Source organism: Helianthus annuus, chromosome 11 (genome assembly GCF_002127325.2).
Source record: "Helianthus annuus cultivar XRQ/B chromosome 11, HanXRQr2.0-SUNRISE, whole genome shotgun sequence".
Lineage (NCBI taxonomy): Eukaryota > Viridiplantae > Streptophyta > Magnoliopsida > Asterales > Asteraceae > Helianthus > Helianthus annuus.
This window is the reverse complement of record NC_035443.2, coordinates 186,569,801-186,833,958: the sequence shown is the minus strand read 5'-3', so window position 1 is coordinate 186,833,958 and position 264,158 is coordinate 186,569,801. Positions and strand designations below refer to the sequence as shown.

Genomic DNA, 264,158 nt, shown 5'->3' with positions numbered 1-264,158 from the left:
TATTACAATTAATGGTTGAAATAAATCTATTTTCATTTGCTTCCGCTGTGCTTTATAATTTGTGTTGTTTGACATATGATGATATCAACTGCGTCACGTAATCCCCCACCGGGCCCACCGGTGACACGTGGAAATTAGGGGTGTGACATGAAAGAGGAAGATGAAGAAAAAACGGCATTCCACACTGATAAAGGAATCTTATGTTATAAGAAGATGCCTTTTGGACTAAAAAACGCCGGTGCAACCTACCAACGTCTGGTAGACAAAGCTTTTGCAAGCCAAATTGGTAAAAACATGGAAGCCTATGTTGATGACTTAGTAATCAAAAGCAAGACGGAGAATCAAATGCTCGACGACATCCATGAAACTTTCAAAAATCTCAGAAAGGTTAACATGAAACTTAACCCTGAAAAGTGCTCGTTTGGGTTCGAAGAAGGAAAATTCCTGGGTCACATCGTCGGAAAACAAAGCATCAAAGCCAACCCAAATAAAGTAAAGGCTGTCCTCGAAGCCAAGCCACCAAAAACAAAAAAAGGAGGTTGAAAGCTTAAACGAGAAACTTGCTGCCCTGAAGCGTTTTACCTCCAAGCTTGCTGAAAGGTCCATACCCTTTTACAAAACACTTAAAAATTGTTCTGATAAAAAGGATTTCAAGTGGACCAACGAGGCTGAAGAAGCATTCAACCAGATGAAACAACACCTGGCCTCCTTGCCAGACATTGCAGCCCCAGAAACGGGAGAATTAATATCAGTTTATCTATCAGTTGCTGAAGAAACGATAAGTGCATTCCTCACAATCGAACGAAACACGGCTCAGGTACCCGTTTACTTCTTCAGCAAAACTTTAAAATTAGCTGAAACTAAATATCCTCCCCTCGAAAAACTTGCTTTAGCCCTAGTTCAAACAGCTAGAAGGCTTAGGAGGTATTTCCAAGCATATCCCATACAAGTGGTCACTGACCAACCTGTTAAAAATGTGCTCAAAAAACCTGAGAACTCAGGCAGACTAGCAAAATGGGCAGTGGAACTAGGTGAGCATAACATCACCTATGTCCCACGAAAAGCCATAAAAGCACAAGTTCTGGCCGACTTCCTTGTGGAAATCCCAAGCCAAACATTGACGAAGTAAACACCACAACCACTGAACCCTCCAACCCCGAGGCCTGGAAACTATTCACCGATGGGGCTTCAAGCGTTGAAGGGTCAGGGGCTGGGTTAGTTTCTAAGAAACCCCGAAGGGTTAGAATTCACATATGCTCTCCGTTTTGATTTTCAGACCACCAATAATGAGGCTGAATACGAGGCACTGATCGCCGGCTTAAGACTGGCCAAAGAAATGGAAGTTCAAAAGCTTGAAGTGTTCACAGATTCATTACTAGTCTCAAACCAAGTCAACGATAGCTACGTTGCTAAAGAACCCAATATGAGAAGATATAAAGAAAAATCAAAGGAACTGATGAACACCTTCCAAGCATGCAACATCAAGCAAATTCCAAGGTCCCAAAACAAAAAGGCTGATGCTTTAAGTAAACTAGCATCCCTCACCTTCGCCCACCTCACCAAAAAGGTGTTGGTTGAAGTGTGGAAGGCTCCATCGATTGATGAATTGGAGGTCCAAGATGTAGTCACCGAAGAAGATCCAAACTGGATGACTCCATAAAAAAATTCCTTCAAAATGGTGAATTACCAAATGATCAAGTAGAAGCTGAAAGGGTTAAAATCAAAGCAAAGCAATATGTGTTGCAAGGAGAAACCCTCTACAAAAAAGGGTTACCTTGCCTCCTTGCTAAGGTGTGTTGGTCCCGAGCAAAGTAAATATTTGATCAAGGAAATTCACGAAGGCATATGTGGAGCCCATTTTGGAGCAAGGTCGGTGGTTGCAAAACTCATGAACCTCGGATATTTTTGGCCCTCGATGCATCGTGACACCACCGAGCAATTGAAGAAATGTGATGCTTGCCAAATTCATGCTCCAATCCCAAAAAGTCCCAAGCATGATCTTGTCCCAATAACTTCGGCATGGCCGTTCCATAAGTGGGGAATGGACATTGTTGGACCATTCCCTCCAGGAAAAGGAGGAGTGAAATTCTTGCTAGTGGCAATAGACTACTTCACCAAATGGCCCGAGGTTAAACCCCTTGCAAAGATCACAGGCAAGCAGGTCATTGACTTCGTTTGGGAAAGCATCATCTGCCGCTATGGATTGCCAGGAGAGATCGTCACCGACAATGGAAAGCAATTCGCTGACAAACCCTTCAGCCTCTGGTGTAAATAGTACAGAATCAAACAGATCTTCAGCTCAATGGCTTATCCACAATCAAATGGCCAGGTTGAAAGGGCTAACCGAAGCATAGTGGAAGGCATCAAGACAAGATTAGGAAGGTATGAAAGCAATTGGCTCGAAGAATTGCCTAGTGTTCTATGGGTAATTAGAACAACCGAAAAAACAAGCCACAAGAAAACACCCTATAGCTTGGTTTTTGGATCTGAGGCCGTAATCCCTGCTGAAATAGGAGTTGTAACCCAACGAATAGTCAACATGGATCCCGAAACGAACCAAAAAGAGATCATGTTGAATTTACAACTCCTAGAGGAAGCCCGAGATCAAGCCGCAATCCAAGAAGCCAAATACAAGCAGAAGATGGAAGCCTACTACAACAAGAAGGTTAAGAACGAACGATTCAAGCCAGGGGACCTAGTCCTCAGAAACAATGAAGCTAGCAAAAAGGAAAACCAAGGAAAGCTGGGCCCAAAATGGGAAGGTCCATACACCATCCTCGAAACACACAAGGGTGGATCTTATAAGCTAGCAGATTCAGATGGCAAAAGGCTTCCAAGGCATTGGAATGGCAAAACCCTGAGAAGATTCCATGTTTAGACAGTAAAGTTTGGTTTGTACCTCAAACAACGCTATGAAAACCTTTTGTAAAAAGCAAAGTATTGCTTGAATGAATGAAGTCGTTTTATCAAACTTGTCTTTCTATCCTAAGATCAGGTTGAGAACCTAGCAAAAAACCCCATGGCAAGGGCCATGAAAGGGGATGAGCTCCCATGCCACATCGCTCAATAGGTTCAAGGGTTGAATGAACCTATATAAGGGGTGAGTTCCTAAATCAATACAACTCCATGAGACTTATTAAGCCAAAACAATAATGTCTCATAGATAGGCCAGAACAACCTACACCAATCGTTCCTTAAGCCTTAGAAATATAACCAACAAACAGGCTTACGAAGTAAAATAAATCACAAAAAAATAATAAAGAGGATAGGTGCTATGTCTTTTCGTTAAAAACACCAAGGCTAAGTGTCTGCAGCACTGATCCCTTTAAGGTGTAAAAACATAAAGGCAGCGCAAACTCAACAAAGGCAATGTTAAAATTATCCAAGAAAAAACCCATCAGCAAAACATACAAACCAAACCAATCAAACCACCCACATGATAAGCTAGAAACGTTGAAGGCTTCAACCCAAAAACAGCTAACCAAAAGGCTTGAAGGGTTAAGAGCCTACTGAACAAACTAAGCAAAACAAGCATAAAAACATAACAGAAGTAACATAATAACCATCATATCATAGCAAAGAAAGTCATAAAAGACTTTCAGGTAACAGTTAAAGCAAGTCCTAGTAACTTGCAAGGTAAACTACTGTTCAAATGGCCATACAGGCCCAACACACCACCAACAGGAACCTTAAGGGTTCCTGGAAACCTAACATTGTTCAAAATAACATTACAAACCATAAAGTGTTTTGCTAAGAAAGCTACAAATAAACATCAGATGGCAGAAGGCTTGGAACCTTCAGCTTTGGACTTCTTGGCTTTCTTAGACTTCTTGGCCTTAGCACCATCATCACCACCAACCGCTGAGGCCTCTAAACCAACATCCTTCGAAGCATCCGGCAGACTCGAGAGAGTATCATCACTATCTCCGGAATAAGATCTCTTCCTTGAAAGGGAGCCCAAGACCTCAGTGCAAACCTTTTCATTTAGACCCTCTGGTTTCAAATCCTGTAAAACAGACAAAGGCCTACCAAAGCAAGAGGAAACCTTATGAACATAAGGATAGGTTAGCCTCTCTATTTGTTCAACTGAGCTTTTGAACACATCAGGAGCATCTGGGCGAAATAAGGGAGACTTTTCCAGAACATGCCCAGCTTCATGCAGTTTGTAACCAGCAACGAGACCTTGGTATTTTCCCAAGTTTAGCAACTTTGTATACACATCACCAAGGGCAGAATTAAACTCAGTAGAATGAAGCAGGTAAGTGACAACCTGTTGAAAGCCCTGCTCAATCAACCACTGGTTATCACTAGTTGCACGAGATACCGAAGCCTTCAAACTCTCTTTCTCCTCATCAAAGGCTTTCTGGGCAACAGACAAAGCCTCCCTGTCCGCCTTTAGCTTCAACCGATCAGCCTCGAAGCTCTTCTTAAAATCAGTCATTTCAATCTCATGCTGCTTGGACAAGCCTTCAACCTTCTTCGACCAAGCTTCCTCCTTCTCAGCAAAGCTGCTTATCTCCTTTCTCATCGACGCCATCGAAGACTTCATCTTATCTTTCTTCTTGGAAAAGTCTTCATACTCTCGCATCCCTTGGCGAAAATGAGCAACCCCCTGAGGAAGCATAGCTGCAAGATTGCAAGTACTAAGAATCATCCGGGACAGCATCACATCATCATCCATTTCGGAGATAGTCTTGTGAACCGAAGGAGGAGCAATATGACTTAAGGCCTCTTCACAAACAGCAGCATCTTTAAAGCTATCATCAACCTTTACCGACCAGCTTGGCACATAAACTGCATCAGGATCCAACCCTTCAACGTCCATACTCGAAGAACCTTGAATAGGTGTAGCAGCAACCTTTCTGGTTGAATCCTTTTTGCCATGAACAACTAACTTCCTCTCCCTTTCAGAACCCGCCTCAACACCTTGGTCCTCAGACTCTTCAACATCATCACTCAACTCCACCGGTTCAGTAGAGGTGGATTGAGGAGCAGCTTTTAAACGACGAGTAGATCGCCGGGTAGAAGTCTTGGGAGCAAGAGGCTTAGAGAAACCTTTAACATTCGACACACTAACATACCCACCACCTTCAAACCTTTGTTCGGTACCTTTAACCACAACATTTTCATCAGGAACAACAGGAACATCCCCAAAAACCACATCCGAAGTGTCATCACTTTTGATGAAATCCAAGGCAGACATAACTGCAAGCAACAAACAGACAAAACATGAGACAAAAATTAGAAAGATAAAAGAAAGGAGAAAACAAAAATGCATACCCGTGCCATCTCTCATCAGAACCGGATCCCGGTCAGTTTTTTCCCACAACTTACTAACCCCTAATAAAACCAGCAAATGCTCAGGAAAGGGACGAACCCTCGCAGGGCATTTACGAATAGATTTCAGAAAAGCATCATTTAAATTAGATTTAAGGGGTTCCGGTTCATTGAGAACAGCATCCGGGTGACGCCACACAGTTTTAAACGGAACAATAGTGTCTGAAACCCAGAAAAACGATTCTTCCAAGTTCCAAGTGTGTTAACCATAGATGAAATAAGGCCAGAATCAACCTTAGATGCTTCAAAAGTAAACCAATCTCCATTCTTGGCCAACCGGAAAAAACGATGGAATAACAATAAGGAAGGATCATATCCGAGGGCACGGCACAAAACCTCGAAATGTAAAACCCTAGCCATGCCCTTCGGATGAATCTAACCAAAAGAAACCCGGTAATACTCTAACAAATTCAAAACAAACAGAGAAAACGGATAGCGAATGTTTGAAAACTCAAAGTGACGACAATAAAGGGCGATGAAACCAGTTGGGCATTTATCAATCGAAGCATCACACGCAGGAGCAGTAGGTGTAAACTCAATCCCAATACCATATTCCTTACAAAACAACTCTACTTCCTCTTGGGTTAACCGGGAAAAGGATCTTGCTAAATCCTTAAGGGCACCCATTTTTGCAAAGAAACTATGAAAAAGTAAAGCAAAAGAAAACAACACTAACCTTGAAAGAAAAGGGGAAGACTTGCAGAAAATACTTGGATGGAAAAATGAAACGGCAATTAAGAAAAATATAAACAACTTAATATAGGGGCAAAAATGTAAACAAATACACCCTGCAAAACCGCCACCCTAGGAACTGCTACACGTTAATCAAATCAGTTGTCAGAATTTCAAAATTCAAACATTAACTGCCGACACCCTTCCAATCCTCCAAACCTCGAACCCTTGAAACCTTCAGGGAACAACACAGATGCTTAAAAAAGTCAGAAGTCTTTGAGCTACTCCCAAAAACCTCTGACTTGGGGGGCTGATGACGGGGGTAGCCCGAGACCAAATAAAACGACCAAGTATATAAACACCTAAAAGGTTAAAAGGTTCAATGCTTGAAAAAGCTGAAGAGATGGAGTAAAGTAACACGGGAACAGTGAACAAGTCACATCCCCAAACAGTCTCACCAACCACAGCCGTAAAAGCAATGGAGGTCCACAGAATACACGCTATTATCCGGGGGTCAAAAGGCTTCAACCCCCGAAAGGGTAAGCCCCTCACTGCAAGCTGGTTCACTAGTCAAATGTATACTCCTTTGGGACATGTCTTTGCCTATAAAACGACACTTCATTCATTAACAAAGACATCCTGGATCAGACCTGTTCTCTCAAACTCTGGTCCTTTACATCGTACATTCACTTCACTCAAAGTGTCCCTCATTCAAAGTGACATTACACTTGTTCTTTCTGTCCCTCAATCGATTACTGAACAATACTTCAGAATTGGATCTTCAAACAAGAAACTAAAATCAGTGAACCTCCTTCCACGTCTTGCAAACGTGGGGGACCCCACGACCTGCGTTAGGCAAGGTTAAACCCTTTAACCCTTCTGCCTAACCACCCCTGTCACTATCCTCGGTCTATATTTTGTTGTTTCAACAGACATACTTTGCAATCCGGTACAAACATAAAGAACGATTTTTGTAATTTACTCTAGTTACATATACGTAACCATAATATTACAATTCCTTGTGTTTTCTTCGTGTTCTTTATGTTCATCATATTGTTCATGTCCGTTGTGTCATTAGCTGCAAAATCATTAACATACCTTGAATCGCTAAAAAAAACAAATAAAACATAACATATAGTTAAACAATTTCCGAACATACGTTAAAACGGATAATTTACGTTAAGAGTAAAGAGAATTAATGAAACTAAAGTACTCGATTTGTCCGATTGAGAACGATTTCTTGAAGCTTGAAGAACTCGATGACATGTCTATGTTACATACCAAACAGGAGAACACAACCCAAAAGACTAGTCTGGTGGGTGGGGGAGCCCATTTGGTATATAAACCCCACATTAGTTGCCTATACAACTGATGTGGGACAAGTCCCATACCTTGCAATGGTATTAGTTCATAACAGTCTAATCCTAAACAGATCTTAATTGATTTTGAAAAAAAAAAAAACACTTCCAAAAGAGGCTCCAATGGGGAATCCTTCAAAAACCACATTGAAAGTTGTAGTGTCTTTTTTTGTTTGACTTTTCACGTGTGTTTTGGTAGGCTAACACCATCTTCTAATTAATGTTTCGTTTAATACGTTTGAATTGAATGGTTCACATATCGATGATAAGAGTTGTTAGGCTAACACCAACTTTTCACGCCCCGTGTAGAGCTGTGCATAGCCTCGTGGTTAGGGTCTGTTTCCTTGTTTTTCTTTGGGGATGCTGCCGATGGGTCGGACATGTCACGTTTATTCCTTCTTTTTGTATTTATGTTGGTTTTGGCTGCTTATTTGCTCATTTTGTTCTTTTAAACTTGTTTGCTCCTGTAAGTTCAAAAGGAAGAAAGAAACGCGTTTTTTTCCAACATTGGTACTAAAAAGGAGTTAGTTTTATACCTCATTTGATGTAATTAATATGTTGCATTTTGCACACATCAATCATTATTTGTTGCATTTGTGAGAAAGCGTTCGGTGATTGTTGAAAACCCGCGAAAGCGTTGAGAGAAAATTGCGAGGATGACCAACTCGGTTCCATTGAAGGATAGTAGCCGGGCACCGCAAAAACGTTTTGGTTCGGGTTCGAGATGGGGTTGTTCGGGTTGTATGGATCCATGACAAAAGTAGAAGAATGTTTATAAAGAGTAGAAGAGTTTTATAAAAAGTTGAAGAAAAGTTGAGAGAGAGATTTGGTTGAAGTGGGTAAAAAATGGGGTGTTTTGGTTGTATTTATAAATAAAGTTAATAAATTTTAGGGTTTTTAAAATTTCTGCCTGTTGGATGTTAAAAGGAATTTGAATTATTATTTTTTTACAACGGTCGCATGCCCCCAACGGTAACAATTTTTGTCCTTTTTTGCACGTCTTCGGCGGCTAGCCAGGGATGATTGAGACGACGACGGCCATGCGGAAATGTTGTGGAGGCTCGTCGCCGCCCCAGGACGAGCCCCACACCGAGTGGTCTAAGTGACTTAAAAAACACTTGAAAATCTATTTAAACTAGAATGTAACCCCCTCCCCGCGTTGCGGTGGGGTATTAATGAACACTAAGCGTAGTAATTAAATTAAAACTAACGATAAACTATATATATTAACATTGATTGTTTACAAAATCACAATCTGTTATATTCTACTACAGATAAACTATATATATTAACATTGATTGTTTACAAAATTACAATCAATGTGTTATATTCTACTACAGATAAACTATATATATTAACATTGATTGTTTACAAAATTACAATCAATGTGTTATATTCTACTACAAATATATATACGCCTAATCCTTTTTCTCGACATTCTTAGGCCTAGCATGTCGCGCGAAAGTGTGTCGATAGCGACTTGTAACTCCCCCTGTTTTTCACGAATTTTGTTACCATTTTTGGTTGGCTCATTTAATTTTTCATATATTTGACGGTCTAAATTCACAATGCTTCAACAATCCTCGTTAGCCTCTCCAATTCGCTCGTTTCATCTTTAGTTGTAGACATTCTAAATCCCAAAATGTACATATCAGTTATGGTAATCTTCAACTAAACAACAACAATAAATAAGAATTGAAACTTATTATAAAGTCGGCAAAGAAAGGCTCAAAAAAAATGTTGCAACTGCAAGTTTTTTGATGTGCTGTTGGTCACAATGACCATAATAGCAATAGATTCGTCATTGGCAAACACGTTTTTAACCTGAGTATAAATAACAAAGTATAACAAGAAAACATATATAAAAATATAACCTAAAAACGCATGCGTAAGAAGTTGATTTTTTCCCTTGGCTCAGAAATTTGGTTATAATCAGTTGCTTCAATTTAGCCATCACGGTTTTGCAAAACCAGATTTCTTATATCATTGCCTAATAAAAGTCCAAATAGCAACCCAAAACAAAAACTCAAATCATTGGTAATTTATATATTTATATACTAGTGGGAATGTCCGCACGTTGTAGCGGGTACACGAAACACACCTGAGGCGCACTTCTTTTGGCAAAAAAAGTGCCCGTGAGGGGCGCACCTCATGTGTTTCTCATATTTTTATGAAGCAGGTTGTTGTACAACATGCTTTTCAGGTTGTACATGCATAGACTTTCATTATTAAAACATGTAGAAACCTTATTTGTGTCTTGAACATTGGGTAAGTGATGCTAGAAAGCTATAGGAAATATACAAAAACACATATATAATTATTCGAGCCCTGGTTTTGGACCTTGTCACTTTTGTGCGCTTCTCACTTTTGGTTTCAAGCCACAGTTCATTTTTGTTATGGATAAATTCAGGGGATTTACTTGGATAAAGAGAAGTTGTACACCCAATGTTAGATTGATCAGGCAACAAGCACACACTATTGGCAAATTCAAGACATAAAAGAAATTTAAATCATGGAAATTTTTTATAAAAAACTTAACATATCACAGCCAGTGCCTCAATACAAGATTACTTAAAGATTTTGGTGATCCCGGAATTTACAAGTTACTTATTAATGGTCAATTTAGCATACATTTTATCCCAAAGTGGTCAATGTGAAAAATTGAGTTAAAAAAGAAATGAGTCAAATGGGTTGATAGTTTATAGAAGTGTTTATATGTTCAGATGGTATAAAATTCCACCATCCTTAGTCCTAAAATATTAATCTTATATATCATGTTTAAAATAAGTTATTTACTTGAAATTTAATCTTTCTCAGCCACTAACCCAGACCTTGAAATCAATTGAATCATTGTATACATACAAAAAAGTAATTGATAGTGTCAATAACTTATACCAAACACTCTTTTAAAGTATCATATAGAAAGATAAAGAAGTATTTAACAACCTTTAACAGTGTTTAGAAGATTACCTTTAAGATAAGAAAAGAGGGTGCAATAATATGGGAAGGCCATTCATCTAGGGGTGTCTGGAGTGGGGGCGGCAAACCCACCCGGCACCGATCGGCAACCATTGCCGGCGATTTTGCCGCATGAAGTTTACCGAAAAAGAGGAAGAGAGCGGTGAGGGAATACCGATTCCGGAAGAGAGTATGTGTGAAAGAGAGGGTAGTGTGGGGTGGGGTCCATCCCAATCTCAACCAATCACATTTTTTTACTTTTAAAAAAAAAAAAATAGTTTACCACTTCACCATTGTCTAACCCATTACCAACACTTTGAGCATAGTTTACCACTTTGACATGGCACACTCTCATTGGTTGATTTTTTTAGTTTGCCACTCTCAAGTGTTTAACCACTCCTTATACCCTAATAACCAAACAAAATACCTGCTAAAGATCATCAAAAAAGGACAATTCTAATAGATTCTCTCAAGTTTTACATACCTCTCTATATATGAAGATTTATAAACTGCTTTATAAGTGAAATGCAAAAGTCATTACCTTTACGTATCTGAAAAAGGGAAAAAGTAATATAAAACCTGTATAAACTGAATCAACCAACCATTAACAAGTGATTCATAAAAACACATAAGGCAAGCTAAATTTTTGTTAACCGGTGGTTAACCGAATTTTATCCAACTGAACAACCCAACCCGAAACACGTCAGTCCTGATTCTTTGCAACTAATGATGCATAGTAAATATGTCCTTATTATTAATCAACTTTTCATGCTTTCCTTTCTCAATGATTACTCCATTCTTGACGATTGCAATGACAACAGTGCCCTTAATGGTTGACAACCAATGAGCCACCACGACGGAGGTCCGATTAACCATGATCCTATCCAACGCGTCTTGAACGACTCGTTCGGACTCAGCATCCGGTGCACTGTAGCCTCATCTAGTAGTAGTATCTTGGGACTCTTGACATTTGCACCTCTCTTTCCCCTACCATTGTATTGTGACCCTGCAATTCATAAATTATCCATTACTAAGTTTTGAATCTTATTAGTAATAGAGGTTGCCATATCTACTGAGCTTAGATTCTTATTACTTGTAGAAGCTGCCATATTGATCCATAAGTTGGTGTAGATTGCATTTTTTTTAAATCACATACCAAGTCAAAATATCATAGCTAAGAGTGTACTCGTCAAACGGGCTAAATGTGACCCTGGTATAAAAAAAATACTGAAAGGGTAACAGTGTTGGCCCCAAAATGGATCTTGATCTCTAGAACGTGATAAACAAACTTGTATAACTTGAAAATATAAACTGAGAATTTGTACAATGGAATGCAATCTACGAATTACAAATGAAACTATCTATTCCTATTTATAGTTTCTAAAAGGTACGACTGAACGGTTGCGTCTCTTCGTGAAAGGACACGTCTCTTGGATGTATGGTTGTGATTGAAACTTGAAGAGGTATGTCGAATCTTGTCCATTCACTCCAACCGGTGCGTCTTTTCTTCTTGTGCCTTGATACCCAATCGGAAATGGTGTGTGTAGAGAGACACACCTTTTCGGTTATTAGGGTAGTTTCCATCTTCCATGTTGTCAACTTTGGTCCTTGTAGTTTGTAACCGCCAAGTAACCGCCATCTAAATAACTATTAACTATATACATAATAACCCTTGTACTTTAAGGATGTGTAGGGATTATAACTTTCATTCACCCCCTAATCACGAACATCCTTGAGTTATAGATCTTGAACTTTGATCAATTCCATTTTTTCTTAAAACTCCTCTGTATCCGACGTTTCACACGGATCTTCTATTCACGAACTTTGCTTCTCACGAACTTACTTCACACTTGTCTTGACCGCACTTGATTTGTATCACACGAATCTTTTCTTGTGTAGTTGTCTTAACACGAACTTCACCCGGTCTTGATTAACTTGCCCACTATCATATCACATGACTTGCATCCATCTCGCATAGATTTTGGATAAATTGACTCACTCAGATCTCTCTTGGGGTTGTATCACACAACAATTCCTTCTTCTGACCCAGTCACAGGATACGCGCGTCTTCTCCTTGATTTATCTTCTTCACGATTGTCTCTCACAACGAGTTCTTCATTATTGATTGCTTCCCTCACGGATTCTTCGCTTTGATCCGATCCACTCACTGGACTGTTTTGTTATACCTTTCACAGGTTATCTCCGCATCACACGGTTCTTCCCCTTTGATCGTATCACACGACCAAGTTTCACGTTTCTATTTCTCTTCAGCGTCTAGGCACATCAGAAGTGCCGGTTCATCATCATCTTCTTCTATTTCGACCAATAGTGTCTCACTTTCTTTGGTTTTCTTGGTTGGGCATTCATAGGCATAGTGCCCAAGTTTCTCACATCTGTAGCAAGTGATTTTAGACTTATCTCTCATAGTCGGTGTCTCTTGCTTGCTATCATCACTTTGTAGTTTGTCGGTTCCTTCCGACTCGTAAGAGGTGTGCCCTTCACCCCTATGTTGATAATTGCCTCTTCCTCGGCCTCGTGACGGACGGAATCTCCCTCGTCCATGATTTCCAACATGTTGTCCATGACCCGTATACAAGAGTTCTTCTAAATTGTTCACGGGGCTTTCCTTTTTCTTCAACTTTAACCTTTCTTCATACGTTTTTAGTCTACCAATAGCTTCGTCTAGTGTCATTGTGTCTAGATCGGAGTATTGCTCGATCGATGCAACTATTTGAATAAATCTATCTGGCACGGCGTTTAGAAGTTTTCGTACCAGAGTGGGATTGATTCAACGTCCTTCCGTACTCGCTTGCCCGTGTAACAATACTATTTATCTTTGCGGTGAAAGAGTCAATAGTGTCGTCTTCCCTCATTTGCAATAATTCAAATTCTGACAATAGCGTGTGCATACGCGCCTTTTGTACCCGATCAACACCAACGTGTCTAACCTTTAGATTATCCCAAATCTCTTTTGCAGTTTTACAACTTGCAACTTGCAATACAACGTCTTCTGGTATTGCTTGAAACAGATATGCAATTGCAGACTTATCTTTCTTGGTGTCTACCGTTGCATTTTCTGCCGGTTCAATCGTTTCCCACAAACCATTCGCTTCAAGAATCGTCTTGATACGAATAGCCCAAACTGTATAGTTTGTTGGTTTCAGAACCGGACACTGATGAAACTGGGAAAGAGAACTTCCTTCCTTTTGAATTACAATTTGTTGATTCGGTCCGGTTGCTCCCGACATGGTTTCTGACCGAATGATTTTCACTTTGACAAACTTGTAATCAAAACAACCCTTCACTTTTTGTTTCTAAAAAACTTCTTGTCCACCAATACGAACCACCCGTACCGGTAAAATTCAATTCCCTTGAATTCAATAAACTTTCAAATCTTAACCCGCGAATAACCACAACGCGTAGTAATCAACAATCTAATTCGCACTAAACCCCGGAATCAAAACAAACGAACCCTAGATTCCTAACCGTTCGGTTTAACCGACTTTCCTAGAACCGAAAAAAAAATCTGAAATGAAACTTTGCGAATTGAAAACGAAAATAAAACCTGATCGCGAATTCCCTGCGATGCCTTGCGATTCCCACGCCTAGAGCCTGACGCTCTGATACCAATTGTTGGCCCCAAAATGGATCTTGATCTCTAGAACGTGATAAACAAACTTGTATAACTTGAAAATATAAACTGAGAATTTGTACAATGGAATGTAATCTACGAATTACAAATGAAACTATCTATTCCTATTTATAGTTTCTAAAAGGTACGACTGAACGGTTGCGTCTCTTCGTGAAAGGACACGTCTCTTGGATGTATGGTTGTGATTGAAACTTGAAGAGGTATGTCGAATCTTGTCCATTCACTCCAACCGGTGCGTCTTTTCTTCTTGTGCCTTGATACCCAATCGGAAATGGTGTGTGTAGAGAGACACACCTTTTCGGTTATTAGGGTAGTTTCCATCTTCCATGTTGTCAACTTTGGTCCTTGTAGTTTGTAACCGCCAAGTAACCGCCATCTAAATAACTATTAACTATATACATAATAACCCTTGTACTTTAAGGATGTGTAGGGATTATAACTTTCAAACAGGCATGCCACAGTATCTTTGTCTTTAATGCTTTGATCTGTTTCATTACCAGCCTTCCTTAAAGCTATCACTTCTTTTTGAAGCAAATCTTACAACAGGCATGCCACAGTATCTTCAGTTTCCGTTTTCCGTTTCAGTTCTTGAGGAAACACTCGGCTTTTCATCAGGGTTTACCATTTCAATATCCTTGGTTCACGATTGGCCACGCTTCCATTTGAAATAACTTTACTCCTCTCAAGTGCATGCGTACCGCCATCAAATGACTTTTATGTACCTTATGCATGCCTCAAAATTGAACTTGAGCCAGATGATCTTATTTGAAAAGACGGTGATCTTTATGGTAAAATCCCATTTTAAGCAATCGCCAACTTAGAAAAGTTATCAGCTCCGCCTACGGACTGGCGGCGTGAAGAGCCATTAGAGTTTGGTGATCTAATTTTTATAAAAAGTTGAACACTTAGTGCCATTAGAAATGAAACCACATGTTTTATAAACAGTGATTAACAGAATATTACTTTCAGTTGTGCTTCAGACTTTGATGCACGCTCAGTTATAGCTACATTGTCCTTCACTTGGATCTCTCCATGTAAACAATAAAAATCAATGATAATTTAAGTAAATAAATGCTAAATAGAGAAGCTTGGTAAATTTAAGAAATATCATGTTACCTGGAAGAATCTTCTTTTATTCAATTACGCTTTGTTCGGTATTGCAGGCATCTTGCTCTTTTGAGGTAATGAGCTGTATTTGTTGACCATGTAGCATTGTTGCACAATGATGATTAGAGTTGAAGTTGGAGTGTTCATCTAAGACGGCTAACAAAATAAAACAAAACGAATTTTGAAAGGGTCAGACTATTTGGACACCTTATCTGCCTATTTAGACACCCTTTGCCTCGTATAGGCCTCGTATAGGCCTATACGAGGCGTATAGGGTTACATCAAAATCAGTGTCTGACTCATGTCACTTCTGGTTTGACCCCTTCAAGACGCCTCGTATAGGCCTATACTGGGCGTATAGGACCCTTCGTATAGGCCTCATATGTGACCCTTTGCCCCTTATATGCCTCGTATAGGCCTATACTGGGCGTCTTGAAGGGGTTTTTTTTTTTTTTTTTTTTTTTAACAAACATTTTATACAATATTAATCTTTTTATCAAATTTTATACAAAAACAAGTTTTTTTTATTTTAAATAATTAATATTAAGACCCCTCGTTGGTTTTTTTTAGTTGAAAAATAGATGTTTTGGTAGGGTAATTTGATTGTTTTTTGAGGGTGATGTTTTTTGAGTAAAAAAATGGTGTATGGTATAAGTCTAGTATAGGTCCCATATAGGTCTTGTATAAGCCTATAGGCCTAAACGGGACTTAAACCACACCTATAGTCCTATACGAGTGTTGTATCTTATCCAATAGTCTAATATCGTATTGTATTGTATCGTATCATATCGTATCGTATAGTATAGTATAGTATAGTATAGTATAGTATAGTATAGTATAGTATAGTATAGTATAGTATAGTATAGTATAGTATAGTATAGTATAGTATAGTATAGTATAGTATAGTATAGTATAGTATAGTATAGTATAGTATAGTATAGTATAGTATAGTATAGTATAGTATAGTATAGTATAGTATAGTATAGTATAGTATAGTATAGTATAGTATAGTATAGTGTAGTATAAGTCTCGTATAGGTCTTGTATAAGCCTATCGTGTTGTATCGTATCGTATAGTATAGTATAAGTCTCGTATAGCTCTCGTATAGACCTATATGGGACCTATACGAGACTTATACTATACACTATACGATACAATACGATACGATACAATACAATACGATACTATCGTATCATATAGTGTAGTATAGGTCCCTTATAGGTCTTGTATAGGCCTATCGACGTATACGGGCGTTGTATCGTATCGTATAGTGTATAGTATAAGTCTAGTATATGGCCCCTATAGGTCTTGTATAAGCCTATAGGCCTAAACGGGACCTAAACCACACCTATAGTCCTATACGAGTGTTGTATCTTATCCAATAGTCTAGTATCGTATTGTATTGTATCGTATCATATCGTATCGTATCGTATAGTGTAGTATAAATCTCGTATAGGCATTGTATGGGCCTATGGATGTGGTATCGTATCCTATAGTATCGTGTTGTATCGCATCGTATCGTATAGTATAGTGTAGTATAAGTCTCGTATAGGTCTTGTATAAGCCTATCGTGTTGTATCGTATCGTATAGTATAGTATGTAGGTCCCTTTTCGCGGAGGATTACGAACCTAAACCTTGTTATACAAACCTACTAGCGAGTGCGGAATCCAAGCTAGCAAGCAAACCGAGTTAGTAGCAAGTAGAGAAACAAACACACAAAGATTCACCGATTAACACTAGTTGTATTAATGCAATGAGGGTTTCGGTTACAAGCTCAATGTTTACAGAAGTGTTCTATAAACTCTCTAAGTGTGTGAGTGAGTTCTGGGCAGAATGCTCTCTAAGCTTCTATCTCTCGGGTGTGTGGGAATGGCAGAACTCTATAACACTCAACACATGCATGGGTATATATACCCAGCTCAGCAGGTCTGCTCGAAGGATTCGACAGATGGTCCGAAGGATCATCTGTCGACCACATGTTACACGAAAGATCAGCATGGACCTCGAAGGATCATCCTTCGAGGTCTAATGGTCGAACCATGGTCGAACCATATCTTTCGATCACCTCGAAGGATCAGGTGTATCCTTCGAGGCTATCCTTCGATCAGAACATCTTTCAACTGTTGTCCAAGTCAAACCGGAGGATGGTTGACTTGGTCAACTTACAACACAAATCAGGACATCGTTTATATCAGACCGAATACAGACAAAGTACAGACACAAGTGCACCAACAAACTCCCCCTTGGCTGTAGCTTTGTCTTTGATCTCTAAGCTTTGTCTTGTTCTTCTAAAAGTGTAGACTTGTCTGGAACTTCGACAGTCTTTGGTCTTCAGGTCTTCAAGACTCTGATGTCCTATCATGTCTTCAATGCCGGAGGATCTTCAAAGTCTTCACGTCTTGAAAGTAGAGAGTGTATCAACAAACTACCCGTATCATGTAGGAAGTGTGTTGACAAACTCCCCCTTAACATAAGCTCCCCCTTGAGTTATGCTCGTGAAAAGACTTTATCTTTATGAAGTGAGATCCTTGTGGTGTTGATGATGGCCAGCGGCAACTCGATCATCTTCATCTTTTGAGCGCCTTCTCGTCGTGTCTTCATTCCAAAGCTTGTCATCGACCATGTTCTCCTAGCCTTTAGAATCTGCACATGCAAGAAATCTAAACGCGTAATGAGAACAACTGCTTGGAATATAGCATAAACAAATGACACACGAATGACCATGTCATAATCAAACACCGTCCGACAATTTGAAAGTTTAATAAATTTATCAATTTTAAATTCTAACTTTCAAAATCTGCAAATATTTTTTTTTGACCGTTTATGAAGATTTAGTCAGTCCGGTTTTCAGTCAGGTTTCAGGTAACAAAGACTCGAGCTCCAACATCGTACGATCGAAAATAAAGTAGAAATAAAATTTTTTGGCTTTTTATAAAGTTTATATTAAAACAAGCCTAAAATCTTTTTGGTATTTTTGACATTAAAAAAAAAAAAAGACAACAATTTAAAATCCTTTGAGTGTTATCAAACGACATCACCGCTAATGTCGTGCTGATATCCACCAAACGACGAAACTGTTTAAAAGAAATAATAAAAGCTAAGCAGTACATAAATATATACAGACATTCTTTTTGCGAGTTTCGAGGGTAAGAGAATCATATCAGTGTACGGTCATGCCAAAACACTCTTGTTGTTCAGTTAGTTAACATTAAGATAAGCATCCTATAACAATTATCGGTATTGTTGTCCACTTAAGCTCAACTTATCAGATGTAATCATGTTTAGAGGATACGTTAATGTATGATTTATACTTACCGACCGGTGTTCATCCACATCACGACACATTCCCGTATCAAGGTATGCACGAGAGTTCATCTTACCGGTGAGTATACCGATTATCATCTGTTTGACCGTATAAATTGTGAGATACTCACTTATTTTGATTTGAAAACAAGTCCTATGTGATATAATCACTTATTGATGAGGAACTTGATTTTCGTATGCATGAGGGCACAGGTGCAAGTCCGTGAACAGGTCAGTACTTCCGTACAGCAGAGAGACGAACTTGACACCCGGAAAAGTGTGATATTTTATCACTTATTTGATTTGGACATGTGATTGTTTATCACTTATTGAGGTCGAATGCAATATGCAATATGTACACGTATGTATAGTATCATGGAAGATCTAGACTTGCGTCCCCGTTATTTTTCGGTAAAAGATACAACCATGATACCCAGATGATAAGCAGCATAAAGACCGAATATCTCAGAACCTCGGCAATCTATCAAACGAAATTTCGGTACTAAGACCATATGCCAATGAATGGTTCCCACCTGGTCTTCAGTCGATTAAGATTTATATCACCCTGCACACTTTAAAATGATTGTGAGCCTACCGATACATCTTATATAGAGCTGCTTATCGTTTTTCATTTAAGGTTTAAAGAGGTTTGGATAGACCACTGATGTACTATCATTTTCTCTTTTGCTCGCCAGGAAACTCATTTTTGTTTTTCTATTGTTTTTGTGTTTTTGAATTTTTCGATGTTTTTGGATTTTCCGATTTTTGGATTTACTCCCCCTAAAATCAACAAACTAAGATAAATTTAAAAACACAAAGGTATTTACAAAAATGATTTTCCGATGTTGGTTTTACTCTTGCTTGACCTTAATGCCATTTACCAATAATAAAAAGTCAAATCTTGATTTGTCAAATGCTTTGGTAAATAAGTCGGCACGTTGGTCATCGGTGTGGACCTTAACAACATCGATTAGCCTTTTCTCAAAGCAATCACGTATGAAGTGATATTTGATTTCGATGTGTTTGGTCTTTGAATGCTGCACAGGATTTCTAGTGATATCTAAAGCAGCAGAATTATCAACGTAAATAGGAGTAGTTAGGAATTCAAAACCGTAGTCCCGCATTTGTTGTTGGATCCAAAGAACTTGGGAGCAACAACTTGAGGCAGCAATGTATTCAGCTTCGCATGTTGATGTAGCTACACACGTCTGCTTCTTGCACTGCCATGTGACTAGGCGATTTCCTAAAAACTGACATCCAGCCGTTGTGGATTTACCGTCGATTTTGCATCCGCCAAAATCAGAATCACTGAAAGCTACCAATTCAAAGTTATTATCCCTAGGGTACCACAGACCGGTGTCGGGGTACGTCTTCAAATAACGAAAAATCCTTTTGACAGCAGCAAGATGTGAGGCCTTCGGGTTAACTTGATATCTGGCAAGCAGGCACGTCGGGTACATTATGTCTGGCCTTGATGCTGTGAGGTACATGAGAGATCCGATCATGGCGCGATAGATAGAAGGGCTAACAGCTTCTCCCTTCAAGTCTGGAGTAATTCCGTGATTAGTTGGCAATGGGGTACCAATGGGCGTTGCATCAGACATCTGGAACCGGCTCAAGATGTCACCAACATATTTAGTCTGATGGATGAATATCCCAGACTCCGTTTGTTGTACTTGTAGGCCCAAGAAGAAGGTCATTTCCCCCATAGCACTCATCTCGAATTTATCCTGCATAATGCGCTCGAATTCCCTACACAAGACATCATTAGTAGAACCAAAAATAATGTCATCAACGTATACCTGTACCAGAAGGAGATCTCCATCTTGTTCTTTGATGAAGAGAGTACAGTCGATAAGACCTCTACGAAAACCGTTCTCCAGCAGATAGTGAGATAAGGTTGCATACCAAGCTCGTGGTGCTTGATGAAGACCATAAAGAGCTTTGTTGAGCAACCAAACCCGATCGGGATGAATAGGATCTTCAAAACCTGGAGGCTGTTCGACGTACACCTCTTCTTCAACCACACCATGTAAAAATGCACTTTTCACGTCCATCTGATAAACCTTGAATCCTTTGAAGGACGCATAGGCTAGAAAGATTCGAATTGCTTCGAGACGTGCCACTGGTGCATAGACTTCGTTGTAGTCGATCCCTTCAATCTGACGAAAACCCTGAACGACTAAACGAGCTTTGTTTCGGATAACAACTCCGCGGTCATCCTTTTTGCATTTGAAAACCCAACGGGTACCAATCTTCTTGTATCCAGCAGGTTTCTCTACAAGTTTCCAGACACCCAGCTTCTGGAATTGTTGCAGTTCTTCCTGCATTGCTTCAACCCAGGCATTATCCTTCAAAGCTTCTTTCCACGTCCTTGGTTCTTCTTGTGAGACATAACACGCGAAGGACCAGTCGTTTTGTTGCCCGGATTCTCGAATAGCTGCATACAAGCCTGCATTGTTGTTGTTTCGCAACATGTTTCTTGTTTGTACGCCACTTTGCACATTTCCAATGATGTTTTGTTGAGGATGGGTATTATGAATCCTTGTTTCTGGATTGTCTGGAACTGGAACATTTATACCCAGGTTGTTAAGATTAAGATCAACAACCAATTCAAGACCCGGAATTGACGAAGAGGATGATGCAGTAGCCTCAGCTGTTCTATGAGCATCTACTGGAGGAGTACCCTCTGAAGTACCATGAACTGCTGTTGTAGGAGCTTCTTGATCTGCATCTAGAAATTCATCATCCTCTGAAGATTCGTTCAATTCGTTTGCATCATGAAAATCCTCATTGTTGAGAGTATTATTGTTCACTGAAGAAGATGGTTCTTGATTAACAAGAATCGGACGAACCACCGGTGAAACTGTTGCATTGTCACTCTCGAAAAACATCCTAGCCGCAGCATTTTCTTCAGCGGCTTCAACATTGATCGAATTGAAGAAGTCATCGTACTCAAACATCCAAGGTTGACCCGGATTTTTGACTGGCAAGGTGTGCCTTTGTACTCTGACCTCAGACCATTCTTCAACCCTTTTAGTCTCTAGATTCCAGACTCGTAAGTTAGGGGTGGCATACCCAAGAAAGTATCCATCAATTGCTCTTGCCCCAAACTTTCCATTAGGATCGATGATTGTGCATGGAGCTCCAAACGGTTCGAGATAAGACAAATCTGGTTTCCGTTTTTGAAGAAGCTCAAAGCAGGTCTTGTTGTGTCTTTTGACTGTAAGGACTCTGTTCAATGTGTAACATGCAGAGGCCACAGCTTCAGTCCAGAATGGAATGGGTAACTGTGACTCTACCAACATTGTCCTAGCAGTCTCGATCAATGTGCGGTTCTTACGTTCAGCGACACCATTCTGTTGAGGAGTATAAGCTGCACTAAACTCATGAAGAATACCTTTTGAAGTGCAGAACTCCATCATGGAATGATTCTTAAATTCAGTACCATTGTCGCTACGTATCCGCCTAACCTTCAACTTATACAAATTCTCAATCTGAATGATCAAGTTTTTGATAATGCCAAAGGTTTCACTCTTGTGTGCCATGAACGCAACCCAAGAAAATCTTGAATAATCATCAGTAACCACGAGGCAGTATTGATCACCCCGAATACTCTTGTGCTTGACAGGACCGAACAAATCCATGTGCAAACGTTCAAGAGGAACTGCCACTGTGTTGATCTTCTTTGTAGGGTGCTTCTTCTTTGTTTGCTTTCCTTTCTGGCACGAAACACAGATGTCTTGAAGATGGAAATTTTTGAGGGGAACACCATTCACCAATTCATTTGAAACCAAATGATTCATTTTGCGTAAGTGAATGTGACCCATTCGTCTGTGCCAAGAGATAGTGTCTTTTTCTGTGGCTTTGGAAACGAAACAAGTTGCTTGTGCAGACGTAGTAATAGCCTGGCTCATGTCAAGGACGTACAAATCATTTATCCTTGGAGCCGACAAGAGAATCCATTCTTTTGGAATTTTGAAGCCGGGTTTCAGCACATAACATCCATTAGCATCAAAGTGGACTGAAAATTTCTTGTCACAAATTTGAGAAACACTAAGAAGATTGTGATCAAGTTGTTGCACAAAATTGATCTTGTCAAAGCTGACAATCCCGTTAGATATCATTCCTTCACCCGTTATGTATCCACCTTTATCTCCAGCAAAAGCAACATAACCTCCTCTAATAGATTTAACGTCGTAGAGAAGCTTCATGTCGCCTGTCATGTGCCTGGATGCCCCACTATCAACAATCCAATGACTACTGATAGTTCCTCCTGAAGCACCCTGCACATGAACTCAAATGAATTAGTTGGAGATGGGGACCCAAGCCATTGTGGTCTTGGGTCTTCCATTTTCATCAATGACAATAACTTCTTGTCTTTGATGGTTGGTGAATTGTGATGGTCCCCCTGATTCAACAACCGTTTTTGGTTTCCAAGTCTGTTTGGTTTCACCAGTGTTTTTCTTTAAAATTTTAACTTCTTGATGATTTGAAGTTTTAGAATTTTCTGGTTTTACAACAACAGATTGTTTATGAACCACATCGGTTTTAATCGCTTTTTCAATTTTCTTGACCTGTTGCCGTTTCTGTTTCTTTTCCCTTTCTTTTACAAGTCGGGGATCTTGTTTTGTGGAAACAGATGGCTTACGGTCAGTCTTACCACGGGGATCATCAACCTTTCCTTTCTGCTTATGAAGATATGGGCAGTTTCTAATAATGTGCCCAATGGTTCCACACTCAAAACATGATCTTCGTTCTACAAACCCCGAAGAATCATGTGATCGTCTAGCCGATGATGTTGAACTTTGTGAACCCGAGGTACTAGGTTTTGAACTACTTGGTTCATTTCTTTTCTCGACAAAAGCTTTCTTGACAAAATCTAAGTTAGATTGATTTTCAAACTTCTCAATTTTGTCTGTTCCCGTCGATTTCACAAAGTTAACATTTTTCTTCTTCTTTTGATTTGGCTTCTTGTTAGCTTGAGCCGGTGCTTTACCTTTGGGTTTGGTGTGATTTTGCTGTGTTGGCACTGTTGGTAATTTCTTGTTCCCAAATTGTTTTCGAATTTCAGCCTTTGGAATAGGAGGACACTGTGTAACTGTAACTTTAGGTCCTGCCTTTCCCAAGAACTTACTCGTCGAATTCTCAAAGACTTTGCAGATTAAGGCTTGATTAACGTTCTTAATGGGAAAATCTTTGTCTGAGTAAATTTTATCATCACCAACTAGAGTGTACAGCAAATTCACACTCTCCGGCTCTCCTGCAGATGAGGACTCAGTTGCAACAGTCTTAGCGGGTTGAACAGGGGGATCACATAGAATGTGATTCTCAAGAGGTATGTCCTCATTTTTTACTACCGCATCAGACTTTGCTGGGACAGTATCATCAGATTCATCATCAGACGAATCAGCATCCTCAATCACAACTGGAGGATCTTGATTCTGTTCAGCACTCACAAATGTATCTGCTGACACATCTGAATCTGAGGATACTTCCTTTTGGTATCCGAGCCCTGCAGCAAACTCCTTAACATCCAGAGGCACAGAAGGTTCAAAGAAAACTCTGTCCTCTTCATCAGGCATGGCGTCATAATTATGTCTCACTGGTGGTGGACACTTCTTGTAGCCTATACATGTGACATCTCTCTTTTCCTTCTGAACGTCAATGATGTGATCTAACACATAGCTAGAACTCAAATAACTGTCTAGCTTGAGTCGGATCGCATCACTTTCGGTTTTCACACAAGCCATCTCTTTTTGCATACTCTCAAGGCGAGATATATACAAATTAATATCAGTTTGTTTTCTTGAAACCATTTTAGTCAGTTCAGTTTTATCTTTCTTTAATGTTTCAATTACTGACTTAAATTCCTTTTCATGGTTTTCATAAAACATGTTGGCCTCTGTGCATTTAGAGAGATCCACAGTCAGCTTCTGATTGTGAATGAATGTCACATCATATTTCTCTTGCAAAGCGTCATGCTTACTTTGCAAGTCACTCAAATTCTCATTCACAGTAGTATGTTTGTCTTGCAAGTCAAACAAACTAGCTTGTAAAGCATCATGTTTGCCTTGCAACTCAAACATACTTTTCTCAAGATCAGCACATCTAGCATGCAACCTAGCACATTCATCACAATTAACAGCAGTGGGTTCATCGACACATACCTGACTTGATGAACCGTCGACATTAGCCATAAAGGCTGAATGGAGAGAAGACGAAGAGTAAGCAGCCTGATCCACCAGAATAGATCTTCTTTGAGTTTCTGCTACAGCTTCCCCCAAGAGTTCATCAATGTCAATATCATCCGAAACATTAGATGTCTCACCCACATGATCATCACCAGAATTGGATGATTCTTCATCAATGCTCCTACTGTATCCAGAGGAGTCTTCATCTTCAGACGATTCATCACCACTGGCAGAAGATTCTCCACCACTGGTGTGAACTAGCTCCTTCACAATCTGAGCAAAACATGCTGTTCCATCAAGAGCATCACCACCCAACTGGATTGACCAGTCACAACCTTCATCCACCTGAACTGCAAGTGCTCGGTTGGTTTGGTTGTTGACAGGCACCAATGTACGATCATTGTTTCTGTTCTGCTGGTTGCCTTGGTTCCTGAAGGGGTTTTGATTCCCGTGCTGGGCTGGCTTTGTACATTCCCTTTTGAAGTGACCCCGTTCACCACAGTTGAAGCATTTAACAGCCTGCTTATCGAACCCATACTTGGTGTCTCGCTTACTTTCCAAGCTGGTTCTGCCAGTACTTTCCATCCAATCCTTTGCTCTTCTCACAGCACTCGCAAAGGCCCACTTGATATCCATCAAGTCCATCTCTTCCTTATCAATCTGCCTGTAATCTTCTTGTGTCAGATTAATGTTTCCAATCTGACCTTCTATCAACCCACAGTACGCGCTCACTACAGTATTAAGCAGCTCCATGTGTTCCTTAGCTACTTCTACACTGATTTTAGAAAAACTTGAAGTGTCAAGCTGTACTGTATTTGGCTTTGATTGTTGACCTGCAGCAGATGATGTTCCTCCATAACATGCATATTGTGGTTGTTGAGCAGGAGGAGGAGGAGGTGGTTGTATTGGATTTCCATACAGATCTGTGGTTGGAGACGGCTTTACAGGAACTTGCACTGGATTGCCATACATATCCGTGCTCGTGACAAACGCCGTTTGAAGTGGAGCATGTGAACCGGCTTTTGCAGATGAAGAGGTGGAGGTGCCATAATACATCTCTGGATTCTGTGGCACTGCAACTCTCTTTGCCTTCAACGTTTCTTCCTGATCCTTGTTCTCCAGAAGCTGCACGAAATCGTTGATATTTGTAGTTCTCAACGTTCCGTTGTACTTCAAGATTTCCAGGAAGTTATTCCATTGAGGAGGCAATGCATCGGCAAATTTCTTTACCACCTCTGTTGGAGTCGTTGTGACTTCAAAGTTGGTCAGCTCAGTAAGCAGGTGATAGAAACGGCTTGTCATATCTCCCAAGGACTCCTTATCCATACATGTGAAGCCATCGAATTCTTTCTTCAGTAGATCTCGTCTTAGTTGACGTGTGGCTTCATTACCTACTCCTCTTGTCTTCAATGCATCCCACAGCTTCTTGGTAGTCTTGAAACTGACGAACTGATGATAAATATCCTTGCTCAGTGCTTGAGTGAGAATAGCGTATGCTTTCTTTTCTAAGTCATACGTCTTCTTTTGATCATCAGGAAGATCGGCAAATGTAGCTGTCGAAGAAGCAGCAACCTCGATAGTTTGATCGAATTCCGTAATGAACCGCAACCACAACTCTGTATTTTGACCAAGAATGTATGTATGGAAACGATCAACCCATCCTGGATATTCATGAAGATGCATCAACTTTGGAGGCCTGTTCAAACTTCCGGTTTCACTTTCGCTTAGAAGAAGACTTTGAATACTCGGAGTTTGATTTGAAACAAACGCCCATTGACCAGCTGGAGTGGCATTTGTTTGTGAGGATGTAGATACCGGAGATTCGGCCCATGATGGAGATTGACTAGTATTCATGTATTTTCCACTGTCTGGAGCCGGACTTCCCCACCAACTCGGATTCATGATAGATGAGCAAAATAAATGCTAAGTAAGAATGATCCGAAAGATAACACAACCGAAAGATCCTGGTCGAAAGATCTGAAATCACAGAAACTTGTTAACAATAAACAAACCTCAATCGAAAGATATAACCTTGTTCGAAGGATCAACAGTACTCGAAAGATTACTGTTGACTCTCGAACAATGATTTCGAAAGATTCAAGAACTCGAAAGATTCCCTTTGAAAGATCCTTATCTTTCGAGCCAAATCCTTATCTTTCGAACAACAGATCTCGAAAGATTCACCAATACGAAGGATCCTAATCTTTCGGACACTAGTCTTTCGAAAAGATTCCTCTGTCGAAGGATATGTTTCAGACTTCGAAGGATGGGTCGAAGGATATAAATCTTTCGAGCCCTCCTTGATCGAAAGATATCGAAGGATGATCTTTCGATGTCGAAAGATATCTTTCGAGAGGCTCTGACACAACTGACTTTGATGTGAAAGGTTGGTGAAAAGGTGACAGGTTGGTAAGGTCAAACTTTCGGCAAAAGGGGATGTCAGATCAACTTTCCCACCAACTTTTGAAAGATTGCCCAAAAAGGATAACCTTATCCTTAAGCCAGTCACCGGAAACACACCGGAATACCACCGGAAAACACAAAGTTTTCTAAAAACCAATTTTTATGTTACCCAACCAAAACTTGAACACTCCCGGTTAGTTTAGACACGTTTTTACTCAAAGAAAAAGCAAGAAACTTGGTAAAAACAGGTGCAAAACCAAGTGTTTCAACACACCACAACTTGTAAAAACCCGGTTTTAAACAAGGTTAAGAGCCTTAGCTCTGATACCACTTGTAGGTCCCTTTTCGCGGAGGATTACGAACCTAAACCTTGTTATACAAACCTACTAGCGAGTGCGGAATCCAAGCTAGCAAGCAAACCGAGTTAGTAGCAAGTAGAGAAACAAACACACAAAGATTCACCGATTAACACTAGTTGTATTAATGCAATGAGGGTTTCGGTTACAAGCTCAATGTTTACAGAAGTGTTCTATAAACTCTCTAAGTGTGTGAGTGAGTTCTGGGCAGAATGCTCTCTAAGCTTCTATCTCTCGGGTGTGTGGGAATGGCAGAACTCTATAACACTCAACACATGCATGGGTATATATACCCAGCTCAGCAGGTCTGCTCGAAGGATTCGACAGATGGTCCGAAGGATCATCTGTCGACCACATGTTACACGAAAGATCAGCATGGACCTCGAAGGATCATCCTTCGAGGTCTAATGGTCGAACCATGGTCGAACCATATCTTTCGATCACCTCGAAGGATCAGGTGTATCCTTCGAGGCTATCCTTCGATCAGAACATCTTTCAACTGTTGTCCAAGTCAAACCGGAGGATGGTTGACTTGGTCAACTTACAACACAAATCAGGACATCGTTTATATCAGACCGAATACAGACAAAGTACAGACACAAGTGCACCAACATAGTATAAGTCTCGTATAGGCATCATATAATTAATATTAGTGTTATTATAATTAATATGAGTTTTTTATAATTAATATTAGTGTTATTGGTATTAATATGAGTTTTTTTATAATTAATATTAGTGTTATTATAATTAATATGAGTTTTTTATAATTAATATTAGTGTTATTATAATTAATATGAGTGTTATTATAATTAATATGAGTTTTTTTATAATTAATATGAGTTTTTTATAATTAATATTAGTGTTATTATAATTAATATGAGTTTTTTATAATTAATATGAGTTTTTTTATAATTAATATTAGTGTTATTATAATTAATATGAGTTTTTTATAGTTAATATTAGTGTTATTGATATTTAAAAAGAGAAAACAAAAAAAAACCCTTCAAGACGCCCAGTATAGGGCTATACTGGGCGTCTATGTGGACCAAAAGACCATTATACCCCTGAATTAGGCCTATACTGGGGGCAATTCAGGGGTTTAATGGTCTTTTGGACCCCTCGTATACGCCCAGTATAGCCCTATACTAGGCGTCTAGTTTTATTTTTTTTTTGTTTTCTCTTTTTAAATATTAAAAAAAGAAAACAAAAAAAATTAAAAATAGACGCTCAGTATAGGGCTATACTGGGCGTATACGAGGGGTCCAAAAGACCATTTTACCCCTGATTTAGGCCTATACTAGGGGCAATTCAAGGCTATAATGGCCTTTTGGACACCAGTATACGCCTAGTATAGCCCTATACTGGGCGTCTATTTTTATTTTTTTTTTGTTTTCTCTTTTTAAATATATAAAAAAGAAAAAAATAAAAAATAAAAATAGACGCCCAGTATAGGGCTATACTGGGCGTATACGAGGGGTCCAAAAGACCATTATAACCCTGTTTTGCCCCCAATATAGGCCTAATTCAAGGGTATAATAGTCTTTTGGTCCTCATAGACGCCCAGTATAGCCCTATACTGGGCGTCTTGAAGGGTTTTTTTTTTGTTTTCTCTTTTTAAATATCAATAACACTAATATTAACTATAAAAAACTCATATTAATTATAATAACACTAATATTAATTATAAAAAAACTCATATTAATTATAAAAAACTCATATTAATTATAATAACACTAATATTAATTATAAAAAAACTCATATTAATTATAAAAAACTCATATTAATTATAATAACACTCATATTAATTATAATAACACTAATATTAATTATAAAAAACTCATATTAATTATAATAACACTAATATTAATTATAAAAAAACTCATATTAATACCAATAACACTAATATTAATTATAAAAAACTCATATTAATTATAATAACACTCTTATTAATTATAATAACTCATATTAATTATAATAACACTAATATTAATTATAAAAAACTCATATTAATATCAATAACACTAATATTAATTATAAGAAACTCATTTTAATTATAATAACACTAATGTTAATTATACGATGCCTATACGAGACCTATTGGATAAGATACAACACTCGTATAGGACTATAGGTGTGGTTTTGGTCCCGTTTAGGCCAATAGGCTTATACAAGACCTATAGGGGACCTATACTAGACTTATACTATACACTATACGATACGATACAACACTCGTATAGGTCCCATATAGGTCTATACGAGAGCTATACGAGACTTATACTATACTATACTATACGATACAATACAATACAATACGATACGATACTATAGGATATGATACAACGCCCGTATACGTCGATAGGCCTATACATGACCTATAAGGGACCTATACTACACTATATGATACAATAGTATCGTATTGTATCGTATAGTGTATAGTATAAGTCTCGTATAGGTCCCATATAGGTCTATACGAGAGCTATACGAGACTTATACTACACTATACGATACAATACAATACAATACAATACGATACGATACTATAGGATATGATACAACGCCCGTATACGTCGATAGGCCTATACAAGACCTATAAGGGACCTATACTACACTATATGATACGATAGTATCGTATTGTATCGTATAGTGTATAGTATAAGTCTCGTATAGGTGCCATATAGGTCTATACGAGAACTATACGAGACTTATACTACACTATACGACACAATACAATACGATACGATACCATAATATAGGATATGATACAACGCCCGTATACGTCGATAGGCCTATACAAGACCTATAAGGGACCTATACGAGACCTATACCACACTATATGTTAAAAACAATGTAATATTTCTACGATCGAATATTTTTAAAGGCCGATCTTGAAAACGGTAAAATATTTTTATAAAAAAATGAAACTTTTCTTAAAAAACAACTCAAATTACCCCACCAAAACACCCATTTTTTTACTCAAAAAAACACCACCCTCAAAAAACAATCAAATTACCCTACCAAAACATCCATTTTTCAACTCAAAAAAACAACAACGAGGGGTCCTAATATTAATTATTTAAAATAAAAAAACTTGTTTTTGTATAAAAGTTTGCTAAAACGATTAATATTGTATAAAATGTTTGTTAAAAAAAAAAAAAAAAAAAAAACCCTTCAAGACGCCCAGTATAGGCCTATACGAGGCATATAAGAGAAGACAAATTTACCCCCAGTATAGGCCTAAATCAGGGGCTAAATAGTCTTTTTTCGCCTAGACGCCCAGTATAGGCCTATACGAGGCATATACGAGGCAAATAAGACAAAATATGACATAATCAGAGATTCTCTTGGAAATTGAGAAAGGTTATACGCCTCGTATAGGTCTATACGAGGCGTCTTGAAGGGTGTGGAAATAGGCAATTGGGTGTGTGAATATGTAGACCCTTTTGAAATTCGATATACTAAAGTGGGTAAAATTGCGAAACCTGCACCGGGATGGCTCGTAATGAAACTTCACAACAGGGTTTGATAAAGCATGTATCAAACTGCTAAGTGCTGAACTCGTAGTCCTCAATCAGTTGACGTCATTACTTCAGCCTTCACAACTTGAATATAATGCTCTACCTACATCATTTCAGTTAAAAACTAATTGATGATTATAAAATGTTATAAGCTAGCTGAAACGTGCACTAATAGTGCCATTTATGTAGTTGTGAGATAGATCTTTGTGCAACACAACATGATTTATGTGGTGAAGTGAATATAGTAAGAAAAAACAGAAAGGAAAGAACTACAATATAAATCTATACTAATAAATAAAAATCTTTTCTGGACACGTGTCATTCCCTGGTGTTTTCTCACCTTATTTTCCTATTTATCTCTCATATTAAATAATAATAATAATTTTAAACAAAAATATTAGATAAGAATAAATATTTAGATAAGGATAAACATTTGTTTTTATTATGATCATATTAAATAATAATAATAATAATAATTTTAAACAAAAAATTAGATAAAAAGTTTATTTTTATTATGATCATATTAAATAATAATAATAATTTTAAACAAAAAAATAGGTAAGAATACATATTTAACATAGTAAAATGTTATAATAAGTAAATAGTACATTAAAGTTCATTTTTAAAAGATAAATCTTGTCGATTGTACATGTTAACATATGATATTATAATTTATTAAACACGTGCAATATACGAGTTTTTTTAAAGTTATATTTTTTTATTATTTATTATATAAAATTACATTTATGCAAAATTAAAAAAAACAAAGGAAAATGTTATAATAAGTAAATAGTACATCAATGTTTATTTTTAAAAGATAATCTTGATGATTGTTTTTATTAACATATGACATTATATTTTATTTAACACGTGCAATATACGAGTTTTTTAAAATATATCTTTTTATTATTTAGTATATTAAATTATATTTATGCAACCCGTGTAATACACGGGGTTTTAACCTAGTGTATAACAATGTCGAATTCTTCCGGTTTAATGGTGCGCTTACATCTTCTTTTATTCTATGACTTGCCAAATTTTTCATAAGATCAAACACCTCTGATCAAAGTCAAAAAGACCCAAATAAACAAAACTTCAAATCCAAACAAAACATTATAGTTGAAAAGGAAACAGATGGGGTTCGTTGATTGTTACCTCAGCCGCCGGTGTGGTAGCCGCCGCCACTTGAGCTCCGGAACCCTTGATCCAATCTTACCGCAGTCGTCGGAATCATCATCTGTTAACTTTGATTAAACCAGAGGGATGAACAGATTGGAGAGAATAAAGGGAATAGGGAATACATGCCATTAACAATGATTGATAAGCATGAGGGTTCTAAATGCTTTTAATTGTATTCAATTGAGGCATCAAAGGGTTTTAAGTGCAACAGTTGAGATATCGATTGGATTGAATGGGGATGGTTGATGTCTCATCTGAAACCGAATGCATTCAATCATCTGAAGACTGAAATCCCCTAATTACCCCTGTAGTGTCTTAAAACTTTAGTGAATATACAAATTCAACCCCTCTAAAATAGCTTACACATCCTTGTACATGATGCTTCATAACTTGTAAACATGATAAAATGACCAAAAGGGTAGAAAACCCAGTTTCTTTAATATAGTAGTATAGATATAGATTATCATTTAAGCAAAATGTTTGTGATAAACTCCACAATACTCAAAACCTCAACATGGATGCACCTCAGTGGCGACTTAGAGTGTTAATAGGGGTAGCACGGGCTACCCCTCAACCCCGTCTTCATAGTGTAAAAATACCCCTTAACTCCATTTTCATAGTGTAAAAATACCCCTCAACTCCGTTTCTGTTATATAAAGGATACCCCTGATCCTAAAAAAAATTAGGATACCCCTAATTTTTTGGGGTTAGTTTCGCCACTGATGCACCCCAAAGACCAAAAACAACCCAATATCCAAACATAGTACAACACAAATATGCAAAGGTACAACATTCCAAGCTTAAAACACAACCAAAGCCACATGCACAACCACAAACAACACAAACATGAATTAAAACTTACTCAGAAGCCAGCCATGGTTTCATCAAAGGATGCCATCCCCGATGACATGCACCATCATCGCCATTATCTCAGATGATCGAGAGTTTATCTTCAGAGACACATAGTTACAAAGAAACCGTTTTACCGACAAACAGTTTACCAAAAACCTGTTTATACACTGTTAAAACACTGATGAACATAGTCTCCGATGATAACAAAAGATCATCGTCATCGAAAGGGATAACGGCACAAACCACATCGCCGTAAAACAACCCCAAAGGATGGAACGCACCATCTCCGGCTTCAAGCCAACGAAAGCCACATGTATAACTAAAAACCTCACAAACATATTATTAGAAGATATAAGCTAGATATCTTATATTAAGTATATGTCACATTTTATGTTAGGATAAGTTTATTTTATTTTTTATTCATCGATTATGTAGGAGTTCTAGTAACCGCTCATGTATATATGTAAGACAATAGTGAACATGTAATGGTTACCAATTTCTGAATACAGAACACGAATACGTTTTCTCTCAAAACCCTAATTTACATTATACCCAATAAACTGGTATCAGAGCCAGACCGATCCATCTCAAGAACATCGAATCCACAAATCAGTCCAGTCAAAATATCGAATTCATTCTGAATCATGACAACAAACGGAGGAATACAGACCCAGATTCCAAAATTACTAGGCCAGAATTACTACCACTGGCATATTCAAATGAAGGTTCTGTTAGAATCACAAGATCTTTGGATTATGGTGGAAGAAGGATACAACGATCTGCCTAATAATGCTTCAGATAATGATCGAGATGCACACAGAGAAAAAATCAAGAAAGATAAGAAAGCACTACACATTATTTTTCAAGCGGTCAATGAAAGTGTATTCGAAAGGATAGCAATATGCAGAACTTCCAAAGAAGCGTGGGACGTGTTACATAAAGCATATAGAGGAGAACGAAGAGTAAAAACGGTAAAACTCCAAACCCTAAGATGTGAATTCGATGCACTTAGAATGAAAGAAAACGAGACAGTAGAGGATTATATGAATAGAATAACTGCCATAGTGAATCAGTTACGTTTAAATGAAGAAAATATTACTGAACAACGTGTTGTTGAAAAAATTCTTCGAAGTCTTACTAGGAAATATGAATCCGTAGTGGTGGCAATAGAAGAATCAAAGGATTTAACAACAGTTTCTACAGAAGAACTTTTAGGCATCCTTCAATCACACGAGTTAAGGATGAAACAATATGATGAATCTCCAATAGAACAGGCATTCCAAATTCAGAGTCATACCAGCGATCGAACACGACAAAACAGATCTGATGTTGGAAATAGAGGGAGAGGTAGAGGAAAAGGAAAGTTCAATGCATTCATACGGTGTTACAACTGTCAGAAAATAGGACACACGGCCAGATTCTGTCAACAAAGAGATACAATAAACCAAAGTGAGAATGCATTATTACACGAGGAAGATCATGAAGAAAAGAGTGATGAAGCGACAATGTTTATGATATTCAATATGGAGGAAATAACCAAAGACGATTGCTGGTACTTAGATAGTGGATGTAGCAATCATATGACAGGAAATAAGAGGTTATTTATTACACTAGATGAGACTGAAAGGAGGGAAGTACGAACCGGAGACGACAAGAAATTAGAGGTCTTAGGATGTGGTGATGTCTCAATCAAAGTTAAAGGATTAAACAAGAAAGTCCCAAATGTATTCTACGTACAAGGATTAAAACACAATTTATTAAGTGTGGGACAGTTAGTACAAAAAGGATATGAAGTAAAATTCGCTGATCAAGAATGCACCATCAAAGATCCAACAGGTTCAAGCATCAGTTCAGTTAGGATGACTGGTTCCGCTAAATCTAAATCAGGACTTGATACCAAGGGTCTGTAATGTTATGACACAAGATATGGCCACGTTATGGCATCGGAGATTCGGACATATAAGCTTCGACACACTACATAACATGGGAGTAAAAGAAACTGTTAAAGGACTACCAAGTTCAATCAAGCCAACAAGCAATATATGTGAAGGATGTGTGTTTGGCAAAAATGCCAGAAAATCCTTCCCTAAATATGCAAAATGGCATGCGGACAAACCACTACAATTGATTCACTCTGACATATGTGGACCCATGAGAACTATGTCAATAGGAGGCTGCAAATACTTCATTACTTTTATAGACGACTTCTCAAGGAAGACCTGGGTATACTTTCTAAAATTAAAGTCCGAAGCATTAACCTATTTCAAGTTATTCAAGAGAATGGTTGAGAATCAAGTCAACTATACATTAAAGACCCTTCGAACAGACCGAGGTGGAGAATATTGTAGTAATGATTTCCAAACCTTTTTAAAGGAAAACGGGATACGTCATCAGTTAACTACGAGTTACACGCCACAACAGAATGGTGTAGCAGAACGGAAGAATAGAACTATTATGGAACTTAGCAGGAGTATGATTAAAACAAAACATCTATCTCATTCATACTGGGCGGAAGCTGTGGCATGTGCCACATACCTCTTAAATAGAGCGAGTACTAAGAGTGTACCAAACAAGACCCCACAAGAAGTATGGAGTGGAAATAAACCAAGTATAGGGCATCTACGAGTTTTCGGATGTGTAGCCTATGCTCACATTCCAAAACAACACAGAGGAAAACTAGATGATAAGGCAGAAAAGGCAATTTTCGTGGGGTACAGTGAACACAGTAAGGCTTACAAATTACATAATCCAGTGACTAATAAAATCATTATTAGTAGGGATGTAGTATTTGATGAAAATCAAGAATGGGGTGACAATTTAGCAAGCAATGACCACACACATATTCAACTGGAAGACTCATGTAATAATGGAATAAGTCCGGAAGTGAATGCATCACCAGAGATAACAGCATCAGAGATCGTCAACCAAGCTAATGATAACAACAGCAATGAGGAGATTGAAGGTGAGCAAACTTCTCAGACAGAAAACATGCAGAACAGTGAAGAAACAAATGAACAGATAAGCAATCAAAATGAAACGGATTCATCGTCATCATCCTCGGAGAATGAAGAGCTGCGGACTAGAGATATAAGAGAAATATATCAGAACTCTCTTCCACTCACTGAAGCACAAGTAAATGATCTATATAACAGAAATCAAGGGGAGAACATTAGTGATGCAGTAGATTTCATGTTATATGCTGATGCTGATCCCATATCTTATGACGATGCCTTCAAAGATAAGAAATGGAGAGATGCTATGGATAGAGAGATACAATCCATACAGAAAAATGGCACATGGGAACTAGTAAACCCACCGAAGAATCAGAAGGCAATCGGAGTCAAATGGATTTATAAAACCAAATATGATGAACATGGTAGGGTGAGTAACTATAAAGCACGGTTAGTGGCCAAAGGTTATAGTCAAAAATACGGAGTTGACTATCAAGAAGTTTTTGCTCCTGTAATCAGATTCGATACAATCAGAATAGTTCTAGCACTAGCCGCAAGTCATGGATGGCAACTACATCAAATGGATGTAAAAACGGCATTCTTAAATGGGAAGTTGACAGAACAAGTGTATCTAGAACAACCTACAGGGTATGTTAAGAAAGGCGAAGAACAAAAGGTATGTTACTTAAAAAAGGCCTTATATGGTTTAAAGCAAGCTCCAAGAGCTTGGTATAGTAGAATAGACGGATATTTTACAGCAAATGGTTTCAAAAAGAGTGTGTATGAACATACCCTATTTATCAAAGTCACTGACAACACACGAATAATAGTATGCCTTTATGTGGATGATCTAATCTTAGCCAGTGACTCCATAGAGATGATAGAGCAATTAAAGAAATCAATGAAGAGTGAATTTGAAATGATTGACTTAGGAGTGCTTCATTATTTCCTTGGTTTGGAAGTCAATTATGATAATGGAAATATAAGTCTTACACAGAAGAAATACGCCAAGAGCTTACTGAAAAGATTTAACATGGAAGAGTGTCATGAGATTAACACACCAATGGAGTATGGACTTAAATTGTCAAAAAACGATCCAAGTGAAGAAGTGAATCCGAACTTATATCGAAAGTTAGTGGGCTCGCTGATGTACCTTACCAATACCAGGCCGGACATAATGTTTGCTGTAAATAAAATAAGTCAGTTTATGGAACACCCAAGGCGGAATCACTGGGAAGCAGGAAAAAGGATATTAAGATATATCAAAGGGACGGTGAATCATGGAATAGTTTACTCAAAGGGAAGTAAAGGTAAGTTAGTTGGTTTCAGTGACAGCGACTATGCAGGAAGTATAGATGACAGCAAAAGCACATCAGGCTACGTTTTTAATTTCGGTTCTGGAGCTATAGCTTGGCAATCAAGAAAGCAAAAGGTTGTGGCACTATCGTCAACGGAGGCTGAATACATAGCGTTATCGTTAGCCGGATGTCAAGCACTCTGGGTTAAAGGAATCTTAAATTCCTTGCAGATGCACATGGATGGACCTCCAACGATTTTATGTGACAATAAATCAACCATATGCCTGGCAAAAGACCCTGTGTATCACGGAAAAAGCAAACATATTAGAATAAAGTATCACTTTATTCGTGAACTAATAAAAAACGATGAAGTTGAAGTAAGATTCTGCACTACAAAAGAACAGGTTGCAGACATTTTAACAAAAGCTTTGCAGCCAAAGGATTTTCTTCGTCTCAGAGATCTTCTACGCGTTACATCTGTCTAGCTTACGTGAGGGTATTAGAAGATATAAGCTAGATATCTTATATTAAGTATATGTCACATTTTATGTTAGGATAAGTTTATTTTATTTTTTATTCATCGATTATGTAGGAGTTCTAGTAACCGCTCATGTATATATGTAAGACAATAGTGAACATGTAATGGTTACCAATTTCTGAATACAGAACACGAATACGTTTTCTCTCAAAACCCTAATTTACATTATACCCAATACATATTGCTAATCAATAATATACAAATGCATCTAGAAGCAACCAACTAACACTTGATGCACGCACAATGTACAACAACTAAAAGATATCAAGACTCACAAGCTATACATGGTTGCATCAATGGATGCCATGCCCAATGACACGCATCACCATCACCATTGTCTCCAATGATCAAGATTTCATCTTCAATGACACACAAAGTTCTAACAACGTTCTTTTACCCAAAAACTGTTTACAACTAACCTGTTTTTACATTAAAAAAAGATGTACATAGTCCAAACAAAGTCCAACTCCGATATGCAATGATACAACATACCAGAGCATAAAACCCAAATAAAGCTAGATGTACCAGCATAAAATCAAAAAACATATTGCTAATATTGCTAATTGGAAATTAAAATTCTCTTAATCTAATTTGTAAGTATTAAATTGAAAAACTAGCAGTGGTGTCAAATGAGGTATCATAATGAGACAAAAACACACTTATATAAGCGCAAAGTTATAATTGAATTCTCCATTTTTGTAGTATGGTTATGTGTTATGGTTTCACTAGATACGAAATGGGGCCCTTGGTCATGCCGGAATCATGCCCTTGGTGCGGTGTGTAACGTGTTAGATTAATCTTGACGGGTCAAGTCGGGTCGGTAAAAGTATGTTTTTTATGAGTCAAGCATTTTAATTAGTCATGTGTTTTTTATGTTGAAGTTTTTAGCAAGATTAAGTTAGTGGGGTTAATGGGTTAGTGACTGTAGGTCCCTTCACGGAGGATGACGAACCTAAACCTTGTTATACTAACCCACTAGCAAGTGCGGAATCCAAGCTAGCAAGCAAACCGGGATGAGACAAGTATAAACACAAACACACAAGGTTCACCGATTAACACCACTTGTATTAATACGAATGAAAGGTTCCGGTTACAAGCTCAATGTTCACAAATGTGTTTTGCAAACTCTCTAGTGTGTGTGTGTGTTTCGGACAGAATGCTCTCAAACTCTCTATCTTTCTATCTGTGTGCATCTATCTTCTTATATACACTGCATGGGTATATATATACCCAGCTCAGCATGTCTGGTCGAAGGATCCGATAGATGATCGAAGGATCATCTATCGATGACAAAGTGTTCGAAGGATCCACATATACTTCGAAGGATTGCATATCCTTCGAAGTCCAACATTATCCTTCGTAACATATCTTTCGAGGCCATCGAAGGATCTACATTATCCTTCGATGAGCTATCCTTCGACACAAAACATTTACAAACATTTTCTAACTGTTGGTCCAAGTCAAACCAGGAGGACGGTTGACTTGGTCAACTTACAGGACTAAGGAACATCGTTTACATCGTGACCGAATACAGACAAAGTACAGACACAAGTGCACCAACAAACTCCCCCTTGGCTGTAGCTTTGTCTCGATCTTCTATGGTTGTAGATTCGTCTCGATGTTGATCATCTTTGATCTTCGTGTCTTCAAGACTTAGATGTCCTTTCAAGTCTTCAAATTCGGAGGATCTTCAAAGTCTTCACGTCTTGAAAGCAGAAAGTGTATCAACAAACTACCCGTATCATGTAGGAAGTGTGTTGACAAACTCCCCCTTAACATAAGCTCCCCCTTGAGTTATGCTCGTGAATGACTTGATCTTTATGAAGTGAGATCCTTGTGGTGTTGATGATGGCCAGCGGCAACTCGATCATCTTCATCCTTTGAGTACCTTCACGTCGTGTCTTCATTCCGAAGCTTGTCATCGACCATGTTCTCCAAGCCTTTAGAATCTGCACATGCAAGAAATCTAAACGCGTAATGAGAACAACTGCTTGGAATAGTTAGCATAAACAAATGACACACGTATGACCATGTCACAATCAAACACCGTCCGACAGTTTGAAAGTTTTACAAATTTATCAATTTTAGTTTTCAACTTTCAAAACTTGCAAATTTTGACCGTTTATGAAGATTTAGTCAATTCGGTTTTCGTTCAGGTTTCAGGTAACGAAGACTCGAGTTCCAACATCGTACGATCGAAAATAAAGTAGAAATAAAATCTTTTTGGTATTTTTGAATTTTTCAAATGTAAAGACTGAAAGCAGTAAATAAATATATACATACATTCTTTTTGCGAGTTTCGAGGGTAAGAGAATCATATCAGTGTACGGTCATGCCAAAACACTCTTGTTGTTCAGTTAGTTAACATTAAAATAAGCATCCTATAACAATTATCGGTATTGTTGTCCACTTAAGCTCAACTTATCAGATGTAATCATGGCGAGGGGATACGTTAAGGTATGATTTATACTTACCGACCGGTGTTCATCCACATCACGACACATTCCCGTATCAAGGTATGCACGAGAGTTCATCTTACCGGTGAGTATACCGATTATCATCTGTTTGACCGTATATGATGTGAGATTCTCACTTATTTTGATTTGAAAACAAGCCCTATGTGATATAATCACTTATTTATGAGGAACTTGATTTTCAATATGCATGAGGGCACTGGAGCAAGTCCGTGAACAGGTCAGTACTTTCGTACAGCAGAGAGACGAACTTGGCTCCCGGAAAAATGTGATATTTTATCACTTATTTGATATGGACATGTGATTGTTTATCACTTATTGAGGTCGAATGCAGTATGCAATATGTAATATGTACACGTATGTATAGTATCATGGAAGATCTAGACTTGCGTCCCCGTTATTTTTCGGTAAAAGATACAACCATGATACCCAGATGATAAGCAGCATAAAGACCGAATATCTCAGAACCTCGGCAATCTATCAAACGAAATTTTGGTACTAAGACCATATGCCAATGAATGGTTCCCACCTGGTCTTCAGTCGATTAAGATTTATATCAACCTGCACACTTTAAAATGATTGTGAGCCTACCGATACATCTTATATAGAGCTGCTTATCGTTTTTCATTTAAGGTTTAAGGAGGTTTGGATAGACCACTGATGTACTATCATTTTCTCTTTTGCTCGCCAGGAAACTCATTTTTGCTTTTCTATTGTTTTTGTGTTTTTGAAATTTTTCGATGTTTTTGGATTTTCAGATTTTTGGATTTACTCCCCCTAAAATCAATAAACTAAGACAAATTTAAAAACACAAAGATATTTACAAAAATGATTTTCCGATGTTGGTTTTACTCTTGCTTGACCTTAATGCCGTTTACCAATAATAAAAAGTCAAATCTTGATTTATCAAAAGCTTTGGTAAATAAGTCGGCACGTTGGTCATCGGTGTGGACCTTAACAACATCGATTAGCCTTTTCTCAAAGCAATCACGTATGAAGTGATATTTGATTTCGATGTGTTTGGTCTTTGAGTGCTGCACAGGATTTCTAGTGATATCTAAAGCAGCAGAATTATCAACGTAAATAGGAGTAGTTAGGAATTCAAAACCGTAGTCCCACAATTGTTGTTGGATCCAAAGAACTTGGGAGCAACAACTTGAGGCAGCAATGTATTCAGCTTCGCATGTTGATGTAGCGACGCACGTCTGCTTCTTGCACTGCCATGTGACTAGGCGATTTCCTAAAAACTGACATCCAGCCGTTGTGGATTTGCCGTCGATTTTGCATCCGCCAAAATCAGAATCACTGAATGCTACCAATTCAAAGTTATTATCCCTAGGGTACCACAGACCGGTGTCAGGGTACGCCTTCAAATAACGAAAAATCCTTTTAACAGCTGCAAGATGTGAGGCCTTCGGATTAACTTGATATCTGGCAAGCAGGCACGTTGGGTACATTATGTCTGGCCTTGATGCTGTGAGGTACATAAGAGATCCGATCATTGCGCGATAGTTTGAGGGGCTAACAGCTTCTCCCTTCAAGTCAGGAGTAATTCCGTGATTTGTTGGCAATGGGGTACCAATGGGCGTTGCATCAGACATCTGAAACCGGCTCAAGATGTCTCCAACATATTTAGTCTGATGGATGAATATCCCAGACTCAGTTTGTTGCACTTGTAGGCCCAAGAAGAAGGTCATTTCCCCCATAGCACTCATCTCGAATTTATCCTGCATGATGCGCTCGAAATTCCTACACAAGACATCATTAGTAGAACCAAAAATAATATCATCAACATATACCTGTACCAGAAGAGAATCTCCATCTTGTTCTTTGATGAAAAGAGTACAGTCGATAAGACCTCTTCGAAAACCGTTCTCCAGCAGATAGTGTGATAAGGTTGCATACCAAGCTCGCGGTGCTTGATGAAGACCATAGAGAGCTTTGTTGAGCAACCAAACCCGATCGGGATGGATAGGATCTTCAAAACCTGGAGGCTGTTCGACGTATACCTCTTCTTCAACCACACCATGTAAAAATGCACTTTTCACGTCCATCTGGTAAACCTTGAATCCTTTGAAGGACGCATAGGCTAGAAAGATTCGAATTGCTTCGAGACGTGCAACAGGTGCATAGACTTCGTTGTAGTCGATCCCTTCAATCTGACGAAAACCTTGAACGACTAAACGTGCTTTGTTTCGGATAACAACTCCGCGGTCATCCTTTTTGCATTTAAACACCCAACGGGTACCAATCTTCTTGTATCCAGCAGGTTTCTCTACGAGTTTCCAGACACCCAGCTTCTGGAATTGTTGCAGTTCTTCCTGCATTGCTTCAACCCAAGCGTTATCTTTCAAGGCTTCTTTCCACGTTCTTGGTTCTTCCTGTGAGACATAGCACGCGAAGGACCAATCGTTTTGTTGCCCGGATTCTCGAATAGCTGCATACAAGCCTGCATTGTTGTTGTTTCGCAACATGTTTCTTGTTTGAACGCCACTTTGCACATTTCCAATGATGTTTTGTTGAGGATGGGTATTATGAATCCTTGTTTCTGGATTATCTGGAACTGGAATATTTATACCCAGGTTGTTAAGATTAAGATCAACAACCAAATCAAGGCCCGGAATTGACGAGGAGGATGATGCAGTAGCCTCAGCTGTTCTATGGGCATCCACTGGAGGAGTACCCTCTGAAGTACCATGAACTGCTGTTGTTGGGGCTTCTTGATCTGCATCTAGAAATTCATCATCCTCTGAAGATTCGTTCAATTCGTTTGCATCATGAAAATCCTCATTGTTGAGAGTATTATTGTTCACCGAAGAAGATGGTTCTTGATTAACAAGAATTGGACGAACCACCGGTGAAACTGTTGCATTGTCACTCTCGAAAAACATCCTAGCTGCAGCACTTTCTTCAACGGCTTCAACATTGATCGAATTGAAGAAGTCATCGTACTCAAACATCCAAGGTTGACCCGGACATTTGACTGGCAAAGTGTGCCTTTGTACTCTGACCTCAGACCATTCCTCGACCCTTTTAGTCTCTAGATTCCAGACTCGTAAGTTAGGGGTGGCATACCCAAGAAAGTATCCATCAATTGCTTTTGCCCCAAACTTTCCATTAGGATCGATGATTGTGCATGGAGCTCCAAACGGTTCGAGATAAGACAAATCTGGTTTCCGTTTTTGAAGAAGCTCAAAGCAGGTCTTATTGTGCCTTTTGACTGTAAGGACTCGGTTCAATGTGTAACATGCAGAGGCCACAGCTTCAGTCCAGAATGGAATGGGCAACTGCGACTCTACCAACATTGTCCTAGCAGTCTCGATCAATGTGCGGTTCTTACGTTCAGCGACGCCATTTTGTTGAGGAGTATAAGCTGCACTAAACTCATGAAGAATACCCTTTGAAGTGCAAAACTCCGTCATGGAATGATTTTTAAATTCAGTACCATTGTCGCTACGTATCCGCCTAACCTTCAACTTATACAAATTCTCAATCTGAATGATCAAGTTTTTGATAATACCAAAGGTTTCACTCTTGTGTGCCATGAACGCTACCCAAGAAAATCTTGAATAATCATCAGTTATCACGAGGCAGTATTGATCACCTCGAATACTCTTGTGCTTGACAGGACCGAACAAATCCATGTGCAAACGTTCAAGAGGGACTGCCACCGTGTTGATCTTCTTAGTAGGGTGCTTCTTCTTTGTTTGCTTTCCTTTCTGGCACGAAACACAGACGTCCTGAAGATGGAAATTTTTGAGGGGAACACCATTCACCAATTCATTTGAAACCAAATGATTCATTTTGCGTAAGTGAATGTGACCCATTCGTCTGTGCCAAGAGATAGTGTCTTTTTCTGTGGCTTTGGAAACGAAACAAGTTGCTTTTGCAGACGTAGTAATAGCTTGGCTCATATCAAGGACGTACAAATCATTTATCCTTGGAGCTGACAAGAGAATCCATTCTTTTGGAATTTTGAAGCCGGGTTTCAGCACATAACATCCATTAGCATCAAAGTGTACTGAAAATTGCTTGTCACAGATTTGAGAAACACTAAGAAGATTGTGATCAAGTTGTTGCACAAAGTTGATCTTGTCAAAGCTGACAATCCCGTTAGATATCATTCCTTCACCCGTTATATATCCACCTTTATCTCCAGCAAAAGCAACATAACCTCCTCTAATAGATTTAACGTCGTAGAGAAGCTTCATGTCGCCTGTCATGTGCCTGGATGCCCCACTATCAACAATCCAATGACTACTGATAGTTCCTCCTGGAACACCCTGCACATGAACTCAAACTGATTAGTTGGAGATGGGGACCCAAGCCATTGTGGTCTTGGGTCTTCCATTTTCATCAATGACAATAACTTTTTGTCTTTGATGGTTGGTGAATTGTGATGGTCCCCCTGATTCAGTAACCGATTTTGGTTTCCAGGTCTGTTTTGTTTTACCAGTGTCTTTCTTTAAAATTTTAACTTCTTGATTGTTTGAAGTTTTAGAATTGTCTGGTTTTACAGCAACAGATTGTTTTTGAACCACATCGGTTTTAATTGCTTTTTCAATCATCTTGACCTGTTGGCGTTTCTGTTTCTTTTCCCTTTCTTTTGCAAGGCGGGGATCTTGTTTTACAGAAACAGATTGCTTACGATCATTGTGGTCACGGGGAACATCAACCTTTTCTTTTTGCTTATGAAGATATGGACAATTTCGAATAATATGTCCAATTGTTCCACATTCAAAACATGATCTTCGTTCAACAAACCCCGAAGTATCATGTGATCGATTAGCCGATGATGTTGAACTTTGTGAACCCGAGGTACTAGGTTTTGAACTGCTTGGTTCATTCCTTTTCTGTATAATAGCTTTCTTGACAAAATCTAAGTTAGACTTGTTTTCAAAAGTCTCAATTTTATCCGTTCCCGTCGATTTCACAAAGTTAACGTTTTTCTTCTTCTTTTGATTCGGCTTCTTTTGGGCTTGAGCCGGTGATTTTCCTTTGGGCTTGGGGTGATTTTGCTGTTTTGGCACTGTTGGTAATTTCTTGTTGCCAAATTGTTTTCGAATTTCGGCCTTTGGAATAGGAGGACACTGTGTAACTGTAACACGTGGTCCTGACTTTCCCAAAAACTTACTTGTCGAATTTTCAAAGACTTTACAGATTAAGGATTGATTAACATTCTTAATGGGAAAATCTTTGTCTGAGTAAATTTTATCATCACCAACAAGAGTGTACAGCAAGTTCACACTCTCCGACTCATTCTCAGACGAGGACTCAGTTGCAACAGTCTTAGCGGGTTTTACAGGGGGATCACATAGAATGTGATTCTCGAGAGGTATGTCCTCATTTTTGGCTACCACATCAGACTTTGCTGGGACAGCATCATCAGATTCATCATCAGAAGAATCAGCATCCTCAATCACAACTGGAGGATCTTGATTCTGTTCAGCACTTACAAATGTATCTGCTGACACATCTGAATCTGAGGATACTTCCTTTTGGTATCCGAGTCCTGCAGCAAACTCTTTCACATCTAGAGGCACAGATGGTTCAAAGAACACCCTGTCCTCCTCATCTGGCATGGCATCATAATTATGTCTCACGGGTGGTGGACAATTCTTATAGCCTATGCACGTGACGTCCCTTTTCTCCTTTTGGACATCAATGATGTGATCCAACACATAGCTAGAACTCAAATAACTGTCTAACTTGAGTTGGATTGCCTCACTTTCCGTTTTTACACAGACCATCTCTTTTTGCATTGTCTCAAGACGAGATATATACAAATTAATGTCAGTTTGTTTTCTGGAAACCATTTTTGTTAACTCGGTTTTATCTTTCTTTAACTTTTCAATTACCGATTTAAACTCCTTTTCATGGTTTTCATAGAACATGTTGGCTTCTGTGCATTTGGAAAGGTCCACAGTCAATTTCTGATTGTGGATAAAAGTCACATCATACTTTTCTTGCAAAGCTTCGTGCTTACTTTGCAAGTGACTCAAATTCTCATTCAATGTAGTATGTTTGTCTTGCAAGTCAAACAAACTAGCTTGTAAAGCATCATGTTTGTCTTGCAACTCAGACATACTTTTCTCCACATCAGCACATCTAGCACGCAATCTATCACATTCATCACAAGTAATAGCAGTGGGTTCATCGACACATACCTGACTTGATGAACCGTCGACATTAGCCATAAAGGCTGAATGGAGAGAAGACGAAGTAAAAGCAGCTTGATCTACCAGAATAGATCTTCTTTGAGCTTTTGCTGCAGCTTCTCCCAAAAGTTCATCAATATCTGCATCGATTGCTGCATTTGATGTCTCACCCACATGATCATCACCAGAATTGGATGATTCTTCATCAACACTCCTGCTGTACCCAGAAGAGTCTTCATCTTCAGACGATTCACCACCACTGGCAGAAGATTCTCCACCACTGGTGTGAACTAACTCCTTCACAACCTGAGCAAAACATGCTGTCCCATCAGGAGCATCACCACCCAACTGGATTGACCAGTCACAACCTTCATCCACCTGAACCGCAAGTGCCCGGTTGGTTTGGTTGTTGACAGGCACCAATGTACGCTCATTGTTTCTGTTCTGCTGGTTGCCTTGGTTTCTGAAGGGGTTTTGATTCCCGTGCTGGGCTGGCTTTGTACATTCCCTCTTAAAGTGACCCCGTTCACCACAGTTGAAGCACTTCACTGCCTGTTTATCGAACCCATACTTGGTGTCTCTCTTACTTTCCAAGCTGGTTCTGCCAGTACTTTCCATCCAATCCTTTGCCCTTCTCACAGCACTAGCAAAGGCCCACTTGATATCCATCAAGTCCATCTCTTCCTTATCAATCTGCCGATAATCTTCTTGTGTCAGATTAATGTTGCCAATCTGACCTTCTATCAACCCGCAGTACGCGCTCACTACAGTGTTAAGCAGCTCCATGTGTTCCTTAGCTACTTCTACACTGACTTTAGAGAAGCTTGAAGTGTCGAGCTGTACTGTACTTGGCTTTGATTGCTGACCAGCAGATGATGTTCCTCCATAACACGCACGTTGTTGTTGAGCAGGAGGAGGAGGAGGTGGTTGTATTGGATTTCCATACATGTCTGTGGTGGGAGGTGGCTTAACAGGAACTTGCACCGGATTGCCATACATATCCGTGCTTGTGACGAACGCCGTTTGCAAAGGAGCATGTGGACCTGTTCTTGCAGACGAAGTACTGGAAGTTCCAAAATACATTTCTGGATTTTGTGGCAATGGAACTCTCTTCGCCTTTAATGTTTCCTCCTGATCCTTGTTTTCCAAAAGCTGCACGAAGTCGTTGATATTTGTAGTTTTCAACACTCCGTTATACTTCAGGATTTCCAAGAAACTACTCCATTGGGGAGGCAAAGCATCAGCAAACTTTTTCACCACTTCTGATTGAGTTGTCGCTACCCCAAAATTATTCAACTCAGTAAGCAAATGATAAAACCGACTAGTCATGTCTCCCAAAGACTCCTTATCTAAGCACGTGAAACTGTCAAATTCCTTCTTGAGAAGATCATGACGCAATTGGCGTGTTGCTTCATTCCCTACTCCTCTGGTTTTCAAACCGTCCCACAACTTCTTTGTAGTCTTGAAGCTGACAAACTGATGATAAATGTCTTTGCTTAACGCCTGAGTGAGAATGGCGTAGGCTTTCTTCTCCAGATCATATGTTTTCTTCTGATCCTCTGGAAGATCGGCAAAGGTAGCAGTCGACGAAGCAGCAACCTCTATAACTTGATCGAAATCTGTGGTGAAACGTATCCACAGCTCTGTATTTTGACCCAGAACATATGTACGGAATCTATCAGCCCAACCCGGATACTCGTTTAAATGCATCAGCTTTGGAGGTCGATTCAAACTTCCAGTTTCGCTTTCGCTCAATAGAATACTTTGAATACTTGGAGTTTGATTCGAGACTAACGCCCACTGATTGGCTTGAGAAGATGTCGACACCGGAGACTCGGCCCATGAAGGAGATAAACTGGTAGACGTGTACTTTCCACTATCGGGAGCCGGTGTACCCCACCATGAGGGAGTGGAACCAGAACTGGTATATTTTCCACTGTCTGGAGCCGGATTCCACCAACTCGGATTCATGATTTATAAGACAAATGAATATCCCGAAAGATCACACACAGCCGAAGGATCCTGGTTCGAAAGATCTGAAAAACAGAAACTTGTCAACAATAAACAGACCACAATCGAAAGATCAAATCTTGTTCGAAGGATCAACAGTGCTCGAAAGATCACTGTTGTATCTCGAACAATGATTTCGAAAGATTCACAAGCTCGAAGGATTCACTATTTGAAAGATCCTTATCTTTCGAGTATATATCCTTATCTTTCGATGAACTGTCTTTCGAATAGATTCCCTGGTCCGAAGGATAACACTCTGACTTCGAAGGATGGGTCGAAAGATGTATATCTATCGAAGCTTCCTTGATCGAAAGATGGTCTTTCGATGTCGAAAGATATCCTTCGAAACCCACTGACACACTGACACTGATGTGAAAGGTTGGTGAAAAGGTGATGGGTTGGTGAGGGTCAACTTTCGGCAAAAGGTATGGACAGACTGTACCTTCTTACCAACTTTGAAAATATTACCCAAAATGGACACCCCTTATCCAGAACCAGTCACCGGAATAATGACCGGAGATATGGCCGGAAATCACCAAAAGTTTAAAAAACAAGTTTTTAAGTTACCCAACCCGCTTATGAACACTCCCGGTAAGTTTAGAACACGTTTTTCAGTTAAAAAGTGCAATAAAAACTCCAAAAACGGGTGCAAAACCAAATGTCCAAACACACCAAGAACTTGAACAAACCCGGTTTTAAACAAGGTAAAGAGCCACGGCTCTGATACCACTTGTAGGTCCCTTCACGGAGGATGACGAACCTAAACCTTGTTATACTAACCCACTAGCAAGTGCGGAATCCAAGCTAGCAAGCAAACCGGGATGAGACAAGTATAAACACAAACACACAAGGTTCACCGATTAACACCACTTGTATTAATACGAATGAAAGGTTCCGGTTACAAGCTCAATGATCACAAATGTGTTTTGCAAACTCTCTAGTGTGTGTGTGTGTTTCGGACAGAATGCTCTCAAACTCTCTATCTTTCTATCTGTGTGCATCTATCTTCTAACATACACTGCATGGGTATATATATACCCAGCTCAGCATGTCTGGTCGAAGGATCCGATAGATGATCGAAGGATCATCTATCGATGACAAAGTGTTCGAAGGATCCACATATACTTCGAAGGATTGCATATCCTTCGAAGTCCAACATTATCCTTCGTAACATATCTTTCGAGGCCATCGAAGGATCTACATTATCCTTCGATGAGCTATCCTTCGACACAGAACATTTACAAACATTTTCTAACTGTTGGTCCAAGTCAAACCAGGAGGACGGTTGACTTGGTCAACTTACAGGACTAAGGAACATCGTTTACATCGTGACCGAATACAGACAAAGTACAGACACAAGTGCACCAACAAACTCCCCCTTGGCTGTAGCTTTGTCTCGATCTTCTATGGTTGTAGATTCGTCTCGATGTTGATCATCTTTGATCTTCGTGTCTTCAAGACTTAGATGTCCTTTCAAGTCTTCAATGTCGGAGGATCTTCAAAGTCTTCACGTCTTGAAAGCAGAAAGTGTATCAACAAACTACCCGTATCATGTAGGAAGTGTGTTGACAAACTCCCCCTTAACATAAGCTCCCCCTTGAGTTATGCTCGTGAATGACTTGATCTTTATGAAGTGAGATCCTTGTGGTGTTGATGATGGCCAGCGGCAACTCGATCATCTTCATCCTTTGAGTGCCTTCACGTCGTGTCTTCATTCCGAAGCTTGTCATCGACCATGTTCTCCAAGCCTTTAGAATCTGCACATGCAAGAAATCTAAACGCGTAATGAGAACAACTGCTTGGAATAGTTAGCATAAACAAATGACACACGTATGACCATGTCACAATCAAACACCGTCCGACAGTTTGAAAGTTTTACAAATTTATCAATTTTAGTTTTCATCTTTCAAAACTTGCAAATTTTGACCGTTTATGAAGATTTAGTCAATTCGGTTTTCGTTCAGGTTTCAGGTAACGAAGACTCGAGTTCCAACATCGTACGATCGAAAATAAAGTAGAAATAAAATCTTTTTGGTATTTTTGAATTTTTCAAATGTAAAGACTGAAAGCAGTAAATAAATATATACAGACATTCTTTTTGCGAGTTTCGAGGGTAAGAGAATCATATCAGTGTACGGTCATGCCAAAACACTCTTGTTGTTCAGTTAGTTAACATTAAAATAAGCATCCTATAACAATTATCGGTATTGTTGTCCACTTAAGCTCAACTTATCAGATGTAATCATGGCGAGGGGATACGTTAAGGTATGATTTATACTTACCGACCGGTGTTCATCCACATCACGACACATTCCCGTATCAAGGTATGCACGAGAGTTCATCTTACCGGTGAGTATACCGATTATCATCTGTTTGACCGTATATGATGTGAGATTCTCACTTATTTTGATTTGAAAACAAGCCCTATGTGATATAATCACTTATTTATGAGGAACTTGATTTTCAATATGCATGAGGGCACTGGAGCAAGTCCGTGAACAGGTCAGTACTTTCGTACAGCAGAGAGACGAACTTGGCTCCTGGAAAAATGTGATATTTTATCACTTATTTGATATGGACATGTGATTGTTTATCACTTATTGAGGTCGAATGCAGTATGCAATATGTAATATGTACACGTATGTATAGTATCATGGAAGATCTAGACTTGCGTCCCCGTTATTTTTCGGTAAAAGATACAACCATGATACCCAGATGATAAGCAGCATAAAGACCGAATATCTCAGAACCTCGACAATCTATCAAACGAAATTTCGGTACTAAGACCATATGCCAATGAATGGTTCCCACCTGGTCTTCAGTCGATTAAGATTTATATCAACCTGCACACTTTAAAATGATTGTGAGCCTACCGATACATCTTATATAGAGCTGCTTATCGTTTTTCATTTAAGGTTTAAGGAGGTTTGGATAGACCACTGATGTACTATCATTTTCTCTTTTGCTCGCCAGGAAACTCATTTTTGCTTTTCTATTGTTTTTGTGTTTTTGAAATTTTTCGATGTTTTTGGATTTTCAGATTTTTGGATTTACTCCCCCTAAAATCAATAAACTAAGACAAATTTAAAAACACAAAGATATTTACAAAAATGATTTTCCGATGTTGGTTTTACTCTTGCTTGACCTTAATGCCGTTTACCAATAATAAAAAGTCAAATCTTGATTTATCAAAAGCTTTGGTAAATAAGTCGGCACGTTGGTCATCGGTGTGGACCTTAACAACATCGATTAGCCTTTTCTCAAAGCAATCACGTATGAAGTGATATTTGATTTCGATGTGTTTGGTCTTTGAGTGCTGCACAGGATTTCTAGTGATATCTAAAGCAGCAGAATTATCAACGTAAATAGGAGTAGTTAGGAATTCAAAACCGCAGTCCCGCAATTGTTGTTGGATCCAAAGAACTTGGGAGCAACAACTTGAGGCAGCAATGTATTCAGCTTCGCATGTTGATGTAGCGACGCACGTCTGCTTCTTGCACTGCCATGTGACTAGGCGATTTCCTAAAAACTGACATCCAGCCGTTGTGGATTTGCCGTCGATTTTGCATCCGCCAAAATCAGAATCACTGAATGCTACCAATTCAATGTTATTATCCCTAGGGTACCACAGACCGGTGTCAGGGTACGCCTTCAAATAACGAAAAATCCTTTTAACAGCTGCAAGATGTGAGGCCTTCGGATTAACTTGAGACATAGCACGCGAAGGACCAATCGTTTTGTTGCCCGGATTCTCGAATAGCTGCATACAAGCCTGCATTGTTGTTTGACGTGATGTCGTGGTCACAATCAAATTTAATCCCAATAACAACTATATAGATAGCGGTAAGTGGGTATCGAACACAGGGAGTTTGTGGAAAATGTGTTATTTGAGAATTTATCTAGATTAACTAAATTAGACTAATTGCAAGAAAAGTAAAATTCAAGAGTTGGTTTGATTGGATTGGTTTTAAAAACTAAGAATAGTAATTAATTTGCGAAATGAAAGTTGAGTTTGTAAACAATTTAGAGACAAATGATTATCTTAAGTTTCCGGTTTGCTTCGACATTTGTGCTATCATTCAACTAGAAAGAATCACATAGACATGATTCATGTATGACTACTTGATGTGGTGAAAGGGAACTAAGTACTCGGATTCCTAGAACGCGAGGTTGTTACCCGATGACCAATTAATCAACACCCAATCTTAATTCTACCTATGATATCTCAATTGCCAACGGCACCAAGAACGTATAGTTTCAAACAAGATTAGCACACTAATTAACAATTTACAAGCAAGTAATCACACACCATAACAAACAAATCATAACGAAGAGTTCATTATTCTAGAAATATAAAATCAAAACACAAAGTCTTACACAAACCTTCAACCCAAGATAATCATCAAAAGTTTAGCCACTCATGGCTAGAACAACCATCCTCCACCAAGTCTCCCAAAATTGTTCACTACCCGATCGTTGTGTCTAGAGAGTAATGTGTAACCGAAAAATAAGTGAAAATACCTCTTAAAACTAAATAAAAAAAACATTAAATGCCATAAGTTACATATGCTCTCCACTATCTTGTGTATATCTCGGCTCCCCAAAAGTCCCTGCCATGTGACATAATGTCCTCCAAAGTCTTCTATGTTAACTCCTTCCTAGAAGTCTGCATGTAATGATGATGTTCCTTCAATTAATGCTCTAACAAAAGTATGCTAATATAAAATATTGAGGTGATGTTGTTGTATGATGATGATGGATGTTGACCGAAAATCCAGACCCTTCGATGTGTGTATATCCATGTGCGGCCCAATCCCAAAATTTGTGAATCCACTAAAAATTGGTCCACCCACAAGTCTGCCACATCCAATGTGATTTTGTTTTGTTCTCCTATTGGTGTTGGCTGCCCATGATGATATATTTGTTGATTTTATTTTGTGAAGCTGCCAAACATATCATCTATTTGTGATGATGATTAGTAAAATAATAAACTAAAATAATGCCCTCCTCAAGTCCACATGACTTGTGATGATGTGTGTTGACTTTTGTGTAGCCTTGTTGCTTCTTCCCAAAATCCGTTTCTTGTGTTTCGAAATTGTTTCATCACCCGAAACAAGTACCTAGCAACGTAATATGCCCAGTTGACATCCATGGGTGTTCCGGTTCATCATCAAGCATACGAAATTCATCGGTTTAAACCGATTAACCTGTAACATCACAAATCTGCGTAGTTATCACATTCATGATACATAACCGTGTAAAATATGGGATATGCATGTATTTAGCTCATTTAAGGGTTGTCCTACGGACCACCCGTCACATCCCCACACTTACCCGTTGCTTGTCCCAAGCAACCGATTCAAAAACTATTTCAAAACCACAAGCGATCAACATGCAAACCAAGCTAAAATGTATCGTCCTTTTACTAACTTTCAATCATACCACTAGACACACCCCTCACAAAAACTCTCGGTGACAAGAAATATTAGCACATAATGCTAAACCACTCAATGCATGTGTGTGTTTGTGCGACAATAAGCTTGTATAAAAATCAAGTCTCCTCTTATTGAGTATTTAGCATGCTTATGAATCAAAAGGACTTACGGGTTGTAACGGGACTAGGTGCAAAGGTAGGAAAATGGTGGAATATATATGTGAGAGCTAATTGATTTGACCCGGTTTTTATTTCTACCACTAAACAAAGCAACCATCAAATATATACACAACTTCTTCAACATTCTCAACTACTATTGCAACTAAATACTTTTTTTTTTTTTCATATTTTCCTCTTTCTCTTTTTTTTTTCTTTCTTTTTTTTTTGGTCATTTTTTCTTTCATTTTTTTTCATAACACATCAAACTCAACAATATATATAAGAACAACAATACTACATACTAAATCTCCTAAACCGGGTCATCTCAATAGGTAAAATTTTGTAGGAAATAGGTTTGGGTCACAACCGAATGGTCTAAGGCTCAAACATGGCTTTCTAAAGACCAAACCCCCACCCCTCACAATACCAAGCTCATATATGTAACGTATGAGGTCCAACCCCTAATTCCCACACTCTCACACATCTAGACGAGGCTACCTAAAAGTCCCCTATCATTTTCAAAAGCATGCTAACTCTAGGATTTAACAAGAATTCATACACAAGTTCTTTTAACACAATACACACACCGCCACTCAAAACAAAGAAATATCTATAATAATCATATGTGGCTCAAACACTCACCAAGAAATGACTAGGAATGGGTATCGATGTGTCAAGTGGAACAATATCAAGTTTTCAAATTTTAACAATTTTCGCTTGGTTTCACAAATTTTTTTTTTAAATTCTCAAAAAAATTCCCCTCATCCCCACACTTGGGATATATTGCCCAATGTATGGTTTTGAGGGAAAGATCGCTTCTAACAAAAACATTAGCTTTCGCTAATACTCTCAAATCCCAAATTTCTTTTTTTTATTATTTTTTTATTTTTTTTATTATTATTATTATTTTTAACAACTAATACCAATATTTTAATACTAAAGAACATAACAAGAGTAAGGAAAGAGGACATTGACCTGGTGAAGTTTGACACAACAGATGTTGTAGATAATCCGACTTCCTATCATCACCTTCACGCAACTCTCCGCACATCTTCCCCGCACTTATCTAAAAACACCTTGGGTTGCCTCCCAAGCAGCGCTAAAGTTTAGGTCTTCAGCCCGACCGTACCTGATATGTCTCAAGGTGGTCTCAATGCACATTTACCTTTTTCGTTGTTGATGTAAGCACGGTGTTTGATTCTTCTATAGTGTGTGTGCTTTGTCACGTCCCATCTTTCTTTGCAAAATTCTTTAAATCCACATTTTCCTACCGAATTTCCAGCAAATGCTCGGTAGTTTACTCTCCACTTCACTACTTCGTTTTCTGTGCCCAACAAATCCAAACTCTCCCATAAACATAACTTATGAATGAAATCTCCCACATCATGAAGTGCCACCTTCCTAGTTTCTAAACATGCATCCTTAACACTCTTGGTTTCCATAACCACCACAGCCGGAGAGTTGTAATCAACTTTGATTGGTTCATCAAGTAAAAGGCCCTCAACTTTGCTCTCCATAGGTGGTTCCTCCACAATAATTTCAATTGTATATTCCTCATTTGGCCCTAATAATTCAGTTTCAAGTTCGGGAGGACTCACAACCTTTTCTTCTACATCACCCATAGGTGTCATTTGTTCAATCTGCACATATATCCAGTGTTGTTTTGCTTGACGTTTTTCCAATATCGACGTCCCTGGCCTCATCTCTTTCACCTCTTTTGGTAACAAATCATATTTCCATTCCAAAAGTTCTACTCGTTCTTCCATTGACAAATGAGGTTTTGTTAATTCTTTTTCAACATGAACCATGTGTCTCTTTCTCATCATCTCGTCAAGACTTTCAGATTTATGTGACTGATAGTGCAAAGTAGGTTGTTGAGTTACACATTCATAACCATACTGATCAAATGTATACTGAGCATGATAATAGTCTTGATCGTACATCTGAGGGCCTTCATATGAAAGTTGGGAATATTCATCATAATAATCACCGTAATCGTACTCCTCTTGGTAACTCATTTCCGGATCAAATGCCAAAGGTGATAGCTTGTGAGAGCTTCTAGTACGCATGCACCTGTCAATACCTGCACACTAACACACCCAGCATAAACCAGAAAAATAACAAACTAAAAAGGATCAAAAATAACACACGTTGCGCACTACTCCCCGGTAACGGCGCCAAAATTTGACGTGATGTCGTGGTCACAATCAAATTTAATCCCAATAACAACTATATAGATAGCGGTAAGTGGGTATCGAACACAGGGAGTTTGTGGAAAATGTGTTATTTGAGAATTTATCTAGATTAACTAAATTAGACTAATTGCAAGAAAAGTAAAATTCAAGAGTTGGTTTGATTGGATTGGTTTTAAAAACTAAGAATAGTAATTAATTTGCGAAATGAAAGTTGAGTTTGTAAACAATTTAGAGACAAATGATTATCTTAAGTTTCCGGTTTGCTTCGACATTTGTGCTATCATTCAACTAGAAAGAATCACATAGACATGATTCATGTATGACTACTTGATGTGGTGAAAGGGAACTAAGTACTCGGATTCCTAGAACGCGAGGTTGTTACCCGATGACCAATTAATCAACACCCAATCTTAATTCTACCTATGATATCTCAATTGCCAACGGCACCAAGAACGTATAGTTTCAAACAAGATTAGCACACTAATTAACAATTTACAAGCAAGTAATCACACACCATAACAAACAAATCATAACGAAGAGTTCATTATTCTAGAAATATAAAATCAAAACACAAAGTCTTACACAAACCTTCAACCCAAGATAATCATCAAAAGTTTAGCCACTCATGGCTAGAACAACCATCCTCCACCAAGTCTCCCAAAATTGTTCACTACCCGATCGTTGTGTCTAGAGAGTAATGTGTAACCGAAAAATAAGTGAAAATACCTCTTAAAACTAAATAAAAAAAACATTAAATGCCATAAGTTACATATGCTCTCCACTATCTTGTGTATATCTCGGCTCCCCAAAAGTCCCTGCCATGTGACATAATGTCCTCCAAAGTCTTCTATGTTAACTCCTTCCTAGAAGTCTGCATGTAATGATGATGTTCCTTCAATTAATGCTCTAACAAAAGTATGCTAATATAAAATATTGAGGTGATGTTGTTGTATGATGATGATGGATGTTGACCGAAAATCCAGACCCTTCGATGTGTGTATATCCATGTGCGGCCCAATCCCAAAATTTGTGAATCCACTAAAAATTGGTCCACCCACAAGTCTGCCACATCCAATGTGATTTTGTTTTGTTCTCCTATTGGTGTTGGCTGCCCATGATGATATATTTGTTGATTTTATTTTGTGAAGCTGCCAAACATATCATCTATTTGTGATGATGATTAGTAAAATAATAAACTAAAATAATGCCCTCCTCAAGTCCACATGACTTGTGATGATGTGTGTTGACTTTTGTGTAGCCTTGTTGCTTCTTCCCAAAATCCGTTTCTTGTGTTTCGAAATTGTTTCATCACCCGAAACAAGTACCTAGCAACGTAATATGCCCAGTTGACATCCATGGGTGTTCCGGTTCATCATCAAGCATACGAAATTCATCGGTTTAAACCGATTAACCTGTAACATCACAAATCTGCGTAGTTATCACATTCATGATACATAACCGTGTAAAATATGGGATATGCATGTATTTAGCTCATTTAAGGGTTGTCCTACGGACCACCCGTCATTGTTGTTTCGCAACATGTTTCTTGTTTGAACGCCACTTTGCACATTTCCAATGATGTTTTGTTGAGGATGGGTATTATGAATCCTTGTTTCTGGATTATCTGGAACTGGAATATTTATACCCAGGTTGTTAAGATTAAGATCAACAACCAAATCAAGGCCCGGAATTGACGAGGAGGATGATGCAGTAGCCTCAGCTGTTCTATGGGCATCCACTGGAGGAGTACCCTCTGAAGTACCATGAACTGCTGTTGTTGGGGCCGAAGAATAACACTCTGACTTCGAAGGATGGGTCGAAAGATGTATATCTATCGAAGCTTCCTTGATCGAAAGATGGTCTTTCGATGTCGAAAGATATCCTTCGAAACCCACTGACACACTGACACTGATGTGAAAGGTTGGTGAAAAGGTGATGGGTTGGTGAGGGTCAACTTTCGGCAAAAGGTATGGACAGACTGTACCTTCTTACCAACTTTGAAAATATTACCCAAAATGGACACCCCTTATCCAGAACCAGTCACCGGAATAATGACCGTAGATATGGCCGGAAATCACCAAAAGTTTAAAAAACAAGTTTTTAAGTTACCCAACCCGCTTATGAACACTCCCGGTAAGTTTAGAACACGTTTTTCAGTTAAAAAGTGCAATAAAAACTCCAAAAACGGGTGCAAAACCAAATGTCCAAACACACCAAGAACTTGAACAAACCCGGTTTTAAACAAGGTAAAGAGCCACGGCTCTGATACCACTTGTAGGTCCCTTCACGGAGGATGACGAACCTAAACCTTGTTATACTAACCCACTAGCAAGTACGGAATCCAAGCTAGCAAGCAAACCGGGATGAGACAAGTATAAACACAAACACACAAGGTTCACCGATTAACACCACTTGTATTAATACGAATGAAAGGTTCCGGTTACAAGCTCAATGTTCACAAATGTGTTTTGCAAACTCTCTAGTGTGTGTGTGTGTTTCGGACAGAATGCTCTCAAACTCTCTATCTTTCTATCTGTGTGCATCTATCTTCTAACATACACTGCATGGGTATATATATACCCAGCTCAGCATGTCTGGTCGAAGGATCCGATAGATGATCGAAGGATCATCTATCGATGACAAAGTGTTCGAAGGATCCACATATACTTCGAAGGATTGCATATCCTTCGAAGTCCAACATTATCCTTCGTAACATATCTTTCGAGGCCATCGAAGGATCTACATTATCCTTCGATGAGCTATCCTTCGACACAGAACATTTACAAACATTTTCTAACTGTTGGTCCAAGTCAAACCAGGAGGACGGTTGACTTGGTCAACTTACAGGACTAAGGAACATCGTTTACATCGTGACCGAATACAGACAAAGTACAGACACAAGTGCACCAACAGTGACCCTAATTATTAGTTAGTGGGTTAGTGGGTATGTATTTTTTTCTATATAATGTAAGTTTTAGCATGAATGAAATTAAGGTTTTGTAAACACATTCTTTGTACGTAGTCTTCCCTGTGTGATTAAAGCCTTCAAAACCCAACATAACGCCGGCTTGGTGTCCACATAGGTCAGGCCGTTAGACCATAACGCATGGTTATTTGTTCATTTTATCAATTAAGAGTTCACAACTTTGTTTTTTTTAATTTCCATCATAGACATCCTAGAATTTTATTACTTTTATCACCCAACCCATCATGTAAGTTGTTCTAACAAACTATGTTTAACGTGAAGTCGTTAACCAATATTATATTACCCATTCTATATGACATCATACGGAATTACTGATGCTCTACGTTTATGTATTGAGGATTAGAGGGTAGTAAAAAGTGTCATGTTTTATAGCAACCAATATTGTTGGTGTTTGATAAAGGGTTGGAACTGATTTATGAAAAAGTGATAATAATTATTAAGATAATTTAATACATACAACTTAATCTCTCTCTCTCTTTGTGATTTTATACTTGTATGTATGGGTGAAAGATTTTATTAGATTATTAATTTGTCATCCATGTATAGGAGGGGTAATATTGCAAAAACAACACACTGCACCTGCTGTTAGGGCTGTTCACGAGCCGAGCCAAACCGAGCAGACCTTTGCTCGTGCTTGGCTCGTTTACAAACCGAACCGAGCAGAGCGGCTCATTTAGAACCGAGCCTCAAATAAAGCGAGCATTTTTCGAGCGGTAAAAATTCCGAGCGAGCGTCGAGCGAAGTTTGAGCGATTTGGACAACCATGTCGCCCAATTTAAATTTTATGAGAGTGGTAGTGACAATGTTGGGTAGCAAGTTTTTATGTCTTTAAAAAGATGCACCTTTTATGGCATAATATTTTTCTTATGAATAACAATGTTGTGGCCGACGAGCCGATGATTATATTGCACGAGCAATTGCGTTGAGAGCAGGAGACGATTGACGTAAGGTAACGACATGAAACATTGAGGCGATGAGCAGACTATCCTTGAAAGGTTTATGGTTTAAATTTTAGATTTGATATTAATTTTTTTTATCGGCGTGATTGCGCTACTACGTATAGATATAGTTGTAAATTTGTATATAGTGGACCAAAATCTAATAGAGTGGTACATATAAAACTCTAAATTTAATTTATATTTAAGTATATATGTATGTGTAATGTGTGTATATATTTAGGTGTGTGTATATATATGTATAATTTATATTTGTGTGTATATATATGTGTGTGTATACATGTTTATTATATATGTAAGTGTATATGTATATATACTAATTAAAAATAATAATTCGAGCCGAACCGAGCCGAGCGGACCTTTTCTCATGCTTGGCTCGTTTACAAACCGAACCGAGCAGAGCGGCTCGTTTACAACCGAGCGTCAAATCGAACGAGCATTTTCTGAGCAATTTCCGAACGAGCGTCGAGCGAGCGACAAGCGGCGAGCAATTTGAACGGCCCTACCTGCTGTATGATTTTTTTGCCAAATACACCACCATAATCCACCTATCTTTCACATTAATTTCTACTAGTTGCGTCTAAGTAGTTAATGTAAAATATCGGATATGGTCAAGGACCGATATTTGAGACATCAGCTATTGCAGTGGAATATCACTAATTTTAATATCATGTTAAATTTCTATATATAGCAATTTAACACTAACAAATCAGTATACTCTCAACCTTTTGCAACTTGCAAAACACTAACAATTATAGCAACTAGGAACTGACTAACATTTAACACTAACAACTAACAATTAAGAATTCAAACACTAATAGCAGCAATAAGAAGAAAGACGAATAGTAGAACTCAGAAAGGTGTTGATATCGGGAAAATCGGCGATATATCATTCAATATCGCTGATAATATCGGTACATAGACCGATATTTTGCACCGATATCTCACAAGGGGACCGATAACCGATATATGAGTAATATATCAGAATAGTAACTACATGTAGCGTACAACCAAACCAACATATCTTAAGTGGTGTCGACTGTTGAGTAATCCTCTTATCAGACGTCTCTCCTGCAGCACGTTTCCCGGCATACTTTTTAGTCTTGCTATTGTTGTTACTGCCAGGGGTATTTTTGACAACTGCTCGATGCAATATGCGAACAGGGATCCCACCCATCGTATCAAAGTCCTCCTTCAAAGATCTTGTTAAGAACCTCAAGTCTGTGTCTAAAAGTCTCGTCTTTCCGCTAACAAAGGCCACGAAAGTGGGTGGTCGGGCTTTCACTTGTGTAAAATACTTCACCTTGGGCTGACCTGCTACATCCTTCCAAGAATGTCTACTCATTACCTGAAACAATAATGTTTTTACAATAATAACAATAATGATAATAACAATAACAACGATGATAATAATAATAATTATTATTATAGGGACCAATGATGATAACCTTGCGCAGCCAACGGTTAAGTCGAGCAGTTGATAACCTCAAACACCACTTTTTGTATGTCTCAATGACCTGCTGCATTACATCTATTCTGCATTTCCCTTCTAATGCTGAAAGAAAGACAACTGGTATCCCTGTCACCAATAATACATACATGTATATCGTTCTTCCTTGAAATTTACCAACTTTAGAAATTTAAATTACCATGTATATCGTTCTTCCTTGAAATTTAAACTCGACTCTGACCAAATCTCTTGTTAAGCTTGCTTCTGGGCCCACCAAAACTCGCTCTTCCTGCAGAATTGCATTCAACAAGGCTGACTTGCCAACGTTAGGCCGGCCCACAATGCTAACTGCAGTGGTAGCTTTGACACCTCTTCATTAGTTTCATCTGAGTTGCGAAATAGCAACAAATATCTTAGCCGACATAGTTAGATATATATTTAGAAGATATATTATTTGTATAGATAGTCTTTATCTTTTGTAATTGTATGGTGATCATGTTTCCTAATTAGAGGTAGGTTATGATTGTATTCTCTCCCTATATAAAGGGATTATTGTTATCAATGAGAGGCATCGAATTATTCAATGCGTTATGTCCATCCGACGTAAGTGCTGCCATGAACAACATTAATCTCGGCTACACAGACCCACTTCCACATATGGATACAGGTGTTGAGCGTCACGTCACTGACAACCAAGGTATGATTCATCGCCCTGACTTATTTACTGTTAACACTAAACTTTTAGTCGGCAACGGACAGTACTTACCAATTGAGGGCTCTGGCACTGGTTACCTACCAATACACAACCGTACCTACATTCTTCCTGACCTACTTTATAGCCCACATGTTATCAAAAACTTATTGTCCGTCCGCCGTTTTACTCGTGATAACAATGTTTCTATTGAGTTTGATCCTTTTGGTTTTTCCTTGAAGGATCTCAAAACGGGACGGCTCCTCTCCCGCCACAATAGTACGGGCGACCTTTATCCAGTCACTCCTCCAACGTTACCACCACAAGCTTGCACCCTCACCGCTGCTACTTTACCTTGGCATGACCGTCTTGGCCACCCTGGCAAACAAGTTTTTGATATTTTGTCTAGAAATTTTAATTTACCATGTAATTCGAACAAGCTTTCTACTTTTTGCAATTCTTGTCATTTAGCCAACAGTAAAAGTTTACCATTTTATGAATCTAATTCATTTACGTTTGCTCCTTTCGATATCATACACTGTGATTTGTGGACATCCCGATACTCATTCCTTGATGATTCCATACCCCCCGGGTTCACCTTTAGCCCATCCGTACCCACCTCCTCCTGCCCACCCGCTCGGTTACACTCCACCTCCCCTTTCCAATATACCTACACTCGTCGTCCTAAACCACCACATCCACCTTCCACGGTTCCCAACACATCCACAGCAGCCACCACCTCACCTCAGCCTCCACCCCCGTTGTCACATGAACCACCAGTCGTACCCCCCCAGGCCACAAACACACACCCTATGACCACCCGATCCAAAGCCCACCGTACCTTAGTGACCAAAACAACCTCCCCGGCCCCCACCTCTTATGCCAAAGCCTTTGCCGACCCTCATTGGATGTCTGCCATGCAGGCTGAGTTTCGTGCTTTACAGGAAAATAAGACATGGGAACTTGTCCCCAGACCGGCTGATCGGCCAGTCATCCGGTGCATGTGGCTTTTTCGCCACAAATTTAAATCTGATGGGTCACTTGAGCGTTACAAAGCTCGGATAGTGGTTAATGGTAAGTCACAAACTGTGGGAGTTGACTGTGAAGATTCAGTCCAGTGGTGAAACCTGCTACAATACGCACCGTTCTCTCCATTGCTGTTTCTCGTTCCTGGCCAATTCATCAGTTAGATGTCAAGAACGCTTTTTTGCATGGCACTTTAAATGAGACGGTTTTTATGCATCAACCTCCAGGGTTTGTGGACAGCCGTTATCTCAATTTTGTCTGCAGGTTGAAGAAGTCTCTTTATGGCCTTAAGCAGGCACCTCGTGCATGGTACACCAGATTTGCCACATTTTTATTATCACAAGGTTTTCGAAGCAGCAGTTGTGACAATTCTTTGTTCATTTTTTCACGGGGATCTCAAACAGCGTATCTTCTTTTATACGTTGATGATATTGTGTTAACTGCATCGACTACTCAACTCTTACAGGAAATTATTCATATGCTCTCACGAGAGTTCGCCATGACCGATTTGGGTCAGTTACATCATTTTTTGGGCATCAAGGTAACAAAACAATCCGACGGGTTATTCTTGGATCAATCGCAGTATGTAAAGGACGTTCTAAAACGTGCATCCATGTCCTCTTGCAAACCATGCACCACCCCCGTTGACTTATCATCGAAACTTAGTGCTTCGGATGGTCCACTCTTTGTTGATCCTACTTTATATCGAAACCTTGCGGGTGCCTTACAATATTTGACGTTTACTCGTCCTGACATTTCATATGCCGTTCAGCAGGTTTGCTTGTTTATGCATGAACCTCGTGACCCACATTTTGCATTTTTAAAGCGCATCTTACGGTATTTACAAGGCACTATCGACTATGGCATTCGGCTTCGCAAATCCACTACCGATTCGCTGGTCGCTTATTCAGATGCTGATTGGGGAGGCTGCCCAGACTCTCGTCGGTCTACTAGTGGATACTGTGTTTTTCTTGGGGATAATTTAATCTCGTGGTCCTCCAACCGTCAACCAACCATCTCTCGTTCTAGTGCCGAGGCAGAGTATAGGGGCGTCGCTAATGCAGTTGCGGAAGCTACGTGGATACGCAACTTATTGTTGGAATTACATCTCCCGCTCAGTCGCGCTACAGTGGTCTATTGCGACAACGTTTCAGCTGTATACATGTCGGATAACCCGGTCCAACATCAAAGAACGAAGCACATCGAAATTGACATTCATTTTGTTCGTGAAAAAGTTCGTGTTGGGGATATTCGCGTTCTCCATGTCCCTTCTCCCTTGCAATATGCAGATATTTTTACCAAGGGATTGTCCCGTCAATTGTTTCAGTCCTTTCGTTCCAGCTTGAGCGTCTGTCCTATGCCCGCTCAAACTGCGGGGAAATCTTAGCCGACATAGTTAGATATATATTTAGAAGATATATTATTTGTATAGATAGTCTTTATCTTTTGTAATTGTATGGTGATCATGTTTCCTAATTAGAGGTAGGTTATGATTGTATTCTCTCCCTATATAAAGGGATTATTGTTATCAATGAGAGGCTTCGAATTATTCACCATATACGCTTTTAAAATATTGATGGAAAACATTACAAAGTTAAGAGACATGAATGCTATTTTCTGAAGTTAAGGGTTGATAAACTACTCTTACCTCGTACAGTTTGAAGAAGCATATGTTGTTGTTCAAGCGATGGCATGCGAACTTGATGTAAATCATTCATCCCTAAACCAGTTTCTGCAGAGAGAGCAACATGATCTCCAAATCTCAATGTACGCGCTTCACTAGCAGACCCAAGACCATCATCAAGTGATTCAGCTTTATTCATTACCGTAATAATTTTGACTTCAGGAGCATGCTTTCTTAGCCACTTTCCAACATCCAAATCCATGGGCTGCAACCCGTCTCTAAAAAAGAAATTTATTTTGTTTCTATGTGCACATAAAAAGAAAGGTATGAGCATGAACAAGTGATGAAGATAAAACTAACCTTGCATCAATAAGAAATAGTGCGAATTTACACTTTCTCAACACATTTGCGGTCATTTCTGCAGTCCGACCAAGAACAGAACCAGACGAAGCCTCAGCCTCTAAGCTGGCTGAATCCAACACCTTAAATCGCAAATCACCCAATTTCGCGATCCCTTCTCATATGTCTCTAGTCACATGATCATTAGGAGTGTTGTACACAAGTGCCCCTCTTCTTCTAATCAAACTAAATACCATATCCACACCAACCATATATAATGAATGATATTAAATACAACAAAAAGAAATTAGTAGGTACAAACACACATTGTGCATAAATAAAACTAAATACCATATCCACTGACTTACAAATGGTGTAATTTGGGTGACGATTTAACAGGTCAAATGGGTAAAAAAGAGTAGCTTAAAATAAAACGGGCCAAACAGGTTGAAAGGCTCCTAAATCATTTTATTGGATAAGTATATTATTCTTGACACAATAACCTTCTTGGCAAAAAAACGTTCAGGTCAACCAAACATTTTTGACCCTTGAAAAAAATTATCGTTTTACCCAAATTTGTTTTGGCAAGTTACCCAACATGTCTGGCTGACCAGCTAACTCACGTATAATATTAGAGTAAAAGACATATATTAGAATAGCTAATCGATGAAACAATGCGGATTTGCCAACATTGGGGCGGGCAATGAGAAGTACAGTCCGAAGCAAGTGTGTATCTACTTTGCTGAACTCAACAGCACCAAAGTCTCTGTTAACATCACATACCTCATCCTGAGCTGGAAAGGTTTGTTTCTTATCACAAAACTTACACGGATGCGTAGAATCCCACATCCAATATGATAGGCCTATTAGAACAACTAGTCTAAGCCCACAAACACGTGATTATTAATATGACAAATAACCCACTTAGTCCCAAAGCCCAAATACAAGTGATCTGATTAAAGCTTACAAGCCCAAATGAAATAACCAACTTAGGCCCAATCGCAAATTAGTTTTATTGATTCAGCAAGGCCCAAAGCAAACAGATACCCGATCATGTAAACCAAATCGAGCTTGCACTCCCGCATCTCCAAACTCGTTTAATTTTAACAAGACCGACTTAGTCGACAAGTTAATCCAATAACACTAAAATTATGTCGATAGCACTAAAATTACCAACATAAACAAGTAAAGAAAGAACTAGAGAAGCATCAACATGACATTCACTTGTACAAACAAATTAAGATATATGCAAAAAAGTCCAACTCAATCCACCCAATGAAACATGAGTTGTTTGAACGCAAACCGTTATCTAGCCGACCCCACCAAATACAACAACCAAAAGCACCTGCAACTTAGCCTCCTTTTCATATTTGTGCATTTGTTTCTGACATATTTGGCCAAGAAGGTGTAGCAGCCTTCCTAAGAGACTTTCCTGTACTCACATTTCACCGGCTTAACACTCCACTTGATAAATCAATAATAAAAATTCAAAACACAGCAAACTTACAACAGTCAGGTTCAGCTGGGTCATCGGTTTGGTCATGTAACATATTTTCCTTGTTATGAATTTTAAAATTTTCAGATTCGCCAGTCATGTTCATATTGTTCACTTCATTAGAAAGCTCAACTACTTGTGTCTCAATTATGGAAGCATCACTCTTCTCCTCCACATAATCAGATTTTACCTCTGAATTCAACTGGGATAATGAGAAAGCCAAATGAATATTAAAATCGTGATTAGAGAATAGCAGCCCCCGGGGATACTACGTCAGGGCATTAATAACTTCATCAATAGTTAAAGAAAAATAGTAAGTTTGATTAAAAAAAAGAAACTTTAATAACTTCATCAATAGTTACGAATGGGCTTAGGACCGGAACACTAAAAGTTAAAAGTTAGTGTTGTTTCAATATAAACGTAATGATTTGAGTACAAATACTATAGTACATATGAAAATCAGTTTGTGCTTTATTAATTTAGTCTACTATTAACAAGCATTTTGCATGTGTATAAAAAGGTTAATGTTTTGGAAAATTGACTTACTTGAAATGATAGTGCTTTCTCCAGTTCCTTGACAACGACTTTCATTGTTGGACGTTGGTCTTGAGTTTCTGCTACACACTGATATGCAATTTTCATAAATGTGTGCAAGGAATCCTTGTTGGGTCCTCTAGTTAGAACGAAATTGTTTTCACCGATTTCATCCTTTAATATAGGATCTATCATGTCCTCTAGTGTTCCCATGCAGAAGCCTTGTCTTGCCACATGGCCCAACCCACTGACATTCTCCTTCATGTAAATTGGGTCAAAGGCTTTCCCCCCACATAGAATTTCAAACAATACAACTCCAAAACTATAAACATCTGATTCTCTTTTTAACTTATTGGTCTTCTTGTATTCTGGATCTATGTATTGGTCTCTGCCAATCCATCTGAGATAGAGAGCTTCGTCTTCTTGATTTGGAGGCAGGCATACGGAGAACCAAAAGTCAACAATCTTTGCCCCCCAGTTCTCATCCAGCCCAATGCTGTAACTAGTTATATCACGATTTATTATGATCTTTTGGTCTTCCGTCTCATGGTGAAGGTAATTCAACGCATGTGCAACATCAATGCAAATTTTCAAACGTTTTTCCCAGGTTAAAACACGCATGTGGTTGACATTTCCCAAATAATCAACAAGATATCCATTAGAGATATTCTCAGTGACAAGGACCATCTCAGAATCCTCAACACAGAATCCAAGTAGATTTACAATGTTTGGATGCTTAACACTCGTTAGTATTTCAATTTCTGTAACAAACTCTTCTTCTCCATACAAGTCATGTCCAGAAGGGTACCTTTTTAAAACTACAGTGCTCTGCCCCTTCAGATGTTCTCCTCCATACTTCCCCTCCTGGTATGAAAGATTTTCTTTATCAAAACAGTGGAGTTCCGCTCTGTACAAAGTATAATCGTCATCCCAAGATACAATTCTGTATGCTTCAGAAAAATTATTTGTTGCTGATTTAATATCATTGAGATGAATCTTCAAGTGTCCCAACTTATTTTCCTGCAGATATGTGACAAAGGGAAAAGGAGAGTTACAAAACTGACATAAATTGAGGAAAAAAATGTGTTGTTAAAACTTTTAGAAAAACTATAGATTACATTGAATCGATCTACAATTATACAAGGCAAATGGGTTCCGTTCTGTACAGAGTATAGCAACCCATCTCCACCTCACTGCCAACTGATTAAAATGTAGCAGACCTTAGCCTTGCCTTCTGATCGACATATACTAATTCATATATGTTGTTTGGAACCTCAACAAAAACGAAAATGGAGCCAACCACCGGTTCCTTTTGCCCCTATATATTGTGTGCCCTAATTCTCCATCTAAGATACACCGTTGGGCCTTCACAGATTGTCTAGCCCAACTCGTTTCCCAATCCCATAAAACTTTTATAGTTATCCAGTTTGTACATAAGGCCCATACACATACTTTGATAATCTAAATGGAATCCAAATCCTGTGTTTTAGTAAAGTTTAATTGAATTAAAATTTCCATTGCATAAAATAGTTGTGATAATAAATTTACCCCTACACCATCACTGCGGGCAGTACAACCTGATCCCCCCTCACCCCTCTATTGCAACCAACTGGCCTGGATGTTTTTGTCACCTCTCATGTTTGATTTGCTTAGATTTTCATGAATAGGGTGTTTCTTAAGCAACCCAATTTCGATACGTAGGGAATGTTTAAGAATACTGGTGTTCTTTAAAAATCAATGATTGAGGTTTTCTCTGACCATAGGCGTCCATATACAACATGGGTTTTTGAAAAACACCAAACCCTTGAATAATTTCTTTTTTGTTTTTCTATTTTCAAACAAAGGGTGAAATCATAACCAAAAAAATAATAATACTAGAAATAAACATTCAATGGGTTACGGCCAAGTATAAATATAAAAGACCAAAACTAAAGTTTAACCAAACCTGGTAGTTTACTCTAATAATAATAAAGGTGCTATAAAAAAAGATTAATAATTACATAAGTAAACTCTTAATAAATTAAGCAATTAACAAATAGCATGTTTAAAGAGGTTGTAAGTCAAAAATAGCTATAAACATCAAAAAAGTTAATGTTCAAAGTATAAATTATTATTTCCATGCTGATAATTACATACAAAAAAGTGTATAAACAACGCGACAACCCAACCAGTCCGTCTGATTCGCCATGAATGCTAAAGTGTCGGATTTTGGTAATCTCAATTTCATACCCGGTTATAAATTGTGTCTAATAGATCGTACTCATATTCGCACACGTATTCATTATCCATCGGCTACGTACAGGGTATATCCGCACGTATCGTGTATACCTCGCATGGTCATATGTGGTGAAAAAATTACCCGTTGGGACACCCATTACCAAAATCCGATCATAAACTCACCAAAACCCGACTTAAAGTATCAAAAACTCACACAAAATTCTAACAAATTTTATGTTTTTTTAGTAATTTCAAGTTTATAACTTAAAGATGCTATTTACTATATGTCTTAAAATCATATATATCATATTTTGATGCGGTGAATTGGACAGGATCAACTAATACCATACATATCCCAAACTTGCAAAAAATAAAAGTGTGTTACCCATCCTGGATGTTTCATGTTTTTTCATTCATTTAGATTTCTTTTACCTCCTATTTTCAGGTACTTTTGAGTAGAATAAGATATAAAAATACAGATTCAAAAGGAAAATTAATATGCATGAATGATGTACACCAAAAAAAAGATAATAAAATAGGAAAAAAAGTCTTACAATATTTTCACCACGCAATTGAAGTTCCAATGCTTTCTCAAGTTTAGCCGTAATATAGTGCATATTTGGGCGGTCTGCTCGATCCTCATTTAAGCAAGAATACGCTACCTTTGAGTATATGAGGAGTGATTGCGGAGATAATATTTGATTTAAAAGTTGAGGATGGATTATATCATGCAATGTACCATTTTCATAACCATACTTGGCCATCTGAGCTAGAGATCTATCAGCCTCCCTCGTTCTGAATTACTGCTTTCCTCCCGCACAATGTTTCGAATAAAACAACACCGAATGAGTAGATGTCTGACTTTTGGGTCACACCTCCCGTCTTTTCAATTGCTGGGTCCATACACCCCATTGTGCCAGTGTGTTCACAAGGGCACACCTGGTCCTTATAGTTTAGTGATTGTTTGATGGAAAATTCAAAACCGGATAACTTGGTTTCCCAGTTATCGTCTAGCAAAATTGTGTTGCTATTGATGTTACAATGTAGAATAGCATAATCACGTCCCTTGTCATAATGTAGGTGACTCAACGCACGAGCCACACCTAGACATATCCTCAATCTTTGCTTCCATGTGAGGTTCAGGCTGTTTAGATACTGGCCTAGACTTCCATTGGCCCCATACGTGGTTACAATGATCTTTTCATCTATCTCATCACAAAACCCAATAACAGAGACCAGATTTTTATGCTTGAGATCAGAAAGCGCTGAAATTTCTGCCAAGAACTCGAGGTCTCCATCCACATGCTTACAATCAAATCTCCGTGCAATGATCTCCATCAACCTCCCAGACCACAAGAGTCGTCCTTTATATGCAATACCAACTCCACCATGTTCGATGATGTTATCATGATGAAAGTTGTTGGTGGCCTTCGCCACAGCTTCAAGTGGGATTTGTAAGTGAGCAAACTGGTTCATTGTTGATGCCATGTTCTGTTTATCAAGCAGAAGGGAGTGTTAAAACAACAGGTTACAAATGAAAGAGAAGGTAAGATCTAATAAGATATATGAGCAACCACACATACATAAATATATCAGATCTAGCAACCTCAGTCCCTGACTTTCTATTCCACTTAATTAAATAAGCTTAAAAATTGAATAAATATACATGATTTAAAGGTAGCCACGACTAATAGTACACACAATATATTAAACTCTTAAGTTTAATACACACGTAAATAAGCAATAGCATACTTTTTTATCCGCTTATCAATAATTTTTTAGATATTCAAATATAACAAAAAAATTACAAAATTCAAGTAATTTACCCTAAAGATATTAATAATAAAAACGTAAAAAATACACTAAAACATTTGGAATAAATACAGTTTCTAATACACACACATGTGTGTGTGTTTGTTCTTGTCGTTAAAAGATTAATCTATAAAAATACCATTAATAACCTTTTGATGAACACAAGTTAAAGTCATAATTTGTATTAGTGCAGTTAATGGAACTTTGCTTTCATAAAACTGGGATAACTTACTTGAAATACCAATGCTTTCTTCAGTTGCATCAAAACTTTTTTTGTTGTCGGCCGTTTTTCTCTCTCAAGATGTAGGCATTGGTAGGCAACCTCTTGAAATGTAATTAGTGATTTAGGCACGATATGTTCCCTTATTTGTTTGAACACCACCTCACCATGCTTTCCTTCTTTAAAACTTTTTTCAATGAAATCTCGTAGATAGTGGCCCTCACGTTTTTGGATTTCAAACGTTGATCTCCCGCACAAAATCTCAAATAAAACAACACCAAACGAGTAAATATCGGATTCTATGGTTAGGAATCCCGATTGTCTATAAAGTGGGTCCACGTATCCTTTTGTGCCACACGCATGATCGATAATATAGTCTGTTTCCTGATTTATTGAACATATTAGCGAAAGCCCAAAATCAGCCAGTTTTGCTTTCCAATCATTGTTTAACAGGATGTTTTCAGTTTTGATGTCCCTATGTATCACCTTTGCTTGTTTTCCTACTCCTCCGTGTAGGAAATCCAACGCTCTTGCAACATCAATGCATATATTAAGTCGTTTCACCCATGTAAGAGAAGTATGATTCAAATACCTATCAAGACTTCCCTTGGACAAATACTCATAGATAAGGACTTTTTCATCAGTTTCATCACAGTAGCCTACCAGACCAATGACATTCTCATGTTTATAATCCAAAAGAATTTGAAGCTCACTAAAGAATTGTTGTTCTCCTTGACCAAATCTTGTATCCAATCGCTTTGCAACAATGGTTTTAAATCCATCTCCATCTTGAAGGTTTCCTTTATAGACTTTACCGAATCCTCCCCCACCGATGAAATTGTCATCATGAAAGTTTTGTGTCACCCGTTTTATGTCTTCAAGTGACATTTTGGGGTTATCCTTGTTGTTGTTCTGTCAAACATGATACAACAATTCAAATAAATATATTGATAACTAAATAAAGTGGTAATAGAAAACTAAATTGGTATTATCTTTTTCTAAATATTATGAAAAACTATAAATGATAAGTAAATTGATAATTGAGTCGTATCATTGATCACAAACACTAAACAACATGATTTTAATATGATGATAAATGTCCTTTATGAATTAAATATGCACCGTACTGTGTTTTCTAAAAGTTTTGGATTGAACTTTTATTTATTATTATACTTACGTATAAGCAATTCTAGCAAAGTCCTAACTTGATAGTCTAAAAGGTAGGATTGATAAATTCCTACAATGTCTAAAAAGTAAACCTGATAGGTTGATGCAAGACATTATAAAGTGGAAAAGATTTTTAACAATGAATTTCATATAATTTGAACCCAACCTCATAAAGCATTCTAATTTTTTGTTTTCTATATAACAGGGAACCATAACACAGATTACTTCTAGGCGTTGATAAACTGAATTTAGAACAGTAACTTACTTGAAAGAATAATGCTTTTTCAAGTTCCTTGACTACGACTTTCATTGTTGGGCGTTGGTCTTGAGTTTCTGCCACACACTGGTGTGCAATTGTAATAAACGTGTGCAAAGAATCCTTGTTGGGTCCTCTATTTAGAACAAATTTGATTTCACCAATTTCTTCCTTTAATATAGGATCTATCATCTCTTCTAGTGTTCCTATGCTGAAGCTTCGTCTTGCCACAAAAGCCAGCCCTTTGTCACTCTCCTTCTTGTAAATTGGGTCATAGGCTAATCTCCCACATAGAATTTCAAACAAGACTACTCCGAAACCATAAACATCTGATTCTCTTTTCAACTTACCAGTCTTCTCATACTGTGGATCTCTGTAGCTTGGTCTGTCAAAACGAATTTTGTGATAGAGAGCTTCGTTATCTTGATTTGGAGGCAGGAATACAGACCACGAAAAATTAATAATCTTTGCCCCAAAATTCTCGTCCAACCCAATGTTGTAACTGCATATATCACGGTTTATTATCATCTTCTGGTCTTCCATCTCATAGTGAATGTACCTTAATGCGTGTGCAACCTCAATGCATATTTTCAAACGGTTTTCCCAATTCAAAAGACGCTTGTCTTTGATGTTTCCCAAATTCTCACCAAGAAATCCATTAGAAAAATTGTCAATGACAAGGATCATCTCAGACTCTTCAAAACAAAATCCAAGCAGATTGACTATGTTGGGATGCTTAACTCCACCGGAAAGAATTTCTATTTCTACGAGAAACTCTGTTTCTCCATAGAACTCATTTCCAGAAGGGGGGTAGCGTTTGATAAGTACAGTGTTGTGTCTCTTGGATGATGGATTCTCTTTATCATAATGCTCGAGTTCTGCTCTGTAGAAAGCATAGCCATCTCTGAAATCTACAATTTTGTATTTAGTTGAGAAATCATGGGTTGCTGATTGAATATGAGTGAGAGGAATCTTCAAGTGTTCCAAGTTCTTCCCCACCTGCAAATTAAATATTTGACAAGGGAGTTACAACTAAGATAGAAAAACGAGAAGGGAATTGAAAGAAATTGAATAGTTAATATTTCTTCAGATGAAGTTAATATCCATCTAATTCCACCCTCTTCGCATGACAGTGAAAGTTCCAGCCAGATTTGAGGTAACCAAATGTCCGTCACTCGACTCTGGAAACCAGACGACCCCTGCTTTACTTCTATTTCATGTGCCCTAGTTTCACATTTGGTTGCCTTACAATGGTCCAGCCCACCACGTTTTTACAAGCCCACAAATCATTTATAGTTTAGCTCAATAAGTAAATAAGGCCCAGATAGATACATTGAGTGATAATATGAAACCAATATAAATTTTATGGGTTAAGCATGGTCAAATTTATTGTACGTTGCCTATAATAAGCCTAAGAATAGTTTTGCTAAAATTATATATTGCTGTTAATAGTATGTGCTGCCTTAGTGTTATTGAAGTGAAAGAAGTTGCTAGACCAAGTAATTAAGTTAATTATTGGTATAGAAAGAAGATTATATATGTTAATCTTTATGTAGTTAAAATAAAATTAAATAATAAACTGTAAAAGGGAAGTTGAGGAAGTATCTATTGTAACACTTGAAACTATTTAACGTTTTTAACTTGTTTCATAAATCAAATGAAAAATTAGATGTTATAAATACTTAGATGATAACGCATAGGAACAAGAATTTTGTAAGACAACTTAATAAGAATAATAGAACTTACAAGTTAATTTAATATACCCTTTTTTTTTGTTTTCAAGGTAGACTAGGCAGGTATGCAGAGAGATAGATAGAACATGTGTTATGGGGTTCCATTGGGGGCGCCAATGCTGTCACATTAGCTACAAGAGGGCGCGAACATTGCGACGGGTGGGTGCGCTTGGTGGGGATAGCGGGCGTGGGGAGCGTTCAACCAAAATCTTCAAGCTCTTAACATTAGGAATATTGGATTTAATAATCTCAACTATTCACCGTTGACCGCCAATAGTCACAGCTTTAATAATAACCACTAACAGTACTAACTTTTAATATATTGGCCTCCGATGGACCCTGACTAATAAAATCCTGACGTTGTTAGTCTACAGTCACACCGGAAAAACGTTTTTCGGCCGGAAAACTCATTTTTGGCCGGAAAACTTAACATTTTCGTCCCGAACCTCTTTGTAACCTCATTATGGACCTTTGTGAACCTTTTTCTAGTAAACACCCCAATTATTAAAGTCGTCCGAAAACTCCTTTTTCGCCGGAAAACTCAATATTTTAGTACCAAACCTCTTTGTAACTTTAGATCGAACCTTTAGAAACCTTTTTTTGGACAAAAACGGTTTTCCAGCGACCGGAGAGTAACTACGTTAGTGTGCTGTTAGTCAGGGTTCATTGGTGGCCAATATATCAATAGTTGGGGCTACCAGTAGTTATTTTTTAAGTTGGAACTGTTAGTGGCCAACTGCGAATAATTGAGGTTATTAAAATCCAATATTCCTAAACATTATGAAAACTAGATTGAATTGCTTGTATTAAGATGCTAAAGCCGTGTAGAAATATCTAATTTTTTTTTAAATAAAATTCTGATTTTTTGTCACCTCTACGTACAATCCTCAAAAAGCACTGAACTTTTTTTTTGATTTTTTTATGAAAACATTTCATGGATTAGTTACAGAAAAAAAAAATTGACGGTGGGTCACAAAATCTTAAAGGAGCTGAATTTTATGTCTAAAAAAATTATTTAAAGGGTGCTAAACAGTTGAATTATGTGAGAACAGAAAATAAAACAGGCCCAATGGCAATTAGAAACCTAACGCCAATTAATATATGGAAACAGTAAAGTTGTGTGTCCTTGGAATAGATAAGAAGAAAGAAAACATTATTTCTTTTGCCCCAGGTGGCTTTGGTCCTTGAAAATGTTAGTGGCCAACGGTTAATAATTGAGTTTTCTGAAAGATGGAGAGTATATCATTATCATTATCCGTATACTTAATTTAAATATTTATTTTAATTATCTTTTCTTTATATTGTTTCATTTTTATCTTTTTATTTATTAGTGTTTATCACTTAGTTTTTTTTTATTGAATTTCAATTGTAGAACTTTTTTCTTGGAACCTATGGTTCAAATTAGAGACTTTGATTATTTTTGTATTGAATTTAAATAGAGAACTTTGTTCTTGGGCTGAGGATTTAGTAAAGATGGGTTAGGATGGATTTTAAAATATCCATCTAAATTTTAACATGGGTGAGGATGAGTTTTTAATTCTCTAACCCAAAAACGCATCAGACTTCATGGATTCAACCCTAAATCATTGTACTCTCTCTATGTCCTCTGTCGTTGAACACAACAACGACTGTAATGACACCATTTGCGATGAATGCAGCTCAGGTGACCGGGACCACCAGTTGCTGCTGTGCGATAAATGTGATAAAGCGTTTCACATGACGTGTCTCCGCCCTATCGTTGTTCGTGTTCCGATTGGCCCCTGGTTCTGCAGTCAATGCTCTGATCATCCTCCGCCGGCGGTTAAGGAATAATGGATTTTAATAATCCAAACTTTTAGTTATTGGCCTGAAACGGTCCCAACTTCAAAAATAACCGGTGGTGGTCCCAACTTTTCATATATTGTAAACCAATGGACTTTTACTAAAAAAACCTTAATTTCTTTTTGTCTCTTTATCCTTTTCGGAAACTTTTTCATATAATGTAAACCAATGGACCTTTACTAAACCGAAAAGGATAAAGAGACAAAAAGAAATTAAGGTTTTTTTTAGTAAAAATCCATTTGTTTACAATATGTGAAAAGTTGAGACTACCACCAGTTATTTTTGAAGTTGGGACCGTTGCCGGCCAATGACTAAAAGTTTGGATTATTAAAATACATTATTCCGGCGGTTAAAAGTATTGAGTTTTCCGTTTACGTATTGCGTGTCTGCATGAAATGTTTGAGAGTTTTGATTTGATTTTAATTTTAGGCAGACCAAAGTATTTGATTTCTTCAAGATAAAGAAATGTACAGCTTCTGCTGTCAAGAGAATATCTTCTCAAGGTAGATTTATCATTTGTGTTTGTTTTATTGTTCAATCTACCTGCTGATTAATTAGAGATTTGTTTTGTGAAGAAAAAGGATTTTTGAATTTTAGGGTTGTGATTACCATTAGTTTTGTGAATTGATGATTAGATCATATTCAAATAAACCTAAAAAGACAAATTGAGGCTTTTTATTTTTAAATGATTGTAATTTAGTATTGCAAATGAATCATGTGTGTGAATATAATATTTTGCTGGTTCTGGTTCAGCTGAGTGCAAGTTCCACTTGTGGATGATCTATGTATGTATACAACCGGAAAGTTTTGGTATTACTTAACAAGCTTATATTTCTGTCAATCTGTCATCTAGATTGATTTGCTTGTATTAAGATGCTAAAGCGGTGTACAAATATCTAATTTTTTTAAAAAAATTCTGATTTTTTGTCACATCTACGTACAATCCCCAAAAAGCACTGAACCTTTTTTTCAATTTTTTTATTTCTTTTATTTTTGATTTTTTTGATTTTTAAAATTTTTTTATTTTTTGATTTTTTTTTATTTTTAGAATTTTTGATTTATTTATTTTTTTATTTTTTTATTTGTTTATATTTTTAGCCTATCATGCCCAAATCCATCTTGACAAAAATTCATCTCGACCTAAACTCATCCTAACTTATTTCTTAATAAACTCATTCTAACCCAAACCCATCCTAACCCATACCCATCCTAACCCATTACCCAAACCTGCCCAACCCACCCATTTTGCCAACCCTAGTTCAAATTAGAGACTTTGATTAACTAAGCATTCTTGAGCCATTTAACTGCTTCCGTAATTGCATCACGCCGCGCAAGTGAAGCTCCTGCCTCTCATCTAGCACCTCACCATATTTAAGATGCAAACGCCTCATATTATCTCATGTTTTTCGCTTATTAGAACCAAAAGTCAAATTAATATGTGGGAACAATGAAAGGAAAACATAAAGGAAGGTCTTACAATAATTTCATGTGTCACCTGAAGTTCCAATTGCTTCCCAAGCTTAGTTGCAACGTCATCCCTATCTGGGCATTGTACTTCCTCCTCCTTTAAGGGATGATAAGAAAATAAAATGAGTACCCAAATTCTAACTATAAATTACCTGTATGTGAAACTTCTTAGGTCATACCATGAGTAAACTTCAACCTTTTTAGTAAAACTAGCCAAGCACAGAGGTATAGATGGAAATCGTACAAAAAAATAGCATTTAGAAACAAAAATAATTAAAATTGTGATCCTTTTGACATCCAACCTTGGTGATCTCATATTTCTTTCTTTTCCCATGCAGGAAAAAAAGTTATAAACGTGATGAAACGAAAGATCCCCTAAAGATAATATCAAAGATTCTCTTTCGCAACCCGGCCCATGAGTATGCTATCGTCATCTATTACACTGTGTTCCAGAGTTTACTAATGGAAGGAAAGGAAAAGAAACAAAAAGAAAGTAAAAATATTTTGTTTTCCAGAGTTTCATTTAAGAAAGGAAAATAAAACATGTGGTGTTCCCAAGTTTCATTTAAGGAAGGAAAAGATAGGAAATGAAAGGAAAACTAGGCTAAATTCTTTAGTTTTTCCATCCTTCCGATTTGGGAGGAAATGATGGGAAAGACATCTTTTATTTTCCTTTCTCGTCCTTTCCTTTCTCACTTTTACTTTCTTTTCTTATCTCTCGTTAAGTTAACTCGGGAACAGATTATGCAATAAGCAGACCTCCTACGGACCTTTCTCGCACATTTGTTGGTTATGGTCAGGCTTGTTTTAAGTTTGAGGGCAAGAAATCAACATATATTTATGAATAGTGGCGCGTATCACACTTATTTACAATATACATACAATTATAATATACAAGATGGAACACATGAAAGTTAAAACTTAAAGCCTAAGATAAATAAGTGACATATAATATAACACCCGGCCCCCTCCCAAGCTTACGAAAGGATAGCATGGGTTAATGTTCATGGGGTGCCGCTGCATCTAATGTTAGAGCCGGTTTTCAATGCAATTTGAGGTCTCTTTGGAAAGGTTATAAAACCAGCTCAAATATCGATTGAGGATAACGACCTCTTTTATGTTTGTTTGGGAGTTCTTAGGGGGGATTGCACCAGAATTAATGAAGAAGTGGAATTGAAGTTGAACAATCGAAAATTGCGAGTCTGGGTGGAGGAAGACCGGAGTGAATGGACCCCGGATTGCCTAGAAGAAGAGTGGTGTTCAGACGATGAGGAAGAGGTGCGTAGCGTTTCAGTTGCTTCAAAGGAGGATAACTCGGACTCTGGTGATCATATTTCCTCCGATGAAGTTTCCGGTGACAATCATAATTCCGGCCAAGGCATTAATGAGACAATCTCTAAGCAAGGAAATGATCCTGAACATTCTAAAATTATGGAGGATTCGGAGATGGACCGAAATTCACGTGATAGAGGTGAGCACATGCAAAATTCAAATTTTGATATGGGAAGTATCAAAAGTGAAAGGAAATTTAAAAAAATAAGAGGTAAATCTGGACGGGTCTCAGATTCTCCTGTGGATCAAGGCAAGCCCAAAAAGAGGCAAAGAGATAATGAGGATTATGATCCTTTTGGGCTAAATGCCATATTGGGTATTTATAATGTTGCACAAGCCCAGTTGGGGAGGAATGTAAATTCTGATGTTGAAACAAGCTCTCAATTCCAAACTCCTGACCTAAGTAAACAACTAAGAAATGAGGATAATTTTATGGGTAATTCCGATGACACTGGTCGAGATGACGTTGGCAGGGAGAGTGGAGGCGGTGAAGATGGGTTGGGACAGGGGTCGGAGCGAGAGCTGCGTTTCGTGGTGTGGTAGAAGAGACTCTTGCGTTGGGTGTGGCGGTTGGTGTTGATAATCTGGGGCAATTTTCGGACCAAGTGGATGACGTGGTTCACGAAGACGGCTTTCAACATGGTAATCAATGAATTTGATGTCCTTAAACATTAGGGGTATCAGTGTGGGCGGTAAAGGGGATTGGGTGAGGGAATACAAAAGGCTTCATGAAGTTGAGTTTGTTCTTCTTCAAGAAACTCAATGTAGTGAGCTTAATGGGAGTGTGCTGGTGAATTTCTGGGGTAACCAGGATTTATTAGAAGACCATGTTGATGCTACAGGGAGGTCTGGGGGCCTGGTAAACATGTGGGATAAAAAAGTTTTTGACAGATTAGAGACAGTTCGTGATAGAAATTACCTGTTGTCTAGAGGGGTTCTAAAAGGGGATGGAACTGAATAGAATGTTCTAAACGTTTATGCACCGCATAATATTGTTGAAAATAGAAGATTGTGGGGTAAACTGGTGGTCTTGATCAGTAGTTAACAAGGGGAGTGGGTTGTTGCAGGGGACTTTAATTCGGTCAGAAATGAGAAATTCTCTGGCGGCTAGAGACTTTAATGACTTTATTGAAGATGCAGGTCTGTTTGAATATGTGCTGAAAGGAAGCAGGTACACTTTTGCTGCTGGTAATAAGCTGAGTCGGATTGACAGGATGTTTGTTAACGGTGAGTTCTTTAATAAATGGCCGTCGGCGATTTACAGAGCCTTACCGAGGGGTTTATCGGACCACAATCTGCTGGTTTTGGTTATTCAGTCCAGGAATTTCGGTCCATAACCATTTAAATTCTTTAACTCCTGGATGGAACAAGATTCATTTCCCATCTTAGTTAATAAGACGTTGGATGATTTTGAGGAGGATGGTCCTCCTGACTGCAAGCTTATGCACAAATGTAGGAAATTGAGGCAGGTCATTAAAGTATGGAAAGAGGAGGTCTTTAAGGCGGAATCTGAAGAGGAAGGCATTAATAAATCCGAGATTGAGATTTTAGAGCATACTTTGGAAAACAGAGATCTTAATGAAGAGGAGAATTGGATATTGGTAGAAAGCAAAAAAAGGGTGATTGAGCGGGATAGATTTAAAAGGTTAGATTTGTGTCAGCGGGCTAGAAACAAATGGGCAGGTTTGGGTGACGAAAACACTAAGGATTATGGTGTTATCAACAAAAGAAGGGCGGTTAATAGTATTCCAGGGTTGAAGATTAAAGGCATTTGGGTGTCTAAACCTGAAAAGGTGAAGAAAGAGGTATTTACTTATTTTCGTAACAGGTTTGTGGAAAAGCTGGAAAACCGGCCAAAGCTTCTCTGTTGTACATAGATAGGCAGGTTGACGACTGCTGAAAGTGATTTGCTGATAGAGCCTTTTTTCTGATACGGAGATTAAAGATGCGGTGTTTGGTTGTGGGGATGATAAAGCCCCCGGCCCGGATGGTTTCAATTTTAAATTCATAAAGCATTTTTTTGTCTAAGTTTTCTAATGATTTTAAAGATATTATGCAGCGTTTTTATGATGAAGGTTTGATTAGTAAAGGGGTGGGTTCATCCTTCATCGCGTTGATTCCAAAGATCCAAGACCCGGTATCTGGGGAGTACAAACCAATTACTTTGATCGGTGTTATTAGCAAAGTCATCTCCAAGATCTTAGCTAATCGGATGAGTGTTGGTGCACTTGTGTCTGTACTTTGTCTGTATTCGGTCTGTATATAAACGATGTTCTAAGTCTGTAAGTTGACCAAGTCAACCATCCTCCGGATTGACTTGGTCAAACAGTTAAAAAGTAGTTGTCTGTCTCGAAGGATAGCTCCTCGAAGGATACTGTTGATCCTTCGAGGTACTCGAAAGATATGCTTCGATTGTTAGACCTCGAAGGATCATCCTTCGAGGTCATTGCTGATCATTCGAACATCTTGTCATCGATAGATGATCCTTCGGACCATCTATCGGATCCTTCGGACATGACCTGCTGTGTATGGGTATATATACCCATGCATTGTGTTGAGTTCAATAGACAGAGATAGACACACAAACAGAAACATATCCGAGAGATAGGCTGAGAGCATTCTGTCCGGAACTCACTCACACACTTTGAGAGTTTACATGTTAGATTTGTAAACATTGTGCTTGTAACCGAAACCTTCATTTGCATTAATACAAGTTGTGTTAATCGGTGAACCCGTGTGTGTTTGTGCTTATACTTGCTTAATCCCGGTTTGCTCGCTAGCTTGGATTCCGCACTCGCTAGTGGGTTAGTATAACAAGGTTTGAGGTTCGTCATCCTCCGACAAAAAGGGACCTACAAGTGGTATCAGAGCTTGGTTCTTTACCTTGTTTAAAACCGGGTTATTCAAGTTCTTGGTGTGTGTTTGAACACTTGGTTTAACACCCGTTTTTGTTGGTTTTTCTACACTTTTAAACTGGAAAACGTGTTTTAAACTTACCGGGAGTGTTCGTAAGTGGGTTGGGTAACTTAAAAACTTGTTTTTGAGTGTGTTGGTAATTTCCGGCCATATTCCGGTCAATATTCCGGTGATTGGTTTGAAGATAAGGTTTTCCTTTTTGGGTAAATTATCTTTGAAAATCTTGGTTGGTGAGAAAGTACACTCTGCCATACCCTTTTGCCGAAAGTTGACTTACCAACCCACCACCTTTTCACCAACCCGTCACATCTGCGTCAGTTGTGTCAGAATCTCTCGAAAGATATCTTTCGACATCGAAAGACCATCTTTCGATCAAGGAAGGCTCGAAAGATCATCATCCTTCGACCCATCCTTCGAAGTCTGAAACGTATCTTTCGATAAAGGAATCTATTCGAAAGACAGTGTCCGAAAGATAGGGATTTATCTCGAAAGATAAGGATCTTTCAAGTGTGAATCTTTCGAGATTTTGAATCTTTCGAAGCCAGTGCTCGAAAGTCAACAGTGATCTTTCGAACACTGTTGATCATTCGAACTAGTGTGAATCTTTCGAAAGTCAGCCATACGAAAGATAAGGACATATACTCGAAAGATAAGGATCTTTAAAAGGGAATCCTTCGAGTTCTTGAATCTTTCGAAATTATTGTTCGAAACTCAACAGTAATCTTTCGAGTACTGTTGATCCTTCGAACAATAGTTGATCTTTCGATTGTGCTCAGTTTATTGCTAACAAGTTTCTGTGATTTCTAATATTTCGACTAGGATCCTTCGACCGTGTGATCTTTCGGAATTCTTACTTAGCATTTATTTTGCTCATTTATCATGAATCCGAATTGGTGGAATCCGGCCCCCGACAGCGGTAAATATACAAGTTCTGGTGTCACTCCCTCATGGTGGGGCACACCGGCGCCAGACAGTGGAAAATACACGTCTACAAGTCTATCGCCTTCATGGGCCGAGTCTCCGGTATCAACATCTTCTCAGGGAAATCAGTGGGCATTAGTCTCGAATCAAACTCCTAGTATCCAAAGTATCCTACTGAGCAAAAGTGAAACAGGAAGTTTGAATAGACCTCCGAAGCTGATGCATTTAAACGAGTATCCAGGTTGGGCTGATCGTTTCCGTACATATGTTTTGGGTCAGAATACAGAGCTGTGGATACGTTTCACCACAGATTTTGATCAAGCTATCGAAGTTGCTGCTTCAACAACTGCTAGTTTTGCCGATCTTCCAGAGGATCAGAAGAAAATATATGATCTGGAGAAGAAAGCCTACGCCATTCTCACTCAGGCGCTAAGCAAAGACATCTATCATCAATTTGTCAGCTTCAAGACTACAAAGAAGCTATGGGACGGTTTGAAAACCAGGGGAGTAGGAAATGAAGCAACACGTCAATTGCGTCATGATCTGCTCAAGAAAGAATTCGACTGTTTCACATGCTTAGATAAGGAGTCTTTGGGAGACATGACAAGTCGGTTTTATCATTTGCTTACTGAGCTGAATAATTTTGGTGTGACGACAACTCAAGCAGAAGTGGTGAAAAAGTTTGCTGATGCTTTGCCTCCCCAATGGAGTAGTTTCTTGGAAATCCTGAAGTATAACGGAGTGTTGAAAACTACAAATATCAACGACTTCGTGCAGCTTCTGGAAAACAAGGATCAGGAGGAAACCTTAAAGGCGAAGAGAGTTCCATTGCCACAAAATCCTGAAATGTATTGTGGAACTTCCAATACTTCGTCTGCAAGAACAGGTCCACATGCTCCTTTGCAAACAGCGTTTGTCACAACCACTGATATGTATGGCAATCCGGTGCAAGTTCCTGTTAAGCCACCTCCCACCACAGACATGTATGGAAACCCAATAGAACCACCTCCTCCTCCTCCTCCCGCTCAACAACAACGTGCATGTTATGGAGGAACATCATCTGCTGGTCAACAGTCAAAGTCAGGTACCGTACAGCTCGACACGTCAAGCTTCTCTAAAATCAGTGTAGAAGTAGCTAAGGAACACATGGAGCTGCTTAACACTGTAGTGAGCGCGTACTGTGGGTTAATAGAAGGTCAGATTGGCAACATTAATCTGACACAAGAAGACTACAGGCAGATTGATAAAGAGGAGATGGACTTGATGGACATCAAGTGGGCCTTTGCGAGTGCTGTGAGAAGAGCAAAGGATTGGATGGAAAGTACTGGAAGAACCAGCTTGGAAAGTAAGCGAGACACCAAGTATGGGTTCGATAAGCAAGCTGTAAAGTGCTTCAACTGTGGTGAACGGGGTCACTTTAAACGGGAATGCACAAAGCCTGCTCAGCACGGGAATCAAAACCCCTTCAGAAACCAAGGCAACCAGCAAAACAGAAACAATGATCGTACATTGGTACCCGTCAACAACCAAACCAACCGGGCACTTGCAGTTCAGGTGGATGAAGGTTGTGACTGGTCAATCCAGTTGGGTGGTGATGCTCCCGATGGAACAGCATGTTTTGCTCAGGTTGTGAAGAAGCTAGTTCACACCAGTGGTGGAGAATCTTCTGCCAGTGGTGGTGAATCATCTGAAGATGAAGATTCGTCTGGATACAGTAGAATTGTTGATGAAGAATCATCCAATTCTGGTGATGATCATGTGGGTGAGACATTTAATGTTTCGAATGATGTTGACTTTGATGAACTTTTGGAGGAAGCTGCAGCAGAAACTCAAAGAAGATCTATTCTGGTGGATCAAGCTGCTTATACTTCGTCTTCTCTCCATTCAGCCTTTATGGCTAATGTCGACGGTTCATCAAGTCAGGTATGTGTCGATGAACCCACTGCTATTAATTGTGATGAATGTACTAGGTTGCATGTTAGATGTGCTGAAATGGAGAAAAGTATGTCTGAGTTGCAAGGCAAACATGATGCTTTACAAGCTAGTTTGTTTGACTTGCAAGACAAACATACTACTGTGAATGAGAATTTGAGTGACTTGCAAAGTAAGCATGACGCTTTGCAAGAGAAATATGATGTGACATTCATCCACAATCAGAAGTTGACTGTGGATCTCTCTAAATGCACAGAAGCCAACATGTTTTATGAAAACCATGAAAAAGAATTTAAGTCAGTAATTGAAACCTTAAAGAAAGATAAAACTGAACTGACTAAAATGGTTTCAAGAAAACAAACTGATATTAATTTGTATATATCTCGCCTTGAGATTATGCAAAAAGAGATGGCTTGTGTGAAAACCGAAAGTGATGCGATCCAACTCAAGCTAGACAGTTATTTGAGCTCTAGCTATGTGTTAGATCACATCATTGATGTTCAGAAGGAAAAGAGAGATGTCACATGCATAGGCTACAAGAAATGTCCACCACCAGTGAGACATAATTATGATGCCATGCCTGATGAAGAGGACAGGGTATTCTTTGAACCTTCTGTGCCTCTAGATGTTAAGGAGTTTGCTGCAGGACTCGGATACCAAAAGGAAGTATCCTCAGATTCAGATGTGTCAGCAGATACATTTGTGAGTGCTGAACAGAATCAAGATCCTCCAGTTGTGATTGAGGATGCTGATTCGTCTGATGATGAATCTGATGATACTGTCCCAGCAAAGTCTGATGCGGTAGTCAAAAATGAGGACATACCTCTTGAGAATCACATTCTATGTGATCCCCCTGTACAACCCGCTAAGACTGTTGCAACTGAGTCCTCAACTGCAGAAGAGCCGGAGAGTGTGAATTTGCTGTACACTCTAGTTGGTGATGATAAAATTTACTCAGACAAAGATTTTCCCATTAAGAATGTTAATCAATCCTTAATCTGCAAAGTCTTTGAAAATTCGACAAGTAAGTTTTTGGGAAAGACAGGACCACGTGTTACAGTTACACAGTGTCCTCCTATTCCAAAGGCTGAAATTCGAAAACAATTTGGCAACAAGAAATTACCAACAGTGCCAAAACAGCAAAATCATACCAAGCCCAAAGAAAAATCACCGGCTCAAGTCCAAAAGAAGCCGAACCAAAAGAAGAAGAAAAAGGTTAACTTTGTGAAATCGACGGGAACGGACAAAATCGAAAAGTTTGAAAATCAATCTAACTTAGATTTTGTCAAGAAAGCTATTGTCGAGAAAAGAAATGAACCAAGCAGTTCAAAACCTAGTACCTCGGGTTCACAAAGTTCAACATCATCGGCTAGACGATCACATGATTCTTCGGGGTTTGTAGAACGAAGATCATGTTTTGAATGTGGAACCATTGGACATATTATTCGTAATTGTCCATATCTTCATAAACAAAAAGGAAAGGTTGATGATCCCCGTGGCAAGACTGACCGTAAGCCAACTGTTTCCACAAAACAAGATCCCCGACTTGTAAAAGAAAGGGAAAAGAAACAGAAACGCCAACAGGTCAAGAAGGTTGAAAAAGCAATTAAAACTGATGTGGTTCAAAAACAATCTGTTGCTGTAAAACCAGATAATTCTAAAACTTCAAACAATCAAGAAGTTAAAATTTTAAAGAAAGATACTGGTAAAACAAAACAGACCTGGAAACCAAAATCGGTTACTGAATCAGGGGGACCATCACAATTCACCAACCATCAAAGACAAGAAGTTATTGTCATTGATGAAAATGGAAGACCCAAGACCACAATGGCTTGGGTCCCCATCTCCAACTAATTCATTTGAGTTCATGTGCAGGGTGCTTCAGGAGGAACTATCAGTAGTCATTGGATTGTTGATAGTGGGGCATCCAGGCACATGACTGGCGACATGAAGCTTCTCTACGACGTTAAATCTATTAGAGGAGGTTATGTTGCTTTTGCTGGAGATAAAGGTGGATATATAACGGGTGAAGGAATGATATCTAACGGGATTGTCAGCTTTGACAAGATCAACTTTGTGCAACAACTTGATCACAATCTTCTTAGTGTTTCTCAAATCTGTGACAAGCAGTTCTCAGTACATTTTGATGCTAATGGATGTTATGTGCTGAAACCCGGCTTCAAAATTCCAAAAGAATGGATTCTCTTGTCGGCTCCAAGGATAAATGATCTATACGTCCTTGACATGAGCCAGGCTATTACTACGTCTGCACAAGCGACTTGTTTCGTTTCCAAAGCCACAGAAAAAGACACTATCTCTTGGCACAGACGAATGGGTCACATTCACTTACGAAAAATGAATCATTTGGTTTCAAATGAATTGGTGAATGGTGTTCCCCTCAAAAATTTCCATCTTCAAGACGTCTGTGTTTCGTGCCAGAAAGGAAAGCAAACGAAGAAGAAGCACCCTACAAAGAAGATCAACACGGTGGCAGTTCCTCTTGAACGTTTGCACATGGATTTGTTCGGTCCTGTCAAGCACAAGAGTATTCGGGGTGATCAATACTGCCTCGTGGTTACTGATGATTATTCAAGATTTTCTTGGGTTGCGTTCATGGCACACAAGAGTGAAACCTTTGGTATTATCAAAAACTTGATCATTCAGATTGAGAATTTGTATAAGTTGAAGGTTAGGCGGATACGTAGCGACAATGGTACTGAATTTAAAAATCATTCCATGACGGAGTTCTGCACTTCAAAGGGTATTCTTCATGAGTTTAGTGCAGCTTATACTCCTCAACAGAATGGTGTCGCTGAACGTAAGAACCGCACATTGATCGAGACTGCTAGGACAATGTTGGTAGAGTCGCAGTTGCCCATTCCATTCTGGACTGAAGCTGTGGCCTCTGCATGTTACACATTGAACAGAGTCCTTACAGTCAAAAGGCACAACAAGACCTGCTTTGAGCTTCTTCAAAAACGGAAACCAGATTTGTCTTATCTTGAACCGTTTGGAGCTCCTTGCACAATCATCGATCCTAATGGAAAGTTTGGGGCAAGAGCAATTGATGGATACTTTCTTGGGTATGCCACCCCTAACTTACGAGTCTGGAATCTAGAGACTAAAAGGGTCGAGGAATGGTCTGAGGTCAGAGTACAACGGCACACCTTGCCAGTCAAAAATCCGGGTCAACCTTGGATGTTTGAGTATGATGACTTCTTCAATTCGATCAATGTTGAAGCCGTTGAAGAAAATGCTGCGGCTAGGATGTTTTTCGAGAGTGACAATGCAACAGTTTCACCGGTGGTTCGTCCAATTCTTGTTAATCAAGAACCATCTTCTTCGGTGAACAATAATACTCTCAACAATGAGGATTTTCACGATGCAAATGAATTGAACGAATCTTCAGAGGATGATGAATTTCTAGATGCAGATCAGGAAGCTCCTACAACAGCAGTTCATGGTACTTTAGAGGGTACTCCTCCAGTGGATGCCCATAGAACAGCTGAGGCTACTGCATCCTCCTCTTCGTCAATTCCGGGCCTTGAATTGGTTGTTGATCTTAACCTCAACAACCTGGGTATAAATGTTCCAGTTCCAGATAATCCAGAAACAAGGATTCATAATACCCATCCTCAACAAAACATCATTGGAAATGTGCAAAGTGGCGTTCAAACAAGAAACATGTTGCGAAACAACAACAATGCAGGCTTGTATGCAGCTATTCGAGAATCCGGGCAACAAAACGATTGGTCTTTCGCGTGTTATGTCTCACAGGAAGAACCAAGAACGTGGAAAGAAGCCTTGAAAGATAACGCTTGGGTTGAAGCAATGCAGGAAGAGCTGCAACAATTCCAGAAGCTGGGTGTCTGGAAACTAGTAGAGAAACCTGCTGGATACAAGAAGATTGGTACCCGTTGGGTTTTCAAATGCAAAAAGGATGACCGCGGAGTTTTTATCCGAAACAAAGCTCGTTTAGTCGTTCAAGGTTTTCGTCAGATTGAAGGGATTGACTACAACGAAGTCTATGCACCAGTGGCACGTCTCGAAGCAATTCGAATCTTTCTAGCCTATGCGTCCTTCAAAGGATTCAAGGTTTATCAGATGGACGTGAAAAGTGCATTCTTACATGGTGTGGTTGAAGAAGAGGTATATGTCAAACAGCCTCCAGGTTTTGAAGATCCTATCCATCCCGATCGGGCTTGGTTGCTCAACAAAGCTCTCTATGGCCTACATCAAGCACCGCGAGCTTGGTATGCAACCTTATCTCACTATCTGCTGGAAAACGGTTTTCGTAGAGGTCTTATCGACTGTACTCTTTTCATCAAGGAACAAGATGGAGATCTTCTTCTGGTACAGGTATACGTTGATGATATTATTTTTGGTTCTACTAATGATGTCTTGTGTAGGGAATTCGAGCGCATTATGCAGGATAAATTCGAGATGAGTGCTATGGGGGAAATGACCTTCTTCTTGGGTCTACAAGTACAACAAACAGAGTCTGGGATATTCATCCATCAGACTAAATATGTTGGTGACATCTTGAGCCGGTTCCAGATGTCAGATGCAACGCCCATTGGTACCCCATTGCAAACTAATCACGGAATTACTCCAGACTTGAAGGGAGAAGCTGTTAGCCCTTCAAACTATCGCGCTATGATCGGATCTCTTATGTACCTCACAGCATCAAGGCCAGACATAATGTACCCAACGTGCCTGCTTGCCAGATATCAAGTTAACCCGAAGGCCTCACATCTTGCTGCTGTCAAAAGGATTTTTCGTTATTTGAAGGCGTACCCTGACACCGGTCTGTGGTATCCTAGGGATAATAACTTTGAATTGGTAGCTTTCAGTGATTCTGATTTTGGCGGATGCAAAATCGACGGTAAATCCACAACGGCTGGATGTCAGTTTTTAGGAAATCGCCTAGTCACATGGCAGTGCAAGAAGCAGACGTGTGTCGCTACATCAACATGCGAAGCTGAATACATTGCTGCCTCAAGTTGTTGCTCCCAAGTTCTTTGGATCCAACAACAAATGCGGGACTACGGTTTTGAATTCCTAACTACTCCTATTTACGTTGATAATTCTGCTGCTTTAGATATCACTAGAAATCCTGTGCAGCACTCAAAGACCAAACACATCGAAATCAAATATCACTTCATACGTGATTGCTTTGAGAAAAGGCTAATCGATGTTGTTAAGGTCCACACCGATGACCAACGTGCCGACTTATTTACCAAAGCATTTGACAAATCAAGATTTGACTTTTTATTATTGGTAAACGGCATTAAGGTCAAGCAAGAGTAAAACCAACATCGGAAAATCATTTTTGTAAATATCTTTGTGTTTTAAATTTGTCTTAGTTTATTGATTTTAGGGGGAGTAAATCCAAAATCTGAAAATCCAAAAACATCGAAAAATTTCAAAAACTCAAAAACAATAGAAAAACAAAAATGAGTTTCCTGGCGAGCAAAAGAGAAAGTGATAGTACATCAGTGGTCTATCCAAGCCTCTTCAAACCTTAAATGCAAAACGATAAGCAGCTCTATATAAGATGTATCGGTAGGCTCACAATCATTTTAAAGTGTGCAGGGTGATATAAATCTTAATCGACTGAAGACCAGGTGGGAACCATTCATTGGCATATGGTCTTAGTACCGAAATTTCGTTTGATAGATTGCTGAGGTTCTGAGATATTCGGTCTTTATGCTGCTTATCATCTGGGTATCATGGTTGTATCTTTTACCGAAAAATAACGGGGACGCAAGTCTAGATCTTCCATGATACTATACATACGTGTACATATTACATACTGCATTCGACCTCAATAAGTGATAAACAATCACATGTCCAAAACAAATAAGTGATAAAATATCACATTTATCCGGGTGTCAAGTTCGTCTCTCTGCTGTACGGAAGTACTGACCTGTTCACGGACTTGCACCTGTGCCCTCATGCATACGAAAATCAAGTTCCTCATCAATAAGTGATTATATCACATAGGGCTTGTTTTCAAATCAAAATAAGTGAGTATCTCACATTTTATACGGTCAAACAGATGATAATCGGTATACTCACCGGTAAGATGAACTCTCGTGCATACCTTGATACGGGAATGTGTCGTGATGTGGATGAACACCGGTCGGTAAGTATAAATCATACCTTAACGTATCCCCTCGCCATGATTACATCTGATAAGTTGAGCTTAAGTGGACAACAATACCGATAATTGTTATAGGATGCTTATCTTAATGTTAATTAACTGAACAACAAGAGTGTTTTGGCATGACCGTACACTGATATGATTCTCTTACCCTCGAAACTCGCAAAAAGAATGTTTGTATATATTTATTTATTTACTGCTTAACTTTTATTGTTTTCTTTTTAAACAGTTTCATCGTTTGGTGCATATCAGCACGACATTAGCGGTGATGTCGTTTGATAACACTCAAAGGATTTTAAATTGTTGTCTTTTAATTTCAAAAATACCAAAAAGATTTTAGGTGTGTTTTAATATAAAGTTTATAAAAGCCAAAAAGATTTTCTTTCTACTTTATTTTCGATCGTACGATGTTGGAACTCGAGTCTTCGTTGCCTGAAACCTGAACGAAAACCGAATTGGCTAAATCTTCATAAACGGTCAAAAATTTGCATGTTTGAAAGTTAAAAACTAAAATTGACAAATTTATTAAACTTTCAAACTGTCGGACGGTGTTTGATTGTGACATGGTCATTCGTGTGTCATTTGTTTATACTATGTTCCAAGCAGTTGTTCTCATTACGCGTTTAGATTTCTTGCATGTGCAGATTCTAAAGGCTAGGAGAACATGGTCGATGACAAGCCTTGGAATGAAGACACGACGAGAAGGCGCTCAAAAGATGAAGATGATCGAGTTGCCGCTAGCCATCATCAACACCACAAGGATCTCACTTCATAAAGATAAAGTCTTTTCACGAGCATAACTCAAGGGGGAGCTTATGTTAAGGGGGAGTTTGTCAACACACTTCCTACATGATACGGGTAGTTTGTTGATACACTCTCTGCTTTCAAGACGTGAAGACTTTGAAGATCCTCCGACAATGAAGACTTGAAAGGACATCAGAGTTTTGAGAACTCGAAGACCAAAGACCGTCGAAGTTCGAGACGAGTCTACAACTATAGAAGATAAAGACAAAGCTACAGCCAAGGGGGAGTTTGTTGGTGCACTTGTGTCTGTACTTTGTCTGTATTCGGTCTGTATATAAACGATGTTCTAAGTCTGTAAGTTGACCAAGTCAACCATCCTTCGGATTGACTTGGTCAAACAGTTAAAAAGTAGTTGTCTGTCTCGAAGGATAGCTCCTCAAAGGATACTGTTGATCCTTCGAGGTACTCGAAAGATATGCTTCGATTGTTAGACCTCGAAGGATCATCCTTCGAGGTCATTGCTGATCATTCGAACATCTTGTCATCGATAGATGATCCTTCGGACCATCTATCGGATCCTTCGGACATGACCTGCTGTGTATGGGTATATATACCCATGCATTGTGTTGAGTTCAATAGACAGAGATAGACACACAAACAGAAACATATCCGAGAGATAGGCTGAGAGCATTCTGTCCGGAACTCACTCACACACTTTGAGAGTTTACATGTTAGATTTGTAAACATTGTGCTTGTAACCGAAACCTTCATTTGCATTAATACAAGTTGTGTTAATCGGTGAACCCGTGTGTGTTTGTGCTTATACTTGCTTAATCCCGGTTTGCTCGCTAGCTTGGATTCCGCACTCGCTAGTGGGTTAGTATAACAAGGTTTGAGGTTCGTCATCCTCCGACAAAAAGGGACCTACAATGAGGCGAGTATTGGTGAGGGTGACGTCTGAAACTCAATTAGCGTTCTTGAGTGGTCGGTACATTTTGGATGGGCCTCTGATTATTAATGAAATTTTGTCATGGGCGAGGAAAAAAAGAAAAAAAAAAGATTTTCTTACTAAAAATTGATTTTGAGAAAGCCTATAATAATGTAAATTGGGGCTTTCTCATAGATTTGTTGGGGCAAATGAATTTCCTGTTGCGGTGGCGTGCTTGAATTAGTGGGGTGTTGGGGCAAATGAATTTCCCCTGGTAATCTTTTTGTAAGTCCTCAAAACATATTTTTGACAGTATATAATATAAATTTTCTGATATATTTATTCACAAGAATACACTCATTATCTGTGTTGAATTTAACTGGTGTTAATCTCCGTCCATCCATAAAAGCTTCATGATTGACTTTCTTCCCTGGTACTTGTGCGTGAAGCTCAATCACCTTCTGATATCTGCGGGTGATTACATACTTAGCCACATTTAAGAGGCAAACTTTCACTGATAAAATCTAGCTTGTCATGAGCAAGTTCATGGGCGGCCTGTTCTATATGGGAGACTAGAAGAAAATTTAAATTTGATGCTTTTTTTAACTAAATGAAAGTTCATTATCAATATAAACACGTTAATACAAAACTAAAGAAGCATCAACATGACATTCATTTATACAAACAAATTAAGTTTTGGCCGAGAAGGTGTAGCAGCCCAACTAATACAACAACCAAAATTATCTGTTTCAGAGACATTTGGCCGAGAAGGTCTAGCAGCCTTCCTGATAGTCTTGACTTTCCTGAATCCACATGGCCAACCTGTAAATATCACAAAGATGTTGTCACTATCTTAAAATTCCACTTGATAAATCATAATAAATATTTATAACATATCAAACTTATAACAGCCAGATTCAGCTGAGTCCTCGGTTTGGTTAAGTAACATCTTTTCCATGTTTTGAATTTCAGAATTTTCAGATTTGCGTCATGTTCATATTGTTCAATTCACCGGAACGCTCAATTACTTGTGTCTCAATTATGGAAGCATGACTCCTCGTCTCCACATAATCAGATTTAAACTCCGAATTCAAATTCAACTGGGAATATGATAAAGTCAAACAGAAGTTAAAATCGGAATTATAAAATGGCAGAATGCAATTGGCAGGCACCAAAGATGTTGGATAATCTTGATGGTTCGGGTCGAGTATGGGTTAAGTCGGATACGCATCAGCAGAGAATTAATTTTAACATCTTTATTTTATGGGTTTTGATTGTGTCAAGTAAATTAAATAGTGGGTCAGTCATGGGTTTGTTCATTATTTTTTGGGATATTTTCGAGTGCAGTAGGTAGGTAAGTTCCTATTCTTTAGGTGCAAGTTGTATCATTTCCTATTTATGTAAGGTGTTTGATTGGAATGAAAGTCAAGAAAGTTGAGCAACAAGTTTCTATTTTCCTTCATTTCTAATTCGTAAATAACAGTAAGAAACCCAACAAAAGATACTGCGTTTGGAGTTTCCAATTCAGTTGGGATAATGGTAAAAAAAGTTACCAGACATTACTTTTTAGGTCAATAAAGGAACACAAGTTAAAGTTCTGGTTTATATTATATTCATTAAATGAACATTGTTGGCTTTCATAAAACTATGATGATTAACTTACTTGTAATTCCATTGCCTTCTTAAGTTCTGTCAAAACTTATTTTGTTGTCGGTCTTTTTTCTCGTTCAATATGTAGGCATTGGTAGGCAATCTCTTGAAATGTAGTCAATGATTTCGGCAGAATCTCTTCCCTAATTTGATTGAATACCACCTCAGCATGTTTTCCTTCTTCAAAGTTCTTTTTAATGAAATCTGGTAGATAGTGACCCTCATGTTTGTGAATTGCAAACGTTGATCTCCCGCACAAAATCTCAAATAAAATAACACCAAACGAGTAAATATCGGATTCTATGGTTAGGAATCCCGATTGTCTATAAAGTGGGTCCACGTATCCTTTTGTGCCACACACATGATTGATGATAAAGTCTGTTTCCTCATTTATTGAACATATCAGCGAAAGCCCAAAATCAGCCAATTTTGCTTCCCAATCATTTTTTAACAGGATGTTTTCAGTTTCGATGTCCCTATGTATCACCTTTGCTTGTTTTCCTACTCCTCCGTGTAGGAAATCCAACGCTCTTGCAACATCAATGCATATATTAAGTCGTCTCACCCATGTAAGAGAAGTATCATTCAAATACCTATCAAGACTTCCCCTGGACATATACTCATAGATAAGGACTTTTTCATCTTTTTCATCACAGTAGCCTACAAGACCAATGACATTCTCATGTTTATAATACAAAAGATGTAGGTCCCGTTTTTCCGGTGGATCGATAACGAAAACCTTATCCTTGTTTATCAAGAACACGGTAACGGGTGCGGAATCCCCGTGACGGTGCAAACCAAACAAAGTGTAAGATAATAACACTCGTAACCAAAGATTCAATATCTATTGATTAGGGATGAGTACAACCCGAAACATATACAAACAATGTTTACAGACTCTCACTAAGTCTCTCTGTGCTCATCCGTTTCACACAGAAACTGAGAGGGGCATTTATACTAAAACAGACACAGACCTTGACGAAACACAAGGGACTCGGCGAAACACCTTTGGGCCAAACATTGGGCCTGAAGAAGCCCACAGGCGACGAAACAGGCTGAACCATGACAAAGGTTGACGAAACAAAATCTGTTTCGTCAAATCCTTTCAAAGTTCACATATTTCCACATAAGACAAAATAGTGACATCATCATGACATCACTAAGGTGATGTCATGGTGATGTGTTGGCGGGAAAGATTCGCGGCTCTCCGTGCTTCGCGTGTCGAACTCTGGGGCGCACGACGGAGGAATGTCGTGACGTCAGGCTTGAGCCGGACCTAACCGTGTCGAAACCAAGTCGTACCGAGCCGAGTCGAACCGAGCCGAGTCGCGTCCACACAAAATGTATAAACAAACTCCCCCTTGGACGCTACTCGTGATGGTTCGTCTTCTGTGATGGTTCGTCTTCTTCTGTGTCTTTCATGTCGGAGGATCTTCAAAGTCTTCACTCGTTATAAGAAGAAAGTGTATCAACAAACTCCCCTTTTCATGTAGGAAGTGTGTTAACAAACTCCCCCTTGGAATGAACTCTCCTTTGAGTCATGCTCGTGAATCTTTTGACTTGTCAATTCTTCAGATCCTTGTGGTGTTGATAAAGGGTCAGCGGCAACTCTATCATCATTATCTTTTGAGTGCCTTCACGTCGTGTCTTCATTCCGAAGCTTGTCATCGAACATGTTCTCCTCGCCTTTAGCATCTGCACACGCAAGAAATCTAAACGCATAATGAGAACAACTGCTTGGAATATAGTCAAATTTAACACACGACACATATGAGATCAATTCTCAATCAACCACCGACCGACAACAGTTTGAAAGTTTAGAAAATAATCAATTTTAATCCTTTAACTTTCAAAACTCGTTTACTTCGACTGTTTATGAAGATGCAATTGTTTTCCGGCTTAAAATCAGGATTTTGGGTAGGATAGACTCGAGTTCCAACATCGGTCAATCAAAAATAAACTAGAAGCAAAATGTTTTTGGATTTTATAAAGTTTATATTAAAACACACCTAAAATCTTTTTGGTATTTATGAATATTTGAAATGTAAAGACGGAAAACAATAAATAAATATATACAAACAATCTTTTTGCGAGTTTCGAGGGTAAGAGAATCATATCAGTGTACGGTCACGTCAAAACGCTCTTTTTGTTCAATTAGTTAACATTTTTAGATAAGCATCCTATAACGATTATCGATATTGTTGTCCACATAAGCTCAACTTATCAGATGTAATCATGTTTAGGGGATACGTTAAGGTGTGATTTACACTTACCGACCGGTGTTCATCCACACACGACACATTCCCGTATCAAGGTATGCACGAGAGTTCATCTTACCGGTGAGTATACCGATTATCATCTGTTTAACCGTATATGATGTGAGATTCTCACTTATTTTGATTTGAAAACAAGCCCTATGTGATAGAATCACTTATTTATGAGGAACTTGATTTTCATATGCATGAGGGCACAGGAGCAAGTCCGTGAACAGGTCAGTACTTCCGTACAGCAGAGAGACGAACTTGACTCCCGGATAAATGTGATATTTTATCACTTATTTGATTGGACATGTGATTGTTGATCACTTATTGAGGTCGTATGCAATATGTACACGTATGTATAGTATCATGGAAGATCTAGACTTGCGTCCCCGTTATTTTTCGGTAAAAGATACAACCATGATACCCAGATGATAAGCAGCATAAAGACCGAATATCTTAGAACCTCGGCAATCTATCAAACGAAATTTCGGTACTAAGACCATATGCCAATGAATGGTTCCCACCTGGTCTTCAGTCGGTTTAAGATTTATATCACCCTGCACACTTTAAAATGATTGTGAGCCTACCGATACATCTTATATAGAGCTGCTTATCGTTTTTCAGTTTAGGTTTAAAGAGGTTTGGATAGACCACTATGTACTATCATTTTCTCTTTTGCTCGCCAGGAAACTCATTTTTGTTTTTCTATTGTTTTTGTGTTTTTGAATTTTTCGATGTTTTTGGATTTTTCAAATTTTGGATTTACTCCCCCTAAAATCAACAAACTAAGATAAATTAAGAAAACACAAACAAATATTTACAAAAATGATTTTCCGATGTCGGATTAACTCATGTTTTACCTCAATGCCGTTTACCAGAATTAATTTTAATCAGAAATGATTTTATCGAATTTTGGAAAAGTCAGTTGGCACGTCGGTTAGCGGTGCGGACCATGACAACATTGACGAGTTTCATAGTGAAACAATCACGTGTGAGGTGATATTCGAGATCAACGTGTCTGGCCAAAGAGTGCTGTATGAGATGATATAATTCATAAAGCAGCTTAAATATCGACAAGTATAGGAGAGATTAGAAAATCAAAACCGTATCCTGCAACTGTTTCATGCATTGCAAGGAATCTGAGCGCTCTCCCAAACTGGATATCCACCCGGTGTGGATTTCAAAGTCGAATTTTGTAGCTACTGAGAAATCTCTTCACAGCAACAAGATCATAAACCTTTGGGTCCGGCTGGTCTTCCACATTGCACCAGCGAAGGTCTTTGTCTTTCTCTATGAGAAGTAGTGTGCGGTTGTTCAATCCACGGCAAGGCATCCGCACACCCGGTTGGTTTGTTCAACAAACACATTTTCTTCAATCACACCGCGAAGAAATGTACACTGCACGTTCATTTTGTCGATTGTGAACTTCAGACATGCTGCAGGTGCGTACATTTTGATTTGAATCTATCCCGGGGACCCGATCAAAGCCATTAACAATCACACTTTGGTATGATTTTCATTTTGTCGAAGCTTTCAATCTCTTTCATCAGACATTTCTGTTTTCCTTTTCTCTCCATCAAAGCCAACAATTTCTTCTGTCGCCTATCTTGTGCAAGAACATTCCACTATCAATAATCCTATGACTATCGATAGTTCCTCCTGGAACTTCCTGCACACTCACTCAGAGATTAGTTGGAGAGGGGGACCCAAGCCTTCATAGACTTGGGTTGCCCCTGAGAATCAAGAAATGTAATTTCAATTTCCTGATCATTTTCAAACACAGCACCTCCCCCTGAACTTCCACCCGTTTTAGGTTTCCAAGTTTGTTTTTGTTTACCAGATTGTGTATTATGTACAGTTTCTGGTTTTAATGGTTGTGATAAACTAGGTTCCCTTTTAACCGTTTTGACTTCAGATTTTAAAGCCTTTTCAACAGCTTTGATGTTATGACGTCGTTGTTTCGTTTCTTGTTCCCTAACAGTTCTTTTATCATGTTTTGCAGAAACAGGACGACGTTGTGAGTGACCTTGTTCAGAAGGGGCTCTTTCAACAAAATTTGGTTTGGGCGAGTTTGTGCAGTCTTTAATGATGTGCCCAAACTTCCCACATTTAAAACACGTTCTCCTTTCAACAAACTTAGGAGAATTTGATCGACTAGCAGATGTCAAACCTGTAGAACATGAGGTACTTGCTCTTTCATCACACCCGTTTGTGTGTTGGGTGTAATTGTTATCGCTATTACGTTTTAAAATCTTGACTTGTTGAACAAAATCGGTGTTTGATTTGTTTTCAAAAGTCTCAATTTTATCCGTACCATTTGATGCTACAAATTTAACATCTTTTGCTTTCTTCTTGTAACGAGCTCCTTTTGATTCAACCTTAGCCTTTGGCTTTGGAGCTCATTGTTGTTGTTTACCCTTAAAAGCAATTGGTTGTTGCTTTGCCGGTGATTTCTGTTTTCCAAATTGTTTTCTAATTTCTGATTTTGGAACAGGATCACATTGTGTTACCACAACCCCGGGAATGGTCGTTCCCAAAAATTTATTCGTGTTGTCTTCAAACACTTTATCAATCAAAGATGGATTGGCATTTTTAATTGGAAAATCATTGTCTGAATAAATTTTAGCATCACCGACCAAAGTATATAACACGTTATTGCTCTTAACAGCAAACACACATTCTTTGTCATCATTGACATTCTTGACAGGATCTATCACTTGCTTGGCAACAGGTTGCACAACTGGAATGGGAGGATCACAAAGAATATGATTCTCAATTGGAATTTCTATTCCCTTCTTCATATCAAGTGATTCATCCTGGTCATTCACATCTGATTCATCATCTGAAGAATCACAGTCCTCAATGGTTGGAGGACTTTGATTTGAAGCACATGATGACTTTTCTTTGTTATCAGATGAGCCCTCCGATGAATTGTCCGGTTTGAACCCTAGGCCAGTAGTAACTTCCTCATAATCAAGAGGCACACTGGGTTCATACCGAGGCATATCCTCTTCATCGGGCATCTTGGTATAGTTGTGTCTCAAAGGGGGTGGACATGCCTTATACCCTACGCCTTTCACATTGCCTTTCAGTTTTTGAACGTCTATGATGTGATCGAGCACAAATTGGGAGTTAGAATAACTCTCCAATTTTTGCTTGATAGCATCATGCTCGCATTTGGCAATGGCTAGTTCCCTTTTGGTTTCCTCAACAATGTTAATGTATTCATTAATACTAACTTGTTTATTATAAACAACTTTGTTTACTTCGGAAATGCATTTCTTTAAGGTTTCAATTACAGATTTAAATTCCTTTTCGTTTCGAACTAAAGCCATATTTGCCTCTTTGCACTTTGACAGTTCAATAACCAAACTCTGATTGTGACTATGAACCGTTTCAGATTCACGTTTCAATTCAGCATATTCAAGTTTCATATCAGCATAATCACTACAGATGCTAGGAGTGTCAGATTTTACCTGACTCGTAGAGGCTAAGACATTTGCCATAAAGGCAGTTTGACAAGAAAAAGATCCATCTTCAGTGAGAATCTTCTCCATTTCTTCTGATGTAAGATCAGCTTTCTTGTTCAAGTCAGATTTCTCGTTAGCATCATTCGACAAATTATCAGCTTCAGAATCCATTCCCTCCTTCACGTCCGATTCTGAACTGTAATCACTCACACCTGAGCCATCTTCATCAGTACTGCCACTATATCCTGAACTGTCATCATTTCCCGAAGATTCACCATCATTGAAATTCTTGACAATTTCAGCGTAAAACGCAGTTCTTGTTTGATCACCGTTTCCCAACTGTATGGCCGGACCACAATCGACACTTGGATTGAATTGAAGTTGTGTTGTGGAAACTTGAGGTTGAGGTTGGGCTTGAGGAATGGAATTCATTAAATATGCGACCATCGAAGTCTGATGTGGAAGGGGTCGAGGTATCGAATTCGCTAAATATTCGGCCATGGAAGTCAGTTTTTGAACCGGTTGTGAGTCCGTACTCCAATCCCATGGACTCGTGCAGCTCATATTTGATGTATATAAGTGAAAACCTGAAAAACACACTCAAATTAAACAGTTAAATCACAAATTGAAACCTTCTGTTAAAAATTCCAAGTGTTTTGACGAAACAGGTTTTGAAAATTCCAAGTTGGCGAAACAGGTTTAGTTATGGTTGAATGACGAAACCCAAGTCCAACACTTATCCACTAAACATTAGCGAAACAGATTGTATGACAAGTGAAGGTTCAACGAAACAAAAGCAAATTTAATTTTGAAAATTCGCTCAACAGTTGACGAAAAGGAAGTCCCACAAAGTGACGAAATAGAAATTTCTTTGTTTTCGTTGACTTTTCAAAGCAAAATGGAAATTTCTTTCAAAGCAAAATGGAAATTTCTTTGTTTTCGTTGACTTTTCAAAGCAAAATGGTTTTCTGTGTTTTAAATATTGACGGAACAAAACAAAGGATCTTTGGGCTTGCCAAACGACAAAACAGAACTATATTTCGGCCCACAAAACTTTGGCCCACTATGCGATGAAACTGGCCATTGACGAAATAGAAATGAAGGTGTATTGGGCCTTTGATGAAAAGAATTTTGTTTTGATTTTGGGCCTTTTAATTTAATGAAACACTTTTATAAGGTTAGACCCAAGTTGTATTTGACGAATCAAGTCCTAAATAGAATTATTTTTTATATTATTTTTTTTTTGGACTTTACAACTTAAAGTCAACGAAATGAAAATGGCATTTGACGAAATGGATTTTTCTTGTTGGGCTTTAAAAGTCAACGAAAAGTATTTGAAGCCCAATTAACGAAACTGGTTTTTATAAGTTGTTGACGAAACAAAATTTTTTTGTTTCGCCAAATACACAAATGATGAAACTGAAATTCTTGTTTCGTCTACAATTATGTTTCGTTGAGTTGTGTTTCGTCAAAAAGGTGGCAGAGGGTTGGTAAACTTTTTGGTTTAGTCCTATCTACTGACACAACAGGAACATGCTTTCGGCTAAGACATGCCCCTTTTACCAAACAAGCATGGTGAACAATATAATAATCCTTTAACAATTCTCAATGCATAAACAACTTTCCAAAACAATTTTTTAGGATCAAAAAGTGTAACTTTTTGAAGAACACTTTGAATGTCACAAGAACACACTGAATTTTCCGGTAAAAACTATGAGTTTTCCGGTAACCCGAAACTTTCCGAACACGCGATTTTGCTAAAATGTTTAATAAAAACCAAAAACTAACATGTGAGCATGAACAATAACAAGGTTTTTAACAAAACATAAACCAAAACATCAAGGTTTAAACCGGATAAACAAAGTTTTTCAGAAAAAATATGAACTTTTAAACCCGAGAAACAAACAAGAACACCTCGGTTTTAACAAGGAGAAGAGCCAAGGCTCTGATACCAATTGTAGGTCCCGTTTTTCCGGTGGATCGATAACGAAAACCTTATCCTTGTTTATCAAGAACACGGTAATGGGTGCGGAATCCCCGTGACGGTACAAACCAAACAAAGTGTAAGATAATAACACTCGTAACCAAAGATTCAATATCTATTGATTAGGGATGAGTACAACCCGAAACATATACAAACAATGTTTACAGACTCTCACTAAGTCTCTCTGTGCTCATCCGTTTCACAGAAACTGAGAGGGGCATTTATACTAAAACAGACACAGACCTTGACGAAACACAAGGGACTCGGCGAAACACCTTTGGGCCAAACATTGGGCCTGAAGAAGCCCACAGGCGACGAAACAGGCTGAACCATGACAAAGGTTGACGAAACAAAATCTGTTTCGTCAAATCCTTTCAAAGTTCACATATTTCCACATAAGACAAAATAGTGACATCATCATGACATCACTAAGGTGATGTCATGGTGATGTGTTGGCGGGAAAGATTCGCGGCTCTCCGTGCTTCGCGTGTCGAACTCTGGGGCGCACGACGGAGGAATGTCGTGACGTCGGGCTTGAGCCGGACCTAACCGTGTCGAAACCAAGTCGTACTGAGCCGAGTCGAACCGAGCCGAGTCGCGTCTACACAAAATGTATCAACAAAAGAATTTGGAGCTCACTAAAGAATTGTTGTTCTCCTTGACCAAACCTTGTATCTAATCGCTTTGCAACAATGGTTTTAAATCCATCTCCATCTTGAAGGTTTCCTTTATAGACTTTGCCAAATCCTCCCCCACCGATGAAATTGTCATCATGAAAGTTTGGTGTCACCTGTTTTATGTCTTCAAGTGACATTTTGGGGTTATCCTTGTTGTTGTTCTGTCAAACATGACACGCCAAATAAAATAAATATATTGATAACTATAATAAAGTGGTAATAGAAAACTAAATTGGTATTATCAATTTCTAAATATTATGAAAAACTATAAATGATGAATAAGTTGATAATTGGGTCATATCATTGATCACAAACATTGAACAACATGATTTTAATATGATGATAAATGTCCCTTATGAATTAACTATGCACTGTACTGTGTTTTCTAAAGGTTTTGGATTGAATTTTTATTTATTGTTATAATTCCGTATAAGCAATTCTAGCAAAATTCTAACTTGATAGTCTAAAAGGTAGGATTGATAAATTCCTACAATTTCTAAAAAGTAAACTTGATAGGTTGATGCTACACATAATAATGTGGAAAGGATTTTTAACAATGAATTTTATGTAATTTGAACCCAACTTCATAAAGCATTGTAATTTTTGTTTTCTATATAACAGTATTGATAAACTGAATTTAGAATAGTGACTTACTTGAAAGAATAATGCTTTCTCAAGTTCCTTGACTACGACTTTCATTGTTGGGCGTTGGTCTTGAGTTTCCGCCACACATTGGTGTGCAATTGTAATAAATGTGTGCAAAGAATCCTTGTTGGGTCCTCTATTTAGAACAAAACCGTTTTCACCAACTTCTTCCTTTATTATAGGATCTATCAACTCTTCTAGTGTTCTTGTGCTAAAGCTTCTTCTTGCTACAGGGGCCAGCCCTCTCCAACTCTCCTTAAGGTAAATTGGATCATAGGCTAACCTCCCACAAAGAATCTCAAACAAGACTACTCCAAAACCATAAACATCTGATTCTTTTTTTAACTTACGGTTCTTCTCATATTCTGGATCTCTGTTGAACTTTCTCCCAACACCGATGAGATGGTGATCTTTGTTTTCTTGATCTGGAGACAGGAATACGGACCACCAAAAGTTAATAATCTTTGCCCCAAAATTCTCATCTAACCCAATGTTGTAGCTCCATATATCATGGTTTATTATCATCTTTTGGTCTTCTATCTCAGAGTGAATGTACCTTAATGCGTGTGCAACATCAATGCGTATTTTCAAACGTTTTTCCCAAGTCAAAACAGGCTTGTCTTTGAGGTTTTCCAAATACTCACCAAGGAATCCATTAGAAAAATTGTCAAGGACAAGGATATCTCAGAAGCTTCAACACAAAATCCAAGCAGATTGACTATGTTGGGATGCTTAACTCCTCCGGAAAGAATTTCTATTTCTGTGAGAACCTCTTTTTCTCCACATGACTCAGTTCCAGAAGGGGGGTAGCATTTGATAAGTACAGTGCTGTGTCTCTTGGATGATGGATTCTCTTTATCATAATGCTCGAGTTCTGCTTTGTAGAAAGCACAACCACCCGAGAACTTTGCAATCATGTATTGGTTTGAGAAATAATGGGTTGCTGATTGAATAAGAGTGAGAGGAATCTTCAAGTGTTCCAAGTTCTTCCCCACCTGCAAATTAAATACATGACAAGGGAGTTACAACTAAGATAGAAAAACGAGAAGGGAATTGAAAGAAATTGAATAGTTAATATCTCTTTAGATGAAGTTAACATCCATCTAATTCCACCCTCTTCGTACAGCAGTGAAAGTTCCAGCGAGATTTGAGGTAAGCACATGTCCGTCACTCGACTCTGGAACCCAGACGACCCCTGCATTGCTTCTGATTCATGTACCCTAGTTTTACATTTGGTTGGCTTACAATGGTCCAGACCACCACGTTTTTACATGCCCACAAATCATTTATACTTAGCTCAATAAGTAAATAAGGCCCATACATTGAGTGACAATATGAAACCAATATGAACCTTCTGGGTTAATCTTGGTCAAATTAATTGTTTGTTGTCTATAATAAGCCTAATAATAAATTTTCTAAAATTATAAATTGTTGTTAATAAATATAATATGTGTCGTCTTAGTGTTATTGAAGTGAAATAAGTTGCTAGACCAACTAATTAAGTTAATTGTTGGGAATCCCATGCCTTGGAAAGAGTGTGAACTCACCTTTGCTTTGCTCGGTAGGTAAAGCGTTTGTCCTATGTTGGTCAACCATATCCTATTATGGTTATCATTTATTAGGACGGTAAACAAGTAATCACGTATAAGCTACACGTATATATCCCACTTCCTATAGTCTAAATGTGCGGCCCAAATACACCCAGCCCGTTACTAGAGTGTGCGGCTCAATTGAATTATACGGCCCAAATGTACGAGTGTGCGGTCGTTAATGGTGTGCATCCCACTTAAGGATGTGTGGCTCAACATCGTGTATGGCCCAATACGAAATGTGCGGCGCACATGAGGGTGTATGATCGCCTCATGTGTGCAGTCATGCAAAAGCTAAGTTGTACTCCGTGCATCATGTGTTTGTGAACGCGAAGTGTGCGACCAAATTAAATAGTCCAAATAGCATTGCTTTCTAATTTCACTCGATCCAAACACAAACAGAGGTTTCAACATCACTTATATGACTTTCAATGTGATATTCTATTGACATACAATACAATTTTTTACATAATTTCTTATTGACAAATACATCCGTACCTTAACTTAATCATTCACAAATCATGCCACACTAAATCATCACAATGTTAATAGATCCATACCTTAACTTATTCGCCAGTCCCTAGTTTTCTTGTAACCAAGTCTATGGTTTTAGATATTACCAATAATCATCATATTCTTATCGATCTAACATCGCATAACCATTACATATTGCATATTGTCATACTCAAATATTTCAAGGATTCAACTATATTTCTAGTTTTAATATCCATATCAAATATTATATGCATACACCCCAAATCAAATGAGTTATCAAACAAAAGGTTTAGATTATCACAAACAGTTGTCATAATATTTTCAAAGGTCCTATCGTCATCAAACAAAATAGATAGCAGACTTTTTTTTAACCAGACAATTATAACAGCAACATACCCCTCATATTTACAATCACTCTATACACCAAATAAGTAGCAACTTGTACATACCAAAAGCCATAAAGAACACAGATCATCAAAGGCACATATACGTATACTAACCAAGGGACTGTGGTGTCGGCTTGTCGCTGCTCTGACCCGAATCTCGAACCAACTACGAACAACATAAGAACTGAGCAGAAAATCCCAATCTGATATTGAATTACTTCATGCTACAGCCAATGGCGTCGGCATCGGCGTCAGTCGACCTTCATCATTATCAGCGTAACCATCATCGTCATCTTCATGTAACATCGTCACAAGAAAAGATACAACCGTCGGCCAATCCGACCAGAACACCGAGAGCGAGGGAGGAGCGAGAGTAATGCAAGTGAGGGAGAAAGCGAACTCGAGCTATAGGGGGAATCGCGACTGGTGGTTTGTTGCTGCTGCACGTCGAGATGAGAGGGAGGGAGTTAGGGTTTTGGGTTTTTAAGAGTGTAACAAACATCATGCATATACGTATAATATAAGGGTGTGGGGCAGTTTGTAGGAAGTGGGCCGAAACACTTAAGTTTGGGTTTGAGCATGCATAACATAACACATACAAACTATAGATAAATGTTGGGGTGGTTTCGGATTAAATATAGGGCCAAGATATGGAAACAATGATAAAAGCAAGTCAACATTTGCTGTTTGATTATTTGTTATCATTATTATTCTTATTATTAACAATTATAAGTGAATTAATACATTAAGTGATACGACCCCATGCGTTTCGAGTTGCATGAGTGAGTTGGATCAACAAGCAAGACAGGTGTTTTGGTTCAAACGGCTCAAGTCGGTTCAAGGCGACATAAATTTGGTTTCAATTAATCGCTAACACATTATAATTTAAACCAATATATAACCGAATTGTAGAAACGAAAACAATGGTTTTACCTCTAAGTTACGGGTTGTCACACAATCCCACAGACTTGTGCAGCTCATATTTGATGTATGTATGAAGTAGAAAACCTGATCAAATACTTGAAAACACAATGTTATCACACTTTTACAAACCTTCTGTTTAAAATTGATAACACACTCGACGAAACACTCTCCACGAAACACACTATGTTTCGTCAAAAGGCTTATGACGAAACTCAATGTGTTTCGTCGAAAAGGCTTATGACGAAACTCAATGTGTTTCGTCAAAAATGCTATCGGCGAAACACTTTTGGTTTCGTCGCTTGTCTGTTTCGTCGGGGATAAGTTCTCATACAGTTGGTGAAATAGTTGGTGAGATTTTTCAAACACAACCTTATGTTTTACTGACACAGTACAACTCACAACACGTCTAACTTACCAACCCAGGCATGGTTACTTATATTTTAATCACTTTTAATTCTTTTCAATTTTTCTTTTAATTGTAAATTCCAAGAACACTAATGAACTTTTGAAGATGCCTTGAAGGTATGAAGAACAACCCACAAATTATGAGTTTTCCGGTCACTTAACAATTTTCCAAAACACGAAATTTGCCCAAAACTTTCACTAAAAACCCGGTTTATCACATGAATAGTCAATCTAACAAGGTTTTTGATAAAACTCTTTAGCAAACAACAATATTCAAGCAGATTTTAAGCACTTTTTCCAAAAAATGTAAGTTTTTCAAGAACACTTTTCAGAAAAAACAATCACAAATACTTGATGAAAACCGAACTATGTTTGATTTTAAACAAGGATAAGAGCCACAACTCTGATACCACTTGTAGGTCCCGAAATCTGAGGATCGATAACGAAAACCAAACCCTTGTTTATAACAAACAATGTCACGGGTGCGGAATCCCCGTAACTATGCCAAATCAAACACAGTAAGTAAGAACACACGGTATAACCAATGAAACACAATCTATTGATTAAATGGGATGAGAACCAAGATCAACTGATACACACACAGTTTGACATAATAACTTTCAAGGGTATGCCTCATCTAGTTTCAAAGTGAAACCAGAGAGTGTTTATATAGGAGCCTGGGCCTAAACCATGACGAAACACAAAGAGGCCTCGACGAAACACATTGGGCCAAACATTGGGCCTGAAGAAGCCCAACAGATGACACGACGAAACAAGGGTGTTTCGTCGCTGTTCATGACGAAACAGAATGAACTCCAGACATTTGAGTTTCGTCGTGAGGTGTTCGACGAAACAGAGTGTTTCGTCGAAGGCTGCATTTTGTCAACTGTTTGCTGCAAACAGACAGCAACAGCAAACTCCATTCAAACACAAACATAAGGACACTTTTACCCTTATATGCAACATGTATCGTTCATATAACATTACATACCAAAAGGAGACAAAATAAGTCGGACACAAGCGGATAGGAGGATATCCGACTTGGTCGACGGCAAATACAGACTCGATAAACGACTAAAGACCGTACAAAATACAACGACAAATAGGACTAGTTACAGACACAAAAAGGTGCACCAACAAGCTTTAATTTTTCATGCTACTTCTCCAAATATCTTAGTTATGCTGCATCAATCGAAATAACTGCTTGTAAATTTACCATTTGAAGTTAGTAGCTCCAGTTCTAAATGAAAATGTGGATCTTGGTGCATCCGAATCCATTGTTGAAGAAACTGATTCAGTTTTCATTGAAAAGCAGGATCTTGGTGCATAAAAGTTGGAAAATATGCTCAAAACGTCAACTTATACAACAAAAAGTCAACGATGGCCATAATCTTGTTGATGATATTAGCACTTAAAACTGTTAAAGATAAAACATAACATGAAAACCCATTTTCAAATTAATTTGTTTATATCTATATGTTTGTTTCAGTGCTCTCTAAAGCTTCAACTAATGTGGAAACTTTACAATCGGTTGAAAAGTCAAAAGTCAACTCTGGGAAGTCAAATGCAGCAACATTTGACATTTTCTAGCCTATGTCACAAGAGCAATCAAATTGTTACTAGTTTTGTATTTGCATATTTTTGTATAGAAGTTTGATCAAAATAGGTTCTTTTATGTTATAGACAATTGTTGATTTATACTTTGAACTGTTGGGTTAATCGGTTTATTCACGGGTCACACATGGATAATAGGTCAGCAGGTTAGCGGGTCACGAATGACGAGTCAAGGGTACAAGTCAAATTAGCAGTTTATTGTGGAAGACTTGAAGTTTAACTAAATTGTTACTAGGAACGTATCTTGAATATCGTGGGTCATATTCCTATTCTGTAGGGGTTTATTAATAGTATCTGTACTACTATTCAAGTCTGTACTATTTCAAGATTTTACATATTTTTATAATCTGATATGGTAATTTTACTTCCCCAATTTTTACATTTTACCAACTAAATGTCCTGGTCCATTACAATAATAACCTAGCAGGTCAACTGAAGTTATCGGTAAAAATAAATTAGAAGTCAAATGCTTGTGGTTAGTGGTCATGTTTATGGGAGTTATTGGGTCAAAGTTTGATATGAATATGGTAAAAGGAGGAGTATGTTAATAAGTTATCTGAAAGTAAAATATGGGACAAGGGATGAAGCACCTGATTATGGCAGTTAATTTAGAACATATCTGGAATTTTGATGGTCTGGATTTGGTCAACAAAAGAATCTGAATTAACTCAGAAATCGACATGCAATCTGCTTTAGTAAGGCAGCAAAATAATTAGTAATCAAAACAAACAAACACCATGCCAAAATGGGTATCATCTATAAGCATAAAGAAAGGGAAGTACATGCCAAATAAAACAGGGCCTGGCAACCCACCAAACAAATTTAGATAACAAGAGAGTTTTGACCTCAACTCATTCTTGTTGGATTCAACTACGGGAATTTGACCTCAAAAGTCAACTTCATTTCTTCAGCCGCTTTTAGCCAAGGGTATGATCCTGGTCTTCACTTTTTTCTTTCCAACTACAAATCCCCGGCTACCCTTCTTGGTCTTTCTTGCACTTCCGTTAACCTAATCAATAATTTGTTAATATACATTTAGTAATTGAAGACAACAAATTGTTCAAAAAGTTAGTGATGTTGTGACTTGGTAAAGAAAAACTCTAGAATGACAATGAAGCTATGCTAACTTGGTGTTATCATAGACTTCAACAATGAACAATATGCTTTTAATATTCATGCATAAATGCCCATTGTACTATGCTTTCTAAAAGTTTTAAACCGAACCCAGATGTCAAGTGTCAACAATGTTCATCAACTAGAAAAGAGAGTAAGTTTGATAAAAACAAAGAAGCTTAAGTAACTTCATCATTAGTTAAAAAGGGTTTAGTACTTAAGAATTAGAAGCTATAAATTGAAGAGTGGTTTTTTTTAATACAAACCGTAATAGTTTGGGTACAAATACTATGGCACATATGAAACTCAGTTTATGCTTTATTAATTTAATCTAATTTCAACAAGCATTTTCCATATGTAAAAGAAAGGTAAATGTTTTAGAACATTGACTTACTTGAAATGATAATGCTTTCTCAAGTTCCTTGACAATGACTTTCATTGTTGGACGTTGGTCTTGAGTTTCTGCCACACACTGGTATGCAATTTTCATAAATATGTGCAAAGAATCCTTGTTGGGTCCTTTATTTTGAACAAAATTGTTTTCACCAATTTCTTCTTTTAATATAGGATCTATCATGCCCTCTAGTATTCCCATGTAGAAGCTTTGTCTTGCCATAGGGCCCAACCCTCTCGCATTCTCCTTCGTGTCAATTGGGTCATCGGCTGCCCTCCCACATAGAATTTCAAGCAAAACTATTCCAAAACTATATACATCTGATTCTCTTTTTAACTTATCAGTCTTCTCATACTCTGGATCTATGTAGTAAAATCTGCCACGCCACAGGAAATAGACAGCTTCGTCTTCTTGATATGGAGGCAAGAATACACAGTTTCCAAACTCACCAATCTTTGCCCTCCAGTTCTCGTCCAACCCAATGTTGTAGCTACATATATCACGGTGTATTATCATCTTTTGGTCTTCCATCTCAGAGTGAAGGTGCTCCAATGCGTGCGCAACATCAATGCAGATTTTCAAACGCTTCTCCCATGTCAAAATACGCATATCATTGTCATTTCCTAAATAATCATTAAGGTATCCATTAGACACATTCTCAATGACAAGGATCATCTCAGAATCTTCAATACAAAATCCAATTAGAGTGACTGTGTTCCGATGCTCAACCCTTGAAAGCATATCAATTTCTATAAAAAACTCTTCTACTCCATACTGCTCTTTTCCAGAGGGGTACCGTTTTATAACCACAATGTTGTGTCCCTTGGGATGATCTCCTTTGTTCTTCCCCTTTTCAGATGAAGGATTTTCTTTATCAAAACAGTGGAGCTCTGCTCTGTAGAAAGTACATTCTTCATCCACAGATGCAATTGTGTATGTCTCTGAGAAATTATTTGTTGCTAATTTAATACCACCAAGACGAATCTTCAAGTGTCCCAACTTCTTTTGCTGCAAATATGTGACAAAGGGAAAAAGAGAGTTACAAAACTGAATACAAATAGAGAAGAAATTATATTCCTTTTAGAAATACTAATTAAAGAGGACATTCGAATCTATTGACACTTAGCCACTACTACAATTGTACAAGGCAAATGGGTTCTGCTCTGTACAAAGTATAGCAACCCAATTTTGCTATCTGATTCAATTGTTGCAGACCAGAACCTCAACTAAAGTGAGTCTGGCGCCGGCCCCTGATTCCCTTTTCCCTGTGTTTCGGGTGCCCTAGTTTTCCATCAAGACATCATAACTGGGCCTTGGAAGATGGTCCAACTCGTTTTCGTCCTTTATGTTTGTAGCGGGTTGCAATGGATAACCTTTAACTTCAATAATTACAGTCACAATCCTTTATTTTCTAAAACTCATTACATCTTTCGTCCTTTAGCACTAACCAAGTTAAAATTTTCAATCATGTCTATTCACTTAAGGGTATTATGGTAATTTCATGTTTTCCTTTAAAATATTCATTAATAAATAACGACCATCTTCACCAATTCCCCAACCTTAACCCTAGAATCTCTCCTCTACATCTTTCTCCAACCAACCTCTACTACCACCACTCATTATTGCCTGATGCCACAACTCAGTACGTTCCCTGGTCACACAAATTAAATACTATGTAACCATAATTGAAGAACTGGCTCATAGCATAGTTGCAGTAGTGTTGGGGAATTTCGGTTTGCCAGATGATCAGAGAGGCGTGTAATCACTCTCAGATCAAATTATTTCGGTGGTTCACCCGAATAATTCAATCGGATACAACTCTGATTTCGAGAAATTGAACCGGTGTATGTTGTTTGTGCGAATTGTCTGAACCAGAATTGTGACCAAACAAAAAACTGTCTACGAAATTGGGATTTTTGGGGGTGTAACTGCCTAGTGGCAGTTAACTCAATTTTCAGATAAAATTGCCAAAAAACAGCCATTTTTTTTCATTTCGAAAATGAGTCAAATTCCAGAAAATAAAATTTTCTGATGCAGTTTCATTGAGGCAATTTAATGAAAATAAAAAATTTCTCTGCCCCTTGGACCCTGCTCCCAGGGGCGCTGCCCCCTTGGAACCTCCGTAGAGTACGGGCTCCGGCCGTACACTTCGAATTATAATAACTCAAACAAGCGTGCACTCCCGCACCTCCTAACTTGCTTGATGTGTATTATTATTCGCTTTGATCACCAAGTCAATCCCTGATTACACTAAAATATCTAACAAGTAGCACAATTCATTGAAGAGTATGACTAATTCTGGTGTTAACCATGAAACTGGTAGAAACAATCACCACAAAATCGAAGCTAGTAACCACAATTTTGCTCATAAGTCGAACATTTTGGTTTGCAAAATTGTAGAGTAATAACTGCTTACTATGTGAAAAGGGGGCTGAGATTCGTAATACCGGTGATGGGTTTTTCGTCAGGCGTATAATAGCGGAGAAATTAAGGATATATCGGTATATGCATGTATGGTTGATCTTTTTTCAAGAAACCGAAAACACTCTAGTGTTATTGATGTGTTTGATAAGATGAGAAAAGCAGGGTACTTTCCTGATTCTAATGTGATTGCTCTTGTTTTGAATGCGTATGGGAAGTTGCGGGAATTTGACAAGGCTAATGATGTGTATATCGAGATGCAGGATGAAGGGTGTGTTTTCCCTGATGAAGTTCATTTTCAGACATTAAGTCTTAACGGTGCAAAAAGGGATTTTAAGATGTTGGAATCGCTGTTTGAGAGATTAGACGGTGATTCCAACATTAAGACTAGAAGGTATGGGGAGGATGGGCTTGGAGGGGATGAGCCGCCACGTAGGCGCCACGTAGGAGTGGCTTGGAGGGGATGGACCTAAGGGGGTGGGGGATGAACCCCTTTATGCATATATATGTATGTATGTATAGGTATATGTGAGAGGCAAGAAGAGAAAGAAGGTCCGGCTACCCCGGCTGTGGGTGGCCGGTTGTGCCGAGCCGAGCCCCAGGGGGGGCGGTGTGGGGGACCGGCGCCGGTCCTAGCCGGGCCTCAGCCGGCCCCCATACCTTCTAGTCTAATAAGAAGGAACTGAATCATCGAGGAGTGGTGGTGGTGCTTACGGAGGTGGTGGTGGCCGGCGGCAGGAGTGGCGGTAGTGGCGGTAGCGAAGGAAAAGGATGCGGTGGAGTGTTGAGTGTGTGATCGGAGAGTGTTTCCAATCAACATCTGTTATCTGAATCACTGGTGTGGACGGAATCGTTGTTTAATCTGTTTCAGATTATCTTGAACCATGATGTTCGTTTGACTCAAGATTCGGTCAACCGACTTGTTTTTCATGTTCAAGAATCTGTTATACGGTTCGCAAAGTCATTGAACTAAAAATTACAAAACTACCCCTAATTGATTAGATTTAACTAAAAATATATTTTTAAGTAAATAGGTAAAATTACAAAACTACCCCTAATTGATTAGATTTAACTAAAAATTTTAACTTCATTAGTGCTAAAGGACGAAAAATGTAATGAGTTTTTAGAATAAAGAATTGTGACTGCAAATATTGAACTTAAATGTTATCCATTGCAATTGCAATCTGATACAAACATAAAAGACGAAAATTGTAATTTACCCAACTTTTTATAGTTACCCAGTTTGTAAATAACACAAGTTTTGAATTAGTTAAATACTTAAATACTATTATATTATGTATATTAAATGATAGTCTGAAAGGAATCCAAATCATGTGCTTTAGTAAAGTTTAATTAAATTAAAAATTCCATTGCATATAATAAGCATGATAATAAATACTCACCCAAACCCAAACCAAAAATTACATTTTTTCCCATTCTTCTTCCACCAAACCCAAAACAAAAAGTCGAAAATGGTGCATTGGACCGAAGAGAAGGAAATAGCACTAGTGACATCGATTGTGGACACACAACGTAATCTACAACGCGGTCAAACTGCGTATTGGGGCCGAGCATTCCAACAATACCAACAACACGTCGGGAACACGTGTCACAACTTAAACGCGTGTCAACTCAAATGGCGTGAGCTCAAACAGAGGTTGGATTGGTTTAAAGTTTGCTTCGACCGTGTCCCTGCGGGCGACTTAACCTACGACGATTGAGTGGAGATCATGAAGATCGAGTACAGGCACGACAGGAATACGGAGTTTAACTGGTTTCCCACCTTAATATTTACCATACTTTGTAATTTTTTTATATTTTTTTGTAGGATTTAGTAAGTTGAATTTATTTTTTATTTTTTAGGATTTAATAAGTAGTTTTTTTTTATTTTTTAGGATTTGTTAAATAGGTTTTTTTATATTTTAGGATTGTCTTTTATGTAACTATTTTTTTTAATTAATATAAGTGGTGTTTTTTATATAATTGTGAACGTTAAAAAAAAACCCCACATGGCAGCCCACGCCGGCCTGGCTACGCCACACCCACACCACACTTTTTTGGGTGTAGACTGGTAGAGCCCACATTTGCCAAGTGTCGAGTAATGCCTCAACCCAAGTCGCTCCACATCCCACAGTCTTAAACAACTAGCCTGGATGTTTTTGTTGTCACCTCTCAAATAATAATAAAAAATGGTGTTCTTCATAAGACCGTGGGGTATGGTGGGGTGGGGGTTTGGGGCATGTGTTGACATGTGAACTTCAAGGGGCATCGCTGGTCACATGTGGGTTGGGTCGATATGGCGGGGCGTGGCTAGCCCGCGTGGGTTGGCGACGTGTCAATTATTATAAAAGAAAATTGAAAAAAAGCCTAAAATTATTATAAAAATACACACAAAATTAAAAAAAAAAGCCTAAAATTATTATTAAAATTTCCTAAAAATTACAAAATCCTACAAAAAAAAAGGATTACAAATCTAAAAAAAAAACATAATTAGACATAAAAAAACACTAATTAAGCGTTAGGTAGATTTTGAACAGGGCGAGCTTGTCAAACGGCTTCCGCTCCTTGCCCTGGAACTCGATGTTGGCCACCACCACCCGGTCTTCGTGACTTATATCACCCGCCCGGGACGCTGTCGTAGTAGGCTTTAAAACGGTCGAGCTTCGGTCGTAGTTCGCGCCACTTGTGTTGGCATGCGTTTAGATTGTGCCGGCCGTTCCCCACGTTGTGCCCGTAGTTAGCGAAAGCTTCCGGTAACGGGTCTCACCGGGTTGGCGGCCCTTCATCGCGTCCACGACGCTCGTTACAAGTGCTATCTCTTCCTAGTGCGTCCATGGGGCCATTTTTCAAGTGTGGGTAGCGGGTTCGGGTAGGTGGAGTGAAGGGTTGGGGTAGCGATGTGGACATAGCGGGTTCGGGTAGGGGGAGTGAAGGGTTGGGGTAGCGATGTGGAGAGGCGGTGGGGGGTTTTATAGTACTTGGGGTATCGGTTTGGCTTGGTTAAACGGTTATTTTTTAAAATTTAAATCCTACACCTATAGCCAAGCCAACCCAGCCAATGAGAGCCGGCCACGGAAGACCGCTAGGCCCGCCCAATGCCCGGGCCCGGGCTGAAACCCCCGCCCATGGGGCCATGCCGAAACCCAAGCCCACCCGGGGTGGTGACTTGGGCGTTTGTACCCAACCCACGCCCAAACCCCTGCCCCATACCCCATAGTCTAAACCCAACTGTGATTTGCTTATATATTTAAGAATCTTGGCGTTTTTTAACACGAACGATTGAGGTTTTCTCCGACATTGGATATCCATATGTAACATGGGTTTTTTAAGAACACCAAAGCCTTGATTAATTTTTTTGTTTTTCTATTTCAAACAAAGGGAAATGATAACCAAAATAAAAATTACACCAGAAACAAACATTCAATGGGTTACATCCGAGTACAGATAAAAGACCATAATTAAAATTTAACAACACCTGGTAGTGACAAGTAATAATAGAACTACTATAATAATAAAATTATGTGTATTAACTGATAGTCCGAAAGGAATCCAAAGGCGGCTACTAAACGTACCCCCTCTTGTTACTTTTCATACCCCATTTCCATAAAATTACATTTAAACTTATCATATTTACCCCCTATACATGTCATCATTTTTTAAAAGTATTCTTTTTGTTACAAAACAAATTCAAAAGTGTAAAAAATTATTGTAGACGTTTTTTTTTCAAATTTTTTGTTTGTTTTTTATATTAATTAAAAAAAGATATTTTTTAAAGTGTTCACTTCGATCGAAAGTCTTAAACTGGTTTTAACTTGCTTATAACATACTCCTTACACTAATTAAATTTGAACTTATATAGATTGTTAATTTATAGTTTAATAAAATTATTTTAGTACCTATTGTTTATTTATTCACTTACATACTTACATAGATGGTTTGATGGTTTGAATGATTAATATGTGCTAGGGCTATAAACATTATTTTAAAAGAAAAACTTTATTACTCTTTAATAAATAAAAATTGTTAATTATTTTATAAACACATTTAAAGTATTAAAAATTATAAAAGTAAGACCTTTAATTTTTCTTTTTAAAACGAGAGTTCAAAACTTTTTTTTTTATAAAAATGTTATTATATAATTGTAAAGATATTCAATAAAAAATCATAATCAAAATACTATTTGAGAAAGTGTCTTTAAAAACAATATCCAAGAACTTTTAAAAAATATGTTTTTTAAATAAAAATTAAAAGACAATATTTAAAAAAAACGTTTGTAATCTTTTTTTACACTTTTGAATTTGTTTTGTAAGAAAAAGAATATTTTTTAGAATGATAATTTGTATAGGGGGTAAATATTACAAATTTTAATGTGATTTTATGGAAGGGGGTATAAAAAGTAACAAGAGGGGGTACATTTAACCTACCCCAATCAAAATCATGTGTTTTAGTAAAGTTTAATTAAATTAAAAATCCCATCGCATATTATAAGCATGATAATAAATACTCACCCAAACCCAAACCCAAACCCAAACCCAAACCAAAACCAAAAATTACATTTTTTTCCCATTCTTCTTCCACCAAACCCAAACCAAAAATTCGAAAATGGTGCATTGGACCGAAGAGAAGGAAATAGCACTAGTGACATCGATTGTGGACGCACAACGTACTCTACAACGTGGTCAAACTGCGTATTGGGGCCGAGCGTTCCAACAATACCAACAACACGTTGGGAACACGCGTCACAACTTAAACGCGTGTCAACACAAATGGCGTGAGCTCAAATCGAGGATGGATTGGTTTAAAGTTTGCTTCGACCATCTCCCTGCGGGTGACTTGACCTACGACGATTGAGTGGAGATTGCGAAGATCGAGTACATACACGACGGAAATACGGAGTTTAAGTGGGTTCCCCACCTTAATATTTACGGTGCTTTGTAATTTTTTTTAATTTTTTTGTAGGATTTAATAAGTTGACTTTTTTATTTTTTAGTATTTAATAAGTAGGGTTTTTTTTTTATTTTTTAGGATTTTTTAAATAGCCAAGTTGGAATAAAGAATATGAATAGGAATAGAAAGGTGTACTATCGATCAATGCCCGCTAGCCTCTGGCTTTCCAACTATCTTACCTATTCTAGCCTTTTTTCGTAGAAGTTAAGGTCGCAGTCCCTTTCCCTCAGGCGAGTTCCTCACTTAACTTAAAAGAGGCGGAGCGTCCTTGGCTTAGAATTGTCTTTTTTGTAACTTTTTTTAATTAATATAAGTTGTGTTTTTTATATAATTGTCAACGTTAAAAAAAACCCACATGGCAGCCCACGTGGGCCTGGCCACGCCACTCCTACACACCACTTTTTTGAGTGTGAACTGGTGGAGGCCACATTGGCACGTGTCGAGCAATGCCTCAACCCAAGTCGCTCCAAACCCTGCAACCTTAAACAACTAGCCTGGATGTTTTTGTCACCTCTGGAATAATAATAAAAAATGGTGTTCTTCATAAACCCAACTGTGATTTGCTTTGATATTTAAGAATCTTGCCCTTTTTTTTTAAAACCAATGATTGAGGTTTTCTCCGACAATTATAGGCATCCATATGTAACATGGGTTTTTTAAGAACACCAAAGCCTTGAATAATTTTTTTTGTTTTTCTATTTCAAACAAAGGGAAATGATAACCAAAATAAAAATTATACCAGAAACAAACGTTCAATGGGTTACAGTTGAGTATAGATAAAAGACCAAAATTAAAATTTAACCACACCTGGTAGTGACTAGTAATAATAGAAGTACTATAATAATAAAAGATTAATAATTATCTAAGTAAACTGTTAATAAATTAAGTAATTAAAAATAACATGTTTAAAGAGATTGCAAGTCAAAGAAGTTGAACATAAAAAAGTTAATTTTAAAGGATAAATTGTTATTGCCATGATGATAAATACATAAAAAGTTTATAACCAACGTGTCAACCCAACCACTCCATGTGATTCACTATGAATGGTAAAGGGTCGGTTTTGGTAATCTAAATTTCATACCCAATTATAAATTGTGTCTAATATTTGGTATCAGACATGTATACATTCCCTGTGGGCTACAGGGTGTACCCGCACATATTGAGTATACCTCGTATGGTCATGTGGTAAAAATTACCCTTGGGACACCCATTACCCATAATCCAATCATAAACTCACCAAAAATCGAATTAAAGTATTGTGTACTCAAACAAACTTCTAACAAACATTATATTTCTTTAGTAATTTTAGGTTTGTAACAACTTAAAGTTATTATTTACTATATTTCTTAAATTCATACATCATATTCTATGCGGTTAATTGGATTGTATCACCTAATACCATACATGTCCAAACCCAAAAAAATAAAACTATGCTACCCATCCTTGATGTTTTGGTTTTTCGTTCAGTTTGGATTCTTTTAGCATCCTATTTTGACTTACTTTCAAGTAGAATAGAAAATAAAGATACTGAAACAAAAGAAAAATTGCCATCCAAGAATAACGAATACCAAAAAAATAGATAATAAAATAGAAAAAGGGTCTTACAATATTTTCAAGAGGCAATTGAAGTTCCAATGCTTTCTCAAGTTCAGCCACAATATGGTGCATATCTGGGCGGTGTGCTTGATCATCATTTAAGCAAAAATACGCTACCTTTGAGTATATGAGGAGTGATTGCGGAGACAATATTTGATTTAATAGAGGAGGACGGATTATGTCATGCAATGTTCCCTTTTCATAATGATGCTTGGCCAACTGAGCTAGAGACCTATCAGCCTCGTTATGAATTAATGCCTTCCTGTCGCACAATATTTCGAATAAAACAACACCAAATGAGTAAATGTCCGACTTGTGGGTCACACCTCCCGTCTTTTCAATTGCTGGGTCCACACACCCCATTGTGCCAGTGTGTTCACAAGGGCCCACCTGGTCCTTATAGTTTACAGATTGTTTGATGGAAAGTTCAAAACCGGATAACTTGGCTTCCCCATTCTCATCCAATAGAATTGTGTTGCTAGTGATGTTACAGTGTATAATACCATAATCACATCCCTCGTCATAATGGAGGTAACTCAATGCCTGAGCCAGACCTACACATATCCTCAATATTTGCTTCCATGTAAGGTTCGGGCTGTTTATATACTGCCCGAGACTTCCGGTGGCCTCATACGTGGTTATGATGATCTTTTCATCTTTCTCATCAGAGAACCCAATTATAGAGACCAGGTTTGTATGCTTGAAATCAGAAAGCACTGAAATTTCATTTAAGAACTTGAGGTCTCCTTCTGCGTGCTTACAATCATACCTCCGTGCAGCAATCTTCACCTCCTTTCCAGACCACAAGAGCCGTCCTTTATATGTGGTACTAATTCCATCGTGTTGGATAATGTAATCCTCATGAAAGTTGTTTGTGGCCTTTACTACATCTTCAAGTGGAATTCGTAAGGAAGCGAACATGGTCATTGTTGATGTCATGTTCTGTTATCAAGTATAAATTAGTGTAGAAACAACAGGTTACAAATGAATGAGAAGGCAAGATCTTATAAGATGTAAGAGCAATGATGTATTGCAAAATACATACTTATATCGTGTACAGTTTGTATAGTTTTCGCGTTGTTTCATTTAGTTTTGGTAGTTATTGTTGGTGCACTTGTGTCTGTACTTTGTCTGTATTCGGTCTTATGTAACGATGTCCTGATTTGTGTTGTAAGTTGACCAAGTCAACCATCCTCCGGTTTGACTTGGACAACAGATTGTATGTTGAGAGATGTTCTGATCGAAGGATGATGTAGAGATCGAAGGATAATTTGGATCCTTCGATCTCATCGAAAGATATGCTTCGAACGATAGACCTCGAAAGACTATCCTTCGAGGTCCCTGCTTATCCTTCGAAAGCATTGTATCCGAAAGATGATCCTTCGGCCCATCTTTCGGATCCTTCGACCAGACCTGCTGAGCTGGGTATATATACCCATGCATGTGTTGAGTTTCGGCAGACAGACACACAGACAGAAAGAGAGAGTATTCTTTGAGAGCATTCTGTCCAAACTCACACACACATCTTAGAGAGTTTATAGAACACTTCTGTAAACATTGAGCTTGTAACCGAACCCTCATTGCATTAATACAAGTTGTGTTAATCGGTGAACTTGTGTGTTTGTTTCTCTACTTGCTACTAACTCGGTTTGCTTGCTAGCTTGGATTCCGCACTCGCTAGTAGGTTTGTATAACAAGGTTTAGGTTCGTAATCCTCCGCGAAACAGGGACCTACAAGTGGTATCAGAGCCACGCTCTTTACCTTGTTTAAAACCGGGTTTTTACAAGTTGTGGTGTGTTGAAACACTTGGTTTTGCACCTGTTTTTACTTGTTTTCTTGCTTTTTCTTTGAGTAAAAACGTGTCTAAACTAACCGGGAGTGTTTTAAGTGGGGTTGGGTAACTTGAAAAATTGTTTTAAGTGATTTTGTATTTTCCGGTTAAGTCTCCGGTTAACATTCCGGTGACTGGTGTTGAAGATAAGGATTTCATTTTTGGCAAAATTTTCAAAGTTGGTGGGAAAGTACGTCTGACCATACCTTTTGCCGAAAGTTGACCTTACCAACCTGTCACCTTTTCACCAACCCATCACTTTGTGTCAGTGTGTCAGAACATATCGAAAGATATCTTTCGACATCGAAAGATCATCCTTCGATATCTTTCGATCAAGAAGGGCTCGAAAGATTTATATCCTTCGACCCGTCCCTCGAAGTTCGAAATATATCTTTCGATCAGGGAATCTTTTCGAAAGATAGTTGTTTTATCTCGAAAGATAAGGACCTTTCAAGTGTGAATCTTTCGAGATTTTGAGTCTTTCGAAGCCAGTGCTCGAAAGTCAACAGTGATCCTTCGAACACTGTTGATCATTCGAACAAGTGTGATCCTTCGGAAGTTAGCTATTCGAAAGATAAGTGTCCGAAAGATAGGGATTTAACACGAAAGATAAGGATCTTTCAAAAGGGGAATCCTTCGTGTTCTTGAGTCTTTCGAGATCATTGTTCGAGAGTCAACAGTAATCCTTCGAGTACTGTTGATCCTTCGAACAAGATTATATCTTTCGATTGTGATCTGTTTATTGTTAACAATTTTCTGTGATTTCAGATCTTTCGACCAGGATCTTTCGGTTGTGTATCTTTCGGATCTTTCTTACTTAGCATTTATTTTGCTTATCTATCATGAATCCGAGTTGGTGGGGAACTCCGGCTCCAGACAATGGTGAATATACAAGATCAAATGTCACTCCTTCATGGTGGGGTACATCGGCTTCAGACGATGGAAAATACACGAATACCAGGTCATCTCCTTTATGGGCCGAGTCGCCGGTATCGACATCTTCTCAGGGAAATCAATGGGCTTTGGTATCGAATCAAACTCCGAGCATTCAAAGTATTCTACTAAGCGAAAGTGAATCAGGAAGTTTGAATCGACCTCCAAAGTTGATGCATTTGAATGAATATCCAGGATGGGTTGAGAGATTTAAAACATATGTTCTTGGTCAAAATACGGAACTGTGGATACGTTTCACCACAGATTTCGATCAAGCCATAGAGGTTGCTGCTTCAGATTCTACTACGTTTGCTGATCTTCCAGAAGATAAAAAGAAAACCTATGATCTGGAAAAGAAGGCATACGCCATTCTCACTCAGGCGTTGAGCAAGGATATCTACCATCAGTTTGTCAGCTTCAAGACAACAAAGAAGTTATGGGATGGATTGAAAAACAGAGGAGTGGGAAATGCAGCAACACGTCAAATGCGTCATGATCTTCTCAAGAAAGAATTCGAAGGCTTCACTTGTATGGATAAGGAGTCCTTGGGAGATATGACAAGCCGATTTTATCATCTGCTTACGGAATTGGATAATTACAGTGTAGTGACAACTCAAGCTGAAGTTGTGAAGAAGTTTGCTGATGCTTTGCCTCCTCAATGGAGTAGTTTCTTGGAAATCCTGAAGTACAACGGGGTGTTGAGGACCACTAATATCAACGAATTCGTTCAACTGTTGGAAAACAAGGATCAGGAGGAAACATTGAAGGCGAAGAGAGTTCCATTGCCACAGAATCCAGAAATGTACTGTGGAACTTCCAATTCTTCGTCTGCAAGAACCGGTTCACATGCTCCACTTCAAACAGCGTTTGTCACAAGCACAGATTGTTTTGGCAATCCAATACAAGTTCCTGTTAAGCCACCTCCCACCACAGACATGTATGGAAATCCAATCCAACCACCTCCACCTCCTCCTGCTCAACAACAACAACGTGCATGTTATGGAGGAACATCATCTGCTGGTCAACAATCAAAGTCAAGTACAGTACAGCTCGACACGTCAAGCTTCTCTAAAATCAGTGTAGAAGTGGCTAAGGAACACATGGAGCTGCTTAACACTGTAGTGAGCGCGTACTGTGGGTTGATAGAAGGTCAGATTGGCAACATTAATCTGACACAAGAAGATTACAGGCAGATTGATAAAGAGGAGATGGACTTGATGGACATCAAGTGGGCCTTTGCGAGTGCTGTGAGAAGAGCAAAGGATTGGATGGAGAGTACTGGAAGAACCAGCTTGGAAAGTAAGCGAGATACCAAGTATGGGTTCGATAAGCAGGCCGTTAAATGCTTCAACTGTGGTGAACGGGGTCACTTTAAACGGGAATGTACAAAGCCAGCCCAGCACGGAAATCAAAATCCCTTCAGAAACCAAGGCAATCGGCAGAACAGAAACAATGATCGTACCATGGTACCCGTCAACAACCAAACCAACCGGGCACTTGCGGTTCAGGTAGATGAAGGTTGTGACTGGTCAATCCAGTTGGGTGGTGATGCTCCAGATGGAACAGCATGTTTTGCTCAGATTGTGAAGGAGCTAGTTCACACCAGTGGTGGAGAATCTTCTGCCAGTGGTGGTGAATCGTCTGAAGATGAAGACTCTTCTGGGTACAGCAGAAGTGTTGATGAAGAATCATCCAATTCTGGTGATGATCATGTGGGTGAGACATCGAATGCAGCTATCGATGCAGATATTGATGAACTCTTGGAGGAAGCTGCAGCAGAAACTCAAAGAAGATCTATTCTGGTGGATCAAGCTGCTTATACTTCGTCTTCTCTCCATTCAGCCTTTATGGCTAATGTCGACGGTTCATCAAGTCAGGTATGTGTCGATGAACCCACTGCTGTTAATTGTGATGAATGTGCTAGGATGCATGCTAGATGTGCTGAAATGGAGAAAAGTATGTCTGAGTTGCAAGGCAAACATGATGCTTTACAAGCTAGTTTGTTTGACTTGCAAGACAAACATACTACTGTGAATGAGAATCTGAGTGACTTGCAAAGTAAGCATGACGCTTTGCAAGAAAAATATGATGTGACCTTTCTCCACAATCAGAAATTGACTGTGGACCTCTCTAAATGCACAGAAGCCAACATGTTTTATGAAAACCATGAAAAAGAATTTAAGTCAGTAATTGAAACGTTAAAGAAGGATAAAACTGAACTGACTAAAATGGTTTCAAGAAAACAAACTGATATTAATTTGTATATATCTCGCCTTGAGAGTATGCAAAAAGAGATGGCTTGTGTGAAAACCGAAAGTGATGCGATCCAACTCAAGCTAGACAGTTATTTGAGTTCTAGCTATGTGTTAGATCACATCATTGACGTTCAGAAGGAAAAGAGAGATGTCACATGCATAGGGTACAAGAAGTGTCCACCACCAGTGAGACATAATTATGACGCCATGCCTGATGAAGAGGACAGAGTTTTCTTTGAACCTTCTGTGCCTCTAGATGTTAAGGAGTTTGCTGCAGGACTTGGATACCAAAAGGAAGTATCCTCAGATTCAGATGTGTCAGCAGATACATTTGTGAGTGCTGAACAGAATCAAGATCCTCCAGTTGTGATTGAGGATGCTGATTCGTCTGATGATGAATCTGATGATACTGTCCCAGCAAAGTCTGATGCGGTAGTCAAAAATGAGGACATACCTCTTGAGAATCACATTCTATGTGATCCCCCTGTCAAACCCGCTAAGACTGTTGCAACTGAGTCCTCGTCTGAGAAGAAGTCGGAGAGTGTGAATTTGCTGTACACTCTAGTTGGTGATGATAAAATTTACTCAGACAAAGATTTTCCCATTAAGAATGTTAATCAATCCTTAATCTGCAAAGTCTTTGAGAATTCGACGAGTAAGTTCTTGGGAAAGGCAGGACCTAAAGTTACAGTTACACAGTGTCCTCCTATTCCAAAAGCTGAAATTCGAAAGCAATTTGGTAACAAGAAACTGCCAACAGTACCAACACAGCAAAATCACACCAAACCCAAAGGTAAAACACCGGCTCAAGCTAACAAGAAGCCGAACCAAAAGAAGAAGAAAAATGTTAACTTTGTGAAATCGACGGGAACAGACAAAATTGAAAAGTTTGAAAATCAATCTAACTTAGATTTTGTCAAGAAAGCTTTTGTCGAGAAAAGAAATGAACCAAGTAGTTCAAAACCTAGTACCTCGGGTTCACAAAGTTCAACATCATCGGCTAGACGATCACATGATTCTTCGGGGTTTGTAGAACGAAGATCATGTTTTGAGTGTGGAACCATTGGGCACATTATTAGAAACTGCCCATATCTTCATAAGCAGAAAGGAAAGGTTGATGATCCCCGTGGTAAGACTGACCGTAAGCCATCTGTTTCCACAAAACAAGATCCCCGACTTGTAAAAGAAAGGGAAAAGAAACAGAAACGGCAACAGGTCAAGAAAATTGAAAAAGCGATTAAAACCGATGTGGTTCATAAACAATCTGTTGTTGTAAAACCAGAAAATTCTAAAACTTCAAATCATCAAGAAGTTAAAATTTTAAAGAAAAACACTGGTGAAACCAAACAGACTTGGAAACCAAAAACGGTTGTTGAATCAGGGGGACCATCACAATTCACCAACCATCAAAGACAAGAAGTTATTGTCATTGATGAAAATGGAAGACCCAAGACCACAATGGCTTGGGTCCCCATCTCCAACTAATTCATTTGAGTTCATGTGCAGGGTGCTTCAGGAGGAACTATCAGTAGTCATTGGATTGTTGATAGTGGGGCATCCAGGCACATGACAGGCGACATGAAGCTTCTCTACGACGTTAAATCTATTAGAGGAGGTTATGTTGCTTTTGCTGGAGATAAAGGTGGATACATAACGGGTGAAGGAATGATATCTAACGGGATTGTCAGCTTTGACAAGATCAATTTTGTGCAACAACTTGATCACAATCTTCTTAGTGTTTCTCAAATTTGTGACAAGAAATTTTCAGTACACTTTGATGCTAATGGATGTTATGTGCTGAAACCCGGCTTCAAAATTCCAAAAGAATGGATTCTCTTATCGGCTCCAAGGATAAATGATTTGTACGTCCTTGACATGAGCCAGGCTATTACTACGTCTGCACAAGCAACTTGTTTCGTTTCCAAAGCCACAGAAAAAGACACTATCTCTTGGCACAGACGAATGGGTCACATTCACTTACGCAAAATGAATCATTTGGTTTCAAATGAATTGGTGAATGGTGTTCCCCTCAAAAATTTCCATCTTCAAGACATCTGTGTTTCGTGCCAGAAAGGAAAGCAAACAAAGAAGAAGCACCCTACAAAGAAGATCAACACAGTGGCAGTTCCTCTTGAACGTTTGCACATGGATTTGTTCGGTCCTGTCAAGCACAAGAGTATTCGGGGTGATCAATACTGCCTCGTGGTTACTGATGATTATTCAAGATTTTCTTGGGTTGCGTTCATGGCACACAAGAGTGAAACCTTCGGCATTATCAAAAACTTGATCATTCAGATTGAGAATTTATATAAGTTGAAGGTTAGGCGGATACGTAGCGACAATGGTACTGAATTTAAAAATCATTCCATGACGGAGTTCTGCACTTCAAAAGGTATTCTTCATGAGTTTAGTGCAGCTTATACTCCCCAACAGAATGGTGTCGCTGAACGTAAGAACCGCACATTGATCGAGACTGCTAGGACAATGTTGGTAGAGTCACAGTTACCCATTCCATTCTGGACTGAAGCTGTGGCCTCTGCATGTTACACATTGAACAGAGTCCTTACAGTCAAAAGACACAACAAGACCTGCTTTGAGCTTCTTCAAAAACGGAAACCAGATTTGTCTTATCTAGAACCGTTTGGAGCTCCATGCACTATCATCGATCCTAATGGAAAGTTTGGGGCAAGAGCAATTGATGGATACTTTCTTGGGTATGCCACTCCCAACTTACGAGTCTGGAATCTAGAGACTAAAAGGGTCGAGGAATGGTCTGAGGTCAGAGTACAAAGGCACACTTTGCCAGTCAAAAATCCGGGTCAACCTTGGATGTTTGAGTACGATGACTTCTTCAATTCGATCCATGTTGAAGCCGTTGAAGAAAATGCTGCGGCTAGGATGTTTTTCGAGAGTAACAATGCAACAGATTCACCGGTGGTTCGTCCGATTCTTGTTAATCAAGAACCATCTTCTTCGGTGAACAACAATACTCTCAACAATGAGGATTTTCATGATGCTAACGAATTGAACGAATCTTCAGAGGATGATGAATTTCTAGATGCAGATCAAGAAGCTCCTACAACAGCAGTTCATGGTACTTCAGAGGGTACTCCTCCAGTGGAAACACATAGAACAGCTGAGACTACTGCATCATCCTCTTCGTCAATTCCGGGTCTTGAATTGGTTGTTGATCTTAATCTTAACAACCTGGGTATAAATGTTCCAGTTCCAGACAATCCAGAAACAAGGATTCATAATACCCATCCTCAACAAAACATCATTGGAAATGTGCAAAGTGGCGTACAAACAAGAAACATGTTGCGAAACAACAACAATGCAGGCTTGTATGCAGCTATTCGAGAATCCGGGCAACAAAACGACTGGTCCTTCGCGTGTTATGTCTCACAAGAAGAACCAAGAACGTGGAAAGAAGCCTTGAAAGATAATGCTTGGGTTGAAGCAATGCAGGAAGAACTGCAACAATTCCAGAAGCTGGGTGTCTGGAAACTAGTAGAGAAACCTGCTGGATACAAGAAGATTGGTACCCGTTGGGTTTTCAAATGCAAAAAGGATGACCGCGGAGTTGTTATCCGAAACAAAGCTCGTTTAGTCGTTCAAGGTTTTCGTCAGATTGAAGGGATCGACTACAACGAAGTCTATGCACCAGTGGCACGTCTCGAAGCAATTCGAATCTTTCTAGCCTATGCGTCCTTCAAAGGATTCAAGGTTTATCAGATGGACGTGAAAAGTGCATTTTTACATGGTGTGGTTGAAGAAGAGGTGTACGTCGAACAGCCTCCAGGTTTTGAAGATCCTATTCATCCCGATCGGGTTTGGTTGCTCAACAAAGCTCTTTATGGTCTTCATCAAGCCCCACGAGCTTGGTATGCAACCTTATCTCACTATCTGCTGGAGAACGGTTTTCGTAGAGGTCTTATCGACTGTACTCTTTTCATCAAGGAACAAGATGGAGATCTTCTTCTGGTACAGGTATACGTTGATGACATTATTTTTGGTTCTACTAATGATGTCTTGTGTAGGGAATTCGAGCGCATTATGCAGGATAAATTCGAGATGAGTGCTATGGGGGAAATGACCTTCTTCTTGGGCCTACAAGTACAACAAACGGAGTCTGGGATATTCATCCATCAGACTAAATATGTTGGTGACATCTTGAGCCGGTTCCAGATGTCTGATGCAACGCCCATTGGTACCCCATTGCCAACTAATCACGGAATTACTCCAGACTTGAAGGGAGAAGCTGTTAGCCCTTCTATCTATCGCGCCATGATCGGATCTCTCATGTACCTCACAGCATCAAGGCCAGACATAATGTACCCAACGTGCCTGCTTGCTAGATATCAAGTTAACCCGAAGGCCTCACATCTTGCTGCTGTTAAAAGGATTTTTCGTTATTTGAAGGCGTACCCTGACACCGGTCTGTGGTACCCTAGGGATAATAACTTTGAATTGGTAGCCTTCAGTGATTCTGATTTTGGCGGATGTAAAATCGACGGCAAGTCCACAACGGCTGGATGTCAGTTTTTAGGAAATCGCCTAGTCACATGGCAGTGCAAGAAGCAGACGTGTGTAGCTACATCAACATGCGAAGCTGAATACATTGCTGCCTCAAGTTGTTGCTCCCAAGTTCTTTGGATCCAACAACAAATGCGGGACTACGGTTTTGAATTCCTAACTACTCCTATTTACGTTGATAATTCTGCTGCTTTAGATATCACTAGAAATCCTGTGCAGCATTCAAAGACCAAACACATCGAAATCAAATATCACTTCATACGTGATTGCTTTGAGAAAAGGCTAATCGATGTTGTTAAGGTCCACACCGATGACCAACGTGCCGACTTATTTACCAAAGCTTTTGACAAATCAAGATTTGACTTTTTATTATTGGTAAACGGCATTAAGGTCAAGCAAGAGTAAAACCAACATCGGAAAATCATTTTTGTAAATACCTTTGTGTTTTTAAATTTATCTTAGTTTGTTGATTTTAGGGGGAGTAAATCCAAAAATCGGAAAATCCAAAAACATCGAAAAATTCAAAAACACAAAAACAATAGAAAAACAAAAATGAGTTTCCTGGCGAGCAAAAGAGAAAATGATAGTACATCAGTGGTCTATCCAAACCTCTTTAAACCTTAAAATGCAAAACGATAAGCAGCTCTATATAAGATGTATCGGTAGGCTCACAATCATTTTAAAGTGTGCAGGGTGATATAAATCTTAATCGACTGAAGATCAGGTGGGAACCATTCATTGGCATATGGTCTTAGTACCGAAATTTCGTTTGATAGATTGCCGAGGTTCTGAGATATTCGGTCTTTATGCTGCTTATCATCTGGGTATCATGGTTGTATCTTTTACCGAAAAATAACGGGGACGCAAGTCTAGATCTTCCATGATACTATACATACGTGTACATATTGCATACTGCATTCGACCTCAATAAGTGATAAACAATCACATGTCCATATCAAATAAGTGATAAAATATCACATTTATCCGGGTGTCAAGTTCGTCTCTCTGCTGTACGGAAGTACTGACCTGTTCACGGACTTGCACCTGTGCCCTCATGCATACGAAAATCAAGTTCCTCATCAATAAGTGATTATATCACATAGGACTTGTTTTCAAAACAAAATAAGTGAGTATCTCACAATTTTATACGGTCAAACAGATGATAATCGGTATACTCACCGGTAAGATGAACACTCGTGCATACCTTGATACGGGAATGTGTCGTGATGTGGATGAACACCGGTCGGTAAGTATAAATCATACCTTAACGTATCCTCTAAACATGATTACATCTGATAAGTTGAGCTTAAGTGGACAACAATACCGATAATTGTTATAGGATGCTTATCTTAATGTTAACTAACTAAACAACAAGAGTGTTTTGGCATGACCGTACACTGATATGATTCTCTTACCCTCGAAACTCGCAAAAAGAATGTTTGTATATATTTATTTACTGCTTAACTTTTATTATTTCTTTTAAACAGTTTCGTCGTTTGGTGCATATCAGCACGACATTAGCGGTGATGTCGTTTGATAACACTCAAAGGATTTTAAATTGTTGTCTTTTAATTTCAAAAATACCAAAAAGATTTTAGGCTTGTTTTAATATAAACTTTATAAAAGCCAAAAAGATTTTATTTCTGCTTTATTTTCGATCGTACGATGTTGGAGCTCAAGTCTTCGTTACCTGAAACCTGACTGAAAACCAAACTGACTAAATCTTCATAAACGGTCGAAATTTGCATGTTTTGAAAGTTAAAAACTAAAATTGACAAATTTTATTAAACTTTCAAACTGTCGGACGGTGTTTGATTTTGACATGGTCACTCGTGTGTCATTTGTTTATACTATTCCAAGCAGTTGTTCTCATTACGCGTTTAGATTTCTTGCATGTGCAGATTCTAAAGGCTAGGAGAACATGGTCGATGACAAGCCTTGGAATGAAGACACGACGAGAAGGCGCTCAAAAGATGAAGATGATCGAGTTGCCGCTGGCCATCATCAACACCACAAGGATCTCACTTCATAAAGATAAAGTCTTTTCACGAGCATAACTCAAGGGGGAGCTTATGTTAAGGGGGAGTTTGTCAACACACTTCCTACATGATACGGGTAGTTTGTTGATACACTTTCTACTTTCAAGACGTGAAGACTTTGAAGATCCTCCGACATTGAAGACATGATAGGACATCAGAGTTTTGAAAACCTGAAGACCAAAGACCGTCGAAGTTCAAGACGAGTCTACACTTTTAGAAGAACAAGACAAAGCTTAGAGATCAAAGACAAAGCTACAGCCAAGGGGGAGTTTGTTGGTGCACTTGTGTCTGTACTTTGTCTGTATTCGGTCTTATGTAACGATGTCCTGATTTGTGTTGTAAGTTGACCAAGTCAACCATCCTCCGGTTTGACTTGGACAACAGATTGTATGTTGAGAGATGTTCTGATCGAAGGATGATGTAGAGATCGAAGGATAATTTGGATCCTTCGATCTCATCGAAAGATATGCTTCGAACGATAGACCTCGAAAGACTATCCTTCGAGGTCCCTGCTTATCCTTCGAAAGCATTGTATCCGAAAGATGATCCTTCGGCCCATCTTTCGGATCCTTCGACCAGACCTGCTGAGCTGGGTATATATACCCATGCATGTGTTGAGTTTCGGCAGACAGACACACAGACAGAAAGAGAGAGTATTCTTTGAGAGCATTCTGTCCAAACTCACACACACATCTTAGAGAGTTTATAGAACACTTCTGTAAACATTGAGCTTGTAACCGAACCCTCATTGCATTAATACAAGTTGTGTTAATCGGTGAACTTGTGTGTTTGTTTCTCTACTTGCTACTAACTCGGTTTGCTTGCTAGCTTGGATTCCGCACTCGCTAGTAGGTTTGTATAACAAGGTTTAGGTTCGTAATCCTCCGCGAAACAGGGACCTACAGTTATTCCGTAGAAGTTTCATACTTTGTTTGTGTACAGGTGCTTGTTGTGGAAAAGTGCTAAAAATCGTTGGAAATATGCTTAGAAGAAGCTAAGGGTGAGAGTTGGAGATTACTGGAGCTGAAACACTTGAGAAAAATGAAACTCTCTGGAAAAATTGGGCCTTGGCGCTACGCGACACATATACTAAAGATGCTACGCGCGATGCCAAGGTAGGGAAGTTGAGTTCCAGAAAAACCTAGGCGCCGCGCTACGCGACAGCCATGTGCAAGACCCATCGCGCGACGCGACTGGGTATAATCTGGAAAATGTTGATTTTAGTTGCTGTATGATTCTCCCAAACATATATAAACATCATTATGCAACACAAAACCCTAAGTTACGAATAAAAGAACCCATAGGCGAACTCAGCAACAGATTTTCGGTTCTTCAGAGCGTTTTGGCACACGGGAATCATTCGGTTGAAGCTTGGAGCATAGGAAAGAAGATCATTTGGGTTTTATCTCCCAGTTTTCACTATTTTCTTGTTTTTAATTACTTTGATCATGAATTCTTATTTTGAAACTTGTGTTTTTATTTTAGACACCATGTTTGTTTTCTGGCTAGAACCTTTGTTACTACCTAGGATAGATGAAAGTTTAATACAGTTTGGATTTTTAACGGTTTTCTATTGTGTGTATGGGTTAATCTTTGAAAGTAAAGAACTTTGGAACCTTTAATTTGGTGCATATGCGTATTTAGATTTGATTGTTGATTAATTGCTACTTCACATGAACTTTGGTGGATGTCTTTCACATAATAAGTTTGTGTTGATTGTTCCAGTCTTTGCGGGTTCCGGGAATCTTTGGGTAAATTGGCCAATAGCCTTAGAAATAGTAATTAAAACATAATTAGAACTATATATTCTGCTTAACTTGTCGCTGAGAGGCTCGAGTTTGTTAGTAGGTCTCGGTTTGATATGTATCTAAGATAGATTTTGAGAGAAGTCGGTCTTGGTTCCCTAATCACACCTGTGTCTATTAACCAAGTTAGAATCTATTGTTGCCTTAGACTTTCGCGCTGAGAGGTAGATGGTCGTATTAGTGCACTTTTAGAGACGTTAGAGGATTGAGAGGAAGTCTAACAACCGGTGTTTATAACAGCCTTGTAGAGTCTCACAGGTTTCTTCCTAAGAAGGGTCAGGAGGTCTTAGTAGAGATTTCTTAGGGTTTAGCACACACATATCCCGGTTCCATACCAATTTAGTACCGTAAGAAACCTTAGTTCTCATTCGTGTCGTAGTCTAGTTTTACTTTAATTTCAACTTTAGGATTTTTAGAAACCCCCCCACCCCATAAAACATAAAATTAGTTAAGTGTCGTGTCAGAGTCAGTCTAAATAAGGTCATTAGCGTAGTTAGTTAGAGTCCCGTGGGTTCGATATCCAGACTTGCATTAGCTTTACTAGAGTTAATCGGTTCACTTGCCAGTTAGTAGTTTAGTGTGTCTTAGTGAGTCTAGAGTATTACTTTGAGTCTAGATTTAGGTTAATATTAGTTGTTTTAATTAAACTACTTTTAGCACATCAAGTTTTTGGCGCCGTTACCGGGGAATCTTAGCAATTGCCTTGATTACTTTGTTTGGACTTCATCTGATATTTTTACGTGCTAATTGTGTCTTTTCGAGTCATAGGAGTCTAAGTAATTTTAGTGTTTGTTTATTTTTTAGAGTCTTTTGTTAGAGTCGTCTTACTTGTCTATTTCCGGTTTTTACAGTGAATGGCCCATACACGTTCTCAGAGACCACCGAAGCCGCCGATCGACAAGTCTGCCTTCTCGTCTTCTAGTTTAAAGGTTAGTAAATCTTCCACTTCATCTTCTGCTGCTTTCTGACTCTACACTCCAATCTAAACCACCAGCCTTCGACTTCACACCGAGGTCATCACCTCATAACTCCCCACCACCATCCCGTTCCCGTACACCTAGCCCACCACCTGTTTTCCAAATGGCCCAAAATCAAACTGTCCACCAACGCTCCACCGCGGGTTTTACCACAAACTCACCCATCACCTTTCTTGAAATCAGAAATGACAAATCTTGGCAAATCCTGTCCTATATCAACCGTCCACATCAATCGCCATTAACAACTCTTGTTAGTTTCACGGTCGTGATGGCGAGGATGCGCCCGCCCACATCAACCGTCTCACCCGCCTTTGCAGCACCTTCGGTATTGAAGGTGTTAATCTTGATGCCTGCTATCTCCAAGTCTTCCCATTCTCACTTGCTGGCCGCGCAGCCACTTGGCTTGATTCACAGCCGGTAGGTACTTTTACCACTTGGGCTGGACTTAGGGATGTCTTCCTAGCTATGTATTTTCCACCTGCTAAGGCATCTTGCCTTCGTGATCAGATCCATTCATTCCAGATGGAGCCTGACGAACCTTATCACTTAGCTTGGGAGAGGTTTCAAACCCTACTCTCACGTTGTTCCCAACACGGGTTGTCTGATTAGGCACTTGTAGAGAAATTCTACAATGGTCTCACCCCCGAATGTAAGGCTCGATTCGACACCTCTGTAGGAGGCCATCTCATATCGAAAGAAATCTGTGGCCGACTGCAATGATCTCTTTGAGAGTTTTGCTCATGCTGATATTGATCATTGTGCTACCAGCAGGACTTCTATTCCTGTTACTACTGCTTCCTCATATGTCCGAGGAGTTAAACAAGTTGGCTTGGATTCAAAGGTAGCATCTCAACTTGATTATATCACCAAAGAGTTGTTTGAGATTAAGAAAAAGGTCGATAGGTGTGAGGTTTGTAGGGGAGGTCATGATACCGTAGACTGTCCAACACTTACCCTAGAACAGGTAGAGTACATCGTAGGTCAAAACCGAGGTAAAAATAACCCATTTAATAATAATAACTCTAACTGGCATAGTAATAATTTCCACTGCTCCGGTAATCCCTATGGATTTCCATCAGGCCAATATCAAAGCAGGGGGCCATGTCTCTATTCTAGTGGGGGTTCAGGTCAGTCAGGTCAGTTTGCTAGTTATGGTTCAGGGGGTAGTTCAGTAGTGGGGGGTCAAATCAAGAGGGTCAGCTTAGGAGTGATGGGTCAAGTGGTAGTTTATCTAGGATAGAGGACCTTCTTTCCCAGCTAGTAGTTAAGGACCAGGCCACCCAACGAACCTTAGAAGAACATGCTACACTCCTCAAGATTAACCATTCTAATTTCTTGGACCTTCAAAGGCAGGTCGGGGACATTGCACGCCAGCTGCAAGAACGACCTCCTGGTCAATTTTCGGGCAACACAAAGCTGAACCCGTCCGGCCAGTTAAAGGCAATTTCGACCCATAGTGGTAGGAGTTTAGGAGAGGTAGTGAGACCCGAGAGTATAGAGGTAGAGGATGAGGAGCCCGTAGATGAAGAGATTGAGATGGAGACTCCCGGTAAAGTGCAACCTAGGTTAAGCCTAGCAAGTACCGCACACACCGAGGAGCCTCAAGTCGAGAGTATTGTAGAAAAACGACCCACTCGAATCGTTCCATCACCCATCGTTGATCTTTCTCGTGCTCCATACCCATCCCGTCTTAGAAAACAAACTTACTCTAAAGAGTATGGGAAATTCTTAGAGATCTTTTAGCAACTTAGGATCAACCTTCAGTTCATAGAAGCCCTTCAATCCATGCCTAAGTACGCCAAATTCCTAAAGGACCTTTTAAAGCGTAAGGATAGGTTAGGAGAGGTCTCTAACATCCCCTTAGTGGAGGATGTTCTATCGTAGTTTTGAACAAGGTCCCGGAAAAATTGACGGATCCGGGCCTTTTCACCATTCCATGCTTGTTCGCGAGTGATACCGAGTGTAGGGCCTTATCCGATTTAGGAGCGAGTATAAACCTCATGCCATATTCCATGTACGAGGGGTTAGGCCTAGGATAATTGTCCCCTACCCGCATGTCTTTGTCCTTAGACGATAGATCAGTGAAGTATCCACGTGGCATAGTCGAAAACCTCCTAGTTAAAGTTGAGAAGTTTGTCTTTCCCGTAGACTTTGTCATTATTGATATGGAAGCTGATGAGAGAGTTCCTATCATTATAGGACGCCCACTCTTGTGCACCACCAAGGTCATTATTGATTTCTTTGACGGTAAGATCACACTCCAAGTCGGTAAGGAGAGAGTCACTTTCGAGAAATCACGTTCTATGGAACATCCTAGCAGTTCCGACGATCATAGTAGTCCTTGTCATTCGGTCTATTTCATAGAGTCTTTCCTATCATGTGTCGACCATTGTTTTGACTATATTAGTGGAGCCGATCTAGTAGAGGATAGGGTAGATGAAGTAGTCGAGGAAGTAGAGGAAATTGTGAGTGAGAGTGAGGAAGGGGACGTGACCAATTGGGTCCCCGAAGTGTTGGAGTTGAGTGAGGTAAGAGCGGGATCGAGAGTACACCCGTAGAGAAACCCGCCCCATTAGAGCTTAAGGTTCTTCCATCCCACTTAGAATATGCTTTCCTTGGTGAGGGATCAGATTTTCCCGTCATCATTTCATCTAAGTTAGTGGAGGGGAAAAGGGTAGGTTATTAGGGGTGTTGAGAGAGAATAGGGAGGCCATTGCGTGGCGACTTTCGGACATCAAAGGCATAAGCCCCGCCTATTGTACCTATCATATACTCATGGAAGATGACTATAAGCTGGTGGTGCAACCTCAACGATGCCTTAATCCGAAAATGCAAGAGGTTGTTAAGAAGGAAGTGCTCAAGTTGTTAGATGCCGGGGTGATATACCCTATTTCCGACTCACCGTGGGTTAGTCCGACCCAAGTTGTCCCAAAGAAGGGTGGGATGACGGTGATCATGAATGAAAAGAATGAATTAATCCTGTCTCGTACCGTTACCGGTTGGCGTGTGTGCATTGACTACCGCAACTTGAATGACGCCACCCGGAAAGACCATTTCCCTTTGCCATTCATTGACCAAATGTTGGAGCGTCTAGTGGGTCAACAGTTTTACTGTTTTCTCGATGGATTCTCGGGTTATTTTCAGATCCCCATTGCACCAGAGGATGAAGATAAAATGACATTCACATGCCCCTACGACACTTGTGCGTATCGCCGCATGCCTTTCGGGTTACGCAATGCTCCGGCTATATTCCAAAGATGCATGGTCGCTATATTCCAAGACATGCTTGAGACTTCTATGGAGGTCTTCATGGATGACTTCTCAGTTTATGGTACCACCTTCGATCAGTGTCTCCTTAATCTTGATAGGATGCTTAAGTTATGTATAGAGATAAACCTTATACTTAATTGGGAGAAGTGTCACTTTATGGTGACAGAGGGGATAGTCTTAGGTCATAATGTGTCTAGAGAGGGGATAGAGGTGGATAGGGCCAAGATAGATGTTGGTGCATTAATGTCTCTTAACTTTGTTTTTATCGAGTTTTGTAGCTAGATAGGATAAACCAGTGCTCAGTTGTCGGGAAATTAGGTTTTTAGTGGGGATTAATCATTTCGCACGAAATGAGCTTTAACCATTTCGTACGAAATGGGATGTCTATAAATACTGAGCATGGTCTTGTCATTTGTAACGATCCGGATTTCAGAGCCGAGGTGCTGCCGAACTGTCAACTGATCTGTATTGCTTTGAAATCAATAAAAACAAGTGAATTAAGGAGAATCAAACTATAATCAAGTCTATATCATTGACTCTGCCTTTGATATGGATTAAAAACTCTTCTGATCGACTCATTCAGGTCGCACGACGATCCAACAAGTGGTATAAGAGCTCAGTAAGAAGAGTTCATACCGATTCAGCTTGTTTTCGCCAGAATTTCTTACTTCTACTCATTCTTCTTCACAATTTTCAAAATTAATCAGGGTTCATGAATGCTATAAATTCCAAATATCCCACAAGAGACTAAATAAAAGCCTGCCCAAAACCCTTGAAGAAGCACTCAAAAGGGCTGAAGCCCACATTCGAGGAGAATAAGCTGTAGACGTCAAAGAACAAAACAAAAAAAAAAGAGAGAGAGAACTCCTAACTGGAGCTTCCAGTATGGCTCTTATGACAAACTGTTCAAAGGTTCGGATTCCAGAAGGCCTGAAGGCCGAAACCCTACAAGCCGAGAAAAAAAACATAAACTTCACAGCTTTAACCAAGACTCCACAAGAGATCTTGGTAACAGAAGAGGTAAAACACAGCTTCCACCCTCCTCAACCTTTGCCCAAAAAAAAAAGATTGGAAAAATCAAGCCAGTATTATGAGTTTCACGAACAAAAAGGTCACCATACCAATGATTGCTTCCACCTCAAAAATAGGATCGAAGAAGCCGTCAAGTCCGAACTGGCTCACTTGGTTAAAGGGGTCAAGGACAAGATGGTTAAAAAAAATAGGAAGTGAAAATGGTCGACCTTGAAAACAAAGCTTCCCACAAACGACATCATTTCAAGGCATGGGAATGTCAATATGTTTGCTTCCCACCACCGGAAGGAGAGTTGCATTCAAACCCCCTTGTGATGGAATCCAACATAGGAACCATCAATACACAAAAGGCTTACATTGACACCGGTGCAACCACCAAAATCATGTTTGAGAAATTATTTAACCCTCTCAGCAACGATGAACGTTCAAAGTTTCAATAGTCTGAATCCTCCATCAAAGGTATCGCGGACATACCTATCAGGCCTTTAGGCCAAATAACCCTTAATGTTTGTTTAGCGAGAGAACAAAGGGACGAACCAAACAACTTACTTTCGCGGTGATCAATATCCCTTCCAACTATGAAATCATCATAGGAAGGGCAGGGTAAAGTGTGTTCGGAATGGTAGTTTCAGTTGGTCAAGGCACTGTGAAGTTTTCCACTGCAAAAGGGATAGCAACCCTTCAACCTACCCAAGAAGTTTTTGTAGTTGAAGGGGAAAGCTTAAGAAAGGACGAAGACGATGAACAAGGGTTGGACATAAACCCAAAATATCCTCAAGAGGGGATAAGGGTAAACACTAACCTTTCCAATGAAACCCTCCCATACCTTGAAAAGTTGCTCTTGCACTATGTCTTTGGTTGATGCCCGGAAGATATGACCGGCACCGCTCATAGCATTGTTGAACATGAGTTATGGATCCCACCTGATGTTAAGCCCATTATACAAAGGAAACAGAGTCAAACCCCTGAAAGAAGCCATGCAGAATGCCAAGAGATGGAAAAGATTGTTCTAGCCGGAATCCTTCGAGAGGTCAAGTATCAAGAATGGGTGGCCAATTCGGTAATGGTTCGAAAACCCGACAAGTCTTGGATAATGTGTATCGATTTTAAAGAATTGAACAAAACATTCCCAAAGGATTGCTACCCACTACCCTAGATAGACCTCAAGGATAACTCGCTCACATGCTTCCCGCTCAAGTGTTTTCTTGACGCCTAAAAGGGTTACCATCAGATCCTAATGAAAAAGAAGACAGAAAAAACCACATTAGGTATATCTTGCTATCAAAAAATGCCTTTTGGTTTAAGAAATGCAGGTGCCACTTATCAACGTCTGGTTGACAAAGCGTTTGCCGGACAAATCAACAAGAACATTGAACCTTATGTTGACGATTTGGTGATCTAGAGCAAAACGGAATACCAAATGCTCGATGACATACAAGAAACCTTCAAAAACTCGAGAAAGATCAACATGAAGCTTAATCCAGTCAAGTGCTCATTTCCAGGGCACATCGTGAGGTAACAAAGCATAAAAGACAACCTTCAAGGGATCTGCTAACAAGAAAGACTTTCGATTGAAAGCTTACAGCTTTGAAGCGTTTTACCTCAAAAGGAAGCCTTCAACCAAATGAAGCAACACTTGGTTTCACTCCCAGCCATTTCGGCTCCGGAAACAAGAGGAATGATCTCTGTCTACCTTTCGGTTGCTGAAAAGGCCATAAGTACGGCTCTGATCATTATACAAAATAAAGTTCAGATACCTGTTTACTTTTTCAAATCTTCAAAACTAGCAGAAATCAAATATCCTCCTTTGGAAAAACTTGCTCTAGCCTTAGTCCAAATAGCTAGAAGGCTTCGAAGGTACCTTCAGGCACAACCAATACAAGTGGTCACTGACTAACCTATTAATAATGTGCTTGAAAAACAAGAAAATTCCAGACGATTAGCCAAATGGGTTGTGAAACTAGGTGAACACAAAATCACCTATGTCCTGAGAAAAGCTGTCAAAGCTCAAACCTTGGCTGACTTCATCTTGTAAGTCCATAAAGAAGCCAAAACAGAAGTTAATACAACTACAGCTGAACCCTACAACCCTGATACCTGGAAGCTTTTTAACGATGAGGCTTCCAGTATCGAAGTGTCAGGGGCTGGTCTAGTCATAATCGACTCTGAAGGGCTAGAATTTACATATGCTCTTCGGCTTGAATTTCAGACTACCAATAATGAAGCCGAGTACGAAGCATTAATCGTTGGGCTAAAGCTAGCCAAAGAAATAGGGTTCAAAAGCTTCAAGTCCTCTCAGACTCTCTCAAGCCAAGTCAATAACAACTATATAACAAAAGAACCAACATGAAAGAAGTACTGAGAGAAATCAAAGGAATTGATGAACACATTTTAAACATTTGCCATCAAATAAGTTCCAAGATCTCAAAGCAAGAGTGCTGATGCACTAAGCAAGCTTGCATCTCTTACATTTGCCCACCTTACCAAGAAGGTACTAGTTGAGGTATTAAAAACCCAATCCATCCAAAAACTTGAGGTTCAGGATGTTATCACTAAAGAGGGGCCAAATTGGATGACTCCCATAGAAAAGTTCCCCAAAAATGGTGAATTACCTGATGACCAGACTGAGGCTGAAAGGGTTCGTATCAAGTCAAGGCAGTATGTGTTACATGGAGATACCCTTTACAAAAAAGGATACCTTGCACCACTACTTCGATGCGTTGGCCCAGAAAAAAGCCAATACCTGATCAAAGAGATTCACGAAGGGATATAGGGGGCTCACTGTGGCCCAAGATCGGTAGTGTCAAAGTTGATGAACCTCGGACACTTTTGGCCTTCCATGCATCCAGATACCTCCAAACAACTGCGAAAATGTGAAGCTTGTCAGTTACATGCTCTGGTACCCAAAAGCCCTAAACATGACCCCATTCCCATCTCCTCGGCTTGGCCATTTCACAAGTAGGGAATGAACATTGTTGGTCCATTCCCCCCAGCCAAAGGAGGAGTCAAGCTCTTATTGGTAGCCATGGATTACTTCAGCAAGTGGCCAGAAGTAAAACCATTGGCAAAAATCTCATGGAAACAGGTCACTGATTTCGTTTAGGAAAGCATAATCTATCTTTTTGGGCTCGTAGGGGTACTAGTCACGGATAACGGGAAGTAGTTTACCGAGAAGCCTTCTAGCTCCTGGTGTAAGGAGTTCAGAATAACTCAAGTATTTGGCTTGGTAGCTTACCCACAATCCAATGGCCAGGTTGATAGGACAAACCGCAACATTGTTGAAGGAATTAAATCTCGATTGTGAAGATACGACAACAACTGGCTCGAAGAACTTCCCAATGTGCTATGGGCAATTGGAACAACCAAGAAGACGAGCCATAAGAAAACACCCTAAAAACTAGTGTTTGGATCAGAGGCTGTAATCCCAGCTGAAATCAGAGTAACAACACAAGGAACATTTAACATCGACCTCGAGTCAAATAAGAAAGAGACGATGTTGGATTTGGAACCCCTCGAAGAAGCTCGTGATCAAGCAGTCATACAAAAACCAAGGTACAAGCAAAAAAAGGAATCATATTACAATACACGGGTGAAGCATGAACGTTAAAAGCCCGAGGACCTTGTGCTTTGAAACAATGAGGCCAGCAAGAAATAAAGCCAAGGAAAGCTTGGCCCTAAGTGGGAATGGCCATACGCTACCCTTGAAGCCCACAAAGGGGAATCATACAAGCTGGCAGGGTCACAAGGCAAAAAGCTTCCCCGCCATTGGAATGGAAAAAACCTCAAAAGGTTCCATGTTTAGCCAAAATGTGTTACAAAGAATTCCAAAAAGTTGTTCTATTCCCCTTACTGTGAAATGACTGAACGATGAATTTTAATCAAAATTTGTCTTTCTATCCTATAATCAGGTTGAGAACCTAGCAAGAAACTCCATGGCAAGGGCCATGTAAGGGGATGAGCTCCCAGGCCATATTGCTCAATAGGTTCAAGGGTTGAATGGACCTATATAAGTGGAGAGTTCCTAAATCAATAAAACTCCATGAGACATAGAAATTTCTTCAACAAATATATGTCTCATAGACGGGTTTGAGCAGTCTACACCAAATGTTCCTTGGGCCTCAACATTGGCCTACGAACCAAAAAGACTCTAAGTGAATGTCATACATAGGATAGAGGTTGCATCTTCTTGTTAAAAATATCCTAAGGCTAAGTGACTGCAGCACTGACCCCTTCAAGGTATAAATAACATAAGATGTACCGCCTAAAGTAAAGACAACATACCAAACCAATGAAAACTCAGGGGAGTAAATAGAACAACACATCAAGATAAACAAAGCAAACATAACAAGTTAAGCATAGCAAGGTAGACATATCAAAGGCCATATTGGCCATCAAACATAAAACATTGCCCACAAGCCTTCCAGGCTTTAACCAACAAGGGACCTAGACGGTTCCCTTAAAATAAAAAGATGTTCAAATAAACAACCCATAACATTGTTCGACATGCTAAGAAAGCTATGAATTAAGGTTTCTTCTTCACTTAGCAACATCAGGGATGGTAGACTTTGCTGCATCATCCTTCTTAGAACCTCCATCATCTTGGGTCTTTTTAGCCTTCCTCTTTTTCATCCCTGTTGCACCCACTGCCTCAGAGGCTTCAAGGCTTGAACATCAGAGGTACCATCACTCTTGATAAAGCAAAACATCATACCCTGATCATCCCTCATGAGCACAGGGTCACGATCTGGCTTGTCCCTCAAGGTGCTCACACCCATCAACACTAAAAGGTGTTCAGGAAAGGGACGAAGCCTCGGAGGACATTTCCTAATGGCTTTTAACAACCAACTATCTAGTTCAGACTCAAATGGCTCAAGCTTGTTTAACATAGCATCAGGGTGCCTCGAAACAAGCTTGAAGGGAACAATGGACTAAGAAATCCAGAAAAAAACGGTCCTTCCAAGAACCAAAGGTAGTAACCATTGAGGAAATCAAATAAACATCAACATGGGATGTCTCAAACGTGACCCAGTCGTCGTTCTTGGTCAACCGAAAGAAACATCGGAACAACAACGATGGGTCATACCCTATCACAAAACCTCAAAGTGTAAAATCCTAGCAAGACCTTAAGGACGCAACTGACCTAACGACACACGATAATACTCTAAAATATTCAGAACAAAGACCGAAAACGGATGACACAAGTTGGAAAACTCAAAATGACAGCAATAAATAGCAATTGAACCAGCGGGACACTGATCGATCGATTTATCTAAAACCCAGAGCCATCGGATTAAACTTTAGATCGATCCCCCATTCTTTACAAAAAGCCTCAACTTCCTCTCGAGTGAGACAAAAATAACTCACATACAGATCTTTGCTAGCACCCATGAGAGATGATCGAAAGAAAAAAGAAAGTGAAATCTAGGAAGTTATTATCACGCAACAGGCAAAAAACTGCTATGAATCACATCGACTGTCATTTCAAAATTCAAATCTCAAAACTCAACCGCCCACAAACCTTCAAAGCCTCGAAGCCTTTAAGCAATAAAAGTAGTGTACAAAAGTCAGAAGCCTTTGAGCCTACACCTCAAACACCTCTGACTTGGGGGCTGATGACGTAGGTAGCTCAAACCTTAATAAACTGATTAGAGTACACAACAGCTTAAAAGGTTAAAAGGTTCGAAAATGGTCAGCTGTCATGAACAGTAAAAAAGACAAGTCAGAGTCTTATCACATCACCCTTTGCGTGTGAAACCTCCTGCCCAGCCGCAACAAGAGCATGTGGGAGAGCACACCCTTTTACCCGCAGGTCCAAACCCTTCAACCTCCAAATGGGCAAGTCCCTCACTGCAAGCACAGATTCACTAGTTAAAGATTTCTCCTTTGAGAAACACCTTCCCCTATAAAATGCAGGCCATACCACCATGCAAATCACTCTAGGATCAGCAGAGATCATTCTAACTCTCTGATTCTTCTTCTCCCTCTCGAGAACTAGCTTCATGCTTGCTTCTCTTCTTCACTTCAAATAATACAACTTCTCCACCGTTCGCATTCCGGGCTGAATCCTTATTAGTTCAGAATTCAAGGAGAATAACAACAATACTAGTGAACCTCTCTCCACATCTTGCAAACGTGGGGGGACCCCACGACCTGCGTTAGGCTAATCGAAACCTTGAACCCTTTTACCCGGAGATATCGCTATATGCCTTGGTCTTGTATTCGTTGGAGCAACAATACTAATGTATTTGAAGGAACTTGTTTCATATAATTGAGCAGGGGTGTGCACGGTTCGGTTCGGTTCAGTTTTTTGGTCAAAACCAAATCCGAAATGTCGGTTCTTCTGTTTCTTAAACCGTTCGGTTTCGGTTTTTCCACCCGTTCAATTCGGTTTTTCTCGGTTATTTCAGTTTTTGAAACAAAATTATGTAAGATTCAATAAATAAAAAATATAATTTAAAATTTAAGAATCTTTCTTATATGTTTACATTTAAGTTATTATATTTAACATTTTTAATTAAAATTATTCACATAAACCTAACCTTCTAATCTATTTTTATGTTTCCTCAAAAATTTTATTAAGACATTTTCTTTTAAAATACTTTGAATATCATTTAATTTTATACTAAATACTTAACATTCAAAAATAAATTAATAATTACTACTAGCATGGGTTAAACACTTAAACAATTTAAACTTAAACATAAAATTATATGGACTAGGCCTACTATTGTAACTTATCGGTTCCATTCGGTTTTTCTGGTTTAAAAATGGTTATCCGAAAACTGAACCTTTCGGTTATTAAAAATCCGAAAACCGAACCGTCGGTTTTTGTTTTGGTTCAGTTTTCTCGGTTATTTCCCTTACGGTTCGTTATTTCGGTTTGCTGCTCACCTCTATAATTGAGATAACTTACTTGTAATGCCAATGCTTTGTTAAGTTGCCTTAAAACTTCTTTTGTTGTCGGTCTTTCTTCTCTTTCATGATGTAGGCACCGATAGGCAATCTTTTGGAATGTAGTTAATGATTTTGGCTCCATTTGTTCCCTTATTTGCAGGAACACTACCTCATCTTGCATTCCTTTATCAAATTTGTTTCTAATGAAATCTGATAGATAGTGACCCTCATGCTTGTGGGTTATAAACGTTGATCTCCCGCACAACATCTCAAATAATACCACACCAAATGAATAAATATCAGATTCTATCGTTAAGAATCCTGATTTTCTATAACCCGGGTCCAAGTATCCTAGTGTGCCACATGCATGATCAATGACATAGTCTGTTTCATGAGTTAATGGACTTATTAAAGAAAGCCCAAAATCAGCAAGTTTTGCTTTCCAATCATGGTTTAGTTATATGTTATCAGATTTGATGTCTCTATGTATCACCTTTGCTTTTTTTCCACCTCCTCCGTGTAGGAAATCTAACGCCCTTGCAACATCAATGCATATATTAAGTCGTTTCACCCATGTAAGAGAAGAATCATTCAAATACCTATCAAGACTTCCTCTGGACGCATACTCATAAACAATGACTTTTTCATCATTTTCATCACAGTAGCCTACAAGACCAATCACATTCTCGTGCTTATAATCCAAAAGAATTTGTAGCTCACTCAAGAATTGTTGTTCCCCTTGACCAAACCTCGTATCCAATCGCTTTGCAACAATGGTTTTAAATCCATCACCATCTTGAAGATTTCCTTTATAGACTTCACCAAATCCTCCTCCCCCGATCCAATTATCATTATGAAAGTTTTGTGTCGCCTGTTTTATGTCTTCAAGTAACAGTTTGGGGTTGTCCTTGTTGTTTGTCTGTTAAATATGACACACCAAGTAAAATACATATATTGATAAAAACTAAATTGATAATTTTTTTAATATGGTAAAAACTATAAAATTTTGATGAATTGGTAATTTGGTGATATCATGGAAGGTTTAAATTGAACTTTTATCATTTCTGTTATACTTCTATATAAGTATATCAGCAAAGTCCTAAACTGATAGTCTAAAAGGGAGGATTGAGAATCTCTATAATGCCTATAAAGTAAACTTAAGAGGTTGAATGCAATATGTTAGACAATGGAAAGGAGTTTTAGCAGTGTAAACCCAACAGTTTGTGTTTTATTAGTTTGAATCTAACCTCATCAACCAATCCACATTTGTTTTTTTATATTGTAGACTTATAGTGAATCATCAAACTATTTTACTTATAGGTATCCAAATTATGAAGTTAGAACAATGACTTACTTGAAATAATAATGCTTTCTCAAGTTCATTGACTACGACTTTCATTGTTGGGCGTGGGTCTTGAGTTTCCGCAACACATTGGTGTGCAATTGTAATAAACGTGTGCAAAGAATCCTTGTTGGGTCCTCTATTTAGAACAAAATTGTTTTCGCCAATTTCTTCCTTTATTATAGGATCTATCATCTCTTCTAGTGTTCTTGTTTTGAAGCTTCGTCTTGCTACAGCGGCTAGCCCTTCGTCACTCTCAGTAAGGTATACTGGGTCATTGGCTAATCTCCCACATAGAATTTCAAACAAGATTACTCCAAAACCATAAACATCCGATTCTCTTTTTACCTTATCAGTGTTCATGTATTCTGGATCTGTGTAGTATTCTGTGCCAATCCATTTGAGATAGAGGGCTTCATCTTTTTGATCTGGAGGCAAGAATACAGAGTTGCCAAAGTAAACAATCTTTGCCCCCAATTTCTCATCCAAGCCAATGCTGTAGCTACATATATCACGATTTATTATCATCTTTTGATCTTCTATCTGAGAGTGAATATAATGTAACCCGTGTGCAACATCAATGCAGATTTTCAAACGTTGTTCCCAAGTCAAAAGATGTTTGTCTTTGAGGTTTCCCAAATAATCATCAAGGAATCCATTTGAAAAATTGTCAATCACAAGGATCATCTCTGAATCTTCAACACAAAATCCAAACAGAGTGACTATGTTGGGATGCTTAACTCCACTGGAAAGAATTTCAATTTCTGTAAGAAAGTGTTTTTCTCCAGAGTACTTGTGACGTCTATCAGAAGGATAGCGTTTTATAATTACAGTGTTTTGTCTCTTTGATGAATGATTGTCTTTATCATAATGCTCTAGTTCTGCTCTGTAAAATTGAACGTCCTCAACAATTGCAATTCTGTATGTTTCTGAAAAATCATTGGTAGCTGATAGAATACGACCGAGAGGAATCTTCAAGTGTTCCAAGTTATTTACCTGATTCAAATTTGAAAAGAGAGTTACAGGTAGAAGAATCAAGAATGAGAAGGGAATTGTGTGAAAGTCGCAAACCACTGAAAATAAAATTTGCCGGACCCTGCTTCTTCTTCCCTTATTTTTCATGTGCCCTAATTATTCTTTATGACATCAAGGTTGGGCTTACTAAGGGCCAACCCAATGTATTTCCATGCCCACAAGCCATTTATGGTTAGTACTTAGCCAGGATGTGAATAAGGCCCAAATACATAAAGTTATAATTAGTTAAACCAAATTAATTTAAGGATAGTTTGCTGGATATTACAAGATATTAAGAAACAAAACTAAATCCTATGTGTTAGCTTAATCAAATTAATGTTTCATTGCTTATAATAGGCCTGATTATAAATTTGCTAAAATTATAAATTGTTGTTAATAATATATATTTCGTTAGTGTTATTAAAGTGAAATAAGTTGTTGGAGTAACTAATTAAGTTAATTGTTAGTAAGAAAGGATGATTATATATGCCATTGGTGCATTTTAGATACACATTATTTTAAATAATTATTATATAAATAATATTTATACAAATTGTATTGTTTTAATCGGTTTTTATATTTTGTTGGTCGTTGAATTTTGAGTTAAAATGATACAATTGCATCTTCAAAAAGATTATTCTATGAAGAATGAAGAAAATTATACTGTAAATAAAAAGAGATAAAGATTAATATAGTTAGATTTAAGGTTAGAAACAATAATATCGTGACCATTATATTTACTTTCTCTAAGTATATATTGTTTAATTGATATTTTGTTTCATCAGGATGAATTTATATGTGTTCTTAATTTTTTTAGAAAAACTATAAATTACATTGATTCTAAACTGTAGCAACCCATCTCCACCTCACTACCATCTGATTAAACTAAACTGTACTACTGTAGCAAACCAAACAAAGCCTAGCTGATCGACATATACTAATTCATATATGTTGTTTGGCGGTAAATGGAGGCTAAGGTGATGAGTTTCGGTTGTGAATGCGGTGGGATATCGAGGCAAACCCGAGCTGAGTCACCAACACGAGAGGTAAAACTTTATAATCCAAAATGTTTTACCCTAAAACCCTGTATAATATTATCAACCGGTAATATGAATGGGAAGCAACGGATTGATTAAACGATTAAAATGTGGGTTCCTGGACTTCATATACATGTCGTATAAAAGATTAAAAGAGCTTTACGGACCAGATTTTTACTGCATGTAACCTAGACATATACACACAACCTATTAACTATATATTCTGTTGCATTACTTAACTTTAGTATAGATCATATATATAAACCTTTATGATTTCATGGATATCCTTAATAAATTATGTAACATTTTATATCTTTCAAATATATTTATAACCAACTTGTGTGTTAATATGGAAAAACATGAGGGTCTTACTACAATTTCATGCGTGGATGGAAGTTCCAATGCTTTCTCAGGTTTAGCAATAACTTGGGTCGTATGCTCCTCCTTTAGGCAAATAACATGAAGGGAAAAAAATTAGCTATAAAAACTATAAATTGTTGATAAAATTATAAATTACTAATAACTGAAGCTTTCCACACTCTGCTATTGATGTATATTTTTTTGTATGGTTGTTGTGTGTTGGTGTATATGGAAAACAAGAAACAAGAAACGGTTTTCAAACACGGAACAAATTATGGATGAGAACAAAAGTCTTGGTTTTTTTTGGTTCAAACATAGGTGGAAGTATAAGTCCGTCTAATGGGAACCATTGGTGTAGATTTGAGATTGTATAGGTTTTGTTGTAGTTTACCTCCGCATGTTTTTGTTGCCCCTCTCTTTTTTCTTTTAGGGGGTTGTGAATGAAATTTACCTTAAAAAAGTAAACTTGAACTTTTCGTGTACAAGTAGCCAACTACAAAATTAATAAAATTTTCCAACGAACATCAATGCAAATTGTACAACCAAAGTATAGTTGTAGTCTCATATTTCTTCCCCTTCCTATTAATAAATCAAAGAATAATGATGAAAGGAAAAACATGAGAGTTTTACTAGAATTGAGTAAATTACAAAACCCGTCCTTTATGTTGACACCAGATTGCAATGTGTGTCCTCAGATTGCAAAGTGTGTCCCTTCAAAAAGTACAAAAAACGTACTCGATGTTTGCAAACTATTGCATGTTATGTCCTTTAGCCCTAACTCAGTTATTTTTAATGGTTAAATCTGTTCAAGTGGACCCCACATAAGGGTATTTTGGTCATTGTACTCTAAATACATTATAAATATATATCCAACACACATAATCTCCCTCTCTATATCAACTTTCTCTATCTCTCTCTTTCACTCTAACATCAGGAATCACCTACCCTCACCGGCCATCACCACCACCAGATGACCACCACCTACCCCTACCACCACCGCCACCGCCACCACCACCTGCCCCTACCACCACCACCCACTTGATTCCATCGCTCCCAAACAAACCCAATTTCGGATTCAAACAAACCCAAAACAAATCTAGATCTGAACTCTAGATCCGTAGGCGGTGGTTGGGTTTCTCCATCGTGATCGGGTTTAGAGAGAGGGATGAGAGGATGGTGGTCGGGTTTCTCCACCGTGGTCGGGCTCAAAAGAGGTTGGAAAAGAGGGTGGTTGCTATGATTCATGAAATATTATTGTAGGAGGGAAAGTGTGAGTGATCGTTTTGACAGAGTTGACTTTGAACAAGTCAAAATTGGTTCTGAAAAGTTTTTGAATAAGGTCAAAATTAGTGGCGGAACTAGCCCATTAAATCAGGGTATCCTAATTTTTTTACCGTACAATCATACAATATTAAAAAAAAAACAATAAATAAATAAAGTAAACAAATACTCAATAGATTTGTTATGTTCTTTTTTTTTTCATAGCTTGAAATCGTTCCATCACATCATCATCTTTTACTTTATGAAAAAAATCCTTTTCGATCGCACAAACATGACATTGTTCAATAAATTACGGGCCCATTCGATTGCGTAAATCCGTCTTGATAATCTTCAATTTTCAAAAAACATCTTTCAGCGGTTGCGGTTGCATATTTTGGGCTTAATGAATAATATCAAGTTTCCTAATTTTCTCTTAGGGGTATCCTCGTATATATTTTTGGGTAGGCTATGTATAAATGGAAAAAAATTACACTGCGAACACGAATACGGGGTTGAGCCGTAGCCCGTGCTACGGCTCATTCTTAATTGGTTCCGCCCCTGGTCAAAATCGGTGATAATGAGTAGGGAGAGATGGTTCAGGATCGATCTGATTTGGAGAGTGATGACGAGTGTTGTGGCGTTGATGAAGAAGATCACTGATTGATTAATCTTTCTAGACTGTGCATTTTGTGAGCCGAAGCTTCCTTTTTTTTTTAAATGGAGTTTGTCCATAGGATTGATGAAGAAACCAGATTATTAAATATTAAATGGGTACCTTTCTTTTCTCCTTTTTGAATATGGGTTTTTTTTTCACGGTGAGTGCTATGGTTAAATACGTTAGTGGTGGTGTGATGGTTGTGGTGGTGGTTGTGGTGGTGGGGGTGGTTGACGGTGGCAAGTGTTGGTGGTAGGTGGTGGGTGTGTGTGAGAGAAAGGGGGGGCGAGAAAGAGAATAGATAGAATTGAATAAATGGTAAAATGTTTTATATAAATAAATGGGTAAAAAGTGTAATTTGCCCTCATGTGGGGTAAACTTGGTCAAATTTAACCATGAAAAATAACTGAGTTGGGACTAAAGGACATAACGTGCAAGGGTTTGCAAACATCGAGTACGTTTTTTGTATTTTTTGAAGATAAAGGACACACTTTGCAATCTGGTGTCAACATAAAGGACGAGTTTTGTAATTTAGACACTAGAATTCCATAGTTCCAATGCTTTCTTAGGTTTAGCAATAACTTGGGTTGTATTTGGGCGTTGTGTTTGCTCCTCCTTTTAGCAATAATATGAAGGAAAAAAATAGCTATAAAAAATTAAAAACTATAAATTGTTGATAAAATTAGAAATTACTAATAACTGAAACTTTCCACACTCTCCTATTGATGTAAAATTCTTTTATGGTGTGGTTGTTGCATGTTTGTGTATATGGAAAGTAAGGAACAAGAAACGGTTTTCGAACAAGGATGTCTAAGTGGAGCAGAATATGGACGAGATCAAAAGCCTTGGCTTTTTTTGTTCAAACATAGGACCAAGTTTTAGTCCGTCTAATGGGAAAGACTGGTGTAACTTTATGATTGTATAGTTTTTGATGTAGTATACCTTGGCGTGTTTTTGTTGCCCCTTTTTTTCTTCTAGGGGGCCGTGTTGAATGAACTTTACCTTTAAAAAAAAGTGAACTCGAACTTTTCTACAAGTAGCCAACCACAAATTTAATTAAATTTTCCAACTAACATCAATGGAAATTGTACGACCAAAGTATAGTTGTAGTCTCATATTTCATCATCTTCCAATTAGTAAATCAAACAAATAAAAGATCAATGTGATATAAAATGTTACCAAATATGTTACTTGCTTATCATAAAAAATTTCCCTATATTTGTTTTGTTATATTATTTGGCTTTCAATTTGTTCGCCATAGTTAGGATGTAACGTTCCATGTTTAACAATTAAAATAGTAAAAATAGTGTGTTACGCATAGGCGGATCTGTTAATGCAGTTTTGTATCCGTTGTGTGAATAAAATAGATTGTGTTTTTGGCTAAATATGTAATTGTTAGAGAGTGGTCAAACGAATGTGTATAGACACATTCGTTTGAAGTGGCCAAATGAGAGGGTTTTTTGTTTGAATTTGTGTGTTTGCAAGTTAGACAAGTAAGTTCTAACAACAATGGTTGTTTGACTATTGCAAACAAAATAGTAGGTGTTGTTTAGAACTTCAAAATGGCATGGGACTTATATAAGCTTGTTCTTGTTTCATTTATTACTATGGTTTAGGGAGAGACCACCACTTGGTCTCGTCCAATTTCCACGATCTTTGTACTTTCGGTATGTTATGTTGGATAGCTTATCATATGACTTATTGTAACATTATGCTGCCCAAATTTATACACGAAAGTGTTTATTTATCTCTAACCTTCGATTTGTGAACTAATTTTGCACTAATCCACGATTAACGGTTCTAAAAACAGAATTTCAGCTGGTATTAGAGCCATGGTACTAGACTTAGAGAATCTGATCATTTTCTAGGTCACATGAGCCTTGATTAAAGATTTTTGTGAGTTTTTGTTCAAGATGTAAAAATGGTGTGAAAACCATAGATCTGAAAATCGTAGCTCAAAACATGGATCTAGGATGAATGAAACATGGATGAGTGTTAGGTTTCTATTTTCACACAAATTGAAGTAAGTTTTCATCATCTATTCAATGGTTTGGAGGAGTTTTGGAGAGATCCAAATGACATCAGATTCACAGTCCAAGCTCCAAATGACAACCCACATTTCCAAATAACAACCCTTGTTGTTTGACTTTTCCAAACGACAACCCTTGTTGTTTGACTTTTCCAAAAGACACCCTTGTTGTTTGACCAAAGTGGTGTTGTTTGACCAAAGTAGTATGGTTTGACCTTTGTTGCTTGAAATTGATTTTGACCGATCTAAACTGAGCCACTTCCTTAATTTCACCGTATGAGACCAAGACCTTATTCATACTAAAAAAATAATATAAGGGAATGATTGTTGGAAAAAATTGTGGTAAAATAATTTTTCGGGAATTTTACATGTCTGTAATGCGGTTTCAGGAGTGCCTCAGGTCAGTTTGGGATGATGAAAACACATGATATTGAAGAATGTGGGGTAGTTACGGGACTAGAGAATACAAAGGTGTTTCGAGATCCTTAGCAGCAAAATATTATTGGTGTTCCAACTTGCTGATGTGACTATTATGTGCCAAAAACGTCAAATTTATTTCCGCATGAGAAAATTTGGGAATGTCGTATTTGTATTTGTTTATCAATCAATAAGGTTCTAAGTAACGTAAATTCAACTACGAGTCATATATTTTCTATATTTTCTGAAAGAGTTTCATGACAGGATTTTTGGACTGAAATAACAAAAGTGGCCTAAACTCAAGGACCATTTTGGCATTTTACTCTTTTTTATTTTACCCAGATCTTATTTGGATTTGTTAACTCAAATAAGATTGAATTGATCTAGTCTAAAAGTGCCTAATCTAAGGGTCTGCGTGGAACGTTTTGCACATACATATATTTGAGGATTTTGGTCTAAACTCAAGGACCATTTTGGCATTTTACTCTTTTTTATTTTACCCAAAACTTGTTTGGATGTTAACTCAAATAAGCTTGAATTGGTCTAGTCTAAAAGTGTCTAACCTAAGGGTCTGCATGGAATGTTTTACATATACATATATTGGAGGATCTTAATTAATCCTCTAGCCAACGTGAAGAGTTTTGCATAGAAACATACATGTATCTAAAGTCGGCAGTAGTTTTGCATAACGTTGTTCACTAAAGACTTGGGAAATCTTTATGAGAGCTGATAGTTTGAGGCAGACGAGTGTGGATTTCGACTCTATAATATACCGGTTAGGTTATGGATCACACTTTGTGGAGGGAGATTGTTGATTGAAACTTAATACAGTTGAGGTTACAGTTGAGGGGGAATTTGTCGGACTCAGTATTGGGTTTGTTGTTTTCATTGGGATTTTACAGAGAGATTTGATTGTAATTCAACTAGTTGAATTTGTAAATGATGTACTTGGTCAAGCTGACATCCTGAGTACTGATCCTGAAGATCCGTAGTGCATTACGTGGTCGACTTCACAAAGGCAAGACAATGAGATCCGGATGTAGTTCAGCTAAGTGTGCTGGTTGAACTTGCAAATGTTATACTTACTCTAACTGATGTCCTGAGTATTGATGCTAAAGATCAAAGTGCATTACTTGGTCGCCTCCATAAAGATGGTTTATAGATGATATTTCACTGGAAAACTTTACCAAAGCACTATACTTTGATATGGAATGGAGTTTTCTTGACAAGGTCGAGACTTGATATAGATTGTGAAGACGGAACTGTGGAGGAATGACCTGACCCGGTCATTCCAGGTCGAATATTAACTGTCGAATAAATGGAAATAAATAAATACGGAGGATAACTCCATGCAAATCTACGTACGAAATAATCTCCGACAAAATAGGAGATGTCGCCTAACCGACTTCCCGACTTAAGGGGAAACCCTAAGCTTACCCATAACTATAAATAGAGATGTCGTGATGAAGTTAAGACACATTGTTCTCTCGTATTACATTCTCTTTTTCTCCCACAAACGAGTTCTTATTCTCACGCCGGAAGGTGGTTACATGAATAACCCCATTCCTGTAACGAGTCCTAACGGTGTTCTGTTTTGCAGATCGGAGATCAGGTCACTCTTCATCGGATCAACCAGCTAAGCGACATCTTTCAGGTAACTTTCTTACATTTATCAAATACTAGTTGGAGTATTGGAAGATCAGTGGAAGATCAGACAATGATGCCTTGTTGGGACACAACACAACGCTTAACACGCATATGCCTATTTTGAGGGGGGGGGGGAATCTGATACGAGAAGCTTCAAGATTCTTTTGCGTAACTAGTTATAATATTACACCACACAATTAAACCTAAGCACACAATTCCTAATTAAGCACATAAAAGCACTAAAAATCCCAAAGAAAAGGGTTGTACGGTGGAGGTGACACACTGCAACCGCTATCACGACTGTCCGACTATAATCTTGAGGTATACATCCCAGTCAAGATTTGGAAGAGATTGTTCATCGTGCAACGGTGATAGGTATTCCTCTTCGGGTAGGTTTCGTACCCTATAGCCCAGTTGGGTAAGGCTTGTGTTGGGCGGAGTGGAGGATTTGTGGGTGGAGGGTTTGTAGGTGGAGGGTTTATGGGTGGAAGATTTGTGTTGAAGTTGTTTGACCCCCCCCCCTCATTCGCAGATAGTTAGATTGGAGTTGTGCCATGGTGCAATCGTACACGAAGTTGGCTTCATCACCGGTGAAACCATCCCAATCATACTCATGTGGAGGTGGAGGGTTAAAAGTATGAGGATTTAAACGGGTGATCATCGTGGTCTTGCTGCCGGTGGTTGGTAAACTATTGTCGATGGCTGGCTGGTATACTGCTGCAGGTGGAATGGGTTGAGGGTTAGAACGTTGACGAGAAGATCGCTTGAGGTGTTACTGTCCGATTCCACCACCACCTATATCTTCAAATTAGTTTGGTACTTGCAATGATTTGTAAATTGTGAGATGTAAATGTACTAGTTGCAGTGATTGGTGGCTTCTATTTATAGGGACTAGAAAGCTAGTCGTTTGAAAATAGCGCCGGAAAGAGCCTTTGGAACAGTAACTGTTTGAAAAAAGAGTCGTTGGAACGTTATTAAAATTAAATAAATAATAAAAAAATTTATGATTTACGAGTTTAATTTTTTAATTTATTTAATCATAAAAACAGTTATTATGAGTTTTATTTATTTTTTAATTTATTTAATATTAAAGATAGTTATAATTATTAATTAAATAAAATAAAAATTGATTATACAAAATATATATAGTTTAAATAAAATAAAAAGTTAGTGATGGGGTGGATGTTCACTGGGCAGTCTAAACAACGAAATCATTTTATGATTTACGAGTTTAATTGTTAATGAAGTACACGGATTTGAATCATACAGAGAGAAGCGTTTAAAAGGGTTGTTACATGTAAAACATGTGATGTCATCTAACCCTAACATTTAATTCGTTTTTTAGTATAGGACGTATCATGCAACAAAAATATAAACACAAATGACATTAATTGTTACTTTTAAACATTAAGAAGGTATATTAACTTAAATGACGTTTTCAAAGGGGTATTTTATGGCAAGGATGGCAAGGACTCCGGTTCAAGCCTGAGGGAACCCGAGTTTTCTATTACGACGCATTTACTCCAGCGGGTCGCTCTGTCACAACAGGCGGTCGATTCGTGTGGAGGGTGCAACTCCTGTCAAGTGGTAGGGGGTCGGAAATTTTCTCGGGGGAAGCTATGTCCCATTTCTACCGAGGCGTAGGCCCCGTAAAGACAACATAGTCATTGGGACAGAAATGGGGCGGGCCTGCGACTTGCGGGCGTGTATTAACCGTCTGTTGTGAATTACACCTTTAAAAAGGGGGTATTTTATGAAATAAATAATTATATATTAGCATTCTCATGTAAATTTATTATAACATGTTTTTTACTATTATTAACTTCTAAATGTTTATTCATAATTCAAATAAAAGGTCACGGTAACTTCAAACTAAATCATTTTACTATTATTATTATTATTATTATAGTTAGTTATATAAACTATATAGTTATTATTATTGTTTTATATTGTTGTATTCAAAAACTATTTTCATAACAATTCATCATCTCTATTGTTCTATAAATAGTAACACATAAATGTTAGTGTTCCCCATATTTATCCTATTTAAGCTTTATCAAACTCTAATTTATAGATTAAAAACATTTTACTAACAAAAAAGATGAAGTAAAAAAAAAATGTCTTACAGGAATTTCATGTGTTGCTTTCTCAGATTCGTTGATAACTTGGTCCTTGGCAAGTTGTTGTACTGGCTCCTCCTTTAAGGCATAATATCAGATAATTAAAAAGTAAGTTAATGCTCAAAAATATATAATTGTGATGTGTTGGTGCACTTGTGTCTGTACTTTGTCTGTATTGGGTCTGTATGTAAACGATGTCCTTAGTAGTCTGTAAGTTGACCAAGTCAACCATCCTCCGGTTTGACTTGGACAACATTTGAAAGATGTTCTGATCGAAGGATAGCCTCGAAGGATACACCTGATCCTTCGAGGTGATCGAAAGATATGGTTCGACCATGGTTCGACCATTAGACCTCGAAGGATGATCCTTCGAGGTCCATGCTGATCTTTCGTGTAACATGTGGTCGACAGATGATCCTTCGGACCATCTGTCGAATCCTTCGAGCAGACCTGCTGAGCTGGGTATATATACCCATGCATGTGTTGAGTGTGAGTTAGTTCTGGAGTTCTGAAGTTCTGCCATTTTCACACACCCGAGAGATAGAAGCTTAGAGAGCATTCTGCCCAGAACTCACTCACACACTTAGAGAGTTTATAGAACACTTCTGTAAACATTGAGCTTGTAACCGAAACCCTCATTGCATTAATACGACTAGTGTTAATCGGTGAATCTTTGTGTGTTTGTTTCTCTACTTGCTACTAACTCGGTTTGCTTGCTAGCTTGGATTCCGCACTCGCTAGTAGGTTTGTATAACAAGGTTTAGGTTCGTAATCCTCCGCGAAACAGGGACCTACAAGTGGTATCAGAGCCTCGCTCTTTACCTTGTTTAAAACCGGGTTTTTACAAGTTGTGGTGTGTTGAAACACTTGGTTTTGCACCTGTTTTTACTTGTTTTCTTGCTTTTTCTTTGAGTAAAAACGTGTCTAAACTAACCGGGAGTGTTTTAAGTGGGGTTGGGTAACTTGAAAAATTGTTTTAAGTGATTTTGTATTTTCCGGTTAAGTCTCCGGTTAACATTCCGGTGACTGGTGTTGAAGATAAGGATTTCATTTTTGGCAAAATTTTCAAAGTTGGTGGGAAAGTACGTCTGACCATACCTTTTGCCGAAAGTTGACCTTACCTACCCATCACCTTTTCACCAACCCGTCACATCTGTGTCAGTGTGTCAGTGCACATTCGAAAGATATCCTTCGACTTCGAAAGATATCCTTCGACATCGAAAGACCATCCTTCGATCAGTGACAGCTCGATAGATAAACATCTTTCGAGTAGTCCCTCGAAGTTCGAAATATATCTTTCGATCAGGGAATCTTTTCGAAAGATAGTTGTTTTATCTCGAAAGATAAGGACCTTTCAAGTGTGAATCTTTCGAGATTTTGAGTCTTTCGAAGCCAGTGCTCGAAAGTCAACAGTGATCCTTCGAACACTGTTGATCATTCGAACAAGTGTGATCCTTCGGAAGTTAGCTATTCGAAAGATAAGTGTCCGAAAGATAGGGATTTGACTCGAAAGATAAGGATCTTTCAAAAGGGAATCCTTCGAGTTCTTGAATCTTTCGGTATTATTGTTCAAGACTCAACAGTAATCTTTCGAGTACTGTTGATCCTTCGAACAATAGTTGATCTTTCGATTGTGGTCAGTTTATTGTTAACAAGTTTCTGTGATCTCAGATCTTGCAACCAGGATCCTTCGGCTGTGTGATCTTTCGGGTGGCTATTATCCTTTGAGACATTGATATAGTTTTCATTTTTCTGATCAAAAATGAATCCAGCATGGGGTAATCCGTCAACTGCAGAGAGCAGTACGTTTTCTGCAAGATCCAGTGTGCCATGCAATTCTGATATGTATTTTGGAACTTCCAGTACTTCGTTTGCAAGACCCGTTTCACATGCTCCATTAAAAACGGAGTACGTCACAATCACAGATTGTTTTGGCAATCCAAAACTAGTTCCTGTAAAGCCAGCTCCCACCACAGACATGTATGGAAATCCATTACCCCCAGTTGCAGTGCAACACCATTATTCTACTGTAGAATCGTCATTTCTTAATCCCAAGAACAGTAGTCAGACAAAAACGGCGTTGTATGCTGAAATTGTCAAAGATGTCGGCAAGGGTGGATCCTCGGGGAATGATGACAGTTCTGAACATGTTAGAAGTTCAGGTGAAGATGTTTCAACTTCAGTGGAAGGTGATACAACTTCAAGTTCAAGTGAGGATGGATCTGAATGTGAATCATCAAGAGAGATTGTTGATTCTGATGCAGAAAGGCCAACACCTGAGAGTAATTCCAGTCAGGTATGTGTTGATGAACCAACTGCTGTAGATTGTGATAATTGTGCTAGATTAAAGGCAAACATGTCTGAGTTGCAAGGCAAACATGATGCTTTACAAGCTAGTTTGTTTGACTTGCAAGACAAACATGTTTCATTGAATGCCAAGTGGTGTGAATTGCAAAGCAAACACGAAGCTTTGCAAGAGAAATATGATGTGACATTTATCCACAACCAGAAGCTGACCGTGGATCTTTCAAAATGCACAGAAGCCAATATGTTTTATGAAAACCATGAAAAAGAATTTAAGTCAATGATTGAGACGTTAAAGAAAGATAAAACTGAATTGACTAAAATGGTTTCCAGAAAACAAACGGAAATTAATTTGTATATCTCACGTCTTGAGACAATGCAAAAAGAAATGGCTTGTGTGAAAACCGAAAGTGATGCGATCCAACTTAAGCTAGATAGTTATTTGAGCTCTAGCTATGTGTTGGATCACATCATTGACGTTCAGAAAGAAAAACGGGATGTCACATGCATAGGATATAAGAAATGTCCACCACCTGTGAGACACAATTATGATGCGATGCCTGACGAGGAGGATAGAGTGTTCTTCGAACAATCTGTTCCTCTTGATGTGAAGGAGTTTGCAGCAGGACTCGGATACCAGAAAGAAGTATCCTCAGATTCAAATGTGTCAGCAGATACATCTGTAACTGCTGAACAGAAACAGGATCCTCCAGTTGTGATTGAGGATGCTGATTCGTCTGATGATGAATCTGATAATGCTGTCCCAGCAAAGTCTGATGCGGTAGTCAAAAATGAGGACATACCTCTTGAGAATCACATTCTATGTGATCCCCCTGCAAAACCCGCTAAGACTGTTGCAATCGAGTCCTCGTCTGAAAAAGAGTCGGAGGGTGTGAACTTGCTGTACACTCTCGTTGGTAATGATAAAATCTACTCTGACAAAGATTTTCCTATTAAAAATGTTAATCAATCTTTAATAAGTAAAGTCTTTGAAGATTCGACAAGTAAGTTTTTGGGAAAGACAGGACCACGTGTTACAGTTACACAGTGTCCTCCAATCCCAAGGGCTGAAGTTCGAAAACAATTTGGCAACAAGAAATTACCAGCAATGCCAAAACAGCAAAATCACACCAAGCCCAAAGGAAAGGCACCGGCTCAAGTCCAGAAGAAGCCGAATCAAAAGAAGAAGAAAAATGTTAACTTTGTGAAATCGACGGGAACAGACAAAATTGAAACGTTTGAAAATAAATCTAACTTAGATTTTGTCAAGAAAGCTACTGTTTTGAAAAGAAATGAACAAAACAGTTCACAGCCTAGTACCTCGGGTTCACAAAGTTCAACATCATCGGCTAAGAGAACACATGATGCTTCGGGGATTGTTGAACGAAGATATTGTTTTGAGTGTGGAACAATTGGACATATCATTCGAAATTGTCCATATCTTCATAAGCTGAAAGCAAAGGTTGATGATCCCCGTGAACAAAATCGTGCCGCCCAAGAGAATAGTAAAGGCAAACAGGGCGAAAACAAGAAAAAGGTTCGGAAGATAAACCTCGTGAAATCAAGAGGGACTGATAAAATTGATACTTCCAAAAACAAATCCAACAAGGATTTTGTTAAACAAAGTAAAATTTTGAAAAGAAACAGTCAAAACAACTATACACAACACACAAACGGTTGTGATGTAGGACCAAGTACCTCAAGATCACGAAGTTCATCATCCGGCTATTGCAGTTATGATACTCCGAGGTTTGTTGAGCGGAGATCATGCTTTGAATGCTGTGAGTATGGGCACATCATTAAGAATTGTCCATATCTCACCAAAAGAAAGACAAAAATTGATGCCCCCCATGGTAACAATTACCATAAAAGATCTGTTTCACCAAAACAGGACCCTCGTCTTGTTAAACAACGAGCAAAGAAACAGAAAAAGAAACAAAGAAAAGAAGTTGAAAAGTTTTTAAAACCGGAGATTATCCAAACAAAATCTGTTAAATCAGATGTTAAACATGAAAAACAGAAAGAGATTTGGATACCAAAACCGGTAACTGTTTCAGGGGGAGCTACATCAATTCCGAATCATCGGGAAATGGATGTTACAATTCTCGATGATGACGGACGACCCAAGTCTGTGAAGGCTTGGGTCCCTCTCTCCAACTAATCTCTGAGTGAGTGTGCAGGAAGTTCCAGGAGGAACTATTGATAGTCTTAGGATTGTTGATAGTGGAATGTCCTTGCACAAGATAGGCGACAGAAGAAATTGTTGCCTTTGATGGAGAGAGAGAAAAGAAAAAGAGAATGTGGCTGAATGAAGTTGCAAAATTTGACCAAATGAAGAACGTGCCAAAAATTTGGTCTTTCTGGTTTTGATCGGGTCCACAGGAACGAATGAAGTGAAATGTGTGTCGATGCCTTGGAGTGCATTGAACATCCGCACACCATTTCTGAAAGAGAAAGTCAAAGACCTTCGCTGGTGAAATGTGGAAGACCAGCCGGACCCGGAGGTTTATGAGCTTGTTGCTGTCAAGAGATTTTTCAGTAGTTGCAAATTCGACCTTGAAGTCCACACCGGGTGGATATCCAGTTGGGAGAGTGCTTAGATTCCTTGCAATGCACGGAACAGTTGCAGGATACGCCTTTAAATTCTTAATCTCTCCTATACTTGTCGATATTTTAACTGCTTTGTGAATTGTTATTATCTCGTACAGCACTCTTTGACCTGACACGTTGATCTCGGATATCACCTCACAAGTGATTGTTTCAATATGAAACTCATCAATGTTGTCATGGTCCGCACCGCTTACCGACATGCCAACTCATTTTTCCAAAATTTGCTAAATCTTTTCTGATAAAACTTAATTTTGGTAAACGGCATTAAGGTCAAGCAAGAGTAAAACCAACATCGGAAAATCATTTTTGTAAATACCTTTGTGTTTTTAAATTTATCTTAGTTTGTTGATTTTAGGGGGAGTAAATCCAAAAATCGGAAAATCCAAAAACATCGAAAAATTCAAAAACACAAAAACAATAGAAAAACAAAAATGAGTTTCCTGGCGAGCAAAAGAGAAAATGATAGTACATCAGTGGTCTATCCAAACCTCTTTAAACCTTAAAATGCAAAACGATAAGCAGCTCTATATAAGATGTATCGGTAGGCTCACAATCATTTTAAAGTGTGCAGGGTGATATAAATCTTAATCGACTGAAGATCAGGTGGGAACCATTCATTGGCATATGGTCTTAGTACCGAAATTTCGTTTGATAGATTGCCGAGGTTCTGAGATATTCGGTCTTTATGCTGCTTATCATCTGGGTATCATGGTTGTATCTTTTACCGAAAAATAACGGGGACGCAAGTCTAGATCTTCCATGATACTATACATACGTGTACATATTGCATACTGCATTCGACCTCAATAAGTGATAAACAATCACATGTCCATATCAAATAAGTGATAAAATATCACATCTATCCGGGTGTCAAGTTCGTCTCTCTGCTGTACGGAAGTACTGACCTGTTCACGGACTTGCACCTGTGCCCTCATGCATACGAAAATCAAGTTCCTCATCAATAAGTGATTATATCACATAGGACTTGTTTTCAAATCAAAATAAGTGAGTATCTCACAATTTATACGGTCAAACAGATGATAATCGGTATACTCACTGGTAAGATGAACTCTCGTGCATACCTTGATACGGGAATGTGTCGTGATGTGGATGAACACCGGTCGGTAAGTATAAATCATACATTAACGTATCCTCTAAACATGATTACATCTGATAAGTTGAGCTTAAGTGGACAACAATACCAATAATTGTTATAGGATGCTTATCTTAATGTTAACTAACTAAACAACAAGAGTGTTTTGGCATGACCGTACACTGATATGATTCTCTTACCCTCGAAACTCGCAAAAAGAATGTTTGTATATATTTATTTATTTACTGCTTAACTTTTATTGTTTTTCTTTTAAACAGTTTCGTCGTTTGGTGCATATCAGCACGACATTAGCGGTGATGTCGTTTGATAACACTCAAAGGATTTTAAATTGTTGTCTTTTAATTTCAAAAATACCAAAAAGATTTTAGGCTTGTTTTAATATAAACTTTATAAAAGCCAAAAAGATTTTATTTCTGCTTTATTTTCGATCGTACGATGTTGGAGCTCAAGTCTTCGTTACCTGAAACTTGACTGAAAACCGAACTGACTAAATCTTCATAAACGGTCGAAATTTGCATGTTTTGAAAGTTAAAAACTAAAATTGACAAATTTTATTAAACTTTCAAACTGTCGGACGGTGTTTGATTATGACATGGTCATTCGTGTGTCATTTGTTTATACTATATTCCAAGCAATTGTTCTCATTACGCGTTTAGATTTCTTGCATGTGCAGATTCTAAAGGCTAGGAGAACATGGTCGTTGACGAGCTTTGGAATGAAGACACGAAGGCACTCAATGAATGAAGATGATCGAGTTGCCGCTGGCCATCATCAACACCACAAGGATCTCACTTCATAAAGATAAAGTCTTTTCACGAGCATAACTCAAGGGGGAGCTTATGTTAAGGGGGAGTTTGTCAACACACTTCCTACATGATACGGGTAGTTTGTTGATACACTCTCTACTTTCAAGACGTGAAGACTTTGAAGATCCTCCGACATTGAAGACATGATAGGACATCAGAGTCTTGAAGACTTGAAGACCAAAGACCGTCGAAGTTCAAGACGAGTCTACACTTTTAGAAGAACAAGACAAAGATTAGAGATCAAAGACAAAGCTACAGCCAAGGGGGAGTTTGTTGGTGCACTTGTGTCTGTACTTTGTCTGTATTGGGTCTGTATGTAAACGATGTCCTTAGTAGTCTGTAAGTTGACCAAGTCAACCATCCTCCGGTTTGACTTGGACAACATTTGAAAGATGTTCTGATCGAAGGATAGCCTCGAAGGATACACCTGATCCTTCGAGGTGATCGAAAGATATGGTTCGACCATGGTTCGACCATTAGACCTCGAAGGATGATCCTTCGAGGTCCATGCTGATCTTTCGTGTAACATGTGGTCGACAGATGATCCTTCGGACCATCTGTCGAATCCTTCGAGCAGACCTGCTGAGCTGGGTATATATACCCATGCATGTGTTGAGTGTGAGTTAGTTCTGGAGTTCTGAAGTTCTGCCATTTTCACACACCCGAGAGATAGAAGCTTAGAGAGCATTCTGCCCAGAACTCACTCACACACTTAGAGAGTTTATAGAACACTTCTGTAAACATTGAGCTTGTAACCGAAACCCTCATTGCATTAATACGACTAGTGTTAATCGGTGAATCTTTGTGTGTTTGTTTCTCTACTTGCTACTAACTCGGTTTGCTTGCTAGCTTGGATTCCGCACTCGCTAGTAGGTTTGTATAACAAGGTTTAGGTTCGTAATCCTCCGCGAAACAGGGACCTACATGATGAAACTACAAACTAGTGATAAAAAACTATTTACTAATTAGAAAAAAAAAACTATAAAACAATGAGCCAATTGATAATATAACAGATGATAAGATGTTGATGAAAGCTCGTATTCAAAGATGATACCTCAAAATTCATCAAATAAATTTAACAATAATAACAGGTCAATATGGTATGCTTTGTCCTATTAAATGATATATGCAGATACATTCTATCAAAGAAATTTGATGTTCCATTGTAACTAACTTCATCAAAGGATGTCCGCCATCCGAATCCCATAAGCTTCGGGCCAAAGGCCCAGCCTCCCAAACAAGTTCTTTAAAGCGAAGATCCGGTTTCCTATAAGTAGAATTTTACTTATTTGAAATAAATAGCTTTAGTTGTGTATCAACATTGATATCTTTATATCAAGTCTAGCTTAAGTTTCCATACCATTGTCATAGACTATGGCTTTTAATATTTGAAAGGTTTTGTGTTTAAACAAAAGGGTTAATCCATGAGATGTTTCAAGAGGTGCTTACTGCTTAGCGTATGGGACCAGCTTAGGAGTTCCGATTCGAACCGTTTGGAAATCGGCTTAAGTGTTCTGGTGCATACTGTTGGGACGAATTTCAGTAGGTGTATAGATGTGTGTTTAGTTTCGAAAATTGAAGCAGCGTGTATACATGTTCAGGAGAAAATTTAGACTTGGTTTTTGCTTATTAGTGATGTATTAAATGCTTTTGGTAATTTTATAAAAGGGGTGTGTTAATCTACTAAGACCATCCGTAATAGTTAGGTCATACGTAATGGTTAATGCCTCGTAAGGATCATTTTCCATCATATCAACATTATATTGCCCTTTAAAAAATGTGTAAGGGTTAACCCCCCCCCCCCCCCCCTTATTGCCCCCATTCCATCATTACTTTCCAATTTTGTTATCCTTATTGGGCATTATACTAGAAAAGCCACTTTCTCTTCATGCTCATATAAGCCCACGAGGGTGGTGTTGGGTGCATTATCAAGCCGCTTCACGCCCATGTAATGCTCATTACTCATGGTCTTAATGTCCCCTATGGGCATTTCCTCGCCACATCAGCATTAACGCCCCTTAAAAATTTGTAATGGTTAACGCCCCTTAATGCCCTTTCAATCGTTACTTTTCGTTTTGTTTTCTCTCTATGGGACATTATACTAGAAACGTCCCTCACTCTTCATGCCCCTACAACAACCGCGGGGGGGGGGGGGGGGGGGGGGTTGTTGTTGAGGGTGTTATTAAGACCTTATAATGCCCTATTACACATGACCTAAGGAACAAGCAATGTGTATATTTAATCAATTTATTTTAATGATTTATTTATTTTTGTTATATTTAATAAAAAAACAAATCAGTTATGTACAAATTATACAATTATTTAATTTCTATTATGCAACCCTGTGTAATACTTGTGTCTATAACCTAGTTGTATTATATATATTTTAATTTTTTATTTAGTTATATTATATTATATACATATATAGTGTGGATATTTTTTTTTCAAATTTTTTTGAAACTTTTGCATATAAAGATACCAAGAAGCTATTCCAATAAAATAATCATTTTTGTAAATTTTTTTTTACCTTTTTTTTTTACTTTTTTACTTTTTTTTCTTTTTAGTGTTTGATTTTTTTATTAAAAACGATTCTACATGTATTTATATGTGGAAGCTTTGAAAAAAAATTAAAAATTTGAATTTTAACATGTTAAGTTGAATTTTTAACATGTTAAATGCAAGTTTCCTCGGTTATCCACTTTTTAGGTGTTCCACAATGAACCTTCCCCTACACACACACACACACACATATATATATATATATATATATATATATATATATATATATATATATATATATATAGTGGAGAGTTCAAATAAGAAGAATCACAAATTAAGAATTAAAAGAATAAAAGGGTATTACGGTATGAGTCTATCCTACAAAATAGTTATGCAACTTACACAATAAAAACATTCATGCACATGCTCCTAAATATTCAACGTTTTCTACACCATAATAACAACGTTTCCTACACCAAGAAAACAATGTTTTGGTGTAGGGTACAAAATGTGTAGGTTCCCAACACTTTTAAATAATTTTCTGACATATAATAATATATGTGTAGGACACAATACGTGTAGGACCCAACACATTAATGATGGTGAAGGAGAAAATTATGGTGGCATTAATGAGATTGGACTAACCTTTTACAATATTTAATAGTGTTATACATTAAATTGTCTATTCTACCCTTATTGATTAAAACATTAACTGAAAGTGGACAACAATAATATCTTGATTCACAACCATTGATCAAAAAAATATAGGGCCTAGATTAATTTAGTTTTCTTCTTACAAGAATATTCTTCTTAAATGAACCTCCCCCTATATATATATATATATATGTATATATATATATATATATATATAGGGTTGGGCTATATAGAAAACCCTAAATATTTAAGAAACCCGGAAAACTCAAAGCTCCCGACTTTTTTTTTTTTGAAAAAAATAACACATGTAATATACATGTTTTTAAGAGTTTTGGGCCAAAAAAATCAAAAAAGCGCGGAAGGGTTTTTTAAAAAAAAAAAAAAAAACAAATTTCAGCAACTTTCAGCACTTTTGTCTAACACATGTTAGGCAACCGGACATTGCTGAAATTTGTTTATTTTTAAAAAAAAAATCCCTTCGGCGCTTTTTTGTTTTTTTTGGCCCAAAACACTTTAAAACATGTATATTACATGTGTTATTTTTTTCAAAAAAAAAAGGGAGGTTGGGTAAAAATGGGGAGAGATTTGAGTTTACAGAGTTTTCTAAAAATTTAAGGGTTTTCTGTCTAGCATTACCATATATATATATATATATATATATATATATATATATATATATATATATATATATATATATATATATATATATATATATATATATATATATATCATAAGTTTCACTTTAACTGTTATTTACATATGTTTATATAGGTTGAGTTATAGTGGAGAGAGGTTTAAAAATAAGAAGTGTAAAAAGACACTATAGAGTAACATGTGTCTAAGAAGGAATCAAGTGGGAAGGGTAGTTTGGTCAAAGAGAATAAAAAGATTATGCACATGCAAGGCACATGCTATTCCCCCCATTTTTGAAACGTTCGTAACTTCTTTATACGTCATTTACTTTTTTAAAAAAATTATACCATAAAATCGAGCGTCTTTTATCTTTAATATGAGTACTCTATTGTTATACTTTAAAAAAATCAAAAACCCAGTTGCGTATTACACAATGGACATAACATACAATGAGAAAAACCCGTTGTGTGTTACACAATGGACAAAAGACATAATAGACAGCAGACTAAACACAATGGACATAACCTAAAATACAACGAACAATAGATTAAAACACAATTAACAACAAAACATAAACACAATGGACAACAGATTAGAACAAAATGGATAGCAGAATAAACACAATAACCGAAACCTATAACACAATGTATAGAAACCCAAATATAACATCATCTTCATTGTGTCATACATTGTGTTATAAATTCTGATAAAAATGCAATAGACAAAATCTAAATTAACATTGTGTTATAAGTTTTGATAATAACACAATGTATCGAAACTTTAGTAAAAAACATAAGAAGTAAAACCCAGTTCACAGTGACCACAATCTTTAACACAGTACAAAGAAATCCTAATAAAAGTGATCTTTTTATTTTATTTTTATATAGTAATATCATGATGTCAGTTAATGTACAAAATGACTTAACGTACGACGTGTACGCAAGGCATTATCAACATGCGATTTTGGTATTATTGAACATCATGCGATTTGGGTTATCTTTTATAACATGCGAACATGGTTTTTATACACACATGCCATTTATATAAATACACATGCGATTTATATATACTTTTGAACATGCGAACTTCTGAATTTTCAACATGTGATTTCTTGTTATAAACGTGCGATTTGCCATCGCGTACGCGTCGTACGTTAAGGCATATTGTACGATACACTTTTTTGTAATATCATACTCATATTAAAGATATAAAACGCTCATTATTAGTACCGTGAAATTTTTTTAAAACAAATATCATACAAAAAATTATGAACTTTTTAAGTTAACGGTGAATTGTCATGTGTCTTACATGCAGAGAGAGAATGATTCCATTTATGCTCTTCCATTATTTTCTTGTCTCTAAATCTCAACCTTCCAAATCTAATATTAATGGACTATAATCCTTCTTACACTTTCTATTTATGTTGTCCTTTGTATTTGATCATATGAGAAAATATTATTTCGCATCGTATAATTACATACGTAGTACTGTTTTATTCTTATGGTTTTATATTGATGTAAAACATGTGCCGAATATACTATATACTTTAAATTTTTTTCACGTTCTCCACGCGATTCAGCGCGGATTGCGCCTTACTAGTTTACAACGACACGTTATCTCTATTTTATCAAATTATAATTTTGTTTCATTTATAAAAAAACTTTACGAACAAAAAGATGAAGTAAAAAAGGAAGGACTTACACGAATTTGAAAAGTTGCTATCTGAAGTTCGTCGACAACTTGGTCCTTATTTGGCTCATGTACTTGCTCCTCCTTTGAAATAATGTATTTGAGAAAGATATTAATGCTCAAAACTATAAATTTGTGAAAAACTACAAATTGGCTCTAAAAGTTATTGGCTAAGAAAAACTATAAAACATTGAAGTATTTAGATGATAAGATGTCAATGAAATTGGTATCTAAAGATGATACCTTAAAAACCATCAAATAAATCCAAGAATAAATTACCATTTAAATTTGGTAAAAAAAAATGAATATGAAAAGGAAATTAACAATATATAGATTTAATACCATATACAAGTCAAATTTGGAAACAAAATAATGAATATCAAAGAAAGTGGGCGTTCCATTGTAACTTCTATACACGAAAACGATTGGTGGTGAGAATTCATCAAGGGACATGGATGTAAACTGAAGATTAGTTTTTTTTTTTTTTTTTTTTTTTTTTTTTTTTTTTTTTTGCGTTGAACAATGCATATAATGTTATAGAACATGCAATATTTCAAATCCAAATAAAAAGGTGAGAAAGTGACAAAAACACATTATTATTTGCCCCAAGGGGTGCCAATCAGCTAGAGTATGACCTTCATCAAAGGAGGTCCCCAACTAAGTCCCATAAGCCTCAACCAAGGGGCAGCCTCCCTAACCAATTCTTTAAATAGAATCACTAGATTGGGTTCTTATAAACTAGAAATTTACTTTATCTGAAAAAAAGTATGGACATACAGTTTAACTTTAAATAGCATTATCATAGGTTGGCTTTAATCTTTGAAAGGTTTTGTGTTTAAATGACATGATTCTTCTCTTCAATTGTGTCTTATTTGAATATTTTCAGGACGCTTTCTATGTTATATTTTAGCCAAAAGAAATTGTATCATTGTATACGCATAATACTTATTCCTTATGCATTAAGATAATATGCACCCCATGATTATACACACACACAAACATACCCGACTTTCTTGAAAGACCAATGCTTTCTCAAGTTCGTTGAGAACAACTTTCATTGTTGGGCGCTGGTCTTGAGTCTCCGCCACACACTGGTTTGCAACTTTTGAAAATATGTACAAAGAATCCTCGTTGGCTCCTCTAATTGGACTATTGCTCTTTTTACCGGTTTCTTCCTTTAGTGTAGGATCTATGATGTCCTCTATTGTTCCATTGCAGAATTTTCGTCTTGCAACATGAACGAGCCCTTCCTCACTCTCCGTAAGGTAAATTTCGTCATAAGCATCTCTTCCGCAAAGAATTTCAAACATAACTACTCCAAAGCTATACACATCCGACTCTTTTTTTGGCTTACCGGTCTTTGCATATTCCGGATCCACATGATAATCTGACACAAAATATGTTCTTTTATACGGAGTTTCGTCCTTTTGATTTAGATGCTGGATTACCGCCCATTCAAAGTCTGCAATCTTTGCCTCCCAATTCTCGTACATCCTAATTGCCCCACTATGTATGTTATTATGTATTATGAATCTTTTGTCATCCATCTGAGAGTGGAGGTAAATCAATGCCCGTGCAACATCAATGCAGATTTTCAAACGTATTTCCCACGTCAAAATACACATTTCATTGATGTTTCCAAAATAATTCTCAAGGTGTCCATTAGTAATTTTCTCGATGACAAGCAGCATCTCAAAATCTTCAACACAGAATCCTATAAGAGTGACAATGTTGTGATGCTTAATGCTACTAAGCATTTCAAGTTCAGTAAAAAATAATTCTTCTTCTTCATGCTCGTCATCTCTAGGAAGGAAGCGTTTTATTTCTACAATGTTATGTCCCTTGGGTAATTCATTTTTACTCTTCACTTCTATAGAGGAAGGTTTTTCTTTATCAAAATGGCCAAGTTCTGTTGTATACCAAGTAATGTATATGTCAGAATTGGTTTCGTATGTGTCAGAAAAATAATGAGTGGCCAATTTTATATCACGGAGTTGAATCTTCAAGTGTTCTAAGTTCTTCCCCTGCAAACATATGACAAGAACAGAGAATTGCAAATTATAAAACATATATACGACAACGAAATTTTGTGGTTAATTTATTTTTTGTCTATATAGAAAACCTATAGACGACATTCGAATTTACCGCTGGGTGTGGCTTATTTTCTCAATATATATATTCTTCTCGAAGATTTTATGTTCTGTTAGTTTTGTGTCTGATAAATGTTTTATTTTTGGGTCACTTTTTTGCATAATAAAGAAATGAAAGCAAACAAGTTATTATAAAATCTTTCTGAAGTTCATGTTTAATATGTAAATTTTGATAAATATTAACAAGAATGTATACATGTTATTATAATTAATAAAGTTTACAAAAAAAAAAAAAAAAACCTGTAAAATAACTAATTTTAATAAAAGAAATTTGTCAAACATAAATAGTTGTTGCAAGTTCTTAGTTGCACATTTAACAGCAGCTAGTGGTTTCAAAAGCGGCACGTTGCTCCGGGGTTCCCCACGCTATGCGTTCCACCTCACGCGATGCGCTTGGGTTTGGATGTGTATTTTATATGTGATCATTTTAACTTCAAGAATCATAACCAGATAAGCAGTTCACTAAAGCTACCGAATAATTAGTTTCAGTTAGAAAGTTCACTAAAAAAATTGCATGATTATAATCACTTTTCCTCAAAACTGATTATTGCAGCTTAATCAGTTAACCACACATCCAAACAGCCATACGTGGAGCATTGTCCTAATCAGCTTCACTATTTTTCATCGGGAAACAATTAGGTTAGAATCTTTGTTGTTCTTAACCATTTTAATCAATATTCATAGCTTAGAATGACCTATAGAATAATATAAGTGAACCATAACTGTTGGATATTATGTCCAGTTCGATAAGTCAATGCTACCGGCCGGGTCTTGACCCGTAAGAGTTACACCTTGGGCAACGAACTAAAATCCACTTAACTGGTTTAACTGGTAATTACGAACCATATGAAACAGATCATAGTTATATTTATGATCATGAGCGGATTTATATTATTAATACTCGTTATTAATAATATAATTGTTTATCTTAACTGATAACTTGTTGCGGGTATTAACTGAAAGACGGGTACATGGACCAGGTGAGACGGGTATACTCATCCTACGCCACTTGTCGCTCATGCACCTTTGTTGCACCATATGTCGCACATGCACCCACCTACCGCCACTTGTCGCGCATGCAATCTTGCATGACCACTTGTTGGACATGTATAAGCTTCTCCACACTTATCCATCTTCCCTATGCATGTCCGCCATTTGTCGCACATGCATGGATCTCCGTATATTATTTAAAGGAGTGTATGGACAAGCTTTGTGAGGTTGGAAGATTTTGCAAAACTCTCAAAGCACCCACATCTACAACCGGCCACAACCGCCACCACTGCGGGCTGTCGTCGCCGCTGTCGGACGCCGCCGCCCGCCTGCTGTCGCCGCCCCACGCCGCCACCACCGGTCACCACCGCTCGCCGCCGGTCACCGCCGCCGCTATACGGGTTCGCACTCACATTCGTTAGTTCGTATCACTAGCACTTGTTCGTTGAACCTCGGTGTCTCAACCGGTTAGTCATTAACTGAGGTATATCTTTCTCATCGGTAGTTAAATATACTCTTTTCACTGTGCTCGTATTTGCATGTAACAGGATCCTGTCGGGTTCCGTTTTGTTGATCACTTGTTTATTTTTCCGCTGCGTTTTATTAATTAACTCACTTAATTAATTAACCATTATTTATTGAACCGCGTTTTTGATAAATACCGCGTTTTTGATAAATAAAATTTGACCGATCACCATGGAAACCCAACAGTGGTATCAGAGCCTTGATTACAACATACGAGTCGGTACCGGTCTTTTAACCGGAATTAGAACACAAACTTTATTTATTTAAAGGTTCTCATCTAAGTATTTTTTAGGTCACTTTAATTTTGGTCAATATTTTATTTGTTTTGCTTGACCGAAACATTGCCCGGTTTATTTTGTGATTGTTGTGCGATATGTAAATCCGGTCCGACCTTGTTTTGTAGTTGTATATTTTTATTCGGTTTTGTTATTATGGTTTTTGGCCACCGAGATGGTTCAAAGTTGTAATAGATAGGGTTCTTTCCTTTATTATATTTTTGTAAATATTGTAATAAACGAAGAGCTGGAGACAAAACCGAGGACGCTAAACAGGAGTTATGAAGTCAGTGGGAGTTGCTCGAGACGACTGGATGCACTCAAGTCCTTCCTTGTGGTTGTTTGTGTGTTGTGACCCCGTGACCCGTTTTATCTTGCTATTAGGCTCTAGTAAGATCGAACAAATTTTTTTGGCCATATGGATTTACATATTTGTCTTGCTATTGTGGTTGGTTTTATCTTATAAGTTGTTATAACATAACCAACCTAATACCAACATGATTTTAGAAGGAGTTTTTAAAATAGTAAAACAATCACACTAAAACAAGTTCTAAATTGTTTTTACAACTTGTTAAAGTTTTTGTTATAAAATAAAGGTTGTTTTTGAAACAAACAATAACCAATTAAGTTTTGCAAATTAAACTAGTTTTAATTTTCCAAAACTGTTAGCTTAATAGTTTTCTATTAACTTAAAATTGCTTATTCCAAGTCGCGACAAACTTAGTTTTATAGGTTATCTAAAACTAATTGTCTGAGAGGTGAAAGGGTCCTTTTGGTTATGTCGTAAATTTAATATCTAAATTAAAACTGACTATAACGACCGTATTTGGTAAAAATTAAAATCAATGGCCTATGCCATCCTATTACTCGTAACACTTGGGGCATAATGCGAACCATCAGTGTTGGAGCCACAGCACGACACTTGGTGTCTAGTTTATCCTTCCAAGGTGTAAGGGCTTTCGTCGACACATCCGACCCTTCCACATGTGACCGTTTTAGGACAACTATTACTTTTATTCTCATGTTTACGTGCCCCAGCTATCTCGAGAACAAAAGTGGCATAGATGAGGCCAAACGTATCAATGCAAGGACAATAGGTTATCCTCGCAGCTTCATAAACCTCGGGAGTTGTGCTTTTCTCACAATTAACAATCGTTGTCAGTCCGCTTGAACCTTTTGATAATGTTGTGTGCCCCAGCTGCCTTTAGAAAGAGTTTCTAACCGGATTCTCATTCCTTATCGTCTCACCTCACGAAATAATGAGATATACATTGAAAATACTAATTGAAATCACCTTGCTTATATAACAGATGTCTAATGAAAACAACTCCTTCATTTTCAAGTCTATACTTGAAAAGGAAAAGAAATAAAACTTGAATAACACCAACCTTCTCAAATGGCACCGCAATCTGAGAATAGTTCTTAAGCTGGATGAAAAGTTGTATATCTTAGATGGCCCAGTCCCTACCGAGCCTGAAAGTAATTCTACTACTTCTCGCAAGGCACTGCAGAAACATAATGAGGATGCCGTTGAGGTAGCCTACCTTATGAAAGCCACCATGTCTCTTGAACTTCAGAAGAACATGGAAGATAAGGATGCTTATGACATGGTCCAGCAATTGAAAGGCATGTTCTAGAAACAAGCCCGACAGGAGCGATATGACACCATGAAACAGCTCATAAGCTGTAAAATGCTGGAAGGATCATGTATCAATACTCATGTGCTAAAGATGAAAGGATACATTGACCAGATGAACAAACTTGGTTATTCCACAAAACCAACCAAGTTCTAATGGTCAAGTCTGGTGGTGTTAAGAAGCCCAGTAACAAGAAAAGGAAACATAAGAGCAAGGGCAAAAGAAAAGTTGTTGTTGCTGCCAGAAATGCCACCAACAACAAGCATGATGCAAAACCACACCCTCCTAGGAGCGTCAGTGCTTTAAATGCAACCAAATGGGCACTGGAAGGGAAACTACCCACAGTATCTAGCCAAGCTGAAGATGAACAAGGCCAATAACATTGGCACTTCTTCTAATATTCTCACTTATGTTATCGAACTTTTCACTGTTTCTAGCAACACATGGGTATTTGATACCGGATGTGGTTACCACCTCGTTAATGTCTTGCAGGAGCCTGAAAAGTAGAAGAAACTGAAACAAGGCCACCTGGAACTCATAGTTGGTAATGGAAAGAGAGTTCCAGTTCTGGCCAGAACTGGAACATTTTGTTTTTCATGTTCCCCTGGCCTTGTAGTTACTTTAAATAATTGTTTATATGCACTTGGTTTGACCAGAAACATTATTTCAGTTTCTTCACTGTTTGAACAAGGATTCAAGTACGTTTTAATGGTTTTTTCTATTTTAGCCTACTTGAATGATGTCTTTTATTTTAAAGCTAAACCTCGAAATGGTATTTTATGAGATTGATGTTCAAACAAGTGATAACATATATCATCTTTCTAAATACAACAAAGCTGGCATAAATGAAACATATTTATGGAATTGTAGACTTGGCCAGATAAGTAAGGCATGCATAAATGTCTCCAGTCCGAGGGGATTCTTGAATCCACTAGACAGGACTCCTTTGATGGTTGCGAATCTTGCTTAGCTGGAAAACTCACAAAACACCCCTTCACCGATGTTGGTGAACGGATCAATGGTCTTCTAGAACTCATTCACATGATGTATATGGCCCTTTCAGAACCATGACTTGAAACCATGACTAAAAACCAGCTAGATCGAAGTGGTGAATACCTTAGCTTTGAATTTCTCAATCATCTGAAAGAGTGTGGAATAGTTTCACAACCCTCTCCACCTGGCACACCCCAACTTAATGGCGTGAGTGAAAGGTGAAATCGAACTCTACTTAATATGGTTCGATCGATGATGTGTATAACTAACTTGCCTCACTCCTTTTGGGGACATGCTCTTATGATCGCTTCCCGCATTTTCAATTTAGCTCCGACAAAAAGGTAAACAAAAAATGCCATATGAGCTATGGCTTAGGCGTAAACCCGATTTGGAATACCTTAGAGTATGGGGATGTGATGCATACATCACAAGTGATTCTGATGATAAGCTCGATCCTCAAGGAAAAAAGGTTGTTTTTATCAGATACTATAAAAGAAGCGAGTATTTTCTCTACCATCCTGATGCAAATGTGATTTCCATCAAACAGAAGGGACACTTTCTCGAGGAAGAACTTCTTAATCGAGAAACTGGAAATAATGTGGTTGATCTTGAAGAAATTCAAGAACCACAAACAACCGCTAGCTAACGTAGTCGGACTGGGACTGTCTGATCAACAAGTAGTTGTTGCCAATGAATCAGACATAAAACACAAGCGTTTGTAGAAGTAGTAGAATTTGCAAGAATCTGATAGATGTCTATATCGTCTAAAAAGTCCTGAAGTCTTATTAGTAGCTGAGTCTAATGACGAACCTACTAACTACAAATCTGCAATCTTAGATTTGGAATATGAGAAATGGCAAGAAGCCATGAACATCGAGATGCAATCTATGCATGACAATCAAGTATGGGACTTGGTTGAGCTACCCCTGAATCTCAGGCAGTAGGGAGCAAATGGATTTTCAAGAGAGAAACTGATATGCATGGAAATGTACACACCTATAAAGCACAGCTAGTTACGAAGGGTTTCACTCAAACTCAAGGTATTGACTATGATGAGACCCTCTCGCCCGTTGCTATGATTAAATCAATTAGGATATTGCTTGCCATAATTGCGTACTGTGATTACGAAATATGGCAAATGGATGTCAAAATCGCCTTTCTTAATAGACATCTCTCTGAAGATGTCTATATGGTTCGGCCTGAAGGTTTCGTCAATCCTGAATATCCAACTGAGGTGTGCAAACTAAATAAGTCCATTTATGGACTCAAGCAAGCATCCTGGAATCTTCATTTTGACTAGAAGATCAAAGAGTTTGGTTTTGTCAAGAATGAAGATGAGGCTTGTGTTTACAGAAAGGCTAGTGGGAGCACCATGTCATTCCTCATCCTATATGTGGATGATATACTAATCATTGGAAATATCATCCCTATGCCTAACAAACTTAAACACTATTTGGGATCTTGCTTCGCAATGAGAGATTTTGGAGAAGCTGCTTACATTCTAGGAATGAAGATCTATAGGGATAGATCTAAGCGGCTTCTAGGGCTAAGTCAAAGAACGTACATAGACATAACGATGACACGCTTCAAGATGAAAACTCCAAGAAAGGAGATGTTCATATGACTAAAGGAACCGTGTTGAACAAATCACAATCTCCTTCAATGGACATTGAAATTAAGCAAATGGAAGCAGTTATATATGCTTCAGCGATTGGTTCGATCATGTGTACTATGCTATGTACTAGACTTGACGTCTCATATGCTTTAAGCATGACCAGTCGTTTTCAATATAGTCCTGGCATTGCTCATTGGACTGTAGTAAAGAACATTCTGAGATACTTCAGAAGAACCAAAGATATGTTCTTGGTGTTTGGAGGAGTGGAAGAGGAGCTCACTGTAAGGTGTTACACTGATGCTGGCTTCCAAAGTGACCAAGATGATTCTCGCTCACAATTAGGATTCGTATTCACTCTCAATGAAGGAGTTGTCTATTGGAAAAGCTCCAAACAGAGTGTAGTGGCGGATTCAGCCACCAAATCCGAATGAATAGCTGGATCAGATGCTGCGAAAGAATCTGCTTGGATGAAGTAGTTCATCAATGACCTCGATGTGGTTTCAATTATTCAGAAACCAATCTAGGTGTTCTGTGATAACACAGGAACCATTACTCAAACCAAGGAGCCCAGATCACAGGGTTAAGCACATTCTAAGAAAGTTCCACTATATACGGGAAATACTGGAAGAGGAGACATCTTAATAAGCAAAATAGACACAGATTAAAACTTAGCAGACCCGTTCACTAAGCGGATGTCTCAGGACAAGCATGGGAAAGCTATCGGTCTTAGATTGGATAACCATTTGTTTTGATTTAGTATTTGGATGTACAAACATTCAAACAATTGTACCTTTTGAATTCACCTTTGATTTACTGGCTAAATGCAAAGTTTGAATCTTACAACTGTGTTCGATTTTGATAGTTTAATCCATGAATCTTGTATTCTAAATTATTGATTTCGGGTTAAAATATGTATGTTTCATAGTAAATTATATTGGTTTTTAGTATGTGAATTAGTTAAGTCATGTCGTGTATATATATTTAATGTGTTTTGTTATTTTGTGGTTTAACAGGTCTTGAAACAAGTTAAGGAGAGTACCGAGTAGAAAGATGGGTTCTATGGGTTGACACGGAACGTATAATAAAAGAAAATCAACGTGTATGAGCTAATCGACACGCGGTAGAGGTTTTGGGTCGATGCACATTACGGGAAATTGTTTACAGCCAACCAAACTTGTGTGTTAAGTTATCACGTTCCTATTAAATATTGCAACCGACATATGAGGAAAAGAGGATGAAATCATCATTAATTATTGGATCTCTAAAATCACATTGAGAAATTATTATTCCATGAGCCGGCATACATGATGGAATGTTATAAAAAGTTTGCTAACATAAGGTTTCGGGGATACTTTTGATAATTAATCAATGGCAACCGACTTTCGTGAATAGGAGGTACGAATTGGGTTACTTTTTCATCATTCTTTTTAATCAATCAATTATTCAAGAATGTCGAAATGATTCAGGATGACAACCGGTGCCGTGAAGACAAGCATGAGCGGCTAAATTTTTCGGTGACTTCCGCTCGGATGAACGTTTGCCCGGTTTGTTTGACCAGTTGCAAGGGTCAAGTTTCTACTCGAAGATTGACTTAAGATCAGGCTACCATCAGATGAGAGTCCGAGAGGAGGATGTCCCTAAGACAGCTTTTCGAACACGATATTGCCACTACGAGTTTTTAGTTATGCCATTTGGGTTGACAAACACACCAGCGGTCTTCATGGACCTCATAAAGCGTGTATGCAAGCCATACCTTGATGATTTCGTTATTGTGTTCATCGACGACATCCTGATCTACTCAAAGAGCAAGGAGGATCACGAGCGTCATTTGCGTCTTATTTTGGAACTCCTAAGGAAGGAGCAGCTCTACGCGAAGTTTTCTAAGTGTGACTTCCGGATACGAGAAGTGCACTTCCTTGGCCACATTGTTAATGAATCAGGGATACACGTGGATCCTGCTAAGGTGGATGCTATAAAGAATTGGGCGGCACCAAAGAATCCTTTGGAGGTGCGATAATTTCTTGGTCTCGCCGGGTATTATCGAAGATTTATCAAGGATTTCTCGAAGATCGCTCAACCTCTTACCTCGTTGACCCAGAAAGGCGTTGTGTATTCTTAGGGAAACAAGCAGGAGGATGTGTTCCAACTTTTGAAACAGAAACTCTGCAGTACACCGATCTTGTCTCTACCTGAAGGTACCGAGGATTTTGTGGTTTACTGTGATGCTTCTATTCAGGGTCTTGGTTGCGTGTTGATGCAACGCAACAATGTGATCGCCTATACTTCTCGACAACTGAATGTTCATGAAAAGAATTATACGACTCACGACTTGGAGTTGGGGGCCGTTGTGTTTGCACTCAAAATCTGGAGGCATTACTTGTACGGTACTAAATGCACTATTTTTTTATACCGACCACAAGAGCCTCCAGCATATTTTCGACCAGAAGGATTTGAATATGTGACAGCGCCGCTGGGTAGAACTCTTAAACCACTACGATTGCACCATCAAGTACCATCCAGGTAAGGCTAACGTGGTAGCTGATGCCCTTAGTCGAAAGGAAACGAAACCCAAACGTGTTCGCGCCCTGCAGCGTACCATTCACTCAAACCTCCCAAATCAGATTCGTTCTGCACAAACTGAAGCACTGAAAGAAGAAAACATTGAAGCTGAGTATTTAAGGGGTATGGAAAAACGACTTGAGGAGAGATCGGATGGTATTCTTTACTTCATGGAGCGTGCATGGATTCCATTGTTTGGTAACCTTAGGGAGCATGTGATGGACGAAGCGCACAAGTCTCGATACTCTGTTCATCCGGGTTCGGATAAAATGTATCAGGATCTCAAGGTTTTGTATTGGTGGCCGAAGATGAAGGCTCACATCGTGACTTATGTAAGTAAACGTTTGACGTGTTCAAAAGTCAAGGTGGAGTACCAAAAACCCTCAGACCTACTTCAGCAACCAGAAATACCCATGTGGAAATGGGAACAAATTGCGATGGATTTTGTCACTGGGCTACCTAGTACTCAAAGCGGGAACGATACCATTTGGGCGATCGTTGATCGTCTCACGAAGTCAGCGCAGTTTACCTCAAGGAGGTGGTTTCTAGGCACGGGGTGCCGACCTCTATTATCTCTGATCGTGACCCGCGATTCATCTCAGATTTGTGGCAGTCGATGCACAAATCATTCAGCTCACGTCTCAACATGAGCACTACTTATCACCCACAGACGGATGGTCAAAGTGAGTGAACCATCCAGACACTTGAGGATATATTACGAGCATGCTTAATTGATTTTGGCAAGGGTTGAGAGAAACACTTGTCGCTGATAGAGTATTCTTACAACAACAGTTACCATACCAGCATTCAAGCAGCTCCATTCGAAGCATTGTACGGACGAAAATGTTGTTCAGCTCTCTGTTGGGCTAAGGTGGGTGACAGCCAGATTACAGGCCCGAAACTGGTACTTGAAACCTCTGAGAAAATTGTTTAGATCAGGAATCGTATGGCAGCAGTGCGTGATTGTCAGAAAAGCTACGCCGATAAGCATAGAAAACCTTTGGAGTTCGCAGTTGGTGACCCGTTATGTTGAAGGTCTCACCCTGGAAGGGTGTGGTGCGATTTGGGAAACGCGGAAAGCTTAACCCCCGTTATGTAGGGCCATTCAAAATTCTGGAGCGAATTGGTAAAGTGGCCTACAAGCTAGAGTTACCTGCTGAGTTGGGTAACGTTCATGATGTTTTCCACGTGTCACAGCTGAAGAAGTGTTTGTCTGATGAGACACTTGTGGTACCGTTTCAAGAGCTGAGAATTGATGACAAGTTGCAATTTATCAAAGAACCAATTGAAATCATGGACCAGGAAGTTAAAGTCTGCAAGCATAGCCAAATTCCGATTGTGAGAGTTCGTTGGAACTCAAGGCGTAGACCGGAGTTCACATGGGAATGCGAGGATCAAATGAAGCTAAAGTACCCACATTTATTCCCAGATGACAAGTCCAAGTCTGGCAAATCTAAACCTGATGCACCTAGTGAATTTTGGGACGAAATTCCCATTCAAGTTGGGGATGATGTGGCACCTGCGGAAAACCCACAGTCATCCTGATCTAACACCTTGCCGTTGTGGGTTTACTTATCTAATTTCGGGACGAAATTTCTTTCAAGTTGGGGATGATGTGACAACCCGAACTCTCAAGGTCTTTCCTCGACACGTTACTTGTTTCACACCGGTGTTTTCGTAATTGTTTGCATTGTATTTGTGCATGGTTGGCATATGAATGATTACTGTGATATTATTTGGTCTTATAATTATTGAATATGATTAAGGTATTGAAACTAATTAACTGCACACTCGATGAAACACTGGATCCTTGTCACATACCTCTACTCGACGAAACACTAGATGTTTCGCCATCAACAACACGGCAAAAGATGGTCTTTCATCAAGGCCATGATTCGCCGAAATGGGCTTTCGGCCCAAGTGAGACCCAAACGTTATATTAAATGTACACCCGCATAACAATACGTATGATCATAATCGACGAAACCCTAAACTCTCCTTCCTATCCCTTGCACGCGGGGGCAGTCCCCATCTCTCTAGAAGTTCTTTCTGGTCCCATGTCGCATCCGGTTAGTTGAGATAACCCGACTCGATCTACTTGTTATGCTGTTTGTGTAAATATCCGTTATCGCCACGATTGGTTTCAGTTGCTGATTGATAATTGTAACCTTATGTTGTTTGTGAATGTAGGGTTTTATGAGATACTGTAATCTTGTGTTGCAATTAGTTAGGGTTTGGATATTTTGTATCAAATAGATTAGATCCTGCATAAAGAGAATTCGGCGTCTCGTATTCGTTCATGATTCACTACATGGATCTGATGATCTTGTTGCCATATGTATATGATGTTAATTGTGTAAACAGTTACGGAATGATCGAGATTGTGGCATAATACGTGATGATTGGTTAGGGTGCTCATGATTAAGTATTAGTTGCAAACTATCGATTGACATGATTAGGGTTGAGGAACATGAAAACTGCTAGGAAATATGGAAACTGTCAAGGCCGCCAACGAAACATATTGATGTTTCGTCCTACACACACAACGACGAAACATATTGACAAAACATATTGATGTTTCGTCACATACACATTGACGAAATACTGTAATGTTTCGTCACCTTCCTCATCGACAAAACACTTTGGTATTTCGTCACCTTCCATACCGACGAAATATCTTGGTATTTCGCCGCCCTGACCAACCTACTGTAGTCTAGCCTGTGCATGGTATGAGATGAATATGTCACTGCTTGTTAAGGGTGTTAGTTATGATCGAGAATATATGAATTGATTTATATATGAATGGCACAATTAACTGTTAGGTGCTGATAAGAAACTTACACATGAGGTGTTGTCTTGCATGAGTTTGAGTAGCTGCTAAGTGTGATTTGGTGATCATTGCTTGAATGCACATTGCTGTTATAAACTTATACGTGAACCTAGTGGATGTAAACTGATTTCGTGCACATGAATACCACAGGCTTTGATTGATTAACTGTGAACAAGTAACTAATCATACCGAGCAAACCAAGGTGAGTTCACTTCTCTCAAAACAAGCATGCGTCCGGTGGGGACAATCAAACAGACAAAACTTGTAAGTGGATTTTCGTAAACCCATATCCTTGTAGGGGATATGAGGCGGTTTTCAAATACCCACATCCTTGCAGGGGATGTGAGACGGATTTCACAAACGCATATCCCTGCAGGGGATATGCAACGGTTTTCAGTAAACGTTGATGTTGGATAATACACTCACTCTCTATCACTTAAGTCCCATCATACTACCGGGTTGTTGCTTGTAGGGCAACGGGGTTATTAGTTGATAGCGCTATTAGGTTTGGCACCCTCATGACGTACCTGGATAGGACGGGCGTGACCAATGTTTGATAGATCATTGGAGAAGGGCAAAAAGGGTCGTCTGCGGTATCGAGTTATTATCAACATAACAAAACATAAATCACTACTTGGTATTAAACGGTTAAAGCAAACTATGAACTCACCAGCCTGTCTGACACACTTTTTCTGCATGTTTGCAGGACCTTAGGTACACGGTTATGGAACTTGCTGTCTGGGAAGCTGGAGTGATCATGGGTCGTGGCATTTGGAAAGCTTCTCAATCTTGCATTGTTAAACACTTTATTTAAACAAACTATTATGCTTCCATTGAACATGTTGATTTTACTAAATGGTGTTTGAATGATACATTTACATTTAATGAAAGGTTTTATTTTATATTATATGTATATGGTTCAATGTGATTAGTGGCTAGATCCTGGTACGTCACACGCCTCGCGGGGTTTCCGCTTGTGGTATTTTTGGGGGTGTGACAGTGGGAGCTGTTGGATATTATGTCTGGTTCAATAAGTCAACGCTGCTGACCGGGTCTTGACTCGTAAGAGTTACACCTTAGGCAACAAACTAAAATCCACTTAACTGGTTTAACTGGTAATTATGAACGATATGAAACATATCATAATTATATTTATGATCATGAGCGGATTTATATTATTAATACTCGTTATTAATAATATAATTGTTTATCTTAATTGATAAACTTGTTGCGGGTATTAACCGAGAGACAGGTACATAGACCGGGTGAGACGGGTATACTCATGCTACGCCACTTGTCGCTCATGTACCTTTGCTGCGCCATATGTCGCACATGCACCCACCTACTGCCACATGTGGCGCATGCAATCTTGCATGGCCACTTGTTGGACATGCATAAGCTTCTCGACACTTGTCCATCTTCCATATGCATGCCCGCCATTTGTCGCACATGCATGGATCTCCATATATTATTTAAAGGAGTGTATGGGCAAGCTTTGTGAGGTTGGAAGATTTTGCAAAACTCTTAAAGCACCCACATCCACAACCGGCCACAACTGCCACCACCGTGGGCCGCCGTCGCCATCTCCGCCGCTGTCAGACGACGCCGCCCGCTTGCTGTCGCCGCCCCACGCCACCGCCACCGCCACCGGTCACCGCCGCCGCTATACGGGTTCGTACTCGCATTCGTTAGTTCGTATCACAGCTAAGATATATATAAAAGAAATGAGTGATTCCATGGATGGTGAAGGTGTTGAGATTACAAGTGGGTTTCAACGAAACAAATAATACCACCACACACACACTTGCAGAAACCTTCTGCGACACTTTTTATTATTAGGGTATACGATGCGGGCGGCAAACCCACTCGCAAAGCGGTTTACCGCGCGGTAACACCGCCGCCGGTGGGTTTTGCCTATCGGCAAATGAAGGTAGGCGGTAAACGTTTGCCGCTACTTCACCTTTTGGATTTCTGACCTTTTGCACATGATTAAATATGCTAGTTTTTTTTTTTTTTTTTTTTTTTTTAAGTTTACCAATTCATGAAGTGTCTAACTATTGCCAACACTTTTCAACATATTTTAAACTCTTAAGGTTAAAGGACATGGCACACTCTCATTGGTTGATTTTGAAGCTTATCACTTTCAAGTGTTTAACCACTCTCTACACCCTTAATGAGCAACAAAAAGAACTTTAGTAAAGATACCCATAAATCGACTATTGGCCAGGTATTTACAAAACCTATTCCTTGACCTTAAAGTACCAATTAAATAATCCTAATTCTACCAAGACGCAAATTACATATCCTTATCCTACCAATATTCAAAAGATAAAAACTAAACAATTTGAATTCCAAACAATTAATTCAAATTCAAATAATATGAAACTTCCTGACCAAGTGTTTCTTATTAACTTCGACAGAAGGTGGTGTTACTTTCGTTTAGTTTTTCCGATTGGGTTGAGGTTTCTTAAGTATAATTTTTTTAATGGTAGGCCTGTAGCAAGGGGGAAATGGTGCAATAAGGAAAGTAGTGTTGTTGAAATTTTAAGTGAAAATTACGGAAAGCATTTAACATCACCTTCAAAAGTCCATCTACCAAACTAAACGTAAAAGTACAATAAGGATAATTGTTCAAGTTAGTAAACAAAAGGTACATTTATTAATATAGAATGAAATTGTGTAATTTTGTCATAAAAATAATGTGTTTTGATTCTATTTGTTTGTAGTAGTAAGTGACGGTGGTGAGGTGGTTGTTATATGGGTACCAAACACATTTTTTCATAATAAAGAGAAGCAATATCAATACTGGTAACTAAAGAATTAAAGATAAAAACATTTTTTTAGAGTTAAATGCTTGGTTGGTCTATGTGGTTTTCAAATATTGCAGACTTGATCCTAGTGGTTTAATAATTACACACTTAGTCCCAGTGTTTGTAATTTTTGCACTCAGATGGTCCTTATTATTAACCTAAGTTAGATTTTTCAGTTAAGTGAATGTGAAATGACATATTTGCCCCTCAACAATTAAATGCTTGGTTGGTCCCTGTGGTTTCCAAATATTGCAGACTTGTCCTAGTGGTTTAATAATTACACACTTGGTCCCAGTGTTTGTAATTTTTACACTCGGGTGGTCCTTATTATTAACCTAAGTTAGATTTTTCAGTTAAGTGAATGTGAAATGACATATTTGTCCCACAACAATTAAGAAAACTAAAAGTATATAATAAATTCAAATGGGTCCCATTTACTACCTTTACCCAACCCCCACCTTCTTCTCCTCTCTCTCTTCTGTTACCCAACCTCGACCGATTCTTCAACCCACAAACAAGAATTCACACAGACAACTTCTATGCAAAAACCATTCTAAAGAAGTTTCTGACTTAAAGTTTTGTTCAGAACATGGAAAGTTAGGAGACATTCATGTTATGTGTGGCAATTGCTCATCTGAGGTAGGTGAATTTTTTTTTTTTTTTTTTTGTGGTTTGTGAGAAAAAGATTGAATTTTGTGAGAAAGATGAGGTGGGTTTGAAGTGTTCTTGTTGTGGGGTTGAGTTTAAAAGAAAAGGGTTTGAATTTAATGAAAATTCTTCATGGGATTTTGTTGGGTTTGAGAAAAATGGTAATTTGGTTGCCGAATTGATTGGATCAGGGTTAGTGAGTGGTGATTTAGGGGAAAATGTGAATCATGAATATGAAGTTCAAGTTCTTGAGAACGAAACAGAGGAAACAGGTGATTTGATTGAGTTTGAAAAGAGGGAAGAGTAAAAAATCTGAATCACCAACTCAAGATCTTGAGTTTTTGTTTGATTGTAGTGGGAATCAGTTGGTTCCGATCGAATCGGTTGATGATTTAGAGGTGAATGAGGTGATGGCAGCGGGGTGGAGGTGTTACGGTTGTGGGTTTTCCGGCGATGTCCGGGTGAGATGGTGGTGGCGTGGTGGAGTTGTTATGGAGGGGCGTTTTTCCGGCGATGGTGGGGTGGATCTGTTATGGTGGTGGGTGCTATCATATATATATATATATATATGGAACCCATTAAGTGGAAGTTACCTTTGAAATCAATATCATCCGCTCGATTATGCTAAGATTAAATCTACCATGTAAACTCTTAATTTTAACCGCTGTCTTGGCAGCTCTGAACGGTTACTTGCAGCAAGCATGTTTTTCTGTCCATGTTCCTTGAACTCTATCAGCACCATCCTATGTTCTCAGCAGTTTTTCTGTCCATATTTTATGCAGTTCAGCACCTAAAAAAATGGGTAGTGGTGGATTTAACTACTCAGTTCCTAAAAAAATGGGTAGTGGTGGTAAGGTTAAATCACAGCGGTATAAACTCATTAAAAAAAACTGAAAATCTGGCAGTTAACGGCGATTCCACAATCTCTCTCCTATCCATATGCGGTTAGCGAAATAAAGCAGCAGTTAGCACAAAAATAGTTATACGTGATGCGGTTTAGTGGTTACCTGCTTCCCTCCAACTGCCTTCCCGTCCCCTTTTAACCTTAAAAGAAACACACCGACTTGAGTGTTTGGATTTAGGGCTTGGTTTCAATCACCACATGTTACTTCCAAATGTGTCACAAGCGTGTCTTAGTTCTCTGGCGACGGTGAAGATATATCCCTCCGATCAGTACCCACTCGAATCCATCACCCAGATGTTCGTCGGTCATGTCTCAACTCTTTATCTCGTAGCTTTCTCGATTGAAAACGGGGATTATGGTTCGTATTTTGTTGAATCTCGGTAACTAATCTGAAATTGAATTTGCAATCTCACCGTTTTGTTGTCTTTAATTTGGGAGAACTGAAGATTAGATACCTATGCATTCTCAATATCTGTTAAATTTATGTCTAACTTGATTATTGGATGCCCTCATATTGTTTAACTTGTAAGCATTGCAATCTAATCTAACCATGATTCATGTGTCGCTTTGGACATTGTCCCAGCCAAAGATCCCTTCATTAAGGTTAGGCTCCTCCTTGTAGAACTTGGTGATGCAGTTGTGGTTAGTGATCAAGTAGCTAATCTCACAAGGCATGCAATTTTATTTCTTAAGAGAATTGATGTGGACAAATATATTTCTCAGGGTTTCTCTCAACATTCCAATCTTTACATGGTTTCATTTTGTGCTTTTTTTTTTTTTTTTTTTTTTTTTTTGTTTCTAGCTTTTAACTCTCAATGCTCAATAGGGTCAAATGGAATAGCTTACGAGTTGAGAAGCAAAGGTTACATAAGGTACACATTATACACTTTCTCATGTCCAGGGCCGGCCCAATGGCCATTTAAGTGAAGCAAGGCTTTAGGCCTCCAAAAATTTAGGGCCCAATTGGAAAAAATATATATATATATATATATATATATATATATAAATTTAGCTTGTATATTAATATGTAATTTTATTGCTTAGTGTTGTTGTAGCTAAGTAGCTTAGTGGTAAGAAATCCATCTTTTTTTCATGAAGAGCAAAGTTCGAATCCAAGCACCAACAGTGGATTCTTATGTTTTTACATTTTTTACCTATTTTCTAAATTGGACAGACCTCAAATCACTGGTTGTTAAGTATTTCTTGCTAATCTATATATATATCTTGTTTATATTTGTTCAAATTGTTGGGTTTAGTTGGCCGTTAAAATCATCAATGAAATGAATTAGTTGTGTTCTGTTATTTTGATTTATTAAAATTGTTGGGTAAAATCGATGATCAAAATCAACTATCATCATGATTTATTTTACTTGTGCAGCAAAATCTTTTTTAATAACACATTTCATCAACCCAAATGAGGTCCAAGGATGATCATCATGTAACATCTTTCTTTTTTTTCACTGATATTCATTTTGATTTGGATTTTATTTTTCAGGAGAATAACTACTAGTTTTCAGTTCTTGTTATGCAAGTCTTCTATTAATCATCTAGACTTGACATTGGTTAAACTCCTTCTTTAAAGATGGATAAGGGCCTCAGGTTTTCATTTCGCTTTGGGCCTCTAAAGGAGTTGAGCCGGCCCTGCTCATGTCTTTGTTTCTTTTAACAATCCTTAACTTTTACTTCTGATATCCTTCTAATCCGTCAAACGAACGGATTTTAGTAGTTTGATAAAATGAAAATGGGTTGAACGGGTCAATTGGGTATTGTCATTGTAATTATATAGTTATTTAATCATATTCAATGTGTTTCTTATTATCATTAATATAACTCAAGGTAAGATAAAACGCCTTAGCTGTTATATTCTTTGTAATTAATTGTTGTCAAATTGGATGTTTTGGCTTCCGGTTTCAATTTCAGAACACATTGAATGCAAACAGTGTAGTGCAGTCTGAACATGAGCAGCAAGCCCTTCCTATATGTGCAGATTTGAATACTTAAGCAACTAAGTGATGGTATTAATTACAAACCCTTTGTTCTTTTTGTTACTCAAATAATTTTCTTAATTAGTTTTCTTATACTTGATTATATAAGTTTTAGCAAATATTTTGTTTCAGAATTTGGAAAAAGACGAAATTGCGGTCCCCGTATGAAGTTAAAACATTAACTGTTGGTTCTTTTCCTGGATCTGAGGTTGTAACATCCCTTCGGAGTCTCGGTAAGATCTTTGATTATGCTTTCAATTTGTTCTTGGTTCTCTACATGTTTGCTAATTTTGTTTGCAATTATGATGTGGCTATAAGGTGAGGAACGTGAGGCTTTAAAGAAGAAATATCAAGAAGAATGCCATGTTTTGAAGTACATATTTCAATTAGAGTTCACAGAGAAAAGGCGACATTGGTAATACAACATCTATTTATTATTTTTGTTGTTTCCACTGCAGTTAGTGTTGTTTTTTTGCAACTGGTGATGAATATGCAAATAGCAAGATGGTGATTGTAGCAACACCAACTATAAAATCAACTGAATATTCTTTTTGAGTCATGTCTTAGTTGATGTCATTGGAACTGATCCAGTTAGAATCCTTTTTAGGCCTCCAGAGTGTATGAAGTTTACAAACTTTGGTTGCTTGGTTCCTCTTCCGCGCTTTGACGGTGAAAGGAAGGGCGAGGAGCAGGAACACTAACTGCTGGCGGCTAGGAAGAAAGAGCGCAGATGGTGACCAAATTAGACGACGAGAGACCAGGTTACTTGATATCATCAATATGAAGCTACATGTCTGAACTATGAAGCTACATGTCTGAACGATGCTTTTAGTAATTATTTTTTCGTACATAAAATGTTTCAGGTCTATAACCCATACTTCCAAAGGTTGGTGTACCTAATTGCTTTATTTTTCTATAATATTTATTTATCTGGAAATTTCTTGTCTATTATAAATATTTAGCATGTCGTTTTCATTTATAAATCTTTATTTCTGTACTTCATGCAGCTCTGACATAGAGATTGCTAATGGATTGACATCTCCATACTTACTCTCTAATTAAACATAATAATCAGAGTGATGGGAGAAGGGGTATTATGTCTTGAATAGAGTTTGGCTCAACTTGGATAGTTGTTGGGTACTGCCATCGTTGTTTTTTCAGCGGTCACGGAAGTTTCAACCTCCATTCTTTTCGATTGCTACAGGTCTCCGCACTCAAAGTAACGTACCGATTGGAATACTTCGTATCTTCAAGCTATCTGTTACTTTTTGTGATAGTATTGTTGTTTGACGAAAATGTCATGATGACCTTAAAAATACCTGTCCACCGAAAGTGTCAAAACTGGCATGTCAGGTTGACTTGAGCCACCCTTTCCCCCTTTTTTTTAATGTCCAACATAAGAATCGCCGGGTACTCCGTACGCGGCACCCATTGGCCGAAAGGTAGCCCGCGGCAGCCCAACCGGCACGCACGGAGCCCCTAGCCCACCATGCCACAAGTTCCGGGGAAAACCCGACCCTGCTCCCGCCCGAGGGTACGACAATGCAAAGCCGGTAAAACTCGGGCGGATCGGGAATCGAACTCAAGACCATACGGTCAGAAGTCTTCCTTCATTTACATAACCACTGAGCCAAATTTCTTTATTTTTTATATAAATAATTAAATAAGAATAGAAAACATATGTTATTCCGGTTATAATCTATTTTTTTAATATAATGGTTTAGGGGGGTTTTGAGTAAACGTATAGTATTTCTTTTAATATACTTTCTTTACTTTTTGCAGGGAAGTATATGCGGTGTCAATTGTTGGGTGGCATTATAGATGTTTGTTGTTTTGCCTTGAGAGTTATGTTGATGAATCAAGGTGAGCTTGATCCAAATAGTGATAATGAGCAAAGAATTGGCCGGTATTTTGAAGTCATGGGAAGTAAAATTTAAGAAATCACAAGCATTCTAAGGAAAAGGGTGGTCATCATTTTCACAACAATTCTTTGACTGCATGAGTTCATATTATATTATACATATAATTATAAATAAAACTTTCTTCATTACAACTGTTCACGTTCGTTTTCCTTTTATAAATTAAAAATAAAAATGGTTCTTTTGTTTATAATGTTGTTTAGACTTGTGTCCACTTAATGTGGGTGTTTGGGATTGCTTATTTTGAGCTCCTTTTAAGTTTTTGACTTCTTAAAAGTTAATAGGTCATTTTTGTAGTGTTTGGATAATGTGTTTTGAGAATAAGTTTTAGTGGTTTGAAAAGAAGAAAAGGAAAAGTTAGATGGTTGCAACCTTTTCGAAAAAGGATATGGAAAACAAGAAAAGGAGAAGCGTTCCCGAACACCCTCAATATACATTATCTTTGTTTGTTACGTTGTTAGCGTAAGCCGTCCAACGGACGGGTATTAAACTAGTTATGGTGGTGGAACGTTATTGTTCTTTGCAGACAAAGATGGAGAAGAAGATGGGGGTGGGGATTGGGTAGGGGTAGGAAATGGTACCTACTTGAATTTATTAAATAACTGTAATTCATATATTTTTAGTTTTCTTAATTGTTGAGGGGCAAATATGTCATTTCACATATAGTTAACTAAAAAATCTAACCTAGGATAATGATAAGGACCACCCGAGTGCAAAAATAACAAACATTGGGACCAAGTATGTAATTATTAAACCACTAAGACCAAGTCTGTAATATTTACAAACCATCGGGATCAACCAAGCATTTAACTTTTTTTTTTATAGTAACCAACTGTTATATGGAAACTTTACTGTAACTAACAGTGAATTTTTAAGTATAATTAACAATATCCATTTGTTAAAGTTAACAAATGTTATAACTTTACTTTATTTTTTCTTTCTTAAAGTGCTATTTTCTAAAATAAACAAATTAAAACCATGGGAAGTAATTGACATAAAAAAAAAAGAAAAATAATAAAGAAGGTCTTACAAAATATTCACGTCGCTGCTGAAACTTCAATGCTTTCTCAAGTGTTTTCTGAAGTTCATCAATGAGAGTGAGCATACTCGGGCGTTGTATCTTATCTTCTTTTAAGCAAAAATGTGCCGTTTCTGAGTATCTTCTAAGTGCTCCCATGGATATTTGATTCCTTAGATCAGGATGGACAATATCATGCAATGTTTCATTCTCATAATGTTGCATGACCAATGGAGCTAGTAATCTATTAGCATCGTTCCTAATATATGCTCTCCTCCCGCACAATATTTCAAATAAAACAACACCGAATGCGTAGACATCCGACTTACAGGTCACACCTTTGGACTTTCCAATTTCTGGGTCCACGTAGCCTATTGTGCCAATAGGTTCAGAAAGGACGACCTGGTCCATTCGGTTAAGTGATTGTTTGATGGAAACTTTAAAACCGGATAACTTGGGTTCCCAGTTCTCGTCTAATAAAATTGTGGAGCTGTTGACGTTAAGATGTATAACACCATAACCACGGCGCTGGTCATAATGGAGGTAACTCAACGCACGAGCAACGCCTACACATATCTTCAATCTTTGCGTCCATGTGAGGTTCGGGTTGCTTAGATGCTCCTTGAGACTTCCATTTTTGGCCTCATACGTGGTCACAATGATCTTCTCATGTTTGTCATCACAAAATCCGACAATAGAGACTATATTTGGATGCTTGAGATCAGAAAGCATTGAAACTTCAGTCCAGAACTCGACAACTCCTCCACCGTGCTTACCATCTAACCTCAGCGCAGAAATCGTGATCAACTCCCCGGACCGCTGGAGCTGTCCTTTGTATACATGTCCCAATCCACCGCGTCCGATGATGTTATCATGATGAAAGTTGTTGGTGGCGTTTAGTACGTCTTGAAGTGGGATTTGTAAGTGAGCAAACCTGGCGATTGTTGTTGTCATGATTCTGTTTATAAAGTAAAAAAAAAAAAGAGTGAAAAATCAGTGAGTGGGTTACTACAACTTACAAATGAATGAGAGAATGTAACTTAAACATATGAGCAATCAGACTATATAAGAAAATTTAAAGGCTGTTAAAAAATGAAGTCCTTTTCTTCTAGATTTCAAAAGTATTGTAACCGGGTGGGTTCTGGTCTCGTTGATTTACCAAATCGACCTCAACAACAAACATTTTGTAAAAATGGGTTGAAAGGTTGTTAAAATGGTTGGATTATTTCTCATTCAACTTGGTTTGGGCTTTCATTAGTGGGTTTATATTTATTTATTTCTACTAATTGGGTTGTTAAGATTCTTGTTACAGGTTTGGCCCGTCTCAACAACTTGGCCCAACATTAACAAATATCTAAGGGTGTATATTGTAACATTGGGGGCTGCTCTTGTACTTTCTTGGAAGTCTCTGGGTTATTCTGAAACTTGAAAGTTTCAGACTATAAAAGGCTTCTTCATCTTCATTATTGGTTTAGTTTTGATCGTAGTCTTCTCTCTGTTCACCGAGTTAGGGTTTTGTACCCAAAGTTTGTTGAGAATAACTCTCACCTGTATCTGAGAGTTCATTCTGTATTTTTCTTTGTACTTTTGTGTTGATGATCATCAGCAGATGATCATCTTTGTACTGGTTTTGTATTGTTGTATTGTTTGATCTTACAGTTGTAAGATCTTCTGGGTATTTGGGGGACAAACATCTTTGGGTTGGATAAATAAGATTTTGTCACCGTTTTGTCGCTATTTTCTTGTGTTGTGTTGTTATTGTTCTTGATTCATAAAACTTTACATGGTATCAGAGCTTCTTGGCTCTTGATCCGATCTTGTTTCCGCTGCTTTAATCTGACATTAGATCTTGGTTGTGTGTAGGTCTGCATAAAGAAGCAGATCTGGTTCTTTGTCGATAGATCTTCTAGATCTGAGGAGGTTTTTGGAGTTTTACAAACCCTAGCTAGGGTTTCTTATTTTGTGGAGAAGAACTGCGTTGGTCTCTAAATCCTTGAAGATTTAGGGCAAACCAACCAGTGTTGTTGATATTGTGTTAACTTCAGATCTGTTTAGATCTGTTGTGATCTTGGATTACTTGCACCCGCTGTGAGATCCTTCTAACTCCTCTCTTCATATTTCTGTTGGTTGATCTAGTTGAAGTCGGGGTAGTGAGGACCGGCACTTGTTTGTTATTATTTGATTGTTTTGATCTTGTTTGTTGTTTGCTTTCTGTTATTTGTTGTATAGCTGTTGTTTTTGTTAGTGATATTTTGTTTGTTTTTTTTTGGTATATCTTGGGTAGTATTGTTGGTATTAGAATTAAGGCTCCTGAGTTAAGACATGTCCAGGCACCTGTGAGTGATGAACCTGGAGTCTTGACACTGACTCAGCTTCGCCTGTTAGGGTTTGTTATTGTTGTATATTTGTTCTGCTTTGTTGTCCTGATTGCTTGAGTTGTTGCTGTGTGTTTGTTTTTTGTCTAAATGAGTGATAAAGGTGATAGTTCTGGGTCTTCTCAGACCTTGATTAGTAAGTTGGATATAGGAGATCCACTATTTCTTCATCCAAGTGATTCAAGTGCTTTGACTATAATTGGTATAAAATTGAAAGGAACTGAGAATTATAGGGTTTGGTCTAGTGCTATGAAACTTGCATTAGAAGCTAAAAACAAATTTGGTTTTATTGATGGTAAGTGTAAGAAAAATACTGATGATGAAGTGTTAAGTAATCAGTGGGACAGATGCAATTCTGTTGTGTTAAGTTGGTTGCTAAATTCTGTCTCAGAAGAGTTATACTTAGGTCAAGTTTTTTCAAAATTTGCTTCTGATGTTTGGATAGACTTGAAAGAAACTTATGATAAAGTTGATGGCTCAATAGTTTATGATTTGTATAAAAAAATAAATGGTATTTCACAAAATGGGAGTTCAGTTTCTGAATATTATCACAAACTGAACACTATGTGGAAGCAGTTTGATGCAGTTCTTCAACTGCCTTCTTGCTCATGTCAAGCTGCAAAAGACTATAATGATTTTTCAACATTAATAAAACTCATGCAGTTTCTAATGGGGTTAGATGATGTTTATCAGCCTGTTAGAACAAATTTATTAACAAGAGAGCCATTACCTTCTGTCAAAGTTGCTTTTTCAATAATATCCAGAGAAGAATCACATAGAAATTCAAGTGGTAATACTAAGAGTCAAAATGTTTCTTTTGTTTCTAAAACTAATCAGAATTTTGAACAAAGAAGGAAAGAGTTTAAAGGACCTAATCCTAACTTCAAGTGTAACCATTGTAATAAACTGGGTCATACTATTGATAGGTGCTATGAATTAGTTGGTTATCCTTCAGGTTTCAAAAAGAAACCTGGGGGTCAAAGTGGTAAAAACTTTTCGAATAATAAAACAAATGTGTCTTCTGCTCCTTCCTTTTCTCCTTTTTCTCCAGAACAGGTTGCAAAACTTTTGAGTCTTGTAGGTGAAAAAACCAGTTCTGACTCACAGGCTTCTAATATGGGAGGTGAGTCTAGTTGTAGTTTTAATGTCTCAGGAGAATTTATGTGCTGTTCTAGTCTGATTAATTTTGGTTTTGATTGTAATTGGATTTGTGATTCTGGTGCAAACCAACATATGGTCAAAACTGATAAGGACATGTTTAATTGTATAGATGTGTCTGAATTTGATTTAACTGTATCTCATCCTAATGGAACTAAAGCTAAAGTATCAAAAATAGGAAGCATAGCACTTGCTGAGGGTGTTATCTTACATGATGTTTTCTTTGTTCCCACTTATAGTGTGAACCTTTTGTCTGTTTACAAGTTGTCTAAGGACAATAAGATTACTGTTGTTTTTAATGAAAATACTTGTTTACTACAGGATTCGAAATCAGGGAGAGTCCTGGTGACTGGTAAACAGGATAATGGGCTATATTTTTTAAAAAAAGATGGTAATTCTATAAACTTCTGTTTTAATAGTCTAAACAACAGTAATCTGTGGCATAGCAGACTTGGTCATCCTGCTGATCAAGTCTTGTCTATTTTAAAAGATGATCTAGGTATTGTTGATGTTAAGAAACATGCTTGTGAAATCTGTCATAGGGCTAAACAAGTTAGGAGTCCATTCCCATTAAGTGAACATAAAACAAGTAGTGTTGGTGATATTGTTCACTTAGATGTTTGGGGTCCATATAAAGTCACAAGTAGAGATGGTTTTAAATATTTCTTAACAGTTGTTGATGATTACTCTAGGTCTGTGTGGTGTTATATGTTGAAAAGCAAAATGGAAGTTTTTGATAATATTGTTGGGTTTTATGAACTTGTTCTAACTCAGTTTAAAAAAAGGATTAAAATATTCAGGAGTGATAATGGAACTGAGTTTGTTAATAGTAAAATGGAAAGTTTTTGTAAGTCTAAAGGTATTTTACAACAAACTACTTGTGCTTATACACCACAACAAAATGGTGTTGTGGAAAGAAAGCATCGTCATCTTTTAAATCTGTCCAGATCACTGTTGTTTCAAAGTGGTGTTCCTTTAAATTTCTGGGCTGATTGTGTATTAACTGCTGTCTATATAATCAACAGGTTACCCTCTTCTGTGCTGTTAGGTAAAAGTCCATATGAGTTGATGTTTGGTTTTAGACCCTCTCTTTCACATATTAGGATTTTTGGATGTCTTTGTTTTAGCACTATTCTAAATGATTCAGATAAGTTGTCTTTTAATGCTGAGAAGTGTGTGTTAATTGGATATTCAAATGTTAAAAAAGGATACAAGTTATGGAGTTTAGATAATAAAAAAGAATTCTATTCTAGAGATGTTAAGTTCTATGAATCTGTGTTTCCTTTTAAAGCTTCTCAGTTAAGTGTTTTTGATAAAAATTTACAACATAATTTGAATCATTTAAATTTTTTTGACAATGTTGAAACATTGACAACCAATCCTACTATTCCCAATGATGAAGAGGGGAGTCATAAATCTCATGAGATTACTGGTGTTGATCAGCAATCAATCCCCTCTACATCTGCCATTCATAGAAGTGATAGTGCTGAACATCAGTCTTCAACTGAAACTCAGTCTTCAACTTCTGGAATTGAAAGTAGTAGTAGTAGTGAAGGATTTGATAGGGCAGAGGACACCAGTAGTCCAAATGCTGAGATTAACCCATCTGAGGGAACAAATCCTTCATTTAGAAGGTCTAGTAGGAAATCTGTTTTACCTAAAAAATTTGAAAATTTTGTCTTAAACAGTAAAGCTAAGTACAGTTTGGATAAAGTAGTTAGTTATGCTTGTTTATCTGTTGAAAATATGTGCTTTACATCTTCTCTTAATAAAACTGTTGAACCTTCTACCTATGAGGAAGCAGTTTGTGATCCAAGATGGGTAGAAGCAATGAACAAAGAGATGGATGCTTTGTTCAGAAACAATACCTGGGTCTTAACTGATCTTCCTCAAGGAAGAAAACCCATTGGATGTAAATGGGTGTATAGGGTTAAGTATAAGTCAAATGGAGAAGTAGAAAGATTTAAAGCCAGGTTAGTTGCTAAGGGCTTTAATCAAAGAGAAGGTCTTGATTTTGGAGAGACCTTCTCTCCTGTTGTCAAGATGGTTACTGTTAGAGTTATTATATCACTTGCTGTTTTCTATGGTTGGCCATTGTACCAATTAGATGTGGACAATGCGTTTCTGCATGGTACAATTACAGAGGATGTTTATATGAAACTTCCTCAAGGCTATTATTCTAAAAATGAGACAAAAGTGTGCAAGCTTGTTAAGTCTTTGTATGGACTTAAACAAGCTCCTAGGAAGTGGAATGAAAGATTAACTGATGTTTTAATTGCTAATGGTTATGTGCAAAGTAAATGTGATCATTCCTTATTCATATTGTCTAAGTTGCATACTACTGTGTTTTTGTTAGTATATGTTGATGATGTGGTTGTTACTGGAAATTCTGAAGAGGAAATTCAGAGAATTAAACAAGTGTTGCATGAAACTTTTAGAATAAAAGATTTAGGAATATTAAAATATTTTCTTGGTATTGAGGTGTTATATAATGACAATAGTGTCTGCCTTAATCAAAGAAAATACTGTTTAGAGCTTTTAAATGACTTTGGTTATTTAGGTTGTAAGCCAGTTAATGTTCCTATTGAACAAAATTATTTGATCTCTTCTAAGCTTGAAAAAAATCAACAAGATTTAAAAAATATAACTGGCTTTCAAAAACTCATAGGAAAATTGATATATTTGTCTCTGACAAGGCCTGACATTAGTTATACTGTTCAATTTTTAAGTCAGTTTATGCACAAGCCAAAAGAAGTGCACTTAAGTTTAGCTTTGAGACTTTTAAGGTACTTAAAGAAAAGTCCTGGTAAAGGACTGTCTTTTAAGAAGTCTGATGATCTAATTTTGTATGGATTTGCTGATTCAGATTGGGCAAAATGTTTGTCCACTCGAAAATCAGTTACTGGTTTTTGTATATTCTTGGGACAGTGCCTTGTGTCTTGGAAAAGCAAGAAACAAAGTACAGTTTCAAGGTCTACAGCAGAAGCAGAATATCGTTCTATGTGTTCTGCAACTTGTGAGTTGATTTGGTTAAAAAATTTATTGTTTGAGTTGAATGTTGATTGCAAGTTGCCTATGCAGCTAAGTTGTGATAGTCAAGCTGCTCTGTCTATAGCAGCTAACCCAGTGTTTCACGAAAGAACCAAACATTTTGAGTTAGATTTGCATTTCTTGCGAGAGAAAGTTGGCAATGGTGTTATTAATCCCATTAAAGTTGACTCAGAAAGTCAACTTGCTGATATTTTCACAAAAGGCTTAAGTGTTGAACAACATGATACATTTTGTGAAAAATTGGGACTTGTTGATTTGTTTAAACCAGTTGAATGAAGGGGGGATGTTAAAATGGTTGGATTATTTCTCATTCAACTTGGTTTGGGCTTTCATTAGTGGGTTTATATTTATTTATTTCTACTAATTGGGTTGTTAAGATTCTTGTTACAGGTTTGGCCCGTCTCAACAACTTGGCCCAACATTAACAAATATCTAAGGGTGTATATTGTAACATTGGGGGCTGCTCTTGTACTTTCTTGGAAGTCTCTGGGTTATTCTGAAACTTGAAAGTTTCAGACTATAAAAGGCTTCTTCATCTTCATTATTGGTTTAGTTTTGATCGTAGTCTTCTCTCTGTTCACCGAGTTAGGGTTTTGTACCCAAAGTTTGTTGAGAATAACTCTCACCTGTATCTGAGAGTTCATTCTGTATTTTTCTTTGTACTTTTGTGTTGATGATCATCAGCAGATGATCATCTTTGTACTGGTTTTGTATTGTTGTATTGTTTGATCTTACAGTTGTAAGATCTTCTGGGTATTTGGGGGACAAACATCTTTGGGTTGGATAAATAAGATTTTGTCACCGTTTTGTCGCTATTTTCTTGTGTTGTGTTGTTATTGTTCTTGATTCATAAAACTTTACAAAGGTCGAACCTGGTGATCCGAAGAGTAGCAGCGAGCGATCGGTGGTGAAAGAGATGTAGATAATAATAGTAGCAGCAGCAAAGCAAAGCAAGCAACAGCCGGATGTAAAAGTGCAGTGGCAAGCAAGTGATCTAATGGGAGCCGGATGGATGTGAGAGGATGTTGGACTATTGGACTGTTGGAGGGAAAGGAAGGATGGGAACAAGGCAAAAGTTGGTCGATGAAAAAGCAGTGGAAATTTGGGAGTGTTGCAGACTAATTGTCAGGAAAGGGAAAGGGTAGGTAGCTATTTGTATTTTATGAATTTACATTTTGTGTTCTCCGTTTTTCTAAATTTAATTTTCATTATTTATTTTTGATTATTTATCAATATGGAACACTTTTTAAAACTAGTTATTTGCCCATGGACGCGCGTTGGGCGGCGTCACAACGTGTAGTACTCGAATTTATAGCGTCCAATAAAAATGTATTATATTTGACTCAATTCGTTATTCGTTACACTAATGGCATTAACATGTACTACACTTGCTTAACACGACACATTTACGACTTCATTACGTTCATTAAGATCATGACATTAATGTGGTTAGAAATAGATAAAAAAAGTGTATTATGTGTCATACGTTACGGTGTGAACTCATAAATGTAATTTAAAAAAGAACAGGAATAAAAATAAAAACTAAAAGGAAAAAAATGTCAAAAAAAAAAGTGAAAGACCAAAGTCAAACCCAAATGTCTTGGTTGCAAGTTGAACAAGTTAGTCAGTTAACCACCCAACCTTACTGTTATTATAACAATTAAAAAAATATATAAACACACTTTTTTTGTAAAACCATAAAAGAAAAAAAGAGAGAGAATTAAATACCGGTCCAATAAGACAGGTCATGTGGCCCAATCTAAAGTCCCATTGACCTTTATGTTTTTTTAGATTAATTATAGGTGTTTTTATCCTTTACATAAATTATGAAGGTACGTTAAACCGCAAAAAAAACCGTCCTTACATAAGTACATAAATTATCATACCAAAAAAATTTCTAATTGCGAATACAACTCTGTTTTTAACAAACTTTGTTCCGACCCACACGGCAACAATGTTGTTTATATTATTTTTACAGTATTCATAGCGTATACTTAATTGATGCCCTATGAATTCTTATCCTTTTTTACAAACCTTTTATATTCATTTTTTACCAAATGTAAAACCCATCGTCTTATTTTAAATCAACATGTATGTTTTATTGCAAATCTTGATATGCTGGTAACCACTCTTTTTCTTTATTTGACATAGATAATCAGCTGCTAAAATAATAACCATGTTTTAGGCTGATAATATAAAACAAAGGCCTTGATATACAATGAACCAAACCTAACCCACCCCTAACCATCCAACTTTTTGCCAATGATGGTCTAGTAGAGTTGGGCACAATAATGAAACTAGTCTGGTGGTCAGGGAGAGGTACAAGGTTCAAGTCTTGAAAGAGACAAGAATTACTCGGAATGTTAGAAACTGAGTTTCTTCGTTGCAAACACAAACTGGGAGTTATCATCAACGATTGTTTTTCATTAATCGTCAAGATTTAAATGTTTTACAACTCGATTGACTCTACAAACTCCCCCTCAGCTGATCACACAAACAAATCAGTTTGTACAAGAGTAAATTTGATGTGTGTGATAAATAGATTACTAACAGGTGTGATCTATTTATACAAGTACGAAAGCTCTATTATGAGATCAGCTGACGTCACCCTCATAGTGACATCTAACATTTCTAACAGAAAAAATTCTCAGATGTTTGCAAACATCTAAGCAACCTTATCATCCTTACTTTAGGATAAAATTCAACCCATGTCTCCTTCTCCTTCTACTTCGATATCCCGACCTTACTCACTCTATGAGAACTCCACACCGGCCATACCGGAACAGACGACGATGATCGTAACCAAGTATTCCGACCTGACATTGAAGGTAGAGAGAAAACACCGATAAACCGGTCGGAAAATAATGACCGTCGGTGACTCCACCTGAGGTGAGAGCTGATGACATTTCATAATTAGACGGGAAGAGAGAGACCATTGTGTGTAAATTGTAACCAACAGTGAAAGGCATTATTATAATTTCATGACTAAGGGCATTCTTGTAATTTGTTGGTGACATAGCCACCTTTTACTTTAAGAATATAGATAATAAGTACGACATGTCCAACAAGAACAATAAATCTAGAGCGGTTGGTTTGATTTTTTTGGATTAATTCAAAGTTGTTGACAAGACTATGGAATTGTCATTTTCTTTAATTTCTTGTAGGTGAGTGCTACTTGTTAGGATAGACGGAATCATCATCGCCATCTTTAGGTCACATCAGCTCCACTAAGCTATTTTTCCATCCTTTTCATCCTTAAATCATGGAAGTGGGTACTCGCAATCTCACTCGTTCTCAAACCATCTTTTTAACAATTTTTTTGAAAGGCTAACAAAATCTATTAGTTCTTCAGGTTAACCCATTGTTAAGCAGAAGGATTCACCAAAGTTCATACAGCTCATACACCAAATACATTTATAACCCCAAACTAATCAAATCAACACCAATTCTCTAGGCGAGACTAGGGGTGTTCGCCTTTCATTTTTATCTCTTCTTTCATCCTTGTCAAATACATTCACTTAGCATTGAAAGTAGCTTCATTTCGCGTTCTCCATATAACCCAGACTACTGTTTAAATCACCAAAGATATTACGTGCTGCCACTTTCCCGATCCTCTATTTTGATTATGGATGCTTGCAAGATCCTTTAATTCCAGAATATAAACAGAGTTTAGCCTATACCACCCAAAACTAGGTCCCAAATCTTCTCTGTTACATGACACGAACCGAAGAGATGCAAGGTTGATTCTTCTGCCTATTACAAAGTTTACACCAAATGTTTTGCACCATAATATTTCTTCTTGCTAGGGTCGCAACCGTAAGAACCTTGTCTTGTATAACCTTCCATAACAGAAAATTTACCTTAATTGGAGCCCAATTATTCCATACATTCTCTAAACCTAGATCTGGAAACGCTTGTTTGTGAAGAAAATCCTTGATACTTCTGACCGAAATGAACAAGAAACATCCAAAACCCAGCCCCACTTATCCACCCTACCCAAAATCGAAGGCCTGCAACGCTGCCACAAGGAAGCCGAGCTATGTTAACTCCAAATCAGACGACGCTCTGGAGGTCTGGTCCAAGAGGTGACTAGCTCCGACGCACTTGCTTCAATGTTCACTCGATCCTTCAACAATACACTTTTTGACTCTCCAGCTGGTATAGAGAATGGAACCCGTCACAAAGCGCCTCATCAAAAAGCCACCTTTCTTACCAAAATTATACATTTTTATCCTGCCTCGGATACACATAAAAAAAGGCCTCCAAGTTTACTCCCACGCCCCCAAATTCAACCGATAAGTTGTGGATTTGCTTCCAACGACCCGCCAATGACAATTTTGCCGTGATAAAACTCCACGTCCTCGAGTTGTTATGCACACCCCACACTACTTTCCTCTGTAAACTGGCCCTATCTACATTGATCCTCCACCACCATTTGGATAGCATGGCCAAGTTTGCCAACCGAAGCGAACCGACCCCCATCCCTCCTAGATCCTTCGGTGTCATTATATTCTTCCACGAAGCCCAATTCATCTTGTCTTTATCCGGAGTCGAACCCATAAAAAGTCCCTACACAACTTTTCTAACTTCTTAATAACCCAAACTTGAGCTTTGTATAATGAGAAATAATATGTCGGGAGCACGTTTAAAATGGACCAGACCAAAGTGGCCACCAAAGGATAACGTATTTGCCCTCTACAATAATAGCCCTTTTTTGAAGACTCCACAACCAGATCCCATTTTTTAATTAGGTTCATGTTTGCGCCTACTTGTAGTCCCAAATATTTAACCGGAAATTCCCCTCTCATGCTTCCCATCACATTCGCCGTAAGTTGTACATGTGTGTCCTCCACCCCTACCCCATAAAGGCTACTTTGTTTTAGATTTACCGGAAGCCCTGCAGTTAGAGAGAAGCATATAAGAAGGCGTTTTAGGTTCACCACATTTTGTAACACCTTGTAAAATTGTGTCCAATAATGTACTGACACGTGTCCCTAATCCTAATAATGTCAAACGTTGGCTATGAGGCACTATTTTTGCCAAACAATGAAATAATGAATGTGGAGGGACTAAAAGTGTCAACATGCTTAAACTATGCCTCTAAGTGAACTTATACAATGTTCGTATTCTCTTAACGAGCTACTTGTTGGACGAACGAAACCGTTTGTAATTTAATTCAAAAGTTGGTGAATTGAAGGGTTAAAAGCGTCAACATGTTAATTTATACCTCTGAGTGACCTTTTAACGATCCCGGAGCTTAATGATGTTCAGTTATACTCCCGGGTATACCTAATACTGGCTTAGAGGGGTTAAAAGTGCCAAGAATGAAAGTATTTAAGAGTTTTGATGGCAAGGGACTAAAGCTACCAACTTCTGAAAATTAAAAGCCCACCTTCTTTCTTGTCGCGAGGCGCGACGGGGTAGAATTGGCAAAAAGTGTTGAATAGCTGCTGCATTTTTCCTTGTTCACCACACAAACCACCATAACACCTGCAAATCGATACCAGGGGCTCATGGCTGGTTTTAGACACGTCCTAGGACACCTGGAGTTTTAAACATATCCTAACCAATCTTTGACCCGTTTAATTAATTAGTGAACTTCATCACTTCTACCAAACGCTACAATTCTCATAACACAATTTTAAGCAACTAAAATTCAAATCAAACATAATGTAACAATACCAAGGTTACATATCTTCAAAGCTTTCCTTTCAAACGTGTATCACCACCGGCTTGTCCACTTGACGTCTCGGTTTCCTTGCCTATAGAGTTCAACCACAAATGTTTAGAACTCCTTTTTATAATACATAACGCATGATTTGGAGCTTGGCGCAGTTGTTTTAGCATTAAAGATATGGCGACACTACCTATATGGTACTTAGTGTGTGGTTTTCACTGACCATAAGAGCCTGCAGCACATCTTTAACCAGAAGGAACTGAATATGTGTCAGCGACGATGGGTGGAGTTGCTCAACGACTGTGAGATTCATTACCATCCTGGCAAGGCGAATGTCGTGGCCGATGCTCTTAGTCGTAAGACGCATGTTAGTAGCATCCTCTGTACTCAGATCACTAGTGATCTTCATGCATGCATTCGTGAGGCACAATACTCGTCAGCTAACGAAGGTAGTCTAATCGTTGAAATACGAGGTGCTTCGATCGATCAACTTGAAACGAAGTTTGATGGACTTCAGGACTATCTCAATCGCATTTGGGTGCCAGATCGCGACAATCTTCGTGAGCTCATTTTGAACGAGGCTCGCAAATCCTGATACTCTATTCATCCTGGTGCTGATAAGATGTACCATGACTTGCGTACGACTTATTGGTGGCCTGGTATGAAGAAGGAAATCGCCGCATACGTCGCGAAATGTCTTACTTGTTCAAAGGTTAAAGCCGAACATCAACGTCCTTCAGGTCTTCTTGAACAACCCAAAATCCCTGTTTGGAAATGGGATAGTATCGCTATGGACTTTATAACTAAACTACCTTGTACACCTGCCGGTCATGATAGTATATGGGTAATCATTGACCATTTGACCAAATCAGCCCACTTTCTCCCTATTCGTGAAGATTTCAAAGTGGAAAGACTTGCTACAATCTACACAGATGAAATCATATGTCGTTATGGTATACCCATTAACATTATCTCTGACCGTGATGGTCATTTTACTTCACGTCTTTGGCAAACTTTTCAGACCGCTTTGGGTTCTCACTTGAATCTTAGTACAACCTTTTATCCTCAAACGGAAGTACAGACTGAACGCACTATACAACCCCTAGAGGATATGCTCCGTTCTTGTGTTATCGACTTTGGTGGTAATTGGGATGCACATTTACCATTGATCGAGTTCTCATACAACAACAGCTATCAATCCAGTATTCAGATAGCTCCTTTCGAAGCTCTATATGGTCGCAAGTGCTGATCTCCTCTCAATTGGCATGAGATTGGTGACAAGCAACTTACTGGCCCTAAAATCATTCAAGAGACGAGGGATTAGATTCTTCAGATCCGCGATAACTTGATCAAGGCTAAGAGCAGACAAAAGAGCTATGCTGACAAAAGGCGTAAGCCTCTGGAATTCAATGTTGGAGATCACGTTGTGCTCAAAGTATCTCCTAGGAAAGAAGTGATACGTTTTGGTAAAAAAGGGAAAGCTTGCCCTCGCTATGTGGGTCCTTTCAAGATTCTCGAAAGGATTGGCAAGGTGGCTTACCGACTCGATTTTCCTCAAGAGCTTAGCAATGTACATCCGACATTCCACGTATCTAATCTTCGGAAGTGCTTAGCAGACGAGGAACTTCAGGTTCCCATCGATGACTTGCAAATAAACAAGACTCTTCATTTTGTGGAGAAACCGGTCGAAATAATGGACCGAGGTACCAAGCGGCTGAGGCACAGCAAAATTTCCATAGTTAAGGTGCGATGGGAAGGAAAGCGTGGCGCCAAATTCACTTGGGAACTCGAGAGTGAAATGAAAACCAAATATCCGCAGCTCTTCGAGAAGTCCTCCTCTTAGATTTCGGGGACAAAATCTCCTAAAAGAGGGGAGACTGTAACGCCCTGCATATTGAAACTTTTATCTTTTGGCAAGTCTAGTCCCCGTAAATATTTAATGATACTTATTTAAGACGTAACTATGTTAAACTACGTGAAACTTTTACTCTATAATTCTTTTTTGATACTTTATGCATGAATCTTGACTCTTGTGATACTTGACTCTTGTTATACTAGACTCTCGTGATACTTTGAAACTCGAGTCTTGAAACTTGACACTTGCTATGCTTGATACTTATTAAACAAGAAACTTGATGCTTATCGAACGGGAAACTTGATTCTTTATTGAACGAGAGATTTCGATACTTGACACTTATTGAACAAGAAACATTGATACTTGGTTGAACGAGAAACTTGATGCTTATTACGCGAGAAGCTTGATACTTATCAGACGTGAAACTAGCTTGAACGCAACTTAAAACACGGAAACTTTTGTGTTAATTATATAAAATTATCATGTAGTAATTAAACACAATTATACGCAACGCAACACTTAATCTAGCTCGCAAAACGAACCAAAATTTAAAAACAAGCAAACGAGTCTCGGCTGTCCCGATGGACATCCGATCGGATGACCATCCGACCCCTTGCACACTTACACCGCCTTAGCTGTCAACATCATCTACAAATAGGTTTCTTGTGCTCTCATTCTCACCTTTCACTCTCCGCCATCCGACCACACGCACTCTCAGTCATTTAAGCAAGATTCAAGGCAAATCGTAGGTATTCTTCTCTGATTCTTGTACACCTTTCCTCAATTGTCACTTCTACACAAGATTCTTCATCAAAATAACACAAACACTTCAATATTTTCACGAAAATCGACAGATTTGGGGTCTCTTGGAGGTGTTTTCCACTCAGAAATTGGTACAAACTATTGTGGAGCACCATTTAAGCAAGAACGGCCCTAGATCTAACAGATTTTCACAACTTTTGTACAAAAACTTAAGAATCTCATACTTTTACATCAGATCTGACGGAATTTCACATGGTTTTAGGCTCAGATCTGATGAACATCACGTTTTACTACTACTTTCAGACTTTTCTTAAATTTCTATACAAAACAGTAGTGGAATCGGACTCAAACATGCTATTGACTCATTCTTTAGTCAAGAGGTGGCTTGAGAACTGAATTCCCACCGGAAAATGGGTCGATTGACGGGTCCAAACATGAAACCTCACCATAAACAGTTCGTCGGTTCAAGAAGGGGTGGTTCCCAACCGACTGGACGAGCTGGGTTTGGGAATGTTTCCGTTGTTTGACACGTCGTTACACCGTCTCCGTTAACTTGGAACTTAGAAAATTTCACAAAAGTTCACACACTGATCGTCTGTCCGAATGGCCATCCGATTGGATGACCATTTGTCCAGATGATCTGATTATGTTGACACTTGTTTGTTTTATAGGACACTATGATCACAACGTTTGAAACTTTAATAGTTCGCAAACTTTACCCACTGTTCAAATGGCCATCCGTTCGAATGGTCATCTGATCGGATGGAGCCCATCTGTTCGAATGGTCATCCGACCGGATGACCATCCGTCCAGATGACCATCCGCTTAGGTATCCTATCAGACATTTTTACTCGATTTTTTGCACCGTTCGACACTCTGTTCTCGACCGGGTCAGTACTTAGAGGACTTATGCTCTGTTCCCCACACGCAGGCTGATCCAGCGCTCCCTTCGATCCAATCTAACAGTGTTTGGTTCTAAGCACCCACTGTGAGTATACTCGATCCCTTTTTGTTTTAAACACTTTTGGGATGCAACATATATTCTATTACCAAGACAGTTGAAACTTATTTGGAAACATGCTCTATCCTCATTAACATGGAACTTGAAACTTGATACTTGAGACTTTTATGCTATGTGAATGTTTAATCCTTGTGTGTAGTTCCGCCTTAACAATGGTAGCGCTATAGGGGTAATGCACCTCCCCGTTAGTCTTTGGGGTATTGTTAGGATGAGACATTTAACCTCCCGTTAGTCTTTGGTAGGGGTGTTCAGGATTCGTTTCGAATTCGAAAAATTCGAAATTCGTTTAAATTCGATTCGATTATCAAGAATTCGTTTCGATTATAAGAATTCGAATTCGAATTCGATTCAATTCGAGTCAACTAAATCGAATACGAATTTATAATTTCAAATTCGATTCGATTCGAAATTCGAATAAAAGTTATACATTTTTATTTATTATTTTTATATATAATACATATATAACTTTTATTAAGTTATACTATAAATTATTTTCAAAATTTTTCCAAGTATTAAAATTATCCATTACCAAACCCACTACATGACCCATAAGTAAAACCTAAGTATCTATCAATAGATTTCTAACCATAAAAATATTAACTTGTAATGTGGAGTGATATCGTGCTTTATGGCTGCTTTAAAATTTATGTTTCATTTTGATAGTTTTTTACATGTTTTAAAGAATCTGAATTAAATCGAACTTATTCGAATTCGATTCGAATTCGAAACTTTAATCGAATACGAATCGAATACGAATTGGGTTTTTTATTCGAATTCGAATTCGAATCGAATTCGATAGGTTTTAATCGAAATCGAATACGAATTCAAGGAAAAATAAAAATTATTCGAACAATTCGATTCGAATAATTCGAAAATTCGATATTCGATTCGATGAACACCCCTAGTCTTTGGGAAAGGCATTTAACGCGTTGGAAACTTGGGCTATCACTTGGACTGCGTAAACTCGCATAGTGAAACTTATTATATGTTTTATGATGGATATGAGTTCTTTTAAACCATTATGCTACGTATTCAAACTTGTATGCTAGCCAACAATTTTGTTGATAGTATTTTAATACATGTTACAGGTTGATAGTAGCTGGGATTCAAGAAACAAGCTAGGATGATGCTTAGAAACTCATCTTAGTTAATTCAGGAAATTGAACAGTGTTTAAATGTTTATGTTATTTGATACTTTGTGGTTGTGAAGTTTTGGCGGATGTTTTAGACAATTTATGAAATTGGATTAATCAATTATCGAAACAATTAGTGTTGCGGACTCTCTTGCGCAATCTAATTTGCTTAGTGCCGCGCCCCGATGTTTCCGCTATCGGTTGGAGTGTGACAGTTAGAAGAGATAGACAAACCTTGAAAATTTCTTTCGGTGCGAGCTTTCTTCATTACACCAGTTAACTTCCATGGCGAGCATGAATAGGAAAGAAGATAACGGATCATCTTGTCGCAAACCCCTCGAACATGATAACTCTTGAGTCGGGGAGCCATTAACAAGAACCGATGCACGTGCCGATGTCACTATTGCCATGATGGCCATCCTGAATCCAGATGGTTTTGTTTGGCACCACACACCATGCAACGTTATTGCCATCAGTACTCAACCTCCAAATCATCATCCCTGTATGTCCCTACATCCTTACAAGCAGCCTTACGCAGAGGGGAAATGAGATGCAATAGAACATAACAATTGAATGGTTGGCAGTTATGAGTGATGGTTGGGTATATTAATTCAAAAAGGTAATTTAATTTCTTCCTCTAAACAAAGGGTGAACGGGGTTGTCGGGTGGAGTTGGGGTGGTGAGTCGAGTTACCGCATGGTAAAACCGCTGCCGATCCCTTGTCCACGCGGTGTTGTTGATGAATGTGGTAGCTATTCACCGCATGCAGTGATTGTAATTTTCGAACATTAGAGGGGCATGTAATGGCTATAATGTTGTGTTTTAAGAAATAATTTCTTTATTTAAATACCGCATTTTACAATTTCTTTTTTCTCACAACTACAAACTAAAAACCTCTCCACCATGGATAAATAAAACAAAGGCGAGGGCAAGAAAAAATGTTCGGGATCCGGTTCGGTGGCAGAACAATGCGATGCGGAGAGAACACTTTTGTGTGATCGGGATTTGGTGACGTTTACTAAGCCACACAACAAGGTTTCACTGAAGATGTTGTCATTCACTCTAGCCCGAAAACGCAAGTTCGCCAAAATTGGTCATGCAATTTCAAATTTTCAGTTTTATTTTCCTAGTTTTAATTTTATGTAATTTTTTTAATTTTAATTTAATGTAATGTTTTTTGAATTATAATTTATTGTAATGCCTTTTTTTAGTTTAATGTATTTTTATTTTGTTTAAAATATGTTTTAATTATTGTTGCATAATTTATAGAAAAAATAAAGAACTCGACCTGAGATGACCACCCCTTATGTTTGAATGGAAATATGAGAATTGGAGAGAGAACTTAACATGGCATGACGTGATTGGCTTTGGAAGACCTGGAAGAGTTTACCACTCCTCACTAACCACCTTTCTCACCCTAAGATGCAAATACTTGGTTTTAGTGCATGGTTGTAGAAATTTATATATCGTCATTAATTTTGATGGTGTTTTTGTTTTCCAATATACAGTATATGGTAGGCTATCTGATGCGGTTATCACGACTCCCGCAAGAGATGATGTGGTAGGGTAGCTACAGATGGGACATCACGACCCATTGGCGTGAAGTAGTTGGGGACGATTTTTTTCTTTAATAACATTTCATTTATTAGTTAATTTGATTTCATTGATAACTTGTGCTATTTACTTTTTAGAAAATCTAAATACACATTATCGGGGTTTTTTTTTTTTTTATTTTATGAACATTTTGATATAAACTTTATTGAAAATTGAATTGCTTTATTGAAAATTGAATTGCTTTCAAAATAAAGTTTTTTTTTTTTTTTTTTTTTTGTATCGGTAACTTTGATGTAAATTTACACACTCAACGACGGAGATGAGTATATATTTAATTTATTTACTTTTTATATTCTACATTTGCGTGCGTAAGTCATTTATTCACAACGGCCAACCCTCGAAAGCAAGGGCCGCCAAACAACAACAACAACACCCAATTACATCAGAGAGAAAGAAACCCAATTCGCCCAAGATACATCTTTACTTTTAGATCTGTTACTATACCATAAGAAACCTAGGGACTTAATATCTTCAGCAATGCTTATGGCCGAAAAATGCCTATTGGAAAATCTAGTTTCGTTCCTCGCTCTCCAAATACACCACCAACCAACCATGATAATACCTTTAAAAATGTCCTTCGCCTTAGATCCCAAGCCAGAAAATTCATGAATATCAAGCATCTCGGTAAGAGAAAAGGCAAAGATCGGACTAATCTTGAGCCAACGACTTATAAGAAACCAAACCTCCGAAGCTACCGCACAAGAACAGAACAGATGTTCTGCAGTCTCGTTACCATCTCCGCACATGACACAAGTATTGTCGCCATTAAAACAGTTCCGTTTGGTAAGGGCGTCTAAGGTAGCTATCCGACCCATTTGCGCGCGCCAGGCCAGAATGTTAACTTTCTTAGGAACCCACTTCCCATTTGCGTGCGTAAGTTAATTATAGTATTTAACTATGTAATGCAATTAAAAAAAGAAGCTAATGTATGGTTTTAACTTTTAATCCACCTTCTGGATTTTTGATCCATTATCGAGGCATCACTTCTTTGAATGTGAAACTAAAAATGAAAACGATTTCCTTTAATCACGTAACCTTTTTCTTTGAATGGCTGAATTTCATTAAAAGAAAAGAATAGCAAGCAACTATTTGGGAAGAAACAAAACAATTACAAGATGGAAAACAATAATAGAAACAATCACGCTATCTCACTGATTGCCAAAATTATTGTTACTTTCACTTTTTCTATTATATACGTTATTCTTTAGTCGTATAAATTATTCCAAAGTGGGAAGATGAGTAATACCACAATGAAGTACGTTTTTCTAAATATATATGTTTCTTTTTGCCTTTAGAAAGAGAAATATTATATCACGTATGGGTTGATACAAATAATGTTATATTTTAGTGACACTTACATTTTGTTTGTTTTCTTCCTCAGGTGTAAGTGGGATTGTCAGTGAAGTTTTCAAGAATTTTCCTTGAAAGAGACCTCTATTATATAGTCGTGTGTGTACACTCACATGGATTGCCAAAATCAATGGTTTATTCGGTTTAAAACATCTTTTTATTCTAACAAAAAACTGAACTGATTCAAATTAGAAATATGTATAACTGAACCATATTCAATTGTTTAAACGGCTTATTCAGTTAGGCTATCCAATGAAACCGAATTATGCAGTTTATCTTACCAAGATTTGTAGGACCGATAGCCGAACCGAAAAAAACCAAATAAGAAAGAAAAATATTCTGGTTTTATAATTTTCGGTTTGGGTTTTTCAGGTATGATTATATTCAGTTTCCTCCTTTTTATCAAGGCATAATTTTACAAGTGCGATTTTTATAAATAAATACATGTTTCATTTTGTCTTGAATAAAAAAACTTGTAAGTATGAATTAGTGGTTGAACCCATGGCATTATAGCCTAGTGGTATCTTGGTGGTGGGGTAAGGCTTATGACCATTAGGTCATGGGTTCGATTCCCACAAAGGGGGTTTTCCCAGATTTATTGGGTTTCCTCCTGAATTGGTGTATAGGCATTATTGCCTAGTGGAGATGGATATGATCGGGTGGTTCTGCTGGTGGCACGATGATACTCCAGTGGTCCGTCAGTGATCCAAATTTGTCGTTCAAAAAAAAAAAAAAAAAAAAAAAAAAATGAATTAGTGGTTGAGGGCATTAATTAGTTATATAATAAAAGATTATGGTTTCTTTTGTTCAAGTGGGGATCATGATCATTGTGGCTTTAAAGAATAATACAACTTTAGTGTCATTGTCGGTTTATTAATTTTATAACCTTGTTTGTTTTTTGGGTTATTGGATTTTATCACTCTCAACTATTGTGTATTGGTCGCTACCACTCTCAACTATCACCATCACCTTGACCCCTACCACTCCTAACTTAACACTTTGTGTGTTGTATCACTCCGGTTAAGTGGTTTTTGGATTCCCTTTTGTCTTTTAGGAGTAGATTCACCTGCTGTCATTAGTACTTCACAAAGTGTTACCCTAATATCACTAATAAAAGAAGTCAAACACTAAGAAATGTTCTGTTGGCGGTAATTCCTGACTCATCACAATTCGGTGATGTAAAAGGGTGACAAAGGAGTTTAAGTCACAAGTCGGTGAACTTGAGGGATCAATGTTGACAAGTTGGTCATAATTGATTAAGTTTCCTAATTACATTATAATTATATTTGGTAATGTCTAGGTCACCAAGTTAAGGTTATTTGGTAATGTCTTGGTCACCAAGTTAGGGTTAGCCTATATAAACCAAGGTAGGGTTAGGCATTATTATGAAGTTAAGAGACAAGACTAGAGAGAAACCGAGTTATGGTTTGAGAGTCTGTAATCAGTTTTGAGTTATTTTCTGATTAATAAGATTGAGAGTTATTCGATCTAAATTCTCTTCTTAATCTTTTCTATTCAGTTTGATTATCGACTGGGACTTGAATTGGTATCAAAGCCAAGTTCAATCGTTGATATCAAACGGTACTCGGGTTCTTAATCGGCGGCTAAGAAGTCTAACGGGCCGACGATCAAGAAGGTCGAGCCCGGCGGTACCGGTTCGTCGGAGCAGTGGCATGGTACTGTTACGGTAGCCGACAATGAGAAGGTTGTTCATGCGACGACAACTCGAAAATAGCAGGTTCCCGATAGGAGTTGTTTCGAAGGTTGTTCGAAATCAACAAGCGAGCTCAGGCTTGTGATCCAAGTTCAATACAGCTGAGCGACGAACTTGACACCGGAGGAGACAAGATCATAGACATTGCTGATCAGGAGGATCAACGGCGGTGAAACTTGTATAGCGATGGCGGCAGACAAGACGTGATCGAAATCCACGGTGGTGGTTTCTGTAGTCCGACTGCGACAATCGAGGAAACAAGCAGGTTCCTTCGATTTAGTTATTGTGCACGAGTAGTCCCAGATTGTGCATTACGAGAGACAACGTTTCCGTTTTTAGGCTATCTGTCTTTTGTGGACTTCTTGTTTTGTTTTGCGTACACATAAAGGATTTGCGAGGGAAATAAAGAGGACATTTTTGGTTTCTTCTGTAAATAAAAGAGCTTGTAAGAAATCTTGTTTGAATTCTTTGTTGGTGTCTTGAAATTCAAGGAGATATATACCCAGTGTAGTGTGAGTAGAATTCTAGAAGAGTCGTAAAGGTGGTTTTATTTTATTTTGTTGGTGATGAGGAACTCAAAAAGAAAAAAAATTCAAAGAAAAGAATATAGTTTTTGCAAGCAAGCAGGTTCGGTTCTGAAAAGTTGTTCAGAAACCAATGACAGACGGGGCCAGACGACTACCGGTTGTGGTTAAGGATCAAAGTACCACAACTTTACAATGTCCAATGTTAACCGAAACAAATTACAACATCTGGGCGATTCGTATCAAGGCAGTATTCAAGGTTCATAGAATACAGCAAGCTTTAGAACCAGGCGAAAAGGAGGTAGAGGCAAAAAAGGATGACATGGCGGTTGCACTTCTACTTCAGGCAATACCCGAAGAGCTCGTGTTTCAAGTAGCTCAGTTTCAGACTGCAAAGGAAATTTGGGAAGCGTTGAAGACACGGTATGTTGGGGTTGAACGGGTTCGAGAGGCAAAGCTTGAGCAACTGGAAAATGAGTTCGAATACTTGAAAATGAAAGAAACAAAGACAGTTGGTTCTTTCGCGGGCAGGATAAGTCAGTTGGTTACCAAAGCAGCCAGTTTGGGAACCACCTACGAAAACAAAAAGCTAACCAGAAAGTTATTAGGCTCTGTTCCAGCAAAGTATGTTCCAATTGTCGCATCAACTGAACAATTCGCAAATTTGAAGGCCATGACATTTCAGGAAGCGATCGGTAGACTGAAGACGTTAGAAGATAGGATTAAGGGTATCGAGTCTTTAGCAGAAATCAAGGTAATCTAATGTTTGCCAATGGTGAGTCATCCTCGAAATCCAAATCCTATGAAAATACGCGTGGGCGTGGGCGAGGCGGTTCTAGTTACCGAGGCAGACGTCAAGGCCAAGATGATGAGGGCCAAAATGGAAGTCAAAGTCGAGATGGTCAAGATCATGGGTCAAAGCAAACGGGTCAAAGAAGAACCAATGATTGCCAAAAAGGAAGGAAAGATAGATCACAGGTTCAGTGTTACCGTTGTGATAAATTTGGTCACTTCGCGTCAGGATGTCTGGATCGTATGAAGAAACACGATGAAGCTAACTTAGCTAAATCCGATGACTTTGATCCATCATTATTCATGATGAGATGTGATCAAGAGACGGTTTTTCTAAATGAAGAATGGGTGAATCCAAAGCGTTTCGAGACTGAGCCAATGGAGAAAGACACTTGGTATCTCGACAACGGAGCATCGAATCACATGACGGGTAATCGAGCTTATTTATTTGAACTTAATGAGCGTGTCACGGGAAAGGTGAAGTTTGGATATGGATCTTGTATTGACATACGGGGAAAGGGATCGGTATTACTTGAAGGGAAAACAGGGGAGAAGCACCTGTTAACCGATGTTTACTACATACCGAGTTTGCAAAGCAATATCATAAGTCTTGGTCAAGCAACGGAAGGTGGATGCGACATTCACATGAAACGTGATTTGCTAACCATTCATGATGATACAGGAAAACTTATGATGAAGGTGACAAGGACCAAGAACCGTTTGTACAAGATCAACCTCAAGATAGCAAGTTCTGGTACACAAGATAACATGACTGGAATAAAGAATTTTGCGGGTAGGGATCTAAAAAGAGGTGAACTGATAGATGATACGGCAAGTACGAGTCAGAATCTTCTCAAAGATCCAAGTTTAATGAAGAAACCCAAAATTCAAAGTCCGAAGAGAAATGTTCAAGAATTCAAAGAAAAGGTTAAGCACGAGTGTGTGTGTGAGAAGAAGGTTTGAAGATCTTCTTCGTGTTCATCGGACGGTTCTAGATCCGGTAAGTGTTCTTGAATAAATCAAAAAACTTTAGGATGAGATTTTGAACGGGTTTTTTTTTGTTGGTTTGGTTGCTTGTTAGGGGCTTTTGATCTTAACAGTAGCTGTTTTTTTTTGTTGGTTTGGGTTGCTTGTTTGGGTTTTTGATCTAAACAGTAAGTGTTTTTTTGTTGAGTTGCTTGATTCACAGACTCAGACCCATAACATGTGTTAAGCCAACTGTTAGAATGTTATATAACGTGTGTTGATTTACAGAAACAGATGCATAAAAGATATTCAATTGACAAGCTGGATGGATGTAGGCGACGTTAATGCGGGGACATTGAATAAGTCACACCCTTTGGGAAAGAACTGTTCGTTCATTTATAACATGTGATAGTGGTTCATGCTGTAACAGAACACCATGATGTAACCTGACATGTGTTCATGTATAACATGTGTTAAGCCCATGTTAGAATGATATATAACGTGTGTTAACCTATTGTTAGTTAAAAAAAACAAGTAATATCTATTTTATTTTTGTTGATGTTTAAAATATCCGATAATGTGGATGCTGAGCGTAAAACTTGTACAAGTAATAAATGTACAAGCTAGTATGTAACGTGTAATATGAAACAAGCCATTTATGGTAACACATGTACCGGTAATTTTGGAATATATAATATGAAACGGGTCATTTGTTTTGCATATTTTGGAATGTATAACATGTGTTAAGCCTCTGTTATAATCTTTTTGTAACCTGACATGTATTCATGTATAAGCTAGTGGTTTACAAAACACCATGATGTGTATATACTGATCTAACATGTGTTACAATTTGTCTGTTCGGAACATGTAATTTCTTAACATGTGACAAGGGTGAAAACAGTCGACGGGGGCGATGAGTTTAATGGTGAGCTTAGTTAATATCGTAATCTTGTTGTAACCCCACTTGTATACATATGATAACATGTAAGCATCCATTATAACCCGACTTGTATTCATGTATATGAAAGTGGTTTGCAAAACACCATGATGTGCATATACTGATCGTAACACGTGTACAAGTTAATATGGAATTATAATCTTGGTCTAACCCAACATGGTGTCATGTATAAGCTAGTGGTTTCCAAAACACCATGATTTGTATATACATACTGTAACATGTGTTACGCGCCTGACATGTATAACGTGTGTTAAGCCTCTATTATAGCGTGTGTTAAGACTTCCAGAATGGATGCATAAACTCCAATAGTAACTTAATAACAACATAGTATACCTGATATAACGTGTGTTAAGCCTCTTTTATAACGTGTGTTAAGACTTCCAGAATGTGTTAAGTCCATACCGTTTTAACATCATGTACTAGACAAAACAAATAAGAGTCTCACATTACATATTACTAGTAAACGAAAATACATAGCACTAAGAAAATGGTGGAGTTTCCTTTTACAGTCTGCCTTAGCTTTTCAGCGGCTACCTTTGCTGCCTTAGCTTTTCAACGGCTACCCTTGCTTTATTGTTTGGGTCGGTCTTGAAACGGTTTGTAAACATGTGGGTGTGCGTATGCCAGGGAAGTTATAAAAATGTGTTTTCATGTCACACGTAACACGTGTTACGTTGTATATGGGTTTTATGTCACATGTAACACATGCATGTCCGAGAAGTTCAACCTATAACACGTGTTAGTTGTGTTGTGCTATAACATAAACATGGTCATGATTCTTGAGCATCTGATCCACGTTTGACGAAACCAACGGTCCCGAGAATTGGTTCTTATTTCCCTTGAATCCATCACCGTCCTAATAACAAAAAGATAAGATAACCGTTAAGTCGTTAACCAGACATAAATATTAACACATTCATAGCCAGAAGTTCAGACTATAACACGTGTTATGTTGGTTGTGCTGTAAGACAAACTTGGCTTTTCGTTTCTAAAAACAGACGTGCCTATTATTAGACGTCTAAAAATAAAAAAATCGGGCATGTGTTAAACACGGCATAACTATAATAATTTAAACTGTATGGCTATGTCTAATAGGATAAAGTGTAACATGTATTAGGGTATGACGATGTAAAATTAATTAGTAAAACTAATCACATGTTTAATAAAATTAATCAATAACACCTGTTTAATAAAATTAATCTTACACAACTGAAACAACAACTAACAAAGTACACAGAACTAAAAACTCTTTAACATATAATCAGTAACACCTTACAATTTCAGCAATTAATTCAGCAACACCTAATCAGCAATTAGTAAAATTAATCACATGTTTAGTAAAATTAATCTTACACAACATTAACAAAAAAAAAAAAAAAAAACTCACAGATTTAACAACTCTTAACACCTTACAATTGCAACAAATTATTTCAAACAAATCACATACAAAACAATAACCAAAATCCTGATAATCAAACGAATTAATCATATATGACAACAACAACAACCTGTCGACGAAGATCTGCATCACGAAGCTTAGCTTCAATTTCTTCAACACTTAACGGAGACGCCTTCGTTTCCGTGAGTCTCTGACGGAGCCTCGGCGGCAAAGTTGGCGGCGATGATAGAGCGGCACCATCAACGGCCGAAAACTCCATGGCAACTCCGCCGTTCTCCGGAGAAATAGCGACTCCAACCTCCATCGGTGACTGTAACTAACGATTTTACGAATGAAATTTGGATATAAACCCTCAGAGAACCGATGAATCACACAGCTTATTGATTTGAGAAGAAAGTTGGAATTGATTTAGGAATTAAGTTGTACGTGGATGGATATAAGTAGTCTCCTGAATGCACACACGTTCCATATGGAGCCGTATATGTATATACATATACATGATCAACGTGGTATGGAAGAAAGGGAGAAGAAGATCTGTGATTTTGATTTTCAAATGGATTTGAAAGAGGGAGAGAGAGAGACACATTGAGAATATAAGGGTGTAATAAATGTTGTCAAATCATAGTAGACAAAAAGTCAAGAGATCTTTTGAGTTGGGTAGGATATTGTTGAATTTACAAATGTGCCCTCAAAAGCAAAAGAAAAGATGGAGATGGCTGGGACACGTGGGTAATTCTAGACCATGTGATGAGTTTTCATAGTTTTCTCATTTTAAAGGGTTTTCTCTAGAGCATTATCCATATATAGTATACCATGACATAATATAACACAACATAATATTTATATAATATAATATTAACTAAACAACACAAATAAACGTAATAAAAAATTGTTGGTTCAAATATAATAAAAGAGAAAAAATGTGTGTATACTATATTTGAGATAATATGCATGAGTTTTATATTTATCATATTTTTTTTTTGAAAATAGTTATATCAAAATTATTAAAAAACTAAACATTGTCCCTATTATAGTGTTTTTTCTGGTAATAGACGTTTAGTAGTTTTATGTATATTAATTTTAGAAATATAATTATTAAATATTTTCATGTAGCATATTCTATAATATTACTTTTTACAAATATAATGAGTTTTTATATTGTTTTAGAGTTGATTACACAGATGGTTCTTGTGGTTTATTGAATGTCAGTTAAAAAAATGCTATTTACTCATGGGCTTATTTTTATGTACATGTCCGTATAAATTCACGTTTCAACGCAAAAAAACATAAATTCATGTTTCGTGGTAAAAAAAAATAGAAATGAATCTGATCAAATGCAATAGGTTTTGATGCTTACTTTTATGTGCGTTTTCAACTGGTCTACGTTTTGACGTACGAATAATTGCAGATTTTGACGCCGCTAAGTTTTGATGCAAATGTAAGGATAGTGTAGTGGTTAGATGGAACCCCACTAAACGAACCAACACGCGTTCGATCCCTTTCTTTTATACAGTACAGATTCCATTTACTTTACTTTTTTATCCAACCGCAATGCTTATAGGTTACATTTAGTTAGATCGGATATGTTGAAACACGATGGTTGGCGCATTACATAACGCCTGGACTAATCCATTCGATGTTTGCAACGGGCCCGGCGGCGCGTCGCCCGTGGGTCATATTACTAGTATACTCTTAAAAAGAAAGGTGGGTGATTCCGACCTTTGTTTTTCACTTCACACCTTTGAACCTTTGACAAAAAAACACTATTAGCCTTTATCTATTACACATTCATTTCTAACTTTTGGTAATTGACAAAATTTGACCCACCAACATTTTCTCCTTAATAACTTGACACCTCATTTTATTTAAATTACTTTTATGACTTTACACCGTAACATACATCACATTGTTATACTTTTTATATTTATGCTTAACCACGTTAATGTCTAAATTATTTTTACGACTTACACTAGTGTCTAAATTACTTTTACAACGTTACAGCGCAACATCCGAGACATTGAACTTTTTTTATCTATGTCTAATGACGTTAATGTCATAGAAGTAACATGCGTAACAAAGCCAAAAACGCGTAACGTCATTTGTGGGCACCACATGTTAATGTGATCATCATTACGCGTGTAATGAAGTGACAGAAGCGATGTTGCCGCCGCAGTGCGCGTCACAGGTCAAAATTCTAGTTGTATACATAATGTAGCTCCCCGAGTGTAATTGACACGGAAGCATGGACAGGGCATAATGGAGGCCCGGGGTGCCCCTGCCCTCACCGATTTGTCGCGCTTGGTGTTAATTTTACCAAAATTTTGTTTTTTTTACTATACAATATTGGATTTTTAAGAGTACGCCCCCACCGATTTGGATTTTTAAGAGTAGGGTCCCCACCGATTTGGATTTTTTAGAGTCTGCCCCCATGAAGTTTACGTTCAAGCTCCGCCACTACACGGAAGTATAGAAGGTGAGTACAACCACACGAGTAAGCTAGTTTCGATTTGCCTTCCAGTTTTTCAAAAGCATACAAAACGGAAGGTTGGTTGTATCTTGGGCATACAACATTCTTTCACCGGCCACAAATGTCTACCCATCCACCTTCTATTATTGAGGTAGGACTTCTCTGAATGTCTACGTGCCCCACATGCTCAGGATTTTCTGTCTGTCACACCAATTGAAGGCTTGGGGCAACACATGTCGGCTGTGGAATACCGTGCTATCCTTAGATACCGACTGATGATTCCTTTGTTCCCAGTTGACGAGCCATGTCCGGTATGCCGCAAAGCGTGTTTGGATTCTTACGGCGAGCACGCGATCCACTGTAAAGAGCTACCAGGGTTTAAATATCGGCATGATTGGGTGAGAGATGTGTTATGTGATGTTCTTAAGCGGGCCGGGATCTCTGCCAAAAAGGAGGCTCCAGTAAATTTCCTTACTGACCCCTTAGAGGGGAGGTCCACTTTACGCCCGGCGGACATCCTTGTGTTTGGATGGGAAGGGGGGAAACACGCTTTTGTAGATCTAACTGGAGTCTCCCCCCTTGTCGGACTCAAGGACAAGGGCTTTGTCGTAGGGCAAGCGGTGCTCAAGGCAGAGGCGAGCAAAGTGGCAAAACATGACAAAGCTTGCCGGGAGAATCAACATGTGTTTTTCCCGTTTGCGTTTGATACCTTTGGTGGTCTCGCTCCTGACGCTGTACGACTCTTGAATCGGGTTCAAAAAGTCGTTAATAGTAATTCTTCGTCGCTAAAGGTTTCAAACTTTGTATTTAGTAGAATTGGTTTTTCTATTCAAAAGGGGGTGGCGGCGCAACTTGTTGCCCGACTACCTGCCATTGCTTTGTAATTGCCCTTTTTCATGTGGAATGATATAAAAGAAACCTATAATTATGCTAAAAAAAATAAAAAAATAAAAAAAAATAACGGTTGTGAAATAGAAAACTAGAAAAAATATTACTTAAATATATAATCACTCGTGTAATCATGTTTTGCAACTCATACGAAATATAGGGTTTAAGATGAGGATAAAATAAGGATATCATCACCCATGAATTCTTATTAAACGAGCAAATATCTTTTAGAGAGACGGGGAGAAAATTATGATTAGAAGTCAGGAATAAATTAATGATATCAAAATATCTATATTACTTTTATTTAACCTCTTTAACATTTTAATTAACTTTATTTAAATATTTCATACTTTTTAATGGTAAACATACACACCGAGTTAAAAAAATTCCTTAAATCTCATTATCTACTTTGCAAGACTTAAACTGGTACCAATTAAAATAGAGATAAACAACTGGTGCAGGTAAACCAAGAGACCATTGGCGTAAGATATCATTAAATATTATTTATTATTAAGTTGATAAGTTGAGCCAGTAATCAAATTAAGTTGATAAGTTGAGCCAGTAATCAATTATGATTAAATGGGTTTTTGATGTTGTCACATTTATATAATGTGTAAGGAGCCCTCCTATTCAAAATAACTAGTTGAACGAATCTTTAATCAAAATTAACCTTTCTTAAATTAAACCTTTCTTGAAAACCAGAAATAAAAATGTGAAAACAAGAGAATTTTAGTCTTCAATCTCACCAAACACACTATCTCACGACTGCCAAACTCATCGTAATCAGTTTTCGCTTTTGCTATTTTATATTTCTATAAGTACTACTTTAGTCGAATAAATAATTCCATAGTGGAAAAACGAGTACTCATGCCACAGTAAGGTCTATTTTTTAATAATATATGTTTGATTTTGTCTTTAAAAAGATTAATATTATATCACCCATGGATTAGTGGTTGAGGGAATAAATTGGTTCTATAATTAAAAAGGTTATGGCTCCTTTGGTACAAGTGGCCATGTGGGGATCATGCTCAATGGGGCTGCAAATAATTTTGTACCCGGGTTAATAACTTAATATGTACAAAAGAAATAAGAAGCCACGTTGACAAAGATGACTTTTTTTGACCAATATTGTTTCCAGGTCATAAACAAGTTAAACACATGATTACCCTTATTTTTTTTTTTTTGTATAATCTAGAAAATCACTAAAGAATGTTCACCTTTCATTATTCTTATAACAACTTCTTATGTGTTGAACACCTTTAATTTCCTAAATTCTGATTTTTTTGATATGGCAAATTATGGTTAAAGTAGCCATAGTCTTGTGGTGACAAGGAGTATAGTAAGGTGTTTTCCATAATAATTATGGTACGAGAACCATGGGAAACATTGGTATATAATAGGTATGTGCATGTTGTCGTAAAAAAATAACTAGAACTATAGAAGCAACTTTAATTCAATATTGACATAGATTATGAAAACACATTCACACAAAAACACCATTCTTGGTAAGAACATTCCCTAGTTTTTAATCCATTAGTATCTTAAAAAAGTTGATTGTTTATAGAATTTAATAACTATTTAAGGCGATTAAAAGAAACCTAATGAATGGTTTAATATGTTTATCTCACCGGCCACAAATGTTTACCCATGGCCATCTATCAAAAGATCTTTGGTCTAATGGTATAAGGTGTTGGATAAAGCTTTGCCTTTCCATATCACATATTTAAATTCCATTGGTGAAAATCTTTAAGCAGTTCAAAAAGAAAATATATAATCATTTGTTTGGTCGTGTTCGGCAACTGCTACGGAATTTAAGGATGAAGAAAAGTAGAAAATACGAATATCATCATCCAAGAAATCTTATTAAATAAATAAGATTTTTAGAGAGATGAGGAGAAAATTATGATTAGTAGTCATGGAATAAATTATATAAAAGATCTATGTTACTTTTAGTTTATTTGTTTATTTTCTTTTAAATTTTAACTAATGATTAAAGTATTTTTAACGACAAACACACGCTCCCTTAAAATCTATTTTGAAAGTGTAATTTTAACGGTGATAAACAATTGGTGTCACTAAACCAAGAAACCATTGGCCGAAGATGTTATTAATCACTATAAAGTTGAGTCAGTAATCAAATTATTAAATGTAGGTTTTGATGTTATCGCATTTATATATGTGTGTTGAGCCCTCGTCTTTAGTGAAAAGGAAACTTTAATGATCAAGTTTAGCCTTTCTACAAAACTAGAAATCTATTATCTATATTAGAACAAAACACTTTGGTGCCATTTGGCATTTGCTTAGGTTGCTTGATGACACGTGGCATCTCATCCTCTCCTCTTTTTTTCCTTTGAGCGGCAAATATTTCTTCCTTCCTACGCTCTTTTTGTTTTTGAAACCGCCAGAATTTTGGAAACTAATCAATTCTCTCAATCAATTGAAATCGTTATCCACCCAAACCCTAAATCATTCTTTCAACGGTTTCTCTCTGGCTTCACTCTACATCCTCTTCAAATCAAACTTGGATCCATGGATTATTTTCAATGAAGAATCTAACTAATGTTGGTAATCATATTCAAAGATTTTCTTTTTCTTCTTCATCTAATTGTCGCAAGCCCTAATCGCGATCACTTCTTTCAATTTTGGTGTTAGATTTTTGGTTTTTGGAGGCTGAATTGTGATTTTGTTATTGTAAACCGTAAATTATCTTAATTAGGGTTTCATTTGAACGTGTTTTCTTAATCTTAATTAGATTAATACTGATTCGTTTTATAGTGAATCGGGGATTCTTCCATCATTTTCTTGATTTGATTATCCTTAACTTGATATGCTTTAGGTTGATTTCGTGATTTATATCTTACAATATTTATGAACTAAACCCTAGATCTGTTTATTGAAAGTGAAATATAATTTTAATCTATATTTTTTGAAGCTGAATGTTTGATTTTGTTTTTGTGAACAGTAAGTTATTATCATTCAGATGAAATTCATGGTTGATATAGAACTTTGGATCCCATATGCTTTCTATCCATATGTTGTTATTGAGGAAGATTCAGGCGCTGGAGTTAGAGGCAAGAGTATGTTCATATCCATATACAGCAAAGAAATGGTAGGAAAAGCTTAACAGCAGTTCAGGGTATGAAAAAGGGAAATCTTGGGGACAGGCAACGGTTGGAGACATATCAATATATGAACACTATATCAGGATTGAAAAGGCTCGATTACGAGATGAACTTGACCACCTCAATTGAAAGAACCCTAGATCTCATCTCTCTACGATCAAAAGTACCCTGTAAGTTTTTTTTCTTAATCCATAACCATAACCTGATTCATGTAAGTTTCTTATGTTGATTTGTGTTTCATGTCTTTAAAATCTTGATTTTTCATTCCTTTGTTAATCGTTTAGGGTTTTTTTTTCAAAAAACGACATTCAACAAACCATCATAGAAGTCATCAATCTGGTATGTTAGTATTCGTTTCAATCTGTAGTCTGTGGATTTGAAGATTTTGAAGTTTGAATTTGATGGATTAATGTATGTTAGTTACAATATATATTACTTACTATTAATACTGATTTGATGAACTGATGTATATCAGTTAGGATTGATATCGAGTTGCTGGATTGATATATATTCGTGTTAAGGACTGGTATACTGATTTACAAATGATCCGACTTATATTCGTGTTAGTTTGATCGGCGATATGAATAGGACAAAATGATCTATTGATTAGTTTCATGAAGGCTTGCTATTGCGTATTAAGGTTATAAATCCGTCTTTATCATTCTTATGTGTGATGTGTCTGTTAGGATCGGTTATAACGGCTATTCAAATCAGTTTACTTTTCTGTTTGACTTTTTGGTCAAACCTGACTGAATCTGGTAAACTCTGATTTTTGCTGATTGTAATCAGCTTCTGGTGACCTGGTCAAACAGCGGCTGCTGTTGACTTTTGTTGACCAGTAGGTTGACCCAATCAACTTGGACCGGCAGCGGCAGTGGGTTGTAAAATGATCATAGCAGCTGCTGATGATCCTGAGCACCAAAAAATACAACTAAACACTCAAAAGCTTAAATAAAAACGATACAAGAATTTACGTGGTTTGACCTACATCTATAACTGCACTAGCGAGTCTATTTTATTTCTTTTGAGGTGGTGAATTACAATTACATCAGGGTTGTATTTATAGGTTAAATATTTAGGGTGACTTGAGTTGATAAAAATAGGAATGGCAGGGAGGTGTTATCTACTATGGGTCGGGTTGCAAATCTAAAAGTACGTAGTAATTGGTATTAGCATTTAGAAGCGCTGTGTAACACCTCGAATTTTTGTGTCCAATGATGTGTTAACACGTGTCATTTGTTTACACGTGGCATCTATAATAAATAAAGGACTAATTTTGACAAACCTTGAAAGTATATAAATTCGAGGGTTATAAATGTCAACAAGGGTAAATATACGGTATAGTATCCCTAAATAATGCTTAAACCTTCAATCGAATAAATTACAGATCGTACAAAAATAAAACGCGGAAGAAAGTGAGAGATTACAAACTACAGGGGTTAACTGTGTCAACATGTTTAATAATACCTCTGAGTGACCCTTTAACGTCCCAAAGACTTTGTAACGGTATTATACCCTCACTAAAATAATATATATGAATTCCGCGAAGTTTCGATATGAAACGAGAAAGTTACGATCAAATTCGTAGAAGAAGGGTTAAAAGCGTCAACAGTGAAAGTTAAGGCTTTCCAATATAATTAATAAATAAACCGGGGACTTAATAATGCGGGTAATTAACACGAGGCCCCTATCGGTAAATAACCGAGGGCCAAACCGCAAAGTTACCCCTTCAGAACCGAAAGGTCAGGTGAATCATTACGAAAGATTTCGTTATTAATGGCCCGATTCTGTAATAATTACAAAAAGATTTAAAAATCCTGAAATCTTAACCTTAGGCGACCCGCGTAAGGTTTAAACATAAGTTGAGGCGGGCCGCGAGCCTCCTCTATTTCGCGTCTGATTTCTTAACCTTTAGGCGACCCGCATTAGAAAGCATGGGAACTCCCATGCGGGCCGCGTAAAGTGCCCAGATGCAGAAACCTTGTAGTTTCTTGACTTTTGGAGCTTGTGAACGATCATGCACATAATTATGGGGCATGGGCACCCTATGCTCGACCCATAACACTTAGGGGACACCTACCATCACCTCTGGTCTGATTGTAGGAGTTGTAATGATCAAAGATGCTTGGCATTGGCTATAAATAGCCACCTTAAGCTCATATCATTCACACAACTCAAACAACTTCCATCTGATTATTCTAAGTGCTCCCAAGTGTTCTTCTTTGCTCCATATTCAAGTCCTAACTTCTGTAAGTTGCCTTGATCATTCATACTTCAGTTTATGCTTAGTATTTAGCTAAAAACCAAACCGTCGTAACTACGGTTTGACTTTAAAATAACTCAGTGATGGTTCAGTCTTATGACGAACCAAAAGTAGTTTTGAGTTGGTATTTATGTGGGTATTAAACCTCTAAAATGGTTCCCCCTGATCACCACTCTAACTATGTCAATTATCGAGTCAAACGTGCGGTTAAAAAGTCAACAGAAAGCTATTTTGGCGATTTATGCATAATCTGTAATATATATGTTATGGAACCTGTTTTGACAATCATAAAACTTGATGATAAGTATATAAACCTGTTTGCGCTCGTTTGAATCGATCATTTACTGTATAGAACCGGTTCGGAGCCGAATGTCGCAAAAGTTTGACTTTTACTTTGACTTCAGTTCTGACCCGTTTTAGTGAGGTATAGATATACCTTAGGACTCTCTTAGGACCAGGTCACATGTTGGTATAAGCCTCTGTGGTCGGTTCATGAGTTATCCGAGTCTTTAGCGCATTTCCGTCATTCGCCTAAAAGTTGACCGTAACGGCCTTTTAAAATTAAAACGAGTATTTCGAACACGTGAACGGACCAAAACCTTGCTTGTAAAATTATAAGCATGTCCTTGAAGTTTCACGTCAATCCGAGGTCTAGAATGAGAGTTATGCTAAAAGGCGCACTTTTAAGAAAGTTTTATAATTAACGGCGCAATTAGCATAACGCCCATCTAACCCAAGTTTTCGTCACCAAAACTTTTACCCACTGTGGTAAAATAATATTTTGGGAATTTTAAAGATTTTTAATAATTTTTACCTTGCTCATAACCTGCGGTTATGGCTACGGTTCGGTAAATACCGAATATGCCCTTTTTGGCCAAAACGGGAGTTCTACAAGGTCTTTTGACCCGATTCCAATTGCCACTGATTTTAAATAATAAATAAAGTATTTTAAGCTTTATAAGCTGTTCGGGAAACTCAGATTTCCTGTAGAACTCGAAAATCCCTTTTAAAGTCTTTAAAATGACCGAAAAGCCCCTACGGGGCTTAATATAAACCTAAACTCGTTACGGGCATTACGGAAGGTATCCTACTGATACCAAAATACTTTTAAGGCATATTGACTTAGGAAATAAGCGTAGGACTCTTATGGTTAACCGTTTCGCCTATTTGCGCACACGGTACGGCTCATGGAACTAGTTTTCGTGCAATAGCCGATACGGGTCAAATTATATTATTTGAACCCCAAAATCCAGAGTATGAACTATAAACCCATATAAAACAAGTCACTGAACTTGTTGGGTCCAAATCATACTCCATTCTCGGTTTTCGCCTTTTCGTGCGAATTAACCATATCTATATATCGGAATCAACCGGTTTAAGCTACGGCTAATACAAGGACCGTTAGGATTCTAAGAGGTTAATTAAAACCTTCGTTCCAGATTAGGAGCCCCAGTAAAAGCTATCCGTGACTTGATCTAAATTAAGGATTAATACTTGCAAAGGTAAATACTTTTGACTTATTTCCCCTATATGGGCTTGGGTTACGGTATATTAATACCGCTTGATTGAGCATTATATAATTCCATCGCTTAGGTGGTTAATTGATTAAATATGATCGGCTCATTTAAACAGTTTTGTTGCTTATAAGCCTTTGGGGGGTTTAATGACCGTTGTCCCGGATATCCTCGGCATCATTTTACGAAATGGCCACGACCATCGACATCCCGGTGTAGGCGTACACCCGGTATAAAGTGTCGACATTAAAACTAAAAGACGTAGCCGTTGGTTTCTGTACTACGGTTTTACGCAAACGTGGTGTGTCTATAAATCTTTAACCCGGCACGACCCGGGCTACTGAACGCATAAAAGAACATGTAAAACGTTCACAAGATCATTATGAATTTCCCAAGTTATAAAAGAGTTTGTGCCTTGTGCATTCAAATCAATTTTAATAAACATTTTCAAATGTGTCAGTTGAATGTATTTACCAGTGTAAACTGACGTATTTTCCCCAAAAAGATTAAGTGCGGGTACCTAAACGTAATTGGCTGGTATTAGCTCCCTAGCGTCGGGATAAGCCTCGCAAGCTTGATTGCAGTATCTGATGGAACAATACTTTATCTGTATTTACGATCCACTGTGGATATTCAACTTCTGTAATACATTTTGATATTACAATCAGAGGTTGAAATTTATATATTTATCTTATGCTTCCGCTGTGCATTATATAATTGTGTGGTTTGACTATATTGTTGCCAACATCGTCACGGTAATCCCCCACCGGGCCCACCGGTGAGACACGTGGAAATCGGGGTGTGACACGCTGAATAATGTCAATCTAGGTTTCTGGTGCCGCACTAGAATACAAGAAAGTAGAGGTCGAATACACAGTTATAAGTCGGATCATTTGTAAGTAATGTAATATGAACTGATGAACTAAAGAAGAATTAATTAAACTCGGGAAGTCGTTTGGTAAAGTTATGAACACTACGTGTAATGTTGGAGCGAATAGAATTCAAGCCTTTATTGATTTGTGAGCGTTACTGTTACATATTATGTTGTGTTGCGCCTCCATAATGTCTGTGACTCTTTGGCTTATTGCTTTGTGTGCTATATTGTTTATAGCCTGAACAAAATCAAGCAATTGCAACGATATCGTGTTATGCTTCATCATCAAAACCGGCTCATGTACCGGTAATCATTGGCTTATTTAACCACCAGGTAGCTTTGTTTAATTTTTGTATTCAACAATTTTCTATAAATTAGTATGTGGTGTTCTTTGTATATATTCAATAGTATAATGAAGTGATTGTTTGGCTTCTTATCTCTGCTCAAATGGTTTGATGAAATTGTTGTTAATTGCATCGTGTCTCTGGCCTGTTTAACATGATTAGGCATGTTTCGCCAACCCTAGAATACACACATGTTGAGGTATTTGATATTTTGTTGATGTTCATTTTGAAGTAGAATGCATAATGGAAGCTTGATCATATGATTTATATATGCAGGCTATAGTAATCAAGTAATGGCCATGTCAGTGGCAAAGCTATGTAAACCAATCTGTTCGTTTTCCTTCGCTTTCGTTTGTTTTTCATACCCTATACATACAATTTCATCACAACAGTTACTTGAACAATCAATTAAATCAGCCATCGAAGCCAAAAGTTACCGTCAAATTGCCGACAGTTTCAGTTCTGTAATCGGTCTACTCTGCCACATAGACAGACGAAAAACATTGAAGAGTTAATGAAGGAGATGGTATCTAAGTTCAGATTGTCCCCTAGGAAATAACTGGTGGTTAAGGTTCTGAAGTCAATGCGGGCTAATAAAGATGTGTATAAAGCTGTTGAAATGGTTATTTTTCTCGAAGAAATGTATATACAAATTGGGTTCGAGAGTTATGAGTTGGTTGTTGAGACGTGTTTAGAATCCAGCTTGTTTGTTTTGGCTGGTAAAGTTATTATGAGGATGACGAACAGAGGTTTCATACCGTATATAAAGGCAAGACAGAAAGTGTTTGATGGATTGGCTGCTGTTGGTGAATTGGAGTTTGCTTATATTGTTAAAAAGAAGTTCACAGAACTGAACTCTTAGCATTCTAAGAAGCATGGTTGAACCAAATTGAAAATGTGTCTATGAAGTAGATGCTAACTCAATGAAATGTGGCATCACTGTTCACTATAGTGAATTTAGAAAATTTTGTTTTACTGTTTGATGCCTATTTGGTCTCAGTTTTCATGTATTTGGACAAAAGTCGAAAATAGTTATATTTCGTTGTTAAGTTAATGTATATTATCTTAAGGTGAAAAAGTTGCTGATACATATTAATTTTCGGTTTGGGATCTGTTTCAACCCTTAGACGTGAAGCCTAAGTTTGGAAAGGTCTAGAACAAAAATGATGATCTACATGGGCTTCAATGTCAGTAGATGTTATATGTTTGAGTTAAGCCACCCGCGAAGCTCGCGGGATCTTAGGCTAGTTAAGTATGAAACCGAAATAATTTGTCTTTGATCTCACCAATCACGCTATCTCACCCATTGTCAAAATCGTCATGATTGATTTTGTTTCGCTTTTGCTATTTTATACGTAGTACTTTACTCGAATAAATAAGTCCAAATTAGGAAAATGATCGAGTTATCCCACAATGAAGTCTGTTTTTTTTAATATATATGTTTGTATTGGTCTTTAAAAAGATTAATATTATATTACTTATGGATTAGTGGTTGAGACATTTAATTATATATAGGGGAATGTTTAATTCTGACCGATAAATATTATGAGAACCGTAAAAACAAATTGAAAAACCACAAACAATTCAAATTCGAAATTTTTTACACATATCATTATTATTTAAATACAATATTAGAAATTAAATTTACACGTTTAAATTTACATATATTGCTAAATATTGAAAATTTATACATGTGTAAATTTTCTCATTTACACATTTAAATTTGTTGTATATAACAAATTTACACATGTGTAAAAATTTTAATAAGAGTCATTTTGAGAGTAAAAATGAATTATTGATGTTGGAATTTTTTTTTTGATGTTATATTTTAATTACATCGAGGTTTGTATTAAAAAAATTGGTTTTGATTGGTTTTCTCATTTATTCTCACGGTTCTTGCAATATTTAGCATTCTCAAGATAACACTCTCATATATGTGTGTGTGTGTGTATATATATATATATACCAATAAACAAAGCTAACGAATAGTAATTTTACTATTATACTATATATATATATATATTAACGCCTCTATATTTTAATATTATAACAATAATTATTTTCTTTATTATTTTTCTTAACTTTAATGATCTTTTTTATCACGGGTTGGGATAAACACTACCCGATACCATTTGCTCATTCTTGATCACGGGTACCGTACGAACAACAAAGGTAACATACAACTTTTTTTTGTTGATTTTCATACAACTTTTTTTTGTTGATTTTCTTCAACTTTTAATGATTTCTTTTTTTTAGGTTCAGGGATAGAGATGAGCTTGGTGCCAACCGATACCGAATCAGTAGTGGTACCGAAAATACTGGTTACGGTACCGGTACATAAAGATAAAAACCGGTAGTGAACCGGTACCAGGAGTGCCAAAAGTTGGTACCGAATTAGTACCTAAGATCTTTCAGTTCGGGAAATTCGGTACCGGTACCCATTACCATTTGCTCATCTCTGACTATAGGTTTCATACGAACAATATCATTACCATAGAACTTTTTTGGTTGATTTTCTGTCGGTTATCTTTTAGTGTTTTTTCTACATTTTATTTTTTATTCTTGTGAGCGATTCCGTGCGCAATGCGCTCATAGAGATTTCAAAAGATATGTAAACACAAACTAAATAACAAAAGAAGTTTGCCGCAACGTGGTGACGATGATAAACCTAATATAAATTAATACATTAAATTTAATTATGTAAATATTGATTTCTACGCCTATATTTATTTTAGTTTAGTATACTATAATTATATACATAACATTTAACAAATAGATCACTAACATTGTATTATTATCATCCTTTCTAGTTGGTTTTAGAAAAAGAGGTTATGATTCCTTTTGTTGAAGTGGGGATAATGCTCCATGGAGCTTCCATATTAAGTATGGATTAGTGGTTGAGAGATTTAATTGGTCTTATTTAATTTTCTTAAACACTTCAAATTCTTGAAATTTAATTCCATGCTATGCCAAATCATTTTCATCGGTTAAAACGACTCTTTTTTTTTTAACGGCCAACAAACTCAATCCCGAGCACTCTCGGCGCACCCACTGGACAAACGGAGTGCTCCGAGAGTAACCCGAGTCCACCACCAATTCCGGGGAAAACCCGGTAACCCACCCGCCCGTAGGCACGACAGTGAAATTACCGGTAAAACCCGTTTGGCTCAAGGATCCAACCCAGGGTTCCCTGGGTCTCCTATCATTGCCCACCAGTGCCTCACTCTGCACCAAGTGAGAGTCGAACCTGCATCTCTCAAGAGAAATACAAGCCCTCCACCACTTGATCTAGAGATCATTGGCGTTAAAACAACGACTCTAATGGTATAAAGGAGTGTTGAATATTAGTGTAAAAAATTAGGAGTGTGTATATATATATTTGAAACTTAAACTTCAAAAAAATTAGGAGTATATTTAGTGAGTGAGTTTTTGTTGTTCTAAAAAAAGTATATAAAGGGACTTTTGATTTAAAGTTCACATCGATTATCAAAACACATTTGCACAAATAAGGGCAGACCTACCTATGTTAGAGGGTGGGCAGACCTACCTATGTTAGATGACGGGCCTATGGGTTGCCCCACTTACCTATCTTGGGCTACTATCGCGTGGGCCCAACAGGATATAAGCCCAATAGCAGCTTACCTTGCCCATTAAGGTTTTCCTTACATAAAATGGGCTGGAAACTAGGATCAGAAGACACAGGCAACATTTAATGTCGGATTAGAAAAGGATCTTTGGCTGGAAACTGTACTTCCTAGCCGGAAACATTAAATGAGGCTGCCATCTTACTGTTGGGGGTCAGACACGTGTCTGAGCCCCCTGAAGACTCTCGGAATCCGTTGGATCATCTCATTAAAATATCTCACATGGGAGATAAGGTCTCGGGGTTATATAAGGGGGAGAAAGAATGATCATTCGACAGACTTGAAGGTAACGCATTAAGAGCTCTCTCATTTATTACCAACCAATATTCCCTTGCATTAAACACACACATCTATTGGATTCACACCTTAGAGGAACATTCCGGTGATCACACGCATCGGAATAAACTCCTCAAACTTTCCGGCAAGTTTACTTATTCTCACGCCGGAGCGTGGTCACGGATCCACCTCCCAGGGCCCTCCGTGACGAAGCTAACGGTTTACTTTTTGGTAGCAACGAAGACCGGGACATCTTGACGTCAGCGAAGACCCGTTGAACGTCACGATGGATTTGGGTATTCGACATTGGCACCATCCGTGGGACCGCAGTCTAGCTGGTGTTTCCACTCTGAAACTTCGACGTTAAGATAACACGTTTTACAAGAAACAACATGACAACTCCGCCCAGCTCACGTACCATCCAGACGGTGCAGAATGATCATGATAAGGTTACGATGGAAGACATAACTCATGAGGAAGAGAACGAAAACCAGGTGGAAATTCTGGAAAAGGAGGAGGCCATTACTCCAGATTTTGTTACCATGCACAGGGAGAAGTTAAAAAAGTATCTAGAGGATCTAGAAAGACAAGAGAAACTTGACAACCTCAGGGCTAGATTGTCCTTCGACACACCTTCTGACCTGGAAGGGGTGGATCCACAAAACAAAAGCAGTGGCAATGATCCACTTGAAACCTTCATGACAACCCTCAGGCAAATGACCTCAAAAGAAAGAGAGGACCTCATTACAGGGAAGAAGCAGAAAGGAAAAGAAAAGGAAAAGGAAAATCAACGCGGTGATGGTCTGGATCAACCCTACCTCCCTAGGGACTTAGCTGAAATTTCAAAGTTCACTAGAAGAATTGCTGAAGCGCCCATGCCTCCTAAGACAAAGCTACCTCCAAACTTCGACAGGTATGATGGAACTAGAGATCCTGAGGATCATCTCCATGCCTTCAGAGGTGCTGGGCAGCTGGGATGATGGCCCATGCCAGTTTGGTGCCACATGTTTGTGCAGACCCTGACGGAGGGAGCCAGGCTCTGGTTTGACAGCCTTCCCCCCGGAGGGATCGACAGCTATGAAGAGCTAAATGAAAAGTTTATGAGAAACTTTGGCCAGCCAAGAAAAGTGGTCAAGAACCCAAACGAGATCTTGCACATAAGGCAGAGGGACAATGAGCGAATAGATCAGTACATGGAGAGGTTTGTCAAGGAAATCATGAACATTAAGGACGTCCCGGAGGTCATGAAGATCAGTAGTTTCATCAACGGGTTAAAACATGCACAACTATGCAAAAAGCTGGGGGAGGAGTTCCCAGACTCGTTTGACAATCTCATGGACTAGGTCGGAGCCTTTGTCAGGGGCAAAGACATAGTTATCAAAGCTAAGGAGATGAACACCCCACCCCGAAGGGTCAACCCAGCTGCAAAACCTCTCGAAAAAGGTACACCTTACTCAAGGAAACCAGCTTTTGATAGAATGTTGCATGATAGAACGAGGCCCTCGTATTCCCCATATAGGCCTCGGGGGAGAGGCCCATCCCCCTACTCTGACAACTTCACCCCTCTCACTAAAACCCCAAGTGAAATACTGGCCACTTAGAGGGTGAAGAGCTCTTTCCCAAGACCGCCACCCATAAAGCCCGGGCCGAAGGCACAACCAAACGAGTATTGTGACTTCCACAAAGGATTTGGTCACAAAATCGATGATTGCATGTATCTAAAGAAGGAAATAGAGGCCGCGGTGAAAACAGGCAAACTGGCCCATTTGGCTAAAGAAATTAAGGAAGGGGGGACCGCAAAGGGAAAGACGTGAGGGAGCCTGGAAGGGCAGATGTAGACATGATTCGAAGGAAGGATGAATTTGATACCACCAGAAGTGTAAAAGCCAGAATTCTGGGCTCCCCAAACCGCATGTAAGCTCCCATCTTGATGCCACACCTAGAGGAAAACGAGGTACAACGACTCCCTCTCAACATCTCAGCCATAATAGCAGGCCACAAGGTGGCCAGAATACATGTGGATGGGGGATCCGGGGTAGAAGTTATATATGAGCACTGTTCCCTCAGATTTGACATGGATGTAAGGGATAGACTCGAGGAGGATTCTATCCCCTAGCAGGTTTCAACAACAGTGTATCACACCCTCTGGGAAAAATTAGACTCCCATTTATAGTCGGGGTAGGGATCGCGTCCGAACTATAAACCTAACTTTCACAGTGTTCCGGGCACCCTCAAAGTACAATGCAATCCTAGGAAGACCTGGGATTGGAGATCTGCAACCACAGACATCAACCCTACACGGAGCTCTAGTGTTCCAAACGCCAAAGGGCTTGGCTTGGGTGAAATCTGCATATGAAGTAATTTCCTCCGTATCTGAGGGAAAGATACCTGAGAAATCCCAAAAGGATGGGGTCGAAGAATGGGTCCTTTCTGACAAGTTCCCGGAGCAGACAATCAAAGTAGGAAGTCACCAGAGTGACAAGTGTAAAATTGCTCTCAAGGAGCTGCTCCTCCTTAACATAGACATATTTGCATTTCAACGAAGACCGGGACATCTTGACGTCAGCGAAGACCCGTTGAACGTCACGATGGATTTGGGTATTCGACATTGGCACCATCCGTGGGACCGCAGTCTAGCTGGTGTTTCCACTCTGAAACTTCGACGTTAAGATAACACGTTTTACAAGAAACAACATGACAACTCCGCCCAGCTCACGTACCATCCACACGGTGCAGAATGATCATGATAAGGTTTCGATGGAAGACATAACTCATGAGGAAGAGAACGAAAACCAGGTGGAAATTCTGGAAAAGGAGGAGGCCATTACTCCAGATTTTGTTGCCATGCACAGGGAGAAGTTAAAAAAGTATCTAGAGGATGTAGAAAGACAAGAGAAACTTGACAGCCTCAGGGCTAGATTGTCCTTCGACACACCTTCTGACCTGGAAGGGGTGGATCCACAAAACAAAAGCAGTGGCAATGATCCACTTGAAACCTTCATGACAACCCTCAGGCAAATGACCTCAAAAGAAAGAGAGGACCTCATTACAGGGAAGAAGCAGAAAAGAAAAGAAAAGGAAAAAGAAAATCAACGCGGTGATGGTCTGGATCAACCCTACCTCCCTAGGGACTTAGCTGAAATTTCAAAGTTCACTAGAAGAATTGTTGAAGCGCCCATGCCTCCTAAGACAAAGCTACCTCCAAACTTCGACAGGTATGATGGAACTAGAGATCCTGAGGATCATCTCCATGCCTTCAGAGGTGCTGGGCAGCTGGGATGATGGCCCATGCCAGTTTGGTGCCACATGTTTGTGTAGACCCTGACGGAGGGAGCCAGGCTCTGGTTTGACAGCCTTCCCCCCGGAGGGATCAACAGTTATGAAGAGCTAAGTGAAAAGTTTATGAGAAACTTTGGCCAGCAAAGAAAAGTGGTCAAGAACCCAAACGAGATCTTGCACATAAGGCAGAGGGACAATGAGCGAATAGATCAATACATGAAGAGGTTTGTCAAGGAAATCATGAACATTAAGGACGTCCCGGAGGTCATGAAGATCAGTAGTTTCATCAACGGGTTAAAACATGCACAACTGTGCAAAAAGCTGGGGGAGGAGTTCCCAGACTCGTTTGACAATCTCATGGACTGGGTCGGAGCCTTTGTCAGGGGCAAAGACATAGTTAGCAAAGCTAAGGAGATGAACACCCCACCCCGAAGGGTCAACCCAGCTGCAAAACCTCTCGAAAAAGGTACACCTTACTCAAGGAAACCAGCTTTTGATAGAATGTTGCATGATAGAACGAGGCCCTCGTATTCCCCATATAGGCCTCGGGGGAGAGGCCCATCCCCCTACTCTGACAGCTTCACCCCTCTCACTAAAACCCCAAGTGAAATACTGGCCAGTTAGAGGGTGAAGAGCTCTTTCCCAAGACCGCCACCCATAAAGCCCGGGCTGAAGGCACAACCAAACGAGTATTGTGACTTCCACAAAGGATTTGGTCACAAAACCGATGATTGCATGTATCTAAAGAAAGAAATAGAGGCCGCGGTGAAAACGGGCAAACTGGCCCATTTGGTTAAAGAAATTAAGGAAGGGGGGACCGCAAAGGGAAAGATGTGAGGGAGCCTGGAAGGGCAGATGTAGACATGATTCGAAGGAGGGATGAATTTTATACCACCAGAAGTGTAAAAGCCAGAATTCTGGGCTCCCCAAACCGCATGTAAGCTCCCATCTTGATGCTACACCTAGAGGAAAACGAGGTACAACGACTCCCTCTCAACATCTCAGCCATAATAGCAGGCCACAAGGTGGCCAGAATACATGTGGATGGGGGACCCGGGGTAGAAGTTATATATGAGCACTGTTCCCTCAGATTTGACATGGATGTAAGGGATAGACTCGAGGAGGATTCTATCCCCTAGCAGGTTTCAACAATAGTGTATCACACCCTCTGGGAAAAATCAGACTCCCATTTATAGTCGGGGTAGGGATCGCGTCCGAACTATAAACCTAACTTTCACAGTGGTCCGGGCACCCTCAAAGTACAATGCAATCCTAGGAAGACCCGGGATTGGAGATCTGCAACCACAGGCATCAACCCTACACGGAGCTCTAGTGTTCCAAACGCCAAAGGGCTTGGCTTGGGTGAAATCTGCATATGAAGTAATTTCCTCCGTATCTGAGGGAAAGATACCTGAGAAATCCCAAAAGGATGGGGTCGAAGAATGGGTCCTTTCTGACAAGTTCCTGGAACAGACAATCAAAGTATGAAGTCACCAGAATGACAAGTGTAAAAGTGCTCTCAAGGAGCTGCTCCTCCTTAACATAGACATATTTGCATTTCAACGTGGAGACATGACAGGAATCCCGAGGAGCTTGACTGAACACCGGCTCAATACGTGCACCTGGGCAAAGCCAGTCAGGCAAAAGAAACGGAGTATGGGCTCTAGTAAGAGGATGGCCGCCTGTGAAGAGACCAGGAGGTTGCTTAGAGCCGGAATAGTAAGGGAAGTGAAATACCCATCTTGGGTTGCTAACCCGGTTATGGTCCAGAAGAAAGACGGAGGGTGGAGGATGTGCATTGATTTTCTAGATCTGAACAAAGCATGTCCCAAGGACTGCTACCCCCTCCCAGAGATAGACGTCCAAGTGGACTCCTTATCTCAGTATCCCCTGAAGTGCTTCTTGGATGCCTACAAAGGATACCATCAAATACAGATGTCAATGGAAGACGAGGAAAAGACCGCCTTCATCACAGACGAAGGAACATTTTGCTATACCAAGATGCCCTTCGGACTCAAAAATGCTGGTGCCACCTATCAAAGGTTCATGAATGCCCTTTTTAGGGAACAACAGGGACGAAACCTGGAGGTATATGTTGATGACATTGTTATCAAAAGCTTGATCGAAATGGCCATGATAGATGACATAGCCGAGACTATTCGAACCATGCAAGATGTGAATATGAAGCTGAACCCCAGGAAGTGCTGCTTCGGGGTAGAAGAAGTGAGGTTCCTGGGAGTAGTGGTTACTAAGGGTGGAATCAAAGCTAACCCGGAGAAGACTCAGGCTGTGGCCGAAATGCGATCCCCCAGGTCCCTAAAAGACATCCAACAACTGAATGGAAAGCTTATCGCTCTGAATCGCTTCTTTTCAAAGGTAGCTGACATGACCCTTCCTTTCATGAAGGTACTGAAAGACTGCCTTCAAACGGACAAGTTTAAGTGGACCTCTAAGGGAGAAACTGCTTTTCAAGAAATGAAGGCCCACATCTGCAAACTCCCAACTCTAGCTACCCCAGTACCCGGGGAAGATCTGCTTTTGTATTTGTATGCTTCAAAGACAACCATAAGTGCGGTTATGATGGTGGAACGGGAAGGGAAGCAGATACCAATTTACTTCATCAGCAGGACCCTCAAAGGTCCTGAGAAACACTATATGCCCCTGGAGAAGTTAGCTTTAGCTCTCGTTTTCGCGTCCCGGAGACTCAGAAGATACTTCCAAGGACACAAGGTTACCCTAATGACAGATCAACCCCTCCAAAAAGTACTAAGAAGGCCGGAGTTATCAGGCCGACTGGCTAAGTGGGTAGTCGAATTAGGAGAACACTCCTTGTAATTCAAAGCCAGAACTGCCATAAAGGGATAAATACTGGCCGACTTCTTGGCAGAAGTCCCTGAGGATGAAGAAAAACAACTTTTAAAATGGGAAGCTTTAGAAAAGAAAGAGAAAGAGAAGGAAGAGGAGGTAGTGTGGAAGTTGCTTACGGACGAGGCCTCCAGCGAAGAAGGTAGCGGGGCGGGCATTACGCTGATCAGTCCTGGGGGGGTTGAGCTAACCTATGCCATCAGGCTGGACTTTGAGAATACCAACAACACTGCAGAATACGAAGCCCTTTTAGCAGGGATGAGGCTAGCAAAAAAGATGAAAGCAAAACATGTGGAAGCTAGTACTGACTCACAGCTGGTGGTCAAACAATACCAAGGAGAGTATGAGGGCAAAGACAACACAATGGCTCAGTACGTGGCAAAGGTAAAAGAAACAGCCGAGGCTTTCAAGACCTTTAAGCTGGAATACATCCCCTGCGGGAGAAACAGGAAATCTGATGCCCTCAGCAAGCTGGCCTCCGTGGCATTGACCACCTAGCGAGAGAAGTCAAAGTGGAAGTCCTGACTTCCCCCTCCCTCGGCACAGGGGAGGTAGCTGCGATCGAAAACGTGCAAGAGACGTGGATGACACCAATTGTAAAATTCCTCAAAAACGGAACATTACCCGAGGGAGACTGGGCAGCCAGGAAGGTAAGGGTCAAAGCCCTACAATATGAATTGATTGATGGAGAACTTTACCGAAGATCATACCTGGGCCCATCCCTGAAGTGCGTGGACAACGAAGAAGCTAAGTATGTGATCAGAGAAATACATGAGGGGATTTGTGGAATGCACTCGGGGCCGAGGACGGTAGTGGCGAAGGCAATGAATGCGGGATTCTATTGGCCTCGAATGTATGAAACAACATCAAAGAAAATCAAGAGATGTGATAATTGCCAGATTCATGCACCTATGACGCACCGCCACAAATACCCGATGATACCCATCTCAACGTCCTGCTCCTTCCAGAAGTGGGCCATCGACATAATCGGGCCATTCCCAGAGGGTCCAGGAGGGGTCAAGTACGTGGTGGTCGCCATTGATTATTTTACCAAGTGGATAGAAGCAAGACCCTTGGCAAAAATAACCTGGGAGCAAATGAGACGATTTGTGCTAGACAACATCATTTGCAGGTACGGGGTCCTAAAGGAATTGGTGAGTGACAATGGTGTCCAATTTGCTGGAAAACCCTTCAGGCCATGGTGCGAGCAGATGCACATACACCAAGTGTTCACCTCCGTCACCTATGCCCAAAGCAATGGATTGGTGGAAAGAGCAAATCAGAGCATTATCAAGGGAATGAAAGAGAGACTCGGAAGGAAACAAAAAGGATGGTTGGAGGAGTTACCATTTGTGTTGTGGGCATACAGGACCACACCCAAGGACTGCAACAGGGAAACCCCTTTCAGCTTAACTTACGGGACGGAAGCAGTCATCCCAGCTGAGATAGGGTCCCTAACTGCCAGAATGACGCTTAGGGAGGCGGAGAACGAACAAGATCTCCTGATGAACCTGAATTTGCTTGAGGAGAGGAGAGAAGTGGCAGCAGTCAGGGAGGCTAAGTACAAATAACAGCTTGAAAGTTACTATAACGCCAAGATGAAGAAGCTTAACCTCGTCCCGGGGGACCTGGTCTTAAGAGCAAACGAAGCTAGCCTACAGGAGAGCACCTGGAAATTGGGGCCAACCTGGGAAGGACCGTATCGGGTCACGTGGGCAAATGGCAAAGGAAGTTGAAACTGGAGACACTTCAGGGCAAAGAGGTCCTAAGAACATGGAACCTCATGCAGCTCAGGAAATATCACATATGAACCAGAAGAAAGTCTTTTAGGAAAAACGGCCAGGGAGCCACTTTTGTAATGATTAACTGATAGTCAGGGGCTTACCCCCAAGAAGAAAACCTTTTGTAAAAACTTGTACCGGGGAAACTTAATCCCCAAGAAATGAATGGTAAACGGACAACTCATTTGTCCCCTTTTGACAAAATAACAGGTGTTATATCGAGGTAGACGTGCCTAGTAGAACTATAAGCCTAATAACAAACGAACACATGTGCACAAGGTATATCAAACATACCAATCACCCGGCTGTGGGGCAGAATAGGGTCTAGCTAACCCAGAGAAAGCGGATAAACAAACCAAAAATATAATCTCACATTATAAGCTTGTCCAGCGATTGTCCTCGAATAGGCAATCCTGGTTTATCAAACAAACCATAAGCACAACACACTTCTGTAAACAAACTACAAAAAGAAGTCTTTCTTTATTTATTCGCAAAACGAATGTACAATAGAAAACACTATTGGCATCAAAAAGAAAAGGCTGTTACACAAGCGAGAAAGCATGATGGACAGGCTAAAACGCGGTTCCTTGCAAACGACCAAAAGCCTCCAGGAAAACGCCAACTTGATCCCCGGCAAAAGCTCCTGCCAAAAAGAAAAAACACACCGAAAGACAAGCAAAAACAAGATAGCAACATATAGTCGTAGGTCATATGATTAAGTACAAGGAGAACCCCCACACAATGGTTTTCCTTCCAAAACATCAATAAGTTAAAGGTACCCTAGAAGTACATTGTTATTCAGATTACAACCATATCGAAGTGGGATAATGTTCAGAAATTACTGGGAGTCACCCCCAGACAAAGATTTCAGAGACGAAGGACCAGCGGGGGTAAACAGGGCTTTCAATTCATCGATGGATATCATGGGATACTCCAGGATCTTCTCAAGAAGGGCCGGGGTTTTACCCCCAAACTCCTTGTCCAACTTAGATAGCCGCTTCTTAGATTTAGAATTGTAAAGTGGAGTTTCCTTCCTGCCCAGACCCTGAGCAGAGTAAATATACCCATCCTTCAGCCCTGCCTGGTACCTAACGTCCCGGTACGCCCTATACACCTCCTCAAGACCACTCTTGAAATCCTCCGATTGGGAGACATCAGTAAGAAAGGCTCCGAAGCCTTCAGTAATCAACCAATGCTTCTCTTTAGCCAACCGCTGGTTATCATCAGAAGTTATCCCATAATCAGCATACATAGTGTTCAGCTGCTCCTGAGAAACGGAACCAACCTCCTTCAGATGTTTCAGCTCAGCGGCTAACTCCTCTTTTTCCTCTACCAACACCGCCATCTCCCAAGCTCGCTCCCTTCGCTCCAACATAGCTCCATCCCCTGAGTAAAAGACATCATAAAGAGTCCAAAAGCAGTTGAAAAATAAATAAAAAAAGAGGGGGGCGGGAGAAAGGCTATGTACCTTCTCTTATTGCAGTTTTCACCCAGCCTCAACCACTTGACATCGAAGTTCAGCAGCAACAGATTGGGAAGTCTTGAGTTCACCCTTGAGTCCTTCATTCTCCTTCCTCAAATCATCAACCCGCTGCAGCATGCCGACACCCCTAAAAAAGCTCTCACAGAGTGGCATGCTGTACTGATCCTCAAAAAGGTCATCCCTCAAAGCAGAATTCATGAACCTATGGGGGGGAGGAACAACATGACTCAAACAATCCCTGGCAGTTTCAGGGGTCCCTATCACTGAAGAATGAGTTATTTTCCACTTAGGAACATAGGTGAAAGGGAAGGCATCAGCAAACAGGGGAGCCAAAGGAGACCAGCGAGCAAGACCCTCAAATTGAGAAGGTTTACTGGTCCTAATAGCATGATGAGGAGAAACCTCAAAAGCTGAGGCAATACGAGCAATGCTTACTTCTAGAGTCTTGTCTCGAACACGGGAAGAGGAAGGGCCAGCAGGAATCTCTATTGGATCATGAGAACTTCCCTACTCAGACAAAGAGAGAAAAAGAACATCAAAAACCTCCCCGAAACAAAGCAAATGTAAGGCAACAGGTAAAGAAAGAAAATAAACTCACCAACAAGGGTGCACTCACAAGGCTGGATGACCGCAGGTGATTAGACAAAGAACCTTTAACCCTAATAGGGGGATGTTCAGAAACAACTTTCGTTGCAGGAGGGACCTTTTGCCCGCTGGCACTCCGGAGCCTCTGCCGGATGTCACGAGGGGCAGGAACTGGCTTAGGGCTAACAGCTTTCCTCATGCGAACTAGACGGCTCTCCAGGTCCCCCTCATCATCGCGATCAGAGTGCCCAACTTGAAGAGGATCAGAGGAACTCTGCTCCCCATCAGAGGAAGCCCCCTCACCTTCTTCCACAGCAACAGGCCCCCCGGTCTGAACAGACCCTCCAACCACCTGCACCTCAACATCCTGGTTCAAACCCGGTTCAACTTCATCACCAACCACAAACTTCACACTTCGGGAATCCCCCTGAAGCAAATTCCACAGAGTCAACTCTACACAAGAGAAATGCTAAAGATGACTACACAAATCTTAACAAAAAATGACAAGCAAGAAACACAAGAATACCTTTTTTGCCAAAAAAGGCCCTGGGACAAACCGAGTAAGAAGGGCTCAGACCTCCCATAGCCAAAATCCCTTCAGAAAAAGTAAAGGCCCTTGTTGGGTTCTCACACATACGCTTCCACTGGACAGTTTCGTCGGCAGACAAGGCAGGAATACTGTCTTCAATAGTGGCCTCGGCGTCTCTTAGCGGTGGAGACTCTAGTATCATAGCAGCGGAAACAAAGATAAACCGACTCTTCCACTCTTTAGGGTAAGTGGAAGTCGGCATAAAAGAATAGCAAGGCCGAGACACACTGTTCTGCCGTTTGGCAAAGGTGAACCAATCCCCATCAGAGATCAGTTTATAAAACATGCAGAACAAGGGGACAGACGGCTCGCCGGAGACGGCCACACAGGATAACTCAAAATGTACTACTCTCATAAACCCTAGGGGGTGCAATTGAAAGAAATGAACCCCGAAGTAACGCAACAAAGCTATCTTGAAAGGTGAAAGGGGATACCGGACTCCACAGGAAGAGAATGCCAAGGTGTAAAGGGCAATCCGACAAAGGACTCCAAGTCCTTCGCTTGGAGAAAAACACTTGGGTATCTTGTAAGTCTCGACAAAGGACTCCAAGTCCTTCGCTGTCAAAATAGAACAGATCATTGAGCGACCGGTGCGACTCATGATTAGGAAAAATGGTAATCGGAAGAGTGTAAGGAAAACAGAAGAAAGGGGGTTATGGCGGAAATTGAAGGAAGGTTCAAGAAACCAAGGGGGTATTTAAGGGAAATAACTGACAAGAATGGAGTAAACCGTCACATCGACTTTATTTCAAAATTAAAACCGCACAACACGTGCTCCAATAGGATTAAACCCCAGCCGTCGATTACTAACAATTAGTGGCACCCTGGAAAGAGAAAAGGGAACACACGATGATTACCTAGGGAGGGGCCCACATCCTTAGCCCAATGTAACTGTTCTCACGAGTAATTATAACTCAGCCCTGGTTTATGCGATTTAAATCTCAAAACCAGGGACTAAAGATGACTTGACGACGGGCCTATGGGTTTCCCCACTTACCCGTCTTGGGCTACTATCGCGTGGGCCCAATAGGATATAAGCCCAACAGCAGCTTACCTTGCCCATTAAGGTTTTCCTTACATAAAATGGGCGGGAAACTAGGATCAGAAGACACAGGCAACATTTAATGTCTGATTAGAAAAGGATCTTTGGCTGGAAACTGTACTTCCTAGCCGGAAACATTAAATGAGGCTGCCATCTTACCATTGGGGGTCAGACACGTGTCTGAGCCCCCCGAAGACTCTCGGAATCCGTTGGATCATCTCATTAAAATATCTCACATGGGAGATAAGGTCTCGGGGTTATATAAGGGGGAGAAAGAATGATTATTCGACAGACTTGAAGGTATCGCATTAAGAGCTTTCTCATTTATTTCTGACCAATATTCCCTTGCATTAAACACACACACATCTATTGGATTCACACCTTAGAGGAACATTCTGGTGATCACACTCATCGGAATAAACTCCTCAAACTTTCCGGCAAGTTTACTTATTCTCACGCCGGAGCTTGGTCATGGATCCCCCTCCCGGGGCCCTCCGTGACAAGGCTAACGGTTTACTTTTTTGTAGCAACGAAGACCGCGACATCTTGACGTCAGCGAAGACCCATAGAACGTCATGAGGGATTTGGGTATTCGACATATATATATATATATATATATAGGCCGGTTAACGTACAATACCTCTTATCCTACATTACGTACCCGATACCCACAGCCGTACGATCTTCAATCCATCAAACGCTGGCGAAACTAATTTATATCATTAAATTAATCAAATTAATGAACATAAAATCATCCGCGAAGGATAAAATTGATAATTTCTCTATCAAACTCCCGGTAATTTCGTTCGGTAGCTTCTTCTTCTCCAACCGACTCTTCTACAATTCAATATCAACATGTGATGTTGTATTAAAAATAACATGTAACGCCCCAAAACTCGAGTCTAAATATTTTATTTTGACATTTTATTAGGTTGGCATGAGTAAGTAGGATTTATTGTTCAAGTGGGTTATTTCACTAACAACCAAGTTATCTAACTTGGTTTGATAGTGTTGGCTATAGATTGAGAGTGGAAAAACAATGGGGCCAACTATGTTTAATTTACAATCATAAGGGACTAATGTGGGTTAAAAGGGAAGTTGGGATATTATAAGAAAATATCAACACCCAAAAACACACATTCGTGTGTGTTCTACGTCGATCAGAAGCTCCCAAAGGAGCCGAACCCTAGCTCAAGCTTATTTGCTCAAATTGAAAGGGGAATTCAACCCAAATCTAATGCATGTACCCGAATTCTTAGTCATCTAGCCCTAAAGATCACTTGGTAAGTTGTAATTTTTGATTTGGTGATTTTGATATGAAGTGGGTTTTGATCAACCCGCGAATTTGTATGAAATTGAGCATGAGAATGTATTAATATCATGATATAAAGCATAGATTACACGTGGTTTAGGTTAATTATATGATTAGAGATGAAAACCCACTTGTGGTAGTGAAGATGATGTTATGGATAATCATGTATGCTTAATTGTTGTGTAAAGTTTATGTATGATATTGTATGTAATGAGTAATTGTTAGTTAATCTGGGTATATTATGAGAATTATATGATTCAAGTGGAATTCGATGATGTTGATATGAACTAGTAAGAATATGCAATGAATGCTTGTACATAATGTTTTGTTAGTAGTACACCCGCCAAGTGTTCGATGAAATGCCTAAGAGAGCAAAATTGTGAAATTATATGAAAGTTGTGGGTAAGTATGTATAGAAGGTGCTTATGGTGTAGCCGTTAGCAAAATAATAAGTTAAGTGTGCTAAAGGTGGAGTCCATATGAGAATTCGGATTTGAATGTATGGTTTGGTAAAATAATGCATCAAGAACTTGTACCTTATGCTTCAATGGTGTGATGCTCGCCATGTAATTGATGCGCTTGATTTATGGTGATTAAGAGTGAATGTGTACGAATGTGAAATGAATAGTTTATTGATAAGTGATAATGTTGGAGTTATGTCGTGTACGTATGTAAGATGATAATTTTGATTAAGTGAATGTTGAACAATGTGGTTGTCGAATGTAGAGTTATGAAAACATAAGTATGTGTATATTGTGTATGTGACTAGGTGATCATGTAGTTGTATGTGTTATACAACATTATGTATGAAATTAATATGATGTCATTAATATGGTCTATTATATCAACATAAATGCGTGTTCGAAATTGGAAGTTATATGCTAGAAGGTTGACTTTCTGAAAGTCAACAGAGAATCCATAGCATGGTTAGGCATTTTGACACAAATATAAGAATCGAGAGATCATGGAATATGTGTTAGATCAATTATGTGTTATGTGTGATAACGAATTTAGATTTCAAGGATATTGAAACTATGTGGTTGACCAATCATGTCGTATGCGTGTTAGTGAAAGTCAATGTAGATAAGAGTTGGAAAATGTGTGTTAATATGAATGAGCATGAATACTAACATTATTATGGCATGACGGCATGAAAGAATAGGAACCACACTAGCATGGACCAAGCATGGAAGGCTAACGGGTCAAGATGAGGCAAGCAAGCGGGTATGAACACGGATGCACAAGGTAAGTGATTTCCGTAATCACTTCTTAGTTTGTTTAAGTAATATAATGTTTTAATTAATTAAACATGATGTTGAGATCAAATATGTGATGAAGTCCTTCGTCGTAAATGATGGGAATAAAGTTGACCAAAACGCCCTTGATGGGTATATTGGGCAAACGATCTTAAAAGTAGTTTAGAAACAAGCTAATCGATTGGTGTAATGTTTTGGTCAAGTATGAAAGTGAGGAGTATAGGGTTTTGTATGTCGTAGATCTTTTTATGCACGAATACCCATAAGGTGTAACACCCCAAAGATAAAAGACACAATAAATAATAATAAACTAAATGTGGGATCCTAAAGAATATGTAGTAATATGGTACCTAAATGTGGGATCCTAAAGAATATGTAGTAATATGGTACCTAAATGTGGGATCCTAAAGAATATGTAGTAATATGGTACCTAAATGTGGGATCCTAAAGAATATGTAGTAATATGGTACCTAAATGTGGGATCCTAAAGAATATGTAGTAATATGGTACCTGAATGTGGGATCCTAAAGAATATGTAGTAATATGGTACCTGAATATGGGATCCTAAAGAATATGTAGGAATATGGTACCTGAATGTGGGATCCTAAAGAATATGTAGTAATATGGTACCTAAATGTGGGATTCTAAGTTAAGAATTTCCTTAATCCGGAGGTAGGATTTTAAGTTAATATGATAGAATGTGAATTTACAAGCATGTAGGAAGAAACGAGAGGTTAAACGGATAAACGGTTCAAAAGTTATGCGCGTTTTAGCGCGTACGAACGACAAAACAACATCAGTTTTGCCAGACGCCTTATTTAGCTGTTTACGGGTGTTTCTGGCTACGGGTAAAGGCAAGGCCCGTCGCCGACGCCTCTAGGGCCGTCGCCGACGGCCTCCCCAAGTCTCAAAAGCTGAAATCTTGTTATTTAAGATGATTTATGTATCGTAGGCTTCGGTTTGTTACCCGTGGTCTACGGCGGGTTTTCTAAACATGATTTGATCGATCCTTAGATGTTTATGGGCTATAAATCAAAGTCTAAGTCCCATGTAAATATTGTATGATTATGTAAAGATGTAGGAAAGGTATGTACGTATGTAGTTATGTATGTATGTATGTGTAAGGACATATATGAGGGTATGCACGTAAGTAAAGTTGTAGGAAAGGCATGTGTGTATGTAGATGTGTATGTATGTTTGTATGTAAGTACGTATGCATGCATGAATTGATATGTTCGAATTTTAACGTTACTAATTATGCGTTTGAGGTCGGTATGTAATGCAGGAATGAGTACATCGGATTCTTATGAAATTTAAGCCCAACCCGGAATAAGAGGATGAGTAAGGATAGTTAGATGAACTAAAGTTAAATTGTCAAACGTTATTCAATCCTTAATTATATGAGTTTTAATGTTATATGATGTTTTCGTTGACTAATGGCTAAGTTGTATGTGACGCCCACAGGTGATACACAGACTTCTTCTACTACTTAGGAGGTGAAGCGGACGTAAATCGAGTCAAGAGCAAGGATTGCATGGATAGATCGACCATATAGTTGAAATATATAACGTCTAGAAATGTAAATTTTTAAAGCTCTTTTCCACTGCGTCATTTTTAAGGTAAAACGTGTTAGGGCTTAACAAGTTGGTATCAGAGCCCTGGTTTGAGAGAATCAAGTAACAGGAGGTAAATACTTGAACTCAAACCGGTGCTCTCGTGACCAAGAACCCGTGCAATCCAAGACTCGATCGAGGCCTAAAGGCAAAAGCGAATGTAAGTATGTATTAGATTATGTATTTGAAGGAAACTAATAGTATGTTTTGTGAAGGGAAAGCGCAATTGTTGGAAGAGATGATCCGTGAATGCGGTCTAGGACCGGTATCGAGGCAAGTAATGAAACGAATTAACCCCAGGTATGTAAACCTAGCGTATGGGCGTATGAAATGGTATGGTTAAGCCAGTGAAAGAAAAAATTTGAACAAATTATGATAACGACGTGGTAAATAAGTTTTGAAAATGTTACACGAGCCGAAACTAAATTCTTCGGACATAAGGTGGCGATTACGCGAAGACACGAAACTAGTACGTGGAATGTGTACCTGGCCAGTACACAAGAAATGTATGACGTTCGTGAGACCGTGATAATTATCACAGGTATGTCTGATAGAGTTTGGTAGCAGCTAGGCGTGTGGGTGAAATGGGTAGTAGGACTCTCGGGGGATTAAGAGTACTTTGTAGGAATGAAAGATGTAAATGCAATGCTTAAATCTGCGAGACGGATTCAAGGACTGAAATATGCGAATGCAATGCTTGAATCCGCGAGACGGATTCAAGAAATGAAAGATACGAATGATGCAAATCCCTTGCGGATTTGGTTATGATAGCGAATGCTATAATAAGCTATGCAAGTCGACCGGTTCAAGTTGAACGAGTCGAGTAAGGATAAGGTACCATCCGTTTAGAACGGGTGATCGTGAATGCAATAACGAATGTATGAAGTTCAATCCGTTATACGGATAGAACGAAAGATTTATGTTGAAAGCAATTAACCCGATGTGACCGGGTCGTAAGCGGTATGCTTGAATCTCATTATGAGAGTATATGCCATTACCCCTTTAATTGGGTAATCGAATGTGTAAAGGAAATGAAAGTATATGAGCAAATGGAACTAAAATGTTAAGTATTGTAAGCGAAAGAAGTATTATGACTAACTTTTAAAACGGGAAGGCAAGTGTTTGCGAGGAAACACTGGAACAGTGAAGCGAAGAGATCGTAAGCATGTCTGAATTGAAAAGGAGTACAAACATGTACTTCGATACGTATGTATATATAAATAATAAGAATGATATATTAAGAAATGGCCATGTATTGATCCGTTATGAATAGATCTAACCCACTAATGTCTTAAGAAGGAATTGAGAAAGTATTGATATATAAATGAGGCGATGTGATAAACCACATGTCTGAATGAGATCGAATGAAATGTGTAAATCCCAAATTAGCGAGGTTAGTAACTGGTTTAACTTGTGGATGTTAAATAGAAAGTTACGTATTGATTAATACTTCTATGCGAACTAGTGGTATTGAACTTGAATGCTCGTAACTGTGGAAATCCTGATAAAATATAAGAGACGGAAAATATTGTCAAGAAATGCTAACTTTGATGCTAGGCTTGTTGGCCATGTTCATTTGAACAAAACATTGTAGAAAAGATACGTATGGCATAAATAACGATAGTAACCATGGAAATAATGCTTAGTCTCCATGGTAAGTACGGATAAGTATGTTTGAGAAGGGTGATTTTGGTAGTAATAGAAGTCCTTGAATGATTATGGTGTGTGTATAATAGTATATCGACCCCTTCTAAAGAGCTTAAAGGTAATCAGAAGTAATGATAGTAATGAAATGTTGAGGATGGCTCATAGTGAAGAAAATGAAAGATAGCATATGAGGTATGAGTGGTATAAATAAATCGATTTATTTCGATTAGCAAATATATGAAGGTAATATGCTTATATAGGAAGTTAGAAACAAGCCTCAGACTTAGGTTTGTATGATTAATAATTGAATACAATTCTAATAAAATTCGATAAATGAAACGCTAGTAATGATATGTGCTAAGTGCTGGTATTATAAAGTAAGAGGCACTAATAAGAGCTCTGGAGCAGAATCTAACATAAGTATTGTGAACGAATAACTTGAAAGGGTTAAGAGTAGATTTGGTTTGGTTTGGTTTGAATGAGAAAGGTTTCGGGGACGAAACCTCATTTAAGGAGGGTGGACTTGTAACGCCCCAAAACTCGAGTCTAAATATTTTATTTTGACATTTTATTAGGTTGGCATGAGTAAGTAGGATTTATTGTTCAAGTGGGTTATTTCACTAACAACCAAGTTATCTAACTTGGTTTGATAGTGTTGGCTATAGATTGAGAGTGGAAAAACAATGGGGCCAACTATGTTTAATTTACAATCATAAGGGACTAATGTGGGTTAAAAGGGAAGTTGGGATATTATAAGAAAATATCAACACCCACAAACACACATTCGTGTGTGTTCTACGTCGATCAGAAGCTCCCAAAGGAGCCAAACCCTAGCTCAAGCTTATTTGCTCAAATTGAAAGGGGAATTCAACCCAAATCTAATGCATGTACCCGAATTCTTAGTCATCTAGCCCTAAAGATCACTTAGTAAGTTGTAATTTTTGATTTGGTGATTTTGATATGAAGTGGGTTTTGATCAACCCGCGAATTTGTATGAAATTGAGCATGAGAATGTATTAATATCATGATATAAAGCATAGATTACACGTGGTTTAGGTTAATTATATGATTAGAGATGAAAACCCACTTGTGGTAGTGAAGATGATGTTATGGATAATCATGTATGCTTAATTGTTGTGTAAAGTTTATGTATGATATTGTATGTAATGAGTAATTGTTAGTTAATTTGGGTATATTATGAGAATTATATGATTCAAGTGGAATTCGATGATGTTGATATGAACTAGTAAGAATATGCAATGAATGCTTGTACATAATGTTTTGTTAGTAGTACACCCGCCAAGTGTTCGATGAAATGCCTAAGAGAGCAAAATTGTGAAATTATATGAAAGTTGTGGGTAAGTATGTATAGAAGGTGCTTATGGTGTAGCCGTTAGCAAAATAATAAGTTAAGTGTGCTAAAGGTGGAGTCCATATGAGAATTCGGATTTGAATGTATGGTTTGGTAAAAGGGGTAACTTTGTTAAATAGTAACCAAGTTTCATGAGTGTTCTAATTAGGTTACTCGTAATCTTTTTTGTTCCAATTAGGTCATTAAAGTTCATTTTGATGTTTCAATCATAGATGTTTTACCTAAATAGAAGGTTATCCATCTTATATGGCATTTATTTAAGTTTTTCTTTTTTTTTTATAAATATGTTAATATGACTTATAATGGCCTACATGGACTAAAAATTACAAAATAATTTTTAAAAATTTGTAAGGGAGTTTAAAAATTAAGAAAAAGATATATATTCATTTATTGAGGTATTATTATTATTTTTATTTATTAATACTAATATTAATATATGCTAAGGTGGTTAAAAAATAATTATTTATTAATTAAATAATAATAATACAACCAAATGCTCATATAAAAACCCTCATCTTGTTAATAATCCATGCAACTTTGCATCATCCAAAATTCCAAATTGATCAACAAACCATATATTAAGACTTTGGCTACCTACTTTTGAGAATCCCTTTTCTTATTTCTAAAACTTGCTGACTAATTGCTCCATCAATATCAATGCAATGCCCAAGAATGGTAGGTTATCGATGTAGGGTGTTTTTTAATGATGTAGGGTGTTTTTTAATAGAGTAAATTATGTTTTTGGCCCCTGTGGTTATATCACTTTTACTATATTAGCCCAAAATAAGAATTTTTAACATATCTGCCCCCATAGTCCCTATAACTAACTATTTTGGCCCCTAAGTCTAACCAAACCCTAACTCTGGTTAATTAATTTTGCACATGACTTGCACATGATGTCTAAAATTGTCATTTCCTCTCCCCCTTTTATGACTTTATAAATTAAAACCCTAGATTTTATTTTTGTCACTTCATCTCCTTCCTATTAATCTTCTTCGTGATTTCTAAGAACCGCCGGTGTTGTCTAATTCTCGCCGGAGAGTATATAAATTCTCATTGATTTGTAAATTTTCATGGTAACCGCCGGGGTTGACTAATTCTCGCCGGAGAGTTCCGCCGGAGAAGACGCCACCTGCCGCTGAACTTGAAGAATTTTTTGCAGCCACATAACCGTTTCAAATACAAGTAATATAATTAAGCTAGTTATAGGTTTATTATCTGCTTATGAATACATATATCTGAATTCTGAATTTGATTAGTTGAAATTTAGAATTTAGAAACATAGGTACAGTAGTAGTGGTATTTGATCAGTTTAATTTATGGTTTATTATTATTTTTTGTTAACTTGAAATTAATTATGTTATTGTCCATTTTCATTGATTTGTAAATTTTAGTTCCTGTTGAGTAGTAGTTGATGTTGTAGCTGGTACTTGTTTGTGTGTGTGTGTTTAAATACGGAGTGAGTGGGAACCCAAAATGGGGAAGAAGGAATAGTTAGTGATTTGGTAATTGGGATAGTGTACTTCAGGAACATGCATTTCGTGAGTCTCTATACATGTACATCTCTGCAATTCTCTCATATCATAAACGTACAAATGAATGCATATGGAAGAAAATGTTGATCAAACAATGAAAATTTGCACTGCAAATCAATGAAAATTTCTCCAGTGAGAATTAGACAACACCGGCGGTTCTGTAGAAATCACAAAGAAGATGAACAGGAAGAAGATGAAGTGACAAAAATAAAATCTAGGGTTTTAATTTATAAAGTCATAAAAGGGGGAGAGGAAATGACAATTTTAGACATCATGTGCAAGTCATGTGCAAAATTAATTAACCAGAGTTAGGGTTTGGTTAGACTTAGGGGCCAAAATAGTTAGTTATAGGGACTATGGGGGCAGATATGTTAAAAATTCTTATTTTAGGCTAATATAGTAAAAGTGATATAACCACAGGGGCCAAAAACGTAATTTACTCTTTTTAATATGAAACATCAATCGACGATTGTAGGTGTTGTTTTGATTTGATTATTTGATCTCTTTTGTTAATTAATTATTTTAGCATGTTTATGAAAATTAGATAATTACCATATATAATTGTTTACCTGCTATTCAGGTCATTTATATAGGATTAGCACATAAAATAAACTTCAATGACTTAAATAGAACAATTTTTTTTATGAGTGACCTAATTAGAACACTCTTAAAACTTGATTACCATTCTGTGAGATATTCCCTTGGTAAAATTATGCATTAAGAACTTGTACCTTATGCTTCAATGGTGTGATGCTCGCCATGTAATTGATGCGCTTGATTTATGGTGATTAAGAGTGAATGTGTACGAATGTGAAATGAATAGTTTATTGATAAGTGATAATGTTGGAGTTATGTCGTGTACGTATGTAAGATGATAATTTTGATTAAGTGAATGTTGAACAATGCGGTTGTCGAATGTAGAGTTATGAAAACATAAGTATGTGTATATTGTGTATGTGACTAGGTGATCATGTAGTTGTATGTGTTATACAACATTATGTATGAAATTAATATGATGTCATTAATATGGTCTATTATATCAACATAAATGCGTGTTCGAAATTGGAAGTTATATGCTAGAAGGTTGACTTTCTGAAAGTCAACAGAGAATCCATAGCATGGTTAGGCATTTTGACACAAATATAAGAATCGAGAGATCATGGAATATGTGTTAGATCAATTATGTGTTATGTGTGATAACGAATTTAGATTTCAAGGATATTGAAACTATGTGGTTGACCAATCATGTCGTATGCGTGTTAGTGAAAGTCAATGTAGATAAGAGTTGGAAAATGTGTGTTAATATGAATGAGCATGAATACTAACATTATTATGGCATGACGGCATGAAAGAATAGGAACCACACTAGCATGGACCAAGCATGGAAGGCTAACGGGTCAAGATGAGGCAAGCAAGCGGGTATGAACACGGATGCACAAGGTAAGTGATTTCCGTAATCACTTCTTAGTTTGTTTAAGTAATATAATGTTTTAATTAATTAAACATGATGTTGAGATCAAATATGTGATGAAGTCCTTCGTCTTAAATGATGGGAATAAAGTTGACCAAAACGCCCTTGATGGGTATATTGGGCAAACGATCTTAAAAGTAGTTTAGAAACAAGCTAATCGATTGGTGTAATGTTTTGGTCAAGTATGAAAGTGAGGAGTATAGGGTTTTGTATGTCATAGATCTTTATATGCACGAATACCCATAACGTGTAACACCCCAAAGATAAAAGACACAATAAATAATAATAAACTAGATGTGGGATCCTAAAGAATATGTAGTAATATGGTACCTAAATGTGGGATCCTAAAGAATATGTAGTAATATGGTACCTAAATGTGGGATCCTAAAGAATATGTAGTAATATGGTACCTAAATGTGGGATCCTAAAGAATATGTAGTAATATGGTACCTAAATGTGGGATCCTAAAGAATATGTAGTAATATGGTACCTGAATGTGGGATCCTAAAGAATATGTAGTAATATGGTACCTGAATGTGGGATCCTAAAGAATATGTAGTAATATGGTACCTAAATGTGGGATTCTAAGTTAAGAATTTCCTTAATCCGGAGGTAGGATTTTAAGTTAATATGATAGAATGTGAATTTACAAGCATGTAGGAAGAAACGAGAGGTTAAACGGATAAACGGTTCAAAAGTTATGCGCGTTTTAGCGCGTACGAACGACAAAACAACATCAGTTTTGCCAGACGCCTTATTTAGCTGTTTACGGGTGTTTCTGGCTACGGGTAAAGGCAAGGCCCGTCGCCGAAGCCTCTAGGGCCGTCGCCGACGGCCTCCCCAAGTCTCAAAAGCTGAAATCTTGTTATTTAAGTTGATTTATGTATCGTAGGCTTCGGTTTGTTACCCGTGGACTACGGCGGGTTTTCTAAACATGATTTGATAGATCCTTAGATGTTTATGGGCTATAAATCAAAGTCTAAGTCCCATGTAAATATTGTATGATTATGTAAAGATGTAGGAAAGGTATGTACGTATGTAGTTGTGTATGTATGTATGTGTAAGGACATATATGAGGGTATGCACGTAAGTAAAGTTGTAGGAAAGGCATGTGTGTATGTAGATGTGTATGTATGTTTGTATGTAAGTACGTATGCATGCATGAATTGATATGTTCGAATTTTAACGTTACTAATTATGCGTTTGAGGTCGGTATGTAATGCAGGAATGAGTACATCGGATTCTTATGAAATTTAAGCCCAACCCGGAATAAGAGGATGAGTAAGGATAGTTGGATGAACTAAAGTTAAATTGTCAAACGTTATTCAATCCTTAATTATATGAGTTTTAATGTTATATGATGTTTTCGTTGACTAATGGCTAAGTTGTATGTGACGCCCACAGGTGATACACGGACTTCTTCTACTACTTAGGAGGTGAAGCGGACGTAAATCGAGTCAAGAGCAAGGATTGCACGGATAGATCGACCATATAGTTGAAATATATAACGTCTAGAAATGTAAATTTTTAAAGCTCTTTTCCGCTGCGTCATTTTTAAGGTAAAACGTGTTAGGGCGTAACATAACATGCGAACATTGTTTACAACATGCGATGTTGGTATTTTTTTTTACAACATGCGATTTTTGCATTAAAAATAACATGCGAACATTGTTTTTTGCAACACATGCGATTCCCATTTTTATTTTTCAACACGCATTTCCATTTCCTTTGATCACATGCGATTCCATTTCATTTGTAAACATCCATTTTCATTTCCTTGGATCACAATATCACATGCGATTACATTTAATTTGTAAACATGCATTTTCATTACTTGGATCACAATATCACATGCGATTCCATTTAATTTGTAAACATCCATTTTCATTTCCTTGGATCACAATATCACATGCGATTCAATATAATCTGTAAACATTTCATTAGTCTAACATGCAATTTTCATTTGTATCAACACATGCAAAAATATTATAAAGTAACATGCACATGCGATTCCCATTACATTGGTCAAGATGCATTTTCATATGTATCAAACATGCACATGCGAAATCTTATTATAATGTAATATGAACCTGCGAATTCAAAAGTTATTATTATCATGTAAACCAAAAGTAACAAACACAAGCGAATTTATTATTATCACGTAAACATATACATGCGAAATTTTTATTATACACATGCGAATTTTTAATTGCAGATCATAAGGGAATTAAAAGAACTGAGTAACATCGCTCTGATACGAATCATAATTATGGAAAATTTGAAACTGATTCGAATGATAATTACTGGGATATTAGTGTAACGAACTTTTCGCTGATTGAATGAAGAGACGAATTTGCCCTCAGATTAATTAATTGAATTAATTGTTTGATTTAACCTTATTAAAGAAAAAATGAATCAGGACACGCGTATGGCTAATATTGTCGCGTATGTAATGTATGATTAGGTAATTTGTACCCTACCCTTTACATATATATATATTTGAAACTTAAACTTCAAAAAAATTAGGAGTATATTTAGTGAGTGAGTTTTTGTTGTTCTAAAAAAAGTATATAAAGGGACTTTTGATTTAAAGTTCACATAGATTATCAAAACACATTCGCACAAATAAGGGCAGACCTACCTATGTTAGAGGGTGGGCGGCCACCCCCTTGAAAAATAAAGGATTTAGTGTTGTAAATACGTCAAAATCCCAAGCGCACCCCTTGATATTTTGTAATTGCACCCCTTAAACTTATCAAACCCTATAGGGGAGGACCTGCGTGTATGAAGAGAATGGAGTAAATATAACATCATTGGACTTTGTTTTTTGGCAGCTGCAAAGGTGTCTGGTTATTAGGGGTTGAACGTGAAGAAGAAACAACAGATGGGCTTGAAGTTGAACTTTTGATATCTATTTTCTACAGATTGGCTTATAATAGCATTTCTTTTACTTGAACAAGTAAAAGCCCATATCTATGAGCCTATAACTGTCATCATACATATCATACATGGTTATAACGGTGGGCTAAGAGTCTAGTAATCATCCAATTTAAAAAAATAAAAAACAAATACAAAGAAACCGATTTTTTTAGAACAATATATCTTTTCTATTATTATTTTATTTGATGTACTAAACAGGAAATGTACTTCATATTATTTTTCTTTACTTTATTTCCTCATTTGTAATCAGTTTAATTAATTTAAAGTTTTAGCAAATGATTCTAGTCCAGTACCTGGTTGATGCACCTGGGTTTTACCCATGGTACCCGAGTTCGATCCCCTCTCGAGGTAGCTCTCAACTCATCAAGCCCCATAGTTGGGGTGAGGTATCTGTGGGGTTTTTTCTTGGACGTCGGCCACTCTCTGATACCAGCTGAGGCACGGTTAAGACACTCACGTCTGGCCGGAGTGGGGCGACCGACCTCCCCAATGAGGGGGGTGCGGGGTGTCTCGCACCCAAAAACTGTATAACACCTTGCCGTTCAAAAAAAAAGTTAATTTAGAGTTTCATTTTATGATCAAGAAATATACATGATCAGACAATGTTTTTTATCATCAAGATGTATTTTAAAAATATAATATGGTAAAAAAAAACGTTATAATCAATCTTTATTAGTCTAAGTCCAAGTTATTATTACAAGTTGATAGTCGTTATTTTATTTTAGTAATTGATTGTAAAAAAAGTAACAAATACATAATTTGGCTCTGTTATTGTGTACGGATTTTTCTAATCGTTCAGCTTATTTGTCCATAATAGTAATGATGTTTTTTTATTTTTGTATCATATATTTATTATGTGACCAACCTAACGGTTGTCGTACTTTTGTTAATTATATTAAATTTGGTTTAATTATGACCCGATCCGACTTGAACCGGACCGAAAAAATTATTATATGCAATAGACAAACGACCTCTATAAATTTCTGCACCCTATAAAAATTTTCTGGGTCTGCCACTGCGCACAAAAACACCTAACTAGGTAAGAAAATATTATATAGTAACATTCTCAATGGCTTGTTGTAAGTCTGTTGAGGACCATTTGGATGAATTTAATTAATGGGTTCTTGATTTAGGGAATATAGAAGTGGTACCAGATATATATAGAAAGATATGGCTATAATATTCTTATCCTCATTACTAAATTCATTTGAGCATTTTGTCACACGTACATAACAAAGGCCTTTAAAGGATATCGTGTCCAGTTAAAAATTAATTAAGATGTTTAGGGTTGCAGCTACGAGCACAATAACTTATTCGGTGAACATAACACCATCATCAGCAATTTATAAGAAAACAGGAATGGATGTGTTGATGGTTTTAGACTGTTTAGATTAGATGATGCAAGTCCTAAAGTCACAGTGAGCACAAATGTGGTGGTTAAGGAAGGCACATGGATATGATTCAAAACTAAATATGCTCAGTATAATGACCAAAACATTAGGACAAGACTTAAAACTGGATTCAAGATCATTGCTGATGATGGTGAGATTAAAGAGGTTAAATTAATTAGACGACCTTCCTGATCGAGAAAGTCAGAAATCTTGGAACAAGCGCACCGTGCCATCATTCTTAGTCTTGATGATTATGTTCTTAGAGAAGTGACGAGTGCGACGACTACAGCCAGTGCTTGAACATTGAGCAAAGCTTGAAAGCTTGCACAATGCCAAGTTTCTTTCCGGTGTAATATATCTCAAGAAGCATTATACCCCTTTCAGGTGGTGTCAGCTCAACAACTTCAATAAGATGACTCTTGATCTTGAAAACATTAAAGTTGAGTTGGATAGAGCACAATCGAAGTAGAAGCCACAATCACACACGTTTTTTATATAATCCAGAGAAGCACTAAAGGCGGTGCAACTTCCGCCAAGTGCAAAACAACAACTACAAATTTGAAAGCCAAACTAGATATCAACTTGACACATGATGAATTCTATCAAGTTATGACTTCTAATATTACAAATCCACAAGTATCATGCAGAATATTATAGAGCACAAAAATGTGCACTGCAAAATCAGTTTGAATACAAAATCTCAAACATAAACATGCCATAACTTAGAACTGACTTAATAATAAAATATTTAACACAGTTTATTGGTCAGGTCGTGCATAGTTTAGATCGTCAAGTTCATCTCAAGAATATAAATGATCTGTTTTCAAAAGATTGAACGGTCCTTGTAAGAACATAACACAAACAGCAACAATATTCGATGGTCTCAAGCTTCAAACACTGGAAATGAAAACCTCACTAAAATGAAATTATTACTGCTTCAAAACCCACACCTTTCATTCATTGCAAATTTACATTAAATAGACTCTTAACAAACTAACCATGAAACACATTATCTCCTAAAACTCCTACATTTATGACGCGTTTTCTTGACCCACTAAACCTACACACGACTACTTAAAATCACTAATAAATATGTGACTTAGTAAACAAACTTCCTGCTGACCAACATCCACTTTTGACCCGTATCCATGACCTGCTTAGAACCTGTTAAGATTAACCCTACACTCACCTCCCTTACCCTTTACCTGTTTCTTCTTTCTTTCTTGGTGAAAAATAACTTTCTTTCTTGCTTCTTCTCTTTCTTGATCGGTTCACAAAGATCCGACTTGTTTCTTGCTCTTGCTTAGTCACTTGCTTGAAACTTTCTCTTGGTTGTTTTCATATTAACCCGTTTTGGCAGCCTATACAACATCTCACGGTACTTTTTCATCACCGGTACGCCACTTCCGGATAACCTAACACCTCTCTCTTCCCAATAACAGTCCTATACAGCAACACAGTAAATTAATTACATCAGTAGGTACATTACATAATGATTGTTCCTATACTTACAAGGGAACTAAAGCAAAATTTCTAAACAAACAGATATAGTGAAACTTCAGAAACAAAAGTCTCTTCAACCAGTTGAGTATCAATCTCTTGCGATACATGCTTAAAAACATACGCTGGAGGGTTTATGAACACACAAATTATCAAAACATTATGAAAACCATCTTGACATTGTAATGACCCACAGTACTCAAGTCACTTGAATTCTATATCATAGCTCTGTTTTCAATTGTCACTAGATGTATACATTATTTATACTTCTGAAGCTTGAACACCACAGTGCATATAACCAGGCCTGTTTTTACGCATATATAATTCTCGTGTTATATCCATGATTTATCATTTAGCATGCCTTACAGTTTTGTCAAGAATATATAGCATGTACAAATAATTACAATTTGACAACACTTGATCATTGTTACTGTATGTTTGCTACTGATCTAGGTAAGACATTGAATAAACAGACGTTCTTGACTGGTATACATGTTATGCTAGACCTTATTTTACGTTGTTGCTTAATTGGCATATTGTAGATTTTAAACAGTTTCAAAACAATATAAACCATACTTCATTTCTCATAGAAGTGGGTTTCATTGAAGCATTTCATCAAACAGATAGATGGTGTGCATAGCTGGTTTTCACATTGACATGATCAGTGTCGAAGAACCCATGACATTTATGCACAAAATGCAGAATATCCTTTTGGGACAAATCCCCATATAGGTTTCAAAAGTTGCGAGCGGGGCATGTGTCAAGTCACTATGGTGCATGCATTGTGTCCTTGGTGTTGGAACTAAATAAGACATTCAAGTAGGGACTAGTAATCTGTATCACAGGTCAAAATCATTTAATTTCTTATTTTTTTCAGGGGTTAGGGCAACCGTATATTATTAAAGAATCATACATAAATAGAGTAATTCAGAAAATTAATCATCTAGATACAAGCACTTTTGATTCAGAATAGACATAAATTATTTCTTTATGGTTACATTTATATGAGTAATTGTACCTCATGCAATGAAAGTTGTACCATGCTCTGTAACTGTGACATATGTGACTCTGGTATCTTTTGAATCACTAATTAACAACACTCCCTTTAAAATGTGATGTGTGTCTATATTTCGGGTAGTAGCTAAGTGAGCTAGTTAGTTAGTGTAGTTAAGTCGGTTAGTAGGTGCTCAAACACGTCAATGGTTCAGCTATGTATGATACTCATGTCTAATGAAATCTATTTACGCTCAAATCACTTTTTTCTCTTAGTTTTCGCTGATAATCACGCCATGTCACAAAATTACCAATATAATCAGGAGACAAAATCAAAAGACTATCTAACAGGTGACTTGATAACATACAATTCACCAAAAGTTAATATAAGGGTATGAAACCTGTTTGATTTCTGAAAGTGTAACAACCAACTTTTGAACTTTGAATTGATGTAAATCCATCTCATCACAGTTCTCACCCATTATTTAACTCTTATATGACCCGTTCAAAAGAGAACAAGTGAAAAGTAAATCCAAATGGGAAACAGGAACTCACAGAGGCATTTAATCAAACAGGAGGTGTGCATGATTATAAGTTGATGAAGTTCAAGAAAAGTTCAAAAATAACATGCTAATGAGAAAAAAAATCTTAAATTCGAAAGTGGTGTCAACCGCACCCGCGACCAACGAGAATCTTCCTTAAAATTATGTGTTTGCATCTAGGGGTGCTAAACGGGTCGTGTTCGCAGGTTGCCGGGTTCAACCCGACCCGAACCCGAAAATTTTAGACAAACCCGAACCCGAAAATCGTTTCATACATATGAACCCGAACCTGACCCGAATATTCGCAAACTGACCCGAACCCGACCCATTCAACCTGATTTTTTTTATCATTTTTATTTTTTTCCAGCAAATTAATACATTAAAATTAACATCTACTACGAAAAAACACAAATTAGATAATAAAATTACATTAAAATCATAAAATCTTATGTCAATTTCTATTTTTAATTTATAAACTATAGCATAAAATAGACATCAAATTTAATTTATAACATAAAACATATTGTAAAAAATATAATATTATAGAAATGGGTTAAACGGGTCAACCCGCCAACCCGATCGGGATGACCCGAACCTGACCTGTTTAGCTAAACGGGTTGACGGGTTCATCCTGAAACTGACCAGAACCCATTTAGAATAAACCCAAACCCGCGATTTCGTGTTAGGTTCGTGTCGTGTTTTTAGGTCGTGTCACAAATTGCATCCAATAATCAACAAGAATAAAACGAAGAAACGTGATAACAAAGTTGTTGTGTATATATATGGCTTGAAAATCGATTTGCTTTCAAGTGCATTTCCAAAAACCCACAATTGGATAAAGATGAAACCGAGGGTGTGTGAATAAAAATTATACCTGGTAATTGGGCAGGTCGTGTCAGGTGATCAGGTGACGGGTCAGAACAGGTTGGGTCGAGATGAGTTCGGGTCAGAAAGGTCATTTAAAGAAAGGGGTTCTTTTGGTTCTGGTGAGAACGGGTTTTGACACAAATGTGTTCTTATCAGAACGGGTTTGTTACTGTAGGTAAACACTGATGTTGCTCTTTCTTCCCTGGTAATCTTTTAGTAAGTCCTCAAAACATATTTTTGACAGTATATAATATAAATTTTCTGATATATTTATTCTTACAAAACTATTAAAAGTTTAAAATTCACAAGAATACACTCATTATCT

At 38.1% G+C, this 264,158-nt stretch overlaps 6 protein-coding genes, 4 long non-coding RNA genes and 1 pseudogene across 16 annotated transcripts; 5 read left to right on the top strand and 6 right to left on the bottom strand.

Moving 5' to 3' along the window:
• Window positions 1-33,531: 33,531 nt before the first annotated feature.
• On the top strand, window positions 33,532-34,797 carry LOC118484222. The gene has a single exon (XM_035980224.1). It carries the CDS (start codon window positions 33,532-33,534, stop codon window positions 34,795-34,797), a length of 1,266 nt encoding a protein of 421 aa, XP_035836117.1.
• A 26,138-nt stretch (window positions 34,798-60,935) lies between these two features.
• Window positions 60,936-65,656, bottom strand: LOC118484221 (annotated as a pseudogene).
• A 1,007-nt stretch (window positions 65,657-66,663) lies between these two features.
• Window positions 66,664-70,186, bottom strand: LOC118484220 (probable receptor-like protein kinase At2g23200). The gene is made up of 3 exons (XM_035980223.1): window positions 69,977-70,186; window positions 67,218-68,225; window positions 66,664-66,873 (listed from the first exon to the last, which is right to left on the bottom strand). The coding sequence occupies exons 1-3, from the start codon at window positions 70,184-70,186 to the stop codon at window positions 66,664-66,666; spliced, it is 1,428 nt and encodes a 475-aa protein (XP_035836116.1).
• Window positions 66,684-169,249, bottom strand: LOC118484342 (dual specificity protein kinase pyk3-like). Its single transcript, XM_035980377.1, has 7 exons — window positions 169,184-169,249; window positions 77,909-77,995; window positions 72,887-73,876; window positions 71,467-72,366; window positions 69,977-70,913; window positions 67,218-68,225; window positions 66,684-66,873 (listed from the first exon to the last, which is right to left on the bottom strand). The coding sequence occupies exons 3-5, from the start codon at window positions 73,562-73,564 to the stop codon at window positions 70,203-70,205; spliced, it is 2,289 nt and encodes a 762-aa protein (XP_035836270.1). The 5' UTR covers window positions 73,565-73,876; window positions 77,909-77,995; window positions 169,184-169,249; the 3' UTR covers window positions 66,684-66,873; window positions 67,218-68,225; window positions 69,977-70,202.
• On the bottom strand, window positions 93,561-94,836 carry LOC118484343. The gene is made up of 3 exons (XR_004873389.1): window positions 94,501-94,836; window positions 93,740-93,937; window positions 93,561-93,659 (listed from the first exon to the last, which is right to left on the bottom strand). It is a non-coding gene; the product is annotated as an uncharacterized LOC118484343 (long non-coding RNA).
• Window positions 169,250-169,917: 668 nt separating the features above from the next.
• On the bottom strand, window positions 169,918-172,454 carry LOC118484219 (probable receptor-like protein kinase At5g59700). Its single transcript, XM_035980222.1, has 3 exons — window positions 172,383-172,454; window positions 170,176-171,195; window positions 169,918-169,926 (listed from the first exon to the last, which is right to left on the bottom strand). The coding sequence occupies exons 1-3, from the start codon at window positions 172,452-172,454 to the stop codon at window positions 169,918-169,920; spliced, it is 1,101 nt and encodes a 366-aa protein (XP_035836115.1).
• A 13,559-nt stretch (window positions 172,455-186,013) lies between these two features.
• Window positions 186,014-191,319, top strand: LOC110879523. 5 transcript variants are annotated; one of them, XR_004873385.1, is made up of 8 exons: window positions 186,016-187,465; window positions 187,691-187,979; window positions 189,028-189,122; window positions 189,225-189,325; window positions 189,411-189,507; window positions 189,700-189,978; window positions 190,100-190,311; window positions 190,875-191,319. It is a non-coding gene; the product is annotated as an uncharacterized LOC110879523 (long non-coding RNA). The 5 variants fall into 5 exon arrangements; XR_004873388.1 differs by having other exon boundaries at window positions 186,018-187,860; window positions 187,934-187,979; XR_004873386.1 differs by having other exon boundaries at window positions 186,014-187,979; window positions 190,100-190,687.
• Window positions 191,320-191,505: 186 nt separating this feature from the next.
• LOC118484218 (receptor-like protein kinase HERK 1) lies at window positions 191,506-192,983 on the bottom strand. The gene is made up of 2 exons (XM_035980221.1): window positions 192,042-192,983; window positions 191,506-191,592 (listed from the first exon to the last, which is right to left on the bottom strand). Exons 1-2 carry the CDS (start codon window positions 192,981-192,983, stop codon window positions 191,506-191,508), a joined length of 1,029 nt encoding a protein of 342 aa, XP_035836114.1.
• A 21,413-nt stretch (window positions 192,984-214,396) lies between these two features.
• On the top strand, window positions 214,397-215,026 carry LOC118484217. Its single transcript, XM_035980220.1, has one exon. It carries the CDS (start codon window positions 214,397-214,399, stop codon window positions 215,024-215,026), a length of 630 nt encoding a protein of 209 aa, XP_035836113.1.
• An 8,945-nt stretch (window positions 215,027-223,971) lies between these two features.
• On the top strand, window positions 223,972-230,940 carry LOC110889810. 3 transcript variants are annotated; one of them, XR_004873382.1, is made up of 4 exons: window positions 223,972-224,298; window positions 224,696-225,025; window positions 225,140-225,194; window positions 230,127-230,940. It is a non-coding gene; the product is annotated as an uncharacterized LOC110889810 (long non-coding RNA). The 3 variants fall into 3 exon arrangements; XR_004873383.1 differs by lacking the exon at window positions 230,127-230,940 and having other exon boundaries at window positions 223,972-224,294; window positions 225,140-226,044; XR_002563979.2 differs by lacking the exon at window positions 230,127-230,940 and having other exon boundaries at window positions 225,140-226,044.
• A 25,259-nt stretch (window positions 230,941-256,199) lies between these two features.
• On the top strand, window positions 256,200-257,281 carry LOC110863737. Its single transcript, XR_004873381.1, has 2 exons — window positions 256,200-256,881; window positions 257,005-257,281. It is a non-coding gene; the product is annotated as an uncharacterized LOC110863737 (long non-coding RNA).
• Window positions 257,282-264,158: the final 6,877 nt, after the last annotated feature.

Coding starts and splice junctions, on each gene's coding strand:
- LOC118484217 (XM_035980220.1), top strand. CDS start 214,397: ATGACAGACGGGGCCAGACGACTACCGGTTGTGGTTAAGGATCAAAGT.
- LOC118484342 (XM_035980377.1), bottom strand. CDS start 73,564: ATGATCCTTGTCATTGACAATTTTTCTAATGGATTTCTTGGTGAGAAT. Junction 72,367..72,886: donor AAAAAGCATTATTCTTTCAA/GTAAGTTACTGT, acceptor CATGTTTGACAG/AACAACAACAAGGATAACCC. Junction 70,914..71,466: donor AGAAAGCATTGGTATTTCAA/GTAAGTTATCCC, acceptor CTTGATAAACAG/AACATGGCATCAACAATGAA.
- LOC118484220 (XM_035980223.1), bottom strand. CDS start 70,186: ATGGCCAAGTATGGTTATGAAAATGGTACATTGCATGATATAATCCAT. Junction 68,226..69,976: donor AATTGCGTGGTGAAAATATT/GTAAGACTTTTT, acceptor ACATATCTGCAG/GAAAATAAGTTGGGACACTT. Junction 66,874..67,217: donor AGAAAGCACTATCATTTCAA/GTAAGTCAATTT, acceptor TCATTATCCCAG/TTGAATTCAGAGGTAAAATC.
- LOC118484222 (XM_035980224.1), top strand. CDS start 33,532: ATGACAACAAACGGAGGAATACAGACCCAGATTCCAAAATTACTAGGC.
- LOC118484219 (XM_035980222.1), bottom strand. CDS start 172,454: ATGGATAAGTGTGGAGAAGCTTATACATGTCCAACAAGTGGTCATGCA. Junction 171,196..172,382: donor TGCATGCGCGACAAGTGGCG/GTAGGTGGGTGC, acceptor ATATGTTTGCAG/GGGAAGAACTTAGAACACTT.
- LOC118484218 (XM_035980221.1), bottom strand. CDS start 192,983: ATGACAACAACAATCGCCAGGTTTGCTCACTTACAAATCCCACTTCAA. Junction 191,593..192,041: donor AGCAGCGACGTGAATATTTT/GTAAGACCTTCT, acceptor AAATTCAAGTAG/GTACCATTTCCTACCCCTAC.